At 42.1% G+C, this 288358-nt stretch overlaps 5 protein-coding genes, 3 non-coding genes and 3 pseudogenes across 21 annotated transcripts; 6 read left to right on the top strand and 5 right to left on the bottom strand.

Annotated features, from left to right (window-relative positions):
- Positions 1-6156: 6156 nt before the first annotated feature.
- On the bottom strand, positions 6157-9140 carry LOC116666087 (annotated as a pseudogene).
- A 56984-nt stretch (positions 9141-66124) lies between these two features.
- Positions 66125-86402, top strand: GOT2 (glutamic-oxaloacetic transaminase 2). Its single transcript, XM_006193029.3, has 10 exons — positions 66125-66329; positions 73685-73841; positions 75412-75540; positions 77677-77736; positions 78271-78432; positions 78746-78850; positions 80067-80217; positions 80676-80841; positions 83990-84140; positions 85150-86402. Exons 1-10 carry the CDS (start codon positions 66247-66249, stop codon positions 85270-85272), a joined length of 1287 nt encoding a protein of 428 aa, XP_006193091.2. The 5' UTR covers positions 66125-66246; the 3' UTR covers positions 85273-86402.
- Positions 86403-90954: 4552 nt separating this feature from the next.
- On the top strand, positions 90955-102784 carry SLC38A7 (solute carrier family 38 member 7). Its single transcript, XM_014566304.2, is given in 14 exon segments — positions 90955-91008; positions 91606-91734; positions 92607-92700; positions 92802-93224; positions 93854-94052; positions 94283-94353; positions 94355-94428; positions 95327-95425; positions 96016-96073; positions 96254-96368; positions 97670-97817; positions 98369-98568; positions 99461-99515; positions 100775-102784. Coding segments are annotated over 11 exon segments (1392 nt in total). The 5' UTR covers positions 90955-91008; positions 91606-91734; positions 92607-92700; positions 92802-92954; the 3' UTR covers positions 100878-102784.
- A 2615-nt stretch (positions 102785-105399) lies between these two features.
- LOC102524580 lies at positions 105400-108854 on the top strand (annotated as a pseudogene).
- Positions 108855-129966: 21112 nt separating this feature from the next.
- Positions 129967-224943, top strand: CNOT1 (CCR4-NOT transcription complex subunit 1). 6 transcript variants are annotated; one of them, XM_006193026.2, is made up of 49 exons: positions 129967-130102; positions 156717-156992; positions 169917-170024; positions 170604-170702; positions 171057-171125; positions 171216-171270; positions 171762-171965; positions 172779-172947; positions 173949-174075; positions 174228-174338; positions 176595-176765; positions 177186-177313; positions 179242-179482; positions 181409-181528; positions 182209-182331; positions 182500-182651; positions 191671-191821; positions 193040-193241; positions 193938-194084; positions 194916-195040; positions 195663-195949; positions 196804-196882; positions 198738-198968; positions 199311-199451; positions 200527-200706; positions 202323-202439; positions 202772-202882; positions 203203-203280; positions 203456-203633; positions 204455-204585; positions 205950-206246; positions 206958-207098; positions 207196-207300; positions 207912-208031; positions 209223-209414; positions 209970-210112; positions 210596-210704; positions 210803-210972; positions 211635-211866; positions 214041-214289; positions 215248-215411; positions 215618-215735; positions 216866-216967; positions 219423-219596; positions 220468-220617; positions 221291-221471; positions 222863-222995; positions 224284-224418; positions 224599-224943. In XM_006193026.2, the coding sequence occupies exons 2-49, from the start codon at positions 156891-156893 to the stop codon at positions 224675-224677; spliced, it is 7131 nt and encodes a 2376-aa protein (XP_006193088.1). In that variant the 5' UTR covers positions 129967-130102; positions 156717-156890; the 3' UTR covers positions 224678-224943. The 6 variants fall into 6 exon arrangements, with proteins under 6 accessions (XP_006193088.1, XP_014421788.1, XP_014421787.1 ...); XM_014566302.2 differs by having other exon boundaries at positions 193941-194084; positions 224599-224939; XM_014566301.2 differs by having other exon boundaries at positions 193941-194084; positions 211635-211887; positions 224599-224939.
- On the bottom strand, positions 166609-167079 carry LOC102522358 (annotated as a pseudogene).
- On the top strand, positions 192115-192250 carry LOC116666133. Its single transcript, XR_004322982.1, has one exon. It is a non-coding gene; the product is annotated as a small nucleolar RNA SNORA50 (small nucleolar RNA).
- Positions 201382-201520, top strand: LOC116666131. Its single transcript, XR_004322979.1, has one exon. It is a non-coding gene; the product is annotated as a small nucleolar RNA SNORA46 (small nucleolar RNA).
- A 177-nt stretch (positions 224944-225120) lies between the features above and the next one.
- SETD6 (SET domain containing 6, protein lysine methyltransferase) lies at positions 225121-229804 on the bottom strand. Its single transcript, XM_032486442.1, has 9 exons — positions 229681-229804; positions 229363-229452; positions 229137-229281; positions 228916-229057; positions 228601-228795; positions 228351-228471; positions 227356-227536; positions 227045-227187; positions 225121-226863 (listed from the first exon to the last, which is right to left on the bottom strand). The coding sequence occupies exons 1-9, from the start codon at positions 229705-229707 to the stop codon at positions 226558-226560; spliced, it is 1350 nt and encodes a 449-aa protein (XP_032342333.1). The 5' UTR covers positions 229708-229804; the 3' UTR covers positions 225121-226557.
- Positions 229805-230716: 912 nt separating this feature from the next.
- On the bottom strand, positions 230717-270205 carry NDRG4 (NDRG family member 4). 9 transcript variants are annotated; one of them, XM_032486443.1, is made up of 18 exons: positions 268687-269308; positions 267616-267709; positions 252258-252352; positions 247620-247664; positions 239945-240050; positions 239662-239782; positions 239516-239578; positions 239290-239350; positions 238105-238191; positions 237960-238016; positions 237453-237556; positions 236616-236672; positions 236476-236527; positions 235475-235522; positions 235264-235299; positions 235101-235152; positions 233655-233693; positions 230717-232887 (listed from the first exon to the last, which is right to left on the bottom strand). In XM_032486443.1, exons 2-18 carry the CDS (start codon positions 267695-267697, stop codon positions 232733-232735), a joined length of 1260 nt encoding a protein of 419 aa, XP_032342334.1. In that variant the 5' UTR covers positions 267698-267709; positions 268687-269308; the 3' UTR covers positions 230717-232732. The 9 variants fall into 9 exon arrangements, with proteins under 9 accessions (XP_032342334.1, XP_032342337.1, XP_032342338.1 ...); XM_032486446.1 differs by lacking the exons at positions 267616-267709; positions 268687-269308 and adding an exon at positions 270146-270205; XM_032486447.1 differs by lacking the exons at positions 267616-267709; positions 268687-269308 and adding an exon at positions 269332-269825.
- On the bottom strand, positions 260091-260162 carry TRNAA-GGC. The gene has a single exon. It is a non-coding gene; the product is annotated as a tRNA-Ala (tRNA).
- Positions 270206-288358: the final 18153 nt, after the last annotated feature.

Genomic DNA, 288358 nt, shown 5'->3' with positions numbered 1-288358 from the left:
AAATTTTTAGTATAAGTATGTCCTAAATATAGCACTAAAAAATTACTTGTGGCTTATCTGAAATTCAAATTTACCTGAACATCTTATCTTTTATCTGACAACCCTGCCTCTTTGCCCACCTCAGCCATTCCATAGGATCCAGGAAGTACACTGAGATCATGGTGATGGTGATGACATCTGATTTTTATAAAGGGGTTTATTAGGGGCCCAATGTAGTGAGCTTTTCTGATTGTATAATTGGTATGATTTGCTTGAATTAATCAAAATGAAACAATCCATTTTATGCTTAATTGTCTGAAAAATCATGCATTCCTTATTGACGTCCTACATTTTGCCAAACTCTTACCGAGCACTGGGGAAGTGGCAGGGAGCAAAACAGAGTGATGTTTTCCTCTTGCAGCCTGAGCTAGCAGGAAAAAGGCATCCGATGATAGTCTCACGAATACACAGCGATGGAGGAGAGGGGCAGTAAAGAAAAATAACAGGCGTCATGAGAGAGTCAACAAGGTGAACCTGCTTTACCTCGGAGTGTAGTTGGGTGTAAAAAAGGCCTCTCCAACCCTGAGACCTAGAGTTGAGTAGGCATGGGCCAGCACTGAGGGGAGAGCAGGCGAACTGGGCAAGTTACAGGGACTGGACAGGGCCAGCGTGGGTAGAATCTGGTAAGCAAGGGACAAGGGCAGAAAATGAGTCTGTAGAAATAGATGGGGGCCCCCATGTGAGGTCCTCTGAGTCACGTTAAGGATTTAAGATTTTGTTTCATGGCATGAAAGGCCCTTGGAGGCTTTTCAGCAGTGTAGTGACATAATCAAAACTGCCTATTAAAACGCTCTATCTAGCGGCTGGGCAGGAAATGATACAGAATGGAAAAATAGTACAACTGGGGAGACAGGCCATGGGAGGAGAGGAGGCATAAAATAAGTGTGTCTTTAACTAGTGTGGCGATAGTGAGATAAAGAAATATTTTGGAACTAGAAATGACAGGATTTGTCATCGGATATCTGTAAGGAGTAAAAATTATGGGATGTCAGATGACTTGTTAACACTATGAGATTGGGGTGGGGGAAAGGATGGATATGCCATTTCCAAAAAAGGACAATCTGGGGTAGAGCAAGTCAGACTAGAGGGGTCAGGGAGGGAAAGAGGCAATAATTTTGGCCTTGTTGAATTTGAATTCACACTTACCCTCATACCTAGTCCCAGCCCCTTGTATCACCATAATGTGAATCTGAAAATTTAAAAAACTAGAGTCGTTATCACTTGCTAACTTGTGGGACTAAACTGCTCTATTTTCAGAAGTGTTTTACTTCATGGTCCAAATACAAATGAAGAGGACATGTTACTTATCCAGGACAGACCCTAAAGAGTTTGGGTTAAGTGATTTATAGAACCGGAACCAATTAAACATTGAGATTTGAAAGAAGGTATAGTAGTACTGCTCATACAATGCAAACAAACTTTGTCACAGAAGAGACTGGTCTCCACTAAATAGAGAAAAAGATTCAGATAAAGGGAGTCTTCATCTACTATTCACCGACAACTTTACAGACAAGATACAAATAGTTCACTTTTGTAGCTGACTCCATTTTAAGAACAGCAAGCAATAATCTGGCTAACTGACTAAAACTGTTAGTTAAAGAAAGTAAGTGAGTTTTTCCACCTCATCCTCCACTCTTCCCATCAAATTAACTGAACATTTACATGTAATGTTCAAAACTTGTGACCTCATTTCATTCCACATAGGAAAGTTTGAGAAAGAAAAGTGAGTTAAATTCTTACATTTTTCCTTCACATATGTTTTGAGGATGATAATCCTATCTAGAGTTTATCTTGGAAAAGTTCAGCGGAGACAGAATTAGGTGCAAATGAGCATTAGAGAGAAATGATTGAAAATAGTACAAGAATACATGTGCATGATTTCCACATGTGCTGTTGGTCCAATGCGGTGTGGTGTGAACAGACCTTACTGATAAATCAGATACTTATGTATGTGAAAACACATGTAGAAATTTGGGCAGAGCTTTGTGAAAATATGCCCATTATGAAATGAACAAAATGTATCTCACTTCTTAATATTCTAATGCAGCACATTAACGCATACAGTGCTTTTTTTAACATAACTGTCCCACATGGAAACATTCAAAACTCTAAAAGTACATTTGCTAATGTCTTCATGGAAAGCAGTGTGTTCAGCCTATTCGTTGAAATGAAAAGTGTCAACCATCACGGCAGTTCTTAGAACTGAGATGTTAAAAGTCTGTGGTGTCAAGAATGGGCTCATTGTGGGCTGCTGGTAGTACAGACTCCTACAAATGTTCCATTGTACTTCTGAGCCATGCTAATGATCTGTGCCTAATGGATCATGGAGAGCATTTTGAAGCCACCTTTTCCCTGATCATCATCAACTCTCAATACCTTGTCAAAAAACACCAGTAGTTGTCACAATGATATCCCTTAAGTGTCCCTTCTCCAATGCAACCATCAAATGCACTTGAAGGCTTTGGGAAACAGGCAGCAAAATTCAAGGGGAGTTCAATAGTGCATATCTGAGCTTTAAAAAAAAATTAAACCTGAAATAATATTTGAGATATGGGCTTTTCACAGTGGAAAAAGTGAGCTATTTCTATATGGGAATTCTATTTTTATTCAATTGAGAGAAAATAATAGCTTATAGTTACAGAGCATGTGTTAAGTTACATGTTTTACATTTGTTATCTCACTTACTAATACAACATTCCTATAAGAACCATTATTATTTTCATTTTATTATGAAATGAGATCCTCAGAGATGTCAAGAAAACATGCTTAAGAAACATTCCTCATTTAGTAAGTACTAAAATGATGATTCCAATCCAGTCCTCTCTGATTCCAGAGTGTAGGCTTGTACGCACCCTCTTAGGTCCCCAGTTATTGTGCCATGATATGGAAATCTACAAACTCAGAAAATTTTCCAAAAGTCTAATAGAAATCATACATTTACTTATCAAGAAACTCCCAGGTTTACTCAAAAAAAAAAAAAAAGGGTTTTTTGCCTTTTAAGGTAGAATTAGGAAGAGAGAAAATCTGGAGTTGAAAGAATGAGGTTCACAGCCCAGCTCTCTCATTTGTGCCCCATGCGACATTGGACAAGTTATTTAACACTCTAGTGCTATTATGATAAACTGAATGAGGTGAATGATATTATGCCCATTTCTCAGATGAACATACAGATTAAATTTAATGCTGAGTGGCAAGTCCAAGATTGTTGATCTCTTTATTTAGAGAGACTGAAAAAATATGTGGTACCAAATTGCACTTAGTCTAATTTGGATCAGAAGGTTGAATAAGCCAGACTTTGGGGACTACACTGATACGAGTTTACTGTGTGATTGTCTTGAAAGGATTGATCCCAGGTCTGGATCACCCCCTCTCCCCCAGTAGGTGAGAGCAGAGTTTCCAAAAGTGAAACGATATTTTAACTGTCAGCAATCCTGAAAGAGATCCTTTGGGGGAAATTAAAAAGGGACTCAGGAGAACGCAGTAAGAGAGGGGAAATTCTATCTCTTTCTTTCAAGCTAGGGACTCTGTTCAGTTCATCTGCTATTTGGCCATATTGACACAGTTTCAGAAAAAAGCAGGAAGCCAATCTGATGGAAAGATCTGAGGATGTGCCACAGCTGTAAATCACTGCATGTTGTACTTCTCTGTCCCTATTATCAACCTTCAGTGAAATCTCTGCTATGATCTAGGACAAAGGTCTGCAAACGTTTTCTGTAAAGGGCCAGAGAGAGAATACTGTAGGCTTTGGGTGCCATGCTGTCTCATCGCAGCCACTTAACTCTGGACACTGCAGCACGAAAGCCCCCATAAATACGTAAATGAGTGAGTGTGGCTGCATTCCAATAAAACTTTACTTATGCACACTGAAATTCTAATTTAATACAATTTTCACATGTTGTGAAACATTGTTCTTCTTTTGATTTTTTTTTTCAACCATTTAAAAAATGTAAAATCCATTCTTAGCTCACGGTCCATGCAAAAACAGGCAGCAGGCAAGTCAGATTTGAACCATGGGCTGGAGTTTTCCCCTTGCTCTAGGAAATTAAAGAGGAGGGCCTGTCCTCCTGGGAGTAAGGCAGTAAAAGAGAAAGAAATGTGACCTCTGAGGACTTGAGGCTGGAAACTGGTATCACAGTCACCCTCGAAGACAGCCACATTCCATGGAATGCTGAACTTCCTCCCACTTAACTACACCCAAGGTCACTGAATTTTAGGATGTCGACATAAGGGCAACACTGTCCTCTACACTGCTGGAAAGTGGTTATTATAGATACAAATCACTAGTAATGTGTCTGCTACCCAGAACATGCTTTGGAAATGCTTGATTCCTTCCTTCTGCTGATTGTAGCTTCATAACCTCGGTGTGATATATGCTTAATTGACATCTAAACTACAGAGGTTTTTTCTAATTCTGACTAATAGAAATATAGGGAAGCCAAATCCTTATTATTTAAAACGTACAGTTATTATTAAGTTTAGTATTATTATTTTTTGAAAGGTCAAATTGTCCAAGATCTGTAGACAAGGGACAAAAATTTTTAAAAAGACCATATATAAAAGGTATACCTTTTGGTGGTGATCTCCACCACACTCCCTATATAAAACTGCATCATGTGCGTCTTTTTCTCCACATTTTGTGTCTGCCTCTATGTACACATGCACAGACACAACCATGTATGCCTTTCTCCAACCTTTATGTTTGTGCACATTTTGAAATAAACATTTTCATTAACTTCATTTATCTTTTGGGTTAGCCAGACGAGAGCCTTGTAGACATTAATACAGCATAGAAACTCAATACCTCACAATTAGTAGAAGGCAATTGGAAAGGCTCCTGGCTTTTATTTTATTTTATTTCTACTCACACACATTCAGTTTGTTTGAACAGAGGATAGTTTTCCCATTCATTTCGTCAGCCAGAACTCCTGAACCAATGAATCCAATGGACACTAATGAAAAGGCATTTTTCATGTCCATTGCATTTGACTCAACACCAACTTGCTTAATGAATTGCATTTGGGTTTCACCAAGAGTTGATTAAATATTTAACATTTGGAGCAAAAATACAGCTGCATTTGGTAGGTTAAGGGTGAGCCACAAAATGGCTTCTAATAACCGATTCTAGAAAAAGTACATTATAGGAAACATTATTAGAAATTATCTAACCCAGTACACCAGTATTTTGACTAGAAATAACTGAGGCCCAAGAGACCAGGTGGCATGCTTAAGGTCATTCAGCTAGATTTTAAACTGATATTCCTTTTAGTTGGACATTAGGCTCATTCTGAGAAGCAGAAAATGAGTCTTGTTTCTTTTAGGATGGTCAAATCCTAGCTTTCAGAGCCTTCTTTTTGAACAGGTGTAGACTGCACTTGACCCCATGGTGCATGTGTTTCTGACAATTCCAAATGAAGTGTCTGGATTTTAGCTGCTGCTCACAGGTGATACAGGGTTAAGTGCCAACATGTTTGAGTGCAGGATTTATTCTTGAAGTTGCCAGCTTCAGCTAATTGCAGATGTAAAAGATAAGACACCAGTTTCAAAAAGAACAGCACACTGCAATGAGACCATAAAATGTGTTCACTGTGTTCCTTCCCTATCTAAGGACAATTGACTACACTAGAAAAAGCAGATTGATAATATTTAATGGTCTTTTTTTAAAAAGTTATTTCTAGCTTAAATGTGATTTAGGAAAATTAATACTTGGTTCTGATTTAGAAGCTGTTAGGGGAAGCTAAATTATAAGGCTTCTCAGAGGAAGAGTTATTTCCATTCAATTAATGAACTAATTTTTATAGGATTATTAAGATGTGATTGATACAATAAACTGCACATATTTAAGGGGTGCAACTTGACCAGTGTTGCCATATGCATATACTCACAACACCATCATCACAATCAACGAAATAAACAATTCCGTAATGCCCAGTAGTGTCCTAAGCCTGTTTGTAATCCACTCTCCAACTCTGTCCCTAGACAACAGCTAATCAGTTTTTTGTTTGTTTGCTTTTGTTTTAGGGGGTGGGTGGTTTCTTGTTTTTGTGTATGTGTGTGGTTTTGGTTTTGGTTTTCTGTTTTTTTATTTTATGGTTTGGGGAGTATTTTTGACTGGTTTCGAAAGAATCCTTTATTGAAATATTTTCCTTAGCAGATCGTAACTAGCTGGGCATTTGACGGCACCACCGCTGATGTTACCTATGAAGTCATGACGGCAGCAACCGTCAACACTGCAGCCACACACTGGGCGGTCCCCAGGATTCCTTGAATGGTTCCAAAGAGTTTTCTGGCTAAAGATCAGAGCCACATCTGTCAGGCAAAGTTGACAATCTCTTCAATAGGGGTATTTCCTCTGGGCAGAATGCTTTCCTGATTCTTTCTGTCTCTGCATAGTTCTTAGAGAGCTTTGAGGGCCAGGGCAGAGGTAGAAGGTATCACATGAATCTGAGCCTGTCTGTACTAAATGTGCCGGTCCACTATAATCCTTAGGCCCTTCCAGCCCCTGGTTGCCATGGTGATGTCACCATCGAACTTTTTTGGAGACAGACTCAGGGGACAGATCTTGGTGGCCACGGCAGACATGGTACTGAATTCCCCACTAAGGCACCTCAGGTACACAACTTTGATCTTGTTGGGGCTGAACTTGAGCGATATGATGGAGGAAGCTGGTGTCAGATAAACCCAGATGTAAGAAGATTGAAGAAAGTTGTCTCTCAGCCTCCTCTGGGATGAAAAAGGAAATCTGCTTTTTGTTATTATATATTTGTTTGCATTTTCTGGAATCTTTTAGAAATGTGATCATATAGTATGTACTCTTTTTTTCGTCTAGCTTATATAATTCAACATAAATGACTTTTAGATTCATTCATGTTGTTGCATGTCTCAATAATTTGTTTCTTTTTTCTCAGTATATTGTAAGGATATTAAAAAATTAAATTCAAATGGACCACAGACTTAAATGCCAACCTACAAAACTTCTAAATTAAAACAGGAAAAAAATATAGTGGCCTTGGGTTAGGATAAAATATCTAATATAAAACAACAAAAGCATGAACTACTAAATAAGTCAATAAATTGGACTCATCAGAATTAAAACTTTCACTCTTCCAAACACACTGTTAAGAAAATGGAAAGGTAAGCCACAGCCTGTGATAAAATATTCACAATACATATATTAGACAAAGGATTTTTAGCCAGGATATATAAAGAACTCCATAAGAAGACGGCAAATAACACATTGTGGGGGAAATGGTCAATGTTTGATCAAATGCTTCACCAAAGAAAATAAACAGGTGACAGATAAGCATATGAAAAGATGCTCAACATTAATTAGTTTTTAGAGAATTGCAAATAAAACCACAGGGAGATATACTACACAACCAATTGCATAGCTGGACTGGCAAAGTCAAACGTTGGTGAGGTGTGGAACAACTGGAACTCGCATACACATCTGGCAGGCATGAGAAATGGTACAACTATTATGGAAAACACTTTGGCAGTATTTTAAAACGTTAAACATTCACCCATCATATGACCCAGCCAGTCCACTTCCAGCTATTGACCCAAGAGAAATGAAAGTATATGACCACATAAAGATTTGCACATGAATGTTTATAGCAGCTCTTTTTAATAATTAAAAAATTAGAAACAATCTAATGTCCATCAATTAATTGATTTTTAATACTGAGTTCCTACTTCCTGCAGGACTCATGGTAGATCATGGGAGCAACCTTCTACCAGCGCGGATGAGACCTGAGGAGGACTACTCCAGCATCCCTCGTTTCAGATAAAAAAATTCTCAGAGGCATTTTGTAATTTTCTCAGGGGTTCCTAGCAGAATCCAACCTCCATCCTCCAGAGCAGTGACCTTGCACTGGATTTTCCTTCTTCCCTACCTTTTTCTCCCCACTCCCTCACTCCTGCTTCCTGATGTCACTTCCTGAATAAACTACACACTCAAGTTCATATCGGATCCTCTGTTAGGAGAATCTGAACTAAGACACAGCTCCTGCCAAATGCCAGGCTCAGTTCCAAGAAACAACACGTATTCTCAAGAGACAATGCCATATGTGTCACCTATATTAATTCAGTTCAAATGCTGACTGGGACAAAAAGAGGTTCATAGGTTTATATGATGTTTCTGGAGAAGAATTTGAAGGAGAAAGCATGAATGGGGAGGACTATGCTTTTTATTTCTGTTTTTAATAAACTTTAATAGGCATCATGTCAGTACTTGAAAAGTTGTCCCTTACCTCTTGATTCAGCATTCATAAAAAGTTTTGGTTCTTGTCCTGGAATTTGGGCCTGCCATGTTCCAATTATAATAACAGTGTGGCTTTATGACCCTCCTGTGTTTAAACTTGAACACTTCCTGGGAAGATTGTCTACCTCCTTGCAAATACCGCAGAGCCTCATATTACCAATCTGCTAATTTATTCAGTATCCAGAATTCAAATGAGATAGTCACGGATTTTCTGGGTTTTTTTTTTAATCTTATTTATTTCTAATACATGTATGGCTTTGCTCTTTTCAGGATCTGTAGAAAATGAAACGCCCTTCTTTCTTCACTCTTCAGCAGGAGCTCAGAAGAAAACAGAGCACGGTGAAGGTCTTAACACTCTGGATTCCTGAGGATGTGCTGCCCTCTTTCCATTCACATTTTAGCAAGAGGGTGAAAAGGTCTTTGATGGAGTAGGAAACACAAATCTACGTACAGAAATCTAATCCATTTTTCAAAGCTCCATGCAGATACTGCCCTCACTGTAAAACCTTCTGAGATCTCCCCTTGACAATCTCAGCACTCCTTTCTTGCTTTTAAAATCAACTCATTCACTCCCCATTCCCCCCCCACAAAAAAAGAGCAAGGCCATGCCTGGTAGAAGAGAGTTTTGATTTCACTGCTTCCTACAATCCCAGCTTATAATAAGCTTTTCCCCGAGCTTGTGAGATATTTTTAAGCAAAAATTCAGACACCTGAGTTCCAGATCTGTCTCTGATACTAACTTAAAGTGCGATTTTTTTTCCTCTTCCAGATACATGAAATAAATCCGCGTCCAGATACTATGGTCCACATCCACGTCCAGGGTAAAACGGGTTTCCACCATATTAGCAGATCAGAGGGCATGTATTCAAATACATGAGTTTATTTTGAGATTCATGATCAGTACCCTTTAACAAAGTATGTGCTAAATAATACCCAGAGCAAGATACCAACATTTCTCCTCCTCGGCGCTTCTCCTCTATAAAGCAGGCATTAACAGAACATGATGAGGATGAAATGTGAACAACATTTCCCCACATGAACCAGCTACCAGTGATGTCAAATTATGTTCACCAACAGTTTGAAAATTATTTCTAAGAAATCACTTAGGGCAATGTTCAGAGACAGAAATTTCAAAAGTAGTGACACTCGGCTAGAGAGGATATTTTTAGCAAAAAAAAAAAAAAAAAAAATGCCTGTCGCAACTATGAATGCTGGTGTGTATTTTAAACTGTTGAGTATTTAGACATTGTTTTTTAGGGTTATTGTGGCTGTGGATTATTAGAAGGATTGTAAGTTTAAGCAAGGGGCAAAGTGATGTGAGCACCATATTTTACAATTACTAAAAGTACTAGTATTTTGGAGGACCTTGAAAAGAGGCACTGAAGAGTCACTTATGACTTCCCCTAGGCTTTTTCTATTATCCTACCAACACTCCCAAACAGAAGATACTCTCTCACTCACTATAATCCAAGAAGTCATAGTGAGTACAGCTATAAAGCCAAAATTTATATCTCAGACTTGGATCACTAAGTAAATTTTTCATCATTCAATTCCATCTGTTAAATATTGTACCTATAATTATATTCTGAAGTGTCACCTCTCACTAGGGTTATTGAGGGGCGGTGGAGACTCATATTTGAAAAGGAGAAGAAATCTTTGTGTGTGTGTGTGTGTGTGTGTGTGCATGTGAATCTGAATTTTATTCTTCTTTGTATTCAGAGTGTCTGGAATCACCTGAGAATATTCTAGATGTTGTTATAACTCTGGAATAATCAATTAGGACTATGGAGTTTAAACAACCCAAGTTCAAACACAGAAACGTACACCAACCTTTAGTGTATCTAACTCAATGAGGCAAATGGATAAAGAGGAGAAGGGACAGGCTTTAAAATGGAGCAGATCTCAGTTGGAAATTTGGCCTGCCACCTACTTAGTGTGGTTGAGAGTCTTGTTTCTGACACCCTGCTGCCTAGATTTAAATCCTGATTCTGCTATTTGTAAGCTGTATGACTTTGGACAAATTACCTCTCTCTGTCTCCAGTACCTCACTGTAAGATGAAGCAAAAATAGTGCCTATCTCATATGGCTGGTATGAGTATCAGGTGACACAATGCATGTAAAGAGCTTGGGAGAGTGCCTAGCACATAATTAGAACCCAATTAAATACTAGTTATTATCATTATTATTATAATCATTATTACTAACCAGTAACCTGTCCCTGTGCAAGCTGCTACTCTCCCTGTGCCTCAGTTTTCCCATCTCCAAAACAGGTAGACTGAGATGATGATAAGAATGAAATAAGACAGTGGATGAGGAGTCATTCAGATCAGTGTCTGGGAAAGGAGACCCCCTCTCGCTCAGTCATAAGACCAAATGTCAGCTGAGTGTCCCAAGTTTAATGGTCACTAGTCAAGAAACACCACACACTTTGAAGCAGCCAAAGGTGGTAAGGCCTGGAGTGGAAGCCAGCTTTATTTATTGTCAAGGCCAGCACATTCATCAACTCTCCTCATTAAAATTTGCCAATTAATGAGCAGTGGCATACCCCTTAGCAAAGGTCAGCAGCAACCTAAGCAAACTGATCAAAAATTCATAGAGGTACAGAGTTTGGGAAAAGTTCATTCTTCCCTTAATTAACGGATCTAATTACAATCCTGACATAACAAAATGCAAAATGCGCTCTTCAAAAGACACCAAGTCAAAGGTTTAACAGCCCAGATAACCTTCTCCTTTGGTACAGGCTGACCCAAATGTAGGGGAGGGGGAAGAAGGGAATCTTAGCATACAGTCAACAGGGTTGATGAAACGGCTTTTCAAGAAATTAAAGCTCAGCAGCATATTAGAATCCCAGAGCAACAGAGGAATTCAAAGAGAATGAAAACACTCCCATATCCGACGATCTGTGAGAACAAAGAGCCAAGGCTTTCATTAATCTCCCTTCTTAGCAGACGTCAAAGTATTTATTTGGTGACCTTTCCTGGCTAGTTATGAATAGCACTTTAGCATCCTAAAGAGTCTGGTTCTGTAATTGTTGCCTCATTTAGATAAAACCTAAAATACAGTAAGACAGAATGGATATGCTGTACTTAAATTGTTTCTGAAATAGCAGGTCCAGAATTTCAAACCAGGTACCACTAACCAAAGGCTCACAGAAAAAGCAGCTTGAACTCCAGCTCATCCACTCAGAGAACCAGTGTCTTGAGAGAGTAAACTCGGTCTCTGTCTCATGACATAGAATCAGCTTCAGAGGAGACTTCAAGAACCTGGCAACCTGAAGTTTTGATGCTTTACATGAAAATGAATGCGTAGGAACCATTAAGTCTAAAGTTTCTCACCAGTTTCAAGGGTGTTCAAAACTTTTAGACCGGCAAGAGGGTTTTCCACTCATAGTGCCTCAAAAATTTCCTCAGGAGATCCTAAGTGAGCAGCACACTCATGGATCAGAATAAACATATAGAATATTATTATCTTGAAGAGGAAACTGGGAAGAAATCACTCATCTACAATCAAACAGAAAAGTAGCAGTAAGGTACCCTGCAGCCCACCCTCAGCAGGGTCAGGTGTGGTATTTCCACCCGTTTACTCATTTCTTTATTCAACATTTGTTGAGCATCTTTCATATGTTGGGCCTTGTTTAGTCACCGGGATGTGGTTGAGTGTCCAAAGCAGACATGCTCTACCTGACAGAGCTTATGTTCTCGTGGAGGAAGATAGACAATAAACCAACAAATAAATAAGCAAGAAAAGGCACCTAGTATCAGTGCTTACAGAGAATTAAAACAGAGGGACATGAAAGTGCCTGGGTGACTAGTATAGTTGGAATGACCAGAGAAGCTCTCCCTGAGAGGTAATATTTCAGCTGAGACTTGAAGGACACAGAGCGCCATCTGTGTAAAGACCAGGGAGGAGAGCAGTAAAGCGGAAAAGTCGGTGTCAAGGCCCAAGGCTGCTTAAGAACATCAAGAAGATCAAGGTGTCCAGAACCAAGAGTGAGAAGAGTGATACAGATGAGGCAGGGGCAGCAGGCCGTGCATAGATAGTATAGGGCTTTACATGTCCATGATAGGGTTTAGAAATTTTATTACAAGTGCAATGTAATCCACTAGAGGGTTTTAAGCTGGAGGAGTGATCTGAATTCCCTTAAAAAGATCCTCCTGGCATACATGTAGAGACTGGATTAAAGGAGCCAGGGGAGTGCAGAATCCAGTGAGAAGGATGCAGTAGGTGACTGGGTATGAGATGAAAATGGAGATTTCAGTGGAGATGGAGGTAGGGGCAACAGAAATCACACATGAATTGATTTAAATGTGGGGGGAGGTGAGGAAAGAGAGGAAAGAAATATCATTGGTGGGTTTGGGGTTTGAGCAATAGGATGAGGGGTGATGGATGGTACTGTGCTGAAAAAAAAATAAGCCATGTGAAAGAAGTGAATGTGGGGGTTGGAAATAATCCTCTCTGGCCAAATTTGAGATGCCCAGTAGATACCGAGGTGAGATACCAGCTAGATAATTGGATACAGAAACAAACAAATCCGGGATTCTGGGAAGTTTGGGATTGAGGCATCAAATTGAGAGTCACCTTCCCTAGAGATGTACTTAACATCATGGGACTGGATGAGGTCACCCAAGCAAAGGGAGAGTTTTTCCAAAGGTGCAGTCCACTCCACTCCCTTCCAGGAGGAGCTCTGTGCTATTTTCTCTCCCGCACAGCAGTTCTTTGACAGTACTTGAAAACAACAAAGGAAGGGAGGCAACTCTCAGCGTCCTTGGATGCAGTATGTTTGGAGTTGGTGCCTCTTCCCTGTAATCAAAAGGCCCTCAGAGGTGCGCTGCAAAGATGCACACTTCCTGTGATGTGCTGCCAAGTAAACCCTGGTCCCTAACTCAAGTCCTTCATAAAGAAAAAGACAAAAATCAATCCGCTTCACAAAACTGTTGAGTTTTACTTACTGTGCACTGAAGGAGGGAAAAAGCAGCAGCAGCAGGAGCCGCAATCACGGGCAGTCTTCCCTGAGAACCCGGTGTGAGGCTGCCCCCTCGTGTCCACTAACGTTTAGGACCCACTCAGCAATCCAAAAGCAGTTTCTTAAAGTTGCAGCACACATGGCTGCCTTTATCGTCTCTTAACTTTATTTCTTAAATAAGCACCATTTTCTAGAAATCAATCCCATGCGTCCACATTACAGGGACATAGATGAGGAAATGAGAAATGTCCATATGACTCTACCAAAATAGCAAAAGGTGGGCTTTTTAAAAACACATCTTTCCCTATCATACAAAGTATAATTCTCTAGCAAAGATACTGGTGGCTTAACACATTCAGATACCTAGTGGTCCTTTAAGATACCCTAAGGTGTATGACCTTGATGTGTCTGATTAACTAGCATCTAGACTGGGATTCCTCTGAAAGCAGGGCCTGACACAAGTTGCCTGCACATGATGTCAGAAGCAGGGATGTGGAAGGGCGGGAATAAAACAGGGAAGGAGGGAAATGAAGGATGAGTTATTGAGCTGTTTAATTCTGGGTCAATCAGAGCTCAATGCTGCCAGGGAACTTCTGAGAACCCATGTAAGAAAGCACCTCAGAATTGTTCATCTGAAGGTCAGAAATCTGGTGCATTTTTCAACCAGCTCTCATTTTCCGCTGGTGAAGGACTGCTCCCTTGCCTCACTGGCCCAGGTCAATGAGATACTGACTGTCTTGCCATGGTTTTAGAAAAAGTCCTCAGGCAGAAAACCAGAGATCATGGCACACATGCTTAAGGAGCGATGGGAACAGGAACAGGAACTGTCTACCTCCACTGAGCTGAAAAAGGTGAGTTGAAGGGATGTCGCCTGGACATGGCAAGTGTCATCTAGGAAGAGTTTCATCCAGAATAATTTAGAAAATCCTTATTCTGTAGAGCACAGGGTACCACATTTGCCATTTGCTAACTGTGTGAGCTTTGGCAAACTTCTTTTCTCTCCGAATCTTAACTTCTTCATCCATAAAGTAATTATAATGGTAACTATAATTATATGCTCTTCTAAATCACAAATGTGTTAATACATGTGAGGTGCTGGCACAAGGAGAAAACACATTAAGTTGTTATAGTATTCTTAATAAAATAATAATTATAAGAGTAATATCTCATTTGCCTCACGGGTCTCCAATTTCGGTTCATATCTGTTGATTCCATTTTGGTCTTGCTCTTACTTGGTAGCTTCTGTTTATCAGACACATCCTAGTTGCCTTGGCTTGTTTCCGTTCTTCCTTCTTCCTTCCTAACAAATATTTATTGAGCCCTCACTATGCTTCAGACATTGTGCTCACCTTAACTCTATAATTCTGCATTGCTTCTCAGACCATATTCAAGCACTCTTATCTGAAGTACTAGAAATTCACTGTCTGCATAAATACCGCCGCAACTAACCCCTATCCCACACCACACAAATACTTTAAAGTTTTGCCATGTCACACTAGAAATGCAACAAATAGACCAGAGAACTTACATTTAAATAAGCATTGTTCCGCTTAAAGTAGTCACAATCAACCTGTCCCCCTCCACCGCCGCACGCATGCATTTAGAGAACAATACAGAGTTGGCATATTATTTTTAATGTATCTGAAGACAAAAAACATTTTTTGTTTTATTTGCAGGTATACGCAACAACAACACAGAGGAGTACATAACCCTAGAGATGACATCTTATTCTTCTTTTGCAACCCCCACTCCATACCTGGCTAGTAACCTTCACTTAGTAAATCAACAGTGTTAGCCACTATATTCGTCCATTTATCAAACATTCTAAGCACCTACTATAAGCTAATTGATGTATTAAGAGCTGGAAAAGGACACAAAGGTAATTAAAATATGATTTATGACCTCAAGATTGCTATGGCCTAATGGAGAAGTTAATATTAAATGCCTCCACCAAAAGATCTAGAAGAATTTTACGGATGAAGTTGAATTGAAAGGTGGGTAAGATTTCAGTAGACATAAATATGAAAGAAAGAATGCATTACCCGCAGCAGGAAGAGTACAACAAAGGCACCCAGTCAGGAAATACTTACGCACATCCTAAAATGAGAGTATGCAGGATAATGAGAAGTCAGAGTATTGATCAGGGGACAGAAGAATAAGCTAGGAAAGAGAGCTTTAGACCAATTAAATAATAAAATCTCATGGATGAAGGTCTGCTTATCATAAAGTGCAATTACCAGGGCACTACTGAGGGAAGATTTATACTTCATTATTTACCAGAGAAAGGCTGCATTTAGCTTTATCATAGAGGGGACAATGTTCAGAGCAGTGAGTTCCACCATTTAGGCCACAAGTTCACGGAGACAGCTACCTAGACATTACATATGGTACATGAATTTCTATTTCTATAGATTGAATGAATAATAATATCCTGTACACTTTAAAATCTATATATGAGGTTTTAATAACCAAAACAATTCATTTAACAGTGTTAAGTAATTTTTTCTCAATCAGTGGAGAATATAAATACTACCACCATCTTGGCACTAAAAAAAGATCTAGAGGTAGCCAAATGGAAAACACAGTCGCCTCAGACACAGATCAGGGTAATCTGAGGCAACAGAAGTAATACATTGAAGGTCCCTTTTTTTTTAACTTCAACAATAACCACTGTTTGTCAGACCCTGCTCTGGTCTGGGAATGGATGAAAGGAGTATGGATTGGAAGCTGGGGATCAGTTAGAAGACTATGACAGTGATTTCAGTAAGAGATAATGAATGTCTAAAGATGATACCAGAAGGGGTAAAGAAGAGGAAGCAGATATGTGAAATTACGTATTAGTAAAACTTTTAAAAGGACTAGACAAACAAGATCAATTAAATGTGGAAATAAGGCATACATTGAGAATATTGCCTAAGTTTCTAATTTGGATAAGGAATTGCAATGTCTCATGTCTGCATGCCAGTGTGTACTGAGAGGAGAGAGGAAGTGGTAGATGATGAGTTCAGTTTTCTTGAATTGAGGAGTATTTGGAACATCCAAGAGAGACTATTTTAGTACAATTGGCCAACAACATGCCCTACCAACAGCGATGCTATTTTAGATTCAAGCAGGACCTTTATAACTCTTGTAAGAACAAAGTTTGAATTTTCAAAAAAAGGGGGGAAGGAGAGAGTTATTTTCCTCCATAAATCTGAGCACAAAGCCCCCACAACTTAATTCACTAGAAGTTTTACTACTAATGCTTAGCTCCATGAGGACAGGCACTCTATCCTATTCACCCCTGTGTGGTTAGAATCTAGAATTGTACCTGGCCCAAAGAAGGCATTCAGGAAATATTTGTTGAGTTAATGAATTAATTAATTGTTAGAATAATAAATCTCTGGCCTGTTCCCAGGAGTCTATAGGACTACTGGATAGGAATCCAGGCCTATAAAGAAAACTTTTGGGGAGCTAAAAAAAAAAAAAAAAAAGAAATCTGAGCTAGAGAAATTATCTTTTCAATCTCAGGAAGCAGGTGATAGCTTCACAAAACAGCAACTGTCTTCTCCCATACACATCACCTGCCACTATATTTCCTAGAGAGTCTTAGACCAGAGATTAGCACATGTTTTGAAAAGGAAAGGAAGGGGAGGAAAGGGAGAAAGACTGCCATAGCCCCACTGGCTTTTAACTTTATTGGTTCCAGACATTTATGAGACCTGATTTTGTATTCTTTTGATACTCTTTCACCCTTCTGTTTCAGTTTAACCAAACTTGAAGACTATTTATTCCTTGAAACCAAACGGTTATTGAATTTAGCACATAGTAGATACTCAAAGCTGATTAAAACAGAGGAAGAATGGAAGGAAGCAAGGACAGAAAGAAAAATCCTTTACAAAGACTGGCTTTCATTTATGGAACTTTATAAGCCCACAGAATGTGTTTTTTTCCAAACCACTCAAGTATTCCATATAGAAACTTGCTTGGTTCCAAACCTGAAGACCAGCAGGAACATTTGAAAAAGTAAAGAGGGCCCGAATTTGCAGTCAATGACATCTATTCCCAAAGGGTGACCCAATCATGGGGAATTGAATATGATATGAGAATAGGTAAAGAACCTGGGCTGGCTAGTCGAACCTGGGCTGGCTAGTCATCCCTGGCCACAGCCTATTGGGGTTTGAGGGAAATAGGAAAGAGACATAGTAAAGAGAAAAAATTGAATGCTGAAATAGGCAGATAAGAATTTGAAATGAGCCTTAAGAATGAGCAGATTCATGTAATCCATGGAATAGATCACTTGGGCCACTACTAAGACACCAGTATAACATCAGGGGTATCTAAACAGAGGTGTCAAAACTCACTTCCAATAAACTTTTCTTTAGTAAAAATGCAGCTTGAAAATTTGGAAACTATTCACCGAAGAATTCTCTAGAGGAGCTGAAAAATCACCTGCCTCCAGCTGGTACTTTGCTCTGTTAATGATTTGTATACATTTGACCAAAAGGTTCAATGCTCCTATTAATTACCTAAAAAATGATTGATCTCCTTTTCCACTATGGAATTACAAAATCAAGAGGTCTAAACTTCTGTATAGCAGTCTATTGCTGGAAAGTGGCAACAGTGAGCCTAACACTGATGGTGGAGCACATACTGAGGAAAACCCTCTGGCAAATCAGTCCCTACCTTAAACACAAACAAAAGCTAGAAGAACTTAAAGCTTGTTGTACATTGAGGATGCTATAGGTTGAACTGTTTCCTGACAAAAAAGCTCTGTTAGAACTATAAGCCCCAGTACCTCAGAATATGACCTTATTTGGAGGTAAGGTCTTTACAGAGGCAATCAAGCTAAAATGAGGTACTTATGGTGAGACCAAATTCAATTTGACTAATTTCCTTATAAACGGGGAAGTTTGGGTACAGAGACAGACACACATAGAGAGAAGATGATGTGAAGAGACACGGAGACATCATCAAGGAGAGATGCCTGGAACAGAAACTTCCCTCACAACCCTCAGAAGAAAGCAACCCTGACAACACTTTGATCTAGGACTTCTAGCTTCCAGAATTGTGAGGCAAAAATTTCTGTTGTTTAAGCTATTCAGTTTGTTGTACTTTGTTATGGCAGCCCTAGTAAACTAAGACATAAGGTAACTACAGAAAAAATAAATCCCAAATTCAACTCCTGACTAGATTGAATCAACCACTATACTAAAGGTCTAGCAGAAGGAAAGGCTTGCAATCTCCAAAGATAAAAACTATTTACTTAAGTTTCTACAGTCCTAAAAAAAATGTCTGGCATTCAACCAGAAATCAGTAGGCATACAAAAAAAGGACAGGAAAAAAAAAAAAAAACCTGTCAAGAGACAAAATAAGCAACAGAATCAGCTCATATATGACACATATGTTGAAACTAACAAGGAATTCTAAATAATTATGATTAATATGTTAAAGGCTATAGTGGAAAAGGTAGATAACATGCAAGATCAGATGAGTGATTTCAGCAAAAAATGGAAATGCTAGAAATGAAGATCACTATAACAGAGATAATGTCTTCAACAGGCTAATCACTAAACTTGAAATAACTGAAGAAAAAAGTCAGTGAATTTGAATATAGGTCAACAGAAATGACTCAAACTGAAACACAAAGAGAAAAATAAGATCAGAGCACCTAAGAGCTATGGGACAATATCTAATGGTCTAATTATACACGTAATTGGAGCCCCAGAAAAAAATACTCCTTTTCCAGAAGACAGAGGAAAATGAGAAAGAAATTATGGTGGAGAATATTCCAAAATTAATGACAGACATCTGTGGTTTGGCAAGATAAATACTAAAGAAAGCACACCTATGTATACCATATTGAAACTTCTGAAAAGAAAAGATACCGAGAAAATATTAAAAGGCAGCTAATACATATGATGGAATATTACTCAGACATTAAAAAAAGTAAAATATTGTCAATTACAGCAACATGGGTAGACATAGAAAATGTTAGGCTTAGTGAAATAAGTCAGAGAAAAACAAACACTATATGATATCACTTATATGTGGAATCTTAAAAATAATATCAATGAACCTATACACAAAACAGAAGCAGACTCACAGACACAGAAAATAAACTTACGGTTACCAAAGGGAAGGTGGGGGAGGGGGCAGAAAAATGAGGAGTATGGGATTAACTGATATAAACTACTATACGTAAAGTAGATAAACAACAAGGATTTACTATACAGCACAGGGAATTATACTCAGTACACTGTAATAACCTACAGTGGAATATAATCTGCAAAAAAACCCAAATCACTCTGCTGTACCTCTGAAACTAACACAATATTATAAATCAACTCTACTTCAATCTTTTTAAAAAGTAGTATCATAGCAGCCAAGTTTAAAAAAAGAAAAGAAGCAACTAGAGGGAAAAAACACATTACATAGACAAGAACAAAAATTAGAATTACAGCAAACTTCCTGTCAGAAACTATGCAAGCCAGGATATATCCTGAATAGCCCTGTTTCTATTAAAGAAATCAACTGTCGGTTTAAAACTTTCCCACAAAGAAAACTCAGGCCCGGACGACTTCCACAGTGCATTGTGTCAAATACTTCAGGGAAAAATATCACTCTACATAAAATTTTCCAGGAAAATTGAAGAGGAAGGAACACTTCTCAACTCATTCTATGAGTACAACATCACTCTGATGCCCTGACAAAGACATTAGGAGAAAAGAAAACTACAGAACAATATCCCTCATGAGCATTGACACAAAAATCCTCATCACTAAATAGATCCTCATTCACTAAAATATTAGTGAATAAAATCAACAATAAGTCAAAAGGAAATTACATCATGACTAATTGGAATTCATCTCGATGCAGAGCTGATTAAACATTTGAAAACTGAAAAACATTTGAAAAATCAATGTAATTTACCACATTGGCAGAGTTAAGAAAAACTATAAGATCATATAGACATATAATTCAAAACCACTCATGATACAAACTCTTAGCAAACTGGGAATGTAAGGGAACTTCCTTAACCTGACAGCTAATGTTCTAATGGTGTAAGACAGACTGACTTTCAGATTGGGAGCAAGGCAAGAATTCCAGTCTTACTACACCTAGTAAACATTGTAGGGGGAAAGGAGGTAGAGGGATAGATTAGGAGTTTGGGATTAATAGATACACATTACTATATAGCAAATAGGTAAACCACAAGGACCTACTGTATAGCACAGGGAACTACATTCAATTTCTTTTAATGAGCTGTAATAGAAAAGAATCTGAAATATATATATATAAAATGTATGTGTATGTATAACTGAATCACTTTGCTATACATCTAAAACCAACATTGTAAATCAACTACACTTCATTAAAAAATAAGAATTAAAAAAAACATTGTACAGAGGACCTTAGGAGATATAATAAGAAAAATAAATAATAGAGGATACAGATTGAAAAGAAAGAAACAAAATTCTTTTTTCACAGACGACCGAATTGAATACATTAGATAATTCCACAAATTTGTCACACATGAACCAAAATAAGTCCTAAGAGAACTAATAACTGAATTTATCAAGGTTGCATGATACAAAGTCAATGTACAAACATCTGTTATATTTCTGTTAGCAGTGAACAATTAGAATTTTAATTTTGTAAAAAGTCACTCACAATAAGCAGAAAAAAACATGCAATACTCAAAGATAAATCTTAGTAAGGATATGCATTATATGCTGAAAATTATAAAACACCAATAAACAAATTTTTTAATTCCTGAATAAATAGATATATATACCATGTAAATAGACTGGAAGATTCAATATTGTTAAGATGTCAGGTTTTCACCAAACTGATATATAGATTCAACAAAATTCCAATAAAAATCTCATCAGAAATTTTTGTAGAAGTGGATAAGCTGATTTTTAAAACTATATGCAAATACAAAGGCATCAGAATAGCCAAATAATTTTGAAAAATAAGAACAAAGTAGGACTCACACTAACCCAAATTCAAGATCTGCTATAAAGATACAATAGGCAAGACACTATGTTATTCAAGAGAAAGAACAAATATATAGGTCAATAGGAATAGAGAATCCAGAAATAGACCTTGTGCATGTAGTCAACTGGTTTTAGACAAAGGTACAAAGGCAAGTCAATGAAGAAATCATAGCCTGTCCAAAAACTGGTGCTGGAAAAAGTAGACATCAATACAAAAAAAAAAAAAAAGCAGTACCTAAATCCATACATCACTTCTTTATAAAAATTAGCTCAAATTGGATCATAGACCTAAATATAAAATGCAAGACTATAAAATGTATAGAACCATAGGAGAAAATATTTGTGACCTAGGGTTAGGCAAAGATTTCTTAGACACGATGCCAAATGCACTATCCATAAAAGAAAATAAAAGTATCCATTGTACTTCATCGAAGTTAAGAACTCCTGCTCTTCCACAATACTAAGAGAATGAAAAGACAAGCCACAGACTAGAAGAAAATAGTTTCAAATCACATATCTGGTAGAGAACTTATATTCGGAATACATAAAGAACTCTCAACAAGTAATAGGAAAACAAACAACACCATAAAAGAAATGGACAAAAGATTTGAGCAGACACTTCATCAAAGAAATCACACAGATCAAATAAAAATCATGCAAATAGATTCTTAGCAGTATTGATCATTAAGTAGATGCAGATCAAAATTGTAATGCGACACTAGCTATTGGAATGGCTAAAAAAAGAAGAAAAAATCTAACAATACCAAGAGCTGGTCAGAATGCACAGCAACTAGAACTCTCATATCTTGCTGGTGGAAATGCAAAATAGTTCTATCACTATGGAAAACAGTTAGCAGTTTTTTATAAAGTTAGATATATACTTTCAACCAACACAGCAATCTCACCTAGGTATTTACCTAAGTGAAATGAAAACCTATTTTCATACAAACATCTGTACATAAATATTTACAGCAGTTTTCATCATCTTTGCCAAAAACTGGAAACAACCCAAATATCCCTCAACTGGGGAATGAACAAACTCTAGTAATCCACACAATGTTACACTGCTCAGCAATTAAAAAAAAACCTGATAATACATGCAATAACATGGGTGAATCTCAAATGCATTATGCTAAATGAAAGAAGCCAGAATCAGGATGTTACTCAACATATGATCCCATTTATTCAATATTCTTATAAATTATAGGGACAGAAAACAGATGAGTGGTTTCTAAGATTTAGTGGGAGGGGCTATCTAAAAACAGGACATGCGAATTTGAGAGGGTGATGAAACTTTTATATCTTGATTGCAGTAGTGGTTACACAACTATATACATCTGTCAACACTCAGAACTGTACACTATAAAGGGTGGATTTTACTGTATATAAATGTTAACATTTTTTAATGGAAAATGCTATTGGCATATAATAAATGATTAAAACTAATCACAGAAATGTTTAAACTCTTGAAAATATAAATAAAATACTTACTATACATGGAGTATTTACTAGCTGACCAAGGCTTTGCAAAATTCTCTGTAAGCCTTATAGGAATCCTTCAAATATGACCATTACCTCTACCACCAGATTATTGATATTTTAAAAATAGAAGGACCTTCTAGTAAGTTACAGAGCAAAAACTCAAATCCAAGTTTTCGTGGTTTAAAATCTAAGATGATATGTTGCACCCTGGGAACAATAGAATTAAATAACATACTGCACCAAAAAAAGTTTGATGTTTTTGCTTTAGTGGAGATGGAGTCAGATGACTTCAAATTTATCTGCCAAATCTGATCTCACTGTTCTTTGGTTAAGTCTCTCTACCAGGTTCTAATGTTAATTGATTTTGTATTAAAACATGTTACTACTACTTTTTAGAATTCACTCTGGATATATTCTCTCTTAACATTAGAAGAGAATTTTAGTTCCCCCTATTCTTCCTGCTTTATTGTGATGTATAAGAAATGCGTATTTGGTCATTCAGATGACCAAAATACATTTTCATATATACTTGCTCTCAGTCCAAGTTCCTGGTTCATACTCCTAAAACCCTTGGAATTTCCTCTGATTGGAGTGCTAAAAAGTGTCTTTTGTTATGTTAATAAAGTGACCTTTGGAATGCCCTTAGGTAACTTAAGGATGAGGGACTTGTTGCCTGGAGGACTAACGAAGTAATTAGAGTTGAAACTTTCAGCATCCCCCACTTCCCAACTTCTAGGAGGGGAAAGGGGATGGAGACTGAGTTCAATTGCCAATGGCCAAGGATTTAATCTTCTGTGCCTATGTAATGATGCCTCCATAAAAACCCAAAAGGACAGGGTTTGGAGAAGTTCCTGGTTGGCAAACATGGAGACTTGGAAAAGAGTAGGTGCACTGGGAGACAGCATGGAAGCTCTGTACCTTATCCATACCTTGCCCTACGCATCTCTTCCATCTGGCTCTTCCTCAGACATATCTTTTTTATAATAAACCAGTAACCTAGTAAGAAAACTGGTTTCCTGAGTTCTGTAAGCCACTCTAGGAAACTAATCAAGCCCAAGGAGCAGAATCTTGGGAACCTTTGATTTATAGCCATTTGGTCAGAAGTACAGATAACAACCTGGGCATGCAAATGGCATCTGAAGTGATGGGATGAGGGACGGGGCAGTCTTTTAGGACTGAACCCTTAACCTGTGGAATTTGACACTACCTCCAAGCAGACAGTGTCAGAATTTAGTTGAACTGTAGTGTTAGGTAGTTAGATAAGTGAGGGCACTGGGCAGATAGGTGGAGGAGAGGGAGGACAGTCCAGAATTTGGTGCTATGCCTGCCTCCAGCATAGACTTGACTTCTTCTAAATGAGTGCCAGAAAAAAAAAAAACTGGTTGAAACCTAACAGCCACAACTGTGCGGTGGCAGAAAGGACTTAACTGGACTATTCATTGTATTATAATTAACATTGTAGTTTAGGTCCGCCCACCATGGGTTTTTCTGTGTGGGTTTTTCATGGGTAAGGACATGCGCAAAAGAACCAAACATGACTAAGCATTCCAGGGACAAGAGACGTCAATTAATCAAGAGACCACCTCTAAGCGAGGGTATAAGAGAAAAGAGAGACAAAAACCATAGTTTTTCCTCCCATGGATCAGCCTGCCTCCCGTTCTTGGGGTGCACTTTTCTTCTCTTTTTAAATAAATCTTTTAAACCCTTCGCTACACAATGCACTATCTCCCAACTGTAAACTTGTCTTTTGGGTGTGACAAGAATCAGGGTCTTTATCTTTTGGGGTAACAGTAGGAAAACCAGCTGGTCACAGAGAATTTCTTGGTGAAGGGAAAAACCACACATTTGGTAACCAGAAGTGTCAGAAGTGAAGTGTCCTCTGGGAAAGTAAAGGAGACACAGAGAAGAAAGACATAGTAGGGAAGAATTTGGGTTTTTTCCTACACAGAAGGAAAAGGCTGAGTTTTCTTCTTAAACAAGAATCATTTGCTCTGGAGCTACAGATACCTTCTCACTTTATTCTTTAATGTGTGTGTTTTCTTATTTAAAGGCAATCTATGTTTGTTGCAGCAAAATGTAAGCATACAGGTAAGCTAAGAGTATTTGAAAACATCCCCAATCTTACCACCTAGAAGTAATTACTGCTGACTTCTGCATTTACCTCCTTCTAGAGTTTAGGTTATTTTCTCTGCATACATGCATTTCTTTATAAAAAGGTTTCATATTATTTTGTAAACTGTTTATGTTTCACTTAACAATGTCTTTCTAAGTCAATACATATATTGATTTATAACATTGTTTTTCAAATTACAGAAGTATATAGTAAGAGCTTCCCCACGAATCCACCTCTTTAGTGTGACTGTGGTTAATATTTCGGTGTATACCCTTCCAGGTATTTTTTATATCATACATATATACTTGTGTATGCATATACACATATACGCAATCCAAAAGAAGGGTCAGCAGAAGTTGATGGAGAAGTAAGACATTAGGAATCTAGGGAGGAAGGAGGCAAGAAAGCCAGAGCCTTGGCAGGCACTGTGCTATTATTATAGGTATTGAAACCAAGCAGGACTCCTCTAGTCCTCTTGGGTACAAAAGACTTTAGTCTCCTAGGCCTTCCCTGAGTTCCAAAGAGTAGATTCAAGCAGTTACTAATTAGGGAAGTGAGGGAATGCAGATACAAAGGAAAAGAAGTCAAGAAACAATAGTTCAGCTAAAACAGGGTCCTAGTTCCTTCTCAGGGGATACACATAACAGTCTGACATGTATCTTTCAGTTGTTCTGCAGGAACTAAGACCCCAGCTGCGTGGAGTAGGATGGTGACTACAGGCTGAGCACAAACACCTCAACCCCAGGCTGGTTGGATCCAGAAGGTTGACAGTTAAGATTCCTGAAACACCACCCTGTTACCTCACCATCAACCAATCAGAAGAAAGCCACACCCCCTACAACCCTCACCCCAAACAGCGCCTTTAAAAACCTTCTGCCTCAGCCAGCCAGTGAGATAGATCTGAGACAAATTTACAACTCCCATCTCCCCAGTCAGTGCTCTCTCGATCAATAAATGTTAGCTCCAAACTCTGACATTTTGGTTTGTTTGGCCTCACCAAACACACAAACTTGGGTTTAACAGTATTGTTTCTCTTAAACCTTAGAACAAGCACATACAGTAGGTGATCGCATCCCTATTTTACAGAAGGAAATACTGAGGCCTAAAAGATCAATTAACTATCCCAAAGCCACACAGCTGATAAATGACAGTCACATTTTACCAGGTCTGCCTGACCACTGCCCAGGCCTTCAACTAGCATGCTAGTCACTCTCAACTGAGGCTGATTTTGCCTCCACTCCCATACTCAGGGGACATTTAGAAGAGTCAGAAGATATTTTTGGTTGTCACAACTGGGGCCAGAGGGGATACTACTGACATTTGGTGGGCAGAGCCATAGATGCTGCTAAACATTCCACAGAGAGTAGGACTACCTCCCACAATAGAGAATTATCCAGCACAAAATGTCGATACTGCCGAGCTTAATTAACTCTGCATTATGCCATGAGGAGTATGGAAGAAGAGTTTCAGGTTGCGGTACTACTTTGCTTCAGTGGGGCCTCTTTCCATGGTCCATAGTCTTGGTCATGGTGGCATGTCTTTCCCAATACTAAAGACATAAGCCTGGGGTCACCATATATGTATGATTTCTGTCCTTTGGGAAAAGAGGAAGTTAAGGTGGGTATTATAGAGACAACTTTTAAAAATACACACAGAATGACTGTGTTGAATCCAAAGAGATTTTGGAATGTCTGACCCTTCTTGAACAGCAGGTGAGACACAGAGCCCATAACTATTGCATCAGGCAACACGAAGCCCTGAGCCCCCGGGGCGGGGCAGGCACAGGATGGGAATTATGTCTCCATTATCCACAAAGTGAACATTTTCCTAACAATAACACAGTGATTTCAGAAGCAATTTAAAAAACAAGAATCTTACCCCCTAACTCTAGAGCTTTTCTGATTTTTGTCAGCAACAAAAGAATTCAGCTTCCAAAAGCAGGCTGTATCTCTGAATATTAAAACTCCCACCTTGGGAAATTTTTTAAGCCTTCAGACAACCCCTTTTAAAGTTATAAATGAAAGTCACTCAGCAGACTATAGTGCTCATGGGCCCCTTTTATCTACTGAGAAAGACAACAGAGTGAAAACTCAGGAGCCAGAGACCAAATTACTGACCTTGAGTCACCTTCCACACCACAGCTGGCCCAACCAAGATAGGGAGTTAAAAGCTTTAACTAGAGCAACAGCAAATGATATAATTTGATGATATAAAGAAATCCATCAAGGGAGAATAAACGACTGGATTGTATTATTCATAGAGTTCTTAGTGTTTAAAAAAGAGCCTCGATTTGCCTTCAGCTAAGCCCTTTCATGCTAAAATCAGCCATTCCACTTTCCTCTCCTGTCCAGAGAACAAGCAATTTTTTAACCAAAGAACTGGTCCACTGGAGCTTGGACCGTCCTAATAGGTTTATTATTTATCTACCTAGAGCTGCATGAGTGAACCCCTACATCACGGCCCCCAGCTCTATCGCTCTGGTTTCCCTTTTCTGTGATGGTTATTATTATGCCACACTGATACCTGTTCATCCACATCTTCAGTATGAGTGCCTGTGTTCCTCCACCCCAGCTGCATTTCCCATGTAAGCCAACTCTGAAACTTTCAGAACTGCCACCAAATCCAACCATCAAGGGTCCAATGCCCAAAACTGCCAGAGCAAGAATGCACCACAGCACTCTGTGGCATTTCCCCAGGACTCACAAACTGCTGTCTTCATAGTCAGATCTGCTTCTTTCTGCCTTATTTTCTCCCTAACTCCTGGCTATTAGCATCAATTACTCATTCTCATTATATACCTGGCACTGTACTAGGTGTTTTCAAAATACAGCTTTATTTAGACCTTGCAGCAACCCATGAGGTAATTATCATTACCTCTATGCTACAGATGAGGAAACGAAGGCTAGAGAGTTTTGGTAACTTATAGAAAATAAGTGGCAGATTAAGTCCTAAGTATATCTGACCCCAAAAACCATTTTTACTACACAGCATACAAGATTTATGGATGAAAATTCTAAAATACCTTAGCAGTAGGAATTGCTAAAATATAAAGTGATGGCTAATTTTATGTCTTTCTTAATTATTGTCTATATTTTTCAATATTTAAAATTGGGCATACAAGATAGAGTAACAGAGACTGGATTTATCGACATAAAAAAATAATTTTTTAAAAAAGATGAAATATACAAAACAAAAGTTTTCAAGACACTGGACATCAATGATCCCTGAGAGATGGGAAACAAATAAGGTGAGCCCTATGACTGCCTCAGTGCACTCCGGTAAGAGAGTGTCCAGACCTCTGAACCGGGGGGAAACCAGGCAGAAACTAACAGGCTCCCTGAGTTGAGGAGGCAAACCTAAGAGTTCAGTGAGAACAAAGTGGTTAGAGTTCACAGCACAGAGTACCAGTCAAGAGGAAGGTGCACAGAGAGATGACTCCAGACATCTGCAGAGGGTACCCTCTAAGTATTTAATGAGTACTGATCAGTGCATATGTATGAGAAAACTACCCATATGAGGAAAAGAGCCATCCGAAAAGAGTAGCCAGCATTCAAACAGGGCTAGGTATAATACCTATTCTTACAAGGCAGGCTAGAAAACCACATGACTCACAGGTCACTGGGTGAAGTACACAGTAATCAAGACACAGGGTCTTGCCTCAGTCATGAAAAAGAATTAGCCCTAGACAGCTCTTCTCAAGCCCCAACTACTATTTCCCAAATACCCAAAGGGATCAAATTTCTCCCAAGTTACTTAAATGTGTCCCGGAATAAACCTCAAAAAGATGTACGGAGATACAAAAATATCCAGCACTCAGTAAAGTAAAATTCACAAAGTCTGACATCTAATCAGAAATTAACAGACATGCAAAGAGTAAAGAAGATACAACCATAATGAGGAGGACTATTAAAACAATTAGAATATATGTATTCCATATGTTAAGAATTTGAAGTACAAGCATGAGAGACATAAAAAGACACAAATCAAACCTCTAGAGATGAAAAATACAATGTATGAGATGAAAAATACATTGGATGGGAGTAATGGCAGATTAGATATTGCAAAGAAAAGATCACTGAACTTGAAGATACAGCAATAGAAACTATTCCAAATGTACCACTGAGAGAAAAAAGAATGCAATAAAATTGAAACAGCATCAGTGAGATGTGAGACAACTTCAAGTAGCCTAATATATAGGTAGTTGTAGTCCTAAAAAGGGGAGGGGGGAGAAGGAGAAAAAATATTTGAAGACACGTTAGTCAAATTTTTTTAAATATAATGAAAAATATAAACTTGCATATCCAAGCTCAAATGAGTCCCAAGCACAAAAAACATGGGGAAAAAACTACACCGAGGCACATCATAATCAAATTACTCACACTGGTGATAAAGAGAAAACCTTAAATTCAGCCAGAGAAAAAAGACACTTTATATAGAGAGGAACAAAATAAGTATGAAAACAGGATTCTCACTGGAAACAACACAAGGGAGAAAACAGTAGAGCAACATCTTTAGAGAAAGAAAAAACTGTCATAAAAGAATAATATGCCTAGCAAACATGTCTTTCTAAATAAAAGAAAACCAACATGGATGAACTTTGAAAATACTACGTTAAATGAAAGAAGTCAGTGACAAAAGTCTATAGATACTATTTTATTTATATGAAATGTCCAAAATAGGCAAAGCTATACAAACAGAAAATAGGTTAGTGGTTGCTTAGAGCTGGGGGTTGGGGCAAAAGCAGGTGGTAACTAAACTAGAATAAGAAAACAGAGTTACAGCTAATAAGCCAACAAAGGAGATTAAAATAGAATCATAAAAAACAATCTGAAAAAGAAAAAGAAAACAAAGAACAGATAAGACAAATAGAAAACAATTTGCAAGATGATAGGCTTAAACCTAACTAAATCAGAAATAACATTAAATGAAAATGCCTCAAATATTCCAACTAAAGGGAGAAATTGTCAGATTTATAAAAAGCAAAACCCAACTAAAGATAGGCAAATAGATCAATGGAATAGACTAAAGTCCAGAAATAGACCCATAGATGTATGGAAAAATCAGTTGACATTTTTTTTATGATACTAAGGCAATTCATTGAAGAAAACAGTATTCCAACAAATGCAGATGGAACTACTGTATATACACATACAAACATAACAAAAATAATTTTGATCCCTGTTACATACCATACACAAAAATTAACACATTCGAACCCAAACATAAAACTTCAACTTCTAGAATAATACATAGGAAACAATCTTTGTGACCTTGGATTAAACAAAGATTTCTTAGCTACAATACCAAAAGCACAGTCCATAAAAGAACAAATTGATAAACTGAACTTCACGATAATTGAAAACTTTTATTCTTCACAGGTCACTATTAAGAAAATTAAAAGATAAGCCACAAACTAGGGGAAAATTTTTGCAAAGCATGTATCTGATAAAGGATTTGTTTCCAAAATATTTTTTTAACTCTCAAACCTCAAAAATAATAAAACAACCTGGCCTTTTAAGTGGGCAAAAGATTTAAACTAGACTCTTCAGGAAAAAAAAAAAGATACATGAATGGCAAAGAAGCATAAAAAGATGTTCAACATCATTATTCATTAAGAAGATGCACAATTAAAGCCACAATGATACAGCACTACACATTTTAATTTAATGGCTTAAATTTAAAATACTGACCATACCAAGTATTGGTAAGGATGGAGAGGAACTGGACCTCTCAGACTCTGCTGGTGGGAATGTGAAATGGTGCAATTGCTTTGGAAAACTGTTCGGCATGTTCTTAAAAAATTAAACATATACTTACCATATGATCTAGATATTCCACTCCTAGTTAAAAGAAAAAAAGAGATATGTCCCTACAAATATTTGTTCAATAATGTTCACTGCAATTGTATTTGTGATAGCTAAAACTGGGAATAATCCAAATGTCCAACAACAGGTAAAGGGATACAACAGTTGTGGTATATCCATACAACAGAATATTATTTAGCAATAAAAAGGAATGAACTACTAATGTACACAATGAATGAATCTCAAAACAATCATGCCAGTCTAAAGAAGCCAGACTTTTAAATGTTTTAATTAGAAAAAACCATACTGTGTGATTCTATTTATGTAAATTAGAAAATACAAACTGATATAGTGACAGAAAGCAGATCAGTGGTTGAGGGGAAGGGAGAGCAGCCAGGATGATGAGGGACAAGAAGGAAGAATTTTAAAGGGAAACAAGAAAAAATATGGGTCATGAACAATATGTTTGCTACCTTGATTGTGGCATTAGGTTCACAGGTATATAGTCAAAATTTATCAGATTACATACTTTAAATATGTGCCACTGATTGCACATTTAATATGTCTCAATAAAAATGGGCTATTGATATTTCAATCATTAAGCTTTAAAATATATCTTAATAAATCCAAAACAATATCTAGAGTAGTAGGAATTTCAGTTGTTATATTAAGGGGAGATGTTTTAGGGGAAGTTGAATCTTCATTTCCCACAGGATATCAGTCTAAAAGTCCAGTATGAATTATCAGAGAAATGCAAATCAAAATTACAATGAGGTATCACCTCACACCAGTTAGAACAGAATAGCCATCATTAAAAAGATCACAAAAAATAAACGCTGGCAAGGGTGTGGAAAAAAGGGAACCCTCCTGTACTATTGGTGGGAATGTATTTTGGTGCAGCCATTATGGAAAACAGTATGGAGATTCCTTAAACAACTAAAAATAGAGTTAACATATGATCCAGTGATCCTACTCCTGGGCATATATCCAGAAAAAGACTAATTTGAAAAGATACATGCACCCCAATATTCTATTTACTTGGCACTATTTACAATAGCCAAGACATGGAAGTAATCCAAATGTGCGTCAACGGATGATTGGATAAAGAAGATGTGGTATACATATACAATGGAATACTACTCAGCTATTAAAAAAGAATGAAATAATGCCATTTGCAGCAACATGGATGGACCTGGAGATCATCATACTAAGCGAAGTAAGGCAGAAAGAAAAAGAAAAATACTAGTTAGTTGTGTGTTTTTCATATGTGGCCAGCTTTTATTATGATGAGGTTGCAAGTGTATGAAAAGAATATGAAAAGGAATATATGTATATACATGTACAACTGAAACATGCTGTACATCAGAAATTGACACAACATTGTAAACTGACTATACTTCAATTTTTTAAAAAGTTAATATTTTCTGAGGAGAGGGTATAGCTCAGTGGTAGAGCGCATGCTTAGCATGCCTGAGGTCCTAGGTTCAATTACCAGTACCTGAACTAAAAATAAATAAACCTAATTACCTCCCCGACTCCTGCCAAAAAAAAAAAAAAAAAGTTAATATTTTCTTCTTGGGGAAGGGGGAAGGAGAAACAAGTAACTGGCTATACCAAAATCTTTTAGGAAAAGGAACCAGGATGGAGACCAGAAGAGGGACTTTTACTTTTTACTTCATACCTTACAGTATTTTTTTAGATTTTCTACTTCTGACACATATAACTCTTTTAAGTTAGCAGAAGATACCTGGGTGTTAAATTTAAGATCCTTTTGTATTTATTTTTATAATCCTCTGTATTAAATCTTTTAATAACTGTAATTTTTAATAATGTTCACCCTCCATTGTCACTGGGCCCATTCAGCAGCAGGAGGGAAAGGGATCTCTTAATCCAAGACCTTTACTTTACAGATGGAATAAACCGATGCTCAGAATAGAGAACCAGCCTACCCAAGTCTCCATACAGTAACTCGTACGGCCAGCTCAGGGACGAAGGCCCCCTAACTTTCAATACATTTTACCAAATTTCTATTCTATGCTTACATACTAAGATTCCATAATAAGCTGTTTAAAATTCTAAGTGCACCAATATTCTGGATGCTGCACCTTGAAAGTGGAAAACTGTCAGATGAGAACTAATTGAGGAGAGTTAAGAAGGGGACTAATGAAGCTCATGGAAGTTTTCCTGCATTGCCTGAATTTTTTTTAAGTGGCATCATGAGGACAAGGTGAGGAATGTGTTCTGTGTGACTCTAGAAGGAAGAACTAGGTCCCATGGGAGGAAGTCCAAGAGGGCAAATGGCTTGTGGTCCAACTACCCACAATGGAGTGTTGTACTGTGTGTGTATGTGTGGGTGGGTTTGGGGGTTGTTGAATGCTCGCGCATGTGCAGTGTTTTGGACAACAATGCGCCAGCTATGTTGGAGAAAGAGATAGATATGAGAAGAAAGATAACCTAGATGTACTTCAAGGTCCTTTGCCCGGAGCCCAGGCCAGACTCCTATACACTGTGGTTGCCCCTTAAGCACAGGCCGCCTTATTAGGTCATTCTTTCCCTTGTCTCCTTTCATTTGGAAGACACTGCCTCATCCCCTGCGGTTCTCCTCAGGTAACAAATTAGTTACACCTGACTACACAGGATTAAAGCTTTAAATCAGCAGTGACCATTGCTGGACAGAGTGGCAAAGTAAGACCACTGGGTCCCACAAATAGCCAAGAAGCAGAATTCACAAACAGAGCTAGACAGAGGTCAGAAGGTGAGGTGGCCTATTTGGTGCATCCCAATCTTTCTGTTTCATTACCTTATCAGTCTCACTGGAGTTTAAGTGTTTTTATTTTTGTCTGTTTTCTTCTTTGTTTTGCCCTCATTTCAAAGCCTCCTGTCTGTTCAAATAGCAGCAAACAGCTAACTGATCTTAAATAGCCAAAGGGTACTGGATCTTTGAAGTAATACTAAACAAACACAGCTTCTAAACTTCCTTAGGGCAAGACCACCCTTGTGTCTCCTTTGAGGAACACAGTGAGAAGTCAGAAGGAAGAGAACGAGAAGTGGACTGAACACTGAGTATGATCAAAAAAAGAGTATTTTTATTTTATTTATCATTAATTTATTTACCCAGGTAACAGGTAATGTGTGTTAAAAAAAAAAAAAAAAGTGTGACAAACGTATGAGCTCTGACCAGACAGACAAGGTCTTTAGACCTTGGGAAAGTGATTTACTTCTGAGTATTAAGTACATCAACTGTAAAAGGGGAACAATAATAAGTTTCTGCTGATCTTAAGATTCATACATTGAGCCAATTGAAAGCATCCTTACTTAAATGATACCCAAGTCCCTCAAACTCACCATGTCTACACCTCCATGAATCCATACAATCTTCCATAGCTCTCTGTTCCTCATTGCATTACCAAAATCTGAGTTATACTAAATACATTAGTTTTCTTCTTTCTTATCCATCCACATTGATCCAGTCTTCAAAGTTCTCTCATTTAAAAAGGAGTATTACGCAGTCAATAAAAGTAAGATTGAAAAATATCTAATGTCTTAGAATGACGTCCCAAAAGCATGTATACAAACACACACACACACACACACACACACACACACACACACACACACACACACACACATATACACACACGGAAGATAAGGTAGGAGATAGGAAGGAAGGGAGGAAGATAGAAAAAAAAACTACAAATTGTTTTCAGTAGTTACCTGAAGGATGTTGGAAGTGGAGTTGGTCTTCATTTTTCTCTTTTTGTTTATCAGTACTGTAAAAATTTTCTATACTATTTATCAAAGAAAAAAGCAACAGTTTTAATTATGAGAATTAGCTAAGGAATAGATTCCTTTGATGAAAATAATGGAACAGCAAACCCCATCATTGTTTCAAGACCAAAAAAAAGTAACATGGATCAGTGGTTAGGACACAGATTCAGAGCCAGACTGACCAGCCTGAACTCCAGCTTGGACACTTCTCATTATGAAATATTAAGGGAACTGCTTAACCTTTTACTCTCCTCATCTATAAAATGGGGATGATATTAGGGTCAATAGGATCAGTGAAACAATTAAGAATTCATACCTATAAAATCCTTTAAACAGAACCTATAATATATTAAGGATTACTAGTGACCCTTGAACAACACGGGTTTGAACTGTGCGACCCACTTATATGCAGATTTTTTTCAGTAGTAAATATTACCGCACCACATGATCTGCAGTTGGCTGAATCGAACTTGATTGAATCTGCAGATGTGGAACCATGGATAGGAGGGCCAACTATCAGTTATACAGGGATTTTCAACTGTGTGGAGGACCAGTGCCCCCAACCCCTATGTTGTTCAAGGATCAACTGTATATAAATGTTGCTATCATTAGTAACGGGAGCGCAGGTGTCTTCACTATCCTCTCCCTCTCCGTCGTAACCCAGGCCCTTAATTTCTCTCAATGGACTATTTCAACAGCCTTTAATTTCTCCCCCTCCTTCTAGTATTGCACATTGTAAATTTATCATCCAATCAGTAATCAGATTGACCTAGCTAAAGATAATTGTAACCATGTCACCTTACTTATAGACAGCATCTTTATCTTAGTCTCATATAGTTACCAGTTCTGATCTGGCCCCTATCCACTCTCCTTTCCTCATTCCAAAATATTTTACTTGGTACTCTATGGTATGATAAATCCAAATTGCTTCCCACAAACTCTGGTGAAACACCAAATTTCCCACATACCTTCTGGCTTTTGCTTATGCTATTTTCTTTGCTTGGATTATACCACCTCCCTTTTTCCTTTGGATGGCCTTTTATCCATTCATTCAGGTTCCACATGGATGCCATGGCCAGAAGCTTTCCCTGAAACTCCAGATAATACTACTCCCATTGTTTTTTTACAAATTATATAGTTTTACTATGAAATGTTCTGGTTGATGTGATTATTTTGCACCCCAAACTATGGGAATCTCAAGGGCAAGGACTATGTTTATTTCTCTTTATATGCTCGGATTCTAGCTCTGCACACTGAAGTGTTTGTTTAACCAAATATACCTGTATAATTACCTCGTAAGGTATTGTGGGATTAGTTGAAATGGCAATTCCCTTCTTTTGGTTTACTTTTTAAATCAAAAGAAACAACAGCAAAAGAAAACACACACACAGCTAAGCACCTACCATGTGCCAACTCTGAACTAGGTACTGTGGAAGTGGTAATGGCATCACAATACAAAAACAGTGACAAGATTCTTAGAAAACAATTATAGTATGAGGTAACATTTGATAAATTCTAAAGATAAGATATAAATAAAGGGTTAAGGGAATTATTGAAGGGATAATATTCTTTGTTAAATCCGGTACATCAAGACCTGTGAGGTTGGACCCTTGAGGGCTTAGGGCTCCCGGGGGTTCTTCCAGACAAAAGGGCAGCTGCATGAACAGTGCTCTGTTTTGCCTTCTGCTTGTATTCTTTCCTCTTATTCCCCAATATCATCCAGGAGTATCCTGCTTACTTCTTAGAATTCCACAATGCCCGCTAAACATGTCCTCTTTCTCTTGAGTAGAGCAGGGATAGGCTAGCATGGTGAAAAACATCTTAGATAATCACCAAAAGATAAAAAAAGTAAAGGAAAATATAATAACAGAAATTAATGCTCAAATATCCAAAGTAAACATTTGTGAGCATTCAAACAACAATAAAAACATAAACACCCCCTCATACACACACAGTGTACTTACAGCAGTTATCATAGTACCCAAGGAGTAGGAAGCCTTGGCAGCTAGCAGTTATAACTTCCTCAGAACAAGCCAACAGGTAGGCACAGTCTACGGACAAGGAAACCAAGGCTCAGAATGACTAAGAGAACAGCTCTCAGTCATACGATTTGTTGTGGAGAAAAACTTCAAACCAGTGTCCATTAGACTAGAAAGTCTCTGTCCTTTTCATTACACTAGGCTCCCTGTTTAGTCCACTGTCCCTGCTACACATGCCTGCTACACATAGATTCCTTCTCTGATCAATACTACTTATTACCTTAAGCTATACCTGGTAAGTATTGATTCATGGGTGGCTTCAAAATGCTCACCTCCCAGGGAAGGGTGTAGATCAAGTACTAGAGTGCGTGCTTAGCATGAATCAGGTCCTGGGTTCAATCCCCAGTACCTCCTCTAAAAATAAATAAACCTGATTACCTCCCCCACCACCCCCTGCCAAAGTAAAATAATTAAATAATATGATGACAAAATGCTCACCTCCCACTGGCAGAGGCCAGCCTTGCCGCAGGGGGGAAGATGACCCAAAATAAATTCATATGCTCTGTGTTTTTCACCTGTTCTGTGTCCAACCCTGTTTCCTAATGCCCAGGACGGAACTACCACCACGAGCATCCCAAACTGGCTACACCAGGATGTTAAGGAAGAAATACAACATTGAGAACTGTGTATGTACGTTGCCCACATTCACTGAAATAACCAAAAGAGGGTATGGAAATAATGGGGGACTGTATTCAAAGGCCTATCCTAACATTCCTATTCCCCACCATGTAAGAGAGAAAACAGTGCTCCCATCACAGAAGACAAAAATCATAAGCTTTGATATCTGAACCAGGATTTAAAGTTCTGGAACAAAGAAATCTCAGTTTTCTTATCTGTAAAAGGGGGTGTTACGAGAATTCAAGGTAAGTATAACTTGCCACTTCCATTGTAAGATAGGTTAAAAACTGTTGCTATTGTAACTATTAGTAGTGTCAGCAGCAGTATTGTTTTAGCATATGGACACAGGTAATATTAGACTGACTAGGAAGTCCCTAATGAATTGTATGGGCTCTTGGAAATCAGCTCCTCGTGGGTCCTTTCCCTTCAGCATGGGACCGTGTACAGACAGCGGAGTCCAACAATCAGGGGCTTGACAATGCACATGTGAAGAGGTGCAGTGTAATCTCCCCCCGCCTTGAGGGGCTACCAGTCTTTTGATGAATGATGAGGGTGAGCGTCGGTAATGAGGCAGAGTGGTAGGAAGCACTCCCTATTAAATATTTAAATCCCAGCTGCCATTCCCAAGGCCCCAGAATCCACATACTCAGATCTAAAGCAATGAAAAACAAGAGAGCAAGTAATAAGTTAACAACCCACTTCAGAAATGACTGCAGTTGTTCTGTTGAGCAGCTATTTAACTTCTGATGGTTCCCGCTCATTTGCCACTGTGTAATTCTAATCAGAATGAAAGTCCTTAATCATAGCAACACTACAGAATCTTCTATCCTGAACCTGTTAGGACTCTTACAAAAGTAAACGCCTTGCAAAGGGAACTGAATCATCAGCTCACAGCTCTGTCTAACCCAGGCTTAATGCTGATGTGGCCAGGCCACAAAGCACTATATGTTTGGTTTATCTGACTGTGACTTGGCCTTCCACCTCCCCATGCCCTGTGAATAAAGGTCATAAATGCCCTCCCATCTGCTCAGATCAGCACAAGGTTCTGACTCTAAGTTGTACCAGTCATTTAACTTTTCTCTACCTCATCTTTCTTACATATAAAGCAGTTGGTCAAGGCATAGTACATTATCGAGCTCTTACTGTCCTGATACAGGGCAGTACCTCTTCTGAGGTTAATGTGAGGATGTCAGGGGAGGGATACAGATAGGAAACACGTATAGCTAATGGAGCAGGCCATAAAAGTAATTGGGCTCCATTTGGGTTTGATCAAGAGCAACAAAGAAAAAAGGAGAAATTATGTAACTGGTCTACAATATCTTGCAAAATTAATTCAAAGGAAGACTGTCATGTTTCCTTATTTATAAATAACGACTCTCACCTTTGCATCAACTCCCACAAGCAAGTCCACCTTGGCCCCTCATTGTTTAAAGTAAATTCAGTGGCCCCAAATTTAATCAAGTTTCTGTTTCCCAAGTCTATCCCATCTCTATTCTCTCGTTACACCATCTGGATATTCTGCACTCAACTTTGCCTCCTTCTTCAACTACCAAGCCCTTCAGTATCTCTACTATTCCACTGCCCTTCTCCAACCCAACTGTCAGTAAAGAAATCCAAATCGACATCCCCTCTCAACCAGCCCACTGAGAAAGCATGACTTGGTCTATCCTACCTTCAGTATCTGCATTTGTGTATCGAATAGACCTCTGAGGTTCTAACCTTCTTAAAATAAAGCTCTTGTTCACAAACATTAAATGTCTCCCCACAAAATAAAAGTCCAAGAATAGATAAACAAGATTATACCATATAGCACAGGGAAATATATACAAGATCTTGTGGTAGCTCACAGCGAAAAAAAAAATGTGACAATGAATATATGTATGTTCATGTATAACTGAAAAATTGTGCTCTACACTGGAATTTGACACAACATTGTAAAATGATTATAAATCAATAAAAAATGTTAAAATAAATAAATAAATAATAAAAATATCTTTCACATGAAAATAAATAAATAAATAATAAAAGCCCAAATATCTCAGCCTGATGCTCAAGCCTTTTTGCAATCTGACTCCAAATGTCCTGCCCCCATCCTCTTTCTGTCTCCCTCCTTGAATTCTAGAGTCCACTCAAGCTAAACTGACTATTGGTCCCAGAGTATGCTCCTGGTTCCCCTCCTCAGCATATGTTTATGATGTTTCCTATTTGCAAGAAGACCTTAATCCACCAATCTGTTCATGTCTAAATCATCCTTCAGCATCAAGTGACAACTTTCCTGAAGAATTCCCTAAACTCTCAGACAGAAGGGATCTTTCTCTTCTCCAAACCCCACTGCCCTCCCTCTAGCATTTATTACAATGTGATGACTCCACAGACTGAATTCTTCATCATTTCACTCAACCTTCTCTCAGGGCAACAAGTCAATCTCCAAGGACTTTGAATACTGGCGACTTATTAGATCTTTGACCTGGGGTTATATATTTAACCTCTACCAGCCTCCATTTGCCTGCTTACAAAATAGGGATAAAAATGATTCCTACCTCACTGGGCTATTATTATGAGGATTTTGTGAGATAACACATGTCAAGTACTTAGCCTGCTATCTGACATAGAAAGGCTCACTAAATTTCAGCCATGGTCCTTATTTATCTGTATCTGCAGAAGATAGTCTCCAAAAAGGGTTGCCACCAACTCTTTCTCTGTTCATAAGTGTGTGCTACTTCACCCATTATCACTACTATTACCCCTCCTCTTGAGTCAGGGCTGGCCTTGTGACTTTCCTTGATCAATAAAATGCAAACAAAGGGATAACATTTCTGGTCTTCTCCTTTAAGAAGCCTGGCAGCTTCCGCTTTCTCCCTGGTAGTCAGTCACCTTGCTGTAAAGAAATCTGGACTAGACTATTAGATGATGAGAAAGAGAAAGGCCATATGGAAGAGCACTGAGGTACCAGACATATGAGGGAAGCCATAGTGGATCCTCCCGTCAAGCCCAACAGCCAGTTGAATGCATATGCATGAGAGATTCCCCAAGCAAGACAAGCAGAAGAACCTCCCAACTGAGCCCCAGCAAACCCACAGTCAGCCATGGATTTATAGGAAATCATGTATCACTATATAGATAACTAAAACAACATCTATCCATTATGCCTTCTACTAAACCATGAGCTCCTTAAGAGTAAAGATCATATCAAATTTATATATGTATTGCCAGTTCCTAGACAGACAGAAATCTAAATAAATTCATATATTAATAACCAGAGGAGCAAGCATGTGAGTGGCTAAGGCAGAGTATTTGAACAGTAATCTATTGAATGAAGTATTTCTTATCTCTTTATAAGAATACTGGACATGCAGAATCAAAGCCCAGGGCAGGAAAACATTAATATAATCTGACACACAAGCAAGGGGACTCCATCTTCGCTCTACGTGCAATGTTTTGGTTAAGCTGGCCTCTTTCAAAACAATCTGCCTGTCAACTTCTAACCCAGTGGCAATCTGGGTAGTCTGAGGAAAGTAAGTGGGAAATTTGGATTCATTGCATCAAGTTGAAAATTGTAGAGGGAAACAGATGGCAGATAAAATGTTCTGTGATGTTTACATTTTTCTACCCATTCATGTAGCGACTGCTGCTCACCATCTGTCTTGGCTCTGGAAAGTTGGGTCTCTAAGCATTGAAAGATTCTCCTTCTGTCACTACTGCAGAATTATATCAAGTGTACCCACCTCATAAGATTATATCTTGTCTAGCAGAGCCTAGCTCTCTTCCTTTAAGCATGACAGCCCATCCCCAGATCAGAAGACCTAAAACAGTTGTCTCTGCCAGCTCTGTTCTTTCTCAAGTTTCTGAACCATCACCCTCTTGTCTTTGCACCTCTTTTATGTTAAGAATCTTGTATGTGCCCTTAGACTCTTACTGTGCACCAGTGGTTCTGATCCCAATCTCTCTTCATCAACCACAATGGTTTATTTTCCCATGAATTTTCCCACTTCAGGTTATTGTGGACAAAGTGAAACCCTCAATCATACCACCTAACCACAGCATCCAGTGTAATCTCTTGTAATCTTTGTAATTCCTAAGCATTACACATGAGATATCAAATAAGGCCCTTATCACATGTGCTGGTCAACATTTTACACGGATCCTTTGGAAATGGGTTAGGAAGGAAAACAAAAGGCTCAAGGATAAAACCCTGCTAGTCTGAGTAGATGTTAATGAAACCCAGTGCTAGATGTGCTCAACAATTTTCATCAAGTGAAAAATGACGCCCTTCTCAATGGTTTTTGTTCATTCCCAAGGTCCTTGTATTCTCACTGCCACTCCTTGCTGCAATTCCCTGAATCCACTGAATTCTTGTTTCTGGTTTTCATCATGCCACGTGTGCATTTACTGAGCTTCAAACATCTTTCTTACATCATCAAATGCTTCTTGAGCCTTTCATACGTGAAAGCAACAAAACCCAGTTACCGTAGTCTAGGACGTAATGATCTAATGGGGGAACAGAAAAATTAATAGGCAGTTAAACACTGTGTTAAGTGCTCCTACCACAAAAGTCGAATGTGCTCTGTAAGCACCTCATTCTGGGGATGAGCTGGGAGATGAGAACAAGATTCCCAGGGAAATCAAAAGCAGGAGATACTTACATAGCTGCTACTCAAGATGTGGTACACAAAAATAGACAAATCCACAAGAAATTTCGGTATCTCTCTCTCAATAATTGATAGAACAAGTGGATAAGAAGTCAGCAAGAAGGTAGCAGACGTGAACAATTGTCAACCAACTTGACCTGAGTAACATTTATAAAACACTCAACACAACATCAGAATACACATTCTTCTCAATTGCATACAGAACAGTTACCAAGGAAAACCCTATTCTGAGCCATACATCAAATCTCAATTATTTCAAAAGGACTCAACTCATACAAAATATCTTCTCCAACCACAAAGAAATGAAATTAGAAATCAATAACATTCAGCAAATGGTTTTGGGAAAACTGGACAGCAGCATGTAAATCAATGAAGTTAGAACACTCCCTCACATCATACACAAAAATAAACTCAAAATGGCTTAAAGACTTAAAAATAAGGCAAAACACTATAAACCTCCTAGAAGAAAACATAGGCAAAACATTCTCTGACATAAATCTTAACAATGTTCTCCGAGAGCAGTCTACCCAGGCAAAAGAAAGAAAAGCAAAAATAAACAAATGGGACCTAATTAAACTTATAAACTTTTGCACAGCAAAGGAAACCATAAGCAAAACAAAACAACAACCTATGGAATGGGAGAAAATATTTGCAAATGATGCAACTGACAAAGGCTTAATTTCCAGAATATATAAACAGCTCATACAACTTAATAATAAAAAACAAACAACCCAATTCAAAAATGGGCAGAAGACCTAAACAGGCAATTCTCCAGTGAAGACATACAAATGGCCAATAGGCACGTGAAAAAATGCTCAGTATCGCTAATTATCAGAGAAATGCAAATCAAAACTACAATGAGGTATCACCTCATACCAGTCAGAATGGCCATTATTAAAAAGTCCACAAACGATAAATGCTGGAGATGGTGTGGAAAAAAGAGAACCCTCCTACATTGTTGGTGAGAATATAAACTGGTGCAGCCATTATGGAGAACAGTCTGGAGGTTCCTTCAAAAACTAAAAATAGAATTACCACATGATCCAGCAATCCCCATCCTGGGCATATATTTGGAATAGACAAAAACTTTAATTTGAAAAGATACATGAACTCCAATGTTCACAGCAGCTCTATTTACAATAGCTAAGACATGGAAGCAACCTAAATGTCCATCAACAGATGAATGAATAAAAAAGATGTGGTATATACATATGCGATGGAATATTACTCAGCCATAAAAAAGAATTGAAATAATGCCATTTGCAACAACGTGGATGGACCTAGAGGTTATCACACTAAGTGAAGTAAGTCAGCCAGAGAAATAAATAACATATGATATCACTTACATGTGGAATCTTAAGAAATGATACAAATGAACTTATTTACAAAACAGAAATCAATTCACAGACATAGAAAACAAACTTACAGTTACCAAAGGGAAAAGGTGGGGAGTGATAAATTAGGAGTTTGAGATTAACATATATATACTACTTTGTATAAAATAGATAAACAAAAAACTTACTGTATAACACAGGGAATTATATTCAGTAATTTGTAATAACCTATAATGGAAAAGAATCTGAAAAATAATAAATACATATGTATAACTGAATCACTTTGCTATACACCAGAAACTAACACATTGTAAATCAACTATAGTTCAATTAAAAAAAAATGATCATACACCATGACCAAGTGAAATTTATCCCTGAATGCAAAGATTGTTCAATATATGCAAATTGGTAAGTGTAGTACACCACATTAAAAAGGATAAAAATTATATGATCATCTCAGTAGATGCAGAAAAAAACATTTGACAAAATCCAACATCCATTTATAATAAAAACTGTCAGCAAAATGAGTATGAAGGAAACATACCTCAACATATGATAGTTAATATCAGGCTGAACAGTAAAAAACTGAAAGGTTTTCCTCTAAGATCAGGAGCAAGACAAGGAGTGCCCATACTCATGACTTTTATTCAGCACAGTTATGGAAGTCCTAGCCAGAGCGATTAGGCAAGGAAAAGAAATTAAGGCATCCAAATTAGAAAGGAAGAAGTAAAACTTTGTTTGCAGATGACATGATATTATACATAGGAAACTCTAAAGACTCTGCCAAAAAAACCTGTTAGAACTAATAAACAAATTCAGTAAAATTACAGGATACAAAATCATATTCAAAAATCAGCTGCACTTCTATCCAGTGATTTAAAACCTTTGGGCCGCATGGGGATTGTCAGTAGAAAGAAGAGAAAGCAAATGAAGCCTTGTTAGAATATGACAGAGAAGATTCAATTTTCTAAAATTCCCAGATTACCTAGAAGGAGGGTGAGGGGTACTTCTAAAGTTGCCTTTAAAGCCCCTGTCTCCTGCCCAGCATTTCTAAAAGAGCTGAATCTCTTCCTAGGAGAGTAAAGGGTGATTCCAGCAGGCAGATGGGAACTGAATGCCACAAGTAAAATAGCCTTGACTGTCACTTCACAGGCTTTTTGGAAGGCAGATGGAGAAGGGGTGGGTAATGAGGATTTCCTTCCACAGGCTCTGTGTGGCCAGCAGCCAAGGGAAAAAGATCCCAGTATCCTCATTTCCAGGGTTCTCTGCCACCAGTCTCCAGCCTCATAAATCCAACAGGAGCCAACTCATGTGCTTGCAATCTCCACCTACCTGTTACAGAACCCAACTGCCCTCCCCTACTGACCACACACACACACACACACACACACCCCTTCCAGTGTTCACCTGCTTTTCTGACCCATTAGCTACTCCACTCTAGAAAAGCAATGGTAATAATTTTGGAATTTTGATCAGAAGTCAATGCAGACATACAGTCAGGTCACCATGCTTGTCATAAAGATTTACCAGAAGGAGAAATGTAGCAGAATAACATTTTGAAATATTTAATCTCTATAGCATGTCTTCCCAATTTCACTTCCTAGGAGACAAGCAAATAATTGGTCATATTACCACTGCCTCAGGAGAAAAGCAATGCTAAGTTGAAATCAGACAGATGCTGCAAATCCTCTTGCTATTTTAACCTAAATTTTAAGCCAAAAGAAGAGGATTCAGAAGTATGGATGCAGTAGTAAATATAATGGGTAATTTTACATCTATTTGACAGGGCTAAGGGATGACCAAATAGCTGGTAAAACATTATTTCTGGATGTGTCTGTGAAGGTGTTTCTGGAAAAAAATAGCATTTGGATCAGTAGGCTAAGTAAAGAAGATTGCCCTCCCCAGTGAGGATGGGCATCATCCAGTCCATTAAGGGACTAAATAGAACAAAAATGTAAAGGAAGGGCAAGTTTGCTTTTTGCTTGAGCTTAAACATTAATTTTCTCCTACCTGCAGACATCAGCACTTCTGGTCCTCCTGATGTTCACTTTACTGAAGTGGTCCGGAATCTGATCTGCGATGTCTCCGAGGTATGCCTGTATTATAAAAATATATTTTTTCCTTAAGTAAATAATGCAAAGCAGAGCGAAAGGGTTTCACAGGGGTTTGGGTATATGTCCTTAAGTGGCTTGGCATTTGTAAAGTTTTGGGGTGAACAGGCAGAGCACAGAGGATTCTTAGGGCAGTGAAGATATTCTGTATGACACTATACTGATGGATCCATGTCACTATAACTTTGTCCAAACCTATAGAATGTACCACACTAAGAGTGAGTCCTAATGTAAACTATGGACCCTGGATGATTATGATGAGTCAACGTAGGTTCATCTATTGTAACAAATGTACCGCTCTGGTGGGAGATGTTGATAATGGGGGAGGCTATATATGTCAGGGGGGCAGAGGGTATGTAGGAAAATGTCTGTATCTTCTACTCAGTGTTGCTGTGAACCTAAAACTGCTCTAAAATAGTCTTAAATAAAATAATATGACATACATTTTACTCCAGAATACACCCATTCTTGTTCCTATTCATAATTTTTAAAAATTACTTTCTGGTAAAATTGCTTAATTCTCTTCCAAAAGCAGAAGGGGACTGCTCAGCCTTTGCGGCGTCCTGCGTGGCGTATTCTGAGACTGCTACCACGAGATGGCAGCATCTGCCCACAGTTGCTACAACCAGCCTAGCCTGTCTCTGCAAAGCAGAAATACATGTGCTTAAGGACATTTAGAGGGTCCTGAGGCCCCGTCATCTGTTTAGGGGGAGGTGGGGTACTGGTTCAGAAGACATCTGGTAGGGGGCAGTCCTCTCCACACCTCCGCAGGTACACACACACTCCTGCCCTCATTCACTTACAAGACTCTGTTACCTTCCATACAGCTGTGGCTATTTCATTTTTTTTAACACCTTTATTATGGTAAAATTCTTGTACAGTAAATTCCACACATTTCAGATGTACAATTTGATGAATTTTGAAAGATGTATACACCAATGAAATCGCCAGCACAATCAAGATAACTCATATTACCATCACTCCCCAAGAGGAGCAAATTTTGAATTCCTAATTTATCCTTTCCCACCCTCTTTACCTGGGTAACCATAAATTTGTTCTCTATGTCTGTGAGTCTGTTTCTGTTTTTTAGGTAAGTTCATTTGTGTCCCTTTTTTTAGACTCCACATATAAACAATATCATGTAGTATTTTTCTTTCTCTTTCTGATTTACTTCCAGGTGTGGCTATTTTAAACACACACACACACACACACACACACACACACACACACACACACATACACACACACACACACATTCACACCCTACACAAGATGTTCAAGGGCCAGAAAAGGCCCCTGACCCACCAAATCTCAAGGTACAGAGGTATCTTGCATCTGTTCCTTACTTCCTATTTTAAGCACATTAGTCACTGGAGATGCTGGACATTAAATAACAGTTCAGTGTCAGGATTTACCGGCCCCCAGGGTCACCCGGGTCACCCTTGGTGGGGGTTGTACCTGCACATCCAGGAGCTGCAGGAAACCACAAACAAATGAATCCCTGACATCTGATGGCACTCCACGGTGCCAGGCACTGTGAGGTAACTTCATCCCCTTTTTTTCACTTCAGGTAACTGATGTTTCAGTGTGAGTTAGACTTTTCTCTGTTTTCATACACCACCTAGTGGTAAGATTCAAGCCCAAATCTGTCTGATTCCAAACTCCCTTCTTTCTACTATTGCATTGTTGTAGTGTTTATCTACTCTATTATTGTAGCTTTTCCTACAACACTGAGGGGGTAAAAAAAAAAAACACAAAAAAAAATCCAATTTTCTGTAAATATTGAGTGTCACTTGTGGTTTTTTCTTTTTACAAATAGAATCCAATAGAATTAAACAAAGAATTTCGTCAAATGCTAGATAGGAGATTTCCTACTAAAGACAATTTGTAGTTAAATGGAATGGAATGTGGAATTCTAGTCAACAAGAATTCCCACAGGTATTGCATAAAAAGTTTTCTATAACCACAATAGCACCTAAAAATGCCTCATCACCCCATAAAATTTTTTTAAGTTATATGAAGATTGCCACACTTGTTCTCAAAAATGTTAATAAAATAAACTGTGCATTCTTAGTTTGAGGTTAGATGTTATGTAATTCTGACGCAGAAGGGTTTTTTTTTTTATCCTACTGCTGACCACAGGGCCATTATAATCAGCAATTCAGTATGGGCTTAAGTTGCATTAATAAAAGAATAAAATTCTAAACAATGGAAGTGATTCTTATACTCTCTTCTGCCTTGGTAGAAGACCTCTCCTGATGGTGCAAAATTCTTGTTAGGACATTTTATGATTAGGTTTTGTTAACCTAAAGAATGAGTTTTGATGCCAAGTTCTTAAGACATTTTAAGATGGGTTTTGTTAATAAGAGAAGAGAAATCAGGATGGTCAGGGACTCCAGGCCAGAAATTCCTAGGGTCCTCAGCTATTTCTCTTGCCATAGACTGAAGAAAAAATGATTTAATAAGGGGGATGCAGCACCTGTACTCAAATATGCAGGGCATTCGCGTTCTGGCTCTGGTGATCAGATGCGGGCTCTGTGGTCAGAAGGTTTATCTCCTGCTAGGGAAGAGCATTGTCACACCAAGTGCTGTTCCCACAGTGGAATAGGTGGCCTGGTGAGGGCATCATATTTGATGAACCGATGAGATCCACAAGCAGAAGATGCTTCCATGTATGTGATGCGCTGTGCCAAATTCTAGATGGACTATGGTATCTGAGGTAGACTCTGTCTCTGCCCTCACAGGGCCTTCACAGGGAAAACAGACCAGAAAAAAAAAAGCATATGTAGCTTTAACTATAAAGTATGAAATATACTATAATAAGAACAAGAGTGCAAAGGGGCCTGTCCAAGGGGCACCTGATCCTGTCTCTGAGCACAGAGAAGGAATCCCAGAGAGCAGTTACCTAATTTGAGACCTAACTAGTAAATAAAGAAAATAGGAGAAAGAGAACATTTTCCCCTGAAAACAATGATCCTTCCTAAGTACTATCCTCTGTGACCTCCTTCATACGTGTGACCTTCACAAACACCAAGAAAAATACCCGCTGCTATCAGTGATCTATTGCTGTGTCACAGGACACCCCAATATTTTGTGGCTTAAAATCACAACTATTTACATGTTCATTATTTTGCATCTTGACTGGGCTTACATGGGAACTTCTCCTGGGCTCACCCATGCAGCTATAACCATCTGATAGCTACAGTGGGACAGACTGGCCAGATGGCCTCAGCCAAGCACCTTGCTTCTCCTCTATTAGCCTCTCACCCTCTTGAAGGCTGGACAGATTCTCTTTACCTGGTGGTCTCAGGGCTGCATTCCACGAGGGCAAAGGAGAACATCTTAAGGCATCTGGGGGCCCAGGCTCTGGAACTCACATAGCAGCATTTCTGCCACATACTGTTGGTCAAAGCATGTCACAAGGCCAGTTTGGCTTCAAGGAATAGGGAAACAGACTCCTCCTTTTGATCAGAGGAGCTGCAAAATACTGTGGCTCTGTTTTTCAGTCTACCACAAGTATGCTGAGCTAACCCAAAGTGGAATAAATTAGAAAAGACTCCAGAGAAGAAATGGAGATGGAACTTGAGCTCTGTCTCAAAGGATGAGTAAGATTTTCTTGAGGAGAGCAGGAGGAGCACATAGCATTACGATGACACGGAGGTGTCAGAGCACAAAGGCAACCTATTCAGAGAAGACCACGGGGATTGCCATCAGGCTCGGGACAAAATTTTGGGGAAAGACACATCAGGAGAAGAGCATCGCCACACCTAGCACTGTCCCACGTGCATTTGGCTGCTTATGATGTGATTAATAAATACCAACTGTGTCCAATCACGAACAAGATCATGAAAGCCTGTATGATAAATGAAGGAGTTCACCAAGAGAAAACTTTTCATCAGGGGAGTTAGGCAAAGAGACTTTTCCTTGTATAGGTGAAATGCCATTTCACAGACACTGCATAAAGCAGCATCCAAATTATTTTGTTCCTATGGAGCTGGTCAAGACCTTTAACCATCTGTACTTTCTGTGCCCCATGACTTGATCATCTGTGTGAACTCTGGGTCCTTGTTTTGATCACATTAATTCACTCAGAGTAGAGGAGAGATGGAATATCCTCAGCAAGTTGCAGAGACCCCATCTGACACAAAAATGGACACTGAAACCAGAGGACCGTTATGAGAGCAGGTATAAAGGCATATGGCTAATACCTGAGCCAACACACATTATCTCCTTTCAGTTGGATTTACACAAGATTCTTTTTTTTTCTATTTGCCCTCACTCAGTAGAAAGAAGACATTTTATTTCCAAAAGGCTAGAGAGAGAGGGAACTAAGAATCACAATTCTGGAACTAATCAACTTTGCAAAGCCAAGATAGCAGTAACTTGCCACTACAGTGGTAGATTGCCCAGGGTCACATGGACCAAATGATTTAAGCTACTAAGAACAGAGAATAAACATTTCCTTATATTGTGGTTGCTTTGTGAGCAGGAACTAACATGACTCATGAAGAAAGTATAGTCACAGAAGATCCACTTATTATTATTATATGATTGCATTTACATGAAAGGTCCAAGAGGGGGCAAATCTATAAAGACAGAATGTAGATTAGTGGTTGCCTAGTACAGTGAAGGAGGGGTGAGGAGAAATGGAGGGCAGCTGCTAAAGGACACAGGGTTTCTTTTGAGGATAATAACAATGTTCAAAAGTTGATTATATAACCAAGCAGGACCCTGTGGGTCCTTCCTGGAACAGACCCCACCCCAACACATGTTCTCTACCTGCCTCTTGTTTATAGAAAAACTTTAGCCTCCTAGGCCTCTCCCGAGTTCCAAAGAGTAAACTTAATCAGAGAAGCAAGAAAATGCAGAAACAAAGGAAATCAAGCAAGACAAAATAACAATAGTTTAGGCATTGAACAAAGTCAAGGATCTTTCGTTCCTCCTCAAGGGTTATAGATAATAGTATGAGCCAAATCCTTTCAGCTGTTTCACAGACACTGAAACCCCCACCAGGTGGAAGGAGTGAACTGTATGCTGCCCACAAGCATGTAGACCCCAGACCAGCTGGAATCAGAAGGCTAATGATATTGACTCCCGATTACCTCATTACCAGTCAGAAGAGTGTCTATGATCTGATCACACACCCCGCAACCCTTTCCCTCACCCTGTCTTTAAAAATCTTTCCCTAAAAGCCGTTGGGGAGTTCTGGCCTGTTGAACACTGGCTGCCTGGACTCCTCCTTCAGCTCCTGCAATAAATGCTGCACTTTCCTTCGCCACAACCCAGTGTCAATAGATTGGCTTTACTGTGTACAGATGAGTAGACCCAAGTCTGGTTCAGTAACAATTGTGGTGATGATTCTGAATACATTAAAAGCCCCTGAATTGTACACTTAAACGGGTGAATATATGGTACGTGAATGATATATCAATAAAGCTGTACCAAAAAACTAAGATAAATTAAAGTACAAACTCTATTTCATGCAAATCTTGTCATCTGGAGGCTGGCTGCCAACCATCCTCTCATCCAACCTTCCTGCTCAGAAAGTCTTTTCAAAATCAAGGGGAGGCATATTCTCAAGGCAAAAACAAGTATAATGAATGTCTTCTGCTTCCTAATTGTGTCCTTTGATTAACCGAAAGGGAGCATGTATAAAAATGCAGGTCAAGAATCCAATAATTTTTGGTAACTATCAGATGGAATTTACGTTATCCATTTAACCTCGATGCTGAAAAAGACTACTCTTTTGCTTTGTTTTGTAGAGAGAAGTGAAGTCTCTTGGAGGTGGGAAGAATAAAGACCTGTTGATTCAATGCATTTTGTGTTAGGTTACTGAGACTGTAATGACATGTCTCTGAGGCTCAAACTGACTACGTTCTGCTAAAATAGGAAGGAATCCCTCAGGGACATGTGAGTCTGGGGCTACTTATGCTACCAGGTGGATTCATCACTAAATTGTCTAACAAAGACAAATTACCTCTTATGTTGCGCAGGACCCCAAGGAAATTAGACAAATGAATCTAATGTCCAGCAAGACTTGAGCTGAGAGTCAGCAGGATGGCTGGCACTTGCCAGAGGAAACTCCTCCCGGATGGCCTGCACGGACAAAGGCGCGCGCGGGCAGCTGCGATCGCACGTACCCTTTAGGAGGGCTTTCACACACCAGGGTCTTCTGAGATACTCTTCTCAGCCACAGCCAGAGAATGGTTTTAATTACATTTATTTGCATATGAGGAAACTGAGGCTCAGAAACATCAAATCATGTTAGTGGACAAGGCTTAGCTTTTGTAGACATAGAGCTCTTCATTCGAATGCCTTGAATATACCTTATTAACCCTAGGACTTTTGGCAAGTTTTTGAGCCTGAGTTTCAGTCTCCTCATCTTTACAGTGATGATAATAATGCCTCTCTCACAGGCTTGTGAGAACTAGAGGAGAATTGATTCACATACACACATGCACATACACCCATACACATGCACATACACCCATACACATGCACACAGACACACACAGAATGCCTGGCACTTCAAAAGAGTTTAGCAAGTGGTCATTAAACTGTGGCCTCTGGAGTCCGACTGCTTGGGTTAAAAATGCTAGGCCTGCGATCCGGCCAAAGCTCACAGATTTTAGAAGTTCGGCTCCCTGTGCCACGTTTCCTTACCTATAAATGGGGACAATAATAGAAGCTGCCCCCATAGGTTTGTTGTAAAATTTTAAGATGTAAAGGCATATAAAGTCCATAATAAATAGTCAATAAATGATGGAGACAAAGAGGATAATGATAATAAAGGCAATGATTTTCTTAACTCAATTTGTTCAGGGTCACATAACAGGTAAAGCGAAAGTGGGTTCCAATTCAAGGTCTTCTGACTTTAAATACTGATGTTTTTCCGTTATTAGACAATACTACAAAGTCAAGAGCAAGGTACGAAATATTTTCAGATCCAAACGGGTCTTTGGAGGCAGAAAAGACTTCAGCAACATTCAAGAAACAATAAATTCTTCTTAAAAAGTAGCATAGAAGGGAACAGTTCCCAACTCACTAGAGGAGACTGATCTTATCACCATGATTCCAAAACTAAAGACAGACATGACAGAAAAAGAAAACTACAGACCAATGTCTTTTATGAATATGGACACAAAATTCTCAGCAAAATACTTGCAAAGTGAATCCAACAGCATATAAAAATAATTATATATATTATGGCCATGCAAAATTTATCTTAGGAATATAAGGATACAAAAAATCAACTAAAATAATACACCATATATATAGAATAAAAACAAAAACCACATGACCCTCTTGATAGGTTCAGAAAAAGCATTTGACAAAATCAAACACCCTTTCATGATAAAAACACTCAACAAACCAGGAACTGAAGGGAACGTCTTCAACCTGATAAAAGGTATCTATGAAAAATCCATAACCAATATCATACTTAATGTAGAAAGACTGAAAGCTTTCCCCCTAAGATCAAGAACAAGCCAAAAACGTCCACTCTTGACACTTACATTCAACACTGTACTAGAGGTATAGCATCGTACCAGGGCAATTAGGCAAGGAAAAGAAATGAAGACATCCAGATCAGAAAGGAAGAAGTAAAATTATCTCTATTTGCAGGTGACTTGATCTTATACACAGAAAACCCTCCAGAATTTGCTTTAAAAGACTATGAGCTAATAAACAAGATCAACAAGTTGCAGGATACAAGATCAATGTATAAAAATAATCATACTTCTATACACTAGCAATGAACAACTCAAAAATAAAATTAAGGGGGAAATGCTACTTACTTAGCATCCAAAAGTATAAAATACTTAGAAATGAAATTTAACCAAATAAGTGCAACACCTATACACTGAAAACTACAAAACATTGTTGAAATTTAAGATCTAAATAAATGGAAAGAAATCCCATGTTCATGGATCAGGAGACTCAATATTGTTCAGATGGCAATATTCCCCAAACTTATCTACAAATTCAACACAATCCCTACCAAAATCCCAGCTAGCTTCTTTGCAGCAGTTGATAAGCTGATCCTAAAATTCATACGGAAATTTGAATCACCCAGAATACCCAAGACAATCTTGAAAAAGAGCAAAGTTGGAGGACTCATACTTCTTCACTTCTGAATATAAGAGCCAACATCATAAAACTCTTCAAAGAAAACATAAGGCCAGCATGGGAGAGCTTCCCTATGCCTAGAATGGGAGCTCTCAGGCTTTGACCAGTTTTACAACGAAGCTGTATTACAAGACTAAAGCCATCTATTCTGTGAAGAATAGTTGTGCAAAAACTGTGTTGGTCATGTGACTGAGTCACAGAGCTACTGCAGCTGGTTGTATGTGGCAGGGATCATCTTCAACTCAACTCCGATAGAGGGTTTTCTGCTGTGATCGCAAGGCACTCACAAAACTTGAGCCCTCCCTTTTCCCCCTATCATTACCTATTTTCAGAGAAGTATGTAAAGGCCGTCATTTACATCTGTAGTAGAAAGTGCCTTCGCCTAGGTCGTTCATTTGTCCATTCATTTATTTTCCTAGTGCTTTCACTTGCCCAAAATCAAATAATGTGCGTATTAAGTTTCAACTTCGTTATCATTGTTAGGAGACAAGTCTCCCTGGATTTCTCACTTTCTGCATGGTCTGGGCCTTCTAAGCAAGATATGTTTGAATGGCAAAAAGCCTTGAAATCTAGAGATATGTACCTCACAAGAGACTTGGAGATTATCTCTCCGGAGATGTCCTAAGGTAGTAAAGATAAGCCTTTTCCTTCCCTCTCCCTCGGAGGAAAACTTGCTTACATTCAGGAGAGTGAGTAACGTCTCTCTCCAGAGGGGAGAACGATCACCAGATTCTAACTGCAGGGTTCCTCTCCTATGGGGCGCCCCAATGCATGAGCAGGTAACCTCCAGCCCTCATCACGTTTTCCCGTGGAGAGCAGAGCATAGAGCTGCAAGTATTAAACCGTCTGTGTCTCTGACCCAGGGATCTCCAGTCTGCTATCAGTATATGTATATAAAAACTGTAACAGGCTAACTTGTAAACTTGCAAGTAAGGTAAAATCTCAGACTTTCTCCATTTCTGACTTAGAATTTTGTAAAATAGATACTAGCAGAGCCAATTCTTTAGGGTTTTCATCAACACCATATGAAATAATGCATGTAAACACTTAGCTATTATTTGTCACTCACTGTGACTTACTATATTTATTACTTACTTTATTGGAGACACAAAATTAAGTACTAAGGACACAGCAGGAAGCAAGAAAGGGATTTGATTCTTAGATTTCCATCTGAAAATATGAGTTTGAGTCCTGGTTTTGCCAGTCATTTCTCTCTCTCGGAGCCTTCATATTCTCATTTCTAAAATTAGAATATTGAGAGAGGTCAACACTTTAAAGATTTATTCTAAGGAATGTTAGACTCATGAGATTATTCTTAGGGGGAAAAAAAGACATAGAAGTCTGGGAAACTTTGCATCTTACATATCCCCCCTAGAAATCTATAATGCATATAGCAAAAACTCTGAGAAGCCCTGCAGAAAGGAAATCTGTTCGATTTGAATTAAGCCAAAATGTCCAAAAGTCATTTGACCACCAGGCCCTTTTTTCCTCCTGACAGCAAATTAGCATCCCATGGATTGTACTGTAGGAAATGTTGAAATGCTGAGCTAGTTGATCTAAGAATCTTTCCAGCGTTAACAGTCTTCCTTCTCTCTACCATCATTACCTACATCTAATGTTTCTCTCTGTAATTTCAGGTTCAGGTATGAGTGGGGATGGTCTTGTTGACAGGGGCCGTATTTATCACTTTTGAATCACAGGGCATAAGCAACTGACAGGTCTGTACTCTGAGTCACACCAGTAAAATACACACCCATAAGCAAGCACACCAAGAAGACAATGATATTGGAAATCTGTAAATGAGCTGCTCAACGTTCTTATTGCCACCAATACATTGTTTTCCACTGTTCCCAGGCAGCATTTCTTTTAATAATTAGATAGAAAGAAAAACTTGGAACCAGAAGTCTTTTTGTTTTTCCCTGCCTTCAAGCATCTAAACCCATTAAGAGTAATGGTCTGGAATCTGGAAGATTTGGATTCGCACTCTGCCAACCTATGAACTCACTCTTGATTTAAAGCAAGTCATCTTTCCCTGTGTTCTCATCAGTTTGGGAATGTTGTTTCATTCTGAGTAAAAAGCATCTACAAGAAGCTTTTGATCCAGCAACATCATGGTTTGTCAGTACAGCCTTTGACAGGGGCCATCTGGTTCCATGGAGTGTGCAGTAGCCTCTCCAGCCTCCAAGAAGAAATAGCTGGAGATGGAAACAACTCAAGCCCATGTGGGTCTTTTTCAAGGAGGCAGCACCACACCCTTCAAGGTCAGTGCCCACACTGATGTCACCCTCACTACTTGGGACATGCATTCTCCAGTTTGGGGACAACCTGCATCCAATGGATCCATGGCTTGGACTGTTGTGATCCTCATATTCTCTTTTTTAATAATTAAAAAAATCAACAAGACCCTTCACTTAAGTTATGCTAAGCAGTTTACTTCAACCTACAAAATCTATGACAGCTATACCTAGGGCTGGAAGTGGGGCCAGACACAATGGCTTAGATTAAGGCAGGAGAATAGCTTCAAGTTTGAGATTAAAGTTTCTTAATTTTTTGTGCGAGGCTCGATCAGGCTCCTAGCATGATTCAAGCATAACTTAACTGGGGGAACCAGGTGCTGTAAAAGTGCACACTGGCTTTTCTTTCTCCAAACTGTGCTTAAGAGAAGCTCAAATCCTCTTACTATTGAGCACATGGAATGTCTCCCCAGTACAGTCTCCAGCGTTGGCTTTGAGGTCACTGACTGCACCCCTCTCCCTGCCTTTCCTACTGTCAGCTGAGTGACATCTGGGGCTTGTCTGAATTCCCCTCAGCCACCTGCTCAGGACTACAAAGTTGCAGGGAGAGGAACACTAAAGACCTGGTTCGCTCTGAGTTTACCCATCTGTGACCTTGAGCCAGTCATGTGACCTCTCTGGGTCTCAAGCATTTTCTTTGTATAATTGGGCTTGATAATCATGAAAACAGCAGACTGCTGGCGGTACATCTCTTGCCCTCCTCAACTTGTGCTGTAATATCTGAGAGCACCTTGACTTTGTCTAACTACCTGCACTTCATCCTCTGCTGTCTTCCAGCCTTGACAAATACTGCAGTTCCATTCTCCTAATATCCTTCCTTTTTTTACTTAATAAACATTTACTCATTCTTCTAGACTCAGGTCACTCTCCAGGTGATTTTTTTTTTAACATTTTTTATTGAGTTACAGTAATTTTACAATGTTGTGTCAAATTCCAGTGTAGAGCACAATTTTTCAGTTATACATGAACATACATATATTCATTGTCACATTTTTTTCACTGTGAGCTACCACAAGATCTTGTATATATTTCCCTGTGCTATACAGTATAATTCTGTTTATCTATTCTACATATGCCTGTCAGTATCTACAAATTTTGAACTTCCAGTCTATCCCTTCCCACCCTCCCCCTTGGCAACCACAAGTTTGTATTCTATGTCTATGAGTCTGTTTGTTTTGTATTTTTATTCTTTTTTTTTTTTTTTTTTTAGATTCCACATATGAGCAATCTCATATGGTATTTTTCTTTCTCTTTCTGGCTTACTTCACTTACAATGACATTCTCCAGGAATATCCACATTGCTGCAAATGGCATTATGTTGTCGATTTTTATGGCTGAATACTATTCCATTGTATAAATATACCACAGCTTCTTTTTCCAGTTATCTATTGATGGACATTTAGGCTGTTTCCATGTCTTGGCTACTGTAAATAGTGCTGCTATGAACACTGGGGTGCAAGTGTCTTTTTGAAGTAGGGTTCCTTTTGGATATATGCCCAGGAGAGGGATTACTGGGTCATATGGTGAATTTGTTCCTAGTCTTTTGAGGAATCTCCATACTGTTTTCCACAGTGGCTGCACCAAAGTGCATTCCCACCAGCAGTGTAGGAGGCTTCCTTGATTTTTTTTAAATATATACTTTTTTTTATTTTATTGAAGTACACTTGACTTACAATATGATATTAGTTTCAGGTGTATAACACAGTGATTCAGTGTTTTTATAGACTATACTCCATTTAAAGTTATTACAAAATAATAGGTATATTTCCCTGTACCATATATCCTTGTTGCTTATTTACTTCATACATAGTAGTTTCTATCCTTTAATCCCCATCCCTACCTTGTCCCTGCCTCCTTCCCTCTCCCCACTGGTAACCACTAGTTTGTTCTCTGTATCTGTGGGTCTGTTTCTGTTTTGTTATACACATTCCTTTGTTGTTGTTGTTGTTGTTGTTGTTTTAGACTTCATATGTAAGTGATAACATACACTATTTGTCTTTCTCTGATTTATTTCACTCAGCATAATACCCTCTAGGTCCATCCATATTGTTGCAAATGGCAGAATCATTCTTTTTTATGGATGAGTAATATTCCATTGCATATAAATATCACATCTTCTTTATCCATTCATCAGTGATGGACACAGGTTGCTTCTGTATCTTGGCAATTGTAAATAATTTTGCTATGATCATTGGGGTGCATGTATCTTTTTGAATTAGTGTTTTCATTTTCTTCAGATACATGCCCAGCAATGAGATTGCTGGATCATGTGGTATTTCTGTTTTTAGTTTTTGAGGAACTTCCATACTGTTTTCCATAATGGCTGCACCAATTTACAATCCCACCAACAGTGTACTAGGGTTTCCTTTTCTCCACATCCCTCACCAACATTTATTATCTGTAGACTTGATGATAGCCATTCTGACAGGTGTGAGGTAATATCTCATTGTGGTTTTGGTTTGCATTTTGCTGATGATTAGCAATGTTGAGCATCTTTTCATGCGCCTGTTGGCCATCTGTATGTCTTCCTTGGAAAGTCCAGGTCATTTTTCTGGACATCCCAGGCTGAATGTCTCCGTTCTGCACTCCTCTGGCAGAGGCAGATGTATTTATATTTGTTGGCACATTTAGAGAACTCAAAATCACAGTTCTGCCCTTTAAGATTTTCAGTCTTATGGCAGATGCAGCATAGTGTTTTGTAGCTGCCTTTTTTGCAATGTCCCGTAGAGTGGTTATATGTTTTAGAAGGATCCTGCTGGCTGCTCTAAAGGGAACATCCTGATGGGGCAAGATTGGAGTCCAACAGTCCAGTGAGGGGCTTTTGGTTTGACCCAAGAGAGGGCTATGATGTGGCCATGTGAATGAGAGGCATGTGGTTTCTGCTTCCTGTGGTAATGAGAGACAGTCGTGCCTGAATCCTGGCTCAGCTCCCCTCTGGCTATAAACTTTGGGCACCAACTTCCTGGCACGACTGTGAGGAATAAATGAGGGTATAAACGTTTAGTAGTAGTAGTGGTGTTCCAGATATATTCTGGAGGTCAACTGGGGAGTGTGGAAGGTGACAGAGAGCTGGATCAAGGACGACTCTTGGATTTCTGGTTTAAGCAAATGGGTGGATAAGTCAGAAATGACTCAACACTCAGCAAGTCAGGTCTTGATGGGAGGGCATATTTGGGATCTGAGGGTGGAATATGTTCAGCCCCTCACACTCATCCCTAGCTGGCTCTGAATCCTAGTGCTCACCCCAACGGGCAAGGCAGGGTGGATCCAGCATAGGCAGCCAGAGAGAAGGAACGGATTGGAAAAAAACTAAAGGCTAGACCCTACCAAAGGTGCTCTGTGTGGCCCTTGGTCAGTCACCTTACTGTCTGGGGCCTGAGCTCAGACACATGTGAATGAAGGAGACAACAGTGCCTGTCCCTGGCCTCCCAGACACTGAGCCATTAAGGACAGATGACAATGATGTTGAAACACCTCCTCTTCCTTCAAGGTCCCATTCATGTGTCACCTCCTCCACATTACCTCTCCTGGTTCCCCAGCCAGAAGCAACCCCTCTCCACTCTGGGCTCCTAGAACCTCCCCCACTCTGGGCACTTACTCACAGGGATGTGTCTGGCCTCAACCCACCCCACAGTCCTGGCACAGCCTGGCAAAAACAGGCCACATACTGTTACGTTGGCTGCTCCCTCCCCATCCTTGCAAGTGGCCAGGAGGAGCCCAAGGCTGGTCCAGAACCCCCAGAGCTACTCATGATCCTAGCTGACAGGAGAACTGGGGCTCTTTGGGTGAAATATCTGAGTGTGAAGCAGAACAAAAGGAAATCAAGACACACGCAAGGGATGTACACAGGGAGCCACAGATGGACACCATTCATAAAGGATTTTTTAAAATCATTTATTAAAATCCTTATAGTTATCAGGTGGAGGTGGGGGGTGTATTTTCCAGAGTAATTTCATATACACAGAAAAGTGTTTGGAGATAGTCTATGAGCCAGTGGGAGAGGTTTCCAGAGGGTCCACCAGCCAAAGACCAGTGTGTTCTATGGGGGCTTCTGGAGATGCTCTCTGACCCTAAAATGAGGGGCAGAGTCACCAGAAACTCCTCTTCCTGCCTCCTGTCAGCAGGAGGCTGACTGAGGTGAGGCAGTGCCTGCAGCCAGGCCTCCCCCAAGCTTTCTTCTGAGGCTTTGCATTTCCTGGGACAGGCTGGGCATGGAGGACAAGGGTTGAAGGGATACTGGTCAGTCCAAAGAAAGGGCTACTTCTTCAGACAAAGTGGTCCTCAGCCAGCACCATCCCCTCCCCACCCAAGGCCACTGAGGCAGCCCAGCATGCCCTACCCTGGCTCAGGTAACCACCTCTGTCGTCTTCAGGAACAGGAAGCCACAGGCTTCTCATCTGATGGTTCTGGAAGCTGGCACACATCCATCTGCCACCATTCCCACATACAGAACACCTGCATGCAAACAGGGCACACCTAAACATCAGCACAGAGCCACACACCACTCACTGAATTCCATGTGTGCACACAAATGCAAGACAGGACAGGGTCACACTCAGACACAATCACCCCAAGTGCACATGAACACTCTCCATAGACTCCAAAGACAGGCAGGTTCATGTACAGCTACTCATACACACACATACACACACACCATACATACATGTGGGCACCTCACAAGTACTCTCCCCTTATACACTTCATATAAACGTCCATGCAGTAGCTGCTATTGGGTGCCACTCAGATCCCCTGCACCACCTTTCCCCTGAACCATTCACTTGTCCAGGCAAGGTCACACAGCAGAAGGGGGAGTCAATGCACGGATATAAACGCCAGGCCCCCTTGCCCCAGGTCAGGACCACTCTTCCGCACCATTAGAGCTTCAGAGACTTTGTTATTGGATAACACAGCTCCTCCCTCTGCTCAGTCCTGCTTCCTTCATTCCCGATTGGTGACGGCCACAGTGTTCCCTTAAAAAGTACAAGTCTATGCAGAGCTCCCTCTCTTTTTAAGCTCTCTCTCCTCTGGCCTGGAGGAGACTACATCTTTTCTTCCTGCAGCCTGAAGGCTGACCTGCAGCACCAATCCACAGCCTGTGCTGGAGCGGAAACCTCGAGATGATTCCTGGACAGGCCACCGCGGGCTGACTCAGGGCTGGGAACAGATTTGCATTTGGTGCTGAAGCTGGTAAAAGGAATCTACCCTCCATCTGTGCTTTTGTTCCTAGTTTCAAACTCCAGTTGGCTATGTGACTTTAGGCAGTATTTCTCTCCTACTGCCTCAGATTTTCCGTATATACAGTGGGAAGTCTGGAGTTTGGGACACAGGTTTCCTGTGACATCTATAAAGGGCTGGTAAGGCATGGTCCAGATTTACTCTGCTTAAAATGTGGTCACCTAGGAGCTTGTTAGAAAAGCAGAACACAGGCCCCAACCAAGATCTGCTGAATCAGTGCATTTCCACAAGATCCCTGGGTGGTTCTGATGCACATTACAGTGTGAGAAGCACTGTGCGGAAGAGCTCTGAAAGCCCTTTCAGTGTCTAGAGCTCTATAATCTATAGGTTTGGGGTGGAAAGTGTGGGACTTTGGGTTGAGAGTGGTTACTGATTTGCCAGTGAAGTTTTGTCTTTGTTGATCCCTGGCGACCAGACAGCTCAACTCCAGGCAGCTTTCATGACTCAAGCAGAATTCCCAGCACTGTGTTAGTTTAAGATGTGCAGCAAACTGACATATATATATATATGTATATATATATATATACACACACACATATATATACACACACACATACACACACACACACATACATACATATAAATTTTTTTAGATTCTTTTCCTTATAGGTTATTATAAGATATTGAATAGAGTGCTATACAGTAAGTCCTTGTTATGTATCTATTTTATATATAGTAGTGTATATCTGTTAATCCCAAACTCCTAATTTATCCTTCCCCCTACCTTTTCCTTTGGTAACCATAAGATTGTTTTCTATGTCTGTGAGTCTGTTTCTGTTTTGTAAATAAGTTCATCTGTATCATTTTTTAAGATTTCACAAATAAGTGAGATCATATAATATTTTGCTTTGTCTGACTTACTACATTTAGTATGATAATCTCTAGGTCCATCCATGTTGCTGCAAATGCCATTATTTCATTCTTTTTTTATGGCTGAGTAATAGTCATTGTATATATATACATACATGTATATATATACACCACATCTTTATCCAATCATCTGTCAGTGGACATTTAGGTTGCTTCCATGTCTTGGCTATTGTAAATAGTGCTACTATGAACATTGGAGTGCATGTATCTTTTCGAATTACAGTTTATGTCTTTTCCAGATATATGCTGGAAATGGGATTGCTGGATCATAGTAACTCTGTTTTTAGTTTTTTAAGGAACATCCAGACTTCTCCATATTGGCTGCACCAATTTACATTCCCACCAACCGGTTGTACAGAAGGGTTCCCTTTTCTCCACACCTTCTCCAGCATTTATAATCTGTAGACTTTTTGATGACAGCCATTCTGACTGGTGTGAGGTGATACCTCATTGTAGTTTTGATTTGCATTTCTCTAATAATTAGTGTTGCTGAACACCTTTTCATGTGCCTATTGGCCATCTGTATGTCTTCTTTGTAGAAAGTCTATTTAGGTCTTCTGCCTATTCTTGGATTGGGTTGTTGTTTTTTTGATATTGAGTTGTATGAGCTGGTTGTATATTTTGGAAATTAAGCCCCTGCCAACAAGGGCCAATGGTTCGTGAATATTGGTAAGAGTAACTTTTAAAATAATAATACAAATGATGATGGGGGTCGAGTATGGTGAAGAACAGACTTCTCTGTGACTCAAGACCTCACCATTAGACATTCCCCACCCCCTTTAATCCAGGAAAATCCAATAAACATCTACCTGGAGCCCTGGAGGCTGACTTCTCTGAGCTCATCCTGGAAACACTACCTCTGGCTTTGCCTGGGGGTGACCAGGAAATGGGAGAACAGCCTGGAGAAGCTCCAGACAATGTGGAACAGAGCATGATACCTAGTAATTTCTAACTGCTGGAACCCAGAGCCTGTGAATGTCTTGAACCCAAATGCTGCTCAGACTGCCTAGTCTAGGGGCTTGCATGTGCTTTATTAAAAGTTACATTAAAAAAAAAAACTGATGGACTTTACACATATACATATACGGGCTTATTTGGAAGTTTATATTGTAAAATACAGAGAAGTACAGATATCAGGTTGACTCTAGGGCAGGACTGGCGGCCAGAGACTCTCTGATTGCAATGGCAAGTGGATGGCTTAAAGGATCTGCAGCTGCTAATTGGAAAATTAGGACCAAAATCTAAAATGGAGGATTCAAGAATCAAGTAATTAATAGTAGGACTGGGGATGAGAGGTGGGAGGGTGAAAAAAAATGGGAAATGGCCATAAGGGGTGATCAATCAGAAGAAGGAAGCCAACCAGCCACTGCCTTCTCCTGGAGGGCGAGTCAAGAGGTAAAGAGCTGTGAGCTGGCCTTGAGATGAGTTAAGGCCGTGGCACCCAAGGCCACGATCAGAGCATGTTTGTAGTATGCAGTAAATAATTGCTGTACACATGCATCAATTATGGAAGATTTAGAACAAAGAAACTAGAAGTATGCATGTGCTAGAGATATTCTGTAAGCCTAATGAACGAAGAAACTCACATTGCGCATGTGCTGACAGAGAACACATAAAAAGCAGGACAGGTGCATCATAGGCGCGCACCTCCCTGTGGCAACAGAATAAAGTGTTGTTAACCCCATGGTGTCTCCTGCTGAAGTCTGTCCGGCAGTATGGCAACTCCTTGTGCATTTTTTCGTTTGGGCCACTCACCTCCTAGAAACCCACGTCAGCCTCCCTTGGCTGACAAGAGCCATCCTGATTTTGGTGAGGGAAAGAACAGAAGACAGAGGGGGCAGCAGGGACAAGTTAGACAGTGAGGACGAACATGGGCCATGCTTTTGCCTTCCTTCCTCCCCCACATGTCAAACACAGTATGGCCTGCAAAGTTCAGATAAAATGCTATCTCCTCCAGGAAGACCTCCCCAATTTCCACAACTAGCACTAAGCCATCCCTCCTGTGCCCTCCCTGGCTCTCTCTCCTTCAACTGATCTTTGCCACATTCTGCCTCCTCCCATTATATCTCTCTTAGAAGGTAAATAGTATGTACTCTTTGTACTTGATTTTTTTTGCCCCTTCCTTTAGGACCTTGCTTGGAATGGAGACGTGGTGGCTGAAGTTGTGACTATTATCTTGGACCACTGGGTGAGGGACACAACTTAAGGAGGGCAGAGGCACAATTTGGGTCCCTGAGAGCTTATAGAGGCAGAAATGCCACAACAACCCTGGACTGCCTATCTTCAGATTTTTATGTGAAAGAAACACATTTTATCTTGCTTAAGCCAATTATTTTGGGTCTCTGTTACTTGCAGACAACCCCAATTTTAACTGATACACTGGGAATTGTTTCAGACTCCTTTCCTGCTTCTCCCTGCATTTAATCACCAAACAATTTTGATTCTTCCTCCTTAATATGTCCCAGATCTGTAACCTTTTTTCCATCACTGCACTTCTACCTGAACTCAGACAATCAAGAATTTCTTGCCTGGATTACTGTGTCAGTCTTCTTTCAAGCCTAGTCTCCTTACCTCTTAGGGTTGTCCTTTCCAATCCGCCTTTCAGACCAGTAACCCAAATTAGCTTTCTTATGAGAAAATTAAATGTATGTATACATCACCCAAAATGGTGATAATTGTTAATATTCTTTTTTTATGAAGCAATATGACAAAGTTGTCTCGTTCCCCTCCCAAAGGCAAACACCCTCTTGTACCCTCCCGATCCTGAACTGAACTGTGTCCTTGGTGTAATTTTCCAAAATTTTACATACATTTATGAATGTTTATACAGTATGGTTTTGTGTATTTTAAAATTTTATCTAAATGGTCATACTATACCAATAGTTCTGCAACTTTCTTTTTTTCTTTTTTCCTCCTTCCCCCTACAACTTGCTTTTTTGTGTCTGAGGTCTATACATGTTGATACCTATAAGCTGAGCTCATTCATGTCAGTAGTCTGTAGTGTTCCATTGTGTGACGGTAACAACACATCTGTTTCCCTATTGATAGGCAACTAGGTTGTTCCTTGTGTTTTGCTTTTATAAACAAAGGTTCACTGACATTCTTAAACATGTGTGAGGTCCCTAGGATCTGTACTCGGAAGTACAATTGTCCCGTCCTGGGGATAGTGATTGTTATGGGTTGAAATGCATCCTCCAAAAAGATATGTTGAGGTTCTTACCCCACGTACCTGTGCATGTGACTTATTTGCAAATAGGGTCTTTGCAGATGTAATCAAATTAAGATCAAGCCATTAAAATGGGCCCTAATCAATATGACCGGCGTCCGTGTAAGAAGAGACACAGAGACACACAGACAGAGAACGCCATGTGAAGATGGAGCCAGAGATTGGAGTGATGAGTCATCAAGCCAAGGGACTGGCAAGGATTGCTGGCAACTTCCAGAGCTAGGAGGAAGGCATGGAACAGATTCTGTCTCAGAGATTCCAGAAGGAATGAACTCTGACACCTCTGGACTTACAGCCTCTAGAATTGTGAAAAATGACTTTGTTGTTATAAACTATCCAGTTTGTAGTAATTTGTTACGGGGGCTGTAGGAAACTAACACAGTGGTGGCTTCAAAGTGCTGGCCTGTGGGAGCACCGGCTGAGGTTAGAGAGAGCAGTTGAGTCTAAGAAAGTAAATTGGGGCTGGACTGGGAACGGTCTAGAATGTGACCCTAGGCGGGCAGCTAGACTTATTTATTCAGGAAACTGTGACGCCAAAGAAGATAAATTAAGTTGCCAAGGAACACAGTTCTATCTGGGTTTTAGAGAGAAGTGTCAGAGAAACAGCCACTGTTTAGAGTGGACTTGTTTGAATCATTCAACTTCTGGGAGTCTCAAATTCATTCGCCTTTTCCTTTAACAATGATTAATTCCGTACCACACACAACTGCACAGACTTTACAAACTCAAGTTTGTCATTAATAACCACGGGTTGTTACGTGTTTACTAAACCAGACCCTGTTTTTAGATATAATCGGCTAATCTCACTTAATCCTCACAAGTGCCCCAGGAGATAGGCATGTTATCTTCTCCATTACAGAGATTAGAAAACGTTCAGGAAGAAGGTGAGGTGATTTGAGGGAAACATCCAGCTAAAGATTTAGGGTCGCTGGCTCCATGGCCTTAGGCAAATTACTTCACCTACGTCAGCCTACCTTTTCCCATCTTTCAAATTGGCCTCTTCGGTCCAATCCTTCGTAAATAAATAAATGAAGCGTGTCGGGCGCTGTGAGCAGCGATAAACTGTGCTGTCACTGTTTTCTCGGGACCACTTGGCCCTGGCTGTGCAGACTCCCCCGGCAGGCCGACCCGAGGCTACGCGGAGGCCTCGCCGCGCCGCTCCGGCCGCCAGGGTGCGCTGTGACACGGTCCCGGGTTTGGCGGGCGGCCGCTCTAGCCTCGCCCCGGGAAGTCGCTGTCCTTACCTTCAGCAGGAGCCGGCGCCTCTGTGTCCGCGCCCGCTGGCATCTCTGCTTCGTCCTGCATCAACCCACTGCCCTCTTGCCGCCCACCATGGCCCTGCTGCACTCCGGCCGCGTCCTGTCCGCCGCTGCCTTCCACCCAGGCCTCGCTGCCGCGGCTTCTGCCAGAGCCAGGTAAGCAAGGGATAAAGGAGCCGGGGCGACGGGCCTGCGTGGCCTCGCTGCCCGTGCACCAGGACAGCTAACTCGCCTTCAGAGCACACACGTGCACCCGCCACACACACTTTCTCTGCTATCCCCTCGGCTTCACTGGGGGCTGAGGGTCGAGCGTCCGCGCCTCACAATGACCCTTTGGGTCCTACAGCTCTCCTCTACCCTGCTCTTATGACCGTAGGCAAGCGTGCCAGCGCGTTCCCCTGGGTTAGGAAGTGTGGCCCTCTACGGCACCCGGACTCCCATTCAAGGTAGACGGGTCACGACAAGCAGATTCGGCGCAGTGGGGGTTGGGGGGCGAAGGGAGAGCCCGGGGCTGCGGCGCCGAATCACGCCTATTGGCTGCGGTGCTGGGGCTGCCTCGCGCCGATTGGCTGCGGTGCCGGGGGGGGGGAGCCTTTGCCCTTGACCTGCTGCCCTAGGCGGCGGTGGGGCTCACCTGTCGTGGCCTCACTGGGCCCCAGCAGGGTTGGAGGGTCGACGACTGGCTGCCGTTTGTGCGTCGAGGAAAGGAAGCTCAAGGGAGGAAGGTTCCCAGAACTCTGGCTTTTGGGACCCGCTTTCCTCTCTGCATACTGTGACCTTGGCGCGCGGCATCTTCCCGCCTGAGTCACCCGTGACCCCCCCCCCCCCGGCCCTTTGGCCTTTGGATGGAAAAGAGTCTGAGTGTAATACCTTTATTTTTTTCTTTTAGCCCTGAGGAGGTCTAGCGGTAGGGAAGTTGCCTTTCTTCCCCTCCCTCTCGCTCTGCTCTTTTATTTAGTGAATATTTCCTCACCCCAGTTTCACAGAGCCAGGCACTGGACCAGATGCTAGTGCTGGATACAGTGGTGAACAAGCCTGAGGGAGGGACAGGTATCACTCAAAAAATTCCAAATATGTAACTTCTTACTGTAACGTGTTGCGGAGAAAAGGTTAACAAGCATAAACGAGTCTGTAATCCCTTCCTAGTGGAGAGACCTAAGCCAGGATATTTAATTCACTCAAAAAGCCGATTTGGGACAGTGCCCTTAATTCCTAATCAGGAACCGGGTCTCCAAACCACCCCAATCAGATATTAACTCTAAAGAGCAAAGCCTTGACCTCATACGTGCCTTGGCCTTTCCTTTGAATGTATGTACGATGTCTTTAAGCCAGCATAACAGTTTGTCCTTCCCAAAGCCCCACACTCTTGGCAGTACAGTTTTGCCCAGACTTTCTTCTCCCTGATTTGGTTCCTTCTTGGCCCACTGTCAAGGTGTGCTCTTTAAGGCAGCCTACCTCATGGACCAGAATTAGGGAGGGGTTATCATTTATGCAGCAAATTTGGAGAACAGAAGGAGGTATCTACAATTATGGGCAAGTAAATCTATTTCAACACTATAGTAATCTTCAAATAATCTCATTTTATGGACTTGGCTAGGTGGCCTACAGCTCTCCTTACAAAGTCGTTGGTAAGAATCCCTATGGGTGTGACCTTTTAATCATCGTTTCACTTCAAGAGCCTGACTCATTTTTCTTTTCTGTCTTTTCCCCATTAGAATGTAAATTCCGTGAGAGCAGAGACTGTACCTACTTTTTTCACTGTTATATCTCAGCAGTTAGAACACTGGATGGCATGTCTTTAAAATTGAATATTTTAACTTTAGACCTTGATTTTTAAATTAATGTCGTGGAAACAAATAAAACATTTTAACATCATATCTTAGTTCCAAGTTAAACATGAAAGAACCACAATGGTGCAAAAGTATACAAAAAAGTTTTAAAATATTTGAGTACCTGCAGCTGAGGAAGTGCTGTTCAGGTTTAACCAATGATGCACAATTGGGTGATAGAATCAGATGCCATATCTGGATATGACTGTTAACTGTTCAGACAAGGAAGAACCTCCACTCCCACCACTGTAGATGTGATCTTTACCCAACAAAAAATGGTAAAAGTGGAAAACATTTAAAATAAATTCAACTAATTGAAGTTTCTTTCTTTCTTTTTCTTTTTAAACAGCTCATTCTAATACAATGAAACCTTGGCAGTTGGTATTCTGAAGAACTGAGGATTTATCCTATGAAATACTTAGTTTTCATCCTTGGGTCATTTTAAATGGAACTCTCTAAGTTCAAATGTTTAACTGCATTTTTTTTTTTTTTATACAGAAAGCACTTGTTGACCTCTGCTGTAAAAGCATAGTAACATTAAATTAGACATGGTCACAGGTCAGTGAAGAAAAGAAAATATGCTAATGTATTTTTATTGATAATTATCTGTCCTTAATTATTTAATTCTGATTATTTAATTTATAGTGAAATAACTGAAGGAGTATCATGAGACCTTTTTTAAAATCTTATAGTTTGCAATTTCTTTCTTTCTTTTCTTTTTTGGAAGGGTAGGTAATTAAGTTTATTTATTGATTTATAGAGGAGGTACTGGGGATTGAACCCAGGACCTTGTGCATGCCAAGCATGTGCTCGACCACTATGAGCTATTCTCTCCTCTGTTATGAGACCCTTCAGAAAGGCAATGTGCAATAGTGTTACAATATCCAGTAAGAAAATGATAGTAGTATTGTCTTTGCCATTTTTAGCTCTGTGATCATGAGCAAGTTAATTAACTTCTTATTTTAAAATAAGAATGTGAGGGGAAGCATTTTTAAAATTATAAAGCACTAGGTAGGCTCCCAGAAAAACTGCAAGGTGTTTGAGCTGGAAATGCTTATCTGGATACTTTGTACCTAACAGCTTTTGGTTGGCTGATCAGTATTGCTCAATGGCTGACACTTTGCTCTTTTGTCCAAAGTGCACAGATAGGAATGCTTTGTCGGTCACAAGTTATCAGCATCAATTTTGTCCCTAGAGCACTCTTGGTTTCATCTAGCACTGTCTCTTAAAAACAGGAGAGTCCTTACAGTATGGACATGGTCTTTACCCTTTTCAGGAATGGAATAATAAAGGGTGTAGAGGATTGGAACATAATTACTGATGTAGGACTAATCAAATCAAGTATCTCTGCCTATATGTTTAGACTGTTTAACGTTTAATATTTTTAAATTCTTTTAGAATTCTTCTTAAAAGATACCTTTCTCGGTTAGTTCTCTGCCAGAAGACTCAAGGCTATGATTTCTGAGAGAATTTCTATACTAAATAAGCTTTTTAAAGAACTTGGTAAATAAGTGCTTTTCACACCCTTTAGTAAGAACTAAAAACAGTACCTTCTTGTGGTTTAGGAGCAGCAGCTCTGTCATTGTTGATGGAAGGCCTTGGAGACAGAACCATATTTTCAAAAATGAAAATCGCTTACCAAAAGTTCTCTTTAATATTTCCTTAGCATTCCGGGCATTCCTTGCACTCATCAGTTAATGACAGTGATATATAGACAGGCAGGTGGCTACATGTTCGCAGGGTCTGAATTGTGAGCAGAACATAATGAAAGCTCTCTTCAGGCCCAATTTAGAAGTTGCTTTGTGTCGCTTAGTTATTGGAATCCCCCAGGCAGCCTAGAACAGTTAAAAAAAAAAAAATGAGAAGGATTTTGAGTCCTGGCAGTAGCACTGGTGAGAAGGAAGAATGATAACGTCTTCCGAGACTCTAGGAAAGAATAAGTAGTAATGATTGAAAAGCAGGAAAGACCCTCATTTGATCATAAAGTTAAGACTTGAATTCTTTACCTACTTGCCTCACCAGTCTCCACATTAGTGGCATGGGAATTCTAAATTAAAGTGTAACAGTAATAATTTAGTAACGATACCAGCTAAAATCAAGCATTCACTCTGTACCAGGCTCTGTTCTGAGTGTTTTATATTTAATAACTCCTTTCATCATTATAACAACCTTATGAGATAGGTACTGTTCTGCCCCCATTTTATAGATAAGAAAAGTTGAGACTTAGAGAAGTTAATTGCTTTGCCTGTTCTCACAAAGCTGCTAAGTGGTGGAACATTTGAATCCATGCAGTTTGCCCAGTACTGACATTGCCCAGAGGAAGCTATTAAAAGAAGTAAAAGCCTGGGAAATCCAAAAATGAAATAATCCACCTTTTAATAACAGAGAATTAACTGTACATGCCAATTACAGCTGTTGAGACTGAGGCAGTTTTCAGCTTGTCAGGAGAGCTTACATTTAACTCTGCTGCCACATCCAACCAGCCATCCAGTGCCCCTCATGGCGGAGTGAGGTATATAAGTGCTGACGAGCCACAAGTTCAACAGGATGATTTTGGGAAAGAAATTCTAATGAAATAATTCACCAAGCTCTCAGCCTGGATGGTGAGCACAGAGAACTTGTACTGTGCTGTGCTGAAACCTTTGATTAGTTGAGACTGGATAAATGATTACTGAAAGAATGTTGGCTTTCTCACCTAAGTCATCGGGAACCCTGCTTCCCTAGCTTCCACTTTCTACCGCATCACCCCCAGCTCTTTGTCACCCTTAACCTGTATTCTGATGCCTCTGCTTAGAAGGTCCTTTTCCTCCTTTCATCTGTAGCACTCATGTCACCTCCTGGAAGCCTTCCTAAGCCTATACTTACCTCCCCTTCCCAGGCTATCTCCTCAGGGCCACCGTAGAAGATAAGCTGTGCCCTGAGCCTGTCTTCATCACTGTACATTATCGCCCCGTCTCCAGCCCACACTGTGTATAACTCCCTACTGGTCACTCCACTGGGCTCATCTGGTGGCGAGGGATTGATTTACTCTTCTTTACACCCCCAGCTCTTATCATACAGCAGGTTATCGATGATTTAAGAGATCATAAAGACTGTTTTCTATAATATGAAACTGTGTAAAACTTTTTGCTCATGTTTTCACTTCTTGCTCATTTTCCTTGGAAAACAAAAACATACACAGTTGTATATCTCTGTCACTATCAATCCTAGTATAGTCTCAACCATTTATTAAGTATAACTTTACCCCAAATAACTTCCATTTCACAGATAAAACGGGAGGATGTTGATTTCAGTCCTACACAAGCATTTTAGCAGATTGGTAATGCTCATGAACACACGTAGTACCACTTCGGTAGCCCCACCACCACCACACACACATCCCTTCCATACCTTCTTAAAATAGCAACAAAGAACATGTTCACTAACATGATCCAAAGCTATAGCCTCTCTGAAGCATACAAAAATAAGTAAAAGTATGTAAATTTTAAATTAGGCTTAGTAGTTAACATGTTGGTACTTTATCATACTTAAAAATTATTTAGGTATCCAGTCAGTAATTAATCCATTAACTCATTGTAATTTTAGTCCAAGATTTTAAGTTACTTAAAGATCTTGGAAATTGTCTTCAAGCTGACATATTAAAAAATATAATTACTGTTCTTCCCAAGACCCATAGCCCCATTCTAATCATAAGAAAAACATCAGATAAATTCCAATAGAGGAGCATCCTACAGTATCCTTAACCAGTACTCCCCCAAACAGTTAATGTCATCCAAACCAAGTTGTGTCTGATACTGACAGCCAGGAGGAGCCTAAGAAGATATGACAACTAAATGTAATGTGGTGTCCTGGAACGGATATATAGAACATTAGGTAAAAACTAAAGAAGTCTGAATAAATTGTGTATCAACACTGATTCATTAATTGTAAGAAATGTACCCTGCTAATATAAAGTGTTAATAAGAGGAAACTTGTGGGGGGAAGCTCTACTGTCTACTCAGTTTTCTCTAAATCTAAAACTGTTCTTAAAAAATAAAGTGTTAATAAAAGTAAAAAATATTGCTACTGTTGAAATTTAAAATTTGTCAAATAAAAATTAGTTTGACACATATCTACATTTTCCATAATTTTAAACATTATATAGGAGAAATGTTAGCTTGTTTTATTAGTGAACCAGTATAAGTTTAGGAAAAACAGACCCTCATAGAATAAAGTAAATAAAAGATGCTTTATATGAATATATAAAAGATATAGCTGTTTTTTATTCAAAATTAAACTAGTTTTATTTATCAGATTTATCTTATATGAACTTGAATTTTTAAATGTTTCTGAGTTCATCTCTTTAAGGAAAAAAATTAAATCTACCACATTTTAAGCACTAGAAATTCAGCTTCTGTAACAATCAGACAGAGCACCTTTAATGTGAGGTTTTTTTTCATAATTTATCACTACTCTCTGAGATGGAAGATATTTCACATTCAGACACCCAAAGGGGTAAAACCAAAAAAAAAAAAAAAAATGCCTTCCTGAAAATTATACATAGAGAGCTTATAGCTCTTCAGATCTACAACTTTAGCCACAGGTATAGAGTAAACACACAATCTCACAGCTCTGACGAGAAAGATTCAAAAAAAACAACAAACCAGATTATCTGTCATCTCAACAGAGAACAGATCTCTGCTATCCATTTACAGAGATCACTGAATGGTCACAGCATAAGGCCAAATTCACAGTCTGTTGCCAACAGGGACTACCTTATTGGTCATAAGGCAACCAGAAACCACATATCAGGAGGAAGTGGGGAACAAGCTAGAGAAAGTTATTTTAAGTTATACTGCCTCTTGGGATTCACTCAGGGAGTGCACTCCCCCAGCAACACAGTTCACTTGGCCCCACCAGGTAAATCCATTGGGCATCAGTGGATGACCCCTAACACTGTTAAATGATAATTTTTTAAGGGGAAATCTTGACTCATACAAATATAAAATAATGAACATTGTCAAACATTTTAACTCAATAAGTAACGAGGAAATCAGTAAGATGTTACATTCGGTTAGTTGCAAATACCTAGCAATTCTCTGTCCTCTCTACCCCTACTGCCTCACACCCTGGGTCAAGCCCTTATCTCTGTTATCTTTCTTACTGGGTAAGAACCAGATTTTTCAGTAAACTACATCCAACGTAGAGCCCAGGAACCTGTATTTTTTAACACACTCTCCAAAGGATGCCCTCAATAAGTTTGGAAACAAGATAAAACTCAATCTCCTTGGAGGGCCAAGGTGAGGGGTGGGAGGGATGGTCATGTAATACTGTCACATTGGCCCTTGCCTACTTCTCCAGCATCATATTTTACCACTCACAGCTTCTCATTGCCAAATTACTTGAAATATCCTTTGCCTGGGATTTCAGATCAGGTTTGAACTGCTCACACGTGCACCCTGTCCTCCCTAGCATGATTCAGTTGTTCTGCTTCTCATCGCATTTGTATTAATATGTTGGTCTTTACTCCTCTACAGTGTGCTCTGAAGTCTTATGCATTGTTGGATTATCGGTGCTTATTGCTATACCCTGTGCATAGTAAACATGCAAACACTTGTTGAAATGGAGTTTCGGCAGAACCAGGACACCTCTGGTCATGGAAATCTAGTTACTGTGACTGATGTCTTCTGTTTCCCATTCCAGCTCCTGGTGGGCTCATGTGGAGATGGGGCCCCCAGATCCCATCCTGGGAGTCACAGAAGCCTATAAGAGAGACACCAACAGCAAAAAGATGAATCTGGGAGTTGGTGCCTACCGGGATGATAATGGAAAGCCTTATGTGCTCCCTAGTGTCCGGAAGGTAAGTGTGCCAGACATCTCCTGTTTGATGGGGATGAGTAACTGAAGGGTGCCCCTGAAGAGACACAGAAAGACTGTCATACTGGGAGCCAGGAAACCTGGGTTCTAGTTCTGATACTAACTGCTTGAATCACTTAGGTTGTCTGGGCTGTAGTCTCCTTGGCTGTAAAAGTGACGGGTTGGAACTATGTGGTCTTTTCCAGGATTGAACTTCTGTGATTATCTATAAAACAGACATAGTGTCATATTTAATCCACAGGGTGTAGAAAAGGACCAAGAATTTACACATTGTCTCTTGGTGACAGAATTAATCCTTTGAGGATGGGGATTACTGTTGTTATTTTGCATTTCTCTTATTTTGATCACCTTAATAAAGCCATCCTATCCAGGCATACTCTGTCCTTTCTGTTGAACTATAGAGTAATTTTCTTCATTTTGTGTTATTTTTATTAGTAGTAGTCTGTTGGTTATCATAACTGTAAATAATATAATTAATTCCCTTAGAACAATTTTTTGAAAGTAAGTTAATGTTTCCTTTTCAACTACACCCTCTCTGATGAAATATGAATGTGCTGCTCTGTCGTTTCCAAAAGCGGGGTGATGATGTGTTGTTCCTCTGTACAGCAGAATTAGGCATCCTGAGTGGAAATTACAGGAGCATACTTTTGGGTGGGAGTAGAGAACCCTGTACACTGAGCTGTACACTATGCAGTAGGCTGGCTCAGGCTCTTATGAGCCACTGCAGTGATCGACGACGGGCTGAATGAACCACTGCAAGGAGAAATTTCTGAGTGCGTGGGAGTGTGAATTAGGTCATGTCTCTCTTAGAATAGAAAAAAAAGGACTCAAAAAATGTTTGTGATGAGAAGACTGATGAAAAATTGCCAGCTCCTGGGTCTCAGGTCATGCAGGGATTGCTTGTGTCAGTAAGTCAGTTTAAAGTATTTGGCATGTGTTAGCCATTGGTACAAGCTGGAACACCACCACACACTTTTGTACATTACCTCATCAACTCTTCACCTCAATCATATGAAGGGTAGAAACAGCTGTTCCCCATTCAACAGATGAACAAACTGAGACTCAGGAAGGTTAATAAATTGCCCAGGGTCACACAGTAAGGGACAGCCAGGTCTCTGACTGCAAAGCATGAAGATATGTGCTATTACTACTAAACCTTTGAAGTTCTTAAAGTGGCATATACCTTAAAATACTTCTTTGTATGTTTAATTTGATTTTATCTCTCATACCTATTTTAAGTACTGCTCTTAAAGTTTGTTCTTGTGCATCCCAAGAATACCATTTTATGTTAAATGGTAACCAAGAGACATTGTATACCAATTTACATAAAACCTAACTTTAAAAAAATTAAATATGATAAAAATTTTTTTACTGTTTCTTCTCTGCAATATAAAATGTACTTACTTACCCATCATCTTCTTGGACAGTATCTCTAAATAAAAAACAAGGCTAAAATGTAACTTCTAAAATGTAACTTATAAAACATTAAGTGTTATTCACAGTAATTCCAGGTAAGGAGAAGAATCTAAATGGATGCATTTTCTCTTGTCTAGGCAGAGGCCCAGATTGCTGCAAAACATTTGGACAAAGAATACCTGCCCATTGCAGGACTGGCTGAATTTTGTAAGGCATCTGCCGAATTAGCCCTGGGTGAGAACAGCGAAGTGTTGAAAAGTGGCCGGGTAAGCAGAGCAGGCTCTGGCATCATACAGGGTCTGTTTCAAATTGAACAGTTTAAACAAACTGGAAATAATTTAAGCAAATGAGAAAGGATACATCACTTTGTGTGGGATGATTGTTTTGAGGTAGCCACGCTATTCCTAATATCTCTTCTTTAGATAGTAAATTGGCACTGATTAAGTGAAAGAGTTCATATAATACCAATTCCAAAAAATTCAGTAATCCTGAAAATGTAGTAGTGATTTTACTGAAGAGCTGACGCTGCTTTTGCTGTTCGTCTCTGTGTGCTTATGTTCATTTTACACTGAATAAATGCTTTTAGGAATGCCAAACTGTACCAAGTTTCAAAGCCTGTAATTAGCCCTACCCTCCTGCCCCAAGCTTCCAGCTTAGATGGAGGAAGCAGGCAGAAAACAAACCACAGGTGGACTGGTGGGGCCAGGACAAGTCTGGCACTCCTCTGCTGCCCCTTCATTGCCAGCCTGGACATTGAAAGGGAGTAGACCATGCTCCCTCCCCCTTCAGAGGGCAGAGAGCATCCCTGCTGCCGTGAGGGGAAAGACAAGCAGCTCCTAGTTATCTCCTCCTTCCAGCTCCCAGGGGACCCTCTTATTGTGGACGAAAGAGACCCTAAAGATCACTAGACCTAAGGTTTTTACAAAAAGATTCCTGTATGCACCCACAGAGTATATGCAGGCCCAGTGCTCGTAGTAGAAGACTAGCATCATGTGGGTGGGATGCAGCCAGACCACTGAATAGCCAGCCTGACACGTGAGCTCATGTACATTATAGTTTACTTTCTTTGGAAACGAATTTTTTTCCCCCTTAATAGAGGCACTGGGGATTGAACCCAGGACATTGTGCACACCAAGCATGCACTACTGCTGAGCTATACCCTCTACCCTTCTAAACAAAAGTGTTTTTTAATGGGTGCATTTATATGTTTAAATATTTATTTTTCCAGATAAGTCTGGGGGAAAACTCACAAAGTAGCAAAACTTAGCTAACACTTCTCCCCTCCCCACTCCCAAGGCCAAAATAAATACAGTTTATTCACAAGGCTGGTCTAAGTCCACACATTAGATCATTAACTCAGAGAAGAGCATACAGCCTCAACCCTAGGGTAATGTAATAATGATCCTAAGTCACAGATTTGATTGATGTCCATACAATCAACCACCTATGAACCCTCAGGAAAAAGTCAGCATTTTTCTGTAATTTTTGCTTAGTCTGTGTCCATCTAGCAAGTTGTAATCTAAGTATAAGACTGGCCTATCTTAAAATAACATCAACTTGTCTTTTATAAATTGCTGTACGTTGGTGAATCTTACTGTCACATCTACAGTTAAGTTTTTATTTCTATCTTGCCAGAGTTTGCACAGACAAACTTTGTTTACTAAAGAGTTTGTTAGTTGGGTTCTCCCCATTTAATCCACTGCCTCCCAGTCCACGAAGCAGATTTAGGTTTTGTAGAGCTTGTGCTGCTATGCTGCCTTAAAAAAACGCAAAACCTGCTGTGGTTTCCTGCTCATCCCCTAAAGCTGACCAGTTTGAAGAAACAGATTTTCCTCAGGCATCTCCCTGTTACCCAAAAGATAATAGTTTCAGATTATGGAAATTTACAGAAGGGGACCTCTTAGCCTTCAAAGTATAACAGTGTTATTCTAATGTACTTGTTGACTTTTCAAGATGACTTGCTTTTTGATGTTCAGAGAATCATTCAATTTTGCATAATTCTAGAATAATATTTTAATGTAGTGACTGTCATGTCTTTTTTCCTATTTATTAATCAGTCCTTTTTCATATCTGGTGGGGGATTGTATCCTGAGAGTTTCTCATATAACTCAGTGCGATACTAACAATGGGCCATAAGGAATCAGCTTCCACGTCAGCAAAGATGTTGGAAACTGATGAGACAGCTCTCTTAAGAACCCATGAGGAGAGTCAGTCTGTCTCTTAGAAAATGGAATGAAACAATAGTGCTGTTCTCGCGTTTCTAAATATTCATTTGGAAGGGTGTCTTCAGCTCCTAAAGAGGGAAGGGTGTGCCTCTCAGTGGACTGGAGCTCAGGTTTACAGCGCTCAGGGCCTGTAGAGAGAGTGTTGCACCTCACTGACCCGGGGTGTCTCTCCTTCAGTATGTCACGGTGCAGACCATTTCTGGAACTGGAGCCTTAAGGATCGGAGCCAATTTTCTGGTGAGTCTGGGTCCAGGAAGGAGCGGTAAGATAGTCTATAAGTTGAGATAATGGGGTTCCCTATTGCGTATGTGTTTGACTTCTGACCTAGAAATAGATTTCCTCTTTCTACAAAGCTGGAAGATTTCCTGTTCTCTGATAAATGGAATTGGGGGGAAAAAATGAAAGTACTTAGAAGAAATTATAAGTAAGAGATTGTAATAATAATAATATTAAATACAACTTACTGAGCACCTACTAAAACTAGAAGCTTTTATATTTTAACTCATTTAATCTTTATGAGGGAGGTACAATTAACGCCATTTTACAAAAGGAGACAGTAAGGCTCAAATAGGTCCTTGGCTACACAACCAGTATAACTGTCAGAGCCTGGATTCCAACCCAGGCAGTCTCGCCATTCAGTCAATACTGTCTCTCAATCATAGAGACAAGCTGAGTTTCAGCAGGAAAAAAATGTCCTATCAGTAAAATATATCAACTTTTTTTCCCCTCTCCTTGCTTCACTTTTCCATTCGGTTTCTTCTCATCTTTTAGCAAAGATTTTTTAAGTTCAGCCGAGATGTCTTTCTGCCCAAACCATCCTGGGGAAATCACACACCTATCTTCAGGGACGCTGGCATGCAGCTACACAGTTATCGATACTATGACCCCAAGACGTGCGGCTTCGACTTCACAGGCGCTATAGAGGATATTTCAGTGAGTGTGGCTTTCTGGGCAGGAGGGGTGAAGGAACAGGAATAAACCTCCTTGTAAGAATTTGGTGTATGTCAGCTAGGTCTCAATATTGGAACTAAAACGGGATTAGGGGGAGGGTATAGCTCAGTGGTAGAGAGCGTGCTTAGCATGCATGAGGTCCAGTACCTCCATTAAAAAAAAAGAAATAGTGGGGATGAGCTGATTCCCAGACCTCAGGTTATCTTTGTTACTTATCAAATAATAGTGACCCTGTGGCATTTCAGGTAAATGATCTCCTTAAAGCTACAAAGTAATCTGTTGTTTTTCACTTTAGAAAATACCAGCGCAGAGTGTTCTTCTCCTGCACGCCTGTGCCCACAATCCCACAGGAGTGGACCCTCGTCCTGAGCAGTGGAAGGAGATGGCGGCAGTGGTGAAGGTAGGGCGGTGAACTGACCAGCGACAGTTCCATGCTTAATAGCTAGCATTGGATGCTTCACTTGGCAAAGTCTTACAGTGAGAATTAACCTTGAGGCTGCATAAAATTTTCATGCATTGTGAAGTTGCCAGGAAAACACTCCTCGTTTGCATAATTAGCAGTTCTATTTCATGATACATGAGCAGTTTTAAAATAATTTTTGTTCCTCAGCCAAGATGTATGAAACTCTGATAAAACTTGTCACTGGCTATTCAGCACAGTTGGCATCCACCGGCCCTAGGATGTCTGCTTTTGGGGCCTACATTTGCCCTGGTCAGTGGTTACTTGTCCATCTTTTTTTTTTTTTTTTTTTTAATGACTCTTTTTAATCTGTTTTATCTATTGCTCTTATATTTGCTTTTTTTTTTTTTTTTTTGTCTTGGGGAGGAGGTAATTAGGTTTGTTTATTTATTAATTATTATTATGACTATTTTAACAGAGGTACTGGGGATTGAACCCATGACCTCCTGCATGCTAAGCATGCACTCTACCCACTGAGCTATACCCTCCCCCCAACTTGTGCATCCTTTTATCCATTTTTTTACGTCCCCTCCTGTCTTTGCCACTCTCCTCAGCATTGCTGTTATCATTCACAGTGATTTTTGTTCCTCTGTGAGAGAAGGCACTAGCCAAAATTCCTAAGGAGAAAGATATTTCTGTTGCCTCCGATCCCCATTCTCACTCCTTTTGGTTTCCCTTTTACATTCCGTCAAACCTAAGCTGTGAGCAGAATGAGACAGAGAAACAGCATTCAGAGAGCACTTTAAAGATGAGATGGTTATTAAGAGGCTATCTCATGAGCCCTGGGAATAAGATGATCTGCCAGAGTCATGTCAGCCCCAGTAGAGACTGTGGCTGGTCCTGTGTTGGCAGGATCAAAATAGTTACCCAGACTCCTGTGGGCCTTAGAAGAGCTTCCTGTTTGACCAAGCAGCATCCTGTGCAGATTGGATTAAAATTACCTTTTCTGAATAACTTCTTGAAGGCCCATATCCACCAAAGTTAAAAAGATGTTGGTATCTTAACTCTTGGAAAATTAAATATCTCCAGACTGCTATATGGGGAGAAAACTCTTGACTGTGTGAAGCTGGCAAGGTCCCGATAAGTTCAGGTAACCATCTGGGGCATCTTGAGAGGGACTGCCTAAAGCTTTGGCCATCTTTTCTTTTCTTCTCAGAAAAACAACCTCTTTGCGTTCTTTGACATGGCCTACCAAGGCTTTGCCAGCGGCGATGGTAACAAGGACGCTTGGGCTGTGCGCCACTTTATCGAACAGGGCATCAGTGTTTGTCTCTGCCAGTCCTATGCCAAGAACATGGGCTTATATGGTAAGCTGCAAGACCCTCGTGATGTGTGTTCTGTTGAGATTGAAGAAGTGCTGGGAGAGGATGCCACAAACGTGCAGACTTCAGGGTGTGTCTGTGTGTGCGTCATCCATGTCCTTCTTACCCAGAGAGGAAAGATGGGTCAAGTGGATTTTTTACTGCTCTTAGCCATATTTCCTTTAGAGTCCCTGAATTCCTCCAGCAAAGGAAACTGATCACTGCTTCTCTAATGAGCCAAGAAGATGGATACAATGAAAAGAGACCTCTGACCACTCTTGAGTACTCAGATTTTCTATTGTGCCTAGGTTCACCATTCTGCTTGTTGAACACCTACTTATAACAAAGAGTTATTTTTGTGGTGCATCTGATGGAAGCAGATAATGTGTAGCAAATGTAATCATGATTGTCTTTAGCATTTTAGATAGATGAACCAGAAGACAAGGTCCGTTTTATCTTTTCAGGTGAGCGTGTGGGAGCCTTCACTGTGGTCTGCAAAGATGCTGATGAAGCCAAAAGAGTGGAGTCACAGTTGAAGATCCTGATCCGTCCCATGTATTCTAACCCTCCCCTCAATGGAGCCCGGATTGCTTCCACCATTCTGACCAGCCCGGATTTGCGGAAGCAATGGTAAAGGCACTTTGCCACTCCCCAGCCATCTGCCTTTTGCACCACTGATCCTTCAAAGCTCCTTGATGGTTGGCTTATAGGGACGTACAGTATCACACAGCTTCCTTATGTGGATGGGGAGGAAAGGAGAGAGGAGTGTGCATCTTAGCACTTTCAAACAGATAAGTTGGTCTTTCCCTGTAAGAAACAATTCAGAAATGGCAGTTCCTTTTAGTCTGTCATCTCCATGTTAAGTAAAACCTGCCTTCTAGACCTAAGTTCAAACTGAGGTATCTTACATAGGAAAACTTTCTTATGTATTTTTTACATTTATCCTAATAATAACTAGCATTGAATCCGTATTTCTGCATATTTTTCATTTTCATTATCTATACTATCTGTGCTATAAGTTAATGTTACTCATTTTTTTTTAACCACGATCCACATAAAGCTTATATTTTACATCATGACCCTGAACATACATCACCTATGTATGTATGTATATATAACTGAAGCAGTTTTCAAAACTCAATACTTGGGCTTCATGAGCTGTACTCCAGTATTTTTCAAATACCAGTTACATCCAGCTGTATTGAATTTATGAACTAATAATGGGTGATAATACACAATTTAGAAAACACTGCTTTAGATCAGTAGTTGGCAAACTATGTTTTGCCACCAGTTCTTATAAATAACACGTTACTGGAACACAGCCATACCCACTTCTTGATGAATTGTGTATGGACTCTTTCAGGTCATAATGACAGGGTTCAGTAGTTTTGACAGAGAACATACAGCCCACAAAACTTAGCGTATTTACGATTTGGCCCTTTAGAGAAAGCTTGCAAACCCTTGCTATATGCACTTAAGAGTTAAGAAAAAGCCAAGATGCCTATGGAAGATGTGTTTTGTTCTATAAGAGTTTATCCTGTATAGCTGATTAGCTGAGGGGGCACATCTCTAAGAAGCTTATTGGATAGAAAAGCTAAGTCTGTAAGAAACTTCATCCGCAGCTCACCTAGAAATCATGTGACAACTATTTTTTCTACCTTAAATTAATCCTCTGAACACTGAAGTGAATAGTCAGAGTCTAGTTGAGGATATTTCTTTTCAGTACAAGAGAGCCATGCTAGGCCTACCGAAAAAACACAACAGTTATTTAAATTAGAATTTTATTTTTTTCTGTTGTAAAATCAATGTCTAAGTACGTTTGAGAAAGTTTCAGAAAGTCACTATAACCCACCTCTTTTTTCTTTGCTCGTTATTATTCCTAGTTGTAATATGTTGTATTACGTTCTGTTATATATGTATGTGTAGAGTTGGTTTTGTTTTTGTCACTAAGAATTATACTAAGCTCTTTTTTTTAGTTAATATTTTTAAGTGGTTTTTTTTACATTTCCATAGTCCTTAATGATTATCAAGATTTTTTTTTTTTAATATGTCCATTTCAGTACTCATTTGAAGCCTATCATGTTCAAAGATGACAGAGACACAGTGCTAGGTGACTAAGATGTCTCTCCCCTTGGGGAGTTTATAACCTAGTGAGAAAGATACACGTATGGTGTTGATACAAGACAGATGGAATAAATGCTGAGTAAAGGAAGAGAGCTATTAATTAGTGGGGAATTAGGATGTAATGCAGACAGCAGCATTTGAGCTGTGCCTTCAAGAAAGAAAGCACTTTTCTCCAAAGGAAACGAAGGGGAGAGGAAAACCGGACAGAGACGTGCATGAGGACAGCACAGGCACATGACATGTATCATGCAGGGTGTGCTTCGAATATCCCGAGTGGTTCTTGTGGCAGAAACACTGAGTTTGAGGAGGGTAGACAAGGCAGCAAAAATGGGAAAGTGGGAGCAGATCATGAAGCCCCTTGATAATTGTGAGAAGTCAGAAATTCATTCTGTGATCAACAAGGGGCATGGAGGAGGGCAGTGGTTGTAAGGTGGCCCCAGATCTAGCCACGGTCATGTACTCAGTGCCTTTAGGGCCCAGGCCTCAGTGGATGGTGCTGGATGGATGGGACTACAGGGAGTTTAAAGTCAAATGATATCCTTTAGTGGGGTCAGGGGCTCTAGCTTCAGCCAGTAATCGCGCTGCTGGTACAGTGTCACCAGCTTCTCATTTTTCAAGAGGCTACAAATTCACCTTTTTTATGTACAAGCACTAAATTTAAGAATGTTTAACTGGGTCAAATAAAACATGACTAAGACTCTTATTTGGCCTTTAATTGGCAATCTGTAACCTCTGTGCTAAATCTGCATGACATCATCTAGGAGAGATGGTTTGGAAAGTGAACACGTAAGAACAGGGAAATAAACTGTAAATGTATCTACAGTCATCTTGGTGAGAGCCCACAAGAATTTCCCATGGGGCCACAGGAATGGAATGATAAGGTAGATTTTGAGGAAGGGGAAGACTGTTCTGAATCCAGCGAGCCATGTGTAGTCAGAGGGTTGCCTCCTCTGCTCCCCCAGATAGAATTAACCCTCTCTTCTTGGGACTCTCTCAGCACAGCACAATTCTATTTTCTTAGCTTGTTCTGCCTTGTTCCATAGTTGATTGTTTACAGGTTTGCTCCCAGCCTCAATGGTAAGCTTTTAGAGGCAACGACCAGGTCTCAGTCCTCCTTCTTCTCAGCCCTTGGCACATGGCTGGGCACACTGGAGGTTCACTGTGCCTTGTCTTAATTGTGAAGGCAAGAATGTTTCTTCCACCCATGTTAAAGAATAAGATCATGTTTTACTGTTTAATCCACAGCTTTTGCCCTTTCTCGCCTTCACCCTCCTAAGTTTTAGAGTGATTTATTCATTTCTTTTCTTTTTCCTTTTTTTTAATTTGATAATCTTATTGGCTTTATTAAATAATTCATGGGTTGGACAGCATCCATCTAGTAAATAGAAAGGCACTTCCCATTCATTTTTCTTAATAACTCAATTATGTTAATGATTATAGTTGCCTGATCAAAATAGTGTTCTGATATAAAACAGAGTGCTACAAAATAGCTTTCTTCCCGGACCAGTGGCAACACGTGACTCGGTCAAGAATAGGTAATTGAGGCACACCAGGGGAGTACTCAAGGGAGGTAAAAATGCTGGGAGCTGGCTTTCTGTCAGTGCTTGGCCAGAACTAAGCTGCATCTCGGGTTTTGTTTTGTTTTTTTTTAAAGGTTGCAAGAGGTAAAGGGCATGGCTGACCGCATCATTAGCATGCGGACTCAGCTGGTCTCCAACCTCAAGAAGGAGGGCTCCTCCCACAACTGGCAGCACATCGTAGACCAGATCGGCATGTTTTGTTTCACAGGCCTGAAGCCTGAGCAGGTGAGTGGACTCCACTTTCTCTGCAGCCGACTGATTGACCAGTCCTTGCAAACCAGAATTCTTCAGAGGTCACCTGCCTTATTTAGGATTACTCTAAAAACAGTCATTTTGGAGCCCTCTTAGGTCAAAGAAGTATGAAGCATTCATTTCGTTTTCTTCTTTGCTTATCATTTACCTGTCTGTATCCTCTATGAGGTTGCAGACTTCTGAAGAACAGAGCTTGTTTTGAGCATTTTTACAACTACTGCTGCTTCTATGAGAGAACCCAGAACAAGCGGGAGGAGCCTGAATATTAAGAGAAGTAACTGTTCCGTACCTGGATTCTGGATCAGTTTTTCTACAGATGCTTACTCTAAGATTTTTTTCACCTGTTCACACCTCAGAATTCAGCAGCCTAGCTTTTTTATTCTTTTTTTTAATTCTTTTTATTCTTTCATTCTTTCATTCTTTTATTCTTTCATATCTAGGGGAGCAGAGGAGGCAATCCTCTGACTACACATGGGTCGCTGGATTCAGGACAGTCCTCCCCTTCCTCAGAATCTGCCCTTTCATTCCATTCCTGTGGCCCCGTGGGAAATTCTTGTGGGCTCTCACCAAGATGACTGTAAATACATATACCGTTTGTCTCCCCCGAAGCTCCGGTGGCGCAGTCAGTTAGCACGTGGTACTTACATAGTTTATCTCCACGTTCTTACGTGTCCTCTTTCCAAACTATCTCTCCTAGATGATGTCATGCAGAGGTAGCACAGAGGTTACAAATTGCCAATTTAAAGGCCAAATAAGAGCCTTAGTCATGTTTTATTTGACCCACTTAAACATTCTTGTATTTGGTGCTTGCACATAAAAACGTGGATTTGTAAACTAGCACACCAAATTCTGGGAATAGGGTTCAAGTGAAAAAACCGAGCATCTGCTATTTTTCTGTGCTAACCTATTGGCTCATTGTGCCTTGCCAGGGCCGGGCAGACCCCCCTGACCAGGAAGTGCCCACACACTCTTCTCTCTGCAGGTGGAGCGGCTGACCAAGGAGTTCTCCATCTACATGACAAAGGATGGCCGCATCTCTGTGGCAGGGGTCACCTCTGGCAACGTGGGCTACCTTGCTCATGCCATTCACCAGGTCACTAAGTAATTCCCCCGGTGAGAGGGAACAGAGACAACCTTCCTGTCTTCAGCCTGTGCTGTTGTGAGATTCACATGGAGGGAGAGGGAGAGGGAGGGTAGATGGTGGCAAGCGGATCAGTTTTTCCAACCAGTACTTAAAACTCAGAGACTGAATGTGTTTCTCAGAAAAGAATGTGCAGTGAAACAGGGCAGAGGCACCTGTGTCTGGTGTCTGGAACTTTGTGGCTGTAAACCAAAATCTCCCTCATCCTTTTATCTTGTTTTTTCAACAGAGTTTACATATATGAGAAAGACATAAGCCCAAAAAAAAAAAAAAAAAAAAAACTTGTCCATCACACTATTGCAATACTTCAGAAGCTTTAACTGAAGCACCTCTTGGTGTTACGGGTTCCTCTGTAGAACCAGCAAGAAAATAGCACCTATTAGAGGCTTTGTAAAAAGACCTAGTTCTAACATTAACAGTCAGCCTCATGTTTGTGACTGAACAACCTTATCAACAAACATATTACAGAGATTATGTTTTACAGGCAGTCTGCTACCACTGCCGCAGAGAAAATAAAAGATGCTGTGTCCTGTCTTATTTAAGAAAAAAAGAAAGAAAGCTCTCCTTTTTAATACTTGCAGGCATTTTAATATTCCTCTCTTCTCCCTAATCACTGCTGTTCTTTTCCTTAGGCACAAAGATCTATACCTAGCCTAGATTTTCATCCTGTTATACTCTCTGACCATCAGTCCCATCCCATAGGATTGACTTATTTGAAGAATGAAGAACATTATTTACTGCTCATCCCATACCCTCGCTTTTCTCAGCAAAGAATAGCAGAGAGTAGGTAACTGCACTTTATTTCAGCATCCTCTTCGATGATTATTTAATTATCTCCCTTCGAGATGTTGCCTCTGCCCAGTTGGACCTCGTAATTCTGTTAAGTGTGGTTGTGCAGTCACGTATCTTGTCATGAGGCAGGCAGTGCAGGGTAGACCTGGGAAAGAGGATATTCTGGGCTTTGGTTTTAACCTTTGTGTGCTGCCAGCTGGGCTCAAGCTTCACCCTTTGGAAGGCTAACCACCATTTGCTCTAATCATGTAGACTTACTGCAGCCTGGTTTCTCTGTTACAATAAAATTACTGTAGACCCAACCACTGTCTACTATGTTATCTTTTTTCTTTTAATGGGATGAAAGGGTAGGAGTGGGTATATATCCCCCAAATCTGGAATCATGTCCATATGACCATAAGCCAGTAGATGTTTTAGCTGTTCCAAATGTAAACTAAAGCAACATCTTTGTCTTGTCATTCCTCACATCAAGTCCAACAATGCTGAAAATGTGGGTATAATCCTTTGGACCTTGGAGGACAAGTGGAGTACCTTGAAGGATCCTGTGGATATGGGCAGTGATGAGGAGAGGGAGGGGAGGTGGTAATTTCACGTGTCTACAGGAGCCAAGTGGATAATATAAACTGCGCGTAAAGTAAAAAAGTGATGCAAACTGATGTAAGATGATTGTTGGCGACCAGCCCACATCCTCAGAGATGAGGCATTATAGTAGTAAGTAACAGGCACTGTGAGAATGAAAGTCCAGCGTTGCAGGTCTTAAATTTTTCAAATAAAATAGAAATTCTGATTTCTATAGGAAGTCCTTTGATGCTTAAAAGCTAGCAATTAATTCCTTGTTTAAAATGATTTGTAAGAAATATGCAAACAGTAGGTCACCAGTGTGCAGCCTCTTTCATAAAGTCAGGCACTCTGTCAGCAGACTTCCCAAGGTTCTCTGTCATCTTCTGCTTAATGCCAAGAGTCATTCAAGATAGGACAGCTACTGGCCAGACAGGCAGTGGAGCAGAATCAGGTCCACAGCCCATCCACAGTGTTTTGATCATTGTTGGGAGGGGAAAGGGGCCTCAACTTGTTCCTTCTCCCTGCTTCTCCTCACTCCCTGAGGGGCACAGTGCATGGTGAGCTCACTCCTGCCCCTTGGCTCGTTCCTGTGGCTAATGGATATATGAAGGTGGTGAAAGGTAGAGTGAATGGACTGGTTCACTGCGTGTTTTTGGAAAAGTATCTTAAATGGGGAACCAATAAATGTGTTAGCTACTCTGTAAAGGAGCTGATTGCCTAGGTTAGAAGAAACTGCTTAAATCTCCCTCTCTGGAGCCAAAATGGTTGAAGTTGGCCGCCTAGACCTCAGCTGGAAAAGGAACTTGAACTCGTTATTTTTAAACACATGTATTTCCAGCTCACCCTGGACTAAGTCCTGCTCCTCACTGACGAGTCATGTGGGGTGTGAACCTGATGTTTTTCGCACAGTTCAGACTGTTTGCCTTCAGCCTTTTCCCAGTTTCCTGCTTAGGGCCCAAGATGTTAACTGTTCTTCCATTTGATGGAGGAGGTAGTTACCTGCTCAGGAAGAGCAGTCACGCCTTGTTTCACTGTAATTTAGGGAAGAATAGTTCCCAAAACTGAATTTTTTTTCTTAAATACTGGTTCCCTGGCTTTTCCTCTGGGCATTCTGACTCAGTATGTCTGAGATAACGCTTGAGAATCTGTTTTTCAAAATAAGAAAAAGCAAACCTTATAGGTTCAGATAAGCTGACCCATAGGCCAGCCCATTGTGTGCTATTAGACTAAACTGCCTCAGGCTTACACGTTAACAACCAAAGTCCAGCTCATTCAACCAACTTGCGCATTTTGTTTTGTTTTAAACCTTTTTCCTCACACCTAAGCTGTGGAAAATTTTTTCATTGAAATTATTGTATTTATATCTAGTAACTGAAAGACCAACTTTTTCTTTTTTTTAAATGACAGTCTTATAAAAATCTTGAGAATTGTATTAAAAACCATATATCTGATAAGGGATTTTAACCAGAATATATAAAGAACATTTACAACTCTATAATAAATAGACAACCCAATTAATAACTGAAAAAGGGGTCTGATAGACATTTCTTCAAAGAGGAGATACTAATGACCAATAAGAACAGGAAAAGATGCTAACATTTTGAGTCATCAGGGAAATGCAAATCAAAACCACAGTGAAAATCACTTCACAGCCACTAGGATGGCTATAATCAAAGACAATAACAAGGGTTATCAAGGATGTGGAGAGACAACCCTTATACACTATTGGTTATAATATAAAATGGTGTAGCTACTTTGGGAAACAGTCCTCAAAAGGTTAAACATAACTTACACCAGTCAGAATGGCCGTCATTCAACAGTACACAAATGATAAATACTAGAGAGGGTGTGGAGAAAAGAGAACCCTCCTACACTTTTGGTAGGAAAGCAGTTTGTTGCAGCCATTGTGGAAAACAGTTTGGAGATTCCTCAAAAGACTAGGAATAGACTTAACATATGACCCAGCAATCCCACTCCTGGGTATATATCCAAAAGGAACCCTACTTCAAAAAGACATCTGCACCCCAATGTACATAGCAGCACTATTTACAATAGCCAAGACATGGAAACAGCCTAAATGTCCATCAACAGATGACTGGATAAAGAAGTTGTGGTGTTTTAATACGATGGAATACTATTCAGCCATTAAAAATGACAACATAATTTGCAGCAACATGGATATCCCTGGAGAATGTCATTCTAAGTGAAGTAAGCCAGAAAGAGAAAAATACCATATGATATCACTCATATGTGGAATCTAAAAAAAAAACAAAAGAAAGAAATGAACTTAAATATAAAACAGAAACAGACTCACAGACAGAATATAAATTTGTGGTTGCCAGAGGGGAGGAGGGTGGGAAGGGACAGACTGGGAGTTCAAGATTTGTAGATACTGAGAGGTATATATAGAATATATAAACAAGTTTATACGGTATAGCACAGGGAAATATATTCAAGATCTTGTAGTAGCACATGGTGAAAAAGAATATGAAAATGAATATATGTATATTCATGTATGACTGAAAAATTGTGCTGTACACCAGAAACTGATACAACATTGTAAACTGGCTATAACTCAGTTTTTAAAAAATGATGTGTACAAGGAATACCAAAATTCTAAAACTGAAAAAAAAAGGCTAAACAGAATTACCATTTTAATTCTATTTCTATGTATATACCAAAAATAAATGAAAAAATGTGTGCACACAAAATCATGTACCCATTCATTGCAGCATTATTCCTAATAGCCAAAAAATGGAAACCATAAATGTCCAATCAACTGATGAATGAATATACAAAATGCGGTATAGCCAAGCAATGGACTATTACTCAGCAATAAAAAAGAATAAAGTACTAAATATGCCTCAACATGAATGGATAAACCTTGAAAACAGTTCATCCAGAGCACAAAGTTGATTAGTGGTTGCCGAAGGCTTGGGAGAGGGAGTAATAGAGAGTGATTGCTAATGGTTACAGAGGTTTTGGGGGAGTGATAACAATGTTCTGAAATTAGATAGTGGTGATGATTGCAAAACTCTGAATATACCAAAAATCACTGTATTGGGCACTAGAAGTATTACCTTTTGTGGTAAAATTCATAAATCTCAATAAAGCTATTTGTGTTCTTAAAAACCTGCAAACAGCTCAGATGTCCTTCAAAAGTGATTATTTACAAAAACTGCACATACCATGGGATACTGTTACTCAGTAATAAATAAAACATACACCCTGATATACAAAACAACTTGCATGAGCCCCTTGGCAATTATGCTGAGTAAAAGTAGCCAATCCTAAAAAGTTACAGATTGTATGACTCCATTTATATAACATTTTTTTTAAATGACAAACTTTTAGAAATGGAGAACAGATTAGTGGTTGCCAGGAGTTAGAGAAAGGAGGACTTGCTGGGGTGAGATGAGCGTGGTTATAAAAGGGCAGCAGGAGGGATCCTTGAGGTGATGGAAATATTCAGAATGCTGAATGCGGTGTAGATGTACAAACTTACAGTGGTTAAGGACTATAGAACTTAATACACACCAAAAAATGACTACAAATATAACTGAGGAGATCGGAATGTGATCAGTGGATTGTCAATGTCAGTATCCTGGTTGTGATATGGTGCTATAGTTTTGCAAAATGTCACTAGAGTGAACCTGGGGAAATAGTACACAGGATCTCATCAACAAGGACCTTTGATGCATCGAGAGGTAGGTGGAATGGAGAGCATACTCTCCTAACACAGATGAGGACACTGGGATGCCAAACATTATGTGACAACTTGCAAGTGGCACAGAGCCACAAACAGAAGCCAGGGCTCTGGACACCCAATCCTTCATTCAACAAATACTTCTGTGAGTGACAATGCCTCAGAAACTGTTCTAAAACCTAGACCCTGGAGTATAGCCATGAACAACACTCAGACCACCCACAACTCAAGGAAGTAAAAACATCCCCTCAGTCCTCAGTGAAAAGCTCCAGGGTCACTGGCTGCCAGTCTAAAGGCAAGGAGGGTGACAGAAGAGGATAAGGAGGCCAAATAGCTGTGGCCCAAGGCACCCAGACAGGCAAAGGCGCCAAACCTCCTAATGCTCTTCCTTGGAGGAAGCAGGAGTGTGGGCCTTGGCCAAGAGGCCAGAACTGAAAGTAACGGGATAAACACGGGTGGGCTCAGTATGAGGCTGGTTCAGGGCAGTCCTGTCCGGTTCACAATTAGGGAAGCAGTGTCCAAGATTGACGCCTGCGGAAAACTACAACTCCCAGCCTGTCTCGCGGCCGGCCCACGCCCCAGCGGTCATGTGACCCCTGATCACGTGTCTCCGCCGCCGGCTCGGGCTTGAAGCACCGCAGGTAGGTGACAGGAGGTACAGGTTGGTGGGGGATAGAAGGGTTAGGTCCCGGGTCCCCACCGCGGTAGAGCCCTGCTCACTCCTTGCAGGACTCCGCAGCCCAGCGTCCTCGGCTCCACGCCCACATTCGATCGGACCAGCCCTTGCAGCGCCTTAGCCGGCTTGTCTCCACCTAGTCCTAGGCCCGGATTGAGTCCCAGAGCCCCTCCCCAGTTTACCCCGCAGCAACCCACTGGCCTGGCTTCAGGCCTAGGGACCCGCCCTCGCCCCGGGTGCGCCCTGGCCCACTTCTCAATGCAGCCCACCCCTCGTTATTTATGGGATCCAGCCCCAGGGTGGCCTGAGATCCCACTCTGGTTGGGATCTGAGGGGCCTGCTGCCGTGGTTACAGCTCTGGCCTGAGCATGTGGGCATCAGGCTTCTAGTTCTGGCTCTGCCAACTAGCCACTGTGACATTGATCTAGCCTCTTTCCCTCAGTGGGCCTGTGTTCCTAACTGAACTGGTGCCCCATTCTGTGAGTTAGAGTCAGGGCACCTTGGTTCCCCATACTCTGCTGACCAGCAAAGAAACAGCTCAGACTCTTCTCTCTGCTAACAGCAGATTTTAGGTAAAGTTTTGAGAAAGAAGAAATCAAGGTCAGAGAGGGAATCATCCCAGATCTTTGGGGAGAAGGGGCTGCAAGAAGTAGCTCTCCCTTCACCATAGCAGGACAGGTAGAAAGAACAGGTAAGCAGGGGACCATGGTGGGGGAGAGAATTGCTGAGAGATCTCAGACCAATGCAGAGACCTCTGTGTCTAAGATGGGAGCAGGGTGGACGACGAGGCCTCACAGCTTGGGTAGCACTAACTTTGCAGGGCTCTCTCTGGAGCTACACTAGAAGCCCAGGAACCCACAACTGCCCCCGCTACTCACTGTTTCGATTTTTTGCTGAGTTGCTGGCTGGGGGGCAAGTTGCATAACAGGAAGCCCTGTGGCGTCTGACTGATCTTTCTGGACTTGGAGCCAGCAGGGAGACATTTCCCCTGGAGAGGTGTCCTTTGGGTGCATGCTTGGTGACAGATGTCTGAGAGCACCCACACTCCACCTTTTTCCTCTACTTTGTTCACCTGTCACCAAGAGGAGCCCTAGGGAAGCACCTGACTACCTAAGAGGCCTCATTAGCCATTCTAAACCTCCCAGTTGCTGAGGGCATCAGAGAGGATGCCTGTGTGATGGGCAGTCACATGGGAGAAGAGTGAGAATTGGCCTGAAATTTTGACGAGCTTTGAAAGCTCCACAGAATTTAGACTCTGGGCTGGAGGGAGGTATGCTGGGCTGTAAGAAATTGAAATACCCATAGTTCTGGGTGAGGACTGTTCTTGCGACCCTGTGGTATAGAAACAGGTTTGGAAGCCAGACAGATCTGGATCCAAATCCTGTTTTGCAACTTGCTGTTGTTTGACCCTGGATGAGTGAGATCTCTCTGAACCTTGTGACCACTGTCATAAGGAATGAATGAGATAAGGTATGTCTATGGCACTCCTGCCTGATGCATGGCCCCTAGTGCTGACACATTAGTACCTCTCTCTTCTGTGTTTATGTCTTCTTTACCTGATAGGTCTGTAAACCTGATGCAGGCAGGAGTTGCATCTGACATATTTCTGTCTCTGCCATCGCACACTGCGGCAGCCTGTGTAGTGTTCTGCACAGAGGTACACCTGGGTTTGAATCTCGGCCATCTGATTTTGGGACAGTTGTTTCACCCTTCTGTGTCCACCTTTGGATAACAGTATTACCTGCCTTTCTTATCTAGGTTAAGGAGAGACAGAGCCCCGAGGCCTCCTAGGATAACAGCTCCAAATGAGCTGGTGCCACCCTCCCAGCTGAACGTGTTCCCTCAGCTCCCCAGGGGATGTGGTTGTGAGACAGAACCCACAGAACCTGAAGGAAGAGGACTCTCAGGGCCATGGCCCAGCTTAGCATCAACAGTGACCTTGGCGAGTGGGGCTTAAGCACAGACTCCGGGGAGCGGGCCCGTCTGCTGCAGAGTCCCTCTGTGGACGTGGCCCCCAAGAGTGAGGGAGAGGCTTCTCCTGAAATTGTGGGCAGAGGTACCACTTCTACACTTGGGGCCATCTTCATCGTTGTCAATGCCTGCCTGGGCGCAGGGCTGCTCAACTTCCCAGCAGCCTTCAGCACTGCTGGGGGCGTGGCAGCCGGCATCACGCTGCAGATGGTGAGTGTGCTGGCCTGGAGGGCAGTGGTGCAGTCTGGGTGGTGGGTCTAGGCTCTTTGCCTCAAAAGGGAGGCTTTGGATCAGGAATGGTCAGTCGGTGACACATGCTGGCAGACCTTACTAATCTATTCCAGCATTCTTTCTTCTGAGCCCAGATGAGGCTTCAGAAGCCTTCCCAGCAGTAAAGAAAGTCTGGGCATCAACTGCCTAGTTAATAATTTTGTGGTTATGTTTTTAAGGTGGGCCCTTTTCTTTTAGAACTACATGTTGAAATATTTACTGATGAAATAATAAAATAGCTTGTATTTTCTTCAAGATAACCCGAAGTGGGAGAGGGAATTAGATGAAACACGATGGGCTATGTGTTGATGATTTTTGAAGCTGAGTGACGGGTATGTGGGGGTCCATTATACCATTCTGTCTACTTTTGTGTATGTTTGACACTTTTCTCATAACTCTTTGTTTTTAAAGAATAACTCAGCAGCCTCCAGTAATCTATTAAAATTGCCTTGCAAGATAAGGCTCATTTGCCGGGCTTTGGGCACTGGCCCAGTAAATGCTGAGCAAGACCAGGCTGCATTTTGCTGCCAGGCCTTTCTCACACCCTCTTGCTCTGCCCCTGTCTGCAGGCCATGCTGGTTTTCATCATCAGTGGCCTCGTCATCCTGGCCTACTGCTCCCAGGCCAGCAATGAGAGGACCTACCAGGAGGTGGTGTGGGCTGTGTGTGGCAAGCTGACAGGGGTGCTGTGCGAGGTGGCCATTGCCATCTACACCTTTGGGACCTGCATTGCCTTCCTCATCATCATTGGGGACCAGCAGGACAAGAGTGAGGTCCCCCTCAGTACTTACCTCATCCCTCCCCCTGGGCCCTGGGGGTCCTGGGTGGGAGAAAAAGAACACAGAACACCTGCCCAAGGCCTAGCCTGGGCCTGGCACTCATCTGGGAATCCTCCCTGCTGGCTGCTGGGCCCATTAGAGAGATGGAGGCCCTGCAGAGCTGGAGGGCTGCACCCTGCAGTAGCCTGGCATCACATTCCCTCCTTCCTCCCTATGCAGTTATAGCTGTGATGGCAAAGGAGCCTGCAGGGGCCAGCGGCAGCCCCTGGTACACAGACCGCAAGTTCACCTATCAGCCTCACTGCCTTCCTCTTCATCCTGCCCCTTTCCATCCCCAGGGAGATCGGCTTCCAGAAATATGCCAGGTTCGGAGGCCCCACCCCAGCCTGCACTGGACAGAAGCTCTGATCACAGGCAGCTGGAGACCCGAGGGCTGCTGGGGAACCCCTCTCCTCAATGCCACCTTGCCTCCTGGGGCAGCAAGTGTGGGAAAGGCAGGGCGCCAGGCCTTGCAGGGGTTCCAGCATAGGACCTTCCTTTTTTGTCAGCAGCAAGGGAGACAGTGGCTCTTTGCATCAGTGAGAGATTCAGTTCCAAGTGTCTGTGTCAAAGAAGGGGCGGGTGATAATCAGGATTATGAAGGCAGCCTCCTGGCCTGGGCCTTGTCTTTCCCACGGAGGATGATAATTTTGATCATTTGGGATTGTCAGCCTGGCAGCGTTTTCCGTACAGCTTGGTATGAAGGGAAGGAACTAGCTTCCTGGCTCAGAGTCTGAAAAGTGGTGGGATTCTACACTGTTTCCTGTGACCCATAATCGAGGGGGTCACACTCAGTATCTCCAAGGTTCCCTTTAATGTTGACATTCCAGTATTTGTGCCTTCAACCCTTTTACCTCCAGCATCTCCTAGTTCTCAAAGGCCCTTCTTGCAGCCCTCGCCAAATCTGGGCTGCTCTAATTGAAGTAGCGGATGTGCTTTGAAGCCCAGCCCCCTGCTGTGGTCTCTGAGCCATGGAACTGACCCATCTCCTTTCCCAGTGGCCACAAATGTCAGTCTGGTCCCCAGTTGGCCTCCTAGCTGTGGAGTGTTTCTCTGAAACTTATTTCTCATGCGTTTCTTGAGTCTTTGTTTGGAATAGTGTCCCAATTTGTTCATTAGATACTTGTGGTCACTAGAGTTAAGGGTGGATGTCCCTGGGGATGGAATCAAAGCAAAGGCAGCTGCAGCTGGGGAGGAGGACGCCTAATCCATCCTTCCTGGCAGCTTCCTAAGCGTCGTGGGCACCTGGTACGTCACTGCCATCATTATCATCAAATACATCTGGCCCGATAAAGAGATGACGCCAGCAGATGCCCTGAACAGGTAGGTGAGGGCCCCGAGGAGACACATGGGGTGGAAGCCACTACTTGGGCCCCAGGAGGTGCTGAGTCAGGCATCAAAAGGCCACACAGGTGCTCTTCTCAAGGCTCACTGGCCCCCAAGGGACATGACTCACTGGTCATTGTAGGAAGGAGGCAAGGGGCCCTGATCTCTTTTTACTAAAGAGAAGAGAGAGCCAGAGACAAGGGGAAACTACCAAGGTGGAATTGCACATTTTTTCAACATGTGCTCATCTGTAGTATCTGTATCTTCTATGAGAGGATGAATCAATTTTGTCATTTAAAAGAAAAGTTTCATTTTTGGGGGGAAAGGAACAAACCAGAAAAGCAAAAGCCCAAGTGCAGAGGCCAAAAATTCTGGATTTGGGTTCCAGGAGGGCCATCCAGAGCCTCAGTTTACTGACCTGTGAAAAGGAGGTGTGTCCTCTCCCCATTCCCAGATGCCCGTGGGCTGAACGTGTAGCATGCTGGCTGGTGGAGGCCATGGTGGGCTGAATGAAGAGCAAGGGCCTGGGGGCGGGCGGGCACTCTGAAGAGTTCACAGGCAGCAGCATCTTGTATGTCTATCCACAGGCCAGCTTCCTGGATAGCCGTGTTCAATGCCATGCCCACCATTTGCTTCGGATTTCAGGTGCCAGTTGCAAGGTCCCTGTCCTCCCTTAGCTCACGCCCCATCCTGGGATGGAATCAACATCATGGGCAGTTTGGGGGGATCCTGGAAGGAAGGATGGAGTGGGGGTCCCAGGACTTGCCTCTTATCCCTGGGGGTGAGGTGACTTGCCCACCATGACCCTGCCCTTCACCCTGACAGTGCCACGTGAGCAGTGTGCCCGTCTTCAACAGCATGCGGCGGCCCGAGGTGAAGACCTGGGGCGGGGTAGTGACAGCTGCCATGGTCATAGCCCTCGCTGTCTACATGGGCACAGGTGAGTGCTCCCCTCAAGGGCCGGGCTTACAGCGCTCCCACTTTCCCTCTTGCGTCCCCAAGTCCTCTGAACCAGGTTTTCCTGAGACAGCCCTGCACTCCCAGCACGTCAAACACTTGTGTAGGCATTGGGTTGAACTTGAGCTACCTTGGGCCGCTTCCTGCCCAAATGAGAGAGATGTGTTCATGCATTCATTCAGCAGCTCTCAGTGGGTGCCTAGTAAGTCCCAGGAACTTTTCTCAGCATGGGGAATGCCATGGAGATAGAAAGACTTGGTCCTGCCCTCATGGAATCAACAGTCTAGTTGGAGAGACAGTCTTAGAAGAATAAATCAGGAATCAATAAGGAATTCCAGACAGTGGTGAGTGCCACAGTGACAGTGAAACAGGGAAGATGTGAGTAGGACTGGGTGGGGTTGGCTTTGGAGGGTGGGTCTTGGGAGGCTCCTCTATGAGGAAGTGGCATTTGGGGGAAGCCCAAACCATGAGAAGCCAGAATCTGAAGAGCTAGGGGAAGAGTGTTCCAGACAGAGGAACCAGAAAATGCCAAGTCTCTGAGGCCGGGACAGAAGAAGGCCTGTGTGGCTGGAGTGCAGTGAGTTGGGGATGAGTGGCAAGCAGCAAGGGCAGACTAGGAGCAGAGCCAGAGAGGAAGCGTCTTCAGCAGGGGCATGGCCCTGGGTGCTGTGTAGAGAAGGGCTCGGATGAGGGAGCAGGACTGGGAGACCAGGAAGAATGTCCTTATGATTCCTTCCACAGATGGTTCTCAGGACCAGTACTGTTCTAGCCTCTTGAGGACACAGCCAGGAGCAAAGAAAGCAAATAGGCAGAGTCCCTGTTCTCCGGGGCTCGTGTTCTGGTTGGGAAGACAGACAATAAACAAGTTAAAAAAAAAATAGAGAGAGGAGTGAAGAAAACAGAACAGGATGATGTGAGAAAGTACCTGGGGGCAGGGGTTATTGAGGATGTCCTGGGTGGGGAAGCCCATCTCTCAGGAGGGGACATCTGAGCTGAGACCTGAGTGGAGAGGAGGTGGCAGAGGGAAGAACTGGGCCAACAGAACGTTAGCACAGAAGCTCTGAGACAGGAACTGCAGGGTGAGTTCAAGATCAGGTACGTGTAGGGGATGTGAGAAGTCGGGGAGGAAGGCTTCTGATCCCAGCCTCCACACTCCTCCAAGCCTCAGTCTAAGCCTCCAGAGCTGCTCTGACACCTCCCTGTCTGCTGCTGGACCTAGCAGTGGACCCATCCCCTTACCCTCCCACGGTCGCCCTAACCCAACTCTCTCGTCCCTGCTCTCAGGCATCTGTGGCTTCCTGACCTTTGGAGATGCCGTGGACCCCGACGTGCTCCTGTCCTACCCGTCAGAGGACATGGCTGTGGCCGTTGCCCGTGCCTTCATCATCCTGAGCGTGCTCACCTCCTACCCCATCCTGCACTTCTGTGGGCGGTGAGCCTCCTCCCCGCCCTACTGGGGTGCTCCCTCTCACCAGGGCCCCCGGGGCCCCCGAAAGCCCTTTGAACACGGTCCTCTGGCCTTATGTAGAATCCATTTTATAGAAGGAGAACCTGAAGCCCATAGGAAAGTCAGTGCCTTGGATGGCCCTGCAAGTACCCCCAGCTGGGTCTTGGGGGCCCCCTTTGTCCCAGAGTCACCAGAATATTCTGTGAGTCCTCTGAGGACCTCTAGTCCAGATCCTTTCCTGAACACTCTGCCTTCTAGGTACCCCAGGCCCTTTTCAGGAGACTGGTGGTGTCGGTTCCCATGGAGTGTGCACGTCCTGGGCCAGGCAAGGCACTAAGCCCTTCGCTTTCACCATCCCATCCAGTCCCCATGGCAACCCTGAGAGGACTGCTGCTAGGCCTGTTTCACAGAAGCAGAAACTGAGGCTCAGGGATTAGAGTCTTACCTACAGTCAGCCCAGTTGGGGGTCTGGCTCTGTGGCTGGAGGTGGGGGACCATTAGCAGGGGCGCCTCTGAGCCCCTCTCCATGTGGGCAGGGCGGTGGTTGAAGGCCTGTGGCTGCGCTACCAGGGGATGCCGGTGGAGGAGGACGTGGGGCGGGAGCGGCGGCGGCGAGTGCTGCAGACGCTGGTCTGGTTCCTGCTCACCCTGCTGCTGGCGCTCTTCATCCCCGACATTGGCAAGGTCATCTCAGTCGTTGGAGGCCTGGCCGCCTGCTTCATCTTCGTCTTCCCAGGTGTGGACCCCTGGCGCCCCCGCAGCACTGACTCCTGGGGCCCCCCGGCCTCAGCTCCTCACTTGCTCACCTACCAGGGAGGATCATCACCAGTATTTACTGATCAGCCACTTCAGGCTCCATGGGAACCCACTTAAGCATTATCTCCTGCAAACAATCCTGGAGTTGTCATCTCCATTTTACTGATGAGTACTCCTGAGGTTCAGAGAGGGTAACAAGCTTGCCTAGAGGTTAACAAACTCAACTAAAGAGGAACAGAACTGAAAAAATAAAAGAGAGGAACAGAACTTTTCCAAACCCAAGTCTATCTCAGTTCACAGCCTATGCTTTTAACTCTTCATTCAAGTATCTGTTCCTCCCTGACTATCAGGGATCTGGCTGGTTCAGCCCATTCCAGGGTAATAGGGTCTAGTGGCCGCACCCTGACATGGAGGTTGGGAGACCTGAGTTTCAGACACAGTCTGCCACCAGATCCCTGGGAAATTGTCCCATCTGCCCAGTCTTGAGTTCTGCCTATACCCAGCTTATTTCTACCCAGAGAGCCACCTGGAAAGCCCTTGCCAGTTTGCTTGAAGCAAGGGGGCCACACCTGCTCTGAGGTATACTGGGGAGGGGCAGCCCTGCAGTGTGGGCACCACTGAGTCACCTTCCAGCGCTGCCCCTTTAGCTCCGGGTCTTGCAGACAGCCCAAAGGGTGCCTGGCGGATGGGGGCCGCTCCTGGGAGAGCAGACGCCAGGCCTCCAGCTGGGCGCGGTGTGGAAGCAGAGAGGGAATATGTGGAGAAGTAAACACAGGCCTCTCTCTGTCCACCACCACTGCCTCTTGGCAAGGGGGAGGCTGGACTGCAGGAGGGAGCCCACCCAAGCTCCGGGACCACCTCTTGTTTTCCAGGGCTGTGCCTCATTCAGGCGAAACTCTCTGAGATGGAGCAAGTCAAGCCTTCCAGGTAAAGCAGGGCCTGGCCCGTGGTCTTCTCAGGGAGGTGCTGGATGGGTGGTGGCCTTTAAACAGGTAGGGTCAGGAGACTTGTGTACTTGGCAAAACATGAGTTTTTAAAAGAGGGTAATACATGCTAGCTGTAACGTTAGAGAAAAAAATTGGAAGTCCCTCTTTCCCCACAGCCCGCTCCCCACCTTCTCCTGGGAGAGCTCCGTGCCATCAGCACGGTCTGTGCCCTTGCAGGCTGGTTCTCTGCGTGCATAAGTGTCTATGTACACAAAGCTATGCGTGTGTGTACACAAACGTGGTGCTTTGTGTCTAGTTGGGTTCTTTCAAAAATGGTTTCATGCCAGACACACTTTTTTGCTACTTGTTTTCTTTCACTTAACCATGTGTCTTATAGATTGTCAACACAGGAAGATCAACTTCCATTTTCAGTGGCTATAGAATATTTTGTTGTATGAACAGGTCCTGAGTGTGAACACTCTTCTCCTTATACACCGTGGCACACCTGATTGAGGATCTTGTTACGATAGATTCTTAGAAAGAAACTGTTCCATCCCAAGGCACACTCATTTTCACTTTGGACATGAGTTCAAATTCAGTCAGTACCAGTCAGAGTCCCAGCAGCAGTGAATCAGAATGCCCTGTTCCCTGCTAGCACTATATATAACAGGCTTTTCAATTTTGTTAGTCCGATGAATGCAAAACACGATTTTACTTTAATATGTGCATTAATAGTAGAGAGATTTTGAACAAGCTGCATGCTTTTAAAAAAAAATACTGTGAGTAACACTCATTCATTATAGAAAACTTAAAAAACACAGACAAGTCTAAGGAAGAAAGTAAAAATCACCCTTAATCTCAATACCCATTTATAACCCTGTTGCTATTTTTGATCCATACATTTGCAGGTGTCTTGTGGGTTGCTTTTATTTTAATGAAATGGATCACATTTCACATGACCTGCTTTTTTCTGACCATCTTTCGGTCAGGAGACGTGCATTCTAATTCTGGTCCTGCCCTCGGTGTACTGTGACCAGTCAATTAATCCCATTAGGTCATGGTCGAGGGATCCTACACCTGGCCCTGCATACCTTTGTATGAAAAGTCTTTGAGAAGTAGGAAGTGCTCTACCCACAGGAGAAGTGGTATATGTAATTACAGTAGTTAACTGATACATATATATATATGGAAGTCAATGGAAGTCCGCAAAGTCATGGCTGGGTTGACTAACCATGCCTTCTCTCACCTTCTGCTCTACAGCTGGTGGGCGATGGTTAGTTATGGAGTCCTCTTGGTCACTCTGGGAGCCTTCATCTTTGGCCAGACCACAGCCAACGCCATCTTTGTGGATCTCTTAGCATAACCACTGCCTCCCAGGGAATACATGGCCTTTGCCATTGGACCTGGGAACCCATCTCATAGAGCTGCAGAGCCACCCTGCAGAGTCTGGCATTGTTGCCCTCTACTGGTGGGATGACATCTGAACATCCTTTCCAGGGACAGTTCTGGGGTGAAATCACGCCCCATACTTATGGACAGCTCAAACTCAGCTCCCTTCCTGCTCCCTGGTCCTGGCAGTGCCATGGATGGTGGGAAGAGATTTTGTGTCACAGAGGAGCCTTCCCCTGCCTCCTCCAACTGTCGACTTCTCCATGCCTGGAAGCCATGGGTGAAGAGGGTCAGTAGGTCTCTGAAGAAAGAACCCAGCCTGAACCCACTCTGGAGAAAGAGTGTGGGCCAAGGGCTCCCATCTTCCACAGAGAAGCGTGTCCTGAGTAGGGGCTGTGTTTATCACCCCAAGACTTATTGCTTGCTCCTGTCCGTTGGCAGCCCAACCAGCAGTGACTTTCTCTGGCAAGTTCCAAAGGTAGTACTGAAGTTATACAAGTGTGCAGAGGCAGGTAGATCGATGCCTTGTCCACTGCCTCCTGGGCCCACAGGGAGCCTAAGAGCCCTCATTCCCATGGCTGATTGACATTTCCCAAGCCTTCTGAGGCCTCATCCTATCTCTACCCAGACCTGAAGGTCCAGGCGTCCATCTGCTCCTCCATCCCCAGACATCAACAAGTCTAATGTTTACAAACGGTGTCAGCCCAGCTCTGAGCCAGGGGCCAGGGCCGTCCCGTGCCACGGTGCTGTGAGGACTCCTCCCTTAACTTTCCCCATGGCGGGAGTCTGCTTTTCTCTCACAGATTCCAGATGGGCCCCTCTTTTTTGAGGCACAAGGGTGGGTGATGGAGAAGGCTGGGAACCTCTCAGACCCATGAGGGCTGGGCTAGTGAGGATCAAGGTGAATCTGTCTGGTATCTTCACTTTCATTGGTTGCTTCTCTTCTCTCTGCCCTCCATGTGCCCCTCCCGCCAACCTGAGCCCAGCAGCCTGGAGACAAGAAAGACATCTGAGTTGTCACTGACTGAGCAACATCTGAGTGTGGTCATGCCAGCCTGGAAGTTTCCCTTCCAATCTGGATCTTGTCTGCTTCTTCCCCCATCACCACTTCACCCCTACCCCATTTTTCCTGTGTAGCTCAATCTCTCCTGCTAAGAGATGTATGGGGGTGGGGGTGGCCAAATTCTCTCTTGTCACTTCGTCAGCTCCACACATACACCAGGCCTGGCCTCCTCTTCGTTCACACTGAGGTCACACCTAGGTTGAGCCCCAGGAGGGTTGAAGAGGGATGTTACTTCCCCCTTTGTATTCCTGTTTTGAACACCTGGCCACTGACTTAGGCCGATCCCAGGCACCGCTTCTGCCTGGAAAACCCAGCACTTCCCTGGCCCCTCCTGCCTAAAACCTCTGAATGGAGGGGCGGGGGTGAGAGGGACCCCAGCCCTCAGGGCAGTGAGATAAGCAGCAGAGGCTGGCTGGAGGCCAGATCAGATTCTGCTCAGTCCCCAGACTGGGTGGCCTGCCTTTCCTCACATCCCCTCTCTGCCCCTTGGGCCAGACCCACTTGGCCGCTTTCTCTCAGTCTGTTGCACAGCACCGGGCCCCGCCAGTGCCCATCTCTGACAAGGTTAGGAGGATGGCCCATCAGCAGGGCTGCACTGCCTCCCAACGTTGGATTTCAGTTGAAGGGCGTGGGAATGTAAGGGGAGTCATGGCACAGAAACGAACGAGTCGGGAAAAGGAGCTGCAATCTGGCCCCTTGGCCTAACCTCAGGAGCCCCTTCCCCTGCCCTCCCTGCCAGGGCATTTTACTGTTTCTTTTCTACTTGTGCACATTCAGACCAGGGAGGATGATTAATAAAAAGGGACCTGTGCTGCTGAGCTGTGTGGCCTGTGTCTGGTGCCGGGGACAGTCCAGGCCACTGACAGGAGAGACGGGCTGGGGTCGGGGTGGCCGTTGGGGTGGGCCTTTTGGCCTCACCATCTAGAGAGAAGGGGCCTGCCATGCTCCTTACCAAGCTGGAAGCCTGCAAGGGTTCTCGACGCCCCTCTCTTCTTGCACATCCCCTTAGACCTTCCCCGCTGACTTGGGGATCTGCCTTGGTCTGTCCTGTTGCCTCTACCTTGGCTCAAGCCCTCACTGTGTCCTCCCTGCACCACTGTGACTTCAGGATGGCCTCTGTGTTGCATGTCCCTCCCTGACCCCAAACTTTGGGGTGAGCTTCAAACTCCTGAGCATCCACCCCTGTCCTTTCAGAGGCGTGTGTTGAGAGCAGGCCCTCTTGTCCTTGTTGTGGAGCCAGTCACCATGCTCGGTGCTGGCAAGAAGATGCTCAGCAAAACACACCAGCTCTGCTCTCAGTCTACTGGGGAAGACTGAAGCGTAGCAAGTCGTCACAAATACATGCATGCAAGTTGTGATAAGTGCCAAGGCGGGAAAATATAGGCTATTATATTTGAGGGCCTGGGGCTTGTCAGGGGAGTCAAGAAAGGCTTCCTGGAGGAATTGACATATAAACTGGCTCTTGAATGATAAGTAGGAACGAACTAAGTGAAGAGAGGTGGCGAGACCTTTCCAGGCCATGGGAAATGCTTGTGCAAAGGCCCTATGGTGGGAGGAACATGGTTGTTTGAGGAATTGAACAGTGGCCGTTGTCAGTGGAGCATTGCCTCGGTGTGGGAGAGCAGCAGAGGTGAGGATAGTGCATTCAAGACGGTCTTCAGTGGCTCCCCGGGCCTTAGAGTCTAACCAGCTCACCTACCATACTCTCCGTCCCTGCTTGGGTATTTTGCAAAGATCGCTCCCTCCTGGTGGGGATGGGGACTCTCTCCAAGAAGGAAACACTGCAAGGCTAGATGGGTGGGACAGCTCTGGGACATGGTTCACACCTGACTAGTGAGCCAAGAGCTTGAGGTTTGATTTCACTTTCTCTGAGTGAACAGAGGGAAAGAAAGGTCACATCTACACTATGGGCAAACACAGCCAAATTCATCCATTAGTCAAGACATCCCTGCCTTTTCCTCACCACCCTTGTAAGCACTTAATCAATGTCTGTCTCCCCCATTAGAAACAGTAAGTTCCATGGGAGCAGGTTATGTCTCCCTTGTCCATCAGGTATCTTAGCTCCTGGCACATAGCAAGCAAGTGCTCAATAGCTGTTAAACAAATTGAATGAATGCATGAATATCAACAAACATTTGTTGAGTCCTTACCTGGGCCAGCACTTAACTGGCATCATTTATATTTGTTCTTCACAAAGACCAAACTCTAGGAAGAAGTGAAAGCAGAGAGGTGTTACATAATTGCCCAGGGACACATAGGGAGTAAAACTGGAAGCCAGACAGCCCTCTTTCCATGTATGAATGAACAAGTGAGCAGAGGGCTGGCTCAGAACCAGTCTGGTGATTTCTGACCCCAGAAGGCAAGCTCCAGAACCCACAACCCCCATGCCGGCACCAACATCAGATCCTGGAACACTTGGCTTACCCTCCCAGCTAATCCATGCCACATGGTGAGATGCCTGCCTTCTGGCTGGTGGCTCTGGGCAAGTCACTTCCCGTCTCTGGGCTTTTGTTTCCAGATCTCTAACATGCGAATGATGATCACTGACCTTACTTACCTCCCAAGATAAAGGAGAGCCAATGTCAAGAAAGTACATGAAAAATGTCAGAAGTGCTTTATAACCAGAAATCCACGTTTACAGAAGAAATATGAAAATTCAGTTTCTCCTCAGGAGGACACAGGCTGAGGTTCCCCTACCACTTCACGGGAGTCAGGGGCTTCTCAAACTTTAATGTGCATACAAATTTTTATCTCCTTGGGATATAAGTTCTGATTAGTTACGTCTGGAGTGGGGCCTGCAATCTGCATTACTATCACTCCCAGTTTTGCTCAGGCTCTGGTCCAAGGAGCAGACTTTGAATAACAGGGGCCTGGTGGACAGAGCAAAGGCTCTGGCTTCAGACAGACCTGGGTTGGATCTCAGCAGTTCCTCTTACCCTGGGAACTCAGGAAATCAGCTCACTTCTCTGAACCCCACTTTCCTCAATTATAAAGTTGGGGAGAGTATAGCTCAGTTAGCACCTGCTTAGCATGCATGAGGTCCTGGCTTCAATCCCCAGTACATCCATTAAAAAAACTTTTTAAAAAATAAAGTGGGAGCAATGGTGCCTCCCTTGTAGATGTAAATATTATAAATCCAAGGGCAAATGGCATAATATATGTGAAGTACCTGGCAGATTGCAGGGATTATGTTGGTCATTTCCCTGTACTGGTTGGGGTGGGAGGCAGGGAGCAGTGTGTAACTGCAGTTTCTTCCTTTGGTCAGTAGAGGGCACCTCTGTGTTATTTCTGTATATGAAAGTGAAGAGCTTGTGGCCTCAGAGGACACGCCAGTTCTCTGAGTCATTAGAGTTCCAGGTGGTTTGGCTGCTGCCTAGTACTTCTGAGTGATGTCCCTGAATGGGGCAGGGCCACCTCTAGATCATGGCTTCCAATCTGGTAGGGGAATCAAACAAAGAAAATAATCACGGAAACTAATTGTGTAGGTACATATGCTAGATATAAATTCAATATTACAAATCTAGATTTGGTAATTCATTGCTATAATATAATGAAAAAAATTTCAGTAGATATGGAGGAAGTCTGGAGATGCTGTAGTCAGGAAGAAGGAGGAAAGCAGACACCCTGTCCTGCAAACACTTTGTGTTTCCTGAGGGGACGGGGGTGGGAGAAGGAAGAGGCACAAGACTCATCCATTTGGTTATTCTTCCATTAAATGTGAAACTGATGTGTTTCCAGTCCAGCATGTAAGAAGCTTGGAAGTGGCCACTCTATCCGAACAACAAGTAAAAAGTTGAACAAACCACTGCCCCCCAAATTGGAGAGAGTGGCAGCCAAATACAGAGCAGAAACCCACAAGCAAAAACCTCTATGGGAGTGAGTGCCGGGGTAGGGAAACCTGAACTATAATAGATGAATTGCTGGAGGCTCAGTGTGGACAAACTGAGAGAGAAAAACACCAAGGAGTCCAGTCATGTTGGGGGAAGGGGGCACACTATGACTTTGTGGGTTTTACCTGGAGCTCCACCAGGTTCTTGTAGTAAACGTCAGAGACAAATCCCCTCATGCTTCCAGCAGAGGAGGGTAAGAGGAACCATTTTGAAATGTGCCAGAGCATTCTGTTGTTGTTAACATGTTATGTACTCAGGAGAAACTTAAATTTTAACCAGAGCCTGACCTACTGAGATTCTTATCAGCACCTAACTGACCTAGGAGAAGGAAAACACACAACCCCATCCCACTCTAGCCACCCTGTCCCACCTAAGAGGGACTAGGGGCAGAGCTGGGAAGCATATGTGAAGTCCACAGTCCACAAGCACACAAGCTCACTAAGAGACTATGATCTAATCATGGGACTGTAGAACCCTTCCCCCTGCACTTTGCAACCTCTTTACTAAAGTCCTATGTACAGCACTTCCTTTTACCTAGTACCTTATGTCCAGCTATCAAAAAAAAATAAAAAATAAAAGACATACTAAAAGGCAAAAAATAAAGTTGGAAGAGACAAAGCAAGCATCAGAGCTAGACAGATATGAAAAGTATGTTGGAATGATCAGACCAGGAATTTTAAACAACTATGATTAAAATGCTAAGGGCTCTCATGGATAACGTACACAGCCTGCAAGAACAGATGTGCAGTGTAAGCAGAGAAATGGAAATTCTAAGACAGAACCAAAAAAAAAAAATGCTAGAGATAAAAAACACTAAGAGAAACAAAGAATGCCGCTGATGGGCCTACCCTGTATAGACTGGATACAACTCAGGAAGGAATCTCTGAGCTTCAGGATATCACAATAGAACCCTCCAAAACTGAAAAGCAAATAGGAAAAAAGACTGAAAAAAAAAAGAAAAAATAAAAGAAAATCCAAGAACTATGGAACAACAAAAGGAGTAACGTATGCATGGTGGGAATATCAGAAGGAGAAGAGAGAAAGGAACAGAAGAAATATTTGAAACAATAATGACTGAGAATTTCCCCCAAATTAATGTCAGACACCAAATTAATTAATTAATGACAGATCCAGGAAGCTCAGAGAATACCAAGATAAATGCCCCCCCCAAAAAAATGCCACCTAGTCATATCATTTTCAAAATACAAAAAAAAAAATCAAAGGTAAAGTAAAAATCCTGAAAGAAGCCAGATGGGGGAAACACACCTTACCAACAGAGAAGCAAAGATTACAAATTACAGTCGAGGTGAAGAAGGGAAAGGAGGGTGGGGCACCACTGGAAGTGAGGAAGGGGCTGTGTGATCACCCAGGAGCTGAGGCACTTGGAGCTCCTAAAATGCTGGATGACTCGGTGCTGATCAGTGGAAAACCAAAGAAGACAAGCCCATCTGAGCTCAGGATAAGGGGGATACTGCCTTGCTGAAAACTTACAGTCAGAGCACTTACTCTAGGTAGATCAAACAGTTTGAAGATGACATTTAACAACTTCTCAAGAAAATTAATGAGCTCACTGATATTAAAGAGGCTGACAATGGCCTGGCCCCACCAGCACTTTGGGATTTGGCAGCCAGTAAGGAAACACTCCAGGGTGAACAGTCTTTGCAAGTTGCAAATGTATAAAGATCATCCACGCTGATTCCGAGGACCTGAAGTACATTATCAATGTGAAGCAGTATGCCAAGCTTGTGAAGGACCTCAGTGATCAGGTAGCACCCACCAACATTGAAGAAGGGATGAGAGTTGGTGTGGATAGAAATAAGTATCAGATTCACATTCCACTGCCTCCTAAGATTGACCCAACAGTTACTATGATGCAGGTGGAGGAAAAACCTGGTGTTACATACAGCTATGTGGGTGGCTGTAAGGAAGAGATCGAGAAACTTCAAGAAGTAGTTAAAACCCCACTGCTTCATCCAGAGAGGTTTGCTGACCTTGGCATTGAGCCTCCCAAGGATGTGCTGCTCTTTGCTTCCACTAAGTAGAGGCAAGACATTCTGTGCTCTGGCAGTTGCTAATAGGAGTGATGCTTGCTTCACTCGAGTTATTGGATTTGAACTTGTATAGAAATACGTCGGTGAGGGGGCTCCAAATGGTTAGAGAGCTCTTAGAAATGGCCAGAACAACAACAACAAAAAAAGCCTGCTTTATTTTCTGTGATGAGATTGATGCTATTGGAGGGATCTGTTTTGACGATGGTGCTGGAGGTGACAATAAAATGTGCAGAGAAGGATGTTGGAATTGATCCATCAGCTGGATGGGTTTGATCCTTGAGGCAACATTAAAGTGCTGATGGCCACAAACAGACCTGACACTCTAGACCCAGTGCTGATGAGGCCGGAGGGACTGGACAGGAAGACTGAGTTTAGTAGCTTAGCTGATCTACAGGGTCAGACTCACATTTTTAAGATTCATGCTCATTCAGTGAGTGTTGAAAGCGATATCAGATTTGAATTGTTAGCATGACTGTGTCCACTGGTGCTGAGATCAGAAGCATCTGCACAGAAACTGGTAGGTTTGCCATCCTAACAGGGTGCAAAACTGCTACTGAAAAAAGGATTTCTTGGAAACTGTAGATAAGGTCATTAAGTCCTATGCCAAATTCAGTGCTACTCCCCAGTATATGACATGCAACAGAGCCCTAGAGATGCTGGTAAAAATACTACTTTTCATTGGAATCCTAACTTTATATAGATTTCTTAAAAACCATTTCACACACACAAAAATAAATGGTTTCAAAATTGTATGCTTTTTTCCAGATGTCTTTTCTCTGTAGTACAATAAAGGGTGACATCTAATGCTATTGGGCAGAAAAGCCTAACAACAACAACAAGAAGAATTACAGTTGACCCTTGAACAACACGGGGGTTAGGGGCTCCAGCCCCCTGTGCTTGAAAAATCTCCATATAATTTATAGTCAGCCCTCTGCAGTTCCAACATACCCATGGTTCTGCAACCACAGATTCAACCAATTGCAGATCATGTAGTATTTACTATTGAAAAAAATCCGTGATAAGTGGACCTGCACAGTTCAAAACCATCTTCTAAACTGTACATCTGACTTCTCCTCAAAAGCTACCCAAGCATGAAGAGAATGGAATGAAATACTTCAACAGTTAAGAGAAACCTAGAATTCTATATCCTGTGAAATTATCCTTCAAAAGTGAAGGAGAAATACTTTCTTGGACAAATAAAACTTGAGGGAATTTGTTGCCATTGGACTTACTTTGAAAGATGTGTTAAAAGGAGTTCTTTAAAGAGAAGGGAAATGAAATAAAGCAGGTAAAGAATGCTTTGAAAAATGAAACGAAAAAAAAATTATAAAGCAAGAAAAGAATGCTTTGAAAAATGGACAAAATAAAAACCAGTACCTAAAAATTAAAAGTATGATTGCCAAATTTAAAAATAAATCAAAAGAAGAGTTAAAGTTAGTTAAGAAAATCTCCCAGAAAGCAAAACAAAAAGACAAAGAGATGGAAAAGAAGAGATAAGAAAATTAGAGTTTCAACTCAGATCCAGCATCTGACTAACAGGAGTTCCAGAAGGAAAGAACAGAGAAAATGGGCAGGGGCAGGAAGTGGAGGAGCAGAGAAAGGAGGATATTATCAAAGAAATAACTCAAGAAAATTCTGCAGAATTTGAGGGAGGGTATAGGTCAAGCAGTAGAGCTCATGTTTGCATGCACGAGGTCCTGGGTTCAATGCCCAGTACCCCCTCTAAAAATAAACCTAATTACCTCCTCCAGCCAAAAATAATAATAATAATTAAAAAAAAAAAAGAAAATTCTGAAGAACTGAAAGACACGTCTCCATATTTGTAAATTGAATTTTAAGAGCTGCATACTGGCAATAAAGAGAAAATCATAAAGATTTTCTGAGACGCTTGGGGGCAGGAGGGCATGCTTTTTGGCATCACTGCAAGCTAGATGATAATACATCAATGCTTTCATAATTTTGACTGAAAAATTTCCACCTAGATTTCAGTGTGTAACCAAACTCTCAATCAAGCAGGAGCCTAAAATAAAAATATTTCCAGATAAGTATGGAGTAAATAAATTTACATCCTTCGTAGTCTTTTTTAGAAAGTCACTGGAGAATATGCTTCAGCAAAACAGAGCTGTAAAGCACGAAAGTGGAAGACAAAGCATGCAGGAAACCAAGAATCAACCTCTGAAGAACAACCAAGTGGTTTTCAAATGGCGGCTGGGCAGCTGACCAAAACGTGACCAGTTCAGTTGGAGCGGGATATGGAGAGCTATCAAAGGAAGGTCTCCAGGAAGAAAATAAAGCTAAGAGGTTATCTGATTTGTCTAAGTACTTGGAATAATTACTGACAGATCTGTTGGAGCATTTGGACAAGCACATATATAACAAAGCAAATGGGAAAATATGGCAATTATTAACTACAGGAGAAACAAAGAAGTTTTAGAGGAAAAAAGGAAAGGTAATCACAGTAAACTACTTAGCACTGGCCATTCATCTGTATCCTTTATAATAAACCAGCAAACATAAGTGAATGTTTCCCCGAGTTCTGTAAGCCTTTTTAGAAAATTATCAACCCCTGAGGTGTGGGAGTCATGGGAACTCCAATTTATAACTGGTCACCAGGTTCACACAGGTGAGGAACTTCTCCTCTCCAAGAGAGAACTGAGAATTTGTGGCCATCTTTATCTCCCATATAATCTGGAAAATATACATAAAAACTTAGCTTAAAGGGTTGCAGCAAGAACTATACTGGATTTGTAAAAAGTACATTGCCTATATTAAGGAATAAACATAAATGTATTATTATTTTTATTCTTTTAAAAGATCACATTTGGCATCAGAGGGTACTTTAAGTAAACTAGGATAGCATTCTTTCCTATGAGTAAAAGAGGTCACTTCAAGTCACTTTAAAGAGCAAGCTCTTCTGGAAAAGAGGACCTGGGTCATATGTCATTTCACTGACATCCCACTAGCTACAGCTCCACCCTTGACACTCACTGAGGTGTCTTCTGAAGGCCCAGCTAGGAGAAAGAGGCTCTGGCTGGAAATGTGATGAGCTCCATCACCTGGAGCTGGCGGGGCAGTGGTTGGACCAGGGACCAGCTAAGACTGAATGACATCCCCTGGGCCTGGCCTCTATTAATGACCAAAAATGAGGATGACGGAATGAGGAGGTATGTCCACTGGCCACTTGTTATTCTTAGTGAGATTGATTCTGTGGTCCTTCCCAGCCCTGGCAGATTATATTGTCCTCAGCCTTTCGTCTTCAGTTCCTTACCCCAGGGGTTGTAAAAAGAAGCCCTTGTATATTTACATTTTACAAAGAAGGAGAATAGATAAACAGAAAGTTTATATGTATAGCACAGGGAACCATATTCAATATCTTGTAGTAACTTATGGTGAAAAAGAGTATGAAAACCAATATATGTATGTTCCTATATGACTGAAGTATTGTGCTGTACACTAGAAATTGACACAACATTGTAAACCAACTCTACTTCAGTAAAAATATTTTTTAAAAAAGAAAAATAGAAGAAATAGAATTGAGAACAAGGTTTGAGTATCAAAAACAATTTTGGCGCTAATTTTGTAAATTATTTCTTTAAAAATAAAGATTTTTGCCTCACTTTAAAAAAAAGAAGGAGGAGGAGAAGGAAAAAGAGGAAGAAAGAAAAGACAGAAGGAGAGTGGGGGATGGAGGGAGGAAGGGAAGAAAGCAGGAAAGAAAAAAAGGAGAATTTTTAAATTTAAGAGCAATGACATAGAAATTCAGATGTTCAGCTTCTCCAAGAAAATGGTGTCTCTGGTAACACTGTCCTCAATCCTATCTGGAAACCACCCGCTGGAGCTGAGTGGACCTCTGCTTTCCAGTTCAGTACAGTACCAACCTGGTAGCATCTCTCAGCCTGGTCCTTGCCTGGCCCGTGGGATATCTGGGTTTTCGAGCCTGTAATTAACCTTGGACCAAATCAGCCAATCCCAGCCCACTCAGGTGCTACCCTGCAACCCAGCATCTGCCCTGAGGTTCTGAAATACCAGTGGGTGAGCAGATGCAGCAGCAGAGCTAGCTGTCCTACCAGCCTCTGCCCAGAAGCTCAAGCCAACAAAGGGAATGGGACTGGCCAGGAACTCTAGCCAGGGCTGTGCAGGTAGATGTAGCCTCCTAGCTTCACCATGAACTTAGGCTGTTCTTGGACCCCAACATCCTCTTTGCTTCTCTGGCTGCTTATGGTTAACAGAAAGCCTGGGAGAAGCTGACTCTGCCTTCTTTTGAGGCAGGCTCTCGGGGCACCATGCATATTAATACCAAGGAGGCTTCTGGGTGCTGTGCAAACAGAGCTGGACCTCAAGTAACCAGAACCAGTGACCAACCATTCTGCTTAACTGAATTCCTGATTATGGTTAGCTCCCTAACCTGTATATCCTTGATGTTTAAAATTAAAAACACTAAAATTGTCAGGAATCCTTTCTTCTTTAGCAAAGAATATCTCATAAATACAATATAACTGAATCTTTCTTTGTTGACTTGAGGTCTAGCAGAGAGCTTCTTTCCTTTCTTCTTTCCTTCCTTACTCCCCTCCACAAACTATTTTTAAGCCTAGACCCCTTGTCTAGGCTTGAGGACAGTGAGGTACAGGCAGTTGGCTGGAGTGGGTACTAACTAAAGAATATTCTAGAGAAATACCTTCATAAACTTCAGAATCCTAATTTGTTTTCTGTGGATTTTTCTTTTCTTTTCTTTTTTATTTCTTTTTTTTCTTCTGTTTTCTTTTTTAACTAGTATGAATCAGAAACTCAGAAACTCAGAAAACAAAATTCAACCTAATTCTGAGCTCTAGGGAGCTGAGTTCAAATCAATCGAGGTTTACCTGAACAGGGCTGGGGCACCAGGAGATCGCAGATAATCAGAATATAGCACAGGGCTGGAACTGGATAGGTCTGAATTTGAGTTCTGGCTTTACCGTCCAGCTGGTGGGCTCTTGTAGTCCCAACCTTTACTGAGCACTTACAATGCACTTTGCACTGTATTCACCACATCCCATGCATTATCTCATGTGATCAGTGAGCTCTAAAAGCATTGCCTAAGAAATCCCAGGAGAGGCACTTTACCTCCCTGAGTCCGAATTTCTACATCTGCAAAGTGGAAACAAAAATAGCATCTGACAGGTATGTCGGGTGGATTAAGTGAGCTCAGTGTTGGAAAGGCCTCAGCACCAGGCATGGGCCAGGTGTGTGTGCACAGCAGGTGTGGCGACCAGGACAAGCCACTCCAAACGCGTCCTCCCAAGGTGCTCTGCTGAATAGTGAGGTTTGGGTTTTTTCTTTCTTTTTAAAAATCTTGTCTCTTTTCTGTCTTCTTCTCCTTCTTCTTTTTTCTCTTTTGGTCATTTTAAAGGGAATTAATGCTCCAGTTTGACTGGGCTTCTCTGCTTTTATTGAATCCCAGGCACGGCTGCTCCTAGCTTGTGGGGATCTTGCCTACCAGGAGCTAAAATCTAACTTCACACAGTTTAATTAAGGTGATGTAAGACTTTCAGGGCCCATCTCAGTGCTAAATGAGTGCTCCTTCTCTTCACTGCTTGCCTGCCCTCAGCAGGGTACAGGCAGTAAGGAAAGAAACACTTGTTAGTCCAGTGACTTGCTGTGCAACCCCACACAGGCTTTCTTCCCTCTCTGGGCCTCAGGTTCCCTTCCTCTGCAGTGAAAGGGTTGCAGCAGATGACTGCTGAGGTCCTTCGGATTCAGGAACCCTGTGATTTCAGTTGGAGTTTGCCGCTAACTGTCCTGCATGCTCTCCCCAACCCCCAACTCATCACAAGTCAGTGACAGTGGAGCAGTCAACCAAGAGTGGGGACCTTCTAAACACAGGGCCCTGTGTGACTGCACAGGTCACATGTCCATGAAGCTAGCCCTGCCTGGACACCCTGGGAGACAATGCCAAAGGATCACTTTCTGTCATTCCTGCAGCTTTGTGGAGTCCCAGGGGAACTCCTCATCTGACCATCTGGTGCTTTGGCTGAATGGTGGTCCTGGCTGGAGCTCCAGGGAGGGAATGCTGGCTGAGAGGGCCCTACTGGGTGAGGCAGGGGCTTCCTGGGAGCAGTGCTGGGGTGGGGCAGAAGGGATGTAGGCCATCTGAACCACTTTTTCCTTGATGTTCTAAGCCAGAGCTATAGTGAGTTTCCCTAAGGAGCCCGGCTTGACCTAGCACCAGGTGGTGAGGGTTGGAGAATTAGACTCAGGCCTTCAGAGCCAGAAACTCTGGGAGGGCAACAGAGTAGCCAGCAGCTTGATGTGGCAGAAAGAACACTGGACTTAGATTCAGGAAGCACGGATTGTAATTGGTGTCACCTTGGGCCAGTCACTCCTGCCTCTGGGTCCCAGCATTTTCACTGACCAATTGCCTTATGGACTTCTTAGGATCAGGTGAGTAAAGTTCCATGGAAAGCAAACCATCCTGAGCACTCCAGAAAGCTGCAGGGTCAATTCATATGCTGGGATAAGACAGAGGTTCAAGCCCCATTTCCAACACCTTCCAGCTGTGGGAACTTGGGTAAGTTACTTAAACCCTCTCTACAGGCCTCTATGAAGTGGACAACAATATTAGTGTTGTGAGGATTTAGATCATTTAGGAGAAGTTCAGCATAATATGTGCCCTGGAAACCAATGACTAGTTCAAATGTGAACTCTGCCATATACTAGCTGTGTGACTTTAGGAAATAAGCCTGTTTGGGCCTCAGTTTTCTCATCTGAGAAATGGGAATAATAACAGAACCTAAATCAAAGGTTGCTGTGAGGAACAAGGAGGCAATTCCTGTAGAGTACTTGGCACAGTAGCTGGCAAACAAGTTATGTCTTCACAAAAGGGAACAGGGAACAGAACCAGTCGGAAGCAGTTTGGGTGGTTCAGGAAGAAACTCCTTGCAAAGTTTGGCCTTAAATGGGAACAACCCTCTGTTGTTCAGGTGGTGGAAAGACTCTCTCTAGAGAAAGTTAAGAGAGGCTGGAAGAAAGAGGGCTTGCCTAGCCTTCCTCGTGGAATGCCAACCTAGGGGATCCCGTAGAGCCATCTGCTCCCTGACTGCAGCACCCATCTCTGTTCCTCCCTGGCTGTCATCTTGTTAGAAGACACTGGCAAGAGCCCCAAGACCACTGCATTTAGCCCTGTGGGTGCCCTTGGCTCCTGCATCTCAGAGGACACCTACATAACTTCCTCCTCCCTGCAGAGGAATGCTGAGGGATCCTTCCATGTAAACCCACACAGGTGGAACCTGGTGGCCAACATCCTGTCCCTGAAGTCCCCACTGGTGTAGGTTACTCCTACTCTCTTGGCCAGAACTACCAGACCAATGACCAGCAGGTGGGTGGCTGGGCTAATCAAGGTGGGGACAGGAGGAGGGAGGGGAAGGGAAGGAAAGGAAAGAGAGAAAGAAGGCAAGATGGAGGCAGAAGGAGGATAAGAGAAGAGGAGCTGGGGGAAGCAAGGCCTTCTGTTTCAGACAAGAGGCTGCTAGTGGCCTGAAGGCTGCAGGCATTCGGCCCATGGACATCTTTTCCTTGACCTGCCTATGTTTAGAGGGAAGAAAAATTGAATGTTGGTTGCTACCATAGTTGAGAGATTTCAATCTCTGACCTTAGTCCTTATCCCCTACCCCCTACCCAGCCTGTTTCCCCATTTGAAAATAAGGTTAATCTGAAAGGTGTCAGCTGCTCTGAGATTCTGTGTATGGTTCTATGTTAATCCTGCAAGAGGCAGTATAGCCAAGTAGCTAGACCTTGAGATGGTACCAACCTGGGTTTCAATCCTGGCTCTGCCACTGATTGGCTGTGTGGCCTTGAGCTAGCTCTATAAACTTCTCTGTGCCTCAGTTTGCTCATCAGTAAAATGGGAATGCACACAATAGTACCTGCTTCACAGGATTATGGTGAGTAAGGAGACAATGAATGTAAGGTGCTCAGAGTAGGGCTTAGCACTCAAGGTTAGCCTAGAACGTGCTGTTATCTTTGTGTCTTCTGGTTTCAAGGCTTTGAAGTGGGAAAGGAAATGAGCAACTACCAGTTGAATGGTGATACTCTAAAGAGTATGGTTACTCCCATGGCCTCGCTGGCAATGAGTAAGTCCTGTTTCCTTCCAGTCCTTGGCGTGTCTACTTCTGAGGTAGGTGGCTCTCTGTCATCCTTAGGCCAAAAGCAGGTGATGCCACCAGCTAGGCCAGTTTAGATTGATCAGAAGTAATTAATATGGCAGGAAACGGGGTAATAACAGCCATGGGAGTGGAGGTGAGCCCAGGTGGCCACACCCTCAATACCTGATTCCAGGTCTCAGCCCACAGCCTCTGGGCTTCCCTCATCACCTACTCCTGCAACTTCTTTTACACCATGGAGGACAACGCTTCAATGTGGTGAGTCACCTCTCTCCTGGGTGAGGGTTACAAAGAGAGTGCCCCTATCCTTCTCAGCTGGTGACAGAGCAAAGGAAAAGAGGAGCACGGAACCCCCGTGCACAGCACTGTCCTTACACACACATACACAGCACGCTCTCAGTTCAGTTTACAGCAACCCTGTGAGGCACACTGTTATTTCAAAATTCTTATTTTTGGAGGTTGGGGAAATTTCTGAAGATGGTCAAAAGGTACAAACTTCCAGTTATAAGACACGTAAGTTCTGGGGATGTAATGTACAGCATGGCGAACGTAGTTAATAATACTGTACTATATATCTGAAAGTTGCTAGGAGAGGAGATCTTAAAAGTTCTCATCACAAGAAGGAGAAACTGCAACTATGTGAAGTGATGGATTTTAACTAAACTTATTGTGGTAATCATTTTGCAATACATACATATGTCATATCATTATGGTGTATACCTTTAACTAATACAACGTGACATGTCGATTATGTCTCAATAAAACTGGAAAAATTTTAAATAAATGAAAAATAAATTTTTTCATTTTGTTTCTTCTTGCTTTTTAAATTACAAACGCAATATACTATCCTCATTCAAAATTCAGGCAATGTGGAAGTTTGGTGTGCTCCAGAGTTAATTTTTGTTCAGAACAAGCACTATTCTCCCCATCTTGCAGGAAAACAAACTACCCCAAGGCCTTCCAGCCAGCAAGAGGCAGAATGTGGACTAGAATTCAGGTTTTTTGTGTTCAAGGGCAGGGTTTGTCCCCTGGGCTCTGCAGCCTTCCATAGGGCCTCCAACTCTGCCCTCTACCCTGCCCTAATCCAGAAGAAACCTACAAGGCCTTGGGAAAACACTCAGCAGACAGGCCCTGATCCCTGTCAGAGATAACTCTGATACTCTGCCTCAGGAGATAGGACTGTCCCCAATTCCTCCTGCAGTATTTGCTGTCACACCACTCCTGTCTCTTCCTCCCAAGAGGGTGTGAGTGTCTGAATGCAAACTTCAGTATTCCACGATTTTTTTTAATATTATTGAAGTATAGTTGATTTACAATGTTGTGTTAGTTTCTGGCATACAGCATAATGATTCAGTTATACATACATATATTCTTTTTCACATTCTTTTTCATTATAGGTTACTACAAGATATTGAGCAGTCTGATTTTTTAAAACAAAATAACTGAGCAGGAGGTCTCACTAGGCATGGTGACAACTCTGAAGGGAAGACTGTCCCAGAGCAGTGCTCCTGCCTCTACTCCCTGTGCTGGTGCTGGGCCCTCAAGGTTCTGATTAGCCATCGCCAGACCCCCAAATGGCAAATGCCTCACACTTTCATTTGACCCTTGACAAAGGGTTATTGTACCCAGGGGGCTTTTACGGGTCACCAAATTTTGATTTTCAAATAAGAATGAGCATTTTAGGAGTGTTTACTGAGCAGTCCAACTCAAGATTTCTGCCAAGGAGTTTGTTTGCCAGGCAGCCTTGCAATTCCTGCTGTGCGTGCCCACATGGAGACAGTGGAAGGCCACCAGGAGTGGGAATGGGTAAGACAAGAGGACCATAGAGACTTTGGCTCTATCTAAATGTGCCAAGTTAAAAAAAAAAAAAAAAGGTGACTCCTGGCCTCTAGCATATAATCCAGCCCACTTGTAGCTCTCGCCACAGGGAGGGTGGAGGCAGTACACTCAGCTGCCCATGGTAAGGCATGGATGTGTCCCCTGGGGTCAGCTCCAAGACTGCCCTCCCATCCAAGAGGCCAGAGGGCACAAGCTCAGGTTGCTCATGCTTTGCAGTCAGTTTTCACAGTGTTGGGTGTCAAAGTAGTTAGATCCTGTGCTCAGAGGCAAACGGTGTTTTCACCCTACCCTAGAAAGACTTTGGCCTAATTCCTCTCTGCAGATCCTGGAATCTTATGCTATGACTCAGGGCATTGGCCTCAACATCTCCAACCTCTACTCACCCTGCTGGGGGAGCCATGGCTATCAGGGGCCTTATGTTGCTGACACAAGCAACCTCTTCCGAAGATACCAGTTCAAAGTGGCTACCCCAGTAACTGGTGAGGTGGGGTGGGAGATGATACGGGCTCTGCCCTGTAGTCTGGAGATAATTATTACAGGTAGTGCTTCTCTCCACCTTTGCAACTAGTCCAATCCACCATCATGTCTTGCCTGGACTATTACATCCTTTTACGTGGAGATTCTTGTTGCCTTCCTTCTCCTATAGTCTCTTCTTGCAGTAACCTTTTCAGACTAAGGATGCTCATATCACCCTCAGCTCAGAATCAATCCTCTCTGGCTTCTCTTAGTACCGGATGAATGCCAAAGTCCTTGCCATGGCTGACACGGCCCCACAGTTCCAGCTCCTCTCTGACTTCACCTTCCACTACTCCTCTCCCACTGCTCATCCTCACCGGCAGGCTTACCAAACTTCAGCCTCAGAGCCTGTGTACTTTGTGGTCTCCTGGCTGGAACCCTCTGCCACCAGATGTCTGTCTGGTTTCCTTGCTTACTTCATTTGGGTCTCTGCTCAGGTCCTTTATCAGAGAGGTCTCCCCCAAAATAGCTAGCCACCTCCCCAACCCTCCCACTTCTGTCACTCCAGCACCCTGTTCTGCTTCATTACTTTTCATAGCACTTTTACTGCCTAACATTATTTATTTAGTATTATTGTTTATCACAACCCCTGTTTAAATGCAGGAAGTTTTGCTTTTTTTGCTGCTGCGTTCCCAATACTTGTCACATAGGAGGCACTGAAAAATTATTTGTTGAATAAATGACCAAATAAATGAAGTTCCTCTATGCCAGGCACTGAATATTTTACATACTTCATCTCATCATTTAACTCTCTACAGAACCTCCATGGTAGGTATTATTGTGACCCCACTTCACTGATGAAGGAATTGAAACTTAGAAAGGTCGCATCCCAGTGCCAGGTTACCTAGGGCAGCCTTGGACTATGGACAGCATGGCCTGAGCCTGAAAGAGATCAGGATGTGGGCCTGGGGGACAGGCAGCACTCCCCTAGGGTCCCCTGACAGGTGTATCCTTGGAGTCCTCACTTCCTGGGACTATCCTATGGTGATGGTGAGAGAGGAAGGCATGCAAAAGGGCCTGGCTGCCCCTCCTCCCTTCATCCTACCTTCTCCAGGTAACTCTCCCTGACAACTCCCATTTAGAGTATAGGGTGGATCAGCGGCTGCTGTGTGAGTCAGGACAGTTCCAGATGGAAAGAACTTTGAGATCATCTAAGCCAACACAGAGTTTGTGGAATCCCAAAATAGCATCTCTATGAAGTTCACCAGGTTTGGCAGTAGCAGTGGAGTAGGGTGGGATTGGTCGGGAGGAAGGACAGGTTGGCACAGAATAATAGGGATGATGGGAGGGAATATATAAGGCTTTCAGTCCCATAACTCCTTCCATACTCCGCCTCCAGCCTCCTAATGGTCTCATTCCTGGGATGCCTGAATGTAACAAGGCCACACCACATACATGTGGCTGAACCATGTAGCTGAGCCGGAAGGAACAATGTGGGGCAGGCCCGCCACATCCCCAACTCCCTCACTGCCTGGGCACGTAAGCCCCAGGAGATCTGGCAGCCACTGAGAGAGGTATGACAGCTCGGATGTGACCCCTCCAGGATTGGGGGGGGTCTTCCTGGGGAGAGGTAGGGTAGAGACAGCAGGCACTAAGATGTAGGCTAGGGCAGGATGTTTGTTCACTATTAGGATCCCAGCACCTGTAACAGTGCCTGAAACATAGTTAATGCTCAAATATTTGTTGAAAGAAGAAATGGAGAGGCAATCATTGTAACTAGAAGCAGATGGGGTGGAGGTGGGGAAGAGGGTTTGAGAAAGAGCTGTTATCCTGGGAGAGTTGGGTAGGCCCATATCTAGAAGCAACTTTTTGCTGATTGAAAGCCAAGGTTGAAAGGGGGCTCCAGGAATCCCAGTTCGCCATTTCCCTGTGTCCAGAGTAGACATGGACTGTCTGGGCATCCTCAGCAGCTTCTCCCTGCAGTGCCCAGGTTGGCTCTCAGTACCAGACGCAGTATATGGACATGGCCCCTTTCCACTGGAAGCTGCTGCAGAATGACATCTGTGCCCTTGTCTCCTCTACCTCAGGGACACTGACCTGGCTTGGAACTTCCGTGGGTGGGAGAGGCTTTTAGAGGCCCTGAAGCAGCCAGTCAGGACGTGATGCCCCAGGGGGAGGATGGATTCTGGAGAGGCCTGACTGGGGATAGGGGTGCTGCAGCCCGTCCTTCTTCCAGTAGTCAGCCTGAAGAAGAGCCACTTTCCGTGCAGCTCCAAGCAGGGGGCTGTTGCTGGACACTTTCTGCCTTGGAGACGAACCATCAGGAGGAGGAGGAGGAGGAGGAGAGGGCTGCAGAAGATCAAAGCCCAAGTAATTCAAAAAACCAAGAAGACTTTGTCCCTCTAGCTATCTGGAACTGAACACACATCACAGGGAGAAGAGATAACTTCTTTCCAAAAGAACTTCATTAGCATTTAAATGTGCCCCAACCTCATTATCTTAAAAACAACAAACCCTCCCTTCTCCCCCTCTGCAGCCCAGTCCTATCTGGATTCTGCCCCCTCACTCCCCCAAAAAAAGGCTCTCTCCAAGGTCATACAGCCCTGCCACACAGCCCAAGGCCTTGTCAGTCCTCTCCTGGCTTGGCTGCTCAACAATACTGAGTCCCTCAGTCCTGTGGCTTCTGTGACTTCAGCCTCCAGCAGTCCTCAGGCCTCCTGGGCTGGGCTGTTCCCCAGCCTGCTGGAGGCTCTTCCCTCCATAACCAGGGGCCTGAGCACAGCTCTTCTCAGGGCAGGGGGCCTCTGCTCTCTGTAGACTCCCCTAGGGCAACTCCTCTGTCAGAGGCCCCAGTCTTCATCAGCAGTTCCCGCTCTCAGTCTCCCGGAGCTTCAGCCCTTGGGGCCGCTCGACCTCTTTTCTTCTGTGAAACACTTGCACCTTCAAACTGAACTCATCATCATCTCTGCCGCCAAACCTGCTCCTCCAGTCTCCCTGCTTCTTGGGGATGCAGGTACCCAAGGACAGACAATCCTTCACTTTTTATCCCTTGCCTTTCACACTCCGTCTGTTGCCAAAGCCTGACACTTTGACCTCCCACATCTCCGGTGGCCCCACTTCCCTCCATCCCCATGCCACCTCCCCTTGGTTAGTCTCCCAGCAACTTCTTTGGCTGGGCACCAGTCCTTTCTTCACAGGCGGCACAGCCAGTGTGACCTTAAAAGAATGCAAATATTAGCACAATAGCTATTCCACTCAGCCCTTCAAAGGCTTCCCGAAGCCCTTAGGATAAAAGGCTGACCAGAGTGGCTCCTCTGGCTACCTCTCTGGGCTCCAGCCTTCCTGGTCCTTTAATTCCTCAAAGATATCCAGAGATGCCAGTATCATGACTGTGAGGCTTAGCTCTTTGCTGGAATGTACCCCTATCTGCCACTCAGACCAGAGAACTCCTACTCCTTTTACATCCTTAGAGAGTCCCTGAATCCCTAGACTAGGTTGCAGATTCCTCAAAGCTCCCTGTGCTTCCCCATTTGTTAACATTGATCACATCTGTAATTCTTTATTCAGCGGTTGGATTCTCTGCTGGTCTAAGCAGATGATAATGAGTAACATCAACCTGTAAAGTGCCTTTTCTGTTCTGAGCTATGCTCCAGGACATAGTAGATGTTTAATCAATGATTATCTGTTGAAGAAATGAGGGTTCTGCCCTGGTGCTGGAGAGGTGTGTGCTGTAGAGCCGGCTCATCAGTACCTGACACTCCAGCTCTATATCTCCTGGGAGCCAGTGGCTTTGAGAGGAAACCCAAATAAAGAGAGTTGGTCCAAGGGCTGCTTTAAGGAGGAACCCCTTTGCAGAGGCCGTGGAGAGCACAGTTGCCCAGTGACCCCTTTCGCTGGTCCCTTAGATGGTGAGTCCCTACCAGCTTTAGTACTGGAAAAGACAGGCTACTTGCTTTTCTAGAGAATAGGAGATTGAGATCACATTCCTCACAGTCAAGGTAGGCCGGGGTTCCACCCACCTCCTAACCAGTGCTTCACCAGAACCTGTGTGGGGGGTGGGCGGTGACTCAGGGTTCAGTCTGGGCTAGGTCCTCCTGGGGGTACAGAGGGAAGCCAGTCAGGGAGTGAAGGGTATTAAAGAGGACTCAACTAGAAAGAACCAGAGTCTTGAAACTTCAGGATTTACTCAGGGATTGAAGGAAGTTGTGGCTTGGGGACCTAAGGAAAGTAGATCCAGTTAGAGGCCTGACAGCTTGGAGAACACAAATTGGAAAACCAAGTCTAGGGTCATGAAGGGCTCTGCCTGGAATTTCAGGCCCCATTCAAACACCACCTTCCCTGAGAAGCCACCCACACCTCTCCAGTGTTCTCCCCTATCCCTCTATGCAGGTCTCTGTAGATTTAAAAAAAAAAAAAAATGCTGCTGCTTTTTTCAGCTAAAAAATACTTATATAAAATGTTAACTCTAGAGCAGTGGTTTTTCAAAATTTAAAACATATCAGAGTCACTTGGAAGGTGGACTGCTGGGCCCCACCCCAGGGTTCAGATCCTGAGGTGGGGTCTAAAAGAAGGTACATTTCTAACAAGTCCTCAGATGGTGTTGCTGCTGCGGTTGACTGGGGGACTGCACTTTGAGAACCACTGCTCCACAGAAATTCACTGTCCAGATAGCTAGACTAACTGTTTGACCTGTCTCTCTTTTGCAGAGGGCTCAGGACACTACTAGGACTCCAATATCAACCTGCTCAGGTTCTGAAGATGTTCAAGAGCTTTCTGAAGAACACCTTCTTGTGATATTCCTTGGCTGCTGGTAGGGTTCCCCAGAGGCTGGAGTCCCCCACCCCACCTCCAATCTGCTTCTTTTGGGGCACATCTGCTTCTAGGCACTCCCACTTCCCTTCTCTCAACTGTTGTCGCCAATATTGTGGAATCTGGGAGAAGGAAAAGGGGAAGGAAAAAGAAAAGTCCACGTGAGGAGGATGGACAATATGTGTTCCTGGAAGTCTCCAGAAGCTGCTGGGTCCCACTGAGCATTCTGCCCCTAACTTGCTGTGTGACCTTGATAGAGTCACTAAGCTCTTCTGGGTCTTTATTTTCCTACCTGCAAAATGATAGGACAGCCTTCTCAGGCTCCTATCCTGCCTCCTAATGGAAGGGATCAAATTTTTGACACTGATTTGAAAAAATTAACCTTAATGCAAATTGCACTTTGAGAGGCTTTCTCACAAAAACGTCACTTTGAAAACCACTTCCCCAAACCTCTACTCACCTCCTCTTTTTAAAAACAAATATTTCTAGATGCCTATTGCCTGCATCAAGATAACAGGTTGTGCGAGGTGGGGGTACTCGGTGGTAAAGTGCGTGCTTAGCATGGATGAGGTCCTGGGTTCAGTCCCCAGTACTTCTATTAAATAAAAAATTAAAAAAAATTTTTAATTAAAAAAAAAGATAAAGGTTGGTTTAGCCTATTAAACAAACAGGTTGGTTAGCCTATTAAAAAGAAATGACTCTCTGGAGCGGACTCTCTTCAAGACTCATTCATTTTTCAGTATTTACAGAACATTTACTACATGCCAATCACCATGCTGGGGCAGGTGACTAAGAATTTAACACTCTGAAACATAAGTAAATTTGTCGCTATAGCCTGAATGTTTGTGCCGCCCCCCCCCCAATTCATATGTTAAATCTTAACCCCCAATGTGATGCATTAGGAGATGAGGCCTTTAGGAGGTGATTAGGTCATGAGAGCGGAATCCTCCTGAATGAAATTAGTGCCCTTATAAAAGGGACCCTAGAGAACTCTCTTGCTTTCTCTACTATGTGAGGTTGCAGCAAGAAGACGGACATCTAAGAACAAGGAATCAGGCTTTTACCAGACACTGAATCTACTGGTGCCTTGCTCTTGGACATCCCAGCCTCCAAAACTTTGAGAAATAAATTTCTGTTTTTATAAGCCACTCAATCTATAGCATTTTGTTACAGCAGCTCAAATGACACTAATCAAAATGCTTTCTTTTTTATTTGAATCTGGATTTTCTCCTTTCTTTCACCATCTTTGACTACTCTAAAACACAGTGAGTATCACAGGGCTACAAAAACAAACATGGGCATAGCCTTATCCTCAGGTCAGTGAATGAAGCTAATTAGGCTCAGATTATTTATTTATTTATTTTTGGAGCTAGAATGGGCCTCAACATAGAGACTCCCCAACATTTTACGTCAAAGATCTCTGCTTATTATTTTCCCTATGGGTTCTGAATTTTGGGAAATTTTTACCTACCAAATATGATTAACTTTATTAAGGGTAGCTGCTGTATTTTGGGGGGTAGTGTGGGGAAGGATAAATGTTTGAAATTGTTATGCTCTCTGAAATACTGAAAGCCATTCACAGGCCCCCCAGTAGAGTATTTGAGTTCAAGGATTCCTGGTCATGGAAAGTCCTTTTCAGGCTAGTGTAGATGGCTGGTAAGCCTACCTTTTGGGGTTCAGGGAGGGGGCATTATTTTAAGCTACATATCCTGAAGAAGTTCTAGCAAAAGTATTTCTCCTGGATCATCTTCTAGCATTTAGATTTTTGACCTATTCATTCTATAGATGACATACAAGCTTGAATTATTTGCTAATTACTACCTGGTCTGTCTTTTGCTCTACCAAAGAGTGACTATAAACATCTTAATGGCAGAGGCCTCTTTTTCTCAGACTCCTAATGCTCTATGCTGTATTTGGAAGAGATTAAATGTCTGATGGACATACAACCTGGAGAGGAAAGTGTGGAGTGGTCAAGAGGAATTTGGAGGACAGTGCTCAACTTACTGCCCCTCCCACCTTCAGTTCAGGATATTGTGTAAGTTTCTCTCTCTAAGTTCTCTAAGAGGACAATAGACGTGAATACTAAGTAAATGATGTTACGTGTAAGTTGAGGGCTGAGACAGTGCCCACAGAAGTCTGTCATACTGAATGAGAACTACCTGCCAAGGCAGGGGCCCTGATGGGTGGAGGATGAAGAGGTCAGACGAATGTTCCAGGCTTCAGGCAATCATTTCAAATATCAGGTCTATAGTCAGGGAGGACCCAGAAAATTACAGCAGAGTCATAGACTCTGTCCAGCTCAGAAGAATTCCATCAATAGTCCTAGGGACCACTCATGTATCTAGAGCCCAGGCAGGTTCTCAGTCCTGCCCAAACTTATTTGTAAACATCTACTCTGATAATTCATAAACTCCACGAACCAGAGGAGATGCTGAATGGCTTTTCCTTTTCCCTTTTAGCTTCTTCCCTGTTCTCTCATGAAAAGAGGCAGAGGGTAAATAACCTTTTAAAAAAAACAAAAACAAAAAAGAAGTCATAAGTTTCCTACAGTCTTGGGACAAAATCCCCTGTTAAAGAGAGAATCTATGAATTCAAATGTAAATTCAGCTGGAAAACACCAAACATACAGCGGTATTTTCAGAACCTATTTAATTTATAACACCCTGTCAGATGATGCATCACATTTTTGGTTTGGAAAACATCTGGTCAATACTGGACTGCTGAACACGGCAGCTGGGAGATCACCTAGGCGCAGGGGTTTCCAAATGAAGACTTAGAGAGCAGTGGCTGGGAATGTAAATTCTGAAGTCAGAAATCCTGGGTTCAAATGCTTGCTTTGCCATTGACTAGGTATGTGACCTTGGGCAAGTGACTCACTTCTCTAAGCCTCAGTTTTATGATCTGTAAAATGGGGTCCCTACCTCACAAGGTCTTGAGGTATGGATGAGATACAGCATGTAAAGTTGTCCTTTTAGAACATATTGGTTGATTAATACATCTATATGCACATAATAATTCCAGGACCCCAGTCCTTGGCTTCTTAGGAGTCCATGGCCCAGTTTGGGAGCCATGTCCAATATCCTCAGAATAGTGAAGCAGGAAAAAGAAGTACAGAGGGGGATGTGACTTTCTCAAGGTTGTACAGAAAGTTAGAGGCACAGCATGGTTTAGGGCTTGGGTTTCTGAATTTCTCAAGGGGCTTTCTGAAAAAAAAAAAAAAAAAAGCCTGGTCACCCTCCCCTCAGGGTTGAGCCACCAAAGTCACACCAAAGCCTGGGTGCCCGGGGAGCAGAAGGTTTGGAGCTAGGCAGTGGTGACGGGCTGGAAGGAGATCAGAATTTAGTTAGGCTGTCAGTGAGCTACTTTGGATAAGACAGTCAAAACTACAGTAAATTCAAGTTAAGGACTCTCTGATAAATAGGACTGAAAAACAAGAACACAGAATATAGAGGCCTTGTATCTCTTCTTCTTTCAAGCACCTCCAAATATTTCATAACACAGTGCACAGATCTCAAAGTTTCAAAGTCCTTTTTCTTCTAGATATTTTTGCCTCCACCCCAGATCAATTCAATAAGGTTTTAGTTTCCTAGCACTTACATTTCCCACTCTAGGCTATTTTGGGAAACAATGAAAAGAATTTGTATAGTTTTTCCAGAGCCTGGGATGAACAATTAATTGGGGGGGTAAAGGACTGGAAGAAGGCTGAGGAAAGAGGCCAGGTGAGTAATTAACCGCTGGGTAAAAATATCCTATTTCTAAATACGTTTGAACCCCAGAACACATAATTGCTGAGTTATAAGGTGATTCACTGAGTCCTTTGTGAAGGTCTTTAGTAAATTAGTTTGTCTGGGCATGACTTCCAACTATGTCTTTCAGTAAAACGAAAAATGCATACCAGGTGATCTCCACTAACCCTTCCATTTGTAAACATTCTATGAGTCTCTCTTCTTTCTAGTAAGGATAGCAGTTACCCAGAATTCTTGACAATGTACAGTTGAAGGACTTTGACCTCCAGGCTATTTTTTTGGTGCAAACCCTGGAGGTACTAGGCTAAGTTCCCAAGGAAGGTCAAATCCTAGGAGTGGTGTTGATAATAGCTGGGGAGTGTGAAAGCTCTCCCAGAGCAGCTTCAGTGTAAAGACAGGTTCAAGTGGGGAAAGGCAACTCAGCTTTATTTACCTTACTTTAGGAGATTTATGTTTGAGACCTGAACTAGCTGTAGAATTACCAAACTGATCTTAGTTGACCTCTATGGATGTCATTTTCTGCCTCTTTTTTTAAAAATGTATTTTAAATTATACAAGTAAAACATGAATACATCCTCTTTCCAAAAAGTTTAAACAGTTCAGTAACATATAAAACAAAAAGCAAAAGCTCCCATCACCCTTCCTCATTCCACTCCCCTCCTCAGTGATAATCTTTGGTGTCACTTGGGGGGAGGGTGTATCTTTCTAAGTCTTTTTATGCATTTATTTATATGTAAATATACATATAGTTATTTTATCCTACACACATGGTAACATACTGATATACCATCAAGTTTTCGTCTTGTTTTTTTTTCTTGTTCTGCACCTAACTTTTTAACTTAACAGTAAATCTTGGAATCATTCCACATCAGTACCTATAGACTTACCTCATTCTTTTAAAAAACTTTATAGTATTCCATTATATGACAGAACCATACATGTATTTATCCTCCTCTCTACTGTTTCCAGTCTTTTGGGACCCCATAAACAATGCATAAAAGAATATTTTTCCATATTCATCTCTGTACAAATTTGCAATACTCACGTGTGAAATAGATGTCTAGACACTGGGTGAGTCTGTGCATTTTCAGTTTTCATAAACTTGGCCAAAATGCTGTTATCCATAGAAGTTTTAGCAATTTTATACAGCAACAATGCATAGAAGAGACTTGTTCCTCATCCTTGGTCTGTTTAAGGGGTCTTCTGTCGCTAACATTATATATTTTTAAACATAATAATGTTTTAGGTCCATTTCTCCATTTTCTGACTTTTCAGCATTTATTTGCTCACATATCTACTATGTGTCAGGCACTGTGCTAGGTGCTGGGATACAGCTATGAATAAGACTGAAGCAATCCTTGCCCTTGCTGTATGTGGGGTCCTTGGGTCTCCTACAGGGGTTGAAACCACAAGACACTCAGTAAATGTGTGCTGAGTTGGCCTCCAACCAAGTAATCAGAAGGTGTCAAAAAGTATTTTAGTGGGGACTTTGTAGCTCAAATGGTAGAGCGCAAGCCTAGCATGCATGAGGTCCTGGGTTCAATCCCCAGTACCTACATTAAAAAAAAATATATATATATATATATACACACACACACATACATACGTGTATATATATATATGATGAATAGACCTAATGACCTGCCCCACAAAAAATATAGAAAAATTTTAAAGTATTTTTTGGACATAATGCTAAATGAGGTAAGACAGTCACAAAAAGACAAATTCTGCATGATTCCACCTACATGCGTTATCTAAAGTACTCAAACTCTTTGGAGAGAAGGGTGGTTGTCAAGGACTGGAGGGAGGAAATGGGGAGTTGTTCGATAGGTAAGGAGTTTCAGTTTTGCAAGATGAAAAAGCTCTAGGGATCAGTTGCACAACAATATGCATATAGTTAACACCACTATACGGTACATTTAAAAATGGTTAAGATGTTACGTCATATGTTTTTTACCACAATAAAACAAAAAGTATTTTTACGCACAAAAGGTACTATGATACAGATGGCTAAGAGACAAGCAACTCGGCGTCGCCTAAGGTCAGGAGTGATAAGGATAGGTATTTTTCAAAACGTCTTAAAGAGCCAACCGATTCACGCTTCCTTCCCCGTCCTCTCACCCTCAGCTGGGAACAGGTGACCACAGAATCTTAAGAATACGTGTCTGTGCTTATTCTCCTGAGAGCAAAGAGCATAAGTATTCTGATACCACTTCCAGGGAATAAGTCAAGAAGAGAACCTGAGCTTTCTACCTCTCTGTAAGGAGTCCCTTCTTCGGTAGGCAGCACTAGACGGGAAAGTTCTCCACAAGAAAGTGAGACAGGCAAGGACCAAACGGGAGCCTGGGAGACTACCTCCTCCAGCATGCACTGCTCCTCCAAGCGCGCAGTCAGTGACGGAAGAACACGCACTGCTTTTGCAATCAGGAATGGGCCGGAGAACTACATATCCCAGGATGCAAAGCGCCGTCACTCGAGTTACAGCCTGGCTTGCTTTCTGGTAGCTGGCGTTCCCCGCCAAAGGGAGGCAAGGGACGCGGAAATGTTTAAAACTGGGAAGCCCCGCGGTCAACCGGGCTTGACACTTGGAAAGAGGAAGGAAAGTGTTGTAAAGCTGTTTTCACTCTAACTCAAAGTAGTTTCCGCGCAGGGTGGCCAGGGTTTGTGGGCTCCCTCCTTTATTTATTGTTTCTTGGAGGCAATGCCAGGCCCGCATTGGTCGAGTACCTCGAGGGCAGTTGGTAAGCCCGTGAAGCCCCAAATCGAAGTTATCTGCGCCTCCCCATTGGCCCTCGCCTCGAGCGCAGGCGCCAGGGCTCCGACTCCGGTCCCTGGGGACTGGTGAGCGGCAATTGGCCAAAGCCCGCGATGTAGTAGTCTGGATTGGTAGTTGCTAGCAGAAGCCCGGTTTCTTCCTTGACTTCTGCAAGTGATAGTGTGTGATTGGTTTAAATCCGCGGGCACCCGCCGGTGATTGGGCGGGAGCCACGGGTGGGGTACGATCATTGGCTGGTGCTGGGGCCGTCCCTCCTGGGGCGGGCAGCGAATGATGAAATGGGAACGGGGAGGGGAAAGGCCGCGACGTGAGCGCGCGACCTCCGGCGCCATTTTGTAGAGAAACAAGCGGAGTTAACCGAAGAGGGGGTCGAGAAGAGCCGGAGTCGGGGACCCAGGAGTTTCCTGTGTCCAGCGCCGCCGGAGCTGCCTGAGGTGAGGTTGGCTGCGGTCGAGTGCTGAAGCCTCCTGACGGTGTCAGCTGCGGAACGCGGGTGCTGGTGCGGGAAGGAACGGGGGTGGTCCTGGGGCCACTGGGAGCGTTTCTCGGCGCTCCGTGGAGTGAGGGGCAGTCGGGACCGGGAAGTAGCGAGGCAGGAGAGGGCGGACTCTCTTTCCTCGTCTCGAGGAGTCTTCGGCTTTGAAGAGAAGAGGCCGAGACCAAGGCTTTACGAAGTGGAGGGCAGGGCGCGGATGAGAGCCGGGGTAGCCCCCAGCCCGGGCCTGGAGGCTCTGAGGGCGGCGCTGGCGGCAATTGGGGCGGCTGGGCCTCGCTTCGCGCGGGCTGCACCCTTCTCAGACCTCACGAGCTCCTCAACTGTCGGTTGGGTGCAGTGGGCATCGGCCCCGGCGGCCTAGCTCCGGGGGCGAGGGGACCATGTTTGGAGTAGTTGCAGGCTCCCGGTTCCTCTCGGTGGACTTGGAGCTGCCAGTCCCCCTCCCCCTGCCCCCAGCACGTTGTCAAACCCCGGGTGTTTCGGTGTCCGCTGGTGGGAGGGGCGGGCGGGAGCGAGCACTTCCTTATTACTTCTTGCCACAGGTTTTGTTCCACTCGCGCGCCCGGGCGCTCACACTTTCTGAAGTCTACCTGCACCCACCTGGGCTAGTGTCTGCTATAGTGGCGGTTCTGCTCACCCATGGCAAGTGAGCTGAGCACTTGTAGGCCCCAGTGCTGGTGAGACATTTACTACAGGTCTTGTAGGGGATACACGAAGCCAAACGTACAAATACACTTTTTCTATACCACGCCATCCTCAGATTTCACCCCAGCAGGATCCCACAGAAAATTACCCCCAACTAGGAGTAATATTCAGTGCTTAACTTCTGTGAGTTTGAAAATGTTGTATTTAACGTAAACTTTGAGAAGAAAACTTTTCCGTTGACGTCGCTCAAATGTCACATTTTTTAGGACTCTGAGAAAAAGTTTTTTTTCTCTCGAAGTGAGTAATACTTAGTCTCTGCCTTTATTTCGCTATAATTCGATTGCTTTGGGGAGTTTATTTTAACAGTTAATAATTGAATATAATTGATTACTTATTGCGAAAAAAAATTCTGAACGTTTCCCTCATGGTAGTCCGTTTGATAAGACTAGGGATACATGGAGGAGAAAATGATTGGACTAGTTTAAAAAAAATAAGAAGTAGGCCAAACAGATTAAGAACAAACTTGTTTTTGTAGAGGTATTTGGATTTAATATGCTCAGGTTGACATTCCTACCCTTGCAAAGATTGGTAGCACAGTATTTAGCTATTAATAAGATGTATGGTAACAGTTTAAATAATCCTGTTTTAGGACACTGCAAATTGTTACCTTGTCTAGGGAGAAAAACAGCTGACAATACATAAAGTTTTAGGCATGAAGTTGTGCTTCATCACATGATGATAAAAGTTGTTTGGAGAGTTGGTCCCTTTTCAACAAGTTGGGGTCCCAAGTCCTTCCTTTGGAAACTTAAGTCTACAATCAAGACACGAAGACTTGATCATCAATAACTGGAAGTATTTCCCTTTCTTGCCTAAAATTGTACTCTTAGAAGTTTTAAGGCAGAGTTTTGTGGCATTATGGTGGAAAAGAACTGAAATGCTTTTGGTTCCTAACTCACTCCAGTGGATCCCTGACTTCTTGGTTTCTATTCATTTAAGTTACTACTGGGGTTTTAAATCCCGATCTCTTTCATGTGGATCTTGTCAGGCTAAGTACTGTAGTGTCTTCCTAACTTTGGGTTAGGTCATTAAAAAAAAAAAAAAAAGACAAAAAACGGTTATATGAGAACAGAAAAGGAAATGCTTACTATTCCTTGAAAACATCATAAAAGACTAATCTTGGATTATCTTTGCATGTTGCTTTTTCCAAGTATGGTTTTGGTTAGATTCTGATCTAGTTATGAAAAACTTTCTTTTTAACCAGCTTAAATTTATGAACTTAAATCTTCATTTCATTCTACGGTGTAACAAATCTTTTGTACTCAATGCCATGGAAGAGAATGTGTCCACAGTAATTTTAATTGGATGCTCAGATATTTCAAGAACTAATTTTTTGTAAGATGTTAAGGCTTCTTGAATTAAACAAAAGTATTACCTGTCATTTTGAAATGATATATTTTATGAACTTGATATGTTCTGTAAAAGAACAAAACTAACTTCCAAGTCATTTAAAAAAATATTAGCTGGTGAAGCACTTCTTAAACAGTCATCTGACCAAACTGAACTTCCTGCTGGGAAGTTTCAAAATGGCATCCTACTGAGTTTTACTTTAAGACCTTTTATAAAGAAAGATCCTGCAGTTCCTTTTCTGTTTGCTCAGTTTTTAAGAAGCATGTTTCAAAGCTGAAATGGGCTCAAAACCTTTTGCACAGTATGTATACACAATAGTTAATTTTAATGTACTTTTCATTCATATATTTGCCAGAATGTTGCAAAGCAAATAAGACAAATTATTTGTTTAAAAGCATTGTTTGAGAAGTCAGTAATTAGAGGTGTAGACTTAATCTGAAGTCCTGTGTTGAGATTTGAAGGAAATGTGGCCTCTGGGAGTGTGGAGTATAGATTTCAGAAGTGCATTTCTGTCTTTAATACTGGAAAGCCCAGCGTAAAACTCCAGGCTAAATTGTCTTGGTTCATTTTGTTACAGTTAGAAGGAAATTCCAAAAATGTTGAATGAGATGTTAAACTGTCTGCAGGAGAGGTGTTTTGCTTTGCTTTTGGTGCTGTTGGATTAATTACATGAAATGTAGAATAAAAGCGTATTTTGAAAGACACCGTTTCATTGCTCTAAAGCTTCATATTAATAGTTCAGGATTTTCCTTTTCAGATAATTAGTTTGAAAGTTTGTCACCTTGGATTTAGAGCTCTTAGTTTTGAAATGCAGTGTTACTTTTAAAATATATTTAGACTTACTCCAAGAATAGTTACCTTTGTTTCAGACCCAGTCTTTTCTGCAGTAGCTTTCTAACTAATCTCTAGTATCTTTTCCTCATCATTTGTTTATTGGATTTCTTCGTTACGTAAGTAATATGTGAATACGTTCTAATTGTACATGATTCCAGGAGCCAGTTAATTCTTTACTGCCAAATTGCTTCCTAATTTATTGGTTTGAAAATAGGCATCCTCAAAAGTTTTCAAGGACCTTGGCCTGGAGCTGTTGATCCCTCTTTACTTATATCAGCATAATACTATCTTACGCTGTAGTTAATAGACTGCTGCACAGTGGTTCCTAAATGCACTTTTCTCCTTTTATCTGGAATGTCATCATTTGTATCTACCCAAACATTTTCCATCATTCCAGTTCAAAGTTAAATGTACTGTCTATAATCTTTTCCTTGATTTCCCTAAGCAAAATTGATTTCTTATATTCCTCTTCACCAGTTTCACTTAACCTGTACTATATATTGCCTCGTAAGTTTTCTCTCTTTTTTGTTTTTGTTTTTGTTTTTGTTTTCTGTCTCATTTTATAGTGGATAAGGAGTCTCCCCTCTTCCAACCATATACAGTTGCCCTGAATTGTAATGGAATAATGCTTCATTTGTTACACTTGGGTTGATTTATAGAATGTGGCATTCTTGGAAAACAGTACATCCTGGTTTTTGTTCTTTTGCGGACACAGACTGTTTTTCTTGGAGCTATATACTTATAATTCTATTGACATCTTTAAGAAGTTTAAACTTTGAAACCCAGTCATACAGAACTGTAGTAGAATCTTTAGGAGGTTGAAGCCCAGGAAAGTGAGGTGACTTCCTTAGTTTGATGTCAGACCAGGTCAGACTACCCTAGCCTAATGTTGATTTCTTTTCATACTGCTGGAGTAGTTCAGTATAGGGAAGAGTTCAAGTGAATTTGATTGTTCATCAAAAAGATGAAATAGTCTGTGTGATCAGCCACTTATTTTTGGAGGACAAGATACAAGATTTGAGTTTTTCATCTCTTCAGTGTGAAAATATAAAACTAATCCAACAAAAAGATGGTCTTTTCCTTTATTATTGTGAGTGGTCATTACTTAGCTTCAGTGTAGTAACTTGCACTCTTTTGAGGCCTTCAAAGAATGGAGCAACTTAAGTTTTTAAACGTTCAGCACTTAAAATGTTCAAAACTTCAGCATTGTAAATTGAATTGTGACAGGTATTTGAGTAAGATTTTTCTTGATGTAGTTATATTTTTAAAATAAAGTAGCTCTCAGAAGGGTACTCTCTTAACTTTTAGTAGTCTTTTTTTTTTTTTTAAATCTTTCACTAGTCTTATATTCTATACTGTATAGCTTTATAATTTTGCACATGCTGCTGGGAAGATTCCAGATCAAGAACTTGGTTCTTTTTTGATTTTGGCATAAGCATACTTTTTGGGCTCTTTTCGCTTTTTCAGTTTTTAAAAATAAACTGTTATTTGCTAACACTAACAATCGTTTGAACTGTGCTGATGTAGGGATTGTATTAATTCTTGTAAAATTCTGAAGCTGTCCACACAAGGCTATTAAATGTTCTTTAAAGGTTAGTATTAAGGTTCTGTTGCACTGAGTAAAAATTGGCTTATTTGGTTTCTTTGGAGGGGGTAATTAGATTTATTTATTTATTTTTAGAGGAGGTACTGGGAATTGAACCCAGGACCTCTTGCATACTAAGCATACGCTCTACTTCTTGAGCTTCCCCCAGATTGGCTTATTTGAAGTGACATAGTGACATAGTTATGAAGTAAGTCAACTCTTGATCCATTTATTTTTATCCTTGCCAAAGCTTTCATTTCAAACCGATTTATTACCCGTCAGCCATTACGCTGTTGAATATCCTTATCTCTTGCCAGCTGGGTTCTAAAAAAAAATTGTACACTAGGCCTTTCTAAGCCCTGTAATACATAATTTGGGAATGTCCATGATTTGGGTTATTCATACTAGTGTTTTTGTTCTTTAGTTTGGGTAATGAAGAGATAAATTGTACTATTTATATACCCACTCTTAGGCATGGATACTGTAAGAATATTTCTTTTCCCTTTTCAAACAGGCAGTTGTACCAAAGATTACAGAAGTCGAGGGTGTCTGTCCGAAGGTAAAATGTAAAAATTCCTTGAAAATACTTCATTTTGATTTTTCAGTCTTCTCCAGTTAGTAAGCCCTTCAAGAACTCTGGCAACCATAAAACATTAATATGATAACTTGCTTTAATATTCTGATCTAGTTTTGGGATATCTGTATAGCTTTGTAGAGTTCTTCTGTGTTTGGGTTTCAGTGACTAATTCTCTCTTAATGTGCTATTATCTACCCTGCTTTCTACCCTTGCTCCCCTATAGTTATTCTCAGTCATCATCTAGAGTGATTCTTATATTTTGAAAGTTGTCTTCTGTTCGAAACCATCCATTGATTCTCCATTTATTTGTCTTTAGTAAAAGCCAAAGAAAGTCCTTTCATCACCTATAGGATTTAGCCCTGCCCTACACCTACTTATGTATTCCCTCTTCCCCTCAACTTACTCTTTACTCTCCCCCCTCACTAAGTTTGCTTCATCTGTCATTGGCCTCCTTGCTTTTCCTCATATGTGCTATGTACTCTCCCAGGAGGCCTTTACATTAACTGACCAACCCCTCTGGAAGCCTGGAACGTTCTTTTCTCAGATGCATGGCTAAAATCCTCAGCTCCTCAAAGCCTACTCAAATACTGTTTTCTTCCTAAGGCTCACTCTGACCATTCTTAGATTTACAGCCGCTCTGCCCCAATTTGGTTCACCTTTATCTTACTGTTTTTTCATAGAACATTTCTTAACATGTTTCATAATTATGGTTTCACTCCCTTAGTGGGGATACAGGGATGTATGTATGGCTGTTCACTAATGTATCTCAAATATCTGGCAGAGTAAGTATTCCCGTATTTGACTGGGTTAGTATACATAATAGTAATGCATAAAATGTTTCTTTGATAAGTTTCAGTGGCCACTTCACATAAGCCATCACATAAGCCATGTACCATTTCTTACCATTTGGTGGATTTAAGTTGTGCTTGGCTTTGTGTTAACTTTGTGGGAAGCCGAACTTGAGGTATTCACATCTAGGGCACACCCTGCAGAAAGTGGATGGAAAAACTATTTTCTTAACAATGGCACTGTTGGTGTTTAGGCAAGATAGTACTTTGTTGGTGGTGCTCTCCTTTTTCCTTGCAAGATGTTAATTGCATATCTAATTCTCAATGAATGCCAATGGCTCTCCCACTTCCATTAGTTTATTCTAGTAAATAATCCTCTTGAGGTTCAGGTTTGTTGTCAGGGTTATTTTATTTACTTTAGATCCAACTATTGTTGGGATAAGTCACAAGTTACTTAAAATTATTTTATTTTTACAGTGGCACATGTGAAAGACTACATATGGAAAAGGAATACCATATTTCACTGATTTTAAAACAGATGTTTTAACATTTTAACACCTCTGAAATTGGGATATATCATGTCAGAAACAGTACTACCAAGTAAGCTTTGTAAGTGATAAATAAAATAGTGATGATATTAAATTAAAGACAAACCAACCTGAAATGAAATTATGGAAAATTATCTCCACCTTTGATGGGTGATGAAGGTGGGAAATTTTACCAAACTTTAACTACATTTTGTTTTATGTTAAGTCTAATCAAATTGTATTTTAGGGACCTAGAAATTGAATACTAGGGTTGGACTTAGCCAGGTTATGGAAACTTTTTGATGCCCTCAAAGCTGGTTGGTTGGGAGTAGTGGCAAAGAAGATATAGAGAATAAACCAGAGATATGCCCCCAGGAACTGGTGAAAAGGTAATACACATGAAACAATAGTGCACGTTTTATCAGTGTGCATCATGCATACTGAGGGGGAGAGGAGGTAGATCAGCCGTAGACCATCTAATGTGTTTGGGAGGTTTTGGAGGGGCTGGGGCCTGAACTGGGCCCTGGTCTTATTACCTGATGGTTTTGTCCTCTTTATGGAGGAGTTTTGGCCTGCCTCTTGGTGACCACTAACTTCTCTCTTTTAAAAAATTTTTATTTATTACTGAATTATAATTAGCATATAGTATTAGTTCAGGTCTGTAATACAGTGATTCAGTATTTTTATACATAATGAAAGTGATCACCGCAGTAAGTCCAGTTATCATGCATCATCATACAAACTTGTGAACAGTATCAATTGATTATATTCCCTGTGTGTACATATCCCTGTGACTCATTTTTTTTGATTAATAGCTTTATTTTACATCATTTTTAAATTGAAGTATAGTTGATGTGCAATATTATATATTACAGGTATACAATATATTGATTCATAATTTTTAAAGGTTATACTCCATTTATAGTTATAAAATATTGGCTATATTCTCCATGTTGTACAATATATACTTGTAGCTTATTTTATTCCTGATAGTTTGTACCTCTTAATCCTCCACTTCTATCTTGCCCCTCCCCCTCCCTCTCCCCACTGGTAACAACTAGTTCCTTCTCTACATCTGAGTCTGTTTATTTTCTGTTATAGTTACTAGTTTGTTACATTTTTTTACATTCCACATGTAGGTGATACCTTACAGTATTTGTCTTTCTCTGTGACATGTTTCACTTAACATAGTGCCCTCCAAGGCCATCCATGCTGTATACCAGAAACTAATAACAACATTTTAAATCAACTATATTTCAATTAAAAAGCAAACAACCAACCAGCCCATTTAAAATACGGGCAGAAGAACTGAAGAGACATTTTTCCAAAAGAGGAAATGCAGATGGCCAACAGGAACATGAGAAGTTGCTCAACATCACTAATATCAGGGAAATGCAAATCAAAATCACAATGAGATGATATCTCACACCTGTCAGAATGGCCATCATCAGAAAGAACACAAATAACAAATGTTGATAAGGATGTGGAGAAAAGGGAACCCTTGTACTCTGTTGGTAGGAATGCAAATTGGTGCAGCCACTATGGAAAACAATATGGAAGTTTCTCAAAAACATAAAAACAGAACCACCCTATGGCCCAGCAGTTCCACTCCTAGGCATGTATCTGAGAAACAAACACTTAATTCAGAAAGATACATACACCCGGCTATCAACAGCAGCATTATTTACTTATTTTATCATTTTTTTTCCATTTTTCAGTTTCATTAGGTAGAATTGTTACAAGTTGCACATATATATAGTATATTGTGTACAAATACATAGAAACCATAATATACTGCACATATTTTTAAATATACCTATATGTACTGTTCATTGTTTCTAAGAATGTTTAGAGCTTCAGCTTTTTAAACTTACATAGTTATCAAAGGAATAAAGCCAACCACAAAATAAGAATTAATTTAAAAAGATACATACACCCTGCTATTAATAGCAACATTATTTATAATTGCCAAGATACGGAGCATCATAAGTGCACATTAATAGATGAGTGGATAAAGAAGATACAGCATATATATGTAACAGAATACAGCTCACCCATAAGAAAGGAGAATATTTTGTCATGTGCAGCCCTTCATTCACTTTTTTTCCACTTCAAAAACCAGAATTTTATAACTGGCGTAAACATTTCCACTGTGTCAAAAACAACAAAATACCTAGAAATAAACTTAACCAAGGAGGTTACCTATACTCTGAAAACTAAAACATTGATGAAGGAAATTGAAGATGATACAAAGAAATTGAAAGTTATCTTGTGCTCTTGCATTGGAAGAATCAATATTATTGAAATGGCTGTAGCACCCAAAGCAATCCACAAATCCAGTGCAACCCCTGTCAAAGTACTCACAACGTTTTTCCACAGAACTAGAACAAACAATTCCAAAAGTTATATGGAACCATGAAAGACCCTGAACTGCCAAAGCAATCTTTTGTAGGTTTTTTTTTTTTTTCCTCTTTCTTCTTTCTGTTCTCTTTTCTTATGATTTGAAGACTAGAGAAGTTTCTTTAACATTTGTTGTAAAGCTGGTTTGGTGGTGCTGAATTCTTTCAGCTTTTGTTTATCTGTGAAGCTTTTGATTTCTCTGTCAAATCTGAATGAGAGCCTTGCTGGATAGAGTATTGGTTGTAGGTTTTTCCCTTTCATCGCTTTATGCAGTTTTGTCTTTTTGGATTTACTTTGGGGGTGGGTGGGGAGGTAATTAGTTTTGTTTGTTTGTTTGTTTGTTTGTTTTAATGGAAGCATTGAGGTTTGAACCCAGGACCTCAGGATTTGAACCCAGGACCTCGTGCATGCTAAGTACACATTCTGCCACTGAGCTATGCCCCCCCCCCCCCCCCCGTTTCATCACTTTAAATATATCTTGCCACTCCCTTCTAGCCTGTAGGGTTTCTGCTGAAAAATCAGCTGATAACCTTATGAGAGTTCCCTTGTATGTTATTTGTTGCTTTTCTCTTGCTGATTTTAATATTTTCTCCTTATCCTTAATTTTTGTCAGTTTGATTACTGTGTACCTTGGTGTGTTCCTCTTCGGGTTGATCCTGTGTGGAACTCTGTGCTTCCTGGACTTGGATGACTGTTGCCTTTCCCAAGTTAGGGAAGTTTTTGGTTACTATTTCTTCAAAAATTTTCTCAGGTCCTTTCACTCACTCTTCTCTTTCTGGGACTCCTATATGTAAATATTAATACGCTTCATATTGTCCCAGAGTTCTCTTAAACTATCCTCGTTTCTTTTCATTCTTCTTTCTGTTCTACAGTAGTGATTTCCACTAATCTGTCTTATAGCTCACTGATCTGTTCTGCCTCATTTAGTCAAGTCTTGGTTCATTTCAGTGATTTTATTCAACTCTGTTTGATTATTCTTTATATTTTCCAGCTCTTTGCTAAAAACTTCATTCTTTGCGTCTGTACTCTTCTTGAGTTCTCTGAACGTCTTCACTATCATCATTCTAAACTGTCTCAGATACATTGCCCATCTCCTCATCACTTCCTACTTCTGGGATTTTATCTTGTGCCTTGGCCTGGAAGATACTCCTCTGCCACCGCATGCTGTTTATCTTTTTATTTGTATTTTTAGGTAGGTTAGTTAAATTTCTCGACCTTGGAGAAGTGGCCCTCTGTGGGAGACGTCTTATGCATCCCAGTATTACACTCCTCTCTTGTCACCCAAGGGCCAGGGTCCAGCCAGGCCCAGTGTAGAGTCTGGCTTGTGTTTGTGGATTCCTTCCGCAGGCTTTGGGATTGTTTTCTTATTTCTGGTATCTGCCCCTTGTGGATGAGGCTGGACTAGAGGCTTAGGCAGGTTTCCTGGCAGGAACTGGTGCCTGCCCACTGCTGGGTGAAGCTGGGTCCTGGACCTCTGGTGGGTAGGGCCTTGTCTAGAGGGAGGTCTGCTGATGGATGGGGCTTTGTTTCCACACACTGTGTTATTTGGCTTGAGGCTTCCTACAGGCTGTTGAATGGGGTTAAGTCTTGGTGCTAATGATCCAATCAAGATGGCAGCCTCTAGGGAAGTTCATGTAGATAAATACTCCCAGAATATCTGCCACCAGCTTTTATGTACCCTGGGTGAGCTGCAGCTATCCCCTACCTCCCCAAATGATCCTCCAAAACCAGCAGGTATATCTGGCCCAGGTTCCTATGAAATCACTGCCTCTGCCCTTAGACCTGGAACATGCAGTATTCTGTGTACGCTTCCCAAGAGAATGGAGTCTGTTTCCCCCAGTCCCGTGGGCCTTCTGGAGTTAAGCCTCTCTAGCCTTAAAAACCAGATGTCCTGGGGTCTTTTCCTCCTCCCAATGCCGGAATCCCGGGCTGGGGAGCCTGACGTAGAGCTTAGAACTCTGACTCCTGTGGGAGGGCCCCTGTGACTTATTCTTCATCTTGTGGGTCGCCCACCCAGAGGGTATGAGGCCCAGTTATATTGTGAGCACGTGCCTCCTACTGTCCTATTGTGGTTCCCTCTTTATGTTTCCAGTTGAAGATCTTTTTTGCTAGGTTCCAGTCTTTTTTTTTTTTTTCCTGATGGTTGTGTTTCTGCTTTGGTAGTGAGAAGAGGCGAGCTTGTGGTCCTACTACTCCACCATATTAATCAGAAAATGTGACTCATTTATTTTATAGCTGGAAGTTGGTACCTTTTAATCCCCTTCACCTATTTCATTCCTCTCCCAATTCCTCTTCTCTGGCAATGATCAGTTTGTTCACTGTATTATAAGTCTGTTTTTGTTTTGTTTGTTCATTTTGGCTTTATTACTTTTTACTGTTTAAGTTTTATTATTTTTTAATGGAGGTACTGGGAATAGAACCCAGGACCTTGTGCATGCTAAGCACACTACCACTGAACTGTACGCACCCTCCTGTTTGTTTGTTTTTTAGATTCTACATATATGTGGAGTCATAGTATGTTTTTTCTGTGACTTACTTCACTTAATATCCTCAAGGTATATACATGTTGCTGCAAATGGCAAGATTTCATTCTTTTTAATGGCTGATTAATATTCTGTTAGAGAGAGCTTGCGCGCACTTCCTTCTCTTGAAGGTCATTAGTGATCTCCTAGTCAGTAATTCTGATAATTTATAATAATTTTTTTTATGCTGCCAAATACATAACATCTCTCCCTCCCTGCCAAGGTTTTCATAGTCTGTTATGGTTGTATTATCACTTGTTGCATAACAAATTACCCCAAAATTTAACTGTTTAAAACTTTCTTGCTCTTTGTTATTTCACAGGCACAACTTGGCTAGATGCTTCTGACTTGTTGTCTCTCACAAAGTTGCATTGCAGGTATCCACAGGCTATAATCATCTCACAGCTAAAGGGTAGTGAGATCTTACAAGCTTACTCATGTGGCAGTTGGCAGGTCTCAAATCCTTGCTGGCTGTTGGTTGGGAGACATCGGTTCCTTGCCACCTTGCCCTCTCCATAGAGTTACTCACCACATGACAGCTTGCTTCTCTAGAGCCCAGGCTCTGAGAGAAGTAAACAAAACAGAAGTCAGTCTTTTTGTAACTTAATCCTGGAAATGACTTTCTGTTCTCTTTTGAAACCACACTTAATGTCCAGCCCATACTAAAAGGGAGCAGATTAAATAAGGGTGTAAGTATTAGGCAGGCATCATTGGGGTTATTTTAGAGGCTGCCTACAACAGTGGACAAAGTTTCTTCTGTGGAGCTCTCTTAGGGTTATCCTCTGTTCCTAGGTTTCACTTATTGCCATTAAGTAGAGGACTCTCCTTGGTTTCTGGCATTAATCACTCTTAAGTTTCTTCCACCTCTCTGTCCACAATTCATTTCCCTTTTTGAGTTCCTCTTTTTTTCTTTATTGAAGCGTAGTTGATTTACAATATTACATTAGTTTCAGATGTACAACATAATGACTCAGTATTTTTATATATTATATTCCATTTAAAGTTATATAAAATATTGGCTATATTCCTTGTGCTGTACAACATATCCTTGTAGCTTCTTTTATACATAGTAATTTGTACCTCTTAATCCTCTGCTCCTATCCTGCCCCTCCTCCCGTCCCTCTCTCCCTTTAACTACTAGTTTGTTCTCTGTATCCATAAGTCTGTTTCTGTTTTGTCATATTCATTTGTTTCTTTTTAGATTCCACATATAAGTGATAACATACAGTATTTGTTGCTGTCTGACTTTGCTAAGCATAACACCCATTCACATTTTTGCGGATGGCAGAATTTAATTTTTTTAATGGCTGAGTAATAGTCCATTTTTTATGAATACATCTACACACTACATCTTTATCCATTCCTCTGTTGATGGACATTTAGGTTGATTCTGTATCTTGGCTGTTACAAATAAAGAGTGGAATTGCTAGATTATATGATAGTTCTGTATTTAGTTTTTGAGTTCTTTTTTACCTACTCTTAAGTGCTAAGCTTCCTTAGGACTCTCTATAGGCATTCTCTTATTCTCATTTCTGTAGTTCTGCCATGCTATCATCTATATGTTGATGAATGAGATCAGTTATTTGCAACCCACACTTGCTGTGCTCCAGACTGTAAATCCAGCTGCCCAGTGGATTTCATCTGTATTCCTCACTCCAGACATTCCTCATTATCTTTCTTGCCCTTCACACTTTTCTCTTCCTCAGGCGTTTCATGTCAGGAGTAAGTGGAACCCAGGTGCATAGTCTGGAAGTGTGAGTATTTGAGTATTTGAATCCTTTTCCTTTACTTCTTTCCTTATTCTTCACGGTTTTAGAGTCCTTGCAGTTCCCTCTTCAGTACATTCAGTTCTTTTTCCCATTGATATTCTTAATTTCTCTGTGACCTACTCTTTTCTTTCTGTTTTTCACGTTGTCAGGATTAACTTCTAAAAATTTTCACCTGACCGTGTCCTCTGTCAGTAGGCAAAGCAGGCTAGCATTCTGACAAACAACCCCAGGATGTCAGTGGCTTAGCAGAGTAGACGATTATATGCAGACAGCTTTCCTCAGGTAACTCATTGAGAGTGTTCATTAGGTTGCCTTCTGTGCAGTAATTCAAGAACCAGGCTCCTTCCATCTTGTGGCACCACCCTACTCTAGGTCTTTTGGGAGTTCTATTCATTCAGCTGGCAGTTGGTGAAAGAACCAGAGGATCATGAGTAGGAGGTTTTATGGACTAGGTCTGGAAGTGGCTGGTATCATTTTTGCCCTACATTTCATTGCCTAGAACTTAGCCTGTTGGCCATACCTGTTCAAGAGAGGCTGAAAAATACAGTCTTAACTATTTAGCCCAGAAGAGGAAACAGCTTTGGTAAGCATCTAACCACACTGCCACTCCCTTGTTCCCTAAAACATACCCAAGCCAATCCAAATAGCTTTCAGGATTATCTCTACAATAAAATACAAATATTTTATTTTCCCTTGTTTGCCTATTGCATTGTGTTTATTTCTACATTTCTAAGAATCGTACTATTTCAGAGCTGGAAGAGCCTTTAGAGAGCTTTTTTTTTTTTTCTAATACAAAACTCTGAAATAGATTCTGTACATACTAGAGGAGAGACCCACAAATTGAGTCCCAATTACCTTCAGAAGGCATTTCCTCTTAGCTGCTAGCAGAATGAGTGTGTAGGAGGTGGGGTCCCCAAGGCTACCACCCCTAGGTTCAGTAATTCACTAGGTGGACTCACAGGACTTGGCATATAGTTGTACTCAGGGCTGTGATTTATTACAGTAAAAGGATACAAAGCAAAATCAGGAAAGGGAAAATGCATATGGGATGAAGTTCAGAGGAAACTAGGCTCTTCTCCCAAACATGACCCTTCCCTAATGTCTTTCCTAGTGGAGTCACACAGGACACACTTAATTCCTCCAGCAGTAGTAACAACATGTGTATGAAATGCTGCCCGGCAGGGAAGCTCATTAGAGACTCAATGCCTAGGTTGGTTATGTAGGCACCCTCTCCCTACCACATAGCACAATTCTAGGTTCCCAAAAGGAACTCAGATGTTCAACATAAACCGCATTTTGGGGTGCTGTTTAGGCACAGTGAGCCACTCTTACTAGTTCTGGGAGTGGGAATTCTTTCAAGATCCAAGTTCTGAATCAGACAAGGGCCAACTTTGCAAGCCTTCCTAAGGATAACAGTGTCAGGCCTTCTATGTTAAATTAACTCTTCTGCACAGTGAGTGAGGTTCAGACCTCCATAGATTGGGATTTTGTATAGAGAATCTTAGAATGTGCAAAACTTTCTTGACTTAATACTGTTTTTGAAAATTATTTTTCTATCAATGGGAAGAAAAGTTTGGTTCCCTTCTCAGCTCTTTCATCTAATTTTTCAGGTACAGTTACTGTTTATATCCTTCTAGATACCCTGCATATAAGGACATACATGTATACATGTAACTTGCTTTTAACCCCTAATAGATATTTCCAATCTAACTCCATTTTTTAGTGATTACGTTATATTCCATTTTATGATTTACTTAACCAGTCCCCTTTTGATGGATAGTTAGGCAGTTTTCAGCTGACATGTTTTTTAAAAGTTGGTCATTTCCTGGATGAAAAAGGAATGAACTAAAAGATACAGTGTAGAGATAGGGGTTTAGGGGCCTAAAGCTTATTCATCGCTTTCTGTAAGATTGGAGATATTTATATCAGGAAATGGTATTAAAACAGTTAGACTCTTAAAATACTGATTTTGAAGCTATAATACATGTTTGTTTTTTAAATCATATCTACTGCCCTATTATCATGTCTTCATAATTCTACTAGTTGGTAGCTGCAAGTTAAACAATTCCTCTTTAAAGTTGGGATATCTTCCTCAAAGAATTATCAGGTTTGAAAAAACTAATATAGTTGACCCTTGAACAATGTGAGAGTTGGAGCACCAACCCCTTCGAAGTCAAAAATTAGTGGGTAACTTTATGGTCAGCTCTTCTATCCATGGATTCAGCCAACTTTGGGTATAGTACTGTAGTACGTATTTACTGAAAAAAAATCCACATGTAAGTAGACCCTCTCAATGCAAACCTTTGTTGTTCAAGGGTCAACTGTATGCAGAATGCTTAGAACAATTCTATTTAAGTATTTGTTGTGATTATACTTGAATAGGCTATCCTATTATGTACACAGTAATTATTACTAAAATTTTAATAAGTGAACCAACATTTTGGATGAATGACTTGGAACTGTGCACTAAAAATCTAGAACCCCTGCCTCCTGGATAAGTATTAAATATCAGGATAAGTATTTTGTTTTTCAGTTGGTGCTTAGTTGGTCTTGAAGTCCCAATTAGTGAGTGCTCGATTTTAAGGAAACCAAGGGGAAAAGTGGAACATCTGGGAAAATTAATGTTGATTACTTCAGGATGTTGGAATGATACTTTCCATGATTTATATGAGTCATTAGGACTTTACAACTTTGTCCAGTATGTTAGCACTACACACGTGGCTATTTAAATTTATATTAAAATTAGTTGAAATTAAGTAAAATCTAAAAAATTCAGTTCTTTAGTCACCCTAGCCACATTTCAAGTAGCCACATGTCATTAGTAGCTGCCACACTGAGCAGTGCAGTCGTAGAACATTTCTGTAACTGGAGAAAATGAATGAGAAAAAAGGCTCTCCTAGAGTTACTTGTAAATTAGGCGGTTTTCAAAATGCATAAAAAGCACCTGCAAAGTTTAAAATGCAGTATCTTGTTCTCTTTCCCCAAAGATTTTTTTGATTGTTCTGATGTAGTGCTTAGAAATCAGCATTTTAATTCTCTCTTCTCCCAGTTGTTATATACAGTTGCCTTAGTTGCATAGCATTATAGTAAATTCTGTATTCTGTTAAGCCCCTTGAGATCAGTGTTTACTTTTGTGTTTTCTATAGCATCTAAACTATATACATGGTATATAGTTAGGCTCAGGTGTTTGAATTAGTAGGCGGGCCACCTCTAGCAGATGATTGTTTATGGTACACTGGAGCAAACTGGAAGAGGATCATTTGGCATTTTGTATAATTCTGATAAAATAAATGATTATAGTAAAATTTTTCAATTAGAAATATTTTCAATATTTAATGAACTTGAACTTGTTTCTATAATAAGGTTTATGTCGGCTTTATGCTCAAAAAGGCTACATACATTTTTAATACTCCAAATTATTGACAGTCATCAGAGATTCCATTTGCATAATAAATATGTAATACATTTAAAACATTTTTTAGAGCCATTCAGAATTTTAAATTGAAATGCTTAAAGGGAAAGGCTCATCCTTTTTTATTGACACAATGTATTACTGACTTTTAAGAAAATGTGAATGTATTTTGAGCCCAACATTAAAAATAATAATGTAAAAGTTAAGATGAAGCTTTGAGAATTTGTGTGCATAGTAGCTGTCTTGGATGCCACTTGAACAAAGAAGAGATTTAAGGGTTTTAGTTGTTCCTGTCAAGATGTGGCCATTCAGCTTTATCATATCATCACTCTGGACCAGTCACAACTTGGTCTGCCTGGTTATGTTCCTTGGCAGGTGGTATATAAACTTCTCCAGCAGCTCCACTGAAGATGGGCAGCTGCTTACTTTTCAGCTAGCTGTCAAGCTGTTGTTGAGGTGATAGAGCATTGTCCACTGTGCTTATAAATGGATGGATAACCTACTGTTACCTTGAGGGCTTAGGAGATCCTTATCTCTGCTGTATCTCTTACTCTTTAAAGATACACTCTTTTGGGAAAGCTGTGATATAGCTGAGGCCTAATTTTACAGATCAGAACAGGGAGGGGGAAACATAGAGAGCAGGTAATTTATTCAAAGTCATTTAGCCTGTGTTATGTGAAGTTACTGGTCTTAGGGCTTTAAATTTTGGATTATTTAAAACATTGCCTTAAACTTTCATTTTGTAGAGTTTACCATATACTGGTAAAAATTAAAAATGCACTTGAGTACAAAGTTAATTTCTAGAAATCACATCACATGCTTATAATCCCTGCTTTAAATTATAAAGGTGATAGACACGTGCCCCATCCCCAGTTTTGTTAAGAAAAATTTCATATATACAGAAAAATGAAGAATGGTACAGCAAACAACTCCATAATTTCTTCCTAGAATCAACAATTAATGTTGCTCTATATATTTTCTTTATATTTATATATTTTTACTGAACCGTTTGATCCCAGATCTTCAGTATGTATCTCCTACAAAATAAGACTTTCTGGCATAGCCATACTACTTCTAAGAATATTAAATACTTTTTTAATATCCAGTCAACTTTAAAACTTCCCCATATGCCTCAAGAATATCTTTTATAGCTTTTTAAAATCAAGGTCTGATTAAAGTTCACATTACACTTTTTCATTTTGTAATCTAAAACAGACCCCACTTTCTTTTTCTCTCTCTTCCTGCAGGCTTTCTGATGAGCATAGGCCAGTGGTCTGGTAGAATAATCCAGCACTTGAATTTGTCTGATTAGGTTCTCATGTGTAGTTAAACTTGGTCCTTTAAACCCTATATTTGCTGTGAATTAATAGGTGTAGAGGTGTGGTTAGGTTTAAGTTAGCCATCTTCGGCAAGAGTACTCCACGGTGACACTTCATATTGCAACACATCAGTAGGCACATTTGTTGAATTTTCTCATCATTAGTAACTCGATTATTTGGGTAAGGTAGTGACAGCCAGATCTTTATTGTAAACGGACATTTTTTTCCCTTCGCAATTTGTAGGTAATCGGTTGGCTAATACTTTACAAATGTCCCAACAGCCTTTCACCTGAGGTTTTTTTAGGCATTGGTGATTCTTGCCTAAATGAATTTTTATATGGGTCAGGGGTGTTACAAAATGGTGATTTTATTCTTTTATACTTTGTAAGTGCATTAGCCAGCACCTTCTGTAAAGGTCCATCTTGTCCTTTAAGTGTAATCATGCATTCAGGGATTCTTATTCGCTGTATTATAGTCATAGTCAATTTTTTTACCCTATAATCTATTGGAATGAACTTCTACCCATAGTGGCTTATTGAAATTTCAGGTTAGATAACATTTTAATTTAATCTTCTGTTTATGTCAGGATGTTTAACTGTCAGGATTTTTTTCCCCCCGTCTGGACATATACGAAGAACTTAGAAATTTGTGTCTGCAAAAAGTAAATTTGATCACCAATATGCATTCAAAAATGATATGTTCGAGATAAATTAAGAATTTAGAGTATGCAGATGGGCAGTAGTAAAATCACCAGATTATTTATTTTGCTCCCTCAACCATTTCTATCTAAATGTTGCTATAGTTGGGGAAAATTATAGAAACATTGGTCAAAATCAGCAAGAATCCTTTTGATTGGCTCTTCTGTCTTTCTGACGTTATCTCCCTGAAATTTTTGAGTGTTTCCTTTTTTTTTTTTTTTTTAAAAAAGAATGACCCAAACTCACCTTGCGTCTTCCTTGTTCCACAATCCTGGAATTAGTCATTTCTCCAAGGAACTTTGGCTGTTTTTAGTATTTAGAAACCAAGATCCAGGAGTTAGATGGACTTAACTGCTTTTGGAGTATAATTGTTTCTGGGGCATTTCTTTCCTTTTTTTCAGTTGAGATAGAATTGACACATAACACTAAGTTTAAGGTGCATAACACATTGATTTGATATATTTATATTGTGATACGATTGCCATTGTAGTGTTAGCTAACAGCCTATCAACATCATATAATTATCATTTCTTCTAGTGGTGGGAACAGTTAAGATTTTAGGGTTTGATGTTTATAATACAGTTTTGTTTATAATCACTCCACTGTGTATTAGATCTCCAGGACTGACTTACCTACTAATTCCAAGTATGTACTCTTAAACACCCAGTCTCCTACGCCCTGGTAACCACTATTCCATTCTGTTTTTTAAGTTCAGTTTTTGAACATTTTTTATTAAAAATGATCAACATACTAGTTTCAGGTGTACAACATAGTGATTTGAAATTTGTATGTATTTCAAAATGATCATGATAAATCTAGTTAACATTTATCACCACACATACTTACAAAAAATTGTTTTTTCCTTTTTTTCTTTTGACACTTATTCTAACTGTATTCACTGTGTTGTACATTACATCCCCAGGACTTACTTACTTTATAACTGTAAGTTTGTACCTTTTGACTACCTTCATATATTTAATACACATACCTCTGGCAACCATCAATCAGTTATCAGTTCTTTGTAAGTTTTGTTGTTAGTTCTTTTGTTTGTTTTTAAGATTTCACATGGAAGGAAAGTCATAGTCTAACTTATCTCACTTAGTATAATGTCCTCAGGAACCAACTATGTTGTGGCAAATGACAGGTTTTTTTTTCTCCTTATGGCTGAATAGAATTCCATTTATATACAGTTGACTCTTGAACACTGAGGATTACGGACATCAGTCCCTGAATATAACTTTACAGTTGGTGTCGGTATGTGCATTTCCGTATCCAACCATGAATCGTGTAGTGCTATAGTACATATTTAGTAGAAAAAATCCATGGATAAGTGGACCCATGCAGTTCAGACCTGTGTCATTCAAGGATTCACTGCATATACTACGTCTTTATACATTTATCCATTGATGGGCATTTAGGTTGTTGCCGTATGTTGGCTATTGTGAATAATACTGCAATAAACATGGGGAGTGCATATATCTCTTTGATAACCTGTTTTCATTACCTTTGGTTGTATATTCAGAAATGGGATTGTTGGATTGTATGTAGTTTTATTTTTAATTTTTTGAGGAACCTCCACATTGTTCTCCATAATAGCTAAACCATTTTATAACCTTACCAACAGTGCACAGGGATTACCTTTATTCCATACATCCTTGCCATCACTTACCTCTTATTTTCCTGCTGATAGCCATTCTTATAGGTGCGAGGTGATATCCTAGTTTTGATTTTCATTTTCTCAAGGATTAGTGATGTTGAGCACTTTTTCATGTACCTGTTAGCTATTTGGATATCTTTGGGAAAATGCTTAGTTTCTCTGCCCATTTTAAAATCAGATTTGTTTTGTCGTTGTTATTGAGTTGTAGTTGTAGTCCTGGTTTTGTTCTTTATCATGATTGCTTTGGCTATTCAGGATGTTTTTGTGGTTCCATACAAATTTTAGGATTTCTTAAAATAAATTTCTGTGAAAAATGTCATTGGAATTTTGATAGAGATTGTGTTGAATCTATAGATGGCTTTGGGTAGTGTGGACATTTTAACAGTAATAACTCTTTTCAGTTCCTGAACACAAGATGTCCTTCTATTTGTTCCTGTCATCTTTCTGTTGTTTTCTTTCAAAAAAGTCTTGGCAGTTTTCATTGTATAATCTAGGGCGTTTTATGAGACTCACTGAGGACATTTTTTTAATGAGTTCCTGTTGATATTTCCATTTCAAATAAGATATAGTTCAGGTTTTTAAAAGTTTTATGTTTACTATATTTCTCTGCACTGAATCTGGATTCCTATTAACATATTTACTGTTATCTAGTAATATATAAAAGTAGGTTGAAAACTACAATAAAATATTACTGCTAACAGTAAGCCTACTGAGTCAAATTTCTTTGAATTATCTGTTCTTAAAATATATCCCGCTGTACAACAAGGATATTCAGGATACTGTGTTCAGAAGTTACCTAAGTACTTGTTTACACTGTGTTCTATGTTATCAACTTGCCACTCAGGTTTATTTTGTGTGTGTGTGTTTGATAATAGTTTTTTCTTGTTTAATTAAATTTCAAACATGTAAACATGGTTCAGAAGTCAAAACCATAAAAGATACAATTGGTGAATTTTTGTTCTGATTTCTGTGCCTTCTACCCACTTTTCACCCACTCCAGTATAGGTAGTTTTTTCTCAGTTTTTGGCTGATCTTTGCTGTGTATTTTTTGCAAAAAAAAGTAACTATATGTATGTGTGCATAGATACAAACCAAAATAGCATATATATAAATTAAAGCTTAAATGAAGAGAAAATAAATTGTCTGAAATGTTTATTCACTAGTCATCTACTCCAGGCCTTTCCTTATTTAACTATGATAAATATTGCTGCAATGAATAATATTGTGCATATCTTATATGTGTGAAGTGTATAGATTCCTGAGACTTTTTAAAAATGGAATTTTAAGTGAAAGCCTATCTGTAACGTCTGTTAATTGAGACCTGTTTTTCCTGCACATGTAAACATAAGTGTGTTTATGGGATGAGATCATGCTATTCAGAGTAATGCAGCTTTTCACTCAGAGTCATGGGTATTAACACTTGGTGGATTAACCATAAACCACAGCTGCTTGGTATTCCTTAGGTTGGATGTACAAAAACAATTTATAATATTATGTAGTGTTCTCCAGTTAAAGTATGAAATAATTTTATTTCAACTTATGTGTTGGATTTCTACATATTATTTTATAAGCTTTTTTTCATTCCACAGTTTGTAGTGGCTGTTCATAGCAAAACTACATTTTAAATGTTTGTTTCACATGTTGGGTGGGATTTTCTTGCATGTATGTACATAATCCTTGCACTGATGGATATATAGATTGTTTCTAATACCGTAATATTAGGAAAAATACTGCCAACACAGTTGTACAATCTTTGTCTTCCAGAGTTGTATTTTACTTTTTACATAGCCATTTTTTTTTATATAGCCATATTTTTGGTAAATTTTTTGTTGTCATTGTTAACCATTGTCTTATATTGCTGTCAAATGTCAGTGACCTTTGATTTACACTGTACACTATTGTTAAATTAAGAAATGCTGAGGGGAAAAAGTAGTAGAATAACTGCTTGGAAGGATTGAGCATTTTTGTTGCAAGACTGCTATTACTATTTCCACCGTTGAAATGCCAGTGGCATGTTAAATGTTCTGAGATTTTGGAGGATGAATGCCTATGTGTGTTTTTAATAATGAAGATAAGGAGGCTTATTGAAGTGGTAGCTGGTTTTGAACTGACTTTGCCCTTGATATGAAGTTAATAGTTATTTTAAAATTTGAGTCCCTGGTATATATGGAGACCAGTGCTAGGCACTGCATATTCAAATAGAATGCTCCTGGGCCACAGGTATCTTACAGTTAAAGAATATCTTGGAATCTTAAATTTAGTGATCTTGAAAGGATTTAACATCTAAACATTTTAGTGAATAGCTGTTGAATAGTTACTCTTTAGCTTTGCACTTACATATTTAAATACACATGAGCTATAAATAAAGACATTGTGACCCAAATTATATACACATTATGAGGCTGGCAAGGTTTATTAGAAGAATCTTAACAACTTGACAGCATATGCTACTGAGGCAGCTAAATTAAAAATCACCTGCTATTTACTCTCATATGATGTTTATATCTGACTAGGAGAATTTCAGTGGATTTTCATGCCTTTTTGGTAGAGTCAAAATATAGGTTACAAAATCTTAAGCTATAGTTTGCAGCTCTTCAGATATATGGTGACTTCCTACTATGGGCCCTGTAGTGCTTATAATAAGTTAGTGTACAATAGACATTTATATCACTGCCCTCATGAAACTTACATATGAGGAGACAGACAAATATAAGTATGTTATTCATGTTTGGTGAAACAGAAAAAAGAAGGGGGAGTTGGGGATTACAATTTTGAGGTCAGGGTAATCCTCACTGAGAAAGTGACATTTGTGTAGACTTGTAGAATTGAGATGAACATGTCTGGAGGAAGAGGATTCCAGGCAGAGGGATCTAAAGTGGGAATGTGCTGGAGAAGCAGCAAGAAGATCATTGTAGCTAAAGGGAACTGAGCAATGGGGAAAAAGGAAGAGGAAACCAAAAGAGTACCAGTGGCTAGGTTCTGTTAAGCTGTGTTTGTTCATAGGCCATTATAAGGGCTCAGGCTTCTGTTCTGAGTCAGTGGAGGGTTTTAAGCACAGGATGACCGAGTTTTCATATTTAAGAAGTATTTTTTGGCTGTTGTGTTGAGAATAGACTATAGGGAGCAAGGGCAGAAGCAGGGAGACTAGTTAGGAGGTTTACGTAGTAATCCAAGTGAGATGATGGTTCTTGATTATCATAACTGTGGTGAGCAATGATTGGATTCTATATGTATTTTATAGATAGAGCCAAAATAATTTTTGACAGGTTGATTTTGGGGAGTGGGAAGTCTCCAAAGAATTTGGCCTGAGTAACCCTAAGGATGGAGTTGGTATCAGCTGAGATGGGGAAAATGTGTATTGATGGAACATCATGAAGGGGAGTGAAGATAAGGAACTCATTTTTAAACATGTGTTTGAGATTTCATTAGGAAATTAAATTCTGGGACATCATGAGAGGTTCAGGCTGGAGATAGAATTTCTAAGAGTTATTGGTATAGATGGTTTTTAAAGCCATAAAACTGAAGTAGATCAGGTAAGTGAATGTAGAGAAGTCCAGTACTGTGAGGTCAGAAGAGGAAGAGCCATTAAAGGAGACTAAGGAGAGACCGGTTAAATGGCATTTTAGAAACAAAGTCATGGAAGTGTTTATCTTGGAGGAAGCAGTCAGTTTGTCCAAGGCTTCTGGATGGTTATCGTGATCACGTGTTCTGGTTTACATCTGTTGTCTTGGTGTAAATTGTTAATGGCACCCCCATTATTTTCAGAAGCATCCTCGTTTGGTTAATTACGTTGTCACCCTGCTAATAGATCTCGTAAGGTTCATTAGTTTAATGCTTTAATTTGCTCATGTAATGAAGATTGGCTTGTTGAAATTTGTGTTACACTAGTATTTTTATTTTTAGCAGTCTTTAGATGTTCATGTGAAAAAGTTGTAACCCTTGTCATGGGGCTCGTAATAGAAGAGATGATGTACTTGAAGTGCCAAAATATAAGGAATTCATTTTATTGGAAAGTCATTCAACACTTGTTTTGCTGGATATGTGCTGTACCATGGTAAAATAATTAAAATAGGCTATCATAGCATCTATTTCATGGTAAAGTGATTCTGTTGTCCCTCATTGTCAGCATTTTAAATATAAATTCTGAGCAAGGAGGAACTTTATACATCTTGCAAACTCTCACCTACAATGAAATCGGTTGCCTTTTTGTATATAATTATGAATAATTAATAGATGTGTGTAATATAGTGTAAAATAACTACTGTTTGTGTGAATAACATACTTCTGAATAATATAGTTTTAGCTGAAACAACTTGTGAAAATTAAAAATATTGTAAATTTGACACTAAAAATGAGCATTTTAGATTTTAAATAAAGGAGTTCTGTTTAACCCTTTTAGCCACACAATTTTGATGATAATGTTCTCTGAAGGCACCTTAGTCAAGGACTTTCTGGATCTGAGTTCTTGTTTTGAACTTCGGAGAGTGTTGAGTGGTTTCTTGGCTTTTTTTTCTTCCTTTTTCCTGGAAATGACTGGTATATATGCCGCCTGGTTTAGATGGGATGTAGAGGTCTCTAAAATGATCAGTGATACACATGTGTATACATTCGTTTTTCCTCTTGTTTCTTTGGCTAATATTTTACCAAAATCTCAAATAATTTACTTATCCTAAACCTACCTACCATTCCGGTGGGTTTTTCCCCCCTTTTCTTTGTAAACTTTTGTTTAAAAAATAAAGATGAAAATGTATACTTGTGGGAAAACAACTGTAAAAGCTAAAGAGGGTGAAAGGGAAAGCTTCCACACTTCACATCCTTACTCAGAGTTATATATTATTAAGTTCTTATTTATTCAACAAAAAATTTTCTTTATATATATATATATATTTTTTTTTTTTTTTGTCTTAATGGGTATCCTTCCTGCACAGTTTTGCTTTATTTAACAGCTACCTTCTTTGGATATACTGTAATTTACGCACTTACTCTTTTTCACTTCACTTTTTCTTTTTGCTATGGTAAACAATACTTCAGTGAAAATCTTTATTTCCTTTGAGTTCTTGAGGCAATATATGTGGCGTGATACAGTCTTAATGGTAGAATTACAGGTTCAAGGGTAGTGCAATAAACACTTTTTACAATACTGCCATTTTGAGTTTCAGAAAAGGCTGTGCCAGTTAATGTTAACAATCTGGTAAGTCCTCTTTTTTTCCCTGTATCCTCATTACAGTGTGTTTTGAAGCTTGAATTTTTGCTAGTCTAATACAGAAAATAATGCTGTCATAATATGAAGGGAACAACTTGGTCTAAGAATTTATAGCAGGCAAGTTGAGTTACATATAATGGATAGATACAGGCACAACTGACCTTTAACTTTGTTATTACTTTAGAATTAAAAAAAATACATATCTGGCCACATGCCCAAGATTCTCCTACTCTTTTTTTGAGAAGGATGTGAACCTTTGCTTTACAGGAAGAATGGGAACCTTTGCTTTGCAGGAACAAAACCAAACAGTGTAGTCTACTTTGTTTATTAAAGATAAAGGTTTAAATGCCCTTACCAAGGAGCTTTTAATCTTCATGAATTTTCTGTACCTTACATGGCAAGTTCTGATTGTAATGAAATTATAAGCAGATTTCAGAACATAAAGCTGTGGAGAAGCCAGCTCCTTGCATAAAGATGTTTCAGCAGTGGTACTTGGTAAAGTCTTAAAAAAAACTTTTTTTTTTTTTTGGTGTGTTTTTTGTGTTGGTGATACAGAATAGTTCCTCTGACTCAGCAGGTGGTTGGATAAACTGATAAGCATCCTGTCATTTTAGCTATTATTGCTGTTTTGAGCTTCCTTTTCTAAATTCTCCTAGTGAAAAGTTTCAACAGTACAGGAAGGAATTTGGGTTTTAGGGCCCTTACTTGCTTTTAAGTCAGCCATTCAGATACCTAAAACATACATCCTAATATACAACTTTAAGACCAAACTACTATCTGAATCTGAAGCAGTACATAAGTAGTAAAGTGAATAAATGGGATCTTGTAAATAAGTTATAGATAGTGTGGGAAGAGGGACTAAAATTGTCAGATGAGTATTTCTACAAACCCTAATTTTAAGTTCCTGTGGTTTCTAAAGGATATAGGATAAATTGTCATTGAAATGATAAAATAAAAGTCTCAAATAGTATAGACTGTCTTGGTAAATTCAATCTGTTTTTTGCAGCAGAAGTTGGGGGTGATAGTTTCTTTTTATTACTGGCCCTACCTAATTTTAAAATTTGACATCTTTTATCAGTAGTGGTTGAGACATCTTAATTTAAAAAAAAATCCTTAGTGGTATTTCAGGAATTAAGATGGAGAGATGGAATTTTTAACCCTAATAAAAAATAAACTAATTAAAAAAATGTGGATTTTTTTTTTTAACAGGTGCCATGTTTCAGAAAAGAGTAAGACCCCTGGTAAAGAAAAACTGAAGACACTGTACAGACACCAGATATAGGCTAATTACAAAGAAAGCATTAACCTGCCTCTGAGGTGACTAAAGGGGAATAATGGTGATTTTGCGCCGGGCTCGGCCGCCTGCTTCCGCCCCAACCAGCAATGAATCTTGACTCGCTCTCGCTGGCCTTGTCTCAAATCAGCTACCTGGTGGACAATTTAACCAAGAAAAACTACCGAGCCAGCCAGCAGGAAATACAGCATGTAAGTAGTCTAATCAGAAAAGTGCCATTAAAGGAATGAGTATACAGTGGAAAGTTGGAAATTTATGTGGGTGTATTGCATAAAAAGTAACTTTTGCCCCTTATTTCATATGATTTCAGCTTAATATATAAAAGAGATCTTATCCCAGTCTTTTTTTTAAATTTTAGGATTCACAGATTTTAATTTTTCTATAAAACTTTTGAAATCTGATCTGATTTGTTTCAGTCTTGTCCCTGTTTTTTTTCCTTTTCTACTTTAAAAAATTGAGATGCACTTCACAAACTATAAAATTGACCCTTTTAAAATGTAAAATTTGTTAGGTTCTAGTAGATTCACTAAGCTGTTGAGCTATCACCATCTAACTCCAGAATGTTTTCATCACCCCAAAAAGAAACACCTGAATCCATTAGCATCTACTCTCCATTTCTCCCTCCCTGCAGCCTCTGCCAACGACTAACCCACTTTGTGCTTCTGTGGATTTGCCTTTCTGGACATTTCATACAGATTTCATGAATTTCATTTTCATATAAATGGAATCATACCATAAGAGGCTTTGTTTTTCAAGGTTCATTCCAGTTGGAACATACATTAGTACTTCATTTCTTTATGGATATGTTACATTTTGTTTACCCATCAGTTAGATATTTAGGTTTGGTTTCACTTTTTGGCTATTGTGAATATTGTGGGTATCAACGTTTGTTTACAAGTTTTGGGTGAATGTCTATTTTCAGTTTTGGTGATGTATACCAAAGAATGGAATTGCTGGATCATATGGTAACTCTGGCTTTCTGAAGAACTGCCAGACTTTCCCAGAGCACTTTTCATTTCTAGGAGCAGTGTATGAAGGTTCCAACTCGTCCTCATCCTTATTAATACTCATTATTGCGTGTCTTTTTGCTTTTAGACATTCTAGTGGGTGTGAACTGATATCTCATTGTAGTTTTGATTTATACCTGATGGTGTTGAGCATCTTTTCATGTGCTTATTTGTATATCTTTGGAGAAAGGGCAACCCAAATCCTTTGCCCCCCAATCTTTTAAAATTACTGTTCTCAAATACAGATTTAACTTCAGAGCATTTCGCTCAATCTTTACAAAAGTAAAATAGTATTCTGTGCCTTAGTTTTAATGATTATACCCCTTTCCTATTTATAAATTACGGAGTATTATACTTAGAATTGTTTATATTGTCTAATTATTATAACTTAGTAGCTCTATGACTTTGGGTTACTTTTGTGTATTTTATTTTCCCTCATTTGCAAAATAAGGATAAAAACAATAAAATTTGCCTGGTATCCTTGTTAGGATTAAATGAAATCAAGCAGAGTACCTAGCATAGGTCCTGTCACAAGCATTAAAAAAAAATTAATTCTCTTCCCTCTGCAGTATAAATTGTAGTTATTATATGAGGTAGTATACAAGCACAAACTTCCAAATGAAATAGGTGCCTAATTGAGCTAAATCTAAGAATTGAGAGAGTTCGTATGGGAACCTTTTTCTTTTTTTGGAGTGCATGTGTGTGTAGGAGTTGTGATTTAATTTTATTTTAGAAATAAGTAATATATTAACCTGATTACTCTAGCTACTCCTAGCCGTAGGCAACCAATATTAGCTGTTTCTTAACTACCTTTTCAAAGATATTTGCATACAGAAAATAGGGAAATATTTCCCATCCCCTTTTCATGTGGTGGCATACAATATAAACTGTTCTGCATCTTGATTTTTTTTTTTTTTTTTAAGTTAACCAGTCTATCTGAGAAATAGTTCCTTATCCATACACGAAAAGCTGTTTCATTCCTTTAAGGGTATATAGCAAACCATTGTATGGATGAATCAGATGATTCATTTCACTACTGATGGTCATTTAGGTTATATAAGTTTTTTGGTTTCATATTTTGTGTTTCATTTTTTTGCTGTTGACAATGTTGTTAGAAGATCATTTCTTGCATGCATATATGTGTTATATATTTGTAGGATAGATTTCTAGAAATTCAAACTTGGGCAACTCTTCTGCTCTGCTTTCTAATGGAAAAGCTCAGTTCTTAAAATTACCTAAGCTCTAATCTTAGAATGGATTTTTTCTTTCTCTTCATGTAGTACTGCTTCTCTGGCACATTGAAATAACTGGTGTGTATGCTTATAGAATTAATTACATTTGATGCTGCTTTGATGAATTATGGTGCTTAAGTTCATTGTTCAGTACCTTCAGTGGTCCTCTTACTACAGAACAAAATCCAAGCTCCTCAGTAAAGAGTTTCAGGGCCCTTTAAAGTCCAGTCCTAAATGCTGTTCCTAGAATTTTCATCTTTTAATAACCAAATCCAGTACTACCTCCCCAGTGAAGACTTACCCCCTTACTATGTTTGTTTTCTTTTCTCTTCTCCCTTAATGGAGGCACTGGGGATTGAAAGGAGGACCTCGAGGACCTCGTGGATGCCAAGCACGTGATCTGCCACTGAGCTATAGCCCCCGAGTCTCCCTTTCCCTTTATTTGAATTAATTCCTTAGACTAATTTTGAAAGCTGTGTTGATCAGAATGTCAGCTAACAGTTTCATACAGCAACTGTTTAAGCATCTGCTGTGTACCACACATTTTTTTTTATTAACTTTGTTTTTCAAACAGAAGTTTAATTACATTTATACATGGGAGAGACCAAGAAAAACTGAGTAACTCCTAGTCAGCTTTTTATTGAAGTAAGATGTATATACAGGACATTTCACAAATCTTAAGTGTGCAGATGAATTTTCAAAAAATGTGCATAACTGTTATAACCATGCAGATCAAGAAAATTGATACTGGCATCTCAGAAGCTTCTCTTTCAGTTGCTGAACATACCGCTTATGATCTAGCAGTTCTACATATGTACTAAACAAAAATGCCTATACACAGTCATCAAAAAAACAGGTATCGCAATAGCCCAAAGCTGAAAACAACCAAGTGTCCATTAACAAGGTGTACTGTGAAGTAGTCAGAATATATGTGGAACAGCATGGATTGATCTTACAATATTGAGTAAAAAATGCTGGAAATTTTGTCACTTCAGTCATTTAGTGTGTACAGTCAGTGCCCTTATCTTTTATAGCAACTATTCAGGCATTTACAATGTTCCAGACATTATTTTTAATGTGACTTTATGTCAGTTCTCACATTCTTGCCACAGTCATGCAGGATGGGTATAAGTGGGTAGTATTGTTCTATTTTACACTGAATTAAATATTTTTGCCCATTGCTGAAAATGGCAGATGTAAGATTTGAATCCACAACAGTCCTATGTGGAGTCTCTTTATAATTGTTCACGGAACATGAAGAAGTAGAAAAAAAGTAGACTGGACTGGAAGGTCTTCTAGTCCCAAGTTTGATTGCCCTTGACAGCCCCTACTCTAAAACATCTTCCACTTTGTTGTTAGAGTGGCTTTTCTTAAATTTATAACTAATAGTTTCTTTGCTGTTTTATAATCTTTTGTGTATCTCTGGCCCATTCAGTTCAAAGCTCAGGCTCCTAAGCTGGGCCTTTGTTGCTGTTCTCTGGAATGTCTTCTGGAAACAGATAGGAGACAGTTTGGAATGCAGGTTATCTATAAGGTTTCAACACCTGTGGTGGGGGAGGAGGACAGGTTTGAAACAGAATTGTTCAGAAGGAGGACTGTGGTGGAAACTCAACAGAATCTTGGCCAACTCCATGGGGAGTTCTAGAATGGATATAAAAGTTGTCCAAGATGAAGTCCAAAAGGCTAAGCCTTTATATTCCTGTTATTTCTTTATATTTGTTATTTCTCCTACTGACAAGTGGGGAGAAGAAATGTTTATTGAATTTATTAGATAAATGGGTTTACTAAACACATGAGCAACTAGCTAGCTACTATTACCATTTTATAGATGAAAAAACAAGGTTAGAATTTAGTTTGCCCCATGAGTTAGTATTTTATTGTGTTGTTTTAAGATTAACTGCTGTAGTTTTTTTCTTTAAAAATATTTGTTGTCATTATTAAAGAAAAAATGTAAGTAAAATGTAGAAAGGTAAGTAAACTCTGGTTTTTCTACTCAGCTTTTTAACACTTTTGAGTATTTTTGTTTCTACTTTAAAATAGCTTTGCTATAAAAACAGTTTGTATCCTGCTTAAATGGTAGTCTCTGTAAATACAATTTTTAAAAAGTTTATTAAAATGTGAAATTTATTTGTAAAAATGTAATAAAAATTAAAATTTATTAAATAAGTAAAATTTATAATAAAAGGTTTACTAAAGTTAATCCCAGGCACATACATGAGTACAGTAGTATAATATAACCCCCATGAATCTGTCATCTAACTTCATTTGAAGTCATGACCAATCTTGTTTCATATGACTCATTCTCAATTGTTTAAAGTATATTTCAGGTGAAATTTTATCTGTTTAAATGTTAATAATAACTTAACCTCAATTCTGTTAGCACATCTTTTAAAAGCAGTTTTTTAACATTCACATTTCCTCAGTTTACCTTATATAAAAAATTTTTAAATAACAGTTGGCTTGAGTCAAGATCCAAAAAAAAAAAACCCCTGCTGCATTGGCCCTTATTAAATCTCTTTTAAAATCTATGATTTCCCCCTCCTTTTTCTTGCAGTTATTTTGTTAAAGAAATCAGATTGTTTTGTCCTGTTGTAAGTAACCCATAGTCTGAATATTGCTAGTTACATTCCCAGGGTGGTATTTTACATGTTCCTCTGTCTCTTACATTTCCTATAAATTGGTGATTAAATTTGGGAGCTTAATCAGATTAAGGCATTTTTTCTCCCTTAGGATAGTTTTACAGGTGGTGGTGTATACTTGAATCAGAAGGTTCATGATGTATGGTTGTCTCTGTTTTGTGATTTTTAGCGGCCTTTGTTCATTGAGTAGATTAATTGATTTGTTAGGGATTGCAAAATGGTGACATTCTAGTTGTTATGCATTTTTTATTTGTTGAAATAGTACTCTAAAGGGAAACTACCTTTACCAACTAACTGTTTGGTTGCCTGAAGTATAGTTTATATAGGAAGGGCTTGATTCTCTATTTGCCATTTTTCAAAGTAATTTGTTTCTTAGCATCCTCCAAATATGATGAAGGAATGAATTTTTTAATATTAGGAATTCATGTATTTTTAACATATTTGAAGTGTTTGAATTCATTGAAAGCTTATTCCAGTTGGCTTCTGAGTCAGTTTGACCCTATTCTTATTCGTAGTCTTTGATGTGATTCCAGAAACATGGAAACTGAAATATTCCAGACTCATATAATTTCTCTAAGAGGTCTTGGATTTATTTTAGTGGAAAGTGGTATTTAGAGATTACCATCTCTTGTGTTAAAAAATGATTAAGACAGTTTAGGTGATACAAACAAACTTTAACATTTCATAAAGTGGACAGTCTTCTGCAAAATGGGGCAAAAGGCAAGAAGCTTTTATAGGATAAAGAATAAGGAAAGACAAATGGAAAATATCTGATTGACTAGGGCCACATAGTCAATCTTGTTAGGGATTAGGAGGCTCAGAATTGGCTTGATGTTTGGGGATTGGCTGACTGAATATACTGTGTTTCTGGTCAAGTGGAATATTTACAGGGACTCTAGAGTTATCTAAGTTTTGGTTTGCTGATGTTGCACCCAGGGCAGGAGCACTCCATTTTGGGCCTAGAAAGTTATTTCAAGCAGTTGTATTGCTTACTGATGCTCAGTTAGCAATCATTAGGCCTTTCAGTGGACAAAGCTTAAGAGAAAGTACATCATGAATTCATACTGATACTTCCAGTTTAATTTCAGGACCAAGGGATTTTTATTTCAATTCATGATCTAAAATCTGTCTCTCCTTTCTTCTAGTGCAAAAATTCCCATTTTCTGTAAAAAAAAAAAAAAAAGATCATTTGCTTTATTTCATGCTACACAATCAAGAGTCTAGACTAACAGTCGTGACTCTAGTAACAGCACTGTGATTATGGAAAATAGTTTACCTATTTTTTGTGGAGTTGGTGGGGGGATCTCTTAAAGGTGTATCTCACTAGAGTTGTAGAATCAAATTAATGTTTTAAAATCATTTAAAATAGTTCTTGGCATAGTTATACCACCAACTGGATATGGCGTTGGGTTCATCGTTTTCATATTGTTTTCAATATTTACAAAATACTTTTATAATTAATTTTGCTTGATAATTATGGAAAAAGTCTACTCTATAAAATGATTTTTATTCAAAGAATATAGTCTTATTAAAAATGTATTGTATATGGAAATGGATTGATTGCTTTTAGCCTGTTCCTTTTCCCCCTCCTCCACCCCTCCAGCCCACTGGCCCTTGCAGCTTGTTCTGTTTTTTTGGTTTGGTTTGGTTTGTTTTGGAGGGGGGTGGTTGGGTTTACTTATTTATTTATTTTTGGAGGCAGGTCCTGGGGATTGAATCCAGGACGTTGTGTATGCTAAGCATGCACTCTACCACTTGAGCTATACCCTCCCCCCCAGCTTTTTCTTTTACTGCAGTTTTTATAGTCTTGAAAAAAAGTTTTATTTTCATTCTTTTTTTGGCTATAGATTATTGTCAGATTTGTTTATAATTTAAAACTTGGATGCTGTTACATGAGTTCTTTGATGCTTGAGAATATCTTTCTCATTTTTATTTGAAGTCCAATTATCAGTAGATATTAAATTCTTGGGTCAAGTTTGTTCCCCATAGTTTTGTAAATATTGCTCCCCATTATTCTTTAAGGAACATCAAATGCCAAAAGCTGTCTGTCTTCTTTTGTCTCTCTCTTCAGTTCACTTTAGGTAACTAACTTTACCTGCTGCATCTACTCCTAACCTCAATATCCCTTTGAATTTTCTTTTATTTAGAATTTATTGACTTTACAAGTATGCTTTAGTATTGATTATTCTGCATCATCCTTTCTTGTGTGATACACTTTTCAGTCTTCCAATTCAGACTTTTATTTCAGGGATTTTGTTATTTTATTTGAATGTTTTTCATTTTCTGTGGATTGAAGTGTGTTGATTGTTAAGTTCTCTTTTCTGTAAGATTTTTGCTTTGTTTCTTTCCTAATTGCTACAAGTTTGCTTTCATTTCCTTCTGCTATCTTGTCCTTGAACCAGTGTTTTACCTCTCTGAGGACTTTTCTTCTTATAAAGCAAAAACAGTTAATTGCTACAAGTTTGCTTTCATTTCCTTCTGCTATCTTGTCCTTGAACCAGTGTTTTACCTCTCTGAGGACTTTTCTTCTTATAAAGCAAAAACAGTTTCTATAATTTCTTTGAGGATATGGAATATTACTTGTCTGAACTATCCTGTTTTTTGTTTTGGTAAGTCCTTTGAAAAGTATGTTCTTTAGTTGTGTTGTGTGTTTCTTTGCTCTGTTTTACAGTTTCTTCAGATGAGTTCCATGCTGAGTCTTTGGATTTTTGCTTATCTTTGAATCAGTCCAGTTATTTACTCACAGATAATCTTGGGGATGCTTGAGGATGGGGAAGTGTGTTGGGGTAGTCTTCTATGTTCTGCATTCTGATTTGGTAATGGTTGCTTCTTTCTTTTCCTTTTTTTTTTTTTTTTTTTAATGGAGGTACCTGGGATTAAACCCAGGACCTCATGTATGCAAAGCATGTGCTCTGTCCCTGAGCTGTACCTCTGCCTCCCTCCACCCCGCACCTTCCTTTCTTTATTTTTTATTCTCCAGCATTCTCCTTTGACTAGATGGTTTATTCATAGACATTAAAAGTGGCATCTTGAGCTTGGTTGTTCCCCCAGCTCTATCTCCTTTGCCATTTTCCAGTTTCTGTTGGAATATTGATCTAGTCTCTAAATGGACAGCCTTCTTTCACGGCTCATCTGTGCTCCAGATTCATCACTTGAACAAAGAATAATTATATTTGTTTTGGGACATACATAATTCATCAGTCCTAAACATTTTTATATCTGGATTTATCAGTTCCAAATAGAAATCTGCATTTGGCCTATCATTTGAGGTGCAAAGAACTCTCTGGACCACTTCTTAAGTGAATGTTTTGTTGAAAATGGAATTTTTTTTTTTAATATGAGAGGCTAGAATAGAAAAAAAAAGAGCTTAGTTTTACCATCTTTTGCTTAGGAGTTTGACATTTTTGTCCTTAAATTAGTGCTTATTTTGTTAGAAGTAACCCTTTATGTTTGCTTCAGAAATTTTTCATGTTCTTTTCAATATATTAAACTGTTTTGAATCGATGCACTATTTTTTAAAATAAAATAACCCAAAGAATTCATACAGATAATACAATAAAAACCTAGAATGAATATTTTTATGGGTTAGAAGATGCTTAACAAGTTTAAGAAATATGAAGACTCGATTATTTCTGTGGAGCATGTGTTATTAGCATATAGTCTAATTATTCCAGTTATGTAACTGATTATTGTAATGTAGCAAGTTATAGTCTTCAATTTAAATTTTAAAAATCTGGTACTTTGTATAGAATCTTGGGCCTCTGAGAGCATCTATTAGGATAGATTTTTTTCTTTATATAAATCTTGTTTTTATGTGAAATTCCCCATACATGTGGGTGTTTTGTTTCATTCTGTTTTAAAGTGAAAATACATTTATTCAAGGAGATACACACTCCATAGAGTGTGGGCCATTTCAGAAGGCAAGAGTGACCCTGGTAGATGGGGTCATCTGGGAAAGGAAAGTGAGAGGGGCCCTAGGGAGACGCACATTCGGTAGGCAGAATGCAGGCCATCTCAAAAGGTGAGAGGCCTGTGGGTTTGGTTTTTTTTTTTTTTTTTTTTTTAAACCTGTTTTTAGGATCTGGGATTGGAGGCACAATTCATCAGGTAATTGCTGCTTTATCAATATGCTACCCAAAGAATATTTAAATTGTATTAATAGAGATAGGGATTCTTATTGTTTCTGACCATGGAATTTAGTTGACCACCTCATACATTTACTCGTTACCATTTGTGGACAGCCTTATTAGGAATGTCTGCCTTCCTGCCTTCCTTCCTTCCTTCCTTCCTTCCTTCTTCCTTCTTCCTTCTTCCTTTCTTCCTTTCTTCCTTTCTTCCTTTCTTCCTTTCTTCCTTTCTTTCTTCCTTTCTTTCCTTTCTTTTCTTTCTTTCATGTTCATTCAGTTTAATGTAATTAAATTTTTAAATGTAACTCAGTTTTTAAGTAGAAATTGAGAAAGAACCAGAAGAACAAGTTCTGGACTAATTAGCCAATATTGCTGAGACTGTACCATCTCCTTTTATTCTCTTTAAATACTAGCATAATTTTATAGTATGGCACCTGTGGCTGATGCTGTTAGTGTTCCAGTTTCCTCCTCTGAAACTTCCCTTGAAGTTTCATATATTATAAGTTCAGCTGGTCGATTGCTCCATTATTTCATTGAGTTCATCCCCTAGTCGTGAAAATAGATCAGTTCAGTTAAACAGTTATATCTCATTTTAGCAGGTGGTGATGCAGCTGGGCTCCCAAAATTAGGCTTGTATTTTGTGATAAATAAGGTTTTTAATAAGGCATTTCTGTGAAAACAGAAGAAAAACAATGGTTAATGATTGGAGCTGACTATAATCCTGGCTCTGAAGGCAGTCAGTTGAGATTTCTCGATGTCTGAATGAAATATCTTTAGATGGAGTAAGGGTGGAATGTCTTTATAACAAACTAAAATAAAATGTTTGAGGCTCTTTTTCTTTTTCTTTTTTTTTAAGTATTTTTACTTTTTTTTTTTTTTTTTTTTTTTTGAGGACAATATTTCTTCCATCTTAAAGGACTTAACTCTTTACATGGGCTTTGGTGAAGGTTGTGGGGCAACACCCACAGGTCTAAATAGGCGTAGAGGTTTTAAGTCCTTTCAGGCTTCATGAGAATGATTCCTGACTACCTTGTGTTAATGACACAACTCTCGGGGTAATGTAGTTTCACATACAGCTTGGGAAGCACATAGGGGTTGAAAACACTCACTTTGGAAATGTCCCTGATGGCTGGGGCCTCTATTATGTTTTGAATGATGAACTTCTTAATGGCCTTGTCCTTGGGCACACATCGAGCAGGTTGGTGCAGCAAACAGGCTGCACAAGGCCACTGCCCTTTTTGGCACAACCATTGTTTCTTCTTTTCTTGGTCATCTTGGAAACAAGGACATGAGAGAGTGGGGCTCTTTTTTCTGAATAAGATTTAATATTTTATGTAAGTACCCTTTACATAGTTAAGTCTTTATTCTTCCCTCATGTTTTTTCTAGGCCAAATAGTGCTCCATTTCCCCAGTCATTATGCATGATTTTCTGAATCTCTACCATCATGGATGCACTATTTGTTAATGTTCCTTTTAATATGTTACTCCTAGATGAGAATATGTTACTCTAGCCACAGATCAGATCATTACAGAAGTACTGTAGAATACCCTTGATATAGTTACTTTATTTTTAATGTAGCCAAAGATTTTGCTATCAGATTATAAGATGTAGTTACTTAACTAAAACATTGAATGACTTTACTGGTCTCTTTGCCCAATAGGTGAAATGGTTTGAACTTTAGGTAAAATGTATAAGGCTTAATCATGGGATCAGTGAAATCTTATTTCAACATCTTTGCAACCCAAGGTCATGTTTTTAAAATACTGGTTTACGAGCAGTTGTTTTCTTTTAAAACTAGAGAAAGGTAGTGTGGTATCACAGAAGGAATATTTCATTCACTTAGCAGCCATAAATCACACCTTCTGATCCTACCGCTCATTCAGCAAATCATGTGTAAAATTTGTCTTTAGTTCTTGTAATCGTGACTTTATTTTTAAAAATCTTATCTGTAGTAACATGATGTATTTTGTATATGTTTTTTAGGGTTGCTGTGAGGATCGAGTGGTTATAAAAGCAATTGTAAAATTATAAAATATAGAAATAAATGTTACAGGATAAGAAGGAGTATGTGTAAAATTTTGCTGATCCTACTTAAAATTAAAACTTCAAGATTTTAATTTTTTTTATTTTTATTTTTTGGCCATTGACTGTGAAATGGAATGTCTTTTCCATTTTTTAGGTTGATGTAACAGTCCCCAGTTAAGTCTGTATGTTAATTAACCATGATCTGGTCCCTTGACTCCCTCTGGCCTTTTTTCTGTTTAACTTATGTCTCAAAAGTTCTTCCGTCAGCTCTATCTGTGGTTATCATCTAAATATTTTAAATCTCAGTTTATATGTTAAATCTTTAGGGATGGTCTCTCAGAAGTACCACTCCCGTCCTATTGCTATCACTTCACCCTGTTTTATTTTAATATGACAGTTAATAATGTCAGAAATTGTTTGCCTGTACTTTCTTTCTTCCGTGAAAACATACTTCATGAGAGCTGTGGAACCCATTGGTCTCCTCTGCTGCTATATTTGCTATACTTTGAATGGTATCTAGTATGTACTCAAGAAATGTTTATTAAGCCAGATACTCTTGCTCTTTTGAGGATGAGGCCTGGTTGCTTGGAGCAGGGTGATTCTTCCTAATTAATATGAATTGGCTCATTAAGATAATATCATCAGTGTTCCGGGGATAGGAAAAAAAAATTATCTCTGATTATATAGATTTTTAAAAATATATATTTTTATTGAAGTATAGTTAGTCCACAATTCCGCTCTGCCTCTGGTGCACAGCACACTGCCTCAGCCTTACATGAACACACATATACTCACCACCATATTCTCCCTCACCGTAAGTCACCAGAAGACACTGAATATAGTTTGATTATATAGATTTTTAGCCTTAAAATGTCTGTAGGATGATGTAAAAATTGATCTTACTTAATTCTCATATATTCTGGATGGGAAAAACTGAAACTGAAATAAGTTAACTTAGCCAGCTGTGACATAATTATGATAAGAGTAGAGAGATTGTAGGCTTTGGAGTTGGACTATGAATCTAGACTCCTCAATTCCTAGACTATTGGATTTTAGGCTCATGGAGTCTGTTTTAAGTGTCTACTTTCTCAACTATAAAATGGGAATAATTTTTGGCAAAGTTGTTGAAGATTAAAACCAGGGAAGCTCAGTCTCATTTCTAGGCCAAAGTAGGTAGCTAAATGTTTATTACTTATAATATTTTAATGTGGCATTAAATAAACAAATGATTACTCTGCACATATATTATGCTTAGCTCTTTTCCTGACTAGATGGGAAGAAGTGAACACAACTACACAGGTTGCCTCTTCTCATGCAACTTACAGTTTAGTGAGACATAGAAAATAAACAAAGTATCAGGTGGTGGTAAGTAATATAGAGAAAAGTAAAGCAGGGTGAGAGGTGATGGTAAGGTAGGTCATTTGCTGTTTTAGGGAGAGTAGTTATGAAAAGTCTCACTGATGAGGTGACTTTCAAGCAGAAACCTAAAGGAAGTGAGAGAACAAACCACGTGTACATTTCTGGAGTGTTCCAGTTTGAGGAAGAAGCAAGTACAAACATTGGTAGGTTTGAGGAACAGCAAGAAGCTCAGAGGCAGTACTGAAATTAGACCAGTTCCTTTAGAGCCTTGCCTTATAAGCTGTTGTGAAGTGTGAAAATCACAATTATGTTACAGAGATTTCAGGTTACGCTTTTAGGGTAAGAATAACGTATAGGAAAAATGCTTTAGTGAGTTCAGTTTGTTTTAAAATTGCCTTACAACTTATAAAATAGCTTGTATTCTCACTATGTGTCATTTGTGCTATTTGGTGTTTTTGGTGTAGAGGTTGATCAGAGTACACAGTTACATGGTGCTAATTATTGGTGCTTTCCCTTCTGTCCTTCCTACTAGTGCCTGTAGGAAATATTTTTAAAATATTTAATTATACAATATTGGTACCATAATCTCAATAATTCCTAGAACTCTTATTCCAAAATGAACAGTTAATATAGTTTTTGGAATTTTGCCCTTGAGATTGATTTTCTTCTTCTTTTTTAAATCCCTCTTAGTAATGACTACAAACTCATATTTTTGATCTTTTTAGATTGTGAATCGGCACGGTCCTGAGGCAGACAGGCATTTATTACGCTGCCTATTTTCGCATGTGGATTTCAGTGGCGATGGTAAAAGCAGTGGCAAAGATTTTCATCAGGTATTTGGGGCTTACAGAGTTTATGTTCGCTTAGATCAAATTGTCCCATGAATTACATTTTGGGCATAGTATGTGTAGCAAACAACACATACAAATAGCATCCAGAAATAATTTTAGCTGAATGGCTGAAAGGTATTGGGACTTGCCCTTTTCTTGTCCTTCCCTTCTGCCTGGCAGCAGACATCAAAGCTACTTAGTACAGGCATAGGGATCTGGGGACCAGATTGCCTTAAGGAAGCAGGAATGTGGGGGAAGTCCTGCTTGATAAGTAAGAAAGGCAGAGAGAGGATCTCTTGTCCTCTGTTGAGTTTCTTTGGTTTGATTCTCAATCTGGTTTGTCTTGACATTATTCCTTATCGTTATCTTGTCAATGGACTCTATTCTGTAGAGGTTTTGACTTAATACTTGTTGCTAATAGACTTTAGTAGTTTAAATGGTATTTTTAAAGAGCTGATTTTGATAATGTAGAAAAAGTATACAGTATTGGATTACCCTTTAATGTTCTGAGCACCGCTGCTTCTGTTTGTGCCAGAAGATGACTATTAGTGCCAATGAAAATTTATTTTTTTATTTTTAAAGACTCAGTTTCTGATTCAGGAGTGTGCGTCTCTGATTACGAAGCCAAATTTTATCTCGACGCTGTCCTATGCCATTGATAATCCATTGCACTATCAGAAGGTTGGTATTCCCTTTATTTTCAGTAGTAATAAGAATGTGATCTCTTACTAGGCTTTCTAAAAAGGGCTTAATCCTTGACCTCATCGTATGTCAATTTTAAAATTCCAAATACTTATATTGGGGGTTTTGTAGCTTTCTAACAAAGTCAAGGTAGGTAGTTTGATAAGATTCTTACTAAAACCAGATTATGTGAAGGCTTAAGCTTGTCAGAACACAGTTCCATAGCTGTTTCTAGCAGCACTACAAAATTCTGTCACTCCTATGTAGCACCGTAATTGGTGAACAGGTGCTTTTATAAACGTTTTGAAAATTGTATGTTGTTCTTGTTTTAAAATAAAGTTTGATTTGTTTCAGAGTTTAAAGCCTGCACCCCACTTATTTGCCCAGCTGAGTAAAGTTCTCAAGTTAAGCAAAGTACAAGAGGTAAATGATTTTTTAAAAGAGAAATGTAGACAAAATTAGAAATAAAGCAGCTATTTGACTTTGTGGTCAATCTAACCCTTCTTGTTTCAGGTAATTTTTGGCCTTGCCCTCTTGAATTCTTCCAGCTCAGATCTCAGAGGTTTTGGTAAGTTCCCCTTTCCCTAAAGATCTTATAGTGAAGTTAGATTTTTTTTTTTAAAATCCATGGATTTTTGAGTCTTGAGGCTCCATAGTTGAGAGAGTAAGATTATTTTCTTTTGGTCTTCCTTATGTATATAGTATTTATGGTAAAAACATAATAAACATATTACACAATTTACCTTCATAACGCTTTTAAGTGTATGGTTCAGTAGTGTTAACTATTCACATTGTTATTTAATGGATGTCTGGAACTTCTTTGTCTTGCAAAAGTGAAACTCTGTATCCATCTAAAAATTCTCCACCCCCTCACGTCCACCTCTGGCAATTGGTCTCTTATTTTATTTTATGCCTACCATCTACAGCTATGAAAACATTACAGGGTGAAGGGTGAGTTGGCGAATGAGAATGATGAGCATCTATATTTTGATGATACGTGACTTCTTACCTGTTGTGGAGCAAAAATAACTTACATTTTTTGGTTTATCTCATTTCCAGCTGCCCAGTTTATCAAACAGAAGCTTCCAGATCTTCTGCGTTCTTATATTGACGCAGACGTCAGTGGAAATCAAGAAGGTGGCTTCCAAGATATAGCAATAGAGGTCCTACACCTCCTCCTCTCCCATCTCCTCTTTGGGCAGAAGGGAGCTTTTGGAGTTGGACAGGAACAGATAGACGCTTTTCTTAAGACGCTACGCAGAGGTAAAAAGGAGTATCTGTAGCCTCTAAAAGATTTTTTTTTTTTTTGGATGGACACAAACACATGACAAAAGGATTTTAGAAAATAAGATAGTGAAGTACCTTTCTTTTAACTTGATAATCTTTCAAGGAAGAAAGTATTTTATAATTTAAAATATGAAAGTGATGAAAGCCTCATTATAAAAAAGGTATAAAATGAAGATCACTTCACCAGTAATCTTGTTATCTAAGTACAGCCTCAGTTCAGACTTCCATGTTGTCAAATTTTTCCCTTTGAGGAAGACAGAGACTACAATATTGTGACATGCTCTTTTTAGTTTAAAAAATTGATCGCTGTTGATATACCCACTTTACCTCCTTGGCTGTTGGCACTGATAGGTTAACTCCCGGATCTGTTGTTGCCATCCCTCCTTCCTCTGATCTTTCTTTAGAGAGAGTTTTTAAAACAAATCTTTGATAGTGGACTAACCACTGTCCATTTTCACTGTTATTTTTGTTTCCTTAATGTTTATATAGTTTAATTTTAAATTGCATTAGCTTTCTTAGTAATGGGCAGTTTTCCATATTGGTCAATAGATGATGGGATCCTGATACAGCAAATTAATAATGTACTCATGAGCAATTTTTTTGACAGAAGAACATTCAAATTTTAGATTCAGTGTGGGCTAAGTTAGCTAGTTTGGAAAAAAACTGAATAAACTGCTTTGAATATGAACTTGTGAAAGACTCAGGTTTAATGGGCTTTTAAAAAGAGTGAAAAAGGAGAGTTTGTTTTTAATCAGGATAGCAATTATAATTATCTTTTTCTTCCTTCAGATTTTCCCCAGGAACGCTGTCCCGTGGTGCTTGCACCACTTTTATACCCTGAAAAACGGGACATTCTAATGGACAGAATCCTGCCTGATTCCGGAGGGGTAGCTAAAACCATGATGGAGAGCTCCTTGGCTGATTTCATGCAAGAAGTAGGCTATGGCTTTTGTGCAAGGTTGGTAGTAAGAGGTTAAGTAAACTTCTGATTACTGTTGTGACAAGCACAATGTAATTCTTTAAAGCAAGTTCCTAAGATTCCTTAATGTGTTGTCTTTGCCTCTCAAGAATTTTGCTTATAAATTTAATCTTCCACGTACTAGTTTTGGTGGCAGGTGCAAATATTCTGGCAGCTAAATTTCTATCTCTCTGTACCCCCAAGTTTCTCAAATTTAGGGATCAGCGGTTCTTAGCCTAGTTACCAGGATAGGCATTTTTAGCTTTTGAGGGCGATAACATTGAGGCAAGCATTTATGGAACTTGTTTCATTTTCCATTTGATGTGTCTGTTTTGTTCCTCCCTGCCCCCACCCTCAATTTCCTCACTGTACCATCCTTTTCTACCTTTGTTTCTGCCCTTTTTATACCGTGTCTCTGACATAGTTCCCTCACCTGCCAAGGGCACCAAAGGAAATAGCTTCACCCTGACAATAAGGGCATTGATTGATTAAGGGCATTAATGTGCTTTGCTTTGACTTTAAGTGTAACTTTTAATGTTTTTAAAACCCATACAAACCACATTTCCACTTATGTTTAAAAATGTATTTGTTGTGTGTATATATGTGCCTGGCATAAAACTTTTGCTTAATTAAACTTAAAGATGCAGAATGAAAAAGTTAGAATATATATTAAAGACTTTATGCATATCAAAATAACCCTTGAGTATCTGTATTTTAAAGAATAACTTGATTTATAGTGAAGATTGAGAAGAATAATTTTATGTCTGTGTGAAAAATAATACTTTTGGCTCATGTTTTCTTCTACTGATCTTTTAAATTTTTCCTGTTTTCTTAAGTAGGTGGTTTTTACATTCCTAGCTATGTAAAAATACAAGAAATGAAGCTTATTACACTCTGTTAGTAAAATTTTAGCAACTTTACTCCAGGGCTCGTTTTATATTAGCATTTCTTTACCTTGGTATTGAGGGAAGGATTTTTCTGAAGTTAACTTTCTGTTTCAGTATTGAAGAATGCCGCAATATAATCATGCAGTTTGGTGTTCGGGAGGTCACAGCTGCCCAGGTTGCAAGGGTTTTGGGAATGATGGCTCGAACTCATTCAGGATTAACAGACGGAATTCCATTACAGGTAATTGTAGAAGTCAGCTATTGTACAATGTGAATTAATGTCCAGCTTTCTTTATTTTATTTATTACATTACAGTACGATTGATTTTTCTACCAACCAGAGCTGAACACATTAAGTTGTTGGGTTTGTTTAATTCAGAGTTTACTTCTACAGAGTATCTCTGCTCCTGGCAGTGGTATCTGGAGTGATGGAAAAGATAAAAGTGATGGAGCACAGGCGCACACATGGAATGTAGAAGTCTTGATTGATGTTCTCAAAGAACTGGTGAGTACATGTAATGTTTTTATATTCATGATGTTAGTATGATGTAGCCCAAAGAAAGAAAGTTTTAATTAATAAAATGCCTACCTGAATGAGAGCTATAGTGTTTTATAATTCTTGGCTTCATTGGCTTAAAAGTAATGAAGTGTCTGAGATAATTTTGTTCTGGAAATAATATATGTTCAAATTCCAACTCAGTTCATTATGCATTGTTGCTGTGCAATTCTGAGTGGCACTGCTGAGGTAATTTGGCTGGTTGTTAGTGTGAGATTTTGGGGGGAGGGATAGATCTGTTACAAAGTAATGATTGCATAAGGAATTACTGAGGAGAGATGAAGCCTTCTGAATGTTTTCTGGAGGGTGCAACAAAAATCCTGCCAACCTTGTTTATGGTGGATAGGATAATAAAAACCCATACTTACCTTACTATTTCCACTTCTGGAATATCCACAAATAATAGTTGTCCCCAGATAAACACAGTACCTCTCCTGAAGTGTTGAAATCCTTAAATAAAATGTAAAAGTGTAAAACTTCTAGATACTGAAGAAGTGATGAAATTTAGTCATTGGGAGAACAGTGGAGTCAAGATGTAGTGTTCTCAGTCTTGTTCATAAAATGTCAAGGAACAAAATATAACACTAAAGACTACGTATACATACTTACATAACATTCTTGGTAAGGTGTCAGGTCATATGTATATCCTATTTCTCAGTTTTAGTTTTCCACATTTTTAACTTATAGGTAAAATTGAGTTATCAGGAATCATGCTGTTCTCTACATGACCTTACTACTAACATCACCAGTGGGTTTTCCTTGTATTTTCCTTAGTAGTAGCTGGATTTATGGTGTTCAAACCTATTTTTTAGTGTTGGAGGGGAAAAAATAATACATGATCATGGCAGAAAGTGTGCAAAGTGACGAGAGAAAAGCAAAATAAAATCACAGTTTTATCACTTATGGAACCAGTTAACTAATTTGTTTTTAACTTGTGGTTGTCTTGCAAAGGTGAAAACATGCTTTTTTCCTCAGTAGTTTCATCTTTGAACTTTATTGCCCTATTGAAAATACTCTGAAAAAATTGTAGACTAGGACACAGTTCCATTTTATCTGAACCTACTACATTGTTTTGATTTCAGAGTGTGAAAGCTGTATAAATTGAATGCCTTTACTGTGGATTTGTATAGTTAAACAAACCTCTTCCTTTTTCTTCTCGTATATTTGAGTTTCTGTACGTTTTTTGTAGGCAAGGAGCAGAGGACAATTTCACATACACATTGGGTTAATAATTTGTTCTTTTGTTTTTCCACCAAGGATGGGAGGAGGAAACCATACAGGCATGCCTGTAGATTTTCCAAACTTATCTCCCTTGAGGAAAATGCTATTCCACAGTTCATCTGTGGTTCTCTACTGTCACAGTCAGTCGTTGAAACAAATTTTAGAAAGAAAAAAAAATCTTATCTACTGAATGCTATTGTTGCCTTAGAGTGAATACCCCAACTGGAGTTTATTCTTTGTACCATATACAAAGCAAGCATTAAAGTCTGAATTGAAAGGAGTCACCTTAGAGCAAAATTAAACTGGTCATAATACTTTGGTTGGAGATTTAAATACGAAATGTGCACAGCCTTTTTTCTTTCAAGCACAAAATTTACTTATTGCTTGGTACAGAGTGGTAAATTATCTTCTGTAAACTTGTTTCCTTTGCTTTGTGTTTTCTTTAAGAAGTCTCGTATTGCTTAATGAATACCTTTTTGTAGAACATTTTTGAATGGAGTTTTTAGTCATTTTGACATAGAGAATCTAGACTATTCCAGATGCATGTATTTAGATTCTTTGAAGGGAGATCTTTAGTTAATTAAGATAGGTATTTGGGATAGATAATTAATTTGTCTTTGCCACTTTGTTCCAGAGTAGTGGAATCTTTCTGTAAAGACAAGAGATACTGAATGAAGAGTTACTTACTTGCCATACTGGTGTGGGAGTGTCTGTTGGACAAAAGTAGGGAAAGAGAGAATTCCCCTTTATGTACTCAAGTATTCAGAAGTTTGTCATGAACTGAAAGGTTACAGCAGTTTGCTAACCAGTTTATTTTGATATTTCTGAGTCTCTTTGGAAATACCGGAAAGATTCAGATGATTATGAGTTTATAATTAGAATATCTTGATTGAACTTCAGATTTGATCTTCGGATACTTTGGATAAAGTAATCAAAATATGTACACATCTGTTCATCAAACTTTGAAATGCTTTTCTTTTTTAGAACCCAAGTTTGAATTTCAAGGAAGTAACTTATGAACTGGACCATCCTGGATTTCAAATTCGTGACAGTAAAGGACTTCATAATGTGGTCTATGGTATTCAGAGGGGTCTGGGTATGGAAGTGTTTCCTGTAGACCTCATATACAGACCTTGGAAACATGCAGAAGGCCAGGTAGGCAAATGGTGTTTAGCTATAGAAGAGGAACAAAATAATGACTTCTATAGTACCATCTGTCCATTGATTAAAATTTTCTTTTAAAGTAGAATTTGTTTTGCATAGCTCAGAGAATAGCAGAGACTGATAAGTTCTGAAAGAATATTATCATAGTTTAGTACCAGTCAGACTCAGCTTAAGTGTAACAATCAAACTGTGTTCCTAATAGTTTCAATGATGCTTATCTCCAAAGCTACCTTATCACACATCTTTCATTTGTCTGAATTGTCTGGTTTTGAAAGATCAAATATTTAAGATTTTAAAGGGAAATTTCACTCTAATAATCTTAAGATTGAGATTCGCCTGGTGAAAATGTTTCAGATTTTTATAGCATTCACAGTCATTTGTGGTGGTAAGGACTTTTTTCTCTTGTTACAGCTCTCCTTCATTCAGCATTCCCTTATAAATCCAGAGATCTTCTGTTTTGCTGATTATCCCTGTCATACAGTTGCCACTGATATTCTGAAAGCACCACCAGAGGATGACAATCGAGAAATTGCCACATGGTAAACACTCTCATCTAGTTCTTGAAAGGGTCACTTCTACTTTAATTGAAATATAAAATTAATAGTGAGCAACTACATAGAAAAGGTGTAAATGAAACAGTATTTTTAGTAATCCTACTTACCTTAAATTATTATAGTAGGGCATTGGTGGATGAAAATCTATTTTTAGTCCCCCGATCACTAGATACAGCTCTCCTCTTGTAGTGTCTGCCGTTAGTATTTTCTGAAACTATGAAATTTTGGAAGAAGGTTCATACTTCTCCCTTAGTGTTAGATCCCTTTCTTCTCTGTATTTGCTTGCTTCTTTCTTTTGTAAGTGGCTCAAAATGGCCAACCCATCAAATCTAATACTTACAGCTTAATTATCCAGTTTCTCTGAGTTTCAATTCCATATTTCTGAGGGAGAATCTGACTCTGGTTCAGGAGGTTTCTCCTGGAACTCAAGTCAGTCCTCTCTGGGGATGTGAGGTAAGGATGGTAAAAGTACTTTCATCACTGTTATAATACACACATGGCTGTAGGGAGGGGTGACATGAGCTGGATTGGTCCCCAAAGGCATCTACTTTAGATTTCTTCCTTTTCCCCCCACCCCAACCATACTATCCTGGAACACTTTTCCAACATGGAACAGATTGTCTTTAGGGGGTGGGAACAGTGCTGGCTGTGGAGGTTAGTTTTAGGGCAGTATAAAGCCCTTCAGGTATTGCCAGATCTTTTAAAACAAAGATTGGTAAACTTGTCTTGTAAAGGGTTTGCTAACATCTGGCTTTGCAGGCCAGATGGTCTTTGTAGCAACTACTTAACTCTTTAATTGTAGCACAATATGGGTGTGAGTCTGTCTCAACCAAACGCTATTTACGAAAGTAGGCAAGTGGGTGGAAATTGGCTTGTGGATGCAGTTTACTGATCTCCGTTCTGAAAGACCCAAGCAATGGTTTGTTCTAAAGTGGATCCTTTCCCCAGGTGCTTGATAGCCAACATTGGATTTGCAGTCTTGGTCAATTTTTTTTTCTTCCTGTTAAGTGTAATGTGTACAGCCACATTTCTTCGTTTTATTTTATTTAAACAGATAAAGACCTCTTTCCATTTTATAAAACTGAAATGTCATAGACATTTAAGAATTCCTTAATAAAGCTATATATTCAAGTTTCCCTAATTGTGTCAAAAATGTCTTTTAACAGTTTGCATGATTGAGAGTCTGGATAAGGTCCACCTAGTTTCTTTTATTCTGTAAGTCTTCCTTCTCCCTCTTTTTTTTTTAAATAGAATTTTTGCCATTGATTTAGTGGAGAAATAGAATCATTTATCCTCTAGTCTGCCCCATGGAATGGGGTATCTGTTTCCTCATGTTGTTTAATTTGATATCTATCCCTATAATTTTCATGGACTAAGTAAGGGTAGAATAAGATCTGGAGGCTTGATTAAGGTCAACCAAATTCAGTTTCTTGGGGTAAGAATAATTTATAGGGGGCTCTGTGGACTTCTGAACTTGTGAGGCATCAGGGGGCACCTGTTATAACTTTGTGTTACCTAAGTAAGTGTTTAGGCTGTATTTTTATGTAGTTTTCCTTGTGTATAAATTATGTCTGTGTTTGTATTGGATTTTGACTTTCTAAACTGATACTCTTTTTTTATTTTTCACACTAATCACAAAAGCCTTTGGTAAGGAGGTCCATGGTTATGTAAATGGTCAGTGGTGTCTGCTCTCCATCACGTATTCTGCTAATATTAGCGCTGCCTTTGAAATTAGTTTGGAAGCATAGCAGCATATATGTTTGAGATGAACAGCACCAATTTAAATATTTTTCAGATATTAAAAGATGACAACAACTTGTTTTTGTTTTAATAGCTGGTATCACTTATTTGGAAAATGAATTTTGTATAGTTAGATTTTCATTGATAGAGTATCTTACTTCCGTTCTGGTTAGGAAGAGCTTGGATTTGATTGAATCTCTGCTGAGGCTCGCAGAGGTGGGGCAGTATGAGCAAGTCAAACAACTCTTCAGCTTCCCTATCAAACACTGTCCAGACATGCTGGTATTGGCCTTACTACAAATCAACACCTCCTGGCACACCTTGCGCCACGAACTCATCTCCACTCTGATGCCAATTTTCCTTGGAAACCACCCTAACTCAGCTATAATTTTGCACTATGCATGGCATGGGCAGGTAAGACATGACCACTTCTTTGTCTTAGTAACTGATATTCTTTTGAGAATGTTCCAACTAGAGGAATTGTCAATCTTGGAATTCTGACACTCTGAAAAACTCACACTTCCATAAAACTTAAAATCTTTCAGCATCATGTGGGTATTAAAGTATAAAACTTCAAAGAGCAAAGAGGTAATACAGTTAAAGAAATTCAGTATTATGAAGGCTTTGTATTGCTAGGGTACCAGTATCCTTTTGATTGCAGGGAAGAACTTAATCATTTATCTTAGAACCAGAAGGTTCTCATTTCACTTGGTAACAGTAAAAGAGAGAAGATCACAAATCTATTTAATTGACATTATTTAAAAGTTTTGTCCAAGTCTAGCATTTAAATTTTATTTTGGTTCTCGCTAAGATCTTTCAAGCCCCTGTGCTTCCCCCAACCCAATTTATGTAGAATATATCTGACAAATAGTCTTTTGTCCATTGACCGCCCCCCCACCTACATTTTAAGTAAAGATATATGTAGAAGTAGTCATCTTCCCCTTTACATCAAGTGTCCTTTCTTTTCTTTTTGCTTAATTGAAGTATAGTCAGTTTTCAGTGTTGTATCAGTTTCTGGTGTACAGCATAGTAGTTCAGTCATACACATACATACATATATTCATTTTCATATTCTTCTTCATTATAGGTTACTACAAGATATTGAATATAGTTCCCTGTGCTATACAGTATAAACTTATTTATCTATTTTATTTACAGTTGTTAGTATCTACAAATCCCAAACTCCTAATTTGTCCCTTCCACCGCCTTCCTCTCAACCCCCATGACGATAAGTTTGTTTTCTATGTCTGTGAGTCTGTTTCTGTTTTGTAAGTAAGTTCATTTATCTTTTTTTTTAGATTACACATGTAAGTGATATCATATGATATTTTTCTTTTTCTTTCTGGCTTACTTCTCAAGTGTCTTTTCTTTAGTCATTCCTGCTATAGTTTATTATAAACAGGTGCTTTTAAAAAATCAGTTAAGACTTCATAAATGAAAAATGTTAGCCTTAGTTTCATGCTTTACAATCAGACCACCTTCATTTTTAGAAATGCAAATCACGTGATAGATTTATAGTTTACAGAATGTTTATCAAACATGGAACCAAAAGTGTGCAGCCCAGGCATTCTTAGTCCTTTCTCGCCACATCTGTGAGTTAGAAAGGGCAGAGTAACGGGACTTGGATCTCCACTCTTGGTTAGATACTTGGTTAGATACTCTTAGATACTTGTTTCGCTTGGACTTTCTGTCACTAGGACAATTGTGGGAAAGAGATTTAAACACTGATAATAATTGCTTTGCCATTGCTTCTATGAGAAAAGTTCACTAAATTACCATTCAACTGCAAGTTTTTAACTCAGTCCTCCAAGCCTGGCTGTTTTCTGGTTTAAAAAAAAAAGGGAAGAAAGAAATTACAAAAAATAAGCATTGTTATTTGTGAAAATAGCTAGATTTAGAATGTACGAATTATTCCCAGAAATACTGATTAAATACTATGCTGTGTAACATGAGAGATGATTACCTTAAAATATTTTGTTTTCATAGACCAGTAATTTGTAATTTAATTTAAGGGATTATATAACCTTGATATGTACCTTCATATTCAAATCACATTTTGACTTTGAAAATGTATAGGTAGGCTTTTATAAGACATTTAAATTTGTTGTATGTGTCCCAAGACTTCAGGGGTAGGCTTCATTTGGAAGATGTGGAAATAACTGCTTTCCCACAAAAACACATCACTGCAATCAATGGTTGAGGCTTGAGCTTTGTTGTCAGCACTGATATGCCTCAGTTTTACATAAACAGAAGTAAAATCAGCATTTGTAATAGCATTTGCATCACCTTGTCAAAATGGTTAATAGTACTGCTATTTAACCCTCCTTTTTCTTTTCTTAGGGACAGTCTCCTTCAATCCGCCAACTTATCATGCATGCAATGGCTGAATGGTACATGCGAGGGGAACAGTATGATCAGGCCAAATTGTCTCGAATACTTGATGTGGCCCAGGACTTGAAGGTGAGTTTGGAGGGGCAGATTAACACTTTTTATTTACTGATGACAAGAAATAACATTTTTATGTAACATAGATACCTTAGGAGTAATTCACATGTAACTAACTTTTAGCTAGAATAGTTGAGATTTAGAATTTTGCCTTGTAGGTAGAAAGAGTTTGGAAGGAGAGTGATTTTAGAGGTATAAAAATGTCTAGTGATACTTGACCTTTTCTTTTCTCAGATGTAACCTGTGAGATACAATTTTTGGAGAAACTGGTTGGCTTTCAAACCTTTTGCATATTTCGTTACCATTAACAGAGTCTTTTGACAAATTGTCTTGTTCTTGGTATCTTTGATCACTAGGTATATAGAACTGGTGTTGTAGTTGTACTTAGGTTGGAGTAAGTCTGAGCTTAGATTTTTTAAAATGGATAGGAATAATTTTTCATGCTTTGTGTGTTGCTTTGCCTTAGTTGAAAAAGCACAAGGTAAAGTTTATTTTGAAGTGTGATCTTACTTTAAGTAAGGACAAGTGTTACCATTGATTTATACTGAACTATTTAAAAATTATAACCTAGAACATATTAGCAGTATGCTTTATTTAGACTTGTTTGTGAAAATTAAAACTGGAAGCAGAAAATGGGATAGAGGGAAAGTCACTCAGTTGCTTGACCTGTTGTTTCTTATATTCTTTTTCTTTAGGCCTTGTCAATGCTGCTAAATGGTACTCCATTTGCCTTTGTTATTGACCTTGCTGCACTTGCTTCACGTCGTGAATACCTCAAACTTGACAAGTGGCTCACAGATAAAATTCGAGAGCATGGAGTAAGTAGGATTTGTCCATTTATTACTGCTTCTAATTTTTGATCAGTATAGCTGAAGAGAATGATAATGAAATTATTATATACGTATTTTAGTCATAATGCTTATTCTTTAACCTGAAAGCAATTAATGATGAATTTCAAATACACTGAGGGACTTGCTGTTTTTCAGGAGCCTTTTATCCAGGCATGTATGACTTTTTTAAAGAGGCGGTGTCCTTCTATTTTGGGTGGACTTGCTCCAGAGAAAGATCAGCCCAAAAGTGCTCAACTTCCTCCAGAAACTTTGGCGACCATGTTGGCCTGTTTACAAGCTTGTGCAGGGTAAGAAGAGCATGCTTGAAAATGATTATTTAATATTGGAGTTGGGTTGTATGGATAATTGTTGATTGTGGACGAGGGGTAAATGATTAAACGTGACAGCAGCTAAGGTTATCCAGCGGTTTTTTAAGTCCAAAGTACTGTACTACTTAAAATATATATTAGGTCCATTTGAGTTAATATTTTTGTATATGGTGTGAGGAGGTGTATAGTTTTACATGTGAATATTCATTTGTTGCCAAACTATTTGTTGAAAAGATTGATCTTTCCCTTTGGAATTGTATTCAAAAATTAATTGTCCATAATGTGTGAGTTTTTTTCTGGACTGTTATTTCTGTTTGCCTTTTTGTTGTTGTTGTTTGTTTGTTTGCTTGGGGGGAGATAATTAGGTTTAGTTATTTTAATGGAGATACTGGGAATTGAACCCAGGACCTCGTGCATGCTAAGCATGTACTCTTAACCATTGAGGTATACCCTCCCCCTTGGACTCTTAGTTCTGTTTCACTGATCAAAATATCTGTCCTTAAGCCAGTACCACACTGTCTTGATTACTATCTCTTTTTAGTAAGTTTTAAAATTTGGAAGTATGAGTTCTCCAACTTTGCTCTACTTTTTTGAGATTGTTTTGGTCATTGTGGGTCCCTTCAGTTTTCATGAATTTTACGGTTAGCTTGTCAGTTCCTTGCAAAGATATTGCAAAGCCCAGAGGGACTTTGATAGGGATTATGTTGAATCTTTAGATCATCTTGAGGGATAGTGCCACCTTACCAATATTGAGTCTTCCACTTCATGAATCTGGGATATTTTTCCATTTCTTTAGGTCTGTAATTTCTTTTAGTGATGTTTTGTCATTTTCAGTGTACAAGTCTTACACTTTTGTTATGTTTATTGTTAGGCATTTTATATAAGTCACAGCATCTGTGAATAGAGAGAGCTTTATTCCTTTCCCATCTGGATGCCTTTTTTCTTTTTTTCTTTTTCTTGTTCTTGTTCTTGTTCTTGTTCTTGTTCTTGTTCTTGTTCTTGTTCTTGTTCTTGTTCTTTCTCTTGTTCTTTCTCTTTTTCTTTTCTTCTTTCTCTTTTTTTCCTTTTTTGCTTAATTTCTCTAACATGAACCTCTAGTCTAAAGTTGAATAGAAGTGGTAAGAGCAGACAGCCTTGTCTTGTTCCTGATTTGGAAGGAAAGTATCCAGTGTTTCACCAGTAAGTATGATGATAGCTGTGGGTTTTTTTGTTTTTTTTTTATAGTTACCTTTCATTTTGAGATTTCCTTACCTTCTAATTCTAGTTAGTTTGGTGTTTTTTCATGAAAGCATTTTGTCAAATGTTTCTGTCTGCTTGTATTGAGATGATCATGTGGTTTTTGTTTTTTATTCTATTGATGTGGTATATTATATTAATAATTGATTTTTGCATGTTAAAAATTTTGCTTTCCTGGGATAAATCTCACTTGGTCTTTGTATACACTTCTTTTTTATATGCTGCTGAATTCATTTTGCTAGTATTTAGGGAGCATTTTTGTGTTCATATTCCTAAGGTATATTGTTCTGTAGTTGTGTTGTCTTTTGCCTGGTTTTGATATCAGAGTAATATTGGCCTGATACAATGAATTGATATGTGTTCTATCCTCTTGTAATTTTTGTAAGAAGGATTGGTGTTAATTCTTTAAATGTTCCATAGAATTCAGTGAAGTCCTCTGGTCTTGGGCTTTTTCTTGTGGATAGTTGTTATCTCTACTTGTTATAGTTGTACTCAGATTTTCTGTTTTTTCTTTGAGTGTGAGCAGTTTGTGTCTTTCTAGGAACTTGTCTGTTTCATCTAACTTACCTAGTTTGTTAGCATACTGTTGTTCTGCAGTATACCCTTATGATCTTTCTCACTTCTGTAATGTTGGTAGTAATGTCTTCTTCTGATTTTAATAATTTGAGTCTACTCTTGTGTGCCCCCACCCCCATTTTTGAAGTGGGGTATGGTCGGTGTAGCTAAATAAACATGTTTTGTTGACTTCCTCAAAGAACCAGCTTTTGTTTTTCCCTGTTGTTTTTCTGTTCTCCATTTCATTTATTTCAGCTCTAGAGTTTATTTTCCTTCTGCTTATTTTGAGTTTAGTTTGAACTTTAAAAAAAATTTATTAAATTGGAAGGTCAGGTTTTTTATGCTAAAATCTCCTTTATGTCACATAATTAGTCATTTATGTTTTGTGATGAGAACAGTTAGGAGTTAGTCTCAGCAACCTTGAAGTTTATAATATAGTATTGTTGATTGTTATTGAAAGTGGGGTATGCAAGTCTCCAACTATTATTTTTGAATTACCTATTTCTCCCTTTAATTCTCCCTTCATATGTTTTGGGACTCTTTTTAAGTATGTTTATAACCATTACATCTTCCCGTTGGATTGGCCTTTTTATTATTATAAAATGTCTTTGTCTCTATTAATTTTTTTCTTAAAGGCTGTCTAGTGTGAAATTAGTATAGCCATTGTACAGTGTTCTCTTTTGGTTAATGTTTGTAAGGCACATCTTTTTTCATCTCTTACTTTCAAAATATATGTGTCTCTTAAAATCTGAAGAGTCTTTTACACAGTATATAGTTGGATTATTTTTTAAAAATCCATTTGACCATTTCTGCCTTGTAATTGGAGTATTTAATCTATTTACGTTTAATACTACTGATAAGGTAGAATTTATCCATGCTCTTTTGCTGTTAGTTTTTCTGTTATGTGTTATGTCTGTTTTGTACCTCCATTCCTCTGTTACTGCCTCTTTTACTATTAAATAGGTATTTTATAATGGATCAGCTTAATTCCCTTGCTGCTACTTTGGCTATATGTTTTTTAGAGTTTTCCCCCTTGAGTATTCAAATTAACATTTTAACTTAAAACAATCTTGTCCAGTTAATACCAACTGAATTTCAATAGCATGCAGAAATTTCCTCCTAAATAACTCTCTTCCCTCCTCTGTCATTGTGCTGCTACTGTCAACTTATACCTTTATAAACTGTGTGCCCATCAGAAGATTTGATGTTATTATTTCATATAATAATTGTCCTTTAAACCAGGTGGGAGATAAAAAGATGGTAAGCAAAAATATATTCATACTGTGTTTTATGTTTACCTATGTCCCTTTACTGGTGCTCTGTTTTTTCATATGGGTTCAAGTTACTGTGTAGTGTCCTTTCATTTCAGCCCAAAGGGTTTCCTTCATTATTTCTTATTAGGGCAGGTCTGTTAGCAATGAATTCCCTCAGTTTTGTTTACCCAAGAATATCTTAATTTCTCCTTTGGATTTGGAGGGTAGTTTTGTTGAAGGATTTCTGATTCACATTTCTTTTTACTTCAGTGTTTTGAATATGCCATCCCACTGTTTTCTGGCTTCTGTAGGTTCTAATGAGACATCAGCTGTTAATTTTTTTTCCCTCTGAGGCTCCCTTGTATATGATAAGTTGCCCTTGTTGCTGATAAGATAATTCTGTCTTTTTTCTTTCAACAGCTTGATTATGTTCTTTCTTTTTCTTTTTCTTTCTTTTGTTTTGATTATGTTGTTTCTAAGTATGGATTTCTTTGAGCTTATATTGCTTGAAATTTGTTGAGCTTCTAAGATATATAAATTAATAGTTTCCACCAGATTTGGGAAGTTTTCAGCCATTATGTCAACAAATATTTTTTCTGCCCCTTTCTGTCTCCTCCCACTATATGTTATTGGTACCTTTGGTAGTGTTTCACATGTCTCAGTCTGTTTACTTCTTTCCTTTTTTCCTTCAGTTTTTTAGGCTGGATAGTATTTACTGAACTGTCATCAAGCTCATAGATTCTTTTTGCCTGCTTGAATCTGCTGTTGGGAACCTGTAGTGAATTTTTCATTTCAGTACACTTCTTTTAAAATTTTTATTGACATGATCTGTTTGTGAGACATCTTTTTCAAACTTTCCTGTAGTTCTTTTGATTTTTTTTTTCTTTAGTTCTTTGAACATAATTAAAATACCTGATTTAAAGTCTGGTAAAGTCCAACATCTGTTCTTCTTGAGGGACAGTTACTGTTGATAACATTTTATTCCTGTGTATGGGCCGTGCTTTCTTGTGTGTATCTCTGGGTGTGTTGCATGTCTTGTAATTCGTGGTTGAAAACTGGAAATTTTAAATAATGCGGCAATTCTTGGAATGAGATTTACCCCTTCACCAGGGTTTTTTCTTTTGCTGTTAATCATTTCTGAATGAATTCTATAATGCCTGTGTTCTTTGTCATGTTTGACCACTGAAATCTCTGGGTAAGCCTTAATCAACTAAAGATAGGAAAGTTTCTTAAACTCTGAAATCAATAAGCTACTCTTTACCCTGTGGTTCTGTGCATGTGTTGAGACATACCTTTAACACTAAGCCAGACAACTCCACTTTTGTATTCACTTCTTTCTTAAGCAGAGTCTGAAGATTGGCTTGAGGTAAGAACTTGGGCCTTCTCAGGTCTTTCTTGGGAATGGCCCAGATACAGCACAGCCCTGTACACACGTTAGGCCTTTCTAGATTCCTGGGAAAATGTGGGAGTTTTTCAAAGCTCCACCCAGGGGGATCACATTCTCTAAGTTTTCCTTTTAAATTTTTTGGTTAGCCTATTTGCTCAAACTGTTATCTTTGACTTTAGGCAGCCAAGAAGTTAAAGCTATTACCTTTAAGTATTTTCTACAAATACCTGTTGGGGGAAAGGCTTTTTGTCTTGGTTCAGCTCTTAGGTCCAATAAAGGCAGCCTTGCCATTGTGGTCTCACAGGGAATTCTCAAATAGGTGAAATAATGATATTTCTCTAAGAATGAAGCTTTGAAGATTTTTCAACCTAGTTCTGAGCCCTTTTCTCTGGTGGCCATCAGGCTGCTGGTTTTCACTGTGGTTGTGGGCTATTAGTTTTCAGTCCTGCTATAGGTAGCTGAAGGGGAGCATGGGAGTAGGGCAAATTAAGATGCTGTAAAACTTGCTGTTGTTACCAAGATCTTACTGTCTTTCTGGAATTCCCTTGATGTAAAAGCCTTTTGGTTAATTTGTAAAGTTCCTAAAAAATTGATTCCTACAGTTTTGCTAGTGTTATAGTAAGTTTTATGGAGGAGAGAATATTTGGAGGTCTTCATTCCACCATTTTCTCTTATGTCCTGAGTATTTTTTTTGATAAGTTCTGAAGCATAGTAAAATGAACACCTGTGATTTCTACTGTGCGACTTAAATGATAACATTTTTGAAGTTAAACTTTTGTCTTCCAGTCCTGTTTCCTTAACTCTCCCACTTAGAGCTTGAGTTGTATTTTTGCCCTTCCTTGCTTTAAAAAATTTTTCCTCATGTATATCTCTGAATAAGTGATTCTAACCAGGGATGATTTTGCTTCCTCAAAGTTGTTTGACATTGTTTTTGATTCTCATAATTGGAGAAAAGTGTGCTACTGGTATCTAGTGGGTAAAGCCCATGGATGCTGTTAAACTGCTTACAGTGTACAGGAGAGCCTCCCACAAGGAGGAATTGTTCAGTTTGGAGTGCTAATAGTGCAACAGTTGGAAAACACTGCTCTATACGTTCTAAATGTTGTAAAATTTTAAGCTTCAAAGATTGGCCTCTCACATATACACATTTTAGTCCATCTGGAATTGAATATTCTCTTGGAAATTTAAGTGCACATTAATTTTGTATTTATGTATAGGGAGATAGTTTACAAAACTCTCAGTTTTAGTTTCTTTTATTGATTTATTAGAAGTACCTGTCCTGAAGAATTTAATGAAGTAATAATGCATGCAAAGTATTCAGTCTGTACTGTTAAAAGTAAATAAATGCCAAAGAAGGAAAGTTCTTCCAGAAATAAATATACAAGTAATTATGATGGAGTTAAAATAGAAACTTCAGTGGATGCTAAAAGTAGTGAGTGAATATTTGAGGAATAGGATAATTGCGTAATTTAAAAGTATCTCCCCACAAATTACTTAGTCACAAAGAAGAAAAGTAGTAACTTTTCAGTAGAGATATCTGGCACATACCACATTAATTTATTGGTCAAGTGGTCACCAGGCTCACTTCTATATATGTCTCATGATAAAATGCATTGTAAAGGACATCGTATAAGTTATGTGACAGTCCTGCCGTCAATAAATTTAAAAATCAAAATAGCAGACAAACACAACTCAAGGGACATTCTATTAAATAACTGACTTGTACTTTAAAAAACAAGTCTAAGACAGAAATAAAAGTTGATTATTCCAATTTAAAGAAGCTAAAGAGACATGACAACTCAATGTGACGATTGGATCCTGATCCGAGGGGAATATAGCATTGAAGGACATTATGGGAACAATTGATGCAATTGAAATGTGGCCTATTTTATTTTATACCTGTTAAACTTGTGTTAAACTTCCTGATTGTTACTATTTTATGTTATGTAAGAAAGTGTCCTTATTCTCAGAAAATACACAGGGAAGTTTTTACAGATAAAAGATACAAGATAAAAGACCTATCTAACCTAAAATGTTTAGGAGGAGTGGGTACTATAGAAAGAATGGTTAAATAAATATTTAGGGCAAAATGTAAATAATTGGTGAGGGTAGCATTTATGGGGGTTCCTTGTAGTAGTCTAGCTCTTTTAAGTTTGAAATTCTGTAAGATATGACAAGTTCTTCTGAAATAGTAAGGAATAATATTTTAATTAACCATATTTTAGTAATTCTAAGATACCCAGTTGTAAACATTTTTAACATCTCTGAAATAATGCATCTCATTGGTGACCTCCTACCGTTAGAATTAACCAGTATTTAAAATAACGGTGTGGCTTACAATTAAAGGCATTTGTATCCAATACAGTATGATAATTACCTATTAACTAGCAGACATTAACCCATGGCATAAATGTCTTTGGAATGGTTTCTTTTTTAATTTAAAGGGTTTTTGTTTGTTTTTATTATTGGTAAAATATAGACATGGTTTCAAATTCAAAAATTCTAAAGCAAAGTAAATTCAGGGAAATTTTCCTTTAAACTCTGTTACCGCCACCTTGTTCTTCTGTTGTCCTGTAGTTAACCATTTTTATTTTGTGGGTTATCTCTGCCTTAAAAAAATGTATATTTCCCTCTTTTCTTGTGGAAAAGGTAGTATATTTTATATTCTGCTGCATCATGCTTCTTTCATATGCTCATATATCCCAGAGTTCACGCCATAAAATTAGTTTCCTATTCTTTTTCTTCTCTCTCTTTCTCTCTTTTGTGTGATGTTGGGTTATTTTGTGCATCTATGGCAATAAAAGAGATCTCAATGGTGGTATGGATTTGACTGATCTCTGCAAGAGTTTCCTTATCCTTATAATTGTCGTATAGTACTCCACTGAACAGATGATATGTCCGTTAGTAAATCAGTACCCTGTTGGTGGATATTCTGTTTGTTTTCATTCTGTATCACAAATAATGCAATGAACAGCATTTTGCATCCATCATCTTTACCAGTGTATGTTTGGGCCCACTAGAAGTGGAATTGTTGGATTAAAGGGAAAAATGAATGTGTAATTTTATTAGGTGTTGCAGAATTTTTCTCCATAAAAGTTGTTTGTCTTGTATAACCAGAGGCAGTTTGTCTATTTCCCTGTAACCTTGCCTGATGGAGGCTCTTCTAATCTGAAAAATGAAATATGGTATCTCTATGAAGTTTGTTTTTTTTTTTAATGAAGTTTTATTGGCAGAAAAGTGTGTGTTTTTAACCAAGATACAGAGGCTGGAGATAGCTACTCATGTCCTTTTATCTGAAATGCCTTTTGGAAATTAATGGTTTTACCACTTACTACTTAGGTAAATAAGTAGACCCACACCTTTAAGAGCTGACATCTCCCTTTTCTTTTCCATGGTCTTTAATATTTTTCTCCCTTGCTTCAGTGGATGAAAAAACAACTCATTGTTCATTTACATTTGTAGTCCATATTTTTTATTTTTATTGATGTACACTTGATAGACAGTATTGTGTCACAGGTGTGTAATAATAGTGATTTATAATTTTTAAAGGTTATAGACTTCATTTATAGTTACTATAAAATAAATGGCTGTATTCCTTGTGTTGTACAACATATTTTTATAGCTTATATTATACATAATAGTTTGTGCCTCTTAATCCTCTGTTCCTGCATGACCCCCTCCCCCTGTAGTCCATATTTGAACCATTTATTTGATCATGTTGACACAAGTAATAATTTGGTAGTTTTTGCTGTAATATTTTAATGTAGACTTTTACTTGGTACTTTTAATATCCTTGGTTTTTTTCCCCCAAATGTGAAACAGCTTTCTTATCTGAGTGAATACCTTTACTTTTTAGTGCCAGTAATATGATTCTGAATTTAGGAGGTAAGCTCTAAGATGGTATCAAGTTTGTATAACATTTATGAGTTACAAGGGGTTCCACAGTTTTATGAGACAATAGCACCCTAAGATAGGAAGTTGGATTTTCTCTCAAATGTTTCTTATGTTCACATTTTTGAAGTCAATCAGTTCTTTAAGTGCTTGCCAAATATAGTTACTGACTATGTTTATGGCATTTTTATCTATACTTAAATAAATGTATTGTCTTTGACTGTGAGAACCTAGTGTGGAGGGGTATAGCTCAGTGGTAGAGCATGTGCCTAGCATACATGAGGGGTTCAGTCCCCAGTACATTTATTACATAAATAAACCTATTCCCCCCACAAGAACTTAGTGTAAAAATTGCTTATTTGCTTTGATATGTCTATATTGGGCCATAATTTTTGATGAAGTGGCTGAGGATATAGAGTGTTTATTACAGAGTAGTGTTTTAAAATATATAGGCAGCCCTGTACACAAGGCTTAATTTCAAACATGTAAGAGATATTTTCAAGAGAAAGCCAATGCTCAGAAAATCCTAGTGATTGATGCAGATGCAGAGACGTGGGGTATGGTAGAAAGTTAGCCCTAGGTTCCAGCAAGTTTTCTTTATTAGAAACCCAGATTTGTTTATTTAGGTGTTCTAGGGAATAACAAGTGATATTTTTCACTTTTTGTTTCCGTTAAGGAGTGTTTCTCAGGAGTTATCAGAAACCATCCTCACCATGGTAGCCAACTGCAGTAATGTTATGAACAAGGCCAGACAGCCACCACCTGGAGTTATGCCAAAAGGACGCCCTCCTAGTGCTAGCAGCTTAGATGCCATTTCTCCTGTTCAGGTAAATGACCGATACATTTGGCACATCCCCATTCATTCGTAGACTTGGAATAGAATAAACTTATACATCATCATTAATAATCTACTCAAAGGAAGATTTTGTCTGAATTTATTACATTTTAGATAACTGCATGTCTATTATCCACTTAAAGGAGATCTGTAAATAGGCGTGGCTGAGAATAAATTTTAATCATTAAATAGAACATGACTTTGAGAGGAAAGATACAAAACAGCTTATTTAGGTAAATGGTAAGGGCTTCTTTTTAAAATAAGAATAACTTAGACTTGAGAAATAAGCACTGCCTTTGAACCTGATGTGTCTTGTTTGTAGCTTCACGGGCCAAGCAACAGTGCTAGAGCATAAGGACTTGTTATAACTGGGGCTCTTCAGCTCTCAACTGAACTGCTCTTTTAAAAACAAGGTACATTTAAGTTACTCCCTGACACCAGCTACCCCTTTCTCTCTGGGAGCAACACGTTCCACTTCTGTATTCAGCTGCATTGAATTGCAGATTGGGGTTTATTTTAAGAGAAGAGAACATTTAGTGATTCTTCAGTGTCCACTTTATAAAAGGCATTTTCGTCTATTATTTTCTGTAATCACAAAGGTCTGAAGTAATGCCACAAACTAAGAAGCTTGAAAGTGTGGTTATTAGATATTTAATAAAATCTTTTGGTGAATAGCATACCTTGTTTTTTGTTTTTGATTTTCTTAATTAGAGCTGATCTTCAACCCCAAGATACTCAAATTTTGACATTTATTTGTTATGACTGAAAGATTTCTAACTTCTAATGCTTTTATTGTGTTGAACGTTAAGTAACTTATGTTGAGGTTTTTTGTTGGTTTGTTTTCAAGGGGCTTGTTGGAAATTATAAGGAACTTGATGTAATAATTGTTCCCTGTCACTACTAAATGTTGAATAGTTCAGTTTCAGGGAAATTGATCTTAAATTTTATTCTTGAAGTTTTATAGCCCTCATATTATGGCTCTGGTTCTTTGGCAGGGGCTACTTTAAACCTACTCAATCTATTATTATTGTAAGAAGGAAAATAACTAGCACACTTGACATGATTTTGGGATTTAAGTTTCATGATTGTGTGTGGTTTTGCAGTTTACATATGCGTTTGAAGAGCTATTGCTAAAGATTGCTTTACCTGTGTCATTTGTCTGCCTCTGCTTGAAGTATGTTTAATACGTTTTTATAATGTTTTTCTTTAGATTGATCCTCTTGCTGGAATGGCATCTCTTAGTATAGGTGGTTCAGCTGCCCCTCACACCCAGAGTATGCAGGGCTTTCCTCCAAATTTGGGTTCTGCATTCAGTACCCCTCAGTCACCAGCAAAAGCATTTCCACCCCTATCAACCCCAAATCAGACAACTGCATTCAGTGGTATTGGAGGACTTTCATCACAGCTTCCAGGTAAGGGGGGTGGGTAGGGGTACAGATTATTGGTAAGCTTCATTGTGCCTTAGTGTATGTAAGATTTTTGGAGTCACTCTGATGAGGAAAGCTACTTAAACAAATTTTGAAAGTTGGCCTTCATATCCAAAATTGGGAAGAGAAAAAAACAATATGTTAATTTAATCCAGTTGCAATGAAGATATTCCTATCAAGTTTAAAGTATTCAGTAAGGATTCTGTTACCAAAGGATAGTATAAACAATAACAAATGTGGTAATCACATTCTAAAGAACTTAGGCTTAGATCAAAACTCAAAGCTTTATGAATTACACAAGGTTGGTATAATAAAGGTAGAAAATATTTCACACATCAGATTCAGGTGTATGTTCTGCCTTTTTGCACTTACCTTGAAGATGATAGTATATCCCTAAAACTTTTCCATGTATTTTGGCTTTTAACTTTATATTGAATTAAAGGTTACATTTTTCCCCTCAACTACCGACTTGTTTTTTCTTAGCTATCCTCACCCTTTATCACCAGAGTATAAGTGTAGAGTACTAAAACCTAAGGAGTGAAATGCAATAGCTCTGTAACCTTGTTACCACTGAGTTAACAGGAGACCTTGACTTTCTAAGTAAGAACTTATATCTTTGATATGAATAAAGTCAAGAATATGAGTAATGATAAGACTTCTGGCTGCCTTCATTCTTTCTAGTAGGTGGTCTTGGCACAGGCAGCCTGACTGGTATAGGAACTGGGGCTCTTGGACTCCCTGCAGTGAATAACGATCCTTTTGTACAGAGGAAACTGGGCACCTCTGGACTGAACCAGCCTACATTCCAGCAGAGTAAGATGAAACCTTGTAAGTGGTAGTGTTGTCTGTGATTGTGAAGTGTGGCTGATACACATAAAACTTCCATGTCCAATTTGGTGTCCCTAGAGTTATATAGACAAAGACATTGACTTACCTTAATACAGGAGAGTTTCAGATTTCTGTTTCATCTTGGGAGCTTATGAAGATAACTTTATTTTGTTACAGCTTTATGATTTATTTTTATATAGTCTTATAGTATATATAATAAATATTGCCATATAATATATATGATATCACAAAAACCTATTTTTAAAGTTTTGTCTCCTTTAGTAATTATTTCAAAGTCAGAGAATTCCTCTTTGTAAATACCATAGGTATTATTAACTTGTCCTTGTCGTTGGGACTAAATATTCATTATCCAAGATAAACTAACTGACTTAAAAACGTTAGTGTGAAAGGCTTGTCTGAATGTTATGTTTTGTAGCATGCTTTGTGTTTATATCAGTATGTCATGCATATGCATTGATAATTCTTACATGTTAAATGTGGTTTTTATTATAAAGTACTAAAGATTTTTTAACCTCAAGTGAGATTGTATTAAGGGTAAGTGCGTTACGAATTTGAACTTAGTGAACTTTCATAGTGTAATAAGTCTTCATGAATAAAATAATAAGACAGAACTATAGTTGTAAAGCAGTTTTGTTAGAATTTTGTGTGTCCCTAGAGCACTCAAATACTGAAACTTGACCACTTAAACATGTCACTTCATTTTTTTTCCTTGAAATTCAAACTATATTGGTCTCTCTGGCTCTGTGTGCTTCATATGGGGGAGTGGAGGAAGAGCCTAAATGCCCTCTGGTTGGTTTTCTGTTCTCACAGCGGACTTGTCTCAGGTGTGGCCAGAGGCAAATCAGCACTTTAGTAAAGAGATAGATGATGAAGCAAACAGCTATTTCCAGAGAATATATAATCACCCACCACATCCAACCATGTCCGTTGATGAGGTGAGTCTCTAAGATGATCTGATTCTTTAATTCTTTAATGGTTTAGGTAATAACTCTTAAATAAATGCCCTTTTCCAAAGTGAAATCTAGCACAAAATGTTTTGATACGTCTTTGCATCTTTTGAAACCATTAAAATATAGTCAGTTATAATGTGTCAATTTCTGGTGTACAGCACAATGTCCCAGTCATGCATGTGTGTGTGTGTGTGTGTGTATATATATATATATATATACACACACACACACACACACATATTTGTTTTCGTATTTTTCATTAAAGGTTATTATAAGATATTGAATATAGTTCCCTGTGCTATACAGAAAAAATTTGTTTTTTATTTATTTTTATATATAGTGGTTAACATTTGCAAATCTCAAACTCCCAGATTTATCCGTTCCCACTCCCTCCCCTCCAGTAACCATAAGATTGTTTACTATGTCTGCGAGTCTGTTTTATAGATGAGTTTATTAGTGTCCTCTTTTTTCTTTTTTTAAAACCTTAATATTTATCTCAAGCTCAGTTTATTGTTAAATATTTTGCTTAACAATTAAGAGTATTTGAGGAATGCTCTTAATAATAATTTCTTTTATGTGCATATTGTTTTTATCTTGCTTTTTCCAGGTATTAGAAATGCTACAGAGGTTTAAAGATTCTACCATAAAGAGGGAACGAGAAGTGTTTAACTGTATGCTAAGGAACTTGTTTGAAGAGTATCGGTTCTTTCCCCAGTACCCTGATAAAGAGTTACATATAACAGCCTGCCTATTTGGTGGGATAATTGAAAAAGGACTGGTCACTTACATGGCACTAGGTCTGGCCCTACGATATGTTCTTGAAGCCTTACGCAAGCCTTTTGGATCCAAAATGTATTATTTTGGGATTGCTGCATTAGATAGATTTAAAAATAGGTGAGTGGATAGGTTTCCTGTGAAGCTTCTCTTTATATATAAGGAAAATTAATAACTTACTTACTCGTGCCGTTATTATATGTATATTACCTAATCTTAATGACTGTATGGAGTAACAGGAACAAGTGAATAAAATTCTATTCATTATAATTAGCAAATAAGTGGTATGAAATGTATAAAATGAAATAGCGCTTTTTTTGTTTGCTGAGGTATACTTTATATATGTGAAAGTGAACAAACAGGTCTGAATTTGGGCACAAACAGCTATGTAACCACCTACCATCACAATCAAGATATTGAAGATACTGAATATTTTCATTACCTCCAAGAAGTTCTGTTATTCCACCTTCCCCCTCATCTAAACCCTGGCAATCACTGATCTGATTTGTCTAGTTTTTCCAGAGTATTATTTAAATGGAATCATACACAGTGTGTATGAGTCAGACTTCTTACATGATGCTTTTGAGATTTATCCATGTTACTGAATGTTTCAGTGGTTTGTTTCTTTTTTATTGCTGAGTAGTATTCTATTGTTATGGGTTTGCTATTGGTTTTCTGTTCACCTCTTGATGAGCATTTGTTGTTTCCAGGTAATAGTTTTAGTGGTTCATTGTAATCTAATTTTAAGTGGAATAAGACCTTTAAAAAACAAAGATACTGTTTTTGATGTAAAAGGAGTGAAGTTCATAAATATTTCCCCCCTCTACTTCTTTGTTCCTCCTCTTGGCATTCTCTTAAAATGAGGTATCTCATTGGTAGCAATGAGGGAAATGGCCTAGCTTTTGAAAAATTTTAAATTGTGCTGCCTCTGTTCTTACATGAAATGGTGAATGAATGAACGTTTTTGTTGACAGATTGAAGGACTATCCCCAGTATTGTCAGCACTTGGCTTCTATCAGTCACTTTATGCAATTTCCACATCATTTACAAGAAGTAAGTGTCTTCAGTACTTAAAATCTGACCAGTAGTTGCAGGATTTATCTATTTTTATTTGATTTTGGATTTGCTAGGAATGGCATTAAGATTTTTTAGTGAGGGGCATGATATAGATACAAATGTTATTTGTTGCTTGTTTTGCAGCTTAATCGTGAAAAAAAATTTGGATTATCTTTTATAAGCATGGTTTTGCTTGATTTAATAAAAGGCCTTTTGCTAGTTCTTTAGCCTAATAATGCTATTGAGGAATTGACATCTTTTGATGTTAGTAAGAATCCCTGCCTGATTCTAGAAAGGATTTGGAGTGGAACTCTGATAAAAATAAGGAAGGTTGTTTCTCTGCTGTAAGTGTTAATATAATTCAAAGCTGTTTAAGACTTAGTCCAGTGTTTCTTAAAAATACAGCCTTCTTAAACCACCTGCTTAGATTCCTTTAAGGTACTTGTGAAAAAGGAGACAGTCCCTGAGGAAAGGAACCCAGAGAATATACATTTTAAGCCATGTTATGTGATTATTTTTGAAATTTTTAAGTCATTTACTTTAATGATTGGTTTTAGGTTGATTGGTAAATATTCACATTTTTGTTTTACCTTTAGTTAAAGTCAGCTTATAGAGAACAAGAAAAGAAAGTTGATTAATCTCTGTTAACTTTATTTTATTATTTTTTTCTTGTACAAAGCAGATAATCTGCTTTAAAAAGATCATATTTTAAAGAATCAGAAAGATCAAAATTTGAACCTACTTTTAATTCTATATTATAATTTATTCCAGTGCTTTCTACCCCATCCCACTGGATTTGTTAGCCTAGGAAACCATAGAGTGGGAGGCAGGAGTGTATTCTTTCCTATTGAGGGGGTTAGGGGAATGTTCCAAAACTATAGCGCTGAAAACTAGACAGGAAAGCAGTTTTGAAAAGCTAAGATGGGAGGTCAGAGGCTTAGAATGAGATGTATTTGGAATTCAGTGCTGGGAATAGGGACCTTTCAAGACCAGAGAGGAGAAAGAACAAGGGACGTGGTACAAAAGTGGTCACTCAAAGTAATGGTCCCCGTTTCCCACTGTAATAAGATACCCAGAGAAGGGAAGAAAGGTTATTTTATATTTCTGTAGTCAATTTAAAGGGCTGTACTTTCTTTACAGATTATTTTTCCTCCTTGAAAATGCCCCCCCCCCTTTTTTTTTTGAATAAAGCTGTTGTGTATGTAGATAGTAGTTTTTGTTTTGTCAAGTAAAAGTTGTTGGAAATAGTATCAGGAAACCTGTGTCTGTCTTCTAATTTGTATGTGAGAAGGAGGTTTACTGGTCTGTGAAATGGGGAGTAGGAGAAGACTTCCCAGAACACCCAGTATCATTGCTTACCCTCAGGTTGGCTTGGTGTGGTATACACTGTGTTTTTGTTTTGTGGTAATATCTTTACTGAGTTAGGACTCTTAACTGCAGTATGTTTTTTAGGCCTTGGTTTTCTTATCAGCATCCAATGGAAAAGAAATCAATTTGCTATAATTTAAATTTTTTAAAGTTTACATGTAGTAAGGGATTTAAGGAAATTTATATGCAGGCATTTGTGGCTGCCTTTTTGGAACTTGTTTTGTTAGACTAGTTCTCTTATAAATACTTTAAAAACATACTAATATTTTCCCTTTACTCCTTAAGGAGTTCATGGTATCCACTTATGTATTATAATGTATAGGGGGATATGGACCAGAATGGGGCAAGGCATAAGGGAGATAGATGAATCAAAATAGTGCTCTAAAACAATTTCTACACTCAGAAGTGAGGGGAGTGTAATTCAAAGAGTTCAGTTTCTGTTAAGAACTCTTCTAATGTGTTTCTATCTCCCTGTCCCCTGTAGTATATCGAGTATGGACAGCAGTCTCGAGATCCTCCTGTGAAAATGCAGGGCTCTATCACAACCCCTGGAAGTATTGCACTGGCTCAGGCCCAGGCCCAGGCCCAGGTTCCAGCAAAAGCTCCCCTTGCTGGTCAGGTTAGCACTATGGTAACCACCTCAACAACCACCACTGTTGCTAAAACGGTTACAGTCACCAGGCCAACCGGAGTCAGCTTTAAGAAAGATGTGCCAGTAAGTAGGCCTACCTTTTTTTTTTTTTTTTCTTTCTGTTGGATTTGTTATGTTGTAATATATATCCAATAGTGAGCATGTATTTTAATTTTATTATCAACATCACATACCTCCTTTTAAAAAAGCATAAAGATAAGCATTTCTCCCTTTGTACCCCCCACCCCATTTCCCACAGGCAACCCCTATTAATAGTTCAGTACATATTCTTACCAATACTTCCAGTGCACAGTCATACACACCGTGTACATTTTGCATGCCAAAGGCATCTGTATACATTTTTCCCCCTAGGATTTGTCTAGCAGGCATTTCAGTTTGTTTATCTTATGTGTTTTATTTCTTTAGCCTTCTATTAATACTACAAATATAGATACGTTGCTTGTGGCCACAGATCAAACTGAGAGAATTGTAGAGCCCCCAGAAAATATCCAAGAGAAAATTGCTTTTATCTTCAACAATCTGTCACAGTCAAATATGACACAAAAGGTGAGCATGATGTAATAGTTTATATAGCACTATGAATACTCTCTGTAGTTTTCCTTGATGGGAAAAGTATAGATGGGTTAGGGGATTTATATTCGACACTCTGCACCCTTTTAAATACTTTAAAGGTTGAGGTAATAGAATCAAAATGAAGGGAATATGTGTATCCAACTAGGGTTTGTGGATTTTGTAGACACTGGTTTTTAAATGTATTTTGCAATGAGTCACAGGCTTTTTGATATAAACTTGAAAATGATTTCATGATGATGAAAAGTTTCATTTGTACTTCCATTCACAACTCTTCTCCCAGAAACCATTAGGTACCTAATAAACTGACATAGAGCTTATGAAAAGTAATGATGCCTGCCTTATAAGATTATATGCTAAGACAGTGCTTGGAAATATCTGTAAGATGAGCTTAAACAAGTGGATTTTGAGATGTAATACGTGTACTGTCTTTCAAAATCCCACTATAATGGACTGGGGGCAAATTTTGAAGCATTTAGTTTCCCTTTTGAGAAGAGAAGTTTCAAACTTTATAAATGATTCCTGGAGATAGAAATTTAGGAAAACAATTCTGGTATTAGGTCTGTTAATAGCAGGTTGTAGCTTAGTAATTCATCCTTTTTTGGTCAAATGGAGAGTTGAGTAAAATGGGGATGAAGGACCACATGTTTCATAATTTTAAAGCTTAAACTGACATAGCTGTTTCAGCTCTAATCACCCAATTAAGGGATGATTGACTCCATACTTACATGAACATATTATACTTGATGGCAGCTGTCTGAAATTGAGAGAGATGTAGCATGGTGCTTTAGCATCTAATTTTTGCAAGGAGCCACATCCTGTATCATTCAGAGAAGCAGAACTGTATTTTTTCATCTTTTTTCTTTCTTTTTAAAATTATTTTTATTTATTTTACTTTATTTTATTTTGGGGGTGTGAACAGGAGATAATTGGGTTTATTTATTTTTTTAATGGCGGTACCAGGGATTGACCCAGGACCTCATGCATCTACCCTTCCCCCCTTTTTATCATCTTTTAATTGTGTATTTCCCATGTCATAATGGTTGGCTAGGTTGAAGAACTGAAGGAAACTGTGAAGGAAGAATTTATGCCTTGGGTTTCACAATACCTGGTTATGAAGAGAGTCAGTATTGAGCCAAACTTTCACAGCCTATATTCAAACTTTCTTGACACGCTGAAGAATCCTGAATTTAATAAGATGGTTCTGAATGAGACCTATAGAAACATCAAAGTAAGTTCTTGTATTTCTTTTTATTACTGTTTTGAGTTTGGAAATACTTGATTGCACGGGCAGAATCTGAGGGGGTGGTAATTGCTGTTTTCCCTGTATGTTATATGTGTTAAAGTATTTATGAAAGTTGCTCTAGGGTTTGTTTCAAATACACAATTAAATTTTCATGAAGAATTTAGGCTCACAGAAATACTCTATGTACTGTTTATTTTGAAAGTAACCACTCTTCTGAATTTTTCATCATTTCATGCATGGTTTAAAATCTTTACCCTTTGTGCATATTTTTAACTTTTCCTTTTCTCCTTCCACATGTTATGCTCTTAGTTTTATATGCTCTTAGCTTTAGTCCCTCTGTTTTTAATAGTCTTACAGAAATTCATTATATTGCTAGTGGATATTTATGTTGTTAATAACTTTCACTATTAAAAAAAACAGTGCTGCGGTGAGTATTTTGATGTCTTTTAAATGTCAGATTTTCTAGACCTGTTGTGGAATAGCTATTGTTTAGGATTCTCAGTTTAGTGTAAGGTCAGACTCTTCCTATGGAGCTATTGCTTGTTCCATGAAATTGAAGTATTTTATTTCTTAGAAGGAATAACTTTTTAAGAAAACAGTGCGAACCAGCGTATAGTTGTAATCGTTCTTTGCTGAATAACTTGGAATATGGCAGGAACCAGCACTATATTTAAACCTGTGGATGGGAATTTCCCCCATTCTTGGTTACGCTGTAGTGCGAAAGAATTCCTGGCTCCTTTCTGTTGCACAGCTGACTTTGTGCCATTCTGCTGTTGCTGTATGGAGTTAAGGAACATAACGATATTCAGTCTTTGTTATCTGATAGCAAGGATGGTTGGTATATATGAAAGCTTCCACATGCTCTGGAGCAAAACTTCAGGATCCTTTCTTTTAAACAAAAGTTTAAATTATAAATTTAAATTTATAGCCATAAAGAGGTGCTATGTAGTACATGGATGTGTGTGTACCCAAGACATTCTCCTATGTTGTTGCTGTAACCCTTAGGAAAGTAAGAAGTAGAGAATTAATGAAACGGACTAGGTTTTCTGTAAATGTGATAAGAAGTGTGTAAGCAATATCATACTGTATTCCAGGAAGTTATCTTATCTATCTCCAAAGACGTATAGTGACCTGGGTAATGCTAAAGATTGCAGCAGAAACCATGATCTTGGTTATGTTCCTCCATTATATCTGCTGTCTTAGAAGGACTTTGAAGCATAGCTGTAGTCTTCATTTGCACTGAATTTAGCTCTTCAAAATGGATTTGCTATTGGATCTCTGCTTCACACCTAACTAAAACTTTTAGTTTTATAATACTTTTCTGTGGGACCATACATGATACTTTTAACCTTGTATACTTTGTATGGTGTATTCTTGTTATCTGTTTTTTAAAAATAAAATGTAAAGGCATTTAAAGGTAAAAATATCACTAAACACAACAAAATATCACTTTGATACATGGACTAGAACTAGTTTGGGGGCACGTTCTCAGTACTGACAGCTTGTTTTTAATGTAGAATAATGGAATTCTTAAACAGTTAGTTAAGAATATTTTTTCAGAAGCTCATTGTCTTACCTTCCTTATTCCTACACTATTTCAGGTGCTCCTGACCTCTGATAAAGCTGCAGCCAATTTCTCCGATCGTTCTTTGCTGAAGAACTTGGGACATTGGCTAGGAATGATCACACTAGCTAAAAATAAACCCATCTTGCACACTGTGAGTTACAGCTAAAGGCTCATATAAAACTTGAGAATGTTTATACAGCATATTCTGTCTAAAAGTCTTTATTTGAGGCCACTTTTTAATTATTAGGTATTTGTAAAAGTTTGGTCCATGTTTTGAATCCCTAATTGCATGCTCATGACATTTAGCAGGATAGACAAAAGTCTACTGACTTTTATTATTGTTACCCTTTCCTTTTCCTAAGGCAAGGGCCAAATACTATATTGATTTCAGTTTTGCAGATGAGTCTGTCAGGGTATCTTTTGGGAACTTTGTGAGGGATTTTCTAGTATATTTTAAGCTAAAAAATACTTTCCTTATTCTAGGACTTGGATGTAAAATCTTTGCTGCTAGAGGCTTATGTTAAAGGACAGCAAGAGTTGCTCTATGTAGTGCCCTTTGTTGCCAAAGTCTTAGAGTCTAGCATTCGCAGCGTGGTGAGTAAATTTTATTATTTATTTTATTGATGGCTGATTTGTAAGTTCGTTTTAGCAGAGGGTGAAGAGACTATATCCTTAGTTCTTATGAAGATAGAGCTAGTTTAGTCAGTTTATTAGGGAAACTCGGATTTCCAACTTTAGAGGCTAAGTAGTATTATGGGACTGATTCTAACGGGTGGCTTTGGGTTTTGCTATTTTTCTGAAATATGATATAGATAGGAAAGTGTTAAGGCCACATAAGTATAAGTGCTTAACTATTTTAGATGATAGAAATTAAAGAGTGAGTTTGGGATCAGCTTAACATAGCTTTTCTATAGGTTTTTAGGCCACCCAACCCCTGGACAATGGCAATTATGAATGTATTAGCTGAGCTACATCAGGAACATGACTTAAAGGTAAATTTGTTGTTCTTTGTCCTTTGAAACATATTCTGCCTTTACATTATTAAAATTTACAGGAAAAGGAGGGTATTTGTAGGGGGAAGCACTATAATATTTGGGTGACAATACAGTATATTATGAAGCTAAATTTTCATTTTTAATATCCTAATCGAATATTGTAATTATGCAGTTAAACTTGAAGTTTGAGATCGAGGTCCTCTGCAAGAACCTTGCATTAGACATCAATGAGCTAAAACCTGGAAACCTCCTAAAAGATAAAGATCGCCTAAAGAACTTAGATGAGCAACTCTCTGCTCCAAAGAAAGATGTCAAGCAACCAGAAGAGCTCCCTCCCATCACAACTACAAGTAAGTGTGATAATTGGCTCTCTACTTATCAGAAGCTTTCTTAAATGGTACCCACCCATGCATATGGCAAATTGTAATTATTCCATGTAATGTGATACTGAAACTTTGTATACTTTCTGATGAGCCTTCTATATTATTAAGGAAAAGTTAGTAATATCTAGGCGTTGTCTTACTGTATTAGAATCTGTCCAGGTAATTCATATGGTATACTTAGATAAATGTCATTAATCAGTTGTTTCGTTCATCATATGCCAGCTAAGCTAGATTATCTTTTACATTGTTTGAGGTCTTAGAAAAAATTGCACTGGCATGGTGGCCTTTGTTGGGGATGGCCAGACCAGCTCAACCCGCTAGGAAAGTGGATTATTTGACCTGGATTAAGAGGATTGGAAGTGTAGGAGCTATAGGAGTGTTGAATGATTGGGACATGTGGTTAGAATAAACCAGATTTTCTTTCTTTCTCAGTCCTCAGTAGTTTAAGACTCCCCAGGTAAAACTAGGAAACAGCCTAGATTGAAAAGTGATATCTATGATATAGAATAATCTAACAAGGCTTGGGCCTGCTAATGTGGCATGACTCCTCAGTTGATTTCTGTGTCCTGTCACTCCGCCACTGACATAATTTTACATGTGATGTTCAAATTTCTGCTAAAATAACAATTTCCCTCATAATAATTCAGGGTAGGAAAAATGAGACCTCTGCCCCTCTCTCCCCATTCAGTTAGTTTAATTAGATAAAGATCACTTAATACCTTGTTAATTTTCTAGTAAAATCAGAAATTGTACTTTTATTAGCACTTATTTTATCTCTTTACATTTAGCAACTTCTACAACACCAGCTACCAGTACCACCTGTACAGCCACAGTTCCACCACAGCCACAGTATAGTTACCACGACATCAATGTCTATTCCCTCGCGGGCCTGGCACCACACATTACTCTAAACCCAACAGTAAGTAAATACCACTCTGTTCCTCAGTTCGTACTTTGTGACAAGGTAAATCGGTCCCCTTCCCTTCCTTTCTCTTTCATTCCTTATGGATTCCTAGGTTGTCGGCTTTCGTTGCAGAGAGTAGGGATTGGGATCTGCTGTATAGTATAGCTGGGATATTTTTCTACTCTAAAAATAAGTCATTGTGGCTAGACATCGTTTATATTAGTTCCTCATATCCAAACCCATGATTTTAAAATTAAGTCAGCTGCCAATATGATCACAATCTCCAGGATTCATCACCACGTCACCTTAGTCGTGTGTTAGTCCATGTCTTTCGGCAGATAGCTGGAACTGTGCTGATGGTATGTGTACATATAAAATCTCCAGGGCAAGATCTGGAAGTATGGGTCTTAGTACGCAGTTATGTTTCTGTGGTCTGGTTCTGGGAGGCTGTCTGGTCTAAAGTCATATAAAATAACTTCTCGTCAATCCTTTTCCTGTATCATTAAAAGTAGTGTTTTACTCTATATTCAAGGTGGTAATTGCTTGTTTATCCTTAGTTTTTTATTTTTTAACACAGTGGTATAGTTCAGAGTCAGATTTCATGGCCTTTGCTTTTTAGAGCCTAAAAATGTTTACAAATACGGGAGTAACATTAATACACTGAAGTTTTGTATTTAAAGGTCTTTGAAAGGCTTTAAAAGAGATAATTTTTAACATGTTTTGGTTTGTTTTTGCTTCTATAGATGTGGCGCTTAGTTTTGGGGGGAAAACCTACGTCTAGAAATTATGATTATTTTATAATACTCCCAGCAATCTGATTACTTTCATAAGTTCATCATGAATAGTTTTTAAGTTTCCTAAAATTCAGTAAATTAAAGAGATCAAGCAAATATTATACCTGAGATAAAAGATTGGAAACAGTCTTTCAAGTGAAGCCAAAGTTTTCAGTGTACAGTAATTTTTATAAAATGCTTGCTGTTTTGAGGGATTATTTATAGCAATAATAGTTTTTGTAGAAAGCCTTTTCTCTGTAAACTTGGTTCTTTTTTAATTTCCCCAAGTTAAGTACTTGAGCCAAAAATTTTAACTAAGCAGGTAATGTCTTTAAACATGTTGTAATAAACAATTTTCCCACTAAACTTAGAATTTTTTTAAGAATCAAAGACATAATCATATGTCACAAAATAAACTGAATACTACTCCCTCTTTGGGAGTATTGATTATTGATAAATAACCTATTTCCGGAGCTTCTTGTTTGAAGTGGAAATTGGTAGTTCATGATTAACCTTGAAGTAATTCCAGAAATCATGGGTGTGATTACCAATAGAAATTGGGTTGTCTTATTAAAACAAGCTGATGGCTTGTTTTTTCCTCCCTAGATTCCCTTGTTTCAGGCCCATCCACAGTTGAAGCAGTGTGTGCGGCAAGCAATTGAACGGGCTGTCCAGGAGCTGGTCCATCCTGTGGTGGATCGATCAATTAAGATTGCCATGACTACTTGTGAGCAAATAGTCAGGAAGGATTTTGCCCTGGATTCTGAGGAATCTCGAATGCGAATAGCAGCTCATCACATGATGCGTAACTTGACAGCTGGAATGGCTATGATTACTTGCAGGGAACCTTTGCTCATGAGCATATCTACCAACCTGAAAAACAGTTTTGCCTCAGCCCTTCGTGTAAGTTGATTGTTTTCATGTTGTAGTGTAAAACTCATTACTGCTTGTCTGAAAGAGTTTCTTTCTCTTTACGTGTAGCAGTGGATATTTCCACTTACTCTAGTAGTCACTATATGTGTTTGATGTCTTCCTTTCCCTTAGATTGTAAATTCTGTGAGGTGAAGATCATGTCTGTTTTTGCTCCTGTTGTATCCTCAGTATTGTTTGGCAGATACTAGATATACCTCATATTCACTGGTTTAAAGAAATGAAGGATTGTTTTTTTAATTGTGTAAGTTAAAAGTCTTGATTCTGTCTACCATGAAGGATTTAGATTTAAAGCACTTTGGAGTGGGACAGTATGGAACACTTTAAAGTGACTGTGCATGCACACACACGAGCATTTACTCTCTTTAATTAAGCAGTTCAGTTATTAATTTGAAGCCTCAGATATATGTCATGGTGCATAATGCCTTTGTTTACTGCTTTACCGTTTTCATGGTATTCAGTATCTTCACAACAACCTTGTAAGATGTTTCAGTTGAGTAGTAATTTTATCTTATAGGTGAACATGATTGTTAGACTATTTTGTGGTCACAGCTAATGAGTCATAAGTAGAGTTGGAAGTTTTAATTCATTTGTCTGAGTGCTGCATTTTCTGTTCTCCTATCTGTTTTGTCTGTCCACAGAAAAAAACTTTAAATTTTTTTCCGTCTCTCCCCCTCCCAATAGACTGCATCCCCACAACAAAGGGAAATGATGGATCAGGCAGCTGCTCAGTTAGCTCAGGACAATTGTGAATTAGCTTGCTGTTTTATTCAGAAGACTGCGGTAGAAAAAGCAGGCCCTGAGATGGACAAGAGATTAGCAACTGTAAGTGTTTAGCTTTTGCCTTTTAAGTATTTTTTTTTTTTCCATTTAAGAAGGTGCCTCATAACAAGAACCTCAGTGATTTATTTTTTATTTGCAGGAATTTGAGCTGAGAAAACATGCTAGGCAAGAAGGTCGCAGGTACTGTGATCCTGTTGTGTTAACATACCAAGCTGAGCGGATGCCAGAGCAAATCAGGCTGAAAGTGAGAACTGGGGGCCCTGTCTCTCCTTGCCCCATCTTTGTTTTCTTTCTGTTCTTATTGCTTAAACTCCTCACAAGGACTAGAATATTGAGATTAAATGCCATTTCTGAGAAAGCATTTCATTTCACTTAAAGGCTACCTGTAGGAAAGGCATAGGAATTGTTTCGATGTGTCTCCTCCCCCATTGTTGAAGTGCTGCTATTAAGAGTTTATATACCTTTTAGTTTTTATGTTTCCCAACCTAGTCTTCCCTTCTGGTTCTTGAGTTTTTATTGCTAGTTGCCTTTTGGTGTGAAGGTGATGTTGAGAAATCTGATCATTTTTATCAACTCCACTGGAGAATTGCTCCCACATGGTCCTACTTGGGGCATTTTTGTGTGGAAAACTCTTAATTTATAAATGAGGGTAATTCTGACAGGTCTCAGGGAAAAAGGAAATACTGTTGAACTGTATGTCTGCACATGCATGCACATTCAGTCACGTTCTATCAGCTCCTGTGCACCCCTCTCAGAATTCCCTGTGCTTACTCCCATGCAAATTTTCCACTTTGAGAAAAAGTTTCCCTTGATTGTGAAGAAGGATCCTGTTAAAGTAGGTTTTCTTTTTCCAAGGTTGGTGGTGTTGACCCAAAACAGCTGGCTGTTTATGAGGAGTTTGCACGCAATGTGCCTGGCTTCTTGCCTACGAATGATTTAAGTCAGCCCACAGGATTTTTAGCTCAGCCCATGAAGGTAAATACTTGTCTTGAATTAAATTGAGTAATTTACAGTTGAATTTGAATCTTTTTGCTAATCTGTCATTTGTTCCTGGGAGCTTAAATTATAGGGGGAAAAAATTACCCACAGCTATTGAGTTGTTGAGTATACGTTTCTTTGTATCAAATCAGCATGGCATTCAGGATTTTGTTTGTTTTGTTTAAATCCATGAGGTTGATTTAACTTTCATGTTTGGCCTAATTAAAGGAATTTACATGGTGACCTCATGGCTTCCCTTGTTCCTTGTAAAAGGATTTTCTAAAAATTTGAAACATTTACAGAAAAGTTGAAAATGTGGAGGGAAGCATTTTACCCTTGAACCATTTGAACATAGGTGCTGACCTTAATGTCTCAATCACTTTTGAATCCTTTGTGTGTTTTCTACAAAGATGTTCTCCTGTGTGACCATAGTATAACCATTGAAATCAGGCAGTTAGCACTGATATGTGAATATCATCTAATCCTTAGACCTCACCCATATTTTACCAAGTGTGCAAATACTACCTTTTTGTAGTAAATTGATCTAAATCAGAATCACACGTTTCGTTTAGTTATCATATTTAAAGATTTTAAAAACTAGGGAAAAATTCCCCACAGGTCAATCCAGTACAGCTCCTTTTCTCATCTTTTTATGACCAGACGCTTTCAGATTATAGACCAGTGATTTTGTAGAATGGCCTGATTTGGGTTTGTCCAGTATGTTCTCATGAATAGATTGAGCCTAGTGCATTTGTGATAAGAATATCACAGAAATGGTGCTGTGTTCTTATTCTGTCTATCCTATCAGGTTTTGACAGTTGGACTGAATACAATATTTTCCATGGTTTGGATTATTTACTTTCATAGGCCAAAGACAGATTATTAGATGCTACAAGTGGTACTGCTCTCACCCTGTCCCATTTATCATGCTCTCTTTCATCACTTGATTGTGTTGATGTCTGCCAGGCTTTCCACTGTCAAGTGAAAACTCCCACCCCCCATGCCTGCTCTGCACTGCTCACCTAATGGCATTAAGACCAAATAGTTCAGGAAGGGAAATGGAAAAGCCCTCGGTATTTTGATGAAAAAGAAAAAAAGTGGGGGTAGTAAACACATTAACAGACTTTTCGTATGTGCTGGTGAAAAATCTTTTTTTCTCTTTTTTGGTTGTTTTCTCCTCTAAAACAGCAAGCTTGGGCAACAGATGATGTAGCTCAGATTTATGATAAGTGCATTACAGAACTGGAGCAGCATCTTCATGCCATCCCACCGACTTTGGCCATGAATCCTCAAGCTCAGGCTCTTAGGAGTCTTTTGGAGGTTGTAGTATTATCTCGAAACTCTCGGGATGCCATAGCTGCTCTTGGATTGCTCCAGAAGGTTAGTTTTTAAACTGTGGCCTTTAGAAGAAACTAGGTTTGTAAATGCCTAGTGACCTGCACCATCATCTACTTAAGTTATCCTTAAGACTTAAAATAATATAAAGCAAGTTGTGTTCTGTAATAAGCAGGTGATTTTCTCCAGTGCGTTACAAATAGTAAAGTAGAAAATCTTTTCTTTTTTCCTGTTAATGTAAGCTTTTCTAGAATTATGATAATTTAAGAAACTTTGGAAGATATCCCTTTACATTTTGAGGGATAGGTTGATCCAAGTACTTGGATAATGGGGCAAGGTATATTGGGTTTTGACTGTGTAAGGACAGTGAAGCCTTTCTTGAAGCCCTTCTTGACAATGAAGAACACAGCATAAACTGGAAAGAACTTAGAGAGTCTCTGTGTTAGGCAAGTGAAAAGGATTTTGGTGAGTGGAGAGACTGTTGACTTGAGACTTTAGAAAGTATATTGTACTTTGCATTAATATTTGGTTCTTTACTTTGATAATTGGGCTGAGTACTGTATTTTCCATAGTTCTGAGCACTTTTTTTTTCTTCTGTAGGCTGTAGAGGGCTTACTAGATGCCACCAGTGGTGCTGATGCCGACCTCCTGCTTCGCTATAGGGAGTGCCACCTCTTGGTCTTAAAAGCTCTTCAAGATGGCCGGGCATATGGGTCTCCGTGGTGTAACAAACAGATCACAAGGTCAGTAGCCATCTTAGAATTCTGAGTAATATTTATTGACCTGCCTTCTGACATACATGGCCCTATTTATGTTCAGGCAGGAATTTCTAATTTTAAGTAGTGAGAGAATTGTTGACTTTTATCCTTTTTCCATCTGGTGCCCATGATGGATATAGGAAGCCAGTATCTTGTTTTGGGGAATAAATTATAGGTCATTGGTTTTAAAAGGTTTCAGTGGTTTCATAGAAGTGATATTCATACATAAATAATGTCTTAAATGGAATGCTTTGTTTTCTAGCCTTTGAGAGTAAAACTTCAGTTTTAACACTGGGTTGTCTGTTCTTCTTAATTACTGGCTATTTTGAATCTTGAAAACTGATTTGCTCCTGGCTTCTCGTTCCTTAATTTGGAACAAGTTACCATTGAATAAAATGGGTTCTTTATTTTACCTATTGATACACAATATGGTTTAAGCCTTTGTGAGTAAAGAAATACCTTTTTTAGGTGCCTAATTGAATGTCGGGATGAATATAAATATAATGTGGAGGCAGTGGAGTTGCTAATTCGCAATCATTTGGTCAATATGCAACAGTATGATCTTCACCTGGCTCAGGTATGGAAGGAAATAAAGAGGAAAAGGGATTCTGGTAGTTGGGAAGTGTGTTTGTTGTAAGTGTTGTCTTTCTTACATTGTGCTTTCTATGTTGCCAGTCAATGGAGAATGGTTTGAACTACATGGCTGTGGCATTTGCTATGCAATTGGTAAAAATCCTGCTGGTGGATGAAAGGAGTGTTGCCCATGTTACTGAGGCAGATCTCTTCCACACCATTGAAACCCTCATGAGGATTAATGCTCACTCCAGAGGCAATGCTCCTGAAGGGTGAGGTTGAAATGCTTTGGGATCCTTGTGTATTCAACAGTTTAAGAATGAGCTTTAGAAATGAATGTGCAAACTTAACTAACATTACCTGTTACATAACTGCTTTACCTACAACATATGGTAAGCTTTGGTGAGGCCTAGTGTTGTCGCTTTAAGTATGAGAGCTTAACTAACTGCCAAGCCTTCTTGCTATAGAGCAGTGTATACAGCACTAGACTTGGTGTCAGAGTCCTCTGTTTAAGGCCTGGCTCTGATGCTTAAAATCTGATTTGAGGCAAGTTGACTTAACCCTCCCTAAGCCTGTTTCTTATATAAAATGGAAACAATATCTTGAAGAACTGTTGAGAATTAAGATAAATAACATAAAGCATGATACATAGTAGGCATGCAGTGAATAATTTGTTGATCAGGAACATCAGCTCCATTTCAGTGGGCATCATTTTTTTTTGTCAAGAGGTGGCTTAACTGAGGTCAGTCATTTGCACATATGTCCCTATGAATAAACAGATATGAAGAAATCAAGGATAGTTTTGTTTAAATATGGGAATGGTAAAATGATCATCACTCTTGTAGTTTGTATTAAATAAGCAAATTGTCCAACTGTATGTCTTGAAATCACAACCATGAATAGACTGATTTTCCTTCTGGATTTATTATACTAGATTGCCCCAGCTGATGGAAGTAGTGCGATCCAACTATGAAGCAATGATTGATCGTGCTCATGGAGGCCCAAACTTTATGATGCATTCTGGGATCTCTCAAGCCTCAGAGTATGATGATCCTCCAGGCCTGAGGGAGAAGGCAGAATATCTACTGAGGGAATGGGTGAATCTCTACCATTCAGCAGCAGCTGGTCGTGACAGTACCAAAGCTTTCTCTGCGTTTGTTGGACAGGTAGAGCTTTTGGAAAGAAAGGTGCTTTTTATTCAACATAAGTAGGGTGTGATACCTCCAATATTAAAGCTCAGTATTATGTATCTGTGGTCAGTTACCTCCATACTCATGTAAACCAAAAATGTCATCATCATTACTCTGTTAAACTGATACAGTTTATTTTCTCATCGTTGGTTACTAAGCAGTAAAGTCAACATTCCCCACCACCCCCTTTAGTTCTTTTTACCTGATTTCAATTGTCACAGCTACAAAGTACAGTGGGTCAGATAATGAATAATGAAATTGCTAGATGTAATGGAGTAATTTAATCAGCTTGATAATCAACAATGATTGGATTATGGGCTAATAAAGTTCTTATAATAGCCCATGTTTTAAAAAAACAGCAAAAAAGCAAAAATAAAAACCTTAAGTATTTAAATAGTAGAGCTTTTTATTGCATTTTCTAAATTAAATCACGTATCTACCGAAAACTGATGAACATGTTTTTTGGGAAATAGTGTTTAGTATTTATTTTCATTTGATCTAAATTAGGCTTTGAGTTAAAGCGTTAGGAAACAAGTCCCTAGCTAAAAACTAAGTCTAGCAGGAATATTTGTGAACAGGATGAACGGAAAAAAATACAGGAAGGGAGCCTACATTTGTAAGAGTACCATTGAGCATTTTGTTTTTGATCATCACTGGCTGCTTTTAGCCACTTTCATACCCAGTAGTCATTGTGTCCTAATCATACTATTTGGCTGGTGAGAGTGATGCTTTCCCAAAACTGGCCTTAAAGTTCTTACAGTAGAGCTGTAATAGTGTTCATTCAGGGAGAGATAACTTGCTTATTTCTGCAGTTTGACCATTGTATTTCTTCAAACTGAGACCAAAGATTACGTGTGCCACCAAAAAAAGGATATAGATTAGATATATTATCAGATAAATGACAAATGAACATGGAAGAGTTGGTTTGAATTTTAGAAGCTGTTAGAAATTGTATTTACTTTTCAAGGTGACTGATTTCTTTGTAAAGCAAACTAAGTTAAGTTTTTCCCTTAAAAGAATCCAGGGAATTACAAAACATACCCTTTGAAAAGTTGTTACTGCACGTTTACAGTTTGATTTGGATGGAAGGATTTTTAATCAATTGGTTTTTGTGATCATTGATATTTCATGGGTATGGATGTGGCACCTGTCGCAGCTCTTCCTGTTTGCTTATTTGCTCGTTTCTTCTCTTGGTTCGAAAAAGATACTGTATTATACTTTTCTATTCTCTTTTGCATCCTTTGAAACTTCCTTTTTCCTCTTATGCTCACTCTTGATCATAGCAGTCTGTCCTCATTTCTTCTCCCCCTTTAGTTTTTCAGATTTCAATGTAGAAAAGTCCCTTTGCTGGCCTTCTGTCTCGGCTAGGCTATATTCTTATCAGTTTAGCTTTTATATTACTTATCAAGGGACAGTTAAATTACTTTAAAATTTCCAAGATAACTGTCAAGTTTTCATTCTGGGCTTGGTTTCATTGTTGAGTAAGCACTGACCTCCTCCCTCTGCAGCCTTAATGCTTGTTACGCTATCTTCTTTTTCTTCTTTTCTACTGGCTTAATAACTGCTCTGCTTCACTTCCAGATCACGTCATAAAATTTGTACTTTATCCTTTCTTTTAAATAAACTTGCCCTTTCCACTTAATTTATATTAAAATAATTGGGTATGATCTGTGAGCATTTTCATTTGGTGCCTCCTTATTGTATAAATTATTTGATTTTCCTAATGTAGCTAGTTGGAGTTTCAAAAACTTTGTTGTTATTGGTTAAGTCAGTTGGAAGAAATTTTCTTAAATTCTGTGAGAACATAAAATATATGTAACTTAATCTCTTCCTTGGGGGAAATATACATTGACTAGAATGTATTAATATGATTTAATGGGTTACTAACGGTTTAATTTGCATAGTTAACTTTCAGAATTATTGGCTATGGAGTGCTGTTCAAAATTGCCATGTTACTAGCTCTTTTTCACTTCCCATCAAACTTAAAACTGAAGGAATTCTATCATGGGTCCTTAATGGAGAAGTCATTATCATGACACTTTTTTTTTTAAAACAAAGTAAGAATTAGAAATGTGACAGTAGGATTAAATGAGAAGTTTATTCATGTGTATTATCTCATTTGCCTTTTAATGTTTTTGTTCTTTTGGTAGATGCATCAGCAAGGAATCCTGAAGACGGATGACCTCATAACAAGGTTCTTTCGTCTCTGTACTGAAATGTGTGTTGAGATCAGTTACCGTGCTCAGGCAGAGCAGCAGCACAATCCTGCTGCTAATCCCACCATGATCCGAGCCAAGTGCTATCACAACCTGGATGCCTTTGTCCGACTCATTGCACTGCTAGTGAAGCACTCAGGGGAGGCCACCAACACTGTCACAAAGATTAATCTGCTGAATAAGGTCTGAACTCCTTTCTTGCTTTAGTCTTTGCACACTTGAAGTCTTATCAGTGGTTCTTAACCCTACAGGGCCCTCCAAACATTTTGTAATGTCTTCTGTCCAGAAATTAAACTCATAGATGATATGTAAACATAATCATTGAATTTTAGAAGAAGAGTATGGTGCCTTAATGGACCCCCCTCCACCCCACCTAAAAAAACAAAACAAAAACTCATACTCTATTTTTAGTTATGTTAATGTTTGGTAATGACTACACTAGAAGACATTTAGGTAGTAGGAGATTTGCCCCCAAATACAGAATCACTGACTGAGATTGGCTAGATATGTCCATTGATAGCATAGATTGGCAACTCAGATACCACCAGTGATACTGCAGTTGTCTTGATTTTCTGAAAAGGAACAAAATACAGTATTGCTTGATTTATACAGTAGAATTCCTGGAAATTTGAATATTAAGATAGTGCAAAAGTGAACTTAGAGTTTGGTCTTGGGTAATTACTAATGGGTTATCACATTCCTCACTGTTAAGTGGTAAAATCAAGTTCTTAATACATTTTTGAAGCCTAATAGCTTACCTGTCTCCCATCTACTAAATACCAAGAGAAGTATTTTAAACCATTTGCCTCTTGTCAACTTTATGACAGACCAGAAAAATTAGATTGCTTCATTGTGTTAACATGATAAAATATGATGTAGTATGCTGACTTTTAGAACTTTAGAAAAACCAGCAGGCTCTTGTGGAAAGAATACATGTCTGGTCCAAGGATATTCAAAGGAAACATAACAAAACTCCTCAGGCCAAGTCAAACCAATATGTGGTCCTTTTGGCTACCATCATATAAATTTATATTCATATCCTTCTCATGTAGGGTGTAAGGATGCAAGGTAAAGAAGCATGACTAGAGAGTGGTAAATGAGTTATCTTCATGATTTACAAGCTCTCTAATCTGCTCTGTAGGTCCTTGGTATAGTAGTGGGAGTTCTCCTACAGGATCATGATGTTCGGCAAAGTGAATTTCAGCAGCTTCCCTACCATCGAATTTTTATTATGCTGCTCTTGGAACTCAATGCACCTGAGCATGTATTGGAAACCATTAATTTCCAGACACTTACAGCTTTCTGGTGAGTATTGTTTAATATAATACTGTTAAGGATTTCCTGTTAAGGATTGCTGTTTTAGTGTAGTAAAATTTGAGAAGTAGAACTCTTGTGGATTTCAGGCATGTTGGTTCACAGTGCAGGTTGCATATTGTCTCTTAATTATATTTATGTATTGTTTACTGTATTTAAGTTGGACTGTGCTTCTGACGAAGGTTTTATTTTTTCAGCAACACATTCCACATCTTGAGACCTACCAAAGCTCCTGGCTTTGTGTATGCTTGGCTTGAACTGATCTCCCATCGGATATTTATTGCAAGAATGCTGGCACATACGCCACAGCAGAAGGTGTGGCTGCAGTTTATCTCCTACAGATGAAGACTGTAACTACCTGGGGCTTATTAACACTCTTAGTCATTCAGTAGTAATTGTACTTCTTTCTTTCAGGCTTAGTTGGGAGTTCTTATATTTAGTTGTGGAGTCAAGTCATAGAGAGAGTACTTCACTGAAAGCCATTCCTCAGTGACTGGAGTACTGCTTCTTCATATCTGTTGTGTGTCACCTTATGTCAGTCTCTTAAGGATTTTCAAGAGAAAAAAAGTTGAAACCTTAAAGCACCTCTGTAGACAGCTAGCTGTATAAAACTCTGGGTAATGGAGGTCAAGAACCTGCCAGGTTCTCACTCTAGAGAGTCTTGCATTCAAGGTTGAGAGGACCACTGGTCTCTGCTGTATTTGAAGAATTAGAATCAAGTTTGAGTAATGAGTTTTTAGTATAATTGTGACTAAACACAGTTAACATGAGAAGTTCTCTTACATCTTGCAATTAAATGACAAGTGACTCTAGGAAGTACCCTTGATTGGCCCTTCAGATCAGAAGGAAATGTGACTATTATATGCTTGGTAAAAAAAGAACATGAAATAATCCTTAAATGGAGTTGGTTTTGTTCAGTGAAGAAATACATTCCAGGAGGAGGAAAAACATTGAATATATTGAATAAAACTACCCCCAAATGAACATAATTGGGATATGGTGAGCAGGCCGTGTTTGGCTGAAAATAGAAGATTCATGTTGTAAATTGGGTGAGGTTATTTGCCAGCAGTTGAGGGATTGGGAATGGGAAAACAAATGGTTGAGACCCAGGATTTAAAAGAAGGAATTAAGTAAACAGACCCTAGTTTCTCAGGTGGCTCAGTGTTTTGTGTTTTGTGCCCTATTTAAGTTTTTGCTACAGGTGCAAGGACCTATGTTTCCTGGATTTTCTGGAGCCAGTTTGTTCTAAGCATTATTTTTTCAGTATCTCCATATTTTTGCCCACTCCTTTTTAATGCCAGTCTTTGAAAGGTATTAATGTCTGTATTCTCTAGTTACGTTAACATGAAGAAGAAATTAATCAAGTCACAGTGTAACTGCTTGGGCAGCTTCTTTGGTGGCAGAATGGCAAATGAGTATAATTATGATTCATTTCTTTTTTTCAGGGATGGCCTATGTACGCACAGCTACTGATTGATTTATTCAAATATTTAGCGCCTTTCCTTAGAAATGTGGAACTCACCAAACCTATGCAAATCCTCTACAAGGTAATTAATTTGGAGTTATAAAATTAAAATAATTAACACTAAGTGTTAAGTGTTAAAACTTAAAGCAGTTAAAAACACTTCAGCTGGGAATATGAGGCCTGTTTGTTTTATTAAGCTTTTAATGTATAACATATATTCAGAAAAGTGCAAAAAATCAAACATGTTTGCATAACCAGCACCTGATCATAGGTATTCATATTCATGTTTAACTTAGTAGACTCTGCCAGTTTTACAAAATGTGTATACCAGTTAACTCTTCAAGAAGCACATTAGAATTCTCTCCATATCCTTACCGTACTTGAAATTGTCTGTTTTTCATTTTAGTTACCCTCCTGCCCAATAAATATATAAGACTTTTCAACATCATTTTTAAAGTTCTTCATTTCCTGTTAGTTGATTCCTTACCTATGTCAAAATAGTTGACTATGTATGTATGTATGGGTACCTCTCTAGTTGATCTGTTTATCTGTTCTTAGGCCAGTATCAAACCTTGGTGAATGTAAGACTTACTCTAAAGCTAGAGTAATCAGGTAGAGCAAGTCGTCTTCAGTTTTGCTCTCTTGTAACACAGGCTATTCTGTATCATTTGCAGTCCCATAAAAACTTTGTAATCAGGGGGGAGGGTACAGCTCAAGTGGTTGAGTGCATGCTTAGCATGCATTAGGTCCTGGGTTCAATCCCCAGTACCGCTTCTAAAATAAATAAACAAACCTAATTACCTCCCTCCCCACTCAAAATTTAAATAAATAAATAAATAACTTTATCATCAGCTTCACTTCTAAAAGCTTGCTGGGATTTACATTGAGATTGCATTGAATCTATAGATGAGTTTGGAGAGTACAGACATCTTAATACTGTTGAGCCTTTAAATCCATAAATACATATTTCCTTTTAGTTAGATCTAGATCTTTTATTTTACCCTGCAATCCTTTTGTAGTTTTCAGCATACAGGTTTTGAATGTTTTTCCTTAGATTTATTCCTGAATATTGATGTTTTTGTGAAACTGTAAAAGACATTTTTTTAAGTTTTCATTTCTTATTTGTTGGTGGTATATAGAAATAAAGTTGATTTTTGTATGTTGGCCTTGTATCCAGCTACCTTGCTAAATCTTTTTTTTCCCTGAGAGTTTATATGTATATTTTAGGGGAGGGGGCGTATTCTGTAGACACAGTCATTTCATCTGTGTGTAATAATAGGTTTTTTTGTTTTCTTGCCTATCACACTGGCCAGTAACTCCAGAACAGTGTGAAATAGAAGATAGTGATAATGGCATACTCATCTCATTAATGAGCTTGAGGAAAGCTTTCAGTAATTCATCATTAAGTATAATGTTTTTGCAAATATCTAGTTTTGTTTTGCAGATACCATTATCTGATTAAGGAAATGCCCTTCTATTCATAATCTGCTGATAGTTTAATGGATATTGAATTTTACTGAATGCTTTTTTTTGCAGTCAAGATCATGTAATTTTTTTTTCTGTTTATGTTATGAATCCATTAATTTTCAAATGCTTAAACTGCCGTTGTGTTCACTCCTGGACCATTTCATTGTGATACAGCACTGATTTCTTTTTGTACTCTTTAGGATTTTTGTAAAATTTTCATGTAAGGTTTTAGTATCAAGGTTAGTCTCATTGAAATGCTAGCCTCATTGAAAGAGGTGGAAAATAGTCTTTTTCTATTTTCTTAAGATCTTGAATAATGTTAAATTTTCTTTAAATATTTTATAGATTTGCCAGTGAAGCCATCTAGGCCTTGAAATTTCTTTAGGTGAAGGGTTTTAACAACATATTTAATAACTTCTTTATTAAGGACTATTTAGATTTTCTTTTTTTGTTTGGGTTTTGTATATTTTTTAAAGTAATTTGTGTACTTTGTCTAAATTGTCAAATTTATTAGCATGAAGTTGTATAATAGTCTCTTAATTTAACTTTCACATCTGTGGGATCTGTAGTGAAGGTCCTTTTTCATTCCTAATACTGGTATTGTGTTTTCTCCATCAGTCTTGGTAGGGTTAATCAGTTTTATTAATCTTTTCCAAGAACCAATTTGCTAGCTTTGATTTCCATCCCCTGTTCTTGAAAAAAATTTTAATTGATTTCTGCTCTTTTTTCTTGTACTTATTTTGGTTTTCATTAGCTGTGTTTTTTGCAGTTTCTGAAGATAAAAGCTTATATCACTGGTTTTTTTTTGTTTGTTTGTTTTTGTCTGGCCTCTTCTAGCACATAGATCTAAGATTATAAATTTCAGATACCTAGCTTTTCATGATTCCCAAATATAAACATTTTGATAAATCACTTGTGATATTGTTAGTGTTAATTAAAGCCTGCATACATTTGAAATATGCTTTTGCCATTTTTTAAACTTAAGTTAAATTCATAGTAGTAAAAATGTTATTCCCATTTTCTTACTTAGTGTGAAAATAGCCAATGTTTTTCTTGTTTTTAAAAAATAGGGCACTTTGAGAGTGCTGCTGGTTCTTTTGCATGATTTCCCTGAGTTCCTTTGTGATTATCATTATGGATTCTGTGATGTGATTCCACCTAATTGTATCCAGCTAAGAAATCTGATCCTGAGTGCCTTCCCAAGAAACATGAGGCTCCCAGACCCATTCACTCCTAATCTGAAGGTAAAGTTCCAAACAGTTCAAGGAAAAGAAAATTACATCTTAATGTTTTAGTCCTTTTTCTGATGTGGGCTACCTACTCTCCCTAGCATACACACCTATAAGTTATTTGTTAGTTAAGGGCTCTTTGGAGGAAGCAGTCATGGTATTAAGCCTGATATAGTAGAGAAAGTATGATACTAGTGCTGAATATTGGTTCACGGTATTTGTCTAGTTGCTGTTTTCAATTTTGGTATTAAATTTAGCTCTACTTATAGAACCTCAACCTAGGTGTTGGGCCAGTCATTTGCTGGGTGGCCCCAGTGGCACAGTATTGCAGAATAGACATTTGTAATGCCATAATTCACAGGTGTTTTGGATGTGTGTACTTGTGTTTTGTTAAAATTGTTGAAGTAAAGGAGAGAAGGGACTGTTTAAAATCATACCACGATGACATAGCTACTATAATTTTGATGTATGTTTTACTTTTTTTTTTTTTTTAAGAGTAGCAAGTATGTTATTGTCTTACTCTGTTGCTGCATCTTTTCAAAGATTAGGGCTCTTGGTAAGTGAGGAAATCTCATTCTGTACCCTTATTTTAAATTGAAGTCCAGGAAAAAAAGCAATTAGTGGTGTAAACTAGACTTTTCCACAAAAGGGTACCTATCCTGCCTTACTTTGTGAGAAGTACTATAGTGTAGAATGAGAGCCTACTATCATTTTGTATATACTCTTCTAATTAAAGATTAGTAAAAACTGGTATCTCTACTCTTCAAGATATTTATAACATGTATAGTTGTAGAAGAACAATCTTTCCACTTTCTGGCATAGATAAAATTTGCTGTTAAATTCTACAAATGCTTCTGGTTGTGATTCTTTTATTTGTCTGTGGCAGGTGGATATGTTGAGTGAAATTAATATCGCACCCCGGATTCTAACCAATTTTACTGGAGTGATGCCACCTCAGTTCAAAAAGGATTTGGATTCCTATCTTAAAACTCGATCACCTGTCACTTTTCTGTCTGATTTGCGCAGCAACCTACAGGTTACTCAGTTTGACTTAAATTCTTGTCTGTGTCTTTCATAGAAAGCACTTTGTGTGCACAGCCCTGTCTGTGGCCTTTTTGAAGTTAGTCTTTTCAACCTGATTTAAAAGTTTTAAAACATTGTCATTTCTAATGGTTGGATGAAATTAACTGGATTATACATTTTGCTAGTTCATTTTACTAGTGACACAAAGCTATAGCCTTGGAAGAAGCAACCAGAAAATGAACTGATTTTCTGTAAGAATAGACTGCTGACTATCATTCTCATTCTCTAAGACTCTTCTAAATAAATGGGTTCCAGTTCAATTTGCTGTATAGAATATGATTGGAGGTTATATTATCTTTCCAGTCTTCCCACACCAAGAAACCACATCTTTTTTCCCCTCTCCATATCTTTTTTATAATTGGTCTCAAACTTTATTTTTGTGCTGGTAACTATTAAAGCTTTGGCTTCTCAAGGGAAATCATGTTTCTGTTGTTGACACAACCAACCTTAGGCGGTGTATGTGTTGAATAGCCTCATACATTCCAGCGGATTTCTAAAATTTAAGTCACAATACTGGGAGCAGTTCAGCGTTTCTCTGAAAGACATAAAGAGGGTTCTTTGAAATACTGATGCCTGAATCCATCCTTTGTGAGAATAAGTCAGGAGTTTCTGTTTTGTTCATTTAGGTATCCAATGAGCCTGGCAATCGCTACAACCTCCAGCTCATTAATGCACTGGTGCTCTACGTAGGGACTCAGGCCATTGCACACATCCACAACAAGGGCAGCACACCTTCTATGAGCACGATCACCCACTCGGCTCACATGGACATCTTCCAGAACCTGGCTGTGGACTTGGACACTGAAGGTGAGTGAAGCCTGCCAATTCTCAGGGTGAAGCTCTCTATACTTTTTGTCACAATCTGGTCCTAAAAATACTTTGAACCACAAGAGAGAATATTCGGTCAATATGGTTATGGTCCTGGCTGGTTATTTTATCTTTAGTTGCATATAGTATCTGCTTAATGCAGAAAACACAGAATAGCATAAAGGAAAGGACTCATCCGTAATCCTTACTACGTTAGTTAATATTTCAGTGTGAGTGAGTGGAGTGGGTTTTTTAGTGTGAAAATAACATTTTCTTTTCACTAGGCTCGTTTTCAAAATAGGCTCATGTTAACTTGTTTTGTTAGCCTGCCTTTTATTCCTGCATTTATCAGTGCCTCTTTGCCAGGCAATATGTTAAATATTAGGTGTATAAAGATTAATGAATAGGACTTTCCCTCCATTTTCTGCAAAAAGTTCACAGTATAACTCGTATTACAGGCCGCACCTTGCCTGGTTGAGCTCCAGCTTCTGGTACTCTGTATTCGTTCTGACACAACAGAGACTGTAGCAGGTGGTGACCAGCTGTACAGCCCTCATTTTAACATACACATACTTTAGAAGGATGCCTACTTTTAACTTTGCTGTGGACTCTTGAGAGGCTGGTTTTGAGTTATATACATGTATTAACTTGACTATTTGTAGGAAAGGGTTTGAGATAGCTTAAAATCAAGATTCAACACAATTAAATACCATTACGTCCAGAGCCCACCAAAAAGTGGGGGGTATGTATAGCCTTTAAGGGGACGTAAAAACTCACTGTGATAGCCTTATAAACCTGAGTAATATCAAGCACAGGCAGACAGCCAAATCCAATTAAGATAATATTTATTCCAATATACTTTAAACTAGCATTTCTCAAAGTATAGTCTGGAAACACTTAGGGAATATTCCCCAACACCCTTATACAGGGGCTGTGAGATCAAAACTATTTTCATAATAATACATTTGCTTTTTTCTCCACACTCACTTGTCACAAGTGTACAGTGGAGGTGTCCAGAGGCTACATGAAGTACCATATTGGAATAGATTGAACACAAGGGCAGAAATAAGAATCCTGCAGAATATAAAAGTGACATTCTTTACTATTTTGGGGGGAGAAATACTTTTTTATTAACATGTTATATTAACATACAGTAGTTCTCTTATTTTTAAATAGACTATTTTTTTTAACTAAAAAGTTTTTAATGTGTAAATAGTAACGTAAAACCCATAGAAATGAAAATTCTTTGGGGACCTGAGAACCATAGGTTGAAACCAAAGGATAATTTGAGAGCCTATATCAGAAATCCAAACTCTATTCAGAAAGATTTGTCATCTCATGTTGGCCTTTCAGAGCAAATTCTTACTAAGCTGAGTTTTCTTAATTTCCAGGTCGGTATCTCTTCTTGAATGCAATTGCAAATCAGCTGCGGTACCCAAATAGCCACACTCACTACTTCAGCTGCACCATGCTGTACCTGTTTGCAGAGGCCAACACTGAAGCTATCCAAGAACAGATCACAAGGTAAGAGAGGAGTCATATTTTTCAGTGGCTTCTAAATGGAGCCTCTTCCCCTTTATTATTAATTCTGAGTGTTTTCTCTGTGCATTCAGTGTTCACTGAGCATCTTTTATGTGTTAAATAGTTGTGAATGAAATGGACATGGTTCCTGCCCTTCTAATAATTAGTCTAATGGGCACAAAAAAATCACAGGTAGAGACCCATTAATCGTGGCTGAAACAAAAACTAGTTTTCAACAAAAGGCCACCAGCATTTTGATAGGTTAGGAGTTTTCCTCCCAGGTGGTTGTGTCAGCATTTTTATTCAGAGTCCTGAATCACACAGGCCTTTTAAAAGCCATTACCTCTAGGTTGAAAGGCTTTAAGCAGGATAAATAACAGGATCATACTTGTGTTTTCCTAACTGTTGCAGATTATTTGGACTGTGTACAGCATTGGAGGTCCAGAAATGGGTACATTCTAGTGAGATGTATACACAAACTTTAAAAACTGGACCAGAGTTCGTAAACTTACCCCTTCACCTCATAGTAGTTTCTGGGTATTAGATACAACATTCCTTAGGTGTATATGCCAAAAATTAACTAGCATTTTATTATTAGATGTTTAGATGATAGTCCCATTTTGTGACTATATATAAAGATGTAGTGAACGTCCTTGTCCTTAAATCTTTATTTTTGTGTTTCATTATGTCCTTAGGGTGAATTTAGAAGTATAGTTGGGGTAGGTCAAAGGATGTGAATATTTAAGCCAGTATTAACTGCCATTCAGAAGAATTGTCCCACCTAGTTATCACATATACTAATAGTATTAGAATTCTTGTTTCCTTTTTGAGGTAGATTTATTTAGAGGAAAACATACTCCATAGACAGAGTGCAGGCCATTTTAGAAGGCAAGAGAAAGGCCATGAGGTGTAGGAGGTTGGGTGCTTAAAGTAGAAGTTGACACACTCCACAGAATGCAGGCTGTCTCACTCAGAAGGGAGGGCGGCCTCCTATTTACTTGTATTGATTGTGTATTCTTTAAGTGATTACCTTCTGTGTGCCATGTAATCTGACACTATTATCCTTTATCTTAGTCTTCTAGGCTCAGTAATGGGAAGAGGTGGGATTCAAACCCATGTTATGTAATTCTAGGATCTACTTGCTATTATATAAAAGATACTGATCCACCTACCTTTTGTAAAGCTAACAACTTTGTGTGTAGGGAGAAGAGTTAGAAAAAAAGATAATGAAAAAGTAGTCATGAATTTGTATCTCTCTGCATTAACTAATTTTTCTCCTCCCCTTGTCCAGGGTCCTTTTGGAACGGTTGATTGTAAATAGGCCACATCCTTGGGGTCTTCTTATTACCTTCATTGAGTTGATTAAAAATCCAGCATTTAAGTTCTGGAACCATGAGTTTGTACACTGTGCCCCAGAAATTGAAAAGTGAGTTGAAAGTACTGTTTTTAATTGTTTTAAGAATGAGAAAGGAGAATGAAAATTATTTGATAGCCCTAGCTTGGGTGGGTAATTAAGAAGGCAATTAAGTAGCCAAAATTAGTAAGACGCAGGGTTTGCTCAGGCCTGAACTTTGCTCACAGACTTGTAACTGTCTCCATTCTTCAGGTTATTCCAGTCGGTCGCACAGTGCTGCATGGGACAGAAGCAGGCTCAGCAAGTAATGGAAGGGACAGGTGCCAGTTAGGTGGAATCGCATCTCTGTTGTAAATGTGTCAGCCTGGAGGTCCCACTGTACGAGGTTCATAAACTGGCTGAAGATCCTTTCAGCTCTTCCTGACTTTTCCGGCCCTTTGGTTCTCGGTGTCTGCCCCAATTACTGTTTGGGTCAGCTTCCTGTCTATGTGGCCACGTTCCAAAGTTTAAATGCATTTTTTTGACTCTTGGCCAAAATTTAGAAGATGCTGTGAATATCATTTTCAACTTGTGTAAATACATGAAAGAGAAAACCTTTGTCTGGAACTTCTTGGGTTTGTGCAAAATGTGTCCAAGGCAAGTAGGTAAACCGGTACCTGCCCGGCTTATAATTGAAGAGGCTGCTGTTGACATCCATGCACATGTCTGGGGGGCATAGCTCCATGTCTTCTGACATTCCTGGTGTCCCGAAGAATAGCAAGAAAGCCATGTAACTTTTTTTTTTTTTTTTATGTGGATGGGGACCTTGAATATCACCAAGTTGTTTAAAATGTGGATGTGTAGAATTTGGTATGCCAGAGACCATGCAGAGAGATCACAGTTGCGATCTCATGTGTTTCTTCTGTTTTGCCTCTTCCCGAACTCTAAAGCTGGCTCCTGGAAGAGCATCATTTTCTCATTTCTGCTGGAGAAATACCCCGGTGGGCCCTGTGAGACACCTCTTTTTATAAAGGGAAGCCAGACCAGGCCTCAAAGCCCCCCACCCCCACCCCCACCCCTGTCTAACTTGTAAACTGTGGGGAAAGGAACCAAATACTTTGACTTGCCCTCACCCATTAGCCCAATGAACAGCCATACAGGCTAAGTTGAACAGCAACAAAAAAGTCAAAAGGACCAATACAGCCCCTTTTGTAAGGATTTTGGATGTTTTGTAAATGTATTGGTCCATGTGTTGTATTTTATAGCCTTTCTAGTTCCTGGGCTTTAGCTTCCCTACTTCTTGTATGTGTATGCATACTGTAGTCGAACATTAAAGTCATGACACACGTGTGCGTCCACTGTGCCTTTCTCAGGAGCAGCCAGTGCTGGTGGTGAGGAGGAACGTGGACAGGCCCAGCCCACCCCCTGGGGCCACTGGGAGATACCAGCTTCTGCTCCCAATCTGGCATGTTGGAACAAGGAAGTGATTTTTGTGTAGTGTTTTTCTTTTTCCTTTCCAACAGTGAAACATTGTTGGAGTAAGTTTCTATGGTTAAACAACTTCAAGGTGCCCATTTAAAAATATTCTTTACCTTCATGAGTGTTTTGATACAATTTTTAAAAATAGGTACATATTTAAAACATATCCCATTTATATACCTTACCCTTGTCAAGACTCAAATTTTATGACCAGAGAGGACAAAAAGTTTCAAGATTAAATAAAAATCTTCCATGAGGGCTTGAGTGTCATTGGTGTCTTAAGGGTGAGTTGTGCCATCCAGGCTAAGGAATTAAAACAATTGTTCTGAGTCCCAGTGACATAGCTTATTAAATCCTCTAAAAGGAAACAGTTGTTTAAGAAACAAAGGGAAAGTGACTTGCTCAAAATAGACCTGTATTTGAACCAGGTCAACTTTCAGTCCATGTTACTAACTGCTAGACTACAACAAAACCTATCACTACCACATTCTGCTAACTTTGGTTCAAACCGAGAATAAAAGCTATAAAATTTATTAGTCTTAGTAACAGTAAGCAGTGATTCCCAAGTCTACCGCTTCTGATCCTTAAGCATGTCACGCCTACCTCAGAGTTCATCCTAGACAACTTTGCTACTTTTCCTTGTAATATGAAAAGCAAAGCAAAAGGTCCGAATTTTCCTTCTTTTCAAGCATCGGTGAGTATCAACTTAGAATGAAGTTTTCCTGGACGCTCCTGCAGGCAACAGAGAACCTGCTAACTTGTCAGTTCCAACAACTGGTGTAAGATCATCTTCTGACCGTAACGAACCTGTAAGGCTTGCTGTTCCCTCCAGCTAAGTTTGGCGTAGACCTCCTTATTACTCAGTAAATCTTGTTCAGTTTTTAAGTCTGTGGCATAGGTTTGCAGGGTCAACAAGACACTGTCCCGAAGAAGCTGTCTCCATGATGCTTTGAGTTTGGGGATATTTGTGATTGTCAGGCTGTCCTCTTCCCTTTTATCATCTCCCCATCCATCCTGGTCTTTAAACTCTCTGAACTCCTCAGCAGGCATGCACAGTACCTAGAAGCAAACATGGGGCCCTTTAATTAGGATCTACTACTTGCGTATTTCTGAAATTTAGAGAAGCCAGTCTATCCTGGCCACGTTTAAGTGTTCTCACCCTCCATCCCACCTTTCCTTTCATCTAGTTCTAAATAACTTGAGCTATTTTGAGCATTAAATGGCATGCTCAGCCCTTTACCTTGAGTGTGGTGGTCAGTTCCTCTTCAGTCAGCACCTCCTCCCTCCCAATCACGAAGGCTCCCTCTTCCCCTACCATCTCCAGTTTGCATAAGAAATCCCAGCGTTCATACAGTAGGAGTCTCTCAGCTTCAACTTTTGTTCCTGTAGATAGAAAAGTACTCACATGAGGGTCTCAGTATACCCAAGAGCTCATTTCTCCTGAGTCTTCTACCTAGTCTACAAAAAAAGAGGCAATTGCTACTTGGCAGAGCACCTGGGGCAGGGATGGAGACACACACACCAACATCTGAAGTGTACTGAGACACTCACCCTGTAATGCTGCTTCACGAACTGTCACCATCTGAATGTCAGCTGTGTCATCCGTGTTGTCAGGATATGGTTCAACAAAACCGTACATGTGAATCAGTTGCCAATTAGCCATTTGCCCATAAGTGTTGAAAATCTCATGGCCTTTAGGAATGGGCTGAGTGGCCACCATCCGAAGACAGTTCTGGGGTGGAAGGGAGAAGCTGGGGCCAGGCCCTTTCCAGGCCATCCCCATGAACATTACTTCCCTCCTAGGAGGAGCCTCCAGCAGGTACAGTTCAGTGATGAGACTGATGCTATACCTATCAACATTCTACCTTTAGCTCCTGTTAAAATCCTGCACTGTAAAATGAAAGGGGTGAGACTTGCAAAGGCCAAAGGTCAGCCCAGTGTTTTAGTAGGTGAAACTAGCTCAGTCATCTCCAGCATTTTAAAAGTTGCTAGCTTTTAAAATGAACAAATAAACCTAGATCAAAGTAGGAACAGCAAATAGGGACATGGATTTTAAAATAACAGCCATTTCATAATTTTTAATTCCATAAATAACTGCAACTTTCCTCTTAATAAAGAGAATTAATATAAATACAATCCTAGTATCATCTTAAACCTTTGACCTAACCAACATCCCCTCTCCTGAAAAGTGTTGACACTATGGCTGTCAGACTGCTGTCCACAAGGCCCCAACAATCTTGGTTCACTGGCACTGCACAGAGCAACCAACCTGTAGCATCAAATAAATGATACGCGGTTGACCAGAGGATTAACCCCAACTTTTTTTGGGGTGGGGGGAGCAGCTTTGAAATGTTTTGTGTTCAGACGATTTCAATGAAACATGCAAAGTACAGAGAGGAAAAGCTCACTTCACCTACTCATTTTTAGTATAAGGAGAATGGAGCCTATTTAGCTCAACTGCCAGGCCAGCATTAAGTGACACTGGTTTGAATCAAATGCCCAATCATCAATGCCCCTAAGAACAAGAATGGGAGGGATCCACTCACTGGAGAGTATTCTAGATTGGCATTGTGATTGGCTAAGTGGTTTAGTATGTCTGCAGCAGGCACCATCAAAGGGGAGTTTGGCTCCTTTTCATCCTCCTCTTCCTCCAGTGGTTCCTGAAAGCTGCCACAGAGAGAAGTTTGCTAAAGCCCAATATAGGGTGAGACGGGGTGGGGTTCACTGTTCTTTCCCCTCTCGTCCCTCAATAGAGCTCTAAAGAAAAGGGTCCTTTTAAAGGCTCTGCTCACTGACCTGTAGGCCATCACAAGGGCCACAAGCTGGTGGTAGAGTTCCAGAGAGCGAACCCTGGGGCTGAACAGATCGGGGTGGGCTTCCATGAAAGGCAGCACGATGGAATAATACTCGCTGCGGATGCTGGCCAAATCTTTCTCCACGGCCTCAGGTACGCCTGTGCCCTGCAGCAATCGCCGGCGCTCCTCCTCTGGCCTGCAGTGACACCCCCACCCAGGTTCTACCGAGACTTGCGTTTGGGACCCCTGGCCCAGAGGCGGGTCGGTTCGAGCCAGGCTACCGTGCTGGCGCTTCCCAGCCCCTCCCGGCTCTCACCAGAACATGGGGTGCTCCAAGCGGCCCAGCTCGGGCCAGAGCGCAAAGTAGGGGCTCCAGGGCGAGGCCGGAGCCTGCAGCTCGTGGAGCAGTGCCAGCAGCAGTGGCACCCAGCCCGACTGGCTCTGCAGCGCACCTCGCTCTGAGGGAGACACAGAGGTTAGGGCCCTGCCGACCCCGCGGGGCCCGCCTCAGTGTCCCACCCCCTCGGGCGTGCCCACCTCGCTCTAGCAGGCCGCTGATTGAGCAGGTGTGCTGGGACAGGACCGCGGCCCGCGGCACCGCGAACAGCAGCTCCCCGGGCTGCACGCTCTCCCGGGCCACCATGCCGTAGCCGGCCACCGTGCCCTGCTGGCTCACCGCCACCTAAGCACAGGGAGCTGCGGGTCACAGATGACCCGCGCCCCCGTCCCCGCCGCGCCCGTCTCCACCCTGCCCCTCACTCACCTTGGGACTCAGCTCCAGCCCCACCCGCCGGCACCAGCTCAGGAAGCCGGCCACCGGGGCCGGGTCTTCGCAGCCCACAGGCCCGGCCACCTGGGGTAAGCAAGCGCAGTGGCGAGGCCCCGCCCAGGGGAGCTCTCTGGGGGCGGAGAAGACTGCGGCGCGCGCGCGGAGAAGGGGCCCGGGTTGGGGGAGGGGAGGCGGGGAGCTGCAAAAGGCCCGCGGGAGGGCGCGGAGCAGGCGCGTGGGACGGCACTGCGGGCTGAGGGGGCTGCGAGGCGCCTTGGAGAGGGGTAGGCCCGCGCCTCCCCCGCGACTTACCCGCCGGCGCTTCGCCTGGGTCGCCATTGTCCGAGGGCGCTCGGCCCCACGGGTCAGTAGACCCGCGCGGGCGCTTCCGGCATCCAGGGGCTGGACTCTCGGGGGCCGGGCCTATGTCCCCGCCCCGGGACCACGTGACGTTCGTTTCAGCTTCCATGCGGAAGACGAGTTAGGGGTTGCACCTGCTCACGTCATTCTTGCTGAGACCATCCTGAGGCTAGGTGTCCCCAGTTGAGTTTAGAAAACGTGCGGTCGAGTGCAGAAAGACTTGTCCCCTTACCGCCTTGAGCCTGGTCTGAGGCAGGCACAACCCTCCTCAACTTTGGTCTCCGACAGCTGAGACTCCTCGGGGTAGAAGTCCTGGTGAACTGCAAAATCTCATTTCTAGATGCGATGCGAAGGCCTAGAGGCTGGCAGGCTGTGAGCGCGTCCAGGTGGGCCGCTGCCCGCCTTCCAGATCTCGACCCCCTTTTAGCTACAGTCCGTTTTATTTGCTCAATTAGTGCAGTTTGCGCCTGTGTTCGAAGTGGTGTGGGCAGGGCTCCCAGAGCTAGAATAGACCTCTGTTTTCATCTGCATAGCACATGGTGTTTATTTTTATTTACTTGCTTCTTTATTAGCTGATACACAGCTGGAACTCAGTATCTATTTAGTGGCTGGGGGAATGAAATCAGAAATGGTGGTTAACCATGGGGAAGTAGCATGCCATTAAATTTAAGAAAATGAGGCAGCGAATATAGAGGTTACAGGCTTGGGCTTTGAAGTCAAATAATGCCAAGGCCAGCTCCCAGCTTGGTCTCTAGTTAGGGCAAATTCAGTTTCCTGTGAAACTAAGATAATTAATATTTGCCCTGTAGAATTACTGTAATGATTGGTAAGATAATATGGCAAGATGTGGAAATTCAGAGATGAATGGAAATGCCTGTCTTCACCCTGAACGTTCAGCCCCACCTAAAACCCAAGAAGCACTAGGCTCACCAGCCTCAACATTGTTCTCTTCCCAAAACTTCCCAAGATGGGCATGGCACCACCATACTCAAATTCTTCTTAGTTTCTTTATTAGTTTTTTGGGCACAGTTAACTGTTTCCATGGTGACAAGGGTTTTTATTTGTTTTACATTTTGTCATCTCGAAGTCTCATGACATCAGCCAGCAGAATACACAAAAGTAGGCTCTCCACTTTGTACAAGAGGAAAATAATAAATTCCATTAAAAGTTCACTTTGACAAAGGAAGAGACAACCTCCGATGAAAACCACACGCAGGGACCCAATATACATATATATATAGTGTATAGATATTTATAGATATCTCATTTTAAAGTACACAGAAGAAAAAATCCAAGATTCACAGCGCTATCTACAGTAAGAGGATTAATTCTACCAGCTTTTCAAACAGTCACATTCAATATTCAAGAGAAGCACGTGAGTGAACAGAACTGTGGACAGACTAATACCCCACCGGGTTCTAGAACCTAGAGCAGTCTAGAGTAATGGCTTAAGATTATAGAAGAAGATGATGTGTGCAGAGGAAATGTGGATACAGGTCTCCCCTTAGCCCCAGAGCACCTCCCTACACACACATCCCCTCCACAGCCCTGCATTTTTCATTGCTCGCTCCTCTTCTCCTTTTTACTTATTTTGGGGCTTGTGGCAATTAATTTAGGCTCAGAGACAAATGGCTTCTGGTTTCTGGGCCAGGAGATTCTACCTGGTGCGGTTGGAGAATGGGAAGTAGATGGCACAGCCCTGGGCTTCCGGTGGCAGGAGTGTGTAGGGGGGAGCCTTTCCCCTCCGCCTGGCCCTTGTTCACTTCAGGAACTTTTCACTTCCCATCCCAGGACCCAGCAAGCCCCAGCCTAAGCCTGCTCCAACTGGTTAGGATGGTGATGTGGGGCTGTGAAATCCTGCTACTCTGGACCAGTTTTCTCCAAATGAACCCTCTCAGTGATGCCTATGTGCAACATCAGCATAGCTTAACCAGAACTCTCCCTAGAAACGTTTCCAGCAGCCTTAGCCATACTGCTGCTGACTGGGTTGTCCTCCATGGAACCTGGGGCAAAAAAGGGGTCAGCAGGAACTCTCAGCCACCACTGCCTGCTGGCTTCCAAAGGAAGGCACCACGAAGTTCTCAGAGGTGCTCCCAACAGTATCCCAGCCTTTAACCTCAGCTCTAGTCAGTTCCCTATGGAGACAAGAGGACCAGGCGACTTCTGCCACAGGGCCTTGGCTCAGAGATGGGACAGGGACAGGAAGTGGCAGAGTGTGGGCTGGAAGGGACAGTCTGTGAGGTCCTGCCCTCAAGGTCCTCTATGTTCTGTCTTCCTTGGGCAGAGAAACCCCTTTCAGCCCTCACCTGCCTGGCTCTACAGCACCAGGCCTGCCCAGAGAGCACCAGGGAAACGGCTGTCTGGAGGAGCGCCCTCTTGTGGCTACTGTTCAGATGATTGTCACATGTGCTGCAAGACAGAAACAGATGTGCTTGGTGGAGGGGCTGGGAGGGTAAGGGGCCTGCAGAGTTCCAGGGCTTCTGCCTGAGTGCTCTCCCACTGCTGTCTCCTGGTTCTCACACCAGTGCCTGAGTTGGACCCCGTGCTCCCTGTCCCAGCAGCCACCACCTCAAAACCCCAACCCATCTTCAAACCTGCCTGCCTGAGCGGGTCAACTCATGCTCTTTCTTTAATCCAGGATGCCATCTGGATCCTGGCCAGAGAAAGACTGAGTCTTTCCTGAGCTAATCTCCTTCCTCCCTAGAACCCTGCCCTGACTGTGCCTGTGCCGTGGGGAGGTGGAAGAGGGACTAAGTCAGCCAAGGTAATGAGGTGAGTGAGAGGACGGGGTGGGGAGGAGTGAGCCCCTCGAACCATCTGGAGACTGTTCTGCTGCAGCATATAAGATGGATCCCCTCATCTTTTTAAACAAAAGAGAAGTAACCCCATTTTCTCCCCTTCACCCTCACAAAAACAAACTAAAGGGAAAATGAGCCTCGCGAGGATGGCAGTGGGACGTCGATGCGGGCTGGGGCAGGTGGGCATCTTCGTGGGACCAAGGGCTTCAGCAGGACACCTCCATGGTGTGGTTGACCTGGCCCAGCCCCTCACTGCTCTCCGAGTGGGTGCAGGCCTGCGGGCGGCTGCCGTCCACCGAGCTGGCGCTGGTGAGGGACGCGGTGCGAGAGCGGGCAAGACGGGTCATGCTGGCCGAGGGCACTGCGGACACAGAGGGCACCAGGGTGAGGACCAGCAGGTGGGGCCGGGCGCCAGCAGGCAAGAAAAGGATTTACACAAGCAAAGCGGCCAGCGAGAACTGTTCCTCTGACAGCACAGAGGTCCATCCCAAGCCAGGGCTGTGCATCTGCTGTGTCAAGCCCAAGGCATGCAACGCCAGCGACGGGGAGTGTGCGACACCTGGCCAGAGCTATGGCCAAAACAGACTAGGAGTTCACTGGGTATCCTTGAGCTGGTGCAAGGATAGGACGTTATTTCCAACTCTGCCTCCCTCAAGAGGACGATGGGGCAGTGGGGGGAGTAATACCACTTCTACAAAGAAAGACAAGGTGTGTTGGGCTCAAACTGCCCTAAATCCAGTTTCTGCCCTTAATCAGTTTCACAAGCAGGACTTACAGGGAGCAACTTCTACCTTCTTGACCTCAACCAGCCATCTCTCCAGATCAGGCATGGCTTGCCCCTGACCCCAGGGTCTACACCTCTGAGAGCCTGGGCTCTACCTCTGAGAGGTTTTGGTTCCAACTGCCAGAGCTCTGGAAGCCACAGGGCCCATGGCAGCCGAGAAGCAAGACTGATGTAAAACCCAGCCAATCAAGAGCCCTAAATGGGACAGAGCCCACAGAAGAGCAGGACACAAGAAGGTTCTAAACCATGGTAAGATGCGGCCTGGCTGCAGCACTGCACAGAGGAAGGAGCAGGGGGTACTGGGGTGAGGGGTCCATGCATCAGGGGAGGGGCCATGGGGCTACCTGCTCCTCCACTCAGTCTTCGGTCCTTCAAGTATGCAACTAAGAGAGAAGACAGAGCCAGAGGGGCGGGGGTGGGGGAGACACAGAACATGGGTGAAGAGGATGTCTGGCAAGGGGACGGTGTTGAGATGGGCCAGAAACGAGGGGACAGGCACAGAGAAGGCTGGGGGTGGGGCCAGAGGCTCAAGGAGCCCTCCCACTCCTGCCCATCTGCCGAAGCAGGGGCCCCAGAAGGAACCACAGCACCAACTGATGTCAGTCTGGCCCTAGAAGCCCCAAGAGCAGGGAAGGAGCACTCATCTCACCCCTGCATCTCTAACCTGGGCTGTGGCACTGGGGGGCTCTTGCCAGCAAAGCCTTTGGGGCCCATACCCTAGTCCCAGTGCCCTCACCATTCCGCTAGGGCTCAGTCTCCCATGAAAGGAATGGGGGAGGCCTGCACGACCTCCCAAACCCCTCCCAGCTCTTGAGCTGCCTGGTGCTATTTCTCCCGGGGCCCTGAAAATGTGTCCCAGCACCTGACAAGTGCCCACCCACTTGTCCCCACCCGTGTCCACCAGGCCCTCCTGTGCTCAGGGCCCAGCCTCAGAGCCCCTGCTGGGCCTCACTGTTTAGTCTTGGCTTCTCTCTGCCCTACTTCTCCACAGACAGGCCAGCAGGGAGGCCCCAGGCCTCTGAGAATTGGGGATTTCTACTTCTGTCTGGCCTTCCCCACGGGCCTGTCCTAAGGAGGCACAAATTCGGGGAAAGGAAGTTTGCTTCCAGCAGGAAAGCCAGGAGTAAGCAGAGATGTGCGGAATCCCGGAGATAGGGGTGTGTCACCAGCGGGGCGTGTGAGTGCTGGAGGGGCTCAGGAGCAGGGGCTCTCCTCCCTACACAGGTGGAAGTTACGGGGCAGGGACCCAGTTCCACTCAGAGCCCCTGTCTCCTCAGGGACTTTAGATATGCTACCCGCAGGTTTGGCTGCCTTCAGCTCTCCTAACACCAGATGGCCCCACATGCCCGCCCCAGTCCCCAGACTCCAAGCCTATCGTCCGGTGCCCCAGTGCATCCAGCACCTGTGACAAAGCCCTTCTCAGGTGCTGTAGGCCATGCACAGGGGTGGTGGTGGGGGTGGTGGATGACTTACCTTCAGGCAGGCTTCCCTGGCAGGACTCAGCCTCGGGCTCTGGTCCCCCACCCCATCAGGCCCAGTCCTGCCAGGAGAGGAACCCCAAAGCCTCCCCGACAGGACGGCACAGGAGAGCAGGGCCGGGCCTGGGACGACTGACTTAGAACCTACGTGGAGATGCCCTGGGGGTGCCCAGGCAGGTCGGGTGCGTGTGATTTGAGAGTGCCACAGCATCCGGCCCTGGTAACCTGGACCTCCTGCCCACAGGCTGCTCAGACCCAGCTCTCTGCCTGCCCACCCGTCTCTGGGGCGGGGCGGGGTGAAGGTACACTTACTGTAGCCCATGCCTTGCAGGAAGTACTTGAAGGCTTCAGTCAACTTCCCGGGCTGCGGGATGGAGGGACAGGCACACACTTTGATTGGCTGTCTGGGATTCTGGTAGTGGGAAGGCTTCCCCCACCCGAGGCCAGGTAAGGGAGGGAGGGCCAAGAGTCTCACCTGTGTGACCTGGGGGAGCCCCCCGGAATCTGCCATCTGCAAAGGAGAGAGGCCGGTGGGCTGAGCAGGGGCCACCTTACACCACACCTTGCCTGTCCCTTGCACACCTGGATGGGATCCCCTGACTGGGCACACTGATCTGCTCCCACCCTGGCTGGGACCCCAGGCAGGCCCCTCCCTGTGGCTGGGTCCATGGTGGGAAGGGCCTCACCTTCAGAAAGGTCGTGGTGGTTGGATCCAGTTTGGAGTTGCACTCCACCTGGGGACAAGGAGCCAGCTTCAGCAGAGTGAGGTGCCCAGGGGTATCAGGGAGCCCCCTAACCCAGTTGCTAAAGCAGGTTGTATCCCCAGAGCTGGGAGGCCCTACTGGGGAGGGAGACAGTGCAGGGGGCAGACATAGGCCAGCACCTCCCTGGGTGCCTTCTGAAAGGCCAAGGCCCTGGGGATCAGGAAGCAGCCCCCTGAGGGCCTGAGACCCTCTACACTACCCGTAACTTTTGGAGGGGGGTAGAGGCTGGGCAGAGTCCTCAAGGGAGCCAGAGCCACCTTGGTGGGAATGGCTGGGAGAGCACCAGGGACCACTGGAGTTGGGCGTTGAGGTGAGGGCGGGCCAAGGTCAGCAGCAGGGGACCCTGGCAGACATAGCCTGCACCCCTGATCCTCTGAGCCCTCAGGCCCAGGGAGAGTGTGGTGGTTTCCGTGCGTCCCTGGGCACTCAGGACCCTCTGGGCTAATGGGGACATGAAACTCCCAGGCTGCCTGCTCTCAGAGTTCCAACAGGAGAAGTGACATGTGCTCCCCAAATGGAATGGGTACACGTGGAGGTCAAAGGGAGATCACTGCTGTGCTCAGGAATTATTTCATAACGAATGAGTCAAATTTTAGAGTAAAGAGAGATCTTAGTCTCTGGGCCTGAAATGGGTTGAGACTGAGGTGAGGCTGCACTGCTGGTGGGTGGGGAGGGGGGCCAGCAGGAGGCCTGGCCCTGGCCCCAGCTCCCTCCTGTCTCCAGGCCTCCCTCGCCTGAAAGATGGGGGTTGCAGCAGGTGGAGGTGAATGACCAGGTGGTGGGGAAGTCAGATGAGAAGCCCACCATCCAGTGCCCACCCCTGAGGCTTCCCTGGGTTGGGCCAAGAATTGGCTCTGCTGGCCAGAAGCCAATGCCCCCCTTCCTCCTGCCTCCCACCTGCACCAGGGCAGTCCCTCACTCACCACCCCATCCTCAGCAGGGGCGTTATCCCCGACCACCAGCATCACTGGGCAGCTGCAGACACAGAGGGAAAAAGAGGGCTGTCTGGCCCTGGGTACTGGAGGGGGCGGTGCAAAGGTGGGTGGTGGCGGGGGGCACTCACCGGAGCGTCTTGGCATTGGGCACCATTCCAGGCCGGTTAATGTCCAGGTCTCTGCGGCTGCGGGGAGGGGCAGAAGCAGACTTGAGCATCCCGGGACTGGATCCTGGGGCCGGGCATGGGGGAGCGTCCCCACGCCTGACACTGCTCTTTCAGCCATACTCCATCCCTCCACCGTCCCTGGAGGCACCAGGCTGGCCCCACATTTGGGGTGTATGCTCTAAACAAAGCCTCACAGATGCCATTGGTAAATCTGGGAGACAGGGACCTGTTCTGTATAAATTGGGGCCTTAGGGCTCCCCACATGTGTGACTTCTTCCCAGGCCCCCAGCTCATGTCACCTGGGCCCTCACACTGGCCTCTTATCCTCCGATGTGCACCAACCTCCACCTGTGCTGGGGGGTCCTGGGCCTTAGAGGGAGGCAGGGCCTGGGCCTCTCTTTTCTCCAAAGTTTCTCCAGCACTGGGCACACAGCAGGTGCTTAATAAATATTTGTAAAAGAAAAAGAAGGGAGGGCAGGCCAATGGGGGGCCCTGGTACTCCCCTGCTGAGCAACCCCAAAGGGGCTCCCCGGAGCACTTCATCCAGCCTCCTCCCCATTTACAGACCTCAGCACTGAGGCTCAGGGTTGTAGGGGCAGGCGTGCGCCCACACCCCCACTGCTCCCCCGGCAGTGCCCAGGGGAGGAGGAGTGGAGGAGCCCTCAAGGGGTGTGACCCCAGGCACTGGGAGAGTGTGTGGCCGTCCTGCCTGCTTCCTCCTGTGGGGCACCTCTACCAGGGGGCCCCAACGGCTTGAGCGCTTCCTCCTGCTGCCAGCTGGGCCCCACGTGCCCACACCTGTTGTACATGTTCCAGAAGAGCTGCAGGTTGGCCTGGTTCACCACGTTCCCGATCTGCTGCCGGTAGCTCTGCACCAACTCTGTGTTGCTCACCAGCTCCTCCTGGGCCCCGGGAGGACAGGTGGGGCGCACGGAAGGGAGCCAACAGACACGGACGGGCTCAGAGCAGGCATCGTGGCTGGAGCAGCCCCTGCCCCACCCCCAGTGATGAGGGGAGAGGGGGTGGGGGGAAGAGTGTGGGGGTGCCAACAACCCCAGGTGAGGAGGGGTCCTCTCCTCACTCTTAGATGCCGTGGTCCTGCGGCTGACCACAGGGTACGGGTTGGGGCAGGTCAGATGCCACGTAACCCCGCCACCCTCTTCCTCCTGCCCAGCTAGGAGGGGGTTGAAGCCCTGGTACCCCTGAGCGGGGGCAGAACCAGGCCCTTCAGGAGCTGCCTGAGGCGCCTGGAGACCCCCAGCCCGGCCACCCCTGCTCCTGCATGAGGACACCCTACCCCCTTACCTGGCTGAAGAGGTGGGATAGCACCATGTCGGGTAAAGTGCTGGTCAGGCCAGAGAGCTGCGGGCCGGGGCAGAGGCCGGCGTCAGTGCCGCCGCGCACCCCAGCCCGCGACAGGACGGCCCCGGTCCAGGCAGACCCCGCTCACCTTGGTGGCGGCCCAGTCGATCCAGCCTTTGCCATTGGGGTCGATGTTCATCAGCACCAGCCCCTCCACTAGGTCGGGGAAGATGAGCTATCACGACAGGGAGACAGGGCTGGGGGGCGGGGACCTGGACGAGGTGCAGGGAGGCCCAGTCTTCCCACAAAGAAAACTGAAATTCCAGCCCTGCCTATCTCACAGGCGGCCGGGAGGGTCCGAGGAGAAGGGAATGCTCTGTAAGGGCTTCAGGGTGCATGATGACCAGATGCCTTCAGCTGGGGATTCGCCCGGGCGGCTCTTCCAGCTACCCTGCTTGGCCTCTTCCCCACCTGGACCCTTTCAAAATTCTTTGATTTGTTTTCAATCTATGCCCATGTCACTGTTTTCCACCCTTTAATGTATCTTTGAAGATGCCATTGTTGCAAAACTGAGAATTAACCATCTTCCATAAAATATCTTGTTTGCTTTCATAGAAAAAGCCCTGGTGATGTTGAGAAACTGACCTTTCCAAAGCCCGTTTTGTGTTAGATATCATAGGGGAGATTCGTGTTTCCTGTTCAGCTGTTTGCCCATGTTTAGGCGGAAGTGGTGATACAATTCTTCTGTCATGTCAAGGTTGTCTGGGCTGGCAGGGAACGGTCTACCGTTACCAAAGGGATTAAGTGCTGTAATTGAAACTGAAGTTGAAAATTCTTGGCCAATTTCTTTTGAAGAAAGAAATCTTCTGAATCCTAAAATTTTTTGTTTTTAGAGATGGAAAGCTTGTGGGCTCCTACCAGACATGATGTTTCTCAAACGTGACTTTCTTTAAATGTTGCAGACGTAAGTGTAATTTTTGGTTAAAAAAATGATTCGTGTTTAAATATAAGTGATTAGGATAATCCTTACTTGGCAGCTAGAGTAACTAGTTGCATAGTTTGTTGCTAACAGAAATTCTGGTTTTGCATAATGGTTGAAGCAAGTTATAGCTTATAGTGTTTCCAGGCAATGTATGGAAAAAGTAAACTTTTCTCTTTTTTTAAGTTAACTTCCTTGGAGGAAAAAAAAGAAAAAAGGACTTTCCTAAGTGAAGAGGAAGTACGGTGAGGAGGAGAGGAAGAAAGAGCAGGGAAAGTTCCTGTGGGGTTGCCCCTGGCAGAGACCTGTCCTGGGGTTGTTTGGGGAGGGGGCGTGTGTCGGTGGGGCACTCACTGCAAACTTCGCCAGCACGTAGGCTCCGGCTCCCACTCCGATGCCAATCACATACTTGAACCTGGTAGAGAGCATGGCTGGTCACTCTAGGGGTTTCCTGCGACTGCCATCCGGAGCAGACCCACTCAGAGCCCTCAGCCCCTAGCCCTGGTGGCTCTGTAGCAGTGGTGGCCACTCCCCACCCCCCAGGCCCCCAGCACAGGAGCAGGGCTGGGCGGGGACTCACCCAAAGTGCTGCACCACGCTGGGGAGCATGGCGGCCAGCTGCTCCATGGAGGGGAACTGGTACCTGCGGGCAGAGCAGGGGGTCAGGTGCCACTGCAGCCAGGGGTGCAGAGCTGGGGAGAGCTGGAGGGAGCTCCGGGCACCTACCCCTGAGGAAACTGTGACGCCCCCACCTGCTGACCAGGGGCATCCACGTGGCACACCACAAAGTGCTTGGTGATCTCCTGCATGTCCTCAAAGTTGAAGAACGTATTGAAGCACAACTTGTCTGCAAAGACACAGCTCTCAGCTGTGGCTGAGCAGGGGGTGGGAGGCCGTGGGCGCTGAGAGGGAGGTTGAGGCTGGGAAACCGAGACCCACATGGCTAAGGGCACAGAGCTATGTGTGCGTGGGGATGGAGGAGGGAGGGATAAGACTGAGGCATGCTTACGGTTGAGACCCACGTCGTGGTAGGTGAGGATGGCTGGGCGGTTGCCCTTGGGGGAGCCCCGGATCACCACGTGCAGAAGGCCATAAGGCGTCTCGATGTCGTGTTCCTGGATGGGAGAGATGGTGCTGGACACTCTGGGCAGCCCTCATTCCTGATTCTTCTGGGGAATGAGGCTGTGGGGCACCCTGGGGACTACTGGGCCTGTGGTGGGGCCTCCACTGGCTCCAGATTCGGGTGTCCCCTTCTCAGGACCCCAAGCAGCCCTCAGGGAGGACAGACCAAAGGGAGCACCACTTCCCAAGGGTGTTCAGCACAGGGGCAACATGAACTGGTCTGCACGGGCAAGTTCTGGTCTTATCTGCAAACCAGCCACTGCCCAGGCCCAGGCCCTGCTGCACTCGGCCCTCCAGGCTCCAGTTTCCCCCCGCTCGCTGCAGCCCCTCCAGGACAGCTCTGCCATCCCCACTGAGTCCTGCCTTCATCATGTTCCTCCTCGACTCAGAACCCTTCAAAAGGGCCGCAGATCCTGAAGGGGACTGGCCTCAACAGCCCTGCCTTGAATCCACGGCAAGGACCACATGTGGGCCAGCCCAGCCTCCGACCCCCACACCTGCCCCTGGTTCCACCTCCAGGCTCTTGCTCCTGCCATTCCTTCCACCTCGAATGCCCCTCTCTGTGATCCCCAAGGCCTCCCTCAGGCAGGGCCGGGCTAGACACCCACCCCTCCCCACAGGCCTTTTGCAGCAGCCGCTCTGGGGTCTTCCTGTGTTCATGCCCTTGGTTTTGCTGCTCAGGTCGTCAGTCCTTCAGGAAGCAGGAGCTGGATGCTGCAGGTTCAAGACCTGCTCTGCCCCTTACTGTGTGATTCTGAGGGGGGCACGCCACTTCTCTGTGCCTCAGCCACCTCTTCCCAAGCCATCTCATAGGGACTCTGTGAGAACTAAACAAACTGCTATTTGCTGACTGTTCAGCACTTGGAAAGGGCCCCAGAATGGGGGCTGCTGTGCGTGGGCATCCCTGAGCCCTGCTGGCTGGTCCCTCTGCGAACCAGTCACTCTTGGCCACTGGTGGAGACTCCAAGAGGGTCTGTCAAAGTTGAATAAACAGCCCTGCCCTGCACCATGGGGAGTCCTGGGAACCACAGCAGGGGGGCCTGGGGAGTTGGAGGTGGGGCTAGGGTTGGAGGGTCAGCATGTGACTGGCTGAGCACCTACTGTGTGCCAGGTGTTATGCAAGAGAGAAGGAGCTCTTTTCCCCACCTTGCAGGTAGAGGACACTAGAGCAGTTAGATTCAGAGAGAATCTAAATTCTTCCCTCCAACAGGAAAGGGGAGACTCGGGAGGCAGGAGACAGCTTCTTGGGGAATGGCCTTTTTAAGTCTGGGCTCAGAGGACCACTGTCCAGGCCTGTCTCCAGTGGAGAGTGACAAGGAGGTGCCAACCCTGTGGCCAAAGGCCACACCCCAGGAGCCACACTTCTGGGAGGCCTCCAGGTAGGGCCAGGTCCAGCACAGCCTTCCCATGGCCCAGGACTGCCCTACCTTAGGGCCATCAAAACAAGGAATGCTTCCTGCTCACTGACGGCTGACCAGACATTTTTCGTGTGTCTTCTTATTTACTCACAGAAGAGGAAACTGAGGCTTGGGAAAAAAAGAACTGACTTGCCCAAGGTAAAGCTCAGAGAGGGCAGGGTGCCAGCCTCAGGCTGCATTTTCTGAGGAAACGAGCAAGGTCCACCCAAGAGACTTCTGAGCAGGCAGCCTCTCCACCGCTGCCTGTCCCTGCTGGGGTTGGGGGGCCCTGCCGCACCCACACCTCCCATGCTTTCTTGGCTCTGGAGGGCAGGGTCTGGAGCAGGAAGGGTGCACAGTGCAGTGGAGGGCAGGGGATAGGGCAGGAGGGTCCCCCAGAGCACAAGAGCTGCAGTGCGCTTCGTGCGGGTACTGGGCAGTCGGGCCAGGGTAGCTCTAGCCCTGCAGGGCACAAGACAGGGCCTAGGGGTGTTCTCTCAGACCCCCACCGCCCGTGGATGTGTGTGAAGGGGTCCCTGTCCCCTCCCAGCCCTGGTGTTGCCACCCAGATCCCCATCCCCCAGGGCAGCGGGACTCAGCCGCAGTGCTTGCCCCGCTAAGGCTCAACTCCCTGGGGACAGAAGGGCTGGGCCTGGGCGGGCCATAGGGGGGCGTCTGCCGAGTTGCCTGTCCTGCAGGGCACAGTGACCTTGGCTGAACCCTCCAGCAGACGTCCCTGAGCCCCCTCCGATCCAGGAACTCAGATCCAGCTCATCTTGATAGAGGCCAAACGTCCCAGCAGGACGCACTCTGAGTCCCCCAACCCACAGGGTCGAGCACTCCCATTGGCTCCCGGTGACGTCAGAGTCCGCCCCCGCCCCCCCCCCCCGCCTCCCGATGGGCACCAGCGCCGAGGCACTGCGGCAGCAAGGGAGGGGGCTCTGACGTCCCCTCTCTGCCTGTCTGTCTCCCCTCGCTTGTGACCTTGAGGGCTGGGGGGAGGGGGCTTCCGAGCTGAGATTCAGTTCATGAGCACGTGGGGAGGGGGGTGGTACGATTCTTCCTGTCAACCGCATCAATAATTCAAGGCAGCCGGTCCGCAGCAGCCGGTAGGCGCTGACGTCGTAGCCTGGGTGCCTGCCGACCCCACGGCCTGCGAACCCGACAGGGGAGGAGGATGTTGGAGGGGTAGGTCTACCTACCTCTCCCTCCTTCAGTTAGAACAGCACTGAGCCTGGGCACCTGCACCCCAGGCAGGAGGAGATGCCCTGCTCCCCCATGGGGTCCCTAACCCTGCCACCCCCAGGCTCATCCCTCCAGCATCGCCTTCCTACACTGAGAAAATAAGGCACAGCGACCCCCTTATTACCTCCTTCCCCTCAGGGACTCTGGTCCAACGGCCCAGTTAACATCACAACCCAGACTTCCCTGCTTCTGCCTGACTGGCACCATGCAGTCACCCCAGCAAGACGACCCCTCAGGGTCCGGAGGGCAGACACCTGCATGCAGCGACACGACACCCTAGACATGCGGGGAACAGCCTCTGCAGGGCTGAGTGGTCACAGCCGCCAGGCAGAGGACACACTGTCAGTGGGATATTCCCACGCCAGCACATGGGTTCACAAAAGCTTACAGACAAGTCACAGCCCATTCCGATTTCTGCAGAGATTTCAGCCCTTCCCACCTTCCCCGCGGACCCTGGCCAGCAGCTACCCGCCACTGCTGCTGCAGACCAGGGTCACCAGGGAGCCTGGAACCTGCTGGCCTTGCTCAGTGACCCCCAAGGTTAGGCAACGGAAGGCAGAGCCACCATCAGCGAAAGGCAGAGGGATGCCCCTGCCTCCCTGCGTGCCTCACAGCCCCCCCCCCCCCCCGAGCCCTCACTCACCCCATCCCAGCACTCCGGCATCTTGCTGAGGGAGGCAAACGGCCTCAACCAGGAAGGGCAAACAAAGGCCTGAGTCACCAGAGTCCAGAGGGAGGGGGCAGCGCAAGTGGGAGACGAACGGCTCTATGATGGGGCACTACTCTGGGCCATTTATATGGGGAGCCTGCTGGGGCTAGGCCAGCCCCTCCTCCCTGCGGGGTTTCTGAGCAGCCACTCGTTCACCCTAGCCCCTGCTCCCAGATTGGCTGTGGGGAGACAAACTTGGCTCCAATTGGCTTCCGAGGTCCTCACTCATCCTAGCTCCTGCTCCTCCCACCGCCAGCAACACATCAATTTTGATGGTGCCCAGCCCCTGCATCCGCCCACCTCCATCACTGAGGCTCACAGCAGCAGCTGCACACGGGATGCTAGGAAGATGAGAGGTGCCCTGTGACTGGTACACAGGGGTCTCTCACAGACAAGCACACCAAAGCAGGGCAGGGTGGGCCACACAGGCATGCCTAGACAGCACGGCCCTTGACTCATACCCCAGGGAGCAGGGAGGGCCTGAGAGGGCCCCAAGCCCAGCCTCCACATCAGGAAGGCCTGGACCCTCTAACCTAGAGGGGACATGGGGAGTCACTGCTGCCTGGGGCAACCTGGGTCATGACCCTACTCCAGGGGGCTGCTCCTTCTCCACCCCACAGGGTTTCCCCTAGGGCAGCCCCCACTCTGCCCACATGTATGCCCAGTGCCTCCCCACGTTGCTGAAATGGGGGTTCTGGAGCCAGGAGGCCTGGGCAGATTGTGGCACCAGGGATGTGGTGGGCATACACCAGCTCTGCCCTCCCCCACCCCCATCCTGCAGCGAGGGGCTGGAGGCCACTAGACAAAGGAGAAGGGATAGGAGGCAGCCTGTCCACGTGGACATGCCCACCTCCCTCAGACACACCCAGCCCTCTGTCCTGCAGCCACCCAGTGTGGGGCTTGCTTCTCGAGGCTCTAAGGAGCAGGGTGCATGCGCTGCCTCTGGCTGTCCTGAGCAGCAGGACAGGAGCTGGAGGTCACGTGGCTCAGGATTTGGGTGGGAGCCAGTCAGAGACATGCAGGTAGAGTAAACAGATTAGAAGGGGGAGGCAAAAGGAGCAGAGGAGGAGAAGAAATAGGCCAGGAAAGGGAGCAGAGGAGGGAGCCCAAGGGCTGAGAGAAGCAGGAGCAACAGAGAGAAGGGAGGGGTGCAGGCGCCTGTGCCCCCATTCTGTCTCTTTAGTGAAGGAACACGCCGCTCGCCCGGCCTGCATGATGGCTGGTTGCCCTGGGGGAAGGTGGTCACCTCCCTGTCTCTGGGTGCCCAGTGACCTGGTCAGCACCTGCCATGTGTGCTATTCCTGGCCATGTCCTCTGCCTGGGGGGCATCAATAACTTTCCCTGTGCCATCACTGACCTCTCATGATGCGCGCCTAGGGCAAAGGGCTGGGGCCTGGGCTCTCCCAGGGCAGCCAGGGTGTGGAATGGGGTATCCGCCAGCCCTTCATGTCCTGTCCGTTCCCTGGTCTCCAAAGCCACCAGGGCACAGGAAGAAGTTCTGACAACTGAGAGTGCCAAGGCACAGCCCTGCCCCTGATCTGCCCACAAAATCCTCCCATATGCCTCTCACAGAACCACAGGGTGGGGTGGCTTCCCACCCTTTCTGCCACCAAACCTCTGCCCCTCCATGGTCCCCATCCAAACTCATGCCCACCCAAACCTCTGAGTGGCCTTTCCCACCCTTGGGCCCAGGTGAGAAGCTGACCTCGGACACTGCCCACCCTGAGCCATAGCCCCCAGTTCTGCTCAGCTCACTGGCTTCAAATCCACAGACCTGAGTTTAAGTCCTGGTTCCCCAACCCACCAGCTGGGCGACTTCCGGCAAGGTTTTTTAACCTTGTGCCTTAGACTCAACTATAAAACAGGAATTGTGCCTTCCTTACAGAGCTGCTAGGAGGGTAAGGAAAAGCTGCATACATCACTCCAGACCTGACCCCAGGCCTGCCCACCCAGGAGAGAAAGGGGATAATCTGCATGCCTCTCCAAACTGTTGGCCCCTTCCCTGGAGGTTGTACAGTTGTGGCTGAACAAGGCAGGCTCAGGTCCCACTAGCCAAACCTGCTGTGTGACCTTGGGCAAGTCAGTTAACCTCTCTGAGCCTCAACACAGGAAGAACAGCAGTGCCTACTGCATGGGTAGCTGCAAGGATAACATAATTCTCACAAACCTATGAGAAAGGATGAGGAATATGAAGCACAGAGAACTAAGCGGTGGAGCTAACAGCATCTCAGCACTCTGGGCCCGACGTCACATTACTAAGAGTAGCAAATGGTTAGTAGCATATCTCTCATGTGCCAGACTCTATCCAAACGCTTTGCACATGTTACCTTATTTTGTCCTCTTAACATCCACTTTACAGATGAGGAGAATGAAGCACAGAGAGGTTCTGTAACATTCCCAACGTCACACAGCCAGAGAGCAGAGCCAGGAACAGCAGCCAGGCAGTCTGGCTCTGGTGGGCCACTAGTCACAGTCAGCCTAAGGTCTGAGTGCCTGGCCTGGGGGCACCGTCCCCAACTCTACGGACACCCGGGGAGGTCCAAGCTGCCTGCCTCCCTTTACAAATGACGTAGTGATCTGTGCCGGAGGTCACGTGGTCCATAAGTGGCAGGGCCAGGACCTGGACTCAAGTCAGCCTGACTCTAGTTTGTCGTGCCTCCCCCACTGGCTGGGCCCACTGAGGCAAGGGGTTGAATGGGATAAAGTCTCTGCCAGACCTTGGCCCAGATAGGGGCCATCCTCATAGCTGCTTTACTTTAAAAAAGGAAAAGAGAAGAAAAGAAGAGAAAAGAAAAGAGAAGAGAAGAGGAAAGAAAAGAAAAGAAAGAAAAGGCCACCGCAATGTGGTGTAAGGGAGTAGACAGTAAGGTGCCTTTTAACACGTGCTGCCCTTTACCAAGAAAGGATCTTGAGAAATGGGGGTGAGGGTGGGCTGGGCCCAGTACATGGGCACAGAGGACCCCCGGATTGCCTCTCTCATCACCAGTCTGCGCCAGGGTGTGTTTTGGGGGGTCTGGCAGTCGGCACCGCTGGTCGAGTGAGTCCCACTCGACGTTGGGCAGGGGCTGTCTGCTCCGGATTTTATTTCACCAGCTCGCTTCTGCAGAGAAGGGGCTGTTTGTCCACACATTCCTGCCCTCATTCGGAGCAGGGAGGGCAAAGAGGACTCCTTGGCGTGCCCGCGCTGTGGGCCACCTCATGGATACGTCCTCTTTTCTCTCCTCCTGGGCTCCCATCAGTTCCCACTCTCTCAGACCTCATCCTCGGCTCCCATTGGTCCCCATTCCCTCAGACCCCATCCTCTTGTCCCAGCTCCAGGGCCCTTTGTGTTTGGAGCTGGGGCTCCCAGGAGACCAGAGCATGTGCACACAGGCTGCTCTGACACCTCTGCTCCCTCCCGTCCTTGAAGGGGCGCGTGACCAAGGGACCGATGCAAGGCTGGATCCAGATCTGCAGATCGAGCGCCTGGGGGAGGAGCCGGCAGGCTGCCCGACCTCCCGCGTCAGCCTTGCGTCCAGACCACGAGGCTGGGGTTGTCATGGGGCTCAGAGACTAACCCAAATTGGGCAGTGGCCTGGGGGCTAGCTCCAGCTAGCAAGGAGGAAGGTTCCAGAAAGATCTGATTTTGTTCAGCAGGTTTTGATGGCCAGCGAGGCCTCAGAACCAGAACCCTGTGAGGCTCCCATTGTGTCTGCTGTCACACATCTCCTAAGATGGCGAAATAAACAGCCACTATGGGACTCAAAGGAGAGAAATGGCTGGCCAAGTAAGCAAAATCAGAAATCATCAATCAGAGGACAAAAAACAAAGAATGATTTCAAGTTTTCACAGGGAATCTGGCATCAAACTAAAGAGGACATGGTTGTCCCGGGCAACTGCTGCCATGGAAACAGGAGCTATTTTGGAGCATTAACCTGGCTTTTCATAGGAGGAAAGTGCTGATTCAGATGACAGCATCCTCACTCCCACCAGACCTCCCCTCCCTTCCCTGTTCTGTTCAGGGAGGGAGGGGGCATCTCTCCACTGGCAGTGGGCCGGCAGAGCCGCTGTGAGCAGTGGGGGTGGTCCTGGAGACTGCCAGGTGCCCAGCCCCTGCAGCTGCAGGCTGGGGGTACACAGAAAGCCTGTGACCCTCCTCTGGAACAGGCTGGGAGGGGGAGGGGCCAGCCAGCTGTGGGTCCCCCATCTGGGGAGGCTAAGCCAAGACCTACCTTCCAATCTGTGTCCACAGCCAAGAGAAAGGTGTCGGAGTTCTCCTAAAGGAAGGCAAACAGAGGAGGTGGCTCGTTAGGCCCCAGGCTGGTCCAGGCAGGGACAGGGGCAGCCCCAGGGGCTCTGCCTTGAGCAGCTTCGCTTGCGCTTGCCCAGTCTTAATAGTAACAAAATATTAACTCTTTAATATTAATATTAATTAGTATTAACCCTTAATATTAACAAAAGTCACCCAGGGCTTCCCAGGCACCAGGCACCAGGCCACTAAGTACTTGACAGAGGAGGCTATGAGCAGCTACACACATCGATTTTACCTATTAATTTAAAATGTGAATATTTCCATTTTCCAGGTGAGAAGAGTAAGGCTCAGAGAAGTTAAATCACATGGCTCGAAAGTGGGAGAATAATCTCTGACCCCAAATTCTTGCTGTTCATCACTTTGCCCGCTCTCCCCACAGATGGTTTTCGAGGTCGATCATCAGGGCACAAGGGCAGAGGCGGGCCTATGACGCCCACCTGAGGGATGGGGAGGCCGAGGCCCGTGCCTCGAGGGAGAAACGAGGGGCCTCTTCTGACCCGCACAAAGGCGCTGTCTGGGCCTGTGCCGTAGCTGCTCTCACCTTTCCAGACCTGCCTGCTTCATGCTGTCTAAGCACCGAGGTCCCCTGCTCTCAGGCTCATCTGCGCTGAAGGATGTGCATCTCTGATGAGTGCCCATCCCTCCCGCTGGACTGCAGGTACCACGAGGGCAGGACCACGTCTGGCTCTGCTCTCAGTGTAAAGCCTGGCATGGAATGGGCTCCCCAAACAAAAACAGATCTGGAGGAACAAGTCTGACTTCACAAATGGGGGAAATGCAATTTAGATACTCCTGCCTGTTTCCAAGGTGGCAGAGATGGAGAGCAGAGGAGAGGGGCCCGAACCCCATGTGTTTGAGGTTGCCAGGTTCTCCCTGATGCAGCCCAGCGCCCTCTCTGGGTCTCTGTCCAGGGACGGAAACTTTACAGGGGATCACACACATTCAGGAAGAGCAGAGATCCGGGGCCTCTGCCTGCCTTCTACTGTGAGCAGAATCCTCTCTGCTCTCCCTCTGCTCACTCTGGGCAGGTCACTTAGCCTTCAAGCCTCAGTGAGGATTAAATGAGGGGCACAGTTAGCAGCCATTCTGTCCTCGGCACTCCCTGCCCTGGACTCTGTGTCTCAGATGCTTCTTAGGCCTCCTACCGAATAAATACATGGATAAATGAGACAGTCAGGCTAAAACCAGGGTGTCCTGGGAGGATAGCCAGAGAAGGGCAGGGCTCAAAGGTGCAACAGGAAGGAAAACGAACCCAAGTCTCAGGAGTGGGGAGGAAAAGTATGAAAACCAGCAAAACCCGGAGAAGTTCATCCACCTGCATTCTGTACGTTGGGGTGGGCGAGGAAGATCAGGCAGCACTAGATGACCAAAAAGCCAGCCCTAGACAACACCAAAAAGGCAAGCCAGGTCTCGGGTCACATCAGTTAACGGCTGTCCTCAGGCCTCGTCTGCTGGTTCCTCTGGGCCTGGGGGCTCTACATGGGGAGGAGAGGAAAGCTTGGAGGGCGCCACTCCTAGACGCCCCAAGGAAGTGGGCAGGGGTCTGGGAGAAGGGGATGAGGCTGGTAATCGATGAACCCTCTCACTGGGAGATCCTGCCCACAGCGGGCCAGGGAAAGCGACACGGGAGATTTTCCCTGGGATGGGAACCTTTGGAGGGGCAGGACCCAAAGCCAAGAAACAGCAGGGATAATACAAGCCAGTTCAGAGACCCCGGAGGAGGCCCAGGAAGAACCACATCAACATTCCAAGGAAGACTGGTGGGAGAAGGGGCCCAGCCGAGAGGAGGCAGGATGGCCCCGGAGCGGCCCTTGGGGGACCTAGGTGGGGGACGCTGGCACGGGGAGAAGCAACGATCCTTTCACGGAGCCCTGGACATGTCTGAAATGTTGGCAGGATGGAGGTAATCATGTGGAAGTATTCACTCCTCAGTGGACTTAAGGAATTTATACCTGGCAGGTTGTGGATGATTTAAAAAGTGAAAAGGACAGGTACTTGAGTACCGTGCAGCTGGATGGAGGATCTGTCTGTGGGTGTCACTGCCTGGGAGAGAGAGGCAAAGAGCCAGGCAGAGCTTCGAGGCAGGACTGTACCAGCTGTCAAGGGTACACTGGGAGCACCTAGGAGGCTTTTGGGGGTTGGGGACAGGGTCGTTAATGCATCTTGGAAAAAGCAGATGTGACCAGTGACCAGGTCCACGAGGCTTGTGCTGACCCGAGAAAGGAGGGAAACTGCGCTGGGGACTGGAGGCCTTCTGTCCAGGACTGAAACGCAGACCCTCGTGCAGGGGGAACTGATCCAGGTGGGATGAGGTGAGAGACACCAAGCGCAGCAGAAAGAGGGCAGTGCCAGCGTGCTTGCTGGTCAAAAGGGACTCAGGGAGGAGGAGCTGGGCCAGGCTGGGCAGAGGATGGGTGTGGGAGCCTCTTTTGCAGTGCCCTGCCAGGCTGAGGAGTGGAAGAGACAGGCAGAGAGTGTGTGAGGCCAAGGTGCCCTCAGTTCTCCTCGCCGCCCACAGCACACACCCTGCACACCCCGTACCAGCAGGTAGCACCTCCAAGCAGCTGCCCCGAAACCTCCAGCCCTGAGCTCCTGTGATGGGTGCAGGGGTCCCTGAGAGCCACCATCTGCCCACCAGGCCCTCACAAGAAGGCTGACCTCTGCTCACAGGCCTCAAAAGACAGGCTGTTTGTGGGGAGGAGGGACTTTTCAGAGAGTTCTGAAAAACTTTCTTCTAAACAGCATCACAGTCTACCCAGTCCAAGTCTTTACTGAGAGCCTACTATGCTCCAGGCACTGTGCAAGGTACTGGGGGGATCGGGGAACAACACAGACAGGGTCTCTGCTCCAGGAACCTGCAGGATGGAGCCCAAGAGCTATAAGTGCTGGGGCTGGGTACAGAGCATGCGGGGTGTCAACGTTAGGTGGCAGAGAAGCCCTTGCTGAGAAGGAGGCATTTAAGCAGAGCCTGAATAAAATGAAGGGCCTGCCCTGAAAAGTTCTGTGGCTAGCGTATCCCTGGCAGAGGGAACAGCTAGGAATGTGATGGGCTTGTTCAAGCCAGGGAGGGAGGAGAGAAGTGAACAGGGGGAGAGCATGGTGGGGGGGGGGGGCGCAGGGTGCAGATCACATCCTGGGACCCCGGGAAGGGCTGTGGCTGTAACTCTGGGTGAGGTGGCAGCCACTGACCAGCTTTAAGCAGGAAAGTGACATGATGTATTTTATTTATTTTTTAGTTTATGCAAAAAGGATAATTTATTATGAAATGAGAAGGGTACCTTACGAAAGCCAAGAACAACAGTTAAGAACAGGCCTCAGAAGGGATGGTGGCCAGTAATAGAAATCAAATCTTGTTAGCACAAGCAAAAAGGGAAATTTGTAACTAGGTTACAAGGGTACCTTACCAAGCCCAGGGCAGGATTCATGAAGGGCTGGAAGAAGGGAACGGAGCCCATTAGAAGGCCAGGAATGACATGATGTATTTTAAAATGTTGTACAGAGTAAGGAGACCAGTTGTGGGGGGAGCTCCTTCAGCCAGAAAGAAGGGGTATAGGGGCATCTCTTGGGGTGCCCTGCCAAGGTGAGGAGTGGAAGAGAACATGTGAGGCCAAGGTGCTGTCAGCTCTCTGCACCACCCACAGATGCACACCCTGTACCAGCAGGCAGCACCTGGACAAGAGATGATGGGGCCTTGGAACCCGGAGGGAGTAGAATTAGAATAAAGAGCCTGCAAAGTGTGCTGCTCACAGGCTGTTCCCTGACCATTCCTGGGGGCTGCCTTCAGGTAATCAGGTCTTACAAGTTAACTCAAGGTTCTGTCTTAAAGATAAGACTGCATCCTTCTCAGGGGTAGGACTGCCAGCCTCATGTGGTTGGGCCTCTGGAGCCTGGACAGCCACTTTGTCCCAACATGTGACCACTACAACAAGAAAGCGTGGGTAGAAATAACTCTGGAATTGAACACCTGGTGTCCCAATGAGGGCCCTCCGGGACGAAATAACAACCGGGAATGTCTCAGTCCCACTGTGCTGGGAGGCACTGCTGGTAGGTAATGCTTGCCCTGGCACCTCAGAGGCTTGTAAGGAAGAGAGAAGCCGCAGACGTGAAAGGACCCAGCAGGGGGGAAGCATCATGCAGGCTGCAGGCAGCACTGCCCAGCAGGGACCCTCCTGGGGCCCGAGGGGCTCCCAGAACCAGGGGTTGAATACAGCCTCATTCCCTGGTAGCTGTGTGACCTTGGCCAAGTGAGTTAACCTTTCTGTGCCTCAGTTTTCTCATCATTGAATTGGGAATAACTCTTCTACAGAGCCTCCTAGCCTCAAAGACAGCCAAAGCCACAGCCAGGTAGGCTGGGTTTAGTCGCGTGGGCTGTGAGCCCGGCCAGGAACTTTCTCAAGACAGGGACAAGGCTTCTCAAAGTTGCGGTAGGATTCCCGGGGGCTCATGGAGAAGGCCAGCTCCTTGCCTTAGCAAAAGGCCTTGGAGGGAAGGCGCGCTGTTTCCTTCTTGGCCACGAGGTGGCGCCCTCCGCCCCCAGGACGGCGAAGGGGCGACTCACCAGCTCGGCGGCGTCCTGGCCCCGGAGCAGTGGCTTCTCTTCGGGGAATCGCAGCTCCTGCAGTCCGGCCATGGTCACGTCGTGGAGGAGGAGCCCTAGGGAGGGAGGACGAGGGTTGAGGCCTGCTGCGGCGGGGACGCCCGGGCCCTGCTCTGACTCTCCCGGGAGGAGGAGGACAGCGCAAGCCCGGGCTGGAGCAGGGGCACCGGCAACACACCGACCGCTCCATCCCTGGTCCCCAAGCGCAGGCCCTGCCTAGCGCTTCACTCGGGCAGCAAGGCTCCGTCTACAAGATTCGCCTGCTTGGCTCAGGGAGGTCATTATATTATTTGTTCTTAAAAATTAAAACATGTTTCCCCACCCCCATAAAAAGGGGGAAAAGAAGGGAGAAAGGAAGGGAAGGAAGAAGTGAGGCAGGGAAGGAAGGAGGAAGGGAGTAGGAAAGGAAGGAGAGAAGAAAGAAAAGGGGAAAAAAAGGAAAAGAAAGAAAGAAAAGAAATGCAACATGGAATGATCCTTGAAACAATTTCAAGTAAACCTCTGCGTTTACTGAGAAGGGACAAGTGTAGAGAAGCCAAACGGGGTTGGGGGAGCAGACAGAAGCCTGCAGTAGTCACAAGTGGACAGTGGAGTACCTGAGGACACAGAGAGGAACAGAGCTGAGGGCTGTCCTGAGTGCCCAGAAGGACAGGCCTGGGTGAGGATGGTCCTGAGAGAGGGGGAAGGGGGTCCCCGGCAGCCTGGCAGGCAGAGTGACACTGAAGGACGGGGTGCTGATCATGACGTACCACCATCAAGGAGGGGTGACACGGTGACTGCTCAACCCACAGCCACAAGGCGGAGGGGCCCAGGTCTCAACGGCTAGGTGTCCCTGGGAGACCCTGGGCCTCTGAACCCCAGGAGAAGAATGGGTCATATGTGCACGTGTATAAACACGCACGCCTGTGTGTGTGTATTTGCAGGACCCAATGGTGGGGCAAGACAGACAAAGAGGGTACCAGGACCCCACAATCCATCTAGCCTGGCACCACACCATCCCTTACTTGGAATTTAGGATGGCACAAATCATAAAGCACCACGAGAAAAACTAGCCAAGGACATGAACTGGAAATTCATAAAGGAATTACAAATGGCCAATAGGTACATGGAAAAATATTAAACCTCACTAGAAGTCAAAGAAATTCAAATTTAAAACAAGATACTCCTTTTTTTCCTTTGGGCAATAGAACTGGCAAAGTGTGCGGTGCTGGCAAAGATACACCAAAACTGGCAATTTTCTTATACTGCTTGTGGATGTATACATGGATACATCTTTCTGAAGGGCAGTTTTGCAGAATGAATTAAAATCGTTTAAAAGGTTCTTACTCTTGGACTCAGCAATCTTCTCCCTGAGAGAAATTTCCTAAGGAAACCAGAGAGGGCATCTAATGATTTATCTATGAGAATATTCACTACAGTGCCATTTATAATAGGAAAAAAACCTAAAAAAAGCTAAATGTCCATAAATAGGGCACTAGACAAATAAACTCTGGGTCAGTGACTTGTAAAAGATTATTTAATAACATGGGAAAATGCTTGTGTCATAAGAGATAAAAAAAAAAAGCAGTTATAAAACATGCAGTGTTATCCAAATTGCAAGAAATAGGAATTAGCTCCACAGAAAAGCCTGGAGGGATACACATCATCAAGTTAAGAGGCACTGTCCCTGGGTGCAGGACCGAACACTAGAATCTTCGGTATTAAATTAGGAAAAAAACATTTAAAAAAAGACTATTTGAAGATCACGAACGATTCTTTATTCCTGCAAAGCATCTCACGGCTCACAGCGTACTTTCCTGTGCTACTTGATTTCACCGTGACGGGAAGTGAGATGAGGTGACCCAGCACGCCCAGATGGGGCCAGGCCGGGGACGGGGGCTGCAGATCCCTAGTCTGATCCAGGGCTCGTTCTACACCACAGCCGCCTCACCTGAAAGGACGGAAGGATCGATTCCTGTCCTTCTTCCCAGCCTCCCTCCCACCCTTTGTCCCTTCCTTCTCAATTCTACTTTTAATCTTTCTGAAGGGTGAAGTGAAGCCCTCAGACTTTCCCTTCAAATCCACTAGCTGATTGGTCAGAAGGTGCCCCCCATCCCGGCCACCCCTGCTCCTTTGGCTTCTCCCTGTGCGAGCTCCAGTGACAAGGGTGTCGGTGCAGTGGTTGCCTGGTGCCCAAGGGCACGGGGCCTGAGATGGAACCCATTTCTGTGGCAGGGCGCTCTAAAAACCAGGTTGCAGCTCCAGACATTCCCTGAGCTTTCTTCCATCCTGTCAGAATCCGGAAGCATCAGCCCTCCAGAATGTTACAAATCTGCTGCCTTGTGATCACATGGGGGTCCCCACCTGGGACTAGCTTGGAACTGAGATGTGCTGAGGCTCGGCTGGGAGCTGCCGGCCACCCAGGCCTCCTGGAAGGTTAACTGAGAGCTGTGCAGCACCCCCAACCCCCACCCCAGAGCCACATCCCCAGCGCAAAGAGGCCAGGCAGGGGCAGGGAGGCCCCCACCCACCCAGGCTCCCAGGTCCCTGCACCTTCCTGCCACGCTGGAGCTGTGTTCCCAGTCGTTTCCAGGGAAACCAGCTAACACAATGCAGATGGGCAGTATTTTTAGAAAGACATCCTCTCCCCTCTCTCCCACTTTCTCTTCCATCCTTTCTGATGTGTGCACGCTCATCCGTCCATCCGGGTAGGGAGCTGAAAGAAGGTCCCCTACTTTGGAAAACTCTTCCTCAATTAGGGCTTTTTTAGCTGGCAGCCTCCCTGAACACTCAACTCAATCAAACGCCTTGGCAGCACTGGGGTGTCCCCGCCCTCCCCCAGGCTTGTTATGAAACCACCCTGGAGACCATCCTCCCCAAGGACGGTGCTATTAAAAGGGCTGAGAGTGGGCAGTGCGGGGACAGATGGCCTGTGCTGGAGGGGGTGGTGGGGAAGGGGGCTGGAGAGAGAAACCTTATAATCTGGGGAACTGGGGATGTCTCAGCCCATGGAAAACAGAGACAGCCAGCGCCCAGCAGGTGGTGATGCAGAGCTCCAGCACACAGGCCAGGGCGAGCATGCCCACAGGGCAGTGGCAGACAAGTTCCTTCCTAAGAAAGTTATGATTTTTTTTTAAAAAGCAGCTAAGGGGGGAGGTTATACCTCAGTGGTAGAGTGCATGCCTAGCATGCATGAGGTCCTGGGTTCAATCCCCAGCACCTCCATCAAAAAAAAAAAAAGTAAATAAACTTAAGTACCTCCCCCTGCAAAATAAAATAAAACAAAAATTTTAAAAGCAGCTAGATGATGCTATAAGAAAATTAGGTTCCTTGTCAAAGCAATACGTTGTATATCTTAAACTTATATAATGTCAACTGTATCTCAATAAAGCCGGGGGGAAATTTTTTAAGAGAGTGAGACTCCTATCAAACTCCCACAAGGAAGCCTGAGTCAGGTCTGCGGGGAGTCAGGGAGTACAGAGCAGATGGGATGAGAGACACAGGGGTCTGTGAAGCAACAGCGATGGACCTTTCCACTCTGCCTTTTTTTCTCTCTTGATATGCAGTTCCCTAAAGGCAACACAGAGTGTTAGAACCAAATGGGTCTGGGATGAATTCAAGCCCTCAGCTTATCAGTGGTTCGGCCTGGAGTCACTGGAATCTCTTCTGTATCACTCACTGCCTAGCTTTATTTCAGGCATATCACTAAGAGGATTGCTTATCTGCAAAATGGGAGCATTAGCCTTGTTCTGCACACCCCAGGAAGCACTGAGGTACAACAGAGGCAATGGATTAAAAACATGCTCTTTAAATGGAAGATTTCTGTTCCCACTTGAAGGGACAAAAATAACATAGGTGACTAGGGCTTTCCTTACCTTCCTCTTCTTACTTAAGACAACTCTGGAGTTTCTCTTGCCTTCTGTTTGAGGAGGGGTTCATACCTGCTGGCAGGGAGGCTATGCTGATGTTTGCAATAAAGGGATGGATGGGAAGGGGGCAAGGGAGGGAAGACAGGGGCTCTTTGGCAGGGGACAGAGCTGTGAGAGGGCCCTAGTGAAAGGGGCTTCTGAGCAGTGCAGATGTGCGTGGATTCTTCAAGAGGAATTGAATTTTTTTCATTTACTTTTGGCTGCTGATCTGTGCTTCTTTGAATGTGAGACCTGGACCACTGTGAACCCTCAGATTCATTAGGGTTAAAAATATAAATGATTACTAGTAATCATTTCTGATCCTATTCAAGAAAATGCTTCAATTAAATTGATCGCTGGTAGTTACAAATCCCATGGAATAAAGCAATTGTTGAGTGGATGCACTGCCCAGCCAGTAGGAGGGGGTGTTTGGAGATACTCAGGGATTTTCGGTGGTCTCAGCAACTGCTCTGACAGCATTTAGTGCCCAGGAGCCAGAGGCAAGGAAGGTTGTGCAGGGACAGGGCTGCACAGTGAAGCATTGCTCCCCACCTCAAGACACCCAGAGCTGTCCCACTGAGAAACACAGGAACTGAAGGCTAAGGAAGGCCAGACATCAACAGGGTAAAGTTTGGAGATGCAGGCGAACCAGACCTTGGGGGACAGGAAGAAACCAAACTACAAAAGAGAGAACTATAGAATGGCTTGCATTTTTTCAACCACATGAGTGAGGGGAACTGTGGCAGGTCATGGTCAAGGTCATGGCCCAAGGTGCCCTGTGGATGATGCACTCCTGAAAGTCCTGGTTATAAGGGCCACTTATTTCAAGAAAAGTCACAAGCAAATGGAACAAGCAGAGTCCACCTAGGCCTGGAGCTCCTTCCTGGAGGAGGGGTCTGTGCCACAGATTCACAGGATTCATGTTCAAGCCTGGGCACCCGACGCCCTACCACACAAACCACGCCAAGCACCACAGTGTGAAACCCAGATCAGAACTCAGGGACGCCAGAAATCGGGAACTCAACTTCCAGCTGCGCTATGTAGAGGGTTTAGAGCCAGCCAGGAAGCTGGCCCTTCAGTATCACTCTCTCTGTCCCCATCCTGACCTCAGAGGGTTAGTACAGCACAGAGGTGGGGCTGGGATGAACTAGACCTTCCCTCAGCATCCCCATTTCAAAGATGAGACCAAAAAAGGCACAAGGAAGGAGTTCCTGGGGCAAGTCCCCCTTTGGCCAATCCAGGAAGGGACCCCAGAGCCCATTCTCCTAAACCCCACTCTGCATGGACTCTGGATTCTGTCTCCCTGAACAGGTGGCCAGACAGGAGGATGCAGGGGACACAACCTTTTTTCTGGCCCAACCTCCATTTCCTCTCCTTGGTTACGGCCCCTTGATTTATGTCCAGCCTGATCCAGACCATTTCTCCTGCCTTTTCCTTGATCTGGGCCTATGAGTTCCTATCGCCCCACAACCACCACCACCTTGCCAACACACATACGTGCACACACACACACTCCCACTGTGCTTAGGGCAGCCAAATTTGGATTCTGACACTCATAACAAAAGACCCCAGCTGACTCAGTAGGCCCATTCTACCCACAGGAAGCACGTGCCTTTGTTCATGCTGTTCCTTCTGCCGGGAATACCTTTCACCATCACATCCTTACAACAACAACAATAGTAACCAAAACAATTGTTAATATTTTCTGATGTTTGATATGTTTTTGTTGAATGAGATGGAATGAATGAATGAATGACTCAGACTGTAAATGATTCAGAGACTGAAAGCGTTCAGTGTCGGTGAGGTTGTGGGGAAACGACACGTACTCTCATGTACCACTGGCTGAAGTGCAGTGGGTTCAGCTTCATCCGGACGGCAACTTGGTAGTTTGTAAAAATGCAAATTATCTGTCAACTCTGCAATTCTGTCTCTAGGTATTTATCCTAAAGGAAAACATTAGAGGCAATGCACAGGGATGCTTGCTGCAGCACTGTTTGGAATAGGAAAAAAATAGAAACCGCCCAAATGACTGTCTGGAGAATGGCTAAATAAACCATGAACCATTTACATTACGTAGCTATTTTAAAAATGAGGCAGCTCCACTCAGACAGATAGGGAAAGCAACCTAAAATATGCAGTTAAGAGAAAAAGCTACCTCACTGAATAGTAAGTATAAATAAGCCCATTTATGGGAAAAATATATGTGCGGAACAGGTACATATATTTTCAAATTAAAAAAAAAATCAGCTCCTCAAATGAGTCAGGGTGACTGTAACAATGCTCAGTCACCTCTGGGGAAGGCTTGGAAGGGTCAAAAGGGACATTTTTATTTTACATAGAAGATCTTATCAAATCTAAGATAGCATCAATTCTAAAGATGACACTAACGTTTTATGTACCAATAGAAGAGAAAAAAACCCTGCCAATTAAGGCATAATACTGCCCACTATCTTTTCACTTTTTCTTCTGAAATAATTTCAGGTTTATAGAAAAAACAAAGCACAGAAGCTTCCCACATACCCTTCACTCAGCTCTCGCTGACATCATCATGCTACAGACTCTCAATACAGTTAGAGAAACCAGGAAAGAAAACACTGATACGAGATGGCTAAGTCATCTGCAGACTTTAGACGAATTTCACCAGTTTCCTCAATAGTCTCCCAATCCAGGATGCCACCTTGAACTTAGTGTCATGTAGTCTCCTCCAGTCGGGGACAGTTCCTCAGTCTGTCTTTCATGATGCTGACACTTTTGAAAAACACTTATCAGTTAAATCTGCAGGACATCCGTCAGTTTGCATTTGTCTGTTTTCTTATGATTAGACCGAGGTTATGCAGTTTCAGCAAGAATACAACAGAAGTGATGTGCCTTTGTCACTGTACCATTTCATGGGGTGTAGGGTGTCGATCTGTCTCATTGCTAGGGATGTTAAACTTATCACCCGATTTAGGTGGTGTCTGCCAGGTTTCTCCAGTGTAAAGTTACTATTTTTCCCTTTGTAATCAATAAGTATCTTGTGGGAAGGTACTTTGAGACTATGCAAACATCCTGTTTCGCATCATCCTTTTGTCCACTAATTTTAGCAACCATTGATGATTCTTGCCTATAATTATTACTGCAGTATTTACTTAATGATAATTTTCCATTTCCATCATCCCTTCTACATTTATTAATTGGAATTCTCCTGGAAGAAAATGAGCTGTCTTCTCTCCATTTACTTATTTATTCAATTATTTATTTTATCCTGTGGGTTATAATCCTTTGCTATTATTTTTTTATTGTTCTGGTTATGCCAGATTTGGCCATTGGGAGTTCCTTCAAGCTGGCTCTTGGGTCCTTTCACCACATGTCCATCATTTTTTGAGTAGTTTCTAATTTTCTAGCCCCATATAATGTTCCAAACTCATCTTGTATTTTTTCTGCCTCAACTGTGGAATCAACCACTTCTCCAAGGAGCCCTGCTTGGTTCCTTTTGTTGGAGAATGATATTTAGAAACCAAGAGGCACTAGGTATGCTCATTGCTACAGATATTTTTAAGTGTACACACACACACACACACACACACACACACACACACACACCTCTAAGAACCTGTATGTATATTAAAATTTTGTACTGATACCTCTAATTACTATTCAACACCACACAGTTTATTCTAACTTCTTCCCTTTCTTTATTTGTAATTTTTTTCTTCCACAATGAGAAACCTGGCTCTCATTATCCCCAATATTTTTGTTTATTTGTTCATTCCTAGTATACACACAAAGTAATTTCAGAACTGCTACTCACATAATGGGTTCTTATTTGGAAATTTTTGGTACTTACTTCATTTTTTAAAATACTTTATTCTTTTAGACTTAGACACAGATTTTTGGGGAGGGGGAAGGTAATTAGATTTTTTTTTAATGGAGGTACTGGGGATTGAACCCAGGACCTCGTGCACGCCAAGCACACACTCTACCACTGAACTATACCCTCCACCCCAGACCCAGATTTTTAAAAGCGACTATCACTCTTGTACATTCTATCTTTAAATTGAAGTATCATTGCTGTACCACTCTTATACATTTTTTAAAAGGAAAACACAAGTGAAATAAATTGTTCAAGGTCTTCCTAAAACTTCTGCACAATCAGGGTCCAGTGTCTCTGAATCACTCTGTCTTGAAATCGTTGCTGCCCATGCTTTTCCAAGAAGCCCCAGTTCCTCTGACATCAATAATGTCGGTGGTGCAGCATTTCCCAAGAGTGCTCTGCTGTTCACGCTAGGATTTCCCTGTAAGCTGCAAATTCTGGTGACCATGTGATAGCAAGGACAGCTCCTGGTGCCCACCTCACCAACAGAAGCTGTATTTTAGAGATATAATGAAAAAAAAGTGCATCTTAAGAGTTGCCAGAACATAGCTTTTTTATAAAATTTTCTTCTGTTGAGGCACAGCACCAACGTGTCAACTCTGTTTCCATACACAACATGGCTCCAGGTATTAAACATAGACACAATAAACCTGCCTCTCTCCTGCCAACTGGAATACAGATGTGATGGTGGGAGCCTGAACAGCCATTCTGGACCCTGAGGCAGGATACTAATATGGCAGAGTGGCAATATAGGAGTCCAGGTTCCTGAGAATCATGAAGCCATGATTCTAGGTGGCCTATCTCCAGATTCTATTTATGAAAGTGGGAAATACACACATTTTTTGTTAAATCTATTTTTTAAAATTTGAAGTATAGTTGTTTTACAATATTGTGTTAGTTTCAGCAAAGTGATTCTATATATATAGTGCTATACAGTAAGTCCTTGTTGTTCATCTATTTTATATATAGCAGTGTGTATCTGTTAATCCCATACTCCTAATTTATCCCTCCCCGCTCCTTCCCCTTTGGTAACCATAAGTTTGTTTTCTATGTCTTCATATGAGTCTGTTTCTATTTTGATGTTTAATCTATTATTATTTGAGGTTTTCTGTCACATACCGTTGAAGCTAATCTAAACTTGGGACATTTTTCTTGGAGACCCAGCCTACTGTGCTAAACGAACTCAAAGAAAAGTAAGAGGACGGGCCTTGTCCGAGGGGAAACAGGGAACTGCTCGGGCTGATCCAGAGCCTGCAGCCTCCCCTGTCTGGTCCCTGGGCAGCACAGTCCCCGAAGGCATTCTCTCCGCTCTTGTTCTCACTTCAAGGAGTGAGCCAGCCCCCTCCAGCCCACCTCTTACAAGCTCACAGTGACTGTATCAGCACAGGTAACCATGACCCACAATCAGAAGTTAGAAAGCTCAGTTTGGCACTTTCTGCCACAAATTCTCGTTTCCTTAACATGGGTGCCTCAGTTCAGTCCTGTATCTTTGCCTCATTTGGCAAATGTTCCAGAAACAAAGATACATATGTCCTGGATCTTTGTGCAGGAATCAAAGAGGAAAGCCAAGGCAACCACCTCCTCCAGCTCAGAAGTCTGCAACATGGTCTGCAGGAAGGAGAGAGCCCGAAGGAGCAGCTTTCTTACTGGGCATTTTTCTCCTGGAAAGCCCCCTTCTCTGAACTACCTCATGTATTTGTGTTTTGAGGAGCAACACTTACTTGGCAGAGATGCCCCCACTCCAAGCAACTCTCGGAGTCTTCCCACCTTATGTTCAATATCTGAAGGAGGGGGGCCCCTGAGTTGGGGCTGCTCAACCCCAGGCCATTTCTTCCCGTAACAGCACCTGCTGATGGAAATGTCACCCCTCCCCCATTCTCAGTCCATGTGGTTCAGGCAGGGATGACCACAGCCCCAGGGGTGGCCAAGTGGCCCAAGCCTAAGTCCTTCCTTCACTCACTCATTCATTCATTCACTAGACATTGACTGAGTGTCTGCTATGTGCCAGGTACTGTTCTAGGAACCAGAGATAAAAGACTGACCATTACAGACAAAAAGTCCAGCCTTTGTGTAACTTTCAGGTGAGGGGGCTTGGAGGCAAACAACAGAGAAGAGTGAGGGTGATTTGGGTTTTGTCCTGAGCCACTGAAGGGAGTTACCATTTACGAGTTGGAAGACGTTGGAAAGAAGAGGCTGGGGGAAGCCCAGGCAGTTGATTTAGACCTGAGCCGGGTGGGGCTACAAATGGCAGGTGGTTATAAGAGTCTGCACTTCAGGGGAGAGGCTGGTGCTGGAGATGTCACCACAGAGATGGTGTCTGGAACTTGCTAGATTAGATGAGGTCAGCTAGGGAGTGAGTGACACAGAGAAGAGGTCCCAGGGTGAGCCCCAGAAAAAGGAGATGAGAAGAAAGCAGCGAAGCACAGAGTGAGCAGGAGCAGCCAGTGAGGGAGGAGGGGGTGCGGAGACCAAGTGGACACAGCACATGGCTTGGCCTCAGAGAGAGTTCAGGGAGGGGCACCGGCTCTAATCAGGACCAAGCCTTTGCCGGAATCCCTGGGGAAGAGAATCTCTTTGCTGGGGTTATTAGGAGGATGGTATGTGAGTCAGCAGCCATCTTGCCATCATGAGGAAGATGCATACTTGGAACCAAACCAACCCAAAGAACAGAACCGATAGGAATGGGGGAGAGAAACGCAGAGCCTGATGGTCTCGTGTGGCCCTAGGCCCACCATGCTGCACAGACACCCTAGATTCCCCTCTTTGTGTCAGTCTAAGTTGTTTCCATTACTTGCAAACAAGACACCAAACAGAACACCTAAGGTCTTTTCTCCTGTGCAGTCCAGAGGGGCCAAGCGAAGGCCAGTACCCCACCTGTCTGTCTGGAGGTCACACATGGGCAGCCAGGCCCGGGTGTGGGGTCAGAGGGCTCGTGGGCTCGGAGGCAGGACTTCCCACCCACTTGAATGACAACCCCACAGTCTACACTAGCAGTTCAGGGCTTTCCAGTGCAGGCAATTCCATCAGATGAAGCCAAAGCTGCAATGGTAAAAAGGAGCCCCAGAACATCCGGGGGCCACTTCGGATTGCAAGGGATCTCCAGACTACCCCTGACCACTGTCCCTCTCTGCCCCGTCCCAGTATGCTGGGTTCACAGGGAATACCATGGAGCTGGCAAGGGCTTTGGAAGCCTTGGGCTCAGGGCTCTCATTTGATGGATGAGGAACCGGCCTGTACTTAGGAGGGACAGGACAGTACTCTCACCCACCGAGGACTAGAGCATCACCAGGCACACAGCACCTGCCCTGCCACCCCATCCCCCAACATGTGAACTGAAAAAAAACAGCTTGGTCCTCAAAGCTATTGGTTATGGGGCTTAAGACTTGTGGTCATTCTGGTTGAAGGATACCTTCCGTCTGTGGTCTGGAGTTTAAAGCACCTAAGGATTAAGAAAAGCAGAAGGGAGTGCCTCAAGAGATTTCCTGTCATGACACGGAGACCAGGTATGTGTTAGGTATACAGAAGCTCACACCCTGTCAGTGCTTGGGTGATGCCCTTCCGCTTACAAAGCAGTGTCCCGGTGCTCTCCCAGCTGATCCTCAAGACTACTCTGTGGGCTTAGCCTGGCTCAGCCTGCAGCCTGATCAGAACCAGGTTTCCAGACCCCAACCCTATGGCCTGTCTACTAGCCCGTGGGGCCAGCCTCTGCTGAGGCTGAGGCACCAAGCCTGATCTGCCCGCACCCCCACATTGGTTTCCTGGTGCTGCTATAACAAATCACCAGAACCTTGATGCCTTCAAATAAGACATATTTATTGTCTTATATTTCTGGAGGTCAGATGTCCAAAACCAGTGACCCAGAGCGGCAATCAAGGTGTTGGCAGGACCACTCTCCCTCTGGAGGTGCTGGGGGAGAATCTGTTCTCCTGCCTTTTCCAGCTTCTAGAGCTGCGTACCTTGAATTCCTTGACTCATGGCCCCTTCCTCCATCTCCGAGGCCAGCAGCGGAAGCAAGTGAAGTGTCTTGCTACAGACATCACGTCACCTTCTTCTGCGGTTTGTGGTCGCATCTCCCTCCGCCTCCACTTTCTAGGGATACATGTGATTGCATTTAGGGCTCCCCTGGCTAATCCACAATAATCCCCCCACCTCAAGATCCTTAACTGAAAGACCACTGCAAAGTCTCTTTTGTCATATGAGGTAACATTCACAGGTTCTAGGAATTAGGATCTAAGTATGTTTGGGGACCATGGTTCAGCCTTGAGTGCATGTACACACACGCACCACAGCCTTGCGGCCCCACCTTTGTGTTATTCATTTTGCCTAAAGCGACTTCCTCCTCCCTGTACTCATGGAAAGCCAGCTTCAATATCCACCGTGAATGACTCTTCTTCCCTAGAGTTTTCCAAGAACACACCTGGACTTCGGCTCTCCTTCAGAATTCCTGCAGGACTGGTTCCATCAGAACCCCAGCGCTTAGCACTTTCCCCTGTGCATTTGTTAATTTTTTGTTTTTAAAAATAGAATTTGAATTTCATGCAATACACATTCACTGAGAAAAGTCAGAAAAATAGAAGAGCAAAAAGAAGTAATAAATCACATACACTCCTAGTAACCAGAGGAAACCACTGTTAACATTTTTGCTTAGATCCTTTCATTTTCAGTGCTGATTTATTCACTGATAAAGTTTGTTTGTTTGTTTGTTTGTTTTAACAAAAAACACTGTTTTGAAACATCTTTTGGACTCAGGAGCCAGATATCCTGGTTCAAATTTCAGCCAGCCAGTTGCCATCTGTGTGACTTTAAGCAAGTTCCTTTACCTCTCTGTGCTTTGGTTTCCTTATCTGTTAAAAGGAGAAAATAATAGCACATACCTCATAGGCTTGTTATGATGATGAGTTAATGTATAAAAAGTGCTTAGGACTGTGCCCGGCACACGACAAATGCCATGTGTGAGCTGTCATCACGTTATTACATGTATATAAGGAGACATCTGTTCAGGTGGCTAAATCACTTTTGACAGCATAATTCACAGCTGCCTGGGGTCCCCTGGTATAAACGCACTCCTGTTTATTTAACCTCCTCTACTGTTAGGCAGTTAGGTTGTTTCCAGTTTTTATTTTTTCTTCTATAACCAACTATGGGATAACATCGTCCAGCAAACACCTCTGAACACATCTTTATTTGTTCCTAAAAATTCAGCTGCTGAGTCACAGATTATACGTATTTTTAAGGTTTTGGTACATCATTGCCAACTCACCCTTCATAGAAGTCGTACCAGTGGAACAGCGTGCCCGTCTCCCCACTCCCCCTCGACAGACCCTGCCTCCGGACTCACCTAGGTGGCCCTCACACCCCAGTGAAGCAGTGACATTTACTATAATGGACAAACTGGAAATGAGGATTCAGGGTCTTATTTTCTGCCTTCTGGGATAAATCTATGCCTGTTTCCTCCACATATAAAATATATGGGTCAACACACCTGTCAACAATCAAACACTATGTAAATATATATTCCATGCATCAAAATGATACCAAAAATCCAGGTTAAACTGGCCAAAGTTTTGCTTTTTAATCACACATCAAGTATATTTTTAAAAATTTCCAACGTCCAATACCGAGGCTCCCAAGGGACCATTTCAGAGCTGCAAATCTGCCATTTTAGAGCTCTGACTCCGAACCACCTAGGAGACATTCCGTGGGAGTACAAATGCACAAAAGCCATCACCTTCCCACTTGCAAACAGACGAATGTCCCACTTTTCCCCATCACACTGAGAAATAAAAAAGCACCCAGCGACAAAAGGCACAGAGACCCCGCCCTGTGAGGACGGCGGTGAGCCTGCGTGCGGGCCGGGCCGTGTCCTGGGCTCCTTCTCATCAGGCGAATGAGGTGGGGCCTTTATTCCCACTTTACTGATGAGCAGACTGAAGCTCAGAGAAGTTAAGAACTTGCTCAGGAGCTGAGAAGCAGAGAGGAGACCCTGAAATTCTCATCCTCTGATTTCTAAATCCCTGCCCTCCCTGCCCCGGAAGGACTCTGTGAGAAAGTCTGGAAACTAAGTGCCGGCCATTTAAGCACTGGTCACCCGAGAAGCCTCCCGGAAAGGCCCCTCCTCTCTGGAACACAAAGACATGCTTGGGTTGCGCATGACAACCCACAGGCATCCTTCCAGCCCCGAGGGGGGGCCAGGGCGAGAGATGCCTGGCTTCCCCCACCTGGTGTCAGAGCTGTGGATATCCAGCCCGCAGGGCCCAACCCAGATGGCAGGCCCCACCTTATCCCACAGGAAAGGAACCTGAGGCCCAAGCAGGGTCCCCCAGGGCACATCTCAGGGAGATCTGGATTGTGTGGAGAACCCAGAGGAGGAACTAGAACTTTCTGAAGGAAGGGAACCTGGTGACTAGAGCAGAGTGGGGAGGGGAGGAGACCCCAGGGCACTGAGGAGGCAGCTAGGGGACTACAGCCCTACAGCTGCCATTTGCTGCCTGCCTGCCAGGTGCCACACTCAAAATTTTACATACAGCCTCACAACCAGGTAGGAACCATGATGAGCCCATTTCTCAGATGAGGAAAGTGAAGTGTAGGGCAGCTAAGAGACCGGCCCGAAGCCAGGCAGTTAGAAACATGGGATAGCTTGGGGCTTGGATTTGAAATCCAGCTCCACCTCTTCTCAGCTGTATAACGTGAGGCAGTGACTGACCTCACTAGTAAAACGGGTGTCATAATCAAACGGGAGATTGTGAAAACTATAAACGGCTACAGAAATATGAGTTTAACAAAAAGGCTCAGTGAAATAACTTACTAACACTGATGTGGGGCAGGGAGACCTCTAAGAAATTATCCTGAGGACATAGCTGATGCGTGGGCTGTGAGAGCCTGGACTCAGTCAACAATCTTTGAGCACTTGCTGTATGCTGCCACAATAAGTTGTCCCTCAACCTGTGACCTGCTCGTCATCCAACGGAGGAGACAGGTCAAAATGTCACAGATGCATGTGACAGGGATAAAGTGGGTCGGGACAGATCCAAACTTCCTAGTGGCCAACCAGACAGGGCAGGTGGAGTCCTCCATCACAGGGTCAGGCAAAACCAAGGAACCTGAGGGGAGACGAAGCCCATGAAGTGCCCACCAGGCCCAGGCCCCATCCAGGTGTGTGACCTGTGCTATCTCAGTGAGCCTTACGCCCACTCTCAGAGGAAGGGGTCAACTGTTCCACAAGAAAACTGAAGTCAGGGAAGTTAAGCAGCCTGTCTGAAACCACACAGCAGGCCAGCAGTGGGGTTGGGATTTAAACTGAGATCTATGGTACAAGGAAGAGGGTGGAAGGTAATTGGAGAAAGAGAAAAGGCTGCAAAGGCCACTGAGGGATGTCTCCCAGGGCCTGGAGAGATGCAGCAGGAGCCCGTGACCCAAGACAGTGACGAGGGAGTCCTGTTCCTGCCTGGCCAGGCGCTTAGCGAGTCTGCCAGGATTAGATTAGCCTGATGAGGGAGGAGGGGCCCTGACCCCTGTACCCAGAAGATGAGGGTCCACTGTATTGGGACCCCAAAGCCTGGACTCCTGCTGTAGCCCTCACCCGTATCTCCCACGAACATTCTTCTTCTAGGGCCTTCTGGTGTTGGAGGAGGAGAGGGGTAAGGATCCAGGAGTTCCATCATGCATCCAGGGCTCTAAAAATCCACGAAGTGGTACAAACTTTCCCTCTGGGGATTAACAGATTCAGCCGTTCTGCCCCCACCTCCACCCCTCAGTTCCCTTTGAAGTCAGGTGGACCAGCCTACCTCAATTTAGTGCTACAGGTAAGAGATGGCAAGGGACTGGAGGGAGTGCCAGCCCCGTGGCTACCTGGGCTTAGACCTGGCACTTCTGAGTACCTGGCCAGCGTTTCCAGTGCTCAAGGAACAGCCCCCACCTTCCCTTCTCTCTGAGCCTGGCATGAACCAAGGAGTGGCCACTGTTACCTTAAGGGTACTCACAGCCAGAAACTTCACCCAACTCCACCACCCACCCCATCCCACGCACACCAAGCCCTCCAGCCTCTGCTTCACATCACTCCCAATTCAAGCCTCTCTCACATCCCAGGGCCTCTGCATCTGAGTCTAATCTGGCTCCCACTTTCCTGGCCACTTAGCTTCCACTCCCAGCAAGTAACTTTTCCTCCTGGGGAGAGGCGCTCAGATTGTCACAGGGAGCAGGAAATAAGAGGCCCACAGCTAAGGTCCTTTTGGGAGCGCAGGGAGCTCCTTTCTTGGGGGACGCAGCCACACTGAAGGTCAGGGGCTCTGGGCTCCCTTTCCCCTTTGGGGGCCTGCCGAGAGCTTGGCCAGAGACTCCAGGGGGCCGCTCCTCTGACCTTCGCTCAAGCCAAAAGCGCCCTACTGCCCCGGGCACCGAGCCCTGGGAACTCAGAAAGCAAAGCCGGACAGGGCACCGCCCCAAGTCCTCTGACGGGGCCGGGCTCCGCACAGGAACCTGCAGCGCACAAGCTAGTAATTAGCTGGTATCTGCACCCCCTCCTCCTGCTCGAACCCGAGCCACCCCAAATCTCGGGCCACCCGCCACCGCGCCCGGGTCCCTCTCTAACTTGGAAAGTAGCGGGCGGCGAGGGCAGCAACTAGGGGCGGCGGCGGGGAAGGGCCAGCGGTACCTGTCAGCAGCTCGATCTTGTGTCCCAGCACCTTCATCTCGGCACCCGGCGCTGCCTAGCTCAGGGCTGCGGCGTCGAGGGAATGCACACCGCCCAGCCGGGGAGAGGAGCGCGGGAGGCGAAGAGGAGCAAAGCAGGAGGAGCAGCCGGGAGCGCTCTCGCCCCCCCCCCCCCCACGCAGCGCTCCCCCCTCCAAACTGGTTTAAAAAAATCCACCAATTGCACCACCGCGCACCCCTAAAAGACGCCCGCCGCCACCTGGTCGGGGTGAACTCCGGGAGGCGGAGGGAGCGCGCCGGGTGGGTGCGGGTGACACTCCGGAAGGCGGCGGGAGGGCGCCCCTGCGCCCGCCGCCCGAACAAAGAGGCCTGGCCGCCCCCGGTATCACGATCTGGGAGGCGCTGGCGGCCGCTGGGCCGTGGCCCTGGGGGTCCCCGCGTCTGGCCAGGAGGGCGGGGGAAAGTCCGGGAGGGGTGGAGTGGCGAGGGGGTTCCGCCCTCGTAGGCCAAGTGTGGCCTGGGCGACAGGGCAGCCGCCTCCGGGGTCTGGGGTAGCGCGCGGGGGCTGCGCCGGGGCGAGGGGCTGGCTGTGGCCGCAGTAGCCGGAGGATGAGGAGAGATGGGCCTTGGGGCGCCACCGACTCACCGAGGTGATGCGAGAGAGACAGACGCGCAGGCGGGGAGACAGGCCTCGGCGCCGCCGCCACCAACGCACGGGTGCAGGTGCGGGCTGCCGAGGCCCCTCCTTAGAGCCACCGCTGCCGGGGACCGGGGCCGGGCCGGGGGCGGTGCGCCGCGGGGGGCGTGCCCAAGTGGGCGCCGGGGGCGTGGGCGCTCAGCCCTGAGCCTGGGCAGGGCCTTGGGGCTGGACCCCGGAGGCTGTCCCAGGCGCTTGGCTTCCGCCTCCCGCCACGTCTGGAGCGCCGGGTGGGTGGGCGAGCGGGAAGCCGCGACACTCGAGCTCCTAACCTCCTGCAGGCGCCTGGAGGAAGGGTCCCCGCCACTTAGAGAGCGCCGGGTGCAGTGGGAGGCCCCGCCCGCCCCTCCAGTCCCCTGGTAGCCGCGCGGCGTCGGGCTCCCGCCGGAGGGGGCGGCCTCTGCCTCAGTCTTTGTTTCGATTCCCCGGGAGAACCCCAGCCCGGAGGAGAGAGCACCCCACTCCGCCGCTCCTTTCGCCGGCTGGGAACTGTTGGGGAAAAGCCTTGGGTCAGGAAGAGCCAGGTGCTCAGGGGGGCTTGGGGTGTCGTCCCCCGTTTTCGGAACCCGAGGGTTTCTTTGGGGAACTCATGCGGGAGTGACTCCAGGCAAAAGTGTTCTGGGCCCTCAGGGTCGCCCCCACAGTATGTGGCGAGGTCTCTGCTCCCGCCTGTTCACCCTCCATTGAGCGAGCAGGAAAGGGAACTGGGGACCCCTGTCGTCCTCAGACTCACTCTGGTTAGGCCCAGTGAGTTTGCCCTCACCTGTCATCCCAAAAGAGGGAGCGCCGAAGTCCCTGGGTGGAGTCCTACTGTAGGGAGAATGGAAATGAAAAAATTTACTTGGGCTAGACAGCTCAAGAGGAGGGCTCCTGGAGACCGGGGTTCTGTTCAGGCTCTGCTTCTGACCTTGGGCGGGGCTTTGCCCCTGTGGAGTCCAGCCTTTTCCCGGCAGTGACTGTGTTGGACTAGGTCATCTGGGAGGTCCGGGATGGTGGGCTGAGGTTAATAAAATCCTGCAACGCCTTTCCCCTCTTCACTGGACCTTTATCTGGGCTGGTTTGTAGTGAGTCCCAGCTTTCTCTCAGCCCAGGCCTCCCTGGAAGCTACTATGACCTTGAACTAATTGACTCACCAATGTTTAGGAAGCTGGTAAGTTTTGGTGGCCTTCAGGTGGGGTGCACACTCCTACTTTGGGTACAGTATTTAAACTGCACAAGAGGCCGCAAACTTGGGTTCTTCTTACCACTCTGGGGCTCACTTTGGGGAAATCCTTGCCTCTCAATTTCCTCCTTTTTAAAGGGGATTATAGGGGGAAGTCAGTGGTGACAGAGTAAACCTCTATGTCCAAAACATCCAGGAAAACACTGATTCTATTAGATACAAGTCTGGAGCCAGTTCTTAAGAGCTGGTTCTACAATTTCCTGGCTGTGTGACATCCAGCAAGTTACTTATCCTCTCTGAGCCGTCATACTCTGTAATACTGGGATGATGCTGACCCGAGGGTTCCTGTAAGAATTAAGTGATGGCATAAAATGTTTCGTATAGTGCCAGACACACAGTTGAAGTGCTCAATAAACAATCCCTATGATTATTGATAAAATTTTTACTATTGCATTAAAGTTTCTTTTAGGGTTTTCTGAATTCTACCCTTTCCAGTAATTTCAGATCTAGCCATTGAACAAAATTGATTGTTGATGTTCTAGTAACCTAACTGTGAGGCCTAGCCTGTTCTGAATTCCTTGGAGGAATACAGGCCCCGGGAGGACGTAAAAGGTTGCCTAATAGGAGCTTTTGACACTGTGACGTATCTATCTGTGTGCAGCATTCTGCCATAGGCAAACCCACCTGGCTCAGATAATTCATGAACCCCAAGTGGGCTTTCACGGGGGTCCAGTTGAGGATTTGAACCCCTAAAAAAGTAGACTCAATAGACGAAGCAATATGATTATAAGAACACTGCCCTCCCAGGGGGCTACTACATCAAGCAAAGATTCTTAGGGGATAGGAAGGGAGAGGAGCCCGGGCCCCTTCTGGAGGAGGCAGTCACATGGGGCAGAGGAGTCCCAGCTGAGTCAGCGGAAGGACAAGCTCTCAGTCCCTTCTGCTCTGGGGCTTTTCTTCTTCCCTGCGAGGGAGGCATGGTGTCTGGGGGCGGGCACGGTGGCCGGGTTTTTAACAGAGGAAAGCACAGCATGGCAGATGGCCAAGCTGCTGGCTGGGACAGGGGCCTCTAAGACATGTCCCTCAAGTCTTCTTCCTCATTACCTGAAAGATGCTTTGAAAGCTGCTGCCCTCTCTGGACTTCCCTCTTACCATTTGTAAACAACTGGGGCAGAGACTGGCCTGTACCACAGCTGGAGACGAGACCCAGCCTATTTGAAGATCTGTCTCTGAGCCTTCATTTTCCCATCTGGAAACTCAGGCTAACGTGTCAGTCTGGGTGACTGCAGGAAATAGAAAGCCACTCTGTCTGGTTTAAGCAGAAAAGGGCTTTGTTAAAAGGAAGGTGGGCAGCCCTCAGGATCTCGGGAAACAGTCTTAACCCTGCAGCGTTAGTCTGGTATCAAAACCACTACTGCCACCACTCCTGGACATAGATGCTGCAGCCAGTGCTGCCCCTGGGCAGAGACACGGGATGCTGGCATCAGGACAATGGCTGCCTCTGAAGCCAGAGGTGCTTCTGTCGCTGCTGCCACATTGTCAAGAATGGATTTGGCGTGGTCTTGGTTTGCTCATGTCACCAGTTTCTAATTCACAATCAAGAATGGATGTCTGATTGGAGGTGCCCACATCAGGCACTCTGTCAAAGCTGCAAGGGAGGCTGGGAAAAGATGTTTTCAGTTCCCCTAGTGGGAGGTGGATCTGCCTCGTAGAAAGGCGTGTCAGATGCTGGTGGCCAAAGAGTGACTAGTGCCCACTTCAGATAACAACGGACTTGTGAAACTGCTATGAGATGATGCCCAGGGGCACTTAACTCGGAGCCTGGGATGGAGGGAACACACCATCCAGGTCACTGAGATTCATATCACACTGCAGATCTACAGTGTCAATGGTGATGCACCTACATCCTTTAGTCTTTGATTTTTCAGCAGGTGAAAGACAAAAGGACCTTGAGAACAGTATGGCTTGCTGCCCTCCCAGATGCAGAGGCTGCTTCAGTCCCGTTGCCAGGAGGACAGGTGACTGGGTTTTTCCATTGTGGTGATGAATTGGGCTGAGTCACTATCCCTCTCCAGTCCCCGCGTGACCATGACTGGGAGCGAGTGAAAAGAACCAGCAGGTGGGGTCAGGGGTGCAGAGGAGCTGGGGGCCATGGAAGCTTCCTCTCTTAGCAGGGGGAGGGTGAGCAGAAACTGTCCCCCTGACACTCCCCACTCATTAATCATGAGTCAAATGGTCTCAGGGAGAGAAGAGAGGATTCTTTCTCTTCTTTTATAGGCTTAGTTGAGTGCCTTTTCAGTGCCAAGCCCTGTGCTGAGTGCATTGGAGAAGCCAGAGCAGACCAGGCATTGACCTTGCTTTTCACGTTTGTGCACTGATGGAAGAAACCACCTCAGAGTCCCATAATCTGGGTACTGGGCAGACTCTAAGATGTATAACTGACCCCACTCAGTACAGTGGGGACTTGGAGGGGTCAGCAAGGGCTTCATGAAGGAGGATGCATCTGAGCTAGCAGAGAGGTAGAAGGTCAGCAGATGGAGATAGAAAAGGGGGTGATTGGTGGGAGGGTGTAGCTCAAGTGGTAGAGCAGGTGCTTAGCATACAAAAGGTCCAGGGTTCAATCCCCAGCACCTCCTCTAAAAATAAATAAGTAGACCTAACTACCTCCCCCCACCAATAAAAATAAATAAATAAAAACATATAAAAGAAAATTAAAAAAAAAAAGATAAGGGGGTGATTAGGGGAGAGCAGCATCCATCCATACTACATTGGTCAGCCAGGCCCTGTGCTAGGCTCAGGGAGGCACAGAGCTGAGCATGCTGTAGCCACCACCCTCCCACAGGAGCTCCTGGATTGAGGTGGAGAATGCTGGGTGTTCATGAGCAGATGGTAAGGAAGCTGGAATGAGCAGGTGGGCAGCAGTGAGTGCCTGGCCTCATCCTGGCTCCAGAATTTCACCAGTTACCAGATTATCTGCTCCCTGCTCCTGGACCATCCTGGACCACTCACTGATCATGGTGCCACCCGCTTTCTCCCATAGCAAGTAAAGGTCCTCCCCCTGCAGTGCCTGCCCTTTGCTCTTCAGGTAACTCCAGACACCCCACTCTCTCCTCCCCCTCCAGTTTTCCTTGAAAATGCCCTTCCACCCCCCCACCCCACCCCCCGGAAGCTTTACCAGACTCATGGAGCCCCAGTGCGTGCTAAATCAAGGCAAGGGGTGGATCTGATAATATATTTTAAAAATTCCAATAGTCATATATACTCAATGCAGAAAACTCAGTAAAGAGGGAAAAATTAAAATCACCCATAATTCCATTGCCTAAAGATAACCAGTGTTAACATGCTAACATTGTGGGTGGGGGGAGTATGTCTTTCATCACTGTGTGTATGTGTGTGTTTTCCCCCATGGAGTCATGCTGCACACATTTTTGGCACTGTTTTTTCACTTGCCAGTACATCACGAACATTTACCCTGATAAAAATTCTTCTGCAATGTGATTGTAATAGTTGCACTGTCTTTATTATGTGAATGCTTTATTATTTTCTTGGCCAATCCCATAGTGTTGGACAGTTAGGATGTTTCCAGTTTTTCATTGTTGGAAACAACGTTGCTAGCGATCTACCCCAAGATGCAGCCTGGCCCACATCTCTTGGATGACCTCCTAAGGTCACTCTGCAGCCTCCCTTTGCCTGTCTACTTGGTCTCTGACCGCCCTAAGGCCAGCCCATCCACCCCTGAAAGGAGACCTGTGTGTGGTCTCCTGATTGTCTGTTCACCCATGCAGATTCTTGGACTCCTGGGGAAGGAGTGGAGTGGTTACCAGCCCCACCTTCTTGATTGTGCTAATTTCATTTTAAAGCCTGAGTTTTTTGATCTTGTATTTGTAAGTTGTTACCATTGAGAGGGACTGAATTAAGGGTACATAGGACCTCTCTGTGCTTTTTCACAACTTCCTGTAAATCTGTAATTATTTCAAATAAAAAGTAAAGACAAAACCAAAAAACAAACAAACAAATCCAAAACAAAACCCTGAGGCAGGCCTGGAAGGAACTATTTGGTCTCAGTCTCAGGACCTAATGTTTTAAAGTTTATACTTTGTCACAAGGACCAAAGCTAAGAGTTTCCTCAGTTTCCCCTGAAGGGTGGGAATTACTCCAGGGAAAGGCAGCCCTCCTGGTGGGCAGTGGGTGGCCCTCCAGGCTTTCCTGACCCTAACTCTGCTCCTGGCCATGATCATGAGCTTGAGGGGCCTGATCAACCCTGCTTTCAGTGGGAAAGGAGAGGCGGGGACCCTCTTCAGGGTTCCAGACAGCTGTTTTCTCACTGTGTCTTCATGTAGGGGAGAGCTGAGAGAGCTTTCTGGGATCCTTTTTTTTTTAAAAACAGTATTTGACTTCAGACAATACTACAGAGCTACAGTAATCAAAACAGTGTGGTATTGGCATAAAAACAGACATATGGATCAATGGAACAGAACAGAGAGCCCAGAAATAAACCCACAGACTTATGGTCAATTAATCTTCAAACAAAGGAGGCAAAAATAGACAATGGAGAAAAGACAGTCTCTTCAGCAAGTAATGATGGGAAAACTGGATAGCAGCATGTAAATCAATGAAGTTAGAACACTCCATACACAAAAATAAACTCAAAATGGCTTAAAGACTTAAATATAAGATAAAACACAATAAATCTCCTAGAAGAAAACATAGGCAAAACATTCTCTGACATAACTTCTCAGCAATGTTCTCCTAGGGCAGTCTACTCAGGCAATAGAAATAAGAGCAAAATAAACAAATTTAATTAAACCTAATTAAACTTTTAAGCTTTTGCACAGCAAAGGAAACCATAAGCAAAATAACTACGGAATGGGAGAAAATATTTGCAAATGATGCAAGTGACAAAGGTTTAATTTCTAGAATATATAAACAGCTCATACAACTTAATAACAACAACAGTAACAAAAATCAACCCAATCCAAAAATGGGCAGAAGACCTAAACAAGCAATTCTCGAGTGAAGACATACAAATGGCCAATAGGCACATGAAAAAATGCTCATTATCACTAAATATCAGAGAAATGGAAATCAAAACTACAATGAGGTATCACCTCACACCAGTCAGAATGGCCATCATTCAAAAGCCCATGAATGATAAATGCCAGAGAGGATGCAGAGAAAAGGGAACCCCCTACACTGCTGCTGGGAATGTAGTTTGGTGCACCATTATGGAAAACAGTATGGAGATTCCTCAAAACACTAAAAATAGACCTACCACATGACCCAGCAATCCCACTTTTGGGTATATATCCAGGGGGAACTCTAATTCAAAAAGATACATGCACCCCAATGTTCACAGCAGCACTCAATACATGGAAGCAACCTAAATGTCCATTGACTAGATAAAGAAGCTGTGGTATATTTATTCAATGGAATACTCGTCAGCCATAAAAAGTAATAAAATAATGTCATTTGCAGCAACATGGATGGACCTGGAGAATGTCATTCTAAGTGAAGTAAGCTAGAAAGAGAAAGAAAAATACCATATGATATTACTTATATGTGGAACCTAAATACAAACAAACAAACTTATTTGCAAAACAGAAACAGACTCTCAGACATAGAGAACAAATCTGTGGTTACCAGAAGGGGACGCAGGGGTGGGAGGGGATAAATTGGGAGTTACAGATTTGCAGATACTAACTAATATATACAGAACAGATAAACAAGTTCATGCTGTACAGTGCAGGGAACTATATTCGATATCTTGTAGTAACTTATGGTGAAAAAGAATATGAAAGTGAATATATGTATGCTCCTGTATGACTGAAGCATTGTGCTGTACACCAGAAATTGACACAACATTGTAAACTGACTATACTTCAATAAAACTATATATACAAAAAACCCTGGTATTTTACAGTCTTCTTTTTTTTTTAAGTTTTATTTATTGTATTTTTTTTTTTTTGGTAGAGGAAGGTGATTAGGTTTATTTATTTTTAGAGGAGGTGCTGGGGATTGAACCCAGGATCTCGTGCATGCTAAGTATGTGCTCCACCACTTGAGCTATACCCTTCCCTCTCTGGGATCCTTTTATAAGGGCACTAATTCCATTTATGAATGCCCCACACTCATAACCTAATCACCTCACAAAGGCCTCCAACCTTTAATACCATCACATTGGTGGAGGGTTGGGCAGGGTGGTGGTTAGGACTTCAACATATGAATTTGGGGGACACAAACATTCAGTCCATAACAAGCCCCACTGTTGGGGGGGGTGGGTATAACCCAGTGGTAGGGCACATGCTTAGCATACACAAGTCCTGGGTTCAATTCCCAGATCCTCCATCAAAAAAAAAAACAAAAAAAAAACAACCAAGCCCCATCATGTAAGTACCATGATGATGCCAATCCACCAGAGGAGGGAACAGCTAGTTCTTGTGTCCTTCTCCTCTGTGCAGGGCACTGTTCCAAGCATCCTCAAAGCATTCAGCCCTCATACTGGTTCCATGAAATGGGTGCCATCGTTATCCCTGTCTTACAGATTAGGAAACTGAGGCCTAGAGAGGTAAAGTCACAGCCAGCCAGTAATTGGGTCTGAGCAAAAGCAGTGGGGCTCAGGGTCTCTGTTCTTACGCACTGCACTCTACTGCTTCTAGATGGAGTAATGGTTGTAACATCAATAACACCACTGCACATTCGGATCAGACCATTCTGCCCACACTCATTCTCATCCTGTTTTTTCTTATCATCCTCACAGTGGCCGGTCATTATGATTAGTGCCCCTGGCTTACATTTTGGGAAACAGCTCATGAGAGGGAGGCCTCCAGCCATTTGAGTCAAGGGTGGGATTCCTTTGTGAGTCTTCTGGCTGCAAGTCCTGAACCTCTCTCTTTCACCAGCTGCCCCCTGCCTCACCCTGATGCATTATTTATGCTCCATTATTTACCTCCTGCAGGGGCCCAGATGCTGCCTGCCAGAGCTGTGACCTCACTGTGTCCCCTGGAGAGGACCAAGGGCGCCTCCTTCCCCTTCATCCTCACTCTCTTTTCTTCCCTCCCCCTTGCAGCCTCTTTGGGTCTCGGCAGGCTCCTGGTGTGTGGCACAGCCTGTCCCCTCTTCCCACCCACGAGAGCCACCTTGTAAGCAGTTTCCTCTTTGCCAAGCTGGCTGACACATTCAGGCTTCCAGCTTCCTGGGCAAAGCATCAGCCGCCACACAGTCCAAACTCACCATCCCCTTAACACAGCCCTGGTTTGAGTTGTCAGTGTGTGTGCATGGGTGATGGTGTGTGTGCGTGCGTGTGCATATGTGCGCACGTGTCATGAGAGGAGTGCATGTGTGTATGTTATATATCGAGTCAGGGGGCATGGATTTAAGTGCTCACAGTTGAACACGTTTGAGATGCTTCTTCTGGGTCTTGTAGACAAAAGCTAAGTCAACATGGGGACTGGGAAGAGATACTTGGGCCAAGAGTTAAGGTTGGAAGCAGGACCCTCCCCAGGGGCTCTGGAGCCCACAGCTTAGGACCTGTGTGACACTGAGCAAGTTGCTCAATCTCTCTGTACATTGTTTGCCTCCTCTTTACCTCCCTGAGTTGACAAAGCATGTGAAGCAACCAGCACAGGGCCTGAGGGACAGTAAACAGTGATAAACATCTTTCAACAAGGCACCCTATCCTGCCTCCCTCAAGGCAAGGAAGAATGAGTTTGGATGACAAACTTTTTTCTATATTATATATACATTTTTAAATTTTTTCCATTTTTTATTTAAAATTTTTTCCCATTTTTAATTGAAGTATAATCAGTTTACTTTTATGCTGTACACCAGAAATTGGATCACAAACTCTTGGGAGGAAGGGTACCTGGAAGGGAAGGAGAAGCCAAGGACTTGCAGACCCAACTGGTTGGTGTCTAGGCAGCAGCTGGGTCACTTTAATCTCAGTTTCCATGTCTGTAAAATGAGTGATTGCTGACCATCATGGCTAGCACCATGGGATTCCAGAAAATGAGAATGAAAACTCCAGGAAATTACAAAAATCACTCCTTGGACTGAGCATTCTCCCTTTTCCTCAGAATTTAAGGCATCTGGCAATTATTAGAACATAAAACCAGAGGACAGGCATTTGTTTCTCCTCTTCACTTTTAAACTCAAAACTCCCAGGTCCTGAGTGATTGGTTGAAGTTTCTCAGAATCATCTAGAGACCCTGTGACCCACACAGCCCCTGACCTGACCCCAGGACACTGGTTTGGACCAGAGGCACCAAAGAATCTGTGTCTTTAATGAGCTTCCTCAATGATTTCAAAGCAGGTGACCTACTATGAGAAATTAGAGCATCCTGTTGGGGATTGTTCCAAATACCCCTGGAATGAGTCCTTCCAGAGTCCTGTCTCCTAGGCTCCCTGTCCTCCATCCTAAGACCCAAGACCCTGAAAATGGAATGAATGGGCTTCCCCAAATCTCATCACCTCCCACATCCTCCAATTTAGCATCATTGGTTTCTGTAGCTTGATCAATTTCCAATCACTGTAACTATTCTTGGACCCAGGACGACTAACATTTGTTCTGCGAATGCCCCTCCTTGGGAGCACAGAGGAGTAAGCGAAGCTGGATCCCAGCAAAGTTTTCCCCAGACTTGGGAGCCCAACTTGAAGAGCCTGCCCTGCTGATAATGAGACAACTCAGGTGTCTGTGTGATCAGCCCTGAGTGCCAGCATCCTCATCACTACACCCGGTACCTGGTCCAGCCAGTGGGTGCTTGGTAAATGTTGGGGGGAGGGAGAGGGTTGCGTGATGCACCTAGAAACCTTTAGGTCCTGCAGTTTTGCTTATTCCAGGTATGAGAGACTGGAGTATTGTTCATTAAGTATTCCCTCCCCTCCTCTCCCCACTCAGGTGAGTATACCTGTCTGCCCCCCACGGACTGCAGGCTTGGCTTTGGGACTTGCTTTGGCCACTGGAACATCAGCAGAGGCCTCTCATGTGCATTTGAGGGTGGGTGGGCTCTTGCACTCCTGCCGGTTGAACTGAGAAGGACACGTACCAGGTAGCTGCTACCTACAGACCCTGGGCCACAGAATGAGATGCAGGGAGCAGGCCTGACAATATCCCATGGACTGGAGCAGAACTGCCCCAGCCGGCCTGCAGATCCCTGAGCAAGAAAAACAAACATCCTGAATTTGGGGGGTATGCTATGCAGCATTACTGCAGCCAGAGCTGTCTAGTTCACCAGGATCAATCTATTTTTTCAGAGGCTCTTGAAGCTAACTTTGCCTGCTTTAATCTCGCTATGTGATTCCTTGCCTAGAGTGAATCAGCAAGTCTGGTTCTAAGGTTCCAAGTCACGTGGGTGACCTTGGTGGTGCTCAGCCCCCTCCTACTCTGAAATCGGCGGTGAACCTACTCCATCTCTTTCATCCTAGGAGCGACCACAGTAATGACCCGCAAGCCTTGACTGCTGACCAGGGACTGCTAATCCATCTGAAATGTTCTGTGTATTTGTCACCACAATCCAATGAAGTAGGAACTGAGATTATCCCCATTTCATAGATGAGAAGACCAAGGCTTGGGGAAACTTCGTAGCAATCTTACTGTTGTTAAGTGGTGGACCAAAGACAATAGCCCAGATCTCCAAGCCTGTATGTACTCTTCACCCCTCTTCTCAAGAGCCTCCTTGTATTGGTGGAAATGCCTGTTTTCCTAGCACAGCCCCTTCCCCTCCACACACCCTTCTCCAGGGCAACCTTCCACCTTCCAATCTTGCGGCCCCTTGCCACGTGCAGTGACTATACTCAATGCCTGCTGCCTGGAGTTAATTATTTCAGAAAGACATTTGGTAACTCAGCTCTGCTGGGTCTGATGTGTTCCTCTTTGCTAATTTAATAGTTTCATTTTTCAAAAATGAATGTGCGTTCAAAACTTGGTCACTGAACTGTTTGTCATTTCATCGTCATCCATATACTTTCCCACTGTCGTTTCTCTCTCTGAACCCATGCTCACACCAGCCCTGTGGAGCTCAGAGCTGAGACCTCCATTTTGTGACTGGGGTGTCTGCTCTCCAACAGGAAGGTCTTGACTGTCGGTGTGTCCAGGTGTAGTAATCAGGCTGAAGGACAGTCTGAAATCATAGAGAATCTAAAGTACCAGATCATTTTTAAAAGAGGCAGCTTTACAGGATCTGGGGAGGAGCGGGGATGGATCCCCAGCCTTGAGCAGGCCCTACTCTGGGAGGAGGCGGTAGTGCCTCACACAGTTGGAAAGTGATCTGGGAGGACACTGAGGAAGCCCAGAAGAGGCGGTTCCTTTCTTTCCCTGAGGAAAATCAAGGAAGGCTTCCCAGAGGAAGTAACTGACACACAGAATAGGGGTTTACCAGGAAAAGAAGGTGACATTCCAGGAGGAAAAGGAAGGCATTCCAGGCAAAAAGAAGTAGAGGTACAAAGTCTCCCAGGGCAGGGAGTGGTGGTAAAAAAAAGCTAGAATTGTGTTCATGAAACAGCAAGTTGCTGGCTGTGACTACAATTTAGGGTATATGGCATGTGTTTCTAAGCACTGGTTGGATGGTGAAGAGCCTTGAATGATGGGCTAAGCAGTTTGCCTAGTAGGAGATGGGGAGCTATTAAAAGGTCTTCAGCAGGGAAATGGCATGATCATATTTGCCTTTTAGAATGGCTCCACCCGTGAAGGTCCACATAGACCACAGAAGCCACATCAGTTATTTGAACAGAGAGAATTCCATGTAAAGAATTACATAGGTGTATTTATCCATCTACCCATCCATCAATCCATCTTATTTTTTACTGTATTTCAAAGTAAATTGCAGGCATCAGTGCACTCCCCTAAATATTTCAGCATTCATGTCATTCATTAATGTTCGATTTTTTCAGTTTTTTTCTTTTAATCTAAACTTTACATACAATAAAATGAAAAAATCCTAACTTTACATTTCCTGAATTTTGACAGATGCATACACTTGTGTAACACAAATTGCAGTCAAATTATGGGACGTTACCATCACCCTAGAAAATTCCTTCATAGCCATCCCTAGGCAATCCCTGCCTCCATTCCCCAGAGACAACCACCATGCTGATTTTTTTCCACTATTTTTTAAGCTCAGCATTATTGACATTTCGGTCCAAATAATTCTTTGTTGTTGGGGGCTGTCCTGTGCATGACTTAGCCAGTCCTAGAACTTCATATAAATAAAACATACTCTTTTTTTGTTTGGCTTTTCCCACTTAACATGTTTATGAGATTCATCCATGTATTTTGTGTTTTGTTTCTTTTTTATTGCCAAGTAGTATTCCATTAAAAGCACAGTTTATCCTTTCTCCTGTTGATGGATACTTGGCCATTTCTAGTTTTCGGTTTTTATGAATAAAGCTGCTATGAACATTCTTGTACAATCTTTTTTTGGTGAGCATATGTTTTAATTTTTCTTGGCTAAAGAGCTAAGAGGACTTGCTGGGTCATAGGGTAGGGGTTGTACTTAGGTTCAGAAGATAACACCCTTCCCTCTTCCTAAGTGGGTCTGAACCATTTTACATCTGTCTCCCCTGGGCAGGTACCAACCAGAAGAGCCCCCTCCATTCCACAGAGCACTGAAATGATTCCAACCAGCCAATCCGAAGCCTGCTTATCTTTCCTCACTGGTTCCTTCCCACAGAAACCACAGGAAAGGCTCTTATCTGTGTTTTCCTCCTGGTTCCTCTGCCTCTCAACCGACCCTGGTGCTTCTCCATGTGGCTTCGTGTGCCATGGCATGGTGTCACCCTCTCCTCTTGGGATCTGTGAGTTACAAACTATCTTTTCAATGGCCATCATCTCTTGCTCTGTTTGGCCTTACCATACCTGAATGATAATAAAACCTACATTTTAAAACAATGAGCGAAAAATACAGTATCTTTCTTTTTACCAACCTCTAACTACAACCTAGCATTTCCCTTAATTATGGTTGTAAGCAACCAACCACAGTAATTTCAGCAGTATTAGTGTGTTTGCTGCATTAGAAATCACAGATATTTTCCTATCACATGACAGTTGTTACAGACAACTCAAAACACTGTTTTTGTTCATCATTACCTTGAAACTATGGTAAGTTAATAAGCCTGCAGCAAGATGGGGAACTCAACAGGAAGGCTCTGGGCAACCCGGTGTAGGCTCCAAGCACCCGCTGGCCTCCTGTGAATGAAGGAGAGAAACCCAGGACCTCAACCTAAAGAAAGTGAGAAGCCCCAGAGGGTTGCCCAGAGGGGCGGCAGGATGGTTCACTGGACCAGCCGGAGAGCACAGCCTTGAGACTGCAGGCCGCTGACTGGCGGGGTCCTGCATTTCTGTACTTCAGTGTCCCCGCAGCCCAGGACATATACAGGCACAACCTGTTTTTCTGTTCTTTGCTTTACTGCACTTCGCAGATGTTGTGTTGGTTTATTTTTTAAATGCAAATAGAAGGCTTAGGGCAACCCTGCATTGAGCAGTTCTGTCAGTGCCACTTCTCCAATAGCATTAGCTCACCTCATCCCTCTGTGTCACATTTTGGTAATTCTCATAACATTATAGTGATATTAAATAATTAAAAATTTAAATTAAATACTATAATAAAAGACTACAGCATAGAGTAAATGTAGCTTTTACATGCACTGGGAAACCAAAAGATTCATGGGACTTCCTTTATTGTGATACTTGCTTTATTGTGGTGGTTTGCAACTGAGCTCATAACATCCCAATCTGTGCCTGCATCTCCTGTTGTATAGAAGATGGACACGATGATTTTGAGTGAATACCCTGACACCTAATTAGGCAACAGTGCACCTCATGGTAAGTTTTTCCCTTCAGTGCTGATTATACAAAGAAGTCTCTGTCTGGTGCTAGGTGTCTTTTACATCTCTCTAGCTCTTGCTCATCCTTTTAAACAAAGAGAGACCAGCCTCAAGTTTAGAATCATTGCATCTGTCTCAGCAAGGTTCTTTTAGGGCAATCTACCCAAGCAAGAGAGATAAAAGCAAAAATAAACAAATGGGACCTAGAATCATTGCATCTGCATTGTACATGCATTTGCCATAGTGGTATATTTAAGTGAAAAAAAAGGTAAAGAGAGAGAGAAAAGGAGGGGGTACTTTAAATACAAATATTAAGTAAATAACAGGTGGCTTGCAAATGTGGTGAAAATCTGACTAACAAATTCAAACTTGAGGCACGCTGCCAAGTGATGTACTGAGGCCTTCTGAAGTCCTAGGAAATTCCCTGCAGAGTACTCTGTCCCTCTGTAAGGTGTGCTCATTCATTCACTCCTGTCTATGGAAGAAGCAGTTCACTGAGCACATACTGGGGCCAGACCCTCTTAGTTGACCGAGAGAGATCTAGCAGCTTCCTGCCCCTCCCCATGTGGACGTGGAATTCCTCCTCCTGCTCAGGTGGCCTTCTCTCCAGAAAGGTTCCTTTCCTTGCCCCTCCTTTGATCTAAGAATCTCATTCTTGGATGAGTTGAATGTGCTCACTCACGCGTCAGTGAGCCTGCCTGGACCTATGGCCATCCCAGGCCATCCGGGTGGGGAGTTGAAAACCTCTAACGTCAGGATCCCTTGAGTGATGCGTGAGGATCTCACCCCTTGCGGTACCCAAGGAGTAAACAGTCTGCCTGGGAAGCACTCTCAAAAAAGAAGGGGAAAAAGTCGGGTTTCATCTGATATCCACAGAACCACTCAGGTGAGAAGCCCTTCTGCCTCCAGCAGGCATTCTCCAAGATGCACTACAGATCTGTCCTTTGTCAGCGATCCCTCACATGTAGCCAAGCACAACCTGGGACACTGTTGTCTTTGGTTCGTACTCCAATTTCAGAAATCTGCAATTGCTCTGGGTACATATGTGATTTAGAAGAGTTATACATGACAGAAACCTAATTTAAACTGGCTTATAAAAAATAAGTTAAATGAAAAGAGGTAACTAATTTACTCACTGAAGCAAGAGGTGTGGGGATACAGCTATTTCAGGCATGGCTAACCTAAGGACTCACATGCTGTCAGACCTCGGTTTCTCCCCAGCTTGGGCTCTTGCTTCTGCTGTGTTTGCTTCAATTTTGGGCTCTCTCTAGTGGCCGGATGGAGACAGGACTTCCGGTTCCTACCTCCTCTCTGGTTGCAGTCCAGCAGGAACTCCTGGGCACATAGGGTTGTGACCAGGGTTCTGACTTGGTCATATGCTGTTCCTGTCAGGGCTAGGGGTGTGGGAGGCAGGGATCGGCTTGGGGCGAGGGGGACCTGTGCTCTTCCCCAGAAACTGGGCCTGAGGGCAGCTTCTCTGGGACAATGTGAACCACAGAGGAGGATTCCCCGAGGACAATAGGGGTATAGTTACTAGAGGGGTGGAGAACGAATGTTGGCAGGGAAAAACAGACATTCTTGGCTTCACGTAGATGCTAAATGGAGGAGCCAGGGTTGGACCAGGAGAGCTGATCTTAGAGCTTGACTTCTAAGCCTCGGTGGTCTGTGACCCGCACTGTGCCTGGCAAACAGCAGGCACTTAATACCTATGCATTGAGTGAATTTCCTGTTGCTGTGCTCTGCACACTTGCCTGTTGGGACCCCTTGTTTCTCCAGACAGGCACCTGTTGCCTTGCCTCTCATCCTCCAGAAATTGAATCCTATTCTCACATGTGAGCCCCTCCCAGTCTCTCCTTTTGCAATAAAACTCAGTCTGAAATGAAACATCAGGAGAGACTCGAGCCTGAGTTATGAATGCACACACATACACATATTTATGCCCTGCGAGTTCCTGACACATCCCTTCCACCTGGGTTCGGGGTGGTGCGTGCTAGAGGCTGTTTAAGTGTCAGATCCTGGGGGCCTGGGAGCCATGCAGAGATTTCCCCTGGAGTGCGGTATGTGGGAACAGTGACCTGGCACAGACCCCCACCAGCTCAGGGTCGTGCACAGCAGGTCTGGTACCAAATGGAGGATGAGCTGGGGGCTCAATTCCAAGGAAGTAGATGGGCAATGCAGTGCCAGTCATCAGCCCTGGAGAAACGCTGATGGTGGTGGGTGCAGCTCCCCGGCTAACTGGTGCCCAGCCCTGAACCTATGATGGAAATGAACCAGAGGCTTCAGAAGGACACCCTGTCACTGTGCCTGGAGCTGCGCCCTCTTAGTCAGCTCAGGCTGCCATAACAAAATGCCATAGACTGGGTGAAACAGAAATTTATGTTCTCTCAGTTCTGGAGGTTGGGAAGTCCAAGATCAAGGTGCCAGCTGGATCAGTCTCATTCTGAGTCCTCTTCTCTTGTCTTATAGGTGGTGTGTGCTCAGGAGGTGGGGAAAGGGGTGAGCTCTCTGGTATCTCTTATTAGGGCACTAATCCCATCACGAGGGCCTCACCCTCGGGACCTCATCTAAACCTGGTTACCTGATTACCAAAGACCCCACCTCCAAATACCATCACACTGGGGACTGGGGCTTCAACATATGAATTTGGAAGGGGACACTTTCAGTCCATGGCATATGCTAAGTCCCTTTGGTTCATCATCCAGTCCCACCTGCCCAGCACCCTGGAAGCTAAAGCCTGACGGGCAGAGTAACTGGTCCATATCTCGGAGCTGTGCTGGCAGAGCCAGGATTTGGAGCCAGGTTCACCTGGTTCTAAAGCCGACACACGGAATTGTTAGGCTCTGTAGTCCTCCAAGGGCTGGAAACCTACACAGATGGAAGGCTTCCGAAAGCCAGAGCCACAGCAGGGAAGCAACAGATTAGAGAAAACCTCCACCAACTTACTACCAAGTGAATTTAGCTGGATTGTTTGAGATGGGAAAAATGTGGCAGTTAGTTCAAAGTTAAAAAAAAAAAAAGGCAGAGAGAAGTGAAATGCTCATAGCTTCTTTGCTAGTGACAGAGCAGGAGGCTTCTGCCCTCTGTCATTGCATTTCTAGTGTTTCTCACTGCACAGAGTTTGTGGATGTGGGGAGGAGGACAGAGGGAAGGAATGGGGTGACTGGTAACCTGGATCACATCTGGGTACTGATCCTTTAATGCTCCTCGGCCAGAGCCAAGTTTTCTTAAACTCTAATCATACAAAAGATCAGAGAATCTTCACATTTTCCTTGCTGTTATCTCCCAACACTCAGAAAAACTGCAAACAGAGAACTATAACAAGCAAAATATGGCAGGAAGGGTATAGCTCAGTGGTGGAGTGCATGCTTTGCCTGTAGGAGGTCCTGGGTTCAATCTCCAGTACCTCCACTAAAATATATATATATAAATATATATATATATATATATATATATATGTTTGTTATATTATTTATTTATTTATTTATTTATTTATTTATTTATTTATTTATTTATTTATTTATAAATATCAAAACATACCCACAGATCAGGGTTGCTAAAGTTTGTGTCTGTGTTTCCTTTCAGACTTTTTTTTTGTGCTTAGATGTATTATTTTTTATAATTTAACATAGAATCATACTATATATGCTCCATATTTGACTATACAATTGCTGCAAATGACAATTTTCTTTTCATCATACACATGCTGTGCTTCATCCTTGCATTCAGAAAACATGTGCTGATCCGCTTCTCAACAGAGTGCAGTAGGACACAAAGAACAGAGCTGCAAGGACCCCCAGGAATTGGGGATGAAAGCAAGAAGGGGCCTTTATTTTACAGATGAGGAAGCTGAGGCCTGGAGGGGTGCAGGGCTGTGTTCTGGTCACTCGTTAGCCTCCTGGTGGGTCTCCCCATCTGGGTTTTACGGGTATAATGCTCAACTGGGTCCCCAGACGTGACTGTCCTCCATTGGCCCCCCTAGATATGCTGTCCTCCCTTCTCCAGATTTCTCTGTGACCTGGACAACTGACCCACGGGTCCTCCATCACCCAGGCTCCCTTGCCTTGTGGTTATGGTGGGTTTCAGCCAATGGGAAGACTGGCAGGACAAGGAGGAAGGACAGTGAGAGAGGAGTGCTCCCCTGATGCCTTCCAGGCCGTGGTTTAGCAGCGCTGGTTCCTCTCCTGAAAGCCACAGCTCCTTCGGTGGCCTCTTCCTACAGGTCTTACTGCTGCTGGACCTTTCAGCTGGGAGAGGTACAGGCTTGTCACTGGGGCTAGTCCTGGGTATATCCATGTTCCCTGATGATTTCCCTTAACTGGGCCCACACATATACAGGCTCTTTATAAATCAACTCCCTTCACCCACCCCTTTGCGTGTGCCCTCTCTGGGTGCCCTCGACTGACACCCCATGCTAAGTACGGCCCCTCCTGGTCACCACCGGTGCTGCGCTCTTCCCTCTCCCCCGTGTGGATCACTGTCTGTCTGAAATTAACTTCGGTGTTTCCTGAGTTCCTGTCTCTCCCCCTGGACTATGAGCTCCATAAGGCCAGGGGCCTTATCTGCTGTGTCCACCACTGTATCTCCAGCACCCACCCAGACCTCATAGCCAGAACCCAATGCATAGTCATTGGATGAGTGAGTAAATAAATAGGCAAGTCAGAACCTGAACCTGAGTTTTCCGATTAATTCAGTGTTCTCCAACCTTCCTACAATTTAGAAGGTAATGAATGGAAGAGTCTGATGTCAGGCCTGCCCCATTGTTTATAATCTAGTCAAACGTAATTATTATACAGTAACAATAATGCCACTATAGTCACCACTTACTAGATACTCATCTAGCTCCAGGTACTAACCCTCCCTCCCCACCTCCCACAGGCCTGCTGGACTACACTCGGAGATGGGACTGATGTGGCAGATGAGAAGCTGAGCCTGAACATAAGGACCTGCTTGCTCTTCCTGGACTGGCCGGCTACAGGCTTGAGGGCACGGACAGCAGAA

This window comes from Camelus ferus, chromosome 9, assembly GCF_009834535.1.
Source record: "Camelus ferus isolate YT-003-E chromosome 9, BCGSAC_Cfer_1.0, whole genome shotgun sequence".
Classification (NCBI taxonomy): domain Eukaryota; kingdom Metazoa; phylum Chordata; class Mammalia; order Artiodactyla; family Camelidae; genus Camelus; species Camelus ferus.
The sequence above is the reverse complement of the archived record's forward strand: the minus strand, read 5'-3'. Positions and strand labels throughout refer to the sequence as shown.

Coding starts and splice junctions, on each gene's coding strand:
- GOT2 (XM_006193029.3), top strand. CDS start 66,247: ATGGCCCTGCTGCACTCCGGCCGCGTCCTGTCCGCCGCTGCCTTCCAC. Junction 77,737..78,270: donor GGATCGGAGCCAATTTTCTG/GTGAGTCTGGGT, acceptor CTCATCTTTTAG/CAAAGATTTTTTAAGTTCAG. Junction 84,141..85,149: donor CAGGCCTGAAGCCTGAGCAG/GTGAGTGGACTC, acceptor TTCTCTCTGCAG/GTGGAGCGGCTGACCAAGGA.
- CNOT1 (XM_032486440.1), top strand. CDS start 156,891: ATGAATCTTGACTCGCTCTCGCTGGCCTTGTCTCAAATCAGCTACCTG. Junction 202,883..203,202: donor AGTCTAGCATTCGCAGCGTG/GTGAGTAAATTT, acceptor GCTTTTCTATAG/GTTTTTAGGCCACCCAACCC. Junction 209,415..209,969: donor CTCTTGGATTGCTCCAGAAG/GTTAGTTTTTAA, acceptor TTTCTTCTGTAG/GCTGTAGAGGGCTTACTAGA.
- SETD6 (XM_032486442.1), bottom strand. CDS start 229,707: ATGGCGACCCAGGCGAAGCGCCGGCGG. Junction 227,537..228,350: donor CCAATCTAGAATACTCTCCA/GTGAGTGGATCC, acceptor CTTCCACCCCAG/AACTGTCTTCGGATGGTGGC. Junction 227,188..227,355: donor TCGTGAAGCAGCATTACAGG/GTGAGTGTCTCA, acceptor TTCTATCTACAG/GAACAAAAGTTGAAGCTGAG.
- NDRG4 (XM_032486443.1), bottom strand. CDS start 267,697: ATGATGGAACTCCTGGATCCTTACCCCTCTCCTCCTCCAACACCAGAA. Junction 238,192..239,289: donor ACGTGCTGGCGAAGTTTGCA/GTGAGTGCCCCA, acceptor CTGTCGTGATAG/CTCATCTTCCCCGACCTAGT. Junction 233,694..235,100: donor CCTGCAAGGCATGGGCTACA/GTAAGTGTACCT, acceptor CTTCTCTCTTAG/TTGCATACTTGAAGGACCGA.